We start from the raw sequence: 238,218 nt of genomic DNA on the forward strand, positions 1-238,218 counted from the left end.
TTCTGTCAGTATCATAAACCTTCACTGTTCAACCAAATACAAACCAATAACAGTAAATATTTGTCTCATGTATATCAGTGGTTCTCAACTGCTTGTGTTTCATAGCCAGTTTTTGCATCGGACATCAATAAGTGACCAAATCTGTTAATCATATGTAATTACATTTAAAAATAGGCCTTTATTAATATTACCATGAATAGGCCCAACAATATATACATTTATGACAAAGGCGCACTGCAAAAAATTACTTTCTTTACTTAGTATTTTTATCTTGTTTTTCTAGTACAAATATCTAAAAATTCTTAAATTAAAATGCATTTTCTTATTGAGCAAAATAAGATAATAAATCTAGTTTTTAGACAAAAAATATATATAATTTAAGTGAATTTGTGCGGAAAACAAACAAAAAATCTGCCAATGGGGTAAGAATTTTTTTAGATATTTGTACTGAAAACAAACAAGACAAAAATACTAAGTAACAAAGTATATTTTGTGGCCGTGCAAGAGTGATTGATATGAAACAAACACTGGACCAAATATTAAATATGGGTGCGGAAGATGAGAAATACAAAACCATGAAGTTCATAAACATCAGTGAGATATCTGCTGGCACAGCAAGCAATCCCATTATTATTATGCCTGCATTGTTTTTTATTCACCTTGCATGAATTTGTGCCAAAATACACATTTGGGCTTTTAATGTTTTTCACTCCCTTTAAATAGTAAAAGCCATTTTGTTTTAATAATCTAGTTTCATGCCTTTAACTCTTGTTTACCTTTGTTGCGTGATGAACAATTTTTATTTTTAGGTCACAACCTAATCAGTTGAGAACCACCGATCTAGTTTGTTCTAGTTAATCTAGTTGGCGTGCATCTAAACAAACAATTCATCACCCAGTTCTCATACCTAGCCACATTATGGCCGGAAAATATTTTTTTATTACATTCAAAAGGAAGAAATATTTTAAGCTTCACAGTGTTATCCATTGGCTAGATCAGGGGTGGACATTCCTGCTCCTGGAGTGCCGCTGTCCTGCAAATTCCAGCTCCAACCCAATCAAACACACCTGAATGTCATTTCCAAGTAAAGGGCCAGTCACACAGTATTTTTCATTCCATTGACTTCCATTCATACGCGGAATGCATCAGACCGGAAATGCAAGCTAGTGCACCGATATTTTGCGTATCACGTTGAGCATTGTGACAAGTACAAAGCCGGTTTCTCTCTACTAAAAAGCACAAATGGATGAAGCCAAGATCATATTGATGGGTTGGAGCTAAACTTTGCATGGCAGCGGCCCTCCAGGACCAGGAATGGCCACTCCTGGACTAGATTATGGTCTACAGGCTCAAATCTAGTCCTATTGTCTTAGTCCAGGCTGCTACATCTGAGCTTGTGTTTTCTCATTGATCGGTTCCGGACCGTGCTGGGTCGGACTGGTTGATGAGATCTTACATAGTATGAATCGGTGAATGATCTGGATCAGCGTTTCACGAAAGCGCTGGATGCGAAACGCGTACACCAGCGGGTTCAGGGCGGAGTTGCCATGCGACATAAAGATGCCTACGTAAAAAGCGGTCCTGGGCACGGTGCACGTAGGGCAAAAGAACACTATGCAGTTCATAATATGCAGTGGTAGCCAGCAGAAAGCGAACAGAAAGAGAACTAGTGCCAAAGATTTCGCTAATTTCAGCTCTTTGCGATAGTACCTGCTGGAATCGGAAGTGGCTTCGGCTCGCCGATTGAGTTGCCGGCAAATTATGCGAAAGATCTCGGCATACAGGCTGATCATTATAGTCAAGGGTGCCACCACCCAGCCAAAGAAATTAAAGTAGACCATATAATTCAGGCACATGACGTTGGTGAACTGGCATTCCATGAGGTCCACACTGGTGTTTCCAGGTGGGGTGCGGTGCCAACCGGTCATTGGCACCAACCCGGCCAGAAAGGACAGGGTCCAACACAGGCCTACAGCTACCCATGCGCGCCTTTGTGTGACGACAGTGCTGTATCTGTTAAAATAATACACGGATAAATCATTAATAACAGCATGGTTATTTGTATTGTTAATATGATACAACACACTTCTTGCCTTAGCAAGCTCTACAATAATATTCGTTCTCTATTGTATACAAAACATGCATTTTAAGTCATCGTTTTCCTAAGTGATTTACATAAGTTTGAGTAACATCGAGCAGCAAGCAAATAAGCGGTTAGGGAAGCTGCCAAAATACTAAAAGAGCAGTGGACATAACTCGCCCTGACAAACAGGAGGGATTTAATTTAGCTAAAAGCCTTACACCGTCTCATTGATTTGCATCAACAGATATATGGACGCTCTGCAGTCTGACTAAGGTTTATAATAAAACATAATTACTGCATTCCCTGCTGAAGAAAGGCTTAAATGAGTCTAAGCTGGTTTACCGGTCTGGTCAGTCTAGACTGTTGGCAGGATTTAGTGAGGTTCAAAGCACTTTCCCTATTGGTCAGTCTGGAAGACCAGCAAACCAGAATTGACTCAAGTTAGTTCATGCAATTTTTATAAAACTTTTTATCATAAAATTGATAAATTATATAAAATGCAAAGCATTTATATAAAACATCTCTATTGAAAGGATAGTTGACTACATCCCAAAGAGCTTCATTCAAAGCTGATGTTAATCGGCCAAGTTGGTACAATTTTTGTTGTTTGTTTTAATTTATTAAACATTGGCTGTTGTCTCTGTTATCTTGATGCTGTCACTGACATACGCAAGATGTTTTAGACTCACCTGGTTGGGATTTTGACGCGTAGGAATCTGTCAATGGCGATGGCCAGCAGTGACAGTATGGAGCTCTGGGTGATCATAACTAGCACACAAGAAATGAAGAGGCAGGTGTAAAACGGTGTCATGAGACCCAGACTGATGACCACGGCCAGAGGAATAACGAGAACGCCAACAGAAATGTCAGCCAGCGCTAGAGACACAATAAAGCAGAAGGTGGGGTCTCTCATAGCGTGGTTCATGGACACCACAAGGACCACCAAGACGTTACCAAGCACTGAAGCCAACGCGATGGTGCTCTCGATGGAAATGTACATCATATCCATTTTTTCCCAGTCCCCATTGACCACTTGGGTTGAGATGTTCTCCATATTTACCAATAGTTGTTTCTCCATTATGGCATTCGGTCTTCAAGATTCTTGTTTCGGCTTGTTCATGATGTCTTTAGTTTTCAGTACTTTTTAGACTCGAATGATGCGATCAGAGACGTCGCTGTATTTTGTCTTCTGTGTCCCAGCATCTTTATAAACTTGCTTGTTCTTCTCCGGGTGTGGAGACACGGCTGGCTTGAAAGGGAGGAGTGGTCCAGTCACTGCAGTAGTATTTCTCTCTCTCTCTCCCTCTCTCTCTCTATCTCTCTTGTATTTGTTTTCTCTAACAATTTTCAGAATACATGCATGTTTCTATCTTGACGTAGAAGACAGATTCATTTGATTGTAATTTGACCACACAGGAAATTAGACGTCATCAAAATCAAATCTTTTGTAAGAAGCGCTCATTATTGTGCACTAATGGATTAGATGTGGTAATGTGGAAGACATTTGCCATTGATGTCATTTCAAGACACACTTAGACTTAATTACTTTTGTCTATAAACATTTTATACATAAAATAAAATAAAATCTATATATTTACCTTTATGGTAGAACTTTAACTTAGAATAATGGCAATGGTAAAGTCAAAGAACACCAATGGAAATACAAGAATTATGAAGTGAAAATGCTGTTTTGAACATACAGAACAGAAAATCTGTGCAGACTGGTAGTGGGATGATTTTATTCGTAACATCTTGTCTATTGGGTTCCTCATTTTGTTTTAAGCATTTATATAAATGCAGAAATAGAGATTTCTCATTGAGTCATAAACTTGAGAAACACTATTGCTTCATAGCTCAGAAGATGTCATAATATAATACTAAACTATCTCACTGTGCCTACGGTACAAAAATTAATTTTGGCAAATACAAAAAGACATAAAACGAAACAATTGTTGACATGTTGTAAATGTAGGGTTATAAAAAATAATGTGCATAAAAAATTTTTAATTTAATTTTGATTGAATCTCTGATGACTTAATGCCAACTTTTGCACATTTGGACGTTTTGGAGATCTCTTATAAAGCTTTGCTCATCTTACCAAAAACATTTAAAGTAATTTGTATGTTTTTCCTAGTATAAAACAAATTTGTGCTGTATTAAAACTTATTTTTGTATTGGAGAAACAAGATGTCAAGTGGGATTTTCATAGCTATTTAAATGCACAATTAAGCAGTGAAAGTCTGTTTCTCTGTGTGGATCTGTACTGTAACTACATCTCTCCTTTTGTCTTTCTCTCTTCACTATAACACTTCCAAAACCTTGTAATGAAATTGTGTGCCACCTTGCCAAAAAGTTTAAGATGTTCAACCACTTTAAGATCTGTCTACTGCAGCAATGTTCAGTCCAAAAGTTGTACTGTTGGAGGATGTCTTAATAAGCAATCTCCTTGATTAGTTTCATTTCAGTAAAACGCTTCAGATGCACTAATGTCTCTTTTAAATTGATTAAGTTATGTTAGAAGCAGAGGATTTGAGATGGTTAGATCATAGAGATTGGGGGCTTTCTGACTAGATACCACCAAAAACAACATATAGCAATACACTGAAAAAACAGAAGCTTGCAATTTAATAAATAAACATAAGTTGTAATTTTACTGGCTACAGACATGAACTTGTTCTGGTCTGTTGCATGTGGCCAATAATTTAGAATAGGTAAAGCAGGCATGAGCCTTTAAGAGTAGGAAAATTAAACTGAAATTCATTTCCCAATGCTCATGCAAACCTTTGGGTCCAGACTTGTCATCAAGCATAACAGTCTGTGTGGTTTTCCGGCAAAGAGTGACATGAGAGCCTTAAGCTCTGATATGGACGTTAATTTCTAGACCTCATGATATGAATGATCCTCAAATCATTTGACTTGAAAGGATTAATCTTATATATTTAACTTACGATTTTCTACTAGTGAATGATAAAACTAGCAAAAAATCTCTCATACACTCTTAAAAATGTATGGTGCTGCTTCACAATGCCATAGAAGAGCTGAACCTTTCCTTCCATAAAGATCCTTTAACATCTAAAAAGCGTTACATTGACTATTGTAAAAAGTAGAAGTTGGATCAACTTAAAAACACCTAACAAATTAAGTTTTAACTTTTCTCACTTTAAGTAAAAAATTTAAGGTGAAAAAACTTTAAATAAGTACTTTAATATGTAACGTTGGTTGGTTGAAAAAACATAAACATTTTAAGTGTTACAACTGAAATAATTTTTTAAGTGGATCTTTTTTTAGCTTAGCTTTTAAACTTGGTACCGCAGTCTAATTAAGAAACCGAGTAAACGAGTGGTAATTCGGTTATCGAAATACACCGTTGGGTAAATTGGCTGTGGGCAGAATCACACAGACCAAAACAAACACTGACATTTCAGATCAGATTTCAAAAAGAGAATAACTGGGTACAGCATTGTTTTCCCAACACTATCTCATGGCAATTTGTACGTTTTTTACGAGGTGGCTAATTCGTATAAATTTGTATGACCACATTCGTACATTTCTGTACGATTTGCTTTTTCCCCTTGTGACGTTGGGGTTATGAGTGGGGTTTTGTTATTGTTTTCGTAAAATTTTGCATGATTAACTTTGTATGATTTTTTCATACGATTTTGCCAACTTCGTGAGATGAGGCTGTGTTTTCAGAGAAACATGTATGTGAACTTAACATGTGTACTTAAATAGCTACACCGGCTATGTTTACATGTACAAAATTTTGTCAATCCGACTGAATATAATACGATTAAAGGTTACGACAATACAGTTTACATGCAGCTTTGCGTATCAAAACCATCCACATGGACATTTGAAACTATCCCAATGACTATACACAGTCCATATAACCCGCAGGAAAACCCACAAATCTGAACTCGAAAAAAGCAGAGGACTTGGCAACGCCACCCAGCGCACAGCATCTCTCGTTGAGTTCACGCTTTATTTCTGGATAAATGTACAAAGCTAAGTTGGAGAAAGTTGTTTTAAGAAATTTTCTGATATGAGCAAAGAAAACACATTTTCAAAAGGCACAACGTTATTTTATTGCTTTATGTAGCCTAATGTTATAAAAGTAAACATGTATGCTGTAGAATGTACAGTGCGTGACCCCATTACCTTAATAATCGTGTTGCTATTGCCTTGCTATTGCATGTTTCTGTGACAAGAATCATGTGATGCGTAAATAAGAGGTAAATATAAGATGTAAACTTGAGCACAAATGTTCTGCGCATGTGCACAAAGTATTTTTTGCATCCAATTAAGGAGTACACCACCCCTTTCAATACGATCGAAATTTGCATCAAGCGACCTTTAATGTACTAATTAATGTGTTTACATAAAGGCTTTTCAATACGGTTGAGCCATTAATACGATTACAAACAGATTATTTGGTTACATGTAAACGTATCTACTGTAAAAATTCTTTGTGGAACTTACATTTTTAAGTTTATTCAACTTGAATTTACAATTCATTTCAACTTTATTGACTAATGAGGAGTTGCTATAAATTATAAAAATACATTTTTAATAACTTAAGCTAATTCAGCTTTATTTTTATAATTTATAGCAACTCCTCACTAGTCAAGAAATAAAATGAATTGTAGATTCAAGTTGATTAAATTGCAACAAGAATTTTTTTACAGTGTGTAAATATATTAAAGTATTTTTTATTTAGTACAGTCAAAAACCTACATACAGCTCCTTTAACTGTATGGTTCTTTGAGGAACCAAAAATGGTTCTTCAATGCATTGCTGTGAAGAACCTTTTAAACACCTTTCTTTTTACGAGTGTTCAGTAAAAACGAAAATGTGAAAGGTACAGATAGCATTGTGCTGTGTGCAATATCTGTTGGGTTGATAATACTATCAGTCAAATTCATCTTTAGGACTGTTTACTTTGTTTTTTCTCAAAAGCAAGGCTTTGAACCGGTGCACCAAACGAAAACAAAAACCAGAAACTTTTGATGTTTTGCAAGGGACAGAAACGAAACCAAAAACTTTCAAAAAAATATATGTTCCGGAACAGAAACGTTTATTTAAAATAGTGGTTACCGGTTAATACCTTTATTTTTTGTGCAATATGACTCGGTGAAGTTCAAGAAATGCAAAGCTTGTCACCAGCAAGTAGCCTATACTAAAGCCCAAGTCTCTAATGCTCAATCATAAGAGGTAAATATTGTGTAGGCTACCAAGTATCTCAAGATGTTTTTTTTATACTAATTAATGGGGTAACGGATCGCAGTTGATCCGTGATTCGTACAGATCACGCCCCACGCTTCGACTTGCATGCGATTCGTGGATTAATACGCACATTTAAATAGGGTGAAAGTTGATTATTTGCACGCGTTTCAAAGCAAATGTTAACACTTAAGTGATTTTAAACAATTTAACCGCAAAAAGGTGCTAAAGCGAGCAACTTTCTGTATGCACAGATGCACATGTGTTGAATGTGTCTGGTCCAAATCAAACGTGATTATTCCTATGCCCTTCAAAGATCAGAACTCTTGATGAATAAACTTGTGGAGACTTGCGCTACTGTGTCTCAAACTGTAGTCCATAAAAATACATTTGGCGAATAAAGCACTGAAAAAGAACATAATTTTCACTTTATTTGGAGCAACTGTTTATGCTGCATCTTCTTCCCGAAGCACCGTTTGGAGTTCGTCCTCCGTCTGTGTGTGCGCGCGCATGTTTAAGTGCACTCAAAAGCGCATACACGGAGAGACGCGTTTCAAAAAGCAAGTGAACCACAGTATTCTTTTTTTAAGTTGTTTGCCAATAAACGATATGGCAGATAATTGTACTTGTCTTAATTCATCTATAATACTGAAACAAATGTAGGCATGTCAGAATTACAGTTATGCTGCTTACATAATGTAGCCTTTTTTAATGTTTGATGACAAGATAGATACTTAAGTAAAATTATGTAGACTAATAATTTAAGTGTAATGTCCTAATGATCAGCCTACTTATTTGTCCCACAGCTGACATAGAACGTTATTAACCGGTTCGGGAACGTCAATTTTAGGGTTGAACCGAAAACGTTAAAATACTGTTTCTGTTTGGAACGAACCAATTGGGAAAAAATCTGGTTCAAAGCCCTGCCCAAAAGACAATTGTAAAGAAGGCAGAAAGAGAGTTTGTAACCATTGTGGCCCTTTTTCAAATGGGTGGTAAATTATTTATGATATTATCATATGAGTAGTAGTAACATGATGTCGATAATTATGGGGGGTTATTACCGGTCAATACCGCCCTATTGGGACACATTTAGTTTAAATGTTCTGTATGTAATTTTTTATTGAGGTCTCAGTGGCAAACTCACAATTATGTAATTACAGCAAACCATGTATATCCATATAAATGCACATTTGCATCATCTTAAATGTAAGCGTGTATCATATTAGGTTTAAGCAATACATGCAATGTGGTTAAAAATTAAATTTGCATATAAAATACGGTAATGCTTCAGTGGACAAAGTGTGTGGCTTTAAATCCCTGGTTTTATGCATTTGATAAGAATCGATTCAAAGGTTGTTCTTCAATACAGTGCCAAAATAATGTATTTCACAATTTTAACTTCGCTCAGCAGAATAGACTCGGTCCTGTTAGAAAGGGCAATAATGTGTGAAATGAATACCATAAATCCTGCTTCTTCTCCTTATGCCACCTGGAATGATGCCGAAATGACGATGCACTGAGTCGAGACACTGTGGCCTTTGCTGACTATGACTTACAGAAACACAGGAGCACATCCAGTCTTTTCTGCCGTATACTCCAAACGTTACCAGCTGGACTTGAATCTCTCATGGCTTTTTGCCAGTAAATCAATTAAGAAAACTATGACGAAGCGTTTGGCAGGCAGAATTATCTGAATTGACGGCATCTGAGCCAGAATTCATTACTGATAAGGGACTAAATCCTGGGCAGATGGAAAGGTGATGTGTGCAGATAGTTCAGTGGGTAGCAAATGGAGAAGAATAACTATATATAGGGTTCGAAATGTACATGCGTCAAATGCCAGTGGTGGTAAATGGAAAAATATGCTAACTTTGGCTGAGATTGATATACAAATGCAAACTGGCACCCGACATTTCTTAAATACGCTTTGTTTTAACATTCAGACTGTTATGTGTTATGAAACTGTAAACCGTAACTGCAATAAGCTTAGATTGACAACACTTGTCTTTTTGTTATTCACCACAGTCGGTCTTAAATACACAAAACTGAATTAATCAGAAATGATATCACACTATTTTTTGCAGTACAGACAAGAGCATCTTTATTTTATGTTTCTTTATATTATTTTTATTCTTTATCTTGTTTGCATCATTAGCAGATATACTCAAACTGTTGAAACACCTTAATATATCAGTAATATAATGCAGTAAGGCATTTAAATTATGTAAATAATGAACATCACAATATTTTTAAAAAAAATTCTAAAAAAAATTACAAAGTATTTCGATATTACGTAATCGTCCCATGCTAAAGATCTTGACTGACGGTCAAAACCATCTTGGGTGTTTGAACATTTTTCACTTTATATCTGATGTTAGTGTTTGAGCTGCTGACGGTTTTATCCAAGTTCTGGCTGTTTTGATCGGTGTTTGGCTTCCAGCTTGTGAGCTTCATCAAGATGCTTTTATATGCAGTCTTAATCTTTGGGACCTTGAAAGCGTACACTATTGGGTTAACTGCAGAGTTGCCATGCACAAGTAAAACGCCTATGTGAAAGGCAACAGCCGGCATCTTTAGACTCGGCTTAAAGTAACTCAACGAGTTCATTATGTAAAGCGGGAACCAGCAAATAGCAAACAAAACCAACACCAAAGCCAGCGAACTGGCCAATCTCCGCTCTCTTTGGAGAAAGGACGTGGACTCCGCAGCTTGACCGATTCCTTTTCTCAGTTGTTTAGATATCGTACAGAAGATATACAAATAGAGGGCGAACATGACCACAGTTGGTGGGAGGATGCAAACGAAAAATACGAAGTTGACCAGGTACGACATGGGAATGACTGCAAGAAATTCGCAAGTGAGGGTTGAGTTGACGTTTGTTGTGGGGTCTTCTTTGTGCCATCCAAACAGGGGAATGAAACCCAGAAAAGAAGCGGAAACCCAACAGACGGTGACCGCTGCCCACAGGTTTTGTTTTTTGATCGCTCCTCTGTACCTGGAAATAAGAGGAAATGAATATTAAACATCTTAAGTCAATGTCTTATAACATTGCTGGAAGAAGTTTCGCAAGCGTGTACATTTATTTATGGCTGTCCTTGTACTCTGTGTTCTGTCTGAATCATTTCAATCAAAAATAGTGTTAACTATTACTATTAGTAACTATTATGTTACTACACACAATGGTCAGCAAGATGTCAAATTTGTCCTTTTCATACATTTTTTGTGTTTGTTGTAAACAATAACCCAGCATTTTTTTTAGAGTAATCTTATGTTGAAAGATTACCAAGTAAAATCAGAGATACATAATTGATCGCATTAAAGGATTACTCCACTTTCATAAGAAAATCTGATAATTTACTCACCCCATGTCATCAAACATGTTTATATATTTCTTTGTTCAGTAGAGACGAAATTAAGTTTTTTGAGGAAGTGCGTTTACAAGTGTGGAGAAAGAGAAGCATTCAGACGTTGTTGTATGTGCAATGATACTAATTAATGTCTTTGTGTCAGTTTATGGTTTAGAATGGTCCGTAAGTGTGCGTTTCACATTTGTAACACGTGACCTTTTGATGTGATTATGTAATACGTAAGATCGCGCTAGCACGTTTTACGACTAGTTAGAGCTGCACGATTATCGATAAAAGATTGTGATCTTGATTCGACCCCCCCCAAACTATCTTAATCCAGCATTTCAACGATTTAGGTAATTAATTATATTGTCAAGAAGGAAAGACGCAGTTATCTCGACAACACGCAACACAGCGGCCACGATGACGTCTTGACGTCACATTTATTATTGCGCAAGCCAGATGTGCTTGTGCTCGTGTTTGCTCCACACAGCGGATTCTTTCGCCGAGAAGTTAGACAGAAAGAAACAGAAACCAAAGAGAATGAGTGAGGCAGAGCAAAGCAATGTGCATGAATGTCCGCCAAGAACCTTGATGTTGTTTTAGTACCAAAAATAGGATTCAGGGCTTGACATTAACTTTTTGAGGAACTTGTCCTCTGGACAAGTAAATTTGTGTTTCACTTTTCCATGCACAAAAGTCACTTGTCCGGGTAAAGATTTATAATATAATGTATTTTTTGTGTTTTGCTAATCAGTGGCGGAGCAAGGGATTTTTCATAGAGGTGGCCAGGCAGGGGCCAGCAGTTATTCTGGGGTGGCACATAAAATCTCTATCATTCAACCTTAAAATACTTTAAGTATTATAGGTATGTTAATCAGAATGATGTATAACATACAATTGCTACAATACTTTAATTTGAATTAAAATGAATTTAGATTAACATACAATTTATAGTCATAATTCAACCTCATGTTTTTTTTAACTATTTAATCAAATAAAACTTTTGAAATTTACTTTGAAACCAGGATTTATATCTCCCATTGCTGAAAATACTATAGAGACCAGAAAATCATGTAAATTTTGTAGGCCACTGAAATGTTTTTTACTAAGATTCATTTGGCTGCTTCTTGCTACTCTTTCTGAAGAAGGATGCTATATTTGCTGCCTTTCTCTTCATTTTTCCCACATTTTAATGATTGTCTGACATTAAAACACTAAAGCAAAACATTAAAACATTACCATGTTTTAAAAAACTTATTAGGATAAATGTGTCTAGATTATCTGTTATATATAAAATCAATCTTAAACCTAGCATTTATGCTGTAATGTTTGTGTGGGATTTTTTATGTACAGTGACGAACTCTGTCAGATTCAAACCGGCTGTCGTGCAATGCACACACACATAGGCGCACTGAAAGAGAGATTCTCATTATAAGACAGATTCTTAAACAAAATTTTAAGCCCATTATGTGTTTTTACGGACTTAAAATCTGCTTTTTTGACACACAGTGATGAAAACAGGGTTAAAGTGCCTGTCAATTATACTCACGGCGGAGCCTGAATACACATCACTCTCCACTCCACTTCATGCCGTCCCACGACTCCCGCCCCTCCGTGTTCGTCGATCAGGTTTAATGCGCGCGCAGCTTGTTTAGTAACAATAACAGTAACATGTAAACATGTGTGTGTGTGTGTGTCGGCGCGCCGCGCTCTCTGTTCAATATTCCGCTCTGTGTTTGCGCTGTGCGTTCTGCTCTGTCGTTAACGGCACATAACGTCATGTTTGAAATTTATCTTGTCCACTTGGACAACTAATTTTCTCTTACACTTGTCCTACAAAAAATTCACTTGTCCCGGACAAGCGGACACGCCTTAATGTCGAGCCCTGTAGGATTTTATTCCGGATCTTCCAAAAGGGTTTTAGCACAGATGGAACATTGGCTGCGTCCAAATAACCACACTTGCTGTCTTTGCATTTGACTACTTACATTACGTTTTCTGTATTTGGCCCAAGTGTTGTAGTGGGCGTGACGATTAAGCGTGCATGTAGATTTATTCACCCAATGGGCACGCCGCCAGCGAGAGCGTCAAAAAACGCTCTGACGCTCGAATGCATTCTCTGGAATCCTTTCAAGTGGAGGTTTCAAACCTTCATAGCTCACTACCATAAAATAATGTCAATCCATGTGTCACCAATTTGCACAAAAACATTTTTTTTATTTAGGCTACTTAAAATGTATATTTAAAAATGTTTCTTTAAATAAAATGAACACATAATCACTCTACAATTAACATTAACTGAATTTAAAGTTTATCTACACGTATCTGAAACTTTTAGAAGCATAATTCTTTGCACCTGTAAAAACTAATGTTCAGAGGTTGTAAGTCTTTGAAATTAACAAAGTTCTTGAGAATCGTGAGAGAATTGTGATCTTTATTATAGCAAAAGAATCGTGATTCTCATTTTATACAGAACCGTGCAGCTCTACGACTAGTGCAAGACGAGAAGTTGTGGTTTAAAAGTACTTTTTTTAAATGGTGCTATTGAGTTCCAATTAAGTCCACTATATGGAGAAAAATCCTGGAACGTCTTCTCAAAAAAATTAATTTCTTCTCAACTGAACAAATAAAAACATAAACATCTTGGATGACATGGGGGTGAGTAAATTATTTTGATTTTTTTTATGAAAGTGGAATACTCCTTTTACTCTTTCCCCGCCATTGACGATTTTTCCCGGCAATCCAGATTTTGGCTATTATCCACTAGGTGGCGCACTTACCCAATTTATAAACACTAAAGTATCCACTGATCCAAAAACAGTAAAAACTTTGTGTATATTTTGATCATTGTGTATATTCTGAATCTGATCTCAAACAAAGGTCCTTTACAAAAATGCAGTTATTTCACTTTTTTGCTCAAATTTTGGTATTTTTAAAGAGACCTACCCATATTTAAGAGGTACAGATTAAGATAGGATGAAGCTTTTTTGAAAGCAGAGGGTCTGTTTGATATATTTGATATTGTGTGTTTATATTTATTAAATTAAGAACATTTTCTGGAAAGCATTCAAGTTTGTAAAATAAACATAACAAAGCCGGCGCTGCCTGGCAACTTAAAAAAAACTTTGGCAAGGAAAGAGTAAAGTATATTTATTCATAAAGTTAAAATTTTTAAAAAACTTTTATAACTTTCCCCACAATTCGTCCTGCATTGATTGCACAGGCATAAATGGAACATCACGTCCTGTCAGAGATTTCCTGCTTATGCAATTTAATGTACAAGATTGATCAATTTTCTGTTACTCAAGTTAATCTTATACCAAAAAACTGTAACTGTAATAAATGAACTAACCTGAGGGGATTATGGACACGCAGGAATCGATCCACAGCGATAGCGAGGAGGGAATGAACGGAGGCTTGGGTCAACACAATGACCACGCAGCTGATGAACAGACAAGTGTAAAATCTCGTCTTTACTCGTCCATCAATTAACACAGCCAGAGGTACGACCACAGCGCCCACCAGAAAATCAGCCACTGCCAGTGATACAACAAAGCAGAAGGTGGTCTTACGAAGAACCCGGCTCGACCAGACGGCCCAAATCACCAACAGATTCCCAAGACAACATGCTATAGCGATAAAAACCTCCAAGACCGTATAGATCACCAACTCACTTCGAGACATGATGAAGCCGAAGGAAAGAAACAAAAGTGGAACTTACTTGTGGCAGTGGTGGGTAGGATAGGAAATCCTCTTTTGTTGGCAGCTGCTCTTGACACACACGTGCCTATGTCATAACATACGTTATATTGTAAAATAGGCTAAAAAACTTACATTACGTGACGTAGGCCTACTTTTAGAAACATCAAGTACACATGATTGAGATCACATTAAAAATCTGCATTTCAAATAGGATTTTTTTTTGTTTTTACTCTCTAATAAAATATATTTATATATTTTGAACATGGACCATTTTAGGTCCTTTATTGAAAACTCACTGGAAATAGTGTCATCAAGTCTTACACAGTATACATAGCCAAGGTTTGGTTAGTAGTTTTTTTATGTGCTGATGAAAGAGATGAGTCTTTAGTCAATTCTTTAAGATGGCTAATAACTCGGTTGATCTTGTGGTCATCATTTCACCAAAGTGGGAATGGTCCAGAATAAGGTGCGTGAGATGGATTTTGTGCCTTTTTGTGATGGCACCACATGGCAGTTGCTTCAATGCATTTAGGGGTGTGTCAATGCATTTAGGGGTGTGTCCTGGTCAAGACAATATCCTGAACTCCAAGTTGAATGTCAGAATGGGAAAGAAAGGTGAATTAAGCAATTCTGAGCGTGGCATGGTTGTTGGTGCCAGACAGGCAAGTCTGAGTATTTCACATCTGCTCAGTTACTGGGATTTTCACGCACAACCATTTCTAGGGTTTACAAAGAATGGCGTGAAAAGGGAAAAACATCAGGTATGCAGCAGTCCTGTGGGCAAAAATGCCTTGTTGATGCTAGAGGTCAGAGGAGAATGGGCCGACTGATTCAAGCTGATAGAAGAGCAACTTTGACTGAAATAACCACTCGTTATAAACGAGGTATGCAGCAAAGCATTTGTGAAGCCACAACACGCACAACCTTGAGGCGGGTGGGCTACAACAGCAGAAGACCCCACCAGGTACCACTCATTTCCATTACAAATAAGAAAAAGAGGCTACAATTTGCACGAGCTCACCAAAATTGGACAGTTGAAGACTGGAAAAATGTTGAGTTTCGATTTCTGTTGAGGCATTCAGATGGTCAGAGTCAGAATTCGGCATAAACAGAATGAGAACATGGATCCATCATGCCTTGTTACCACTGTGCAGGCTGGTGGTGGTGTAATGATGTGGGGGATGTTTTCTTGGCACACTTTAGGCCCCTTAGTGCCAGTTGGGCATCGTTTAAATGCCACGGCCTACCTGAGCATTGTTTCTGACCATGTCCATCCCTTTTTTGGGGCGGCAGTGGCTCAGTGGTTCATGTACGTTGTCTACAATTTGGAAGGTTGGTGGTTCAATCCCCGGCTCCACGTGACCAAGTGTCGAGGTGTCCTTGAGCAAGACACCTAACCCCAGGTTCTCCCGACGAGCTGGATGGCGCCTTGCATGGCTGACACCGCCATCGGTGTAAGAATGAGTGGGCGAATGGGTGAATATGAGGCTACTTGTAAAGCGCTTTGGATGGCCATAGGCCTGTTAAAAGCGCTATATAAATGCAGTCCATTTACCATTTATGACCACCATGTACCCATCCTCTGATGGCTACTTCCAGCAGGCTAATGCACCATGTCACAAAGCTCGAATCATTTCAAATTGGTTTCCTGAACATGACAATGAGTTCACTGTACTAAAATGGCCCCCACAGTCACCAGATCTCAACCCAATAGAGCATCTTTGGGATGTGGTGGAACGGGAGCTTCATGCCCTGGATGTGCATCCCACAAATCTCCATCAGCTGCAAGATGCTATCCTATCAATATGGGCCAACATTTCTTAAGAATGCTTTCAGCACCTTGTTGAATTAATGCCACGTAGAATAAGACAGTTCTGAAGGCGAAAGGGGGTCATACACATTAATAGTATGGTGTTCCTAATAATCCTTTAGGTGAGTTTATATTTAAATATTGAGCACCACTTACTGTATTAAAGTTGGGTTCCAGGTTAATGCAAGTGTTTACTAAATACATTTTTTAATACAGAGATGGTATGTTAAAAGCGCATTTTATTTCATATTCATGGTGTCTCAAAATAGCACAAATAAGTACACTTAGATAATCTTAAGAACATCTTACGAATAATTTTAAGTATATTAATTACAAATTAGTCCGTGAAAATAGAGGACTTTAAGTACATTAAGGAAGTGTACTACTTTTTGACCTGGGTATACACATCATTTCCCACTGACACATCTGTATGATAAAGTACAGCTCTAGATCTCTGGTTGTTTATTCACACAACTTCTACCATACACACAGGGCCGTGGCGCAGAATTAGGCTTCTGCTGGCCTTTTGCTGTGGTTTGAGTTTGTTTATTTTGTGGTTTGACGGTTTGACATCACACAAATGTAAAGTTTAGTGGAAAAGTTTTTGACCAATGAACAGCTGGGGAACGTTGCCTTCATTTGGCCAAAAGTATCGGCTAAAAGCATTGCACAAGGTAGTTGGTTTGATTTCTAGGACAACGCAAAATCACCAGTGTTTAATGTACTTCTGCTGGTGTATATATGGGTACCACCGGTTAACCTAGCTAGATGTTTTTATTTGTTATTTTATATCTAAATGTCAGTGAGAAGAAGAAATATACTAAAACTTTAAAATATCAATCTATATATGTAATGGACATCGGTTGTGCTTATTTTTGGTAGCTTTTTTGAAATATCTTGAGTAAAATCTCTATATTTAATGAAACACACGTAAGACCTGATCCGGAAGTGGTGTGACCTGTTTCGCCGAACATGGAAGTTTATTGCGCAAACCCCCATTGTTGGCTGCATCCAAATACTAACACTTGCGGTCTTTGGGCTTGACCACTTAACAACTTACATGACATATTTCCTGTATTAAGTGTTTTAGTGATTGTGAAACTCAAACGTGCATGTTGAATTATTCACCCGATGGGACACACTTATCAACTGTAAAAAGGTCAATCCATGTAGTAGCAGAAATTTGCACCAAAACATATTGGGTTTTTTATTTAGGCTACTTAAAATGTAAATTTTTACGTTTTTCTTTAAATAAAATAAACACATAAACACTCTGAAATGAACATTTGCTAAACTTAATGATTATTATCTACACTTATCTGAAATATCTGTATTCTTTGCACCTGTAAAAACTCTTCATTTTGTGCATGCAACTTTATTACAGTTTATTGTTTATTCAGTATTCAAATTTTGTGATAGCAGCACTTGCAGATGTTTTACAAAAAAACAAAACATAATGTGTGCACCAATGCAATGTGCAACACTTCATCCGTTTTACTACCACAATTCAAAGTTTAAAGTTAAGAAGTTTGGGCTGAAGTCTCACAGTTTACACCCAGAACATGATGCATGATGGGATACTCTCAGCCTTGAATACCGCTCCGAAGCGTTGTTCGAGATAGTGTGGGTTTGGTGTGGTTTAGGGGAACTGCACTTTGCCAGTTTTAAGACATGGGACAGTCTTGCACACTTCCTATCGCGTGTACGCACTCTCGAGTGGCCAAGACCACAAGTGTGGGTATTTGAATGTATCTGTTGTATTTGGAACATACATTTTAAATCCAGTTTGAACAGTGACTGTAGCCCAACATCGCCACCAGCTGTTAGTTATTAAATCTAAAGTTGATGATTGATTTCGATTTGGGTACTGAAGCTTGTCTCCTTACTTTTGAGTTTTTGATCTTACTGATCTTTTTTATAGGAATAGGTAAAGAAAGACAGCAATACTAATACATGTTTTAAAGGGGCCATGTCACAAGACTTTTTTAAGATGAAAAATAAATCTTTGGGGTCCCCAGAGTGTGTATGTGAAGTGTTAGCTCAAAACACCATATAGATAATTTATTAGAACATTATAAAATTGACACTTTGTAGGTGTGAGCAAAAATGTGCTGTTTTGGGTGTGTCCTTTAAAATGCAAATGAGCTGATGAAATTCAAACACTGATCGCAACAATGGTGGTTTGGTGCAATTGAAGATGTGCTGTGAATTATTTTCTTTCTCTGCACTAAATGGCAGTGCCGTGGTTGGATTGTGTAGGTCAAGGGGCGGTATTATTATAATAAGATCTCCTTATGACATCATAAAGAGAGCCTAATTTTGATGACCTAATTTTTCACATGCTTGTAGAGAAACGTAGTTACTGACCCAATTATAGCACTTAAACATGGAAAAAGTCAGATTTTTATTCCATGGCCCCTTTAATTCCTTTTTCCCCATTAACAACTACTAAGGGTGGACACAAACACAAACAATCACAAACTTTAGTGAACCCCAAACCCACCCCAAAGGAGGAGATTAAATTCATAAAAATAAATAAAATAAAAAGGAAAAAAATTAAGAAGACTTCCAGTGTAATAAAATTAATCTGTGAGCTATTAGCAAGGCAAAGGCAAGAATATTGGCATACTTTTTTTGTATTTGTATTTAATCTTAATGAACTTTTGTGTAAAAGATGAGAGCGTCAGTCTTAGTAAATTAAGACATTTTGTTCATACAATTTAAAGAACATGTAAAATGAGTTGTTTGGCATTATGGTTATCAAGAAAATCAAACTTTTTTCATATTTAAGTGCAATAATTAGGTCCCCGGTGCTTCTATCAAGCTAGAAAATGTGAAAAAGATCAACCCAGTAACTTTGTTTTGGTAAACCATTCTCTGCAAGCATGTGAAAAAATAAGAAATTGAAATTTAGCTCCCCGTGTGATGTCAGAAGGGGACAATACCACCCCTTAATCTGCACTATCCAATCACAACACTGCCATTTAGTGCACAAATCAGCTCAATTGCATGTTAAAGGACACACCCAAAAATGGTAAATTTTTGCTCACACCTACAAAGTGGCAATTTTATTATAATAAATTATCTATATGTTATTTTGAGCTAAAACCAGTTATCAATTAAAGTAAATTTTTTAAGTAGAGCAGCTTTCACTTTTTGCAGATACACTCTTAAAAATAAAGGTGCCATAGGAGAACCTCACAAAAGGTTTTTTATAGGTGAAAAAGTTTTTTTTTTCAGATTATAAAAGTGTATTAAAGAAATTCTTTGATGTTCTTCTATGGCATCGACGAATAACCTTTTAAGCACCTTTAGTGTATACAAACCGGTCATAAAGTTACAAAGTGCATATGAGGTTTGACTTTTGGCGTTCTGTAGCTGATGACTCTTTATTTGAAGCTCACATTAGGTGTCTGTGTGGGTGAGAGGTGTTATTTTTGTCAACACTTAACAAAATGTAACATTTCTGGAAACTTTGTTACACCTTTTGACCACTAGGTGATGCTGGCCCAACTTCAAAGGTTAGGGTGTCAACAAATCTTTTTACAGGATCTAAAGTATACTGTATAAAAATCTTTTTAAGCATACAAAGTATACTTGAAATGCTTTATTTTAGCACAAGAAAGGGAACTTAATACATTTCAAATTGTGCTGTACAACAATTAAATCTCAAGTAAAATATAAAAACAAATGTCATTATTATAAAATACCAAACTTTAGGGGTGGTTTCCCAGACATGTCATATCCTGGTCTCAGATTAAAATGCATGTTAGTGCTGTCATAATTTAAAAACATTTTCCACTGACGTATCTTAACAAATATCAGCACCATTGTTTTGTCTCAAGATGCACACCAGTATTGTTTCTTGTAAGGTTTGTTTGTAAGAACCATTTAAATGTCCTAATATAACCAAGACCTAGTGCCCCTAGATTAGCTAATCATTAGTCTGGCTGCTAGTATATTACAGTATACCAAAATTGACCTAGTTTATGTAAAATTGTCTACATTGCAGTTTCAGCAGTGTGGTATTTACACAATTCTTGAATGCTTTTTTCAGCATGTGTGGTTTGACGGATGTGCAGCGAGATGCTGTGATAATTTTAAGATGATGCTTTTGATAAAGTTCAAGTTGTCTCTTCAATACAGAAATAATAGCAGGCTATGTTTTAAAGTTTTGCAATAAAGCTGATATCAGTCTTCTATTTGCAGACATACTCAGGAAACTACGGTATTGCTTGAAATATCTTAGTATCAGTAATATAATGTATATCATGTATATCAATGTACATTTACAGTATATCATGTTAATGATGCATATTACTAGAGATCTTTACTAACGGTTAAACCATCTTGGGTGTTTTTCACTTTATACCTGATATTAGTGTTGGAGCTGGTAGCAGTTTTATCCAAGTTCTGGCTGCTTTGATCGGTGTTTTGCTTTTTGCTTATGAGGCTCATCAAGATGTTTTTATATGCAGTCTTAATCTTTGGGAACTTGAAAGCGTACACTATTGGGTTAACTGCAGAGTTGCCATGAGAAAGTAGAATGCCTATGTGAACGACAAGAGACGGCATGTTTAGAAGTGGGTAAAAGTAACTCAACGAGTTTATTATGTGAATCGGGAACCAGCAAATAGCAAACAGAGCCAACACCAAAGCCAACGAGCTGGCCAATTCACGTTCTTTCTGCAAAAAGGACCTGGACTCCGCAGCTTGACCAATTCCTCTTCTCAGTTGTTTAGATATCGTACAGAAGATATACAAATAGAGGACGAACATGACCACAGTGGGTGGGAGGATGCAAACAAAAAAAGCGAAGTTGACCATGTACGACATGGGAATGACTTCAAGAAATTTGCAAGTGAGGGTTGAGTTGACGTTTGTTGTGGGGTCTTCTTTGTGCCATCCAAACAGGGGAATGAAACCCAGAAAAGAAGCGGAAACCCAACAGACGGTGACCGCTGCCCACAGGTTTTGTTTTTTGATCGCTCCTCTGTACCTGAAATAAGAGGAAATGAATATTAAACATCATAAGTCAATGTCTTATAACATTTCTGAAAGAAGTTTCACGAGCAGGTGTATTTATTTAAAGCTGTACTTTATGTTCTGTCTGAATCATTTAATTAAAAAAAGTTAATGAATGTTGTATTGCAATTCACCAACACACAATAGTTTAGGAGGATGGCAAATTATTTTATCTTATGCTCCATTTGGACCGCCAGCGACTAGCAGTAGCAGAGCGACCCGATCTCTTTCATTTTAACAGAAGCTTGGCGACGTCTGGCGACACGAGCGAAAGTGACCATTGGCGAGGGAATGGATGTGTTCAGCGGCGCGAGAAAGTTAACTTTTACGAAAGTTGAGGTTTATGCAAATGATAAACAATTTTCAGAAGCGACTACCAATGGGAGCGAAGCAGTGGAGTTTACGTAATTTTCATCAGTCATCAATTACTGGAGTGGATGGTACTCATTTGTTTATGAAAACCAGAATTAGAAACGCTTCATTTAAAGAGACGGTTGACACACAACGAGAAAGTAGCTAGGTCAGATGGGTTTGTCCCTTTTTGACCCAACGCTGGGTTGACAATAACTTATGCATTGCAAATAATGCAATTTAATCCAAAATATTGATACATTTTCTAGTTCTTATATGAATGTAAAAACGGTAACTTATATATAAACTATATTATTATATAATATTAAATAAACTAACCTGAGAGGATTATAGACACGCAGGAATCGATCCACAGCGATAGCGAGCAGGGAATGAACAGAGGCTTGGGTCAAAGTAATTATCACGCAGCTGATAAACAGACAAGTGTAAAATCTCGTCTGTACTTGTCCATCAATTAACACAGCAAGTGGTACGACCACAGCGCCCACCAGAAAATCAGCCACCGCCAATGATACAACAAAGCAGAACGTGGTCTTACGAAGAACCCGACTCGACCAAACGGCCCAAATCACTAACAGATTCCCAAGACAACATGCTATAGCAATAAAAACCTCCAAGACCGTATAGATCACCTTCTCACTGTCAGACATGATGAAACAGAAGGAAAGAAACAAAAGAGGAACTCAGTTGTGGCAATGGTGGGTAGAATAGGAAATCCTCTTTGCTAGATAGTTGCTAAGTGCTCTCGATATGCACATGTGCATATAACGTAAAAAAATCTTGCAAGTTCAGTGACTGACTTTTTGGAATATACCTGTACAGGACAGAAATCTGAGACCAGATTGAAAATCAGGATTTTTTTTATTTATTTTTTATTAGATTTTCATAATGCACACAAGATGCTCTTTGGGTGCTCATTGTTGAATCGTGCTGGGACAACATGGATCATCCAGTTTTGCACAAAATGCTAAGCAAAATGGATGATTTCCTTGCACTTCTGTTGCAGAAACTGCACAAACAACTTAAAGTTTCTCTACGCTTTTTTGTCTTCTATTGGCCCAACAAAGAACCATGTAGCCATCAGCAGTACTAAGTCCGCTTATATAATACACGACTGGGCTTCTTTTCTTAAGTAACAGTAAAAAATTGCAGGGTTTGGGGCTTAATTTAAAAAAATATGGTTGCCGTTTTGGGAAATCTGACAAGTAACTTAATTTCTTTACATATATAGTTGCAGTTTTCTCCAATGCATTGATTGACACTTTTCCGCATCCCGCCTCTTCTTCACGTTCAGCATGCAGGCATTACGTTGTAAACCAAGTCATAGACAAAGCATTTATAAGTTAGTAGATGTAAAAAGTTGTATGTGCATTACTACAAATAACGGAACCAACAAAATAGTGCAAAAGTAGTACAAAGTACTCGCTATGGCCTAAGAAGTGATGTACAGAATTTTTTTTTAATTGAACACTAAATTTAAAAGTGTAAAAATATAAGGTGAAACATAAAAAATGTCTTAAATTGGTAATACCTTAAATATTTCACTAAAAGTGAGAAAATTTAAGTGGAAAAACTTAGGGCATTAAATAAAAAATTTTTTCAGGCATTACCAATTGAAGTAATTTTTTAAGTTGATCCAACTTTTTACAGTGTACAGTAAATAAATTGGGCTTTTTTGAAGCTGCCAGGGTTTCCCGCAGCACTTTGCAGTACGGGCGGCCCGCCTAAGCTGAGAAACCCTACCGCCTTAACTAGGTCGTCCCAAAAAAACAAAAAACAAATTTGCTGCACAAAAGGCCGTCAAGTGCATCTCGGAGAAGAGCGCGGACACGCTTCACACCGCGAGTGGGCACGCGTGCCACACAGCCGAAATGAGAAAGACGTGATCCGGACCATCACTGTCTGGAGGATAACGAACCAGTTGATAAAACATCTCGGAGAATAGCTTGACGCGCTTCACACCGCGAGCGTGCACGTGCGCAACACGGCCGAAGTAAGATAAAGGCGTGGTCTGTCATGTCTGGAGAAAAGCCAGTTGATAAAACATGTGTCCGTGAGAACTGTAAGTGGACTTATGTTTTGGGGTTATTTAAGCCTGTTATTGTATTCGTCTATAGTTCTTGCAAATTTAAAGTAAGTTAGCTGGTGATTTTGTTGTTTGAGCAACCTGCTAGCCTGTTGCCTAGCAGGTTGCCTGTGCCTGTTGATTCAATATAATTGGTGAGCGCTCTTGCTCACGTTATTTATGCATTATTTACATGCTACAGTAGTTACACTCCTTTAAGATAATGTCATTAATAGTGGGAAATAATCAGTTTTTACAATTCTATCATCGTTCGCCAGATGTTCTACAACATCTGCTTAAGTTTGTGTTTATTAACCCTTTATCATGCAGCTATTCCCGTTAGAAGTAAAAACATTTAATTCATTAATAATCTAGTATGTGTTCATTTTCTGACATAGTTTCTTCAAAATTAAGTTTTATTTGAGTGTTTTAAATAAAAATATTTTAATTTTCTCATGATGTGTACGCCCCGCCCTTTGATTCCCACGCTCCCGGCCCAAAAACCATCTTAACTAACACATTTTCTGTGGGAAACCTTGAGCTGCGGTTATGTTTTTGTCTGTTGAGAGTTTGCAACACTTTTGGATGTGTAAAAAAGGAAATAAAGTAGTTGCTTCATTGTTGTTGTCTAGACCCACTGAAGTACAATGAAGTGCAGAGCTTTGTTTGGTTTGTTGACGTGTGGTCACCGATAGCTGTTGCCACTATCTTCACATCTTAAAATTCAGCATACACATCCTTTCTCTACTGACACATTGGTATGGTAAAGTTCAGCTCTGGTTGTTTATTCACACAACCTTTACCTGTAAAAAGTTAATCAACTTAAAAAATGACTTCAACTGGTAATGCTTAAAATATTTAAGCCTATATTTATATTTTGAACCTAATATTTTCACTTAAAGTGAGAAAATTTAAGTGGAAAAAACGTCACATTTTTAGGCATTACAAACTGAAGTAATTTTTAAAGTTGATTCAACGTTTTACAGTGTACAGTGAATAATATTGGGCTTGTTTTTGAAGCTGCAGTTATGTATTTGTCTGACGATTGGTTGTGTAGAAAAGGAAATAAACTAGTTGCTTAATTGTTGTTGTCTAGATCAGTACCATGAAGTGCAGAGCTTTATTTGGTTTGTTGACGTGTGGTCACCGATAGCTGTTGCCACTATCTTCAAATCTTAAAATTCAGCATACACATCATTTCTCTACTGACACATCTGTATGGTAAAGTTCAGCTCTGGTTGTTTATTCACATAACCTTTACCATACACTGTAAAAAGTTAACTTAAAAAATTACTTCAACTGGTAATCCCTAAAATATTTAAAAATTTTGAACCTAACATTTTCACTTAAACAATTTTTTAGGCATTGTCAATTGAAGTAATTTGTTGATATGTAATTTGTACAATAAGTTGATTCAACGTTTTACAGCGTACAGTTAATAATATTAGGCTTGTTTTTGAAGCTGCGGTTATGTATTTTTCTGCCAAGAGTTTGCAACACTTTTGGATGTGTATAAAAGGAAATAAACTAGTTGCTTAATTGTTGTTGTCATACACATCATTTCTCTACTGACACATCTGTATGGTAAAGTACAGCTCTGGTTGTTTATTCACACAACCTTTACAATACACCATTTACATACCAACCTAAAAAAACTATATTTTTTAAGGTTTTACCAGTTGACATTTTAAAGAGTAGCTCATCAACCTCATGCCATCCTAGATGTACATGAGTTCTTATCACCTATCTTCCGGTGAACACAAATAATATAATATAAAAATTTCTGGAAAAAATCCATATTATTCCCTGTGATAGGATAATATCATAAAATGTAAATCTAGCCTTATAAGCACAGGTGCTAAACTGTTCGCTTTAAATGCTTATATCTTCTGTATGCGAATGTTGATTCATACCAAAATGCTTTTTTGCATAGTTAGTTGTGTTTGACACATGAAAACGTCTCGGGTTACGTATGTAACTGTTGTTCCCTGAGAAGGGAACGAGACGCTGCATCTCCCTTGCCATACTTCCTGCGTCCCTGTATTGCCGTCTTTGGCAATATTTCAGATATCGATAAATTTCCTGGCTCCCGCGTCACCCTGTCTTTGTCGTTAAGCCTCACCATTGGTTGAATTTGATACACACATTCAGACGCACTTACCCCTGGAGGCATCCCCAAAGTGTCACCGCATTGACGCAGCATGAAAGGGAACTGTAACAATGTATCTTAAAAGGTAACACAATGTAACCTTGCTCTAACTTGAAATGTGTCCCCACATTTAGTCCTTGAATTTGAGGGTATTGGACCTGGAAAATGCTTGAAAGGTCCTTGAATTTGAAGTTAACTAAAGTGTGGGAACCCTGGTTTTGATATTTTCCCTATTTAAAACTTGACTTTTCTGTAGTTACATCGTGTACTAAGACCGACGGAAAATAAAAATGTTTCTAGGAACTACTATAATCAAGGACTTTGCTGCCGTACCATTGCTGCAGGAGCTGTAATGATATTACGCATTCCCTGAAAATAGTCTCCTTGGTAACTTTCAATAGCAGAGGACTATTTTCAGGCACTGTGTAATATCATTGCGCCTCCTGCAGCCATGTTACGGCAGCAAAGTCCTTGATTATTACGGCAAAATGAGAGTATAGTTCCTAGCCATATCTCAATAAAAATCACAACTTTTAATTTTCCACAATGTAACTACAGAAGAGTCAAGTTTTAAATAGCAAAAATATCGAAACTCTTTGGTTATTTTTAAGCGTGATGCTAATGATCTAATCAGATTCAATGGATTATGCTAAGCTATGCTAAAAGTGGTACAGCTAGACCCAGAGATAGGCTGAATGGCTTCCAAAACGGTAAAAATCAATTGTTTAACTCTGGGGGAGCTGGAAAATGAGTGTCCCTTTAAAGTAATCCGACAGCATGACTGTTGCCCAACATCGCCACCAACTGTTAGTTTAATAAATCAGATGTTAATGTTTAATTTAGATTTAAGTAGTACTAAAGCTTGTGTCCTCACTTTCAAGTGAATGTAGTTCTAAACGTAGGTTCGGGAGGCGCCTAAACATTCAGGCCTGTCAATCATCATTATGGGTGAATATAAGGGAGCCTTCAGGCCTCCGGGTTTTTCCTCCTTCCCATCTCCTTCTTTACTGCTCTCTTTCTTCCTCTGTGCAGTTTCTGTTGCATGGTGTTGAACTTGGGGCTCGAGCCCCGGCCTCAGGTTCGCTCTCTCTGAGATTCAGAGCTCAGGTACAGAGCTCCCTTCGAGGATAGCAAGCCAAGTTCGTTTACCATTAGTCATTTACCTGAATGCGCAGGCAAACTAGTGAAAAGATGATAGAACAAAGGAAATCACTAATACAATTTTAAAGATATGTAAAATGAATGATGCAGCATGGTTACTCAAACTAACAATAGAAAACTATTACTAATATATAGATATAAAGTTTAGGAACTGATGACCGGGTTATCTCTTCATTTAAACTCACACTTACCAAATTGTGAGCGAGAAGTGTTATTTTTGTCTGCACTCTTATCTCTGTATAAAGCGCTTACTATGATGGCTGTTGATGTAAGATATAGTTTCATAGGTCATAGCCAGGTTATATTTGCATTGATTGACACTTTGTGATTCCGCCTCTTCTCACTGCAAAACAAATTCACCTTCAACATGCAGGCATGACGTTGTAATCCAAGTCATAGACAGCAATGATAAGTAAGTACACTATAAAAATGCTGGGTTATTTTCAACCCAGCGTTGGGTCAAAAGGGACAAGCCTAGCAGCTGGGTTGAAATTAACCCAGAAAATGTTAATATTTGACCCAACAATGGATTAAAACAACCCAGCATTTTGGGCAGACTGGGCTTGTCCCTTTTTGACCCAACGCTAGGTTTAAAATAACCCAGCATCTTTTAGAGTGTGCTGTGGACGTAAAAAGTTATATGTGCATTTTCACAAACAACTCCACCAACAAAAGGTCCAATTATGACCAAAAGTAGCCCTCAGTAACATGTTATGGATTAGCTATGGCCTAACCCTCAATTTCCACCGACTGCGGAGCGGCTGCGGATCCGCTGCGGAACGGCGGCGGAGTCAATCGGTTTCCATTCAATTCAATGTGTGTATTTCCACTGACTGCGTAACGAATCCGTCACAGCTCCGGCCATCCGCAGCCCTCCGGCACAAATACGCAGAGCTTCTATTTTTGACGGATGCCGGACAGCTCCGCAGGGCGGAGCCATGAATTTATCGCGTGATCATACCTGAATTCACGAGATCTCGTGTTGGGATCTGGGCTGGTTTGTAATAACGTCATAATTCAACGTCATAATGAGCGGAGACAGAACTAGATATCGCGCGATCTTCATGTGAATTTGCGAGAACTCACGGGTCCGCGTCATTTCAGCACGCAGCCGCTCTGCAACAAATACGGAACCGGTGGGTATTGACGGACGGCGGAGTGCGGAGCCGTAACGCAGCGCAGCCAATCTGCAGCCGCTCCGCAGCCGGTGGAAATCCAGGGTAAGAAGGGATGTACAGACATTTTTTTAATTGATAATTAAATTCTGTTTTTTTTTACTCAATGCTGGGTAAATATTGGACATAACACGTGTTGAAAACAAAATACGTGTGTTTTGGTGCCGGCCCGGCCCTTCAGTAGGAACTGATGGCCGGATATCTCTTTTCTTTTGAAACTCACACCTATCTAAAATAAGGTGTTATTTTTGTCTGCACTCTCTGTTCAGTGCAAGCTCTTATTATGATGGCTGTTGAAGGAAGATATATTTTCATAGGTCTTGAAATTCTTATAGCTATTGGTTGTTGTCTGGGCAATCTGCTGGTGATATGGGCCGTGTGGAAGAGCGGATCCCTAAATCAACCTACCTTCTGTTTGATCGTGTCACTGGCGATGGCTGATTTTTTGGTTGGATGTGTGGTTGTTCCGCTTTCTGTAGTCGAGGCGGTTAACGTTGAAATGTCTTTCCATGCATGTCTCTTTATAAATTGCGTTCTCATTGTACCGCTTCAAGCCTCAGTGCTCACCCTCCTGGCTATTGCTTTGGATCGATACCTGAGAGTTTGTATTCCCTTCAGGTGAGTGAGATTTTTTTTACTCATACCTGTAGTCTATGTAATACTCTTATTGTTTTGGACCAGTCCACTAAATCAGTAACATTTTGGTCCTCATGACATGTAACTCTAAAATACATTTTATTATTATCCAAAGTTAAAGTATAAAACAAAAAATTATTTACCGTGTAAGGGATCTCAGGTTTCGGAAGGAGAACAAAACTGCAATCGTTCCCGGGTTTTGGACACAATAGGTCTGAGAGCGTTGCTAGAGTACGAATATATTGTACAGAAATATGGAACACTAAATCAAAACTAAACAACAGATTTGTAAATGAAAAGGTTTAATTACAGTACTGACTTAAAGTTACAGTTGAAATGGTTACACTATAAATGCATGAAATGGTAAATAATACAAACAATTGACTGTTTCCAATGTATGTGAGATATTACCTGATAAGATAGAGAACAGAGAAAGAAAGTTTAGAAGAAAGAGATTCACACTTGAGAACTGAAATCTAGGCCTAATGGCCCGAACCTCAGAACTTAGGTGAAGAAAGAAAGGAAAAAGGAAAAGGCCAATGCAAGGCAAAAGCTAAAATGCAAAGGCCCAGAGCTCATAAAAACAGTGACCATTATCCTCTATCTCTTGACCATGTGACTAAACCTAACTTGATACATTCAAATTGACCAATCAGAAGATCACCTTTAACCCCCACTGTACTTGACCAAACCCAACATAATACATTCAAACTGACCAATCAGAAGACCATCTTTAACCCCCACTGTATTGGATAAACGGCTGTAACAATAGTCTTTGATCATCGGCACAGGGGGTTGTGACAAGTTGACCAAGGAATAAGCTCCTTCAATTTTAATCTTACAACCGTATACAGTATGTTTATGTATGCAGTTTCAGTTTCATGTATGCGTGGAAAATAAGTATTTGAACACCCTGCTATTTTGCAAGTTCTCCCACTTAGAAATCATGGAGGGGTCTGAAATTTGGCCAACTCCTCCACACAGATCTTCTCTGGATCAGTCATGTTTCTGGCCTGTCGCTGAGAAACACAGAGTTTGAGCTCTCTCCAAAGATTCTCTATTGGGTTTAGGTCTGGAGACTGACTAGGCCATGCCAGAATCTTGATATGCTTCTTACAGAGCCACTCCTAGGTTATCCTGGGTGTGTGCTAGGGATGTCCCGATCCGATCACGTGATCGGAAATCGGCCCCGATCACGTGGTTTCAGACTCGATCGGAATCGGACGTTACCTCCCGATCAGGACTCGGATACATATACAGGGTTTAAATCCATCAAGGTCTCGCTCTGATCTGCGCCAGTGTACGCGCTGCGCTGGTGCGTGTGAACTGATGAGAAGAGAATAGGCTTGTTCGACTTCATGCAGCGCCGCAACAACCGGCAGCCGGATGACGTCCAAGTTCCGCGAGAGCGATTTAAAAGCAAACTCCTCCGTATGATTTCGCGGATCACTCTCGCGGTAGTTTGACGTCACCCGGCTGTCGATTGCCGCGGCGCCGCACGAAGCCGAACAAGCCCATTGACGTGCTTTCAAATTCATTCATAGGCTTCACACTCGTGCGTGCAAGGAACCCACGACAAAACCGGGTTTTTACCGCTCATTTAAACGACGCGTTGATCGTTTTTGTCACCATGTGCTCAGACGCAGCTCCGCGTCTCACTCAGAACCTCAAGAACGCGCATTCGCGCAGGATACTGTAGAGATGAGAGATAGAGAGAGAGGTAAGAATGGTGCCCACGTCGAGAAAACTTAATAGAAGTCTAGAAACAAAGTATTAAAGTATGTCTAGCCATGTCACTCATCTCATTACAATATGTTAACTAGATAACTGGACACAACTGATTGTATAGTTTAATAAAATAATGTATTTTGATTATACAGATTAATTACGACCTAACTATAGGTATTTCATAACTAACTGCTGACCAGCTTAGGGAATCTCTATGGATAATTTATAAGACTTGTTGCTAAATCAGTATGTTGTTTTTCTTGTTAATTGAGTCTTTTTGGGTCGCCTATCTTATGCCTAGAATTAGTCAAGGAGGTTGATTCTTATAACTTCCTTCAAAGTTTGATCAATTGTGCATAATGACATGTGCACCAAATGCATATAGGGTGTCAGACTCATAGATTTGCATAATTTAAAGTTCAGGGCCCGGTTGCATAAAGCACCTTAAGTGTAATTTTCCCTTAAGTTGTTTCCTTTAAACTTAAGGGTGTTGCAGAAAAACCCTTAGGTTTTTTCTGTTGTGTCTCCATGGCAACAATAGTATTTTATAACAACAAATCGGGGTCACTGTCTTGAAACACTTAACGATTACCCTTACCTAAGAGAACCGTTTAAGGGATTATATGCAAAACTCTTTAATTATTATCTTACAGAAGTTAAGGGGAATTTACCCCTTAAGTGTCATACTTAAGGAAAAAACTTAAGGTGCTTTATGCAACCGGGCCAAGGTTTTAAAGTTTGGGTCAACATGTGGCACAGCTTTAAAACTGAAACTTATAAAATCCTATCAGAGGTACAAAATGTCATTGAAACACACCAGTGGCTTTGCTGTCATCAGGATTAAACATGTTACCCCTTGAACCCTCCCTCCCAACAGAGCCTCCCCACAAAACAAATCCCAATTTAACCCCTGAACATATACTATATATATTCTCATTATTTTTTAACACATCTGTAGTTATGCGCTGGCACAGAGTTAGACTCTTTTGACTCCACACAGAAACAGAAATGCGTGCGGCATGACATAAGGAACATCCTGGTTCTGTTTTTTTCGCTCTTATTTATTATTTTTTTATGTATTATAGAAGTATCGGATCGGGACTCGGTATCGGCAGATACTCAAAATCAAATGACTCGGACTCGGACTCGAGGGCAAAAAAACCTGATCGGGACATCCCTAGTGTGTGCTATGGGTCATTGTCATGTTGGAAGACCCAGCCTCGACCCATCTTCAATGCTCTAACTGAGGGAAGGAGGTTGTTCCCCAAAATCTCGCAATTCATGGCCCCGGTCATCCTCTCCTTAATACAGTACAGTCGCCCTGTCCCATGTGCAGGAAAATACCCCCAAAGCATGATGCTAACACCCCCATGCTTCACAGTAGGGGATGGTACTCATCATTCTTCTTTCTGTAAACACGTTTAGTTGAATTATAACCAACAAGTTCTATTTTGGTCTCATCTGACCACATGACTTTCTCCCATGACTCCTCTGGATCATCCAAATGGTCATTGGCAAACTTAAGACGGGTCTGGACATGTGCTGGTTTAAGCAGGGGAACCTTCCGTGCCATGTATGATTTCAAACCATGACGTCTTAGTGTATTACCAACCGTGACCTTGAAAACGGTGGTCCCAGCTCTTTTCAGGTCATTGACCAGCTCCTCCCGTATAGTTCTGGGCTGATTTCTCACCTTTCTTAGGATCATTGAGACCCCACGAGGTGAGATCTTGCAAGGAGCCCCAGTCCGAGGGAGATTGACAATCATGTTTATCTTCTTCCATTTTCTAATGATTGCTCCAACAGTGAACCTTTTTTCACCAAGCTGCTTGGCAATTTCCCCGTAGCCCTTTTCAGCCTTGTGGAGGTGTAGAATTTTGTCTCTAGTGTCTTTGGACAGCTCTTTGGTCTTGGCAATATTAGTCCTTGATTTCTTATTGATTGTATGGGGTGGACAGGTGTCTTTATGCAGCTAATGACCTCAAACAGGTGCATCTAATTTAGGATAATAAATGGAGTGGAGGTGGACATTTTAAAGATCTTTGAGGGTCAGAATTCTAGCTGATAGACAGGTGTTCTAATACTTATTTGCATCTGTATCATAAAAATAAATAGCTAAAAAATCATACATTGTGATTTCTAGATTTTTTTAGATTATGTCTCTCACAGTGGACGTGCACCTACGATGGCAGTTTCGGACCCCTCCGTGGTTTCTGGGTGGGAGAGCTTGCAGAGTGGAGGGGTGTTCAAATACTTATTTTCCTCAATGTAGATGTACTAAATGGACTATAGTTACTTGACGAAGTGTAAATGTTAGGAAACCTTTCAGATGTTTTTTTTTTCTGGCAGGTATAAGTCTACAGTAACTAAAAGACGATCTTGGGTTCTCGCTGCTGTGTGCTGGATGTTGGCGTGTCTGCTCGGCTTTTTACCAATGTTTGGATGGTACAATCGTGACCCTTTGAAACACAACTCCACCTTAAACTGTGAATTTACAGCCGTCATTTCCTTTTCATATCTGGTCAACTTTATTTTCTTTGGTATCTTTATTCCTCTGTTGGCCATCATGGTTGCTTTGTATTGTTACATCTTTTTTAAAGTTAGAAGGCTGAAGGGAAAGACGGGTATTGCTGAATCTGGTGCATATAACCAAAAGGAACACAACCTGGCCGGATCACTGGTTTTGGTTTTGGCTCTGTGTGTTGCATGCTGGCTTCCGTTACACATCATGCACGCTATTAATTATTTCTATGGACGGCGTATACGAGTGCCTTCTGATGTCATGTATTTTGGTGTCATAGTATCTCATGCTAACTCGGTGGTCAATCCTGTTGTGTACGCCCTGAGGATACCTAAGATTAAGGCGGAGTTCAGGAAGTTTTGGAAATGCCTGATTGGTCCACAGCAGCAGACTACAGAGACATTGGAGTTATAAAGTTACAATGAAAGTCAATCAGGTTTAGTGGTGTCAATTCAACTGATTGTGTTCTAATTGGCCTGGGGAACAAGCACAGAATTTAAAGGGCACCTATTATGCAAAATGTATTGCTAAAAGGTTTTGGACATAAATGTTTTACCAAGTCTCATCAGATATGCTGTTTTGGTCTCTTGTTGTTAATGTGATGTCACACTGATAAAGCCCCGTCCACAACCACTGACTGACTGGTTAATATTCACCAAAAGCTTTTCTAAATGTGTTTGTTAGCACACTGTAGCGCTAATGTGGCTAAAGAATTATTGTCTCAGACTGCTCACTGTCTCTTTTTGTAAGGAAATGAGAAGCAAAAGCTCATTTGCATTTAAAGGTACACACATTTAAACAGCACATTTTTGCTCCCATCTTTACAGGGGCATTTTGGACATTTTGATCTGTGGGGTACTTCTTCTTTTTAAATCTCAAGACTTATCTAGGCAGGCTTTTATTTGATTGCTTTTATGCTTGTATTAAGTGTGTCTGTATTAATAGTTGTAATGATTATTGCTGTTAATGTTGATTGTTTTATTGTACGGTGTCCTTGAATGTCTAGTAAGGCTCCTATAAATAAAATGTGTAACAATAATAATAATTTTGAGCTGAAACTTCAAAGACACAATCTAGGCACACCTGGGACTCATATTACTTCTTGTAAAAATGAGAATAATACAGGCAATTTAATGTGTTAGTTTTCCCAAAAATGTACATTCTGTTGCTATTTACAAACCAATGTCATTTTAAATATGTTAGACTTATTTTTATATATCAGACGTTTTTTTTTTTTACAGTAATGCGATTTTTGTGCTATTTTGCGCTTTGCCCGAAATCAAAAAATCTCTTGTTTTTGTAGTTTTTTTTTTAAAAGAGGAAGTAACATAAAACAGTATATTTTAAAGTAATTGTAATTAATTTAAATTAACGTTTTTATCATGTTATGTCAAATAGAAATGTTTCAATATTTTACTGCATTTTGGCATTAATAAAACTTTAAAAGCATGCCAGTTTCTCTAATACTAGACTTTAATAATGTTTACTGTACTGCAGTTACACAAATCTGTCAGCAGGGCTCCTCCAAACACCACATAATAACAACATATAAAAGTCATTGTTTAAAGAGCTAAATGTGAATAAACTGCAATCTTAAAAATAAAAGTGCTTAAAAGATTCTTCACATCGATGCCATAAATACAAGAAGCACTTCTTTTATACCTTTTTATACCTTAATAATAAATCTTTTTTGAAACTGAAAGTTTTTTCGAATGTTAAAGGTTTTTTATAGAACCATTCTGCCAAATATGGTTCATATAGGCAGTGGTGCTTATGTTTGCTAGCGTCTTTGAAGGCATCTTGTGTAAAACATCTATATTTAATTAAGCACATGCAAAAGACCTGAACCAGAAGTGATGTGACATGTTTCGCTGAATATGAAAGTTTGTTGCGCAAAACCCCCATTGTTGTATTTGCAACTAATGTTTTTAAACTAAACACTGACTGTAGCTCAACATCACCACCAGCTGTGAGTTTAATCAATCTAAAGTTGATGTTTGATTTAGAATTGTAAAGCTTGTGTCCTTACGTTTGACTTTTTGATCTTTCGTGTAAAAAATGATAGCTACAGTCTTAGTAAATATAGGGTTACTATATTAGGATCAACTTAAAAAAAATACTTTAAATGGTAATGCCTAAATATTTGAAGTTTTTGCAACTTAAATGTTCTTACTTTAAAGTGCACCTATTTAATTGATAAAAACAATGTTGTTTTGTGTATTTGGTATAAAACTTATGGTTTAAAAAAACACATTTATTTCCACATACCGTACATTTTTGTAGCTCCAGATATATTGCTTTCCTCAAACGCTCCATTTTGTACAAAACTCATCAATTTGAAAAGCTGTGTCCCTGATTGGCCAGCTAATCTGTATGTTGTGATTGGTCTGAATACTTCTGACATCAGGTGAAAACGTGACGCTCCTTACCATGTTTGAAAGATTCACTTACAATGCTGACATGAGTTAACTTACAGGCTGGGAGTCCAAGCGGGAAGAATTATGATAATGTGGGTCTTGTCTACGTCAACAAGCCCAAGAAGTAAACTGTTGCCTACAATCTGTGTTTGATGTAGTCCAAGAAAAGAGATTTACATTGGAGACGATAACGGCCGTCTTTGAACCTCTCTCATTGTTTGACATAGGACCATAGATAAAGAGCCACGGTCACAAAAACTCAATAATTGATTCACGATGGCAATCTTTCATCTGCGAAAGCAAAAAATTGTGTATTGTATCTCGGGCTTTAGGGCCTTCGGTAGGAGCTGATGACTGGATGTCTATTTTATTTGAAGCTCACATTTATAAAGGTGTCTGTGTGGGTGAGGGTGTTATTTTTGAAACTCAAGTATTTTACCTGTAGTGATGTATATCAGAGTAAAACAGCTTCTGAAACTAAAAAAGGTATGGCGGGACTTGAGTTAGTCCATCGAGAATTGATTGGATTGTTTGAAGTTGGGTCATATTGCAAATTTCTAATTGATCTTTGCCCACCCGCCGCCCAGGTTCCCGTTATCGGAAGTAAAGAGGAATCAATTCTTTTCAGAAGGGAAAGAGATTTGCAAATTTGCATTAAAGATTATGAGGGCACATGAAATTTTAAAAAAGCAATAAAGCTCAAATATAAGTCATTTGAAATAAATACCACATTATTTCCTAAAAAATTATAGTTTTTAATTTCAATTTCATTGTGAGAAAAATGTCTTTTTGGAAGACTGTGTAAAATCTTTTGACCACTCGGGGACGCCAGCCCTAAACGTCAAAGGTCACTTCAGGTCATGGTGTCAAGAAATATTTTTACAGTAAAGTATAAAAATAAACCATACAGTATAAAAATATTTTTTAAGCATATAAAGCATACTTGAAATGTTTTATTTTAGCACAAGAAAGTATATTAAATACATTTTAAATTGTGCGTTAACTTACAACAATCAAATCTCATCTAACATATAAATACAAAGTACAAATTAAATTATTTTAAAATACCAAACTTTAGATTAGTTAATCATTACTCTGGCCGTATATCAAAATTGACCTAGCTTAACTTATTAAAAATATCTACATAACAGTTTTTCAGCAGTGTGGTAGGGGGAGACCGGGGCTGGTTGTCTCACGGGTTGGTTGTCACACTGCTTATTCCAAACATACTACAAAACATATCAATTTGTTAGCCTTTAATAGATTACTCATTTGCACTTTAAATTTTGCTGAGCAGACACAAAACATTGAGGTTAGGAGACAATTTTTTATTTTTATAGGTCAGAGTAAATTTTCATGTTGGTGTTGTTTTTGTGTTGAGATCTTGTAGGATATTAATCATTCAAAAACAAAACTCTCATTAAAAAGCTAAAAGTAGTAGCTTTATTTTCAGTCATCTTTTAGCGATCAAGTTAAAGCCGTGTGGCAGCTAGCTTATCATGTTTGTCAAGAAGTCAGTCGGGGTTGGTTGTCACATAAGAATATTGGACATGTAGACCTTTTAAGACTATTTGTCTGTTTGTTTGTTTTTGTTTGCTGTTAAAATAAAATAAATAAAGCATTAAATAAAGAGATTTTAACACTAAAAATTATTTCATTTTATTTCTCAACACAGTAGATAATAGGCTTTATGCCCAGCTGCACGACTTCCTGAACATCAGCCAGCTTCTTGTTTCCTGTCTGCCATTATTGGACAAACTGATTAATCCAGGTGATTAATCCAACAACAATAATCAGACACACCTGGTTGAATCAGTTTGTCCAATAATGGAAGACAGGAAACAAGGAGCTGGCTGAAGTTCTCATAGTGCAGCTGGGCATAAAGCCTATTCAAGTAACTGATCACCCACTTTAATCCCATTGTTTAAACATAAGGGGCATTAATAACAACTATCATAGGGGTGAATTCATATTAAAACTTATTTGCAGTTTCTATCTTAAAAAACTAAAAAGTTACACATTATCGTTTGAGATCCCAATTTATCACTGAAATCCTATTGAACCTCTATAGGGACAACCGACCCCATACCCTGTGACAACCAACCCCGTGATGGGTCTTTGATGGTTAATTACTTCCTGTTACAATACATTATAAAAGTAAAAAGTATACACATTTAAAGCCAAGACTCCAAAGTTTCATTTCATGTAGGAATTACTGCTGAAAGATTTTTTGAAGATGAGCAATTCATGCATGAGTAAAAATTGTGACAACCAACCCCGGTCTCCCCTACTCGAAACATTTCCTAAATGTGTTTTTTAAAACTTCAGCATGTGAGTTAAGAGCGAGATGCTGTGATAAAAATCAGCTCAGAATTTTACGTTGTTGGTATTAAATAGACAAATCTGCACACTCTTAAAACGAATGTGTTAAATTAACACATCTTGTGTCTAGTTAAGGACAACACATCTAGTGTGTTGTCCTTAATTTAACACATCTCTGTGTTATTTTTAGAACAACACACTTTGTGTTGTTTTAACACATCTTGTGTTGTCCCTTTTATTTATATGAACTCTAAATCAGCACGAAATGACACATAATGTGTTAAAATTAACACATAATGTGTTAAATAGTTTAACACAAAGCAATGTGTTAAAATTAACACACCCTGGATGTGTTAATTTTAACACATTGCTTTGTGTTAAACTATTTAACACATTATGTGTTGTTTTTAACACATTAAGTGTCATTTAAGTTCATAAAAAATAAAAGGGACAACACAAGATGTGTTAAAACAACACAAAGTGTGTTGTTCCAAAAATAACACAGAGATGTGTTAAATTAAGGACAACACACTAGGGGGCGGTTTCCCGGACCAGGATTAGCTTAATCCAGGACTAGGACTTAGTTTAATTAGGAAATATAACTAGTTTTAAACAACATGCCTTACTAAAAACATTACCTGTGTGCATCTTGAAGTCAAACAAAGGGCCCTGATGTATTTTAAGATCTGTAAGTGAAAGTTGTTTTCAGTTTGGAGAGCTCTTAAAAGTGTTTAGGTCTAGGACTAGTCTAATCCCTGTCCGGGAAACCGCCCCAAGATGTGTTGTCCTTAACTAGACACAAGATGTGTTAATTTAACACATTCATTTTAAGAGTGCAGTAAGCAGAAATATTAGCAGGCTATGTTTGAAAGTTTTTGCAATAAAGCTGATATCAGTCTTCCATTTGCAGACAAGAAACTACGGTATTGCTTGAAATATCTCAGTATCAGTAATATAATGCAGTATATATCAATATACATTTAAAGTATATCATGTTAATGATGCATATTACTAGAGATTCCATAACTGCCCTGTGCTAAAGATCTTAACTAGCGGTCAAAACCATCTTGGCTGTTTTTCACTTTATATCTGATGTTAGTGTTGGAGGTGGTAGCGGTTTTATCCAAGTTTTGGCTGCTTTGATCTGTGTTTTGCTTTTTGCTTATAAGCCTCATCAAGATGTTTTTATATGCAGTCTTAATCTTTGGGACCTTAAAAGCGTACACTATTGGGTTAACTGCAGAGTTGCCATGCACAAGTAAAACGCCTATGTGAAAGGCAACAGCCGGCATGTTTAGACTCGGGTAAAAGTAACTCAATGAGTTCATTATGTAAAGTGGGAACCAGCAAATAGCAAACAGAGCCAACACCAAAGCCAACGAACTGGCCAGTCTCCGCTCTTTCTGAAGAAAGGACCTGGACTCCGTAGCTTGACCGATTCCTCTTCTCAGTTGTTTAGATATCGTACAGAAGATATACAAATAGAGGACGAACATGACCACAGTTGGTGGGAGGATGCAAACGAAAAATACGAAGTTGACCAGGTACGACATGGGAATGACTGCAAGAAATTCGCAAGTGAGGGTTGAGTTGACGTTTGTTGTGGGGTCTTCTTTGTGCCATCCAAACAGGGGAATGAAACCCAGAAAAGAAGCAGAAACCCAACAGACGGTGACCGCTGCCCACAGGTTTTGTTTTTTGATCGCTCCTCTGTACCTGAAAAAAAGAGAAACTTCACTGCTGGCTTCATTAAACACCATAATAGTCAATGTCTTTTCTGGAAGAAGTTTTGCAAGCAGGTGCATTTATTTATGGCTGTCCTTTGTACTCTGTGTTCTGTCTGATTCATTGATCAGTTCATTTAAAGGGGAAAGAGAATGAAAAAACATTTTTATCTTGTCTTTGTTGAATAATGGTAGTCTACCCGCATTCACGAACATACAAAAAGTGCTAGACATGCTAAACATCTCAGTCTCATAGAAATTCCTCTTTTAGAAATGTCAGCCAGAAAACAGCCCAATCTGAAAAACTGATGCTTATGACATCACAGGCATCTAACTGCCCCTCCACTTTAAAATAATTGGCTACATTTTTGACTGGCAGCAAAGTCAGCCAATCAGTAATGAGATTGCAAGTTAAGTCAGTAGGGGGAGCCAAAAAGGTGCAAAACCACTTGTTTAAAATCCCCCACCCTAATAGAGCTATTTGAGAAAGGTTTTTAGGAAGCTTCTAAGGCATTACAGACCCAAACAAAAACATTTTTGTCTACATGTCACATCACAGAACAAGGATATATACCCCGTTCAATCATTCTATGTCACCTTTAAAAATATAGGTAATGACTTTTGCAACTTACCTTTGTACTACACACAATGGTTTAGGAGGATGTCAAATTATTAATAAAGCCGTGTTCACATTAGACTTTGAGCATGCAAGTATTTGTCAGATGTTGCACCAACAGTCGCTTGAGTCACCGTACATCACATAGGTTTCATTAAAATGAATGAGATTGGATCATTTCGCCATTGCTAGTTGTTGGTGGTGTCCACGCAGCTTTATACTTTTTTGTGTTTGTTTGTTTTATATCCCTATCCCCAGGTAATAAAGTCAAAACCAGGGTAGTATCCAGAAAGTTTTTTCAGGAGTGGCCAGCTAAGACCCCATAATTATATTAGGATGGCCAAAAAAAATTACTAGACACATAACTTAAACTATTGATTTCCAATGCTATATAAAAAAAGGAAAATGTATGCTGATCATTTCTGAATAAATCTCCAGATACACCATCTTTAACTTTTATGAAAGGCAACTAGGTAAATAATAGGGGTGTAACAATACATTGATATGGATCAATACATTGATTTTATTTCTAACGATTCAATGCATCGATGCCACACGTAAACAAATCGATTTGAGGGACCTTTATTTTGAAACTCTACACGTCCTCATTTCTTGACGTAAAGTCCATCTATGCATTTCCGCCAAAGTGTGCATTTCTGTTTATTTTCATCTGCAAGCGTCAGCAAGTGAATGAGATGCAGCAACAAAGCAGTTGAAGCATCAAAGATGCAGCGAAAGTGAAAGTAGCACTTAAAAAATTATGTTTTGTCAACTTCAGTGAAAAATTATAATGCGAAAAATTATTTCAATGGTAACATCTAAAATGTAAAAAAGTAATTTTTAAAGGTTTTCTCACCTTAAATTTTTTCACTTTAAGTGACAAATTTAAGTTAAGAAAAGTGACATCAATTAAAGTAATTTGTTTAAGTAGATCCAACTTTTTACAGTGCATTGTTGTGTCAAATATAAACATTTTCTGGGTTAATTTAACTCGACAACTGGGTTTGTCCTTTTTGACCCAACGCTGGGTTGACAATAACTTGTGCATTGCAAATAATGCAATTTAATTTAAAATATTAATACATTTTCTAGGTTGGTCTTATATAACGTAAAAACTCAAAACTGTAACTGTAATAAATGAACTAACCTCAGAGGATTATGGACACGCAGGAATCGATCCACAGCGATAGCGAGCAGGGAATGAACGGAGGCTTGGGTCAACACAATGACCACGCAGCTGATGAACAGACAAGTGTAAAATCTCGTCTGTACTCGTCCATCAATTAACACAGCCAGAGGTACGACCACAGACCCCACCAGAAAATCAGCCACTGCCAGTGATACAACAAAGCAGAAGGTGGTCTTACGAAGAACCCGGCTCGACCAGACGGCCCAAATCACCAACAGATTCCCAAAACAACATGCTATGGCGATAAAAACCTCCAAGACCGTATAGATCACCTTCTCACTGTTCGACATGATGAAGCAGAAAGTGAGCAACACAGGATGAACTCAGTGGCAATGGTGGGTAGGATAGGAAGTCCTCTTTGGTAGACAGATGCTGAGTGCTCACGTGTGCATATGTAACGTTAAAAATCTTGCAAATTCAGTGACTTTTCAAAATATACAGTACAAAAGCAGGGGTGGAGCTCATCAGAAATTTTAATAGCAAATAGGTCACAGTTTTCTTCAATGCATTGATTGACACTTTCTGATCCCGCCTCTTCTTTCCCTTCTTCTCACTGCAGAAATATCACATTCAACATGCGGGTGTCACAGTGTGACTTTTTCCGCCCACGGAAAAAAGGTTGGGCGGACCACAGAGTGTAACAAGCCACACCCCTTCCTAGTTTCCACCTCGAGGAGGTCCCAAAGCCACCCCAATGACCAGACACACGAGAATAAATGTAATTAAAATGAAACTGTATTAAATTATTTAAAAATGAAGCAGGAAGGGGAAAGGGAAACTAAAAACAATAGCTCCTTCGAGCCGCCAGGCGGAGCTTCCACGGGACAGGGAGGGGGATGGATTCCTTTAGCTTGGTTACTAGAACCCGTGGCGCTCTCCTCTTCTCCTGGAGGCAGAATCACAAGAAATCACAATGAGTGTACGACTACTATCCCTCACCAGCAGGGGTTGACGGAGGTATACTCCAAACTGCTGATGTTCCAGTAGCGACGGCTCTCCTGTTCTTTCTCCGACTAGTATTTCTTCCTCAGGTCCGTGCTGTAAGCAGAAGTAAGTAACTCACAAGACTGGGACTTTACTTTCTTTTTCAGGTTCGTGCTGTTAGCAGAGGTAAGTAATACACAAGACTGGGACTTTACTTTCTTCCTCAGGTTTGTGCTGTAAGCAGAGGTAAGTAACACACAAGACTGGGACTTTACTTCCTTCCTCAGGTTCGTGCTGTAAGCAGAGGTAAGTAAGACACAAGACTGGGACTTTACTTTCTTCCTCAGGTTCGTGCTGTAAGCAGAGGTAAGTAACACACAAGACTGGGACTTTACTTTCTTCCTCAGGTTCGTGCTGTAAGCAGAGGTAAGTAACACACAAGATTGGGACTTTACTTCCTTCCTCAGGTTCGTGCTGTAAGCAGAGGTAAGTAACACACAAGACTGGGACTTTACTTCCTTCCTCAGGTTCGTGCTGTAAGCAGAGGTAAGTAACACACAAGACTGGGACTTTACTTTCTTCCTCAGGTTCGTGCTATAAGCAGAGGTAAGTAACACACAAGACTGGGACTTTACTTTCTTTCTCAGGTTCACTCAACACAACGGTCACTCCGTACAACCTTTACTCAGGGGCAGTGGACTTAACAGGGTGAGAGTTGAACATGATGTGCTCTGACTTACGGCCTCCAAGAAGGTCAAAGGGGACCCACGGCCGACCTGCGGCGCTCTGGGTGTTGGAGAGACGTTGAGTATGAGTATGTAGAGCCGAACGCTTCCCTTGCTCCTCCTCTACTCCCGGTACCGGAGATTACTGCACAGGAGCGAACCCTTGAAGAGGCTCCACACACAAACATTTATTTCACGTAGGCGTCAGCCCAACAGCCCTTCGTCAACAGCACCAATCGTAAGGAGGTTTACTCACTCCAGTAGATAGATGCTCCACCACTGCCCGTTTGTCCGTCCAGCAAAGACCCGTCACTTTGTCCTCAGGGAAATCCTAATTGTAGATGCCTTCCGCCCGCACTCCACCAACCTCAACGGCTATGATCTTCTCATGGCTCCTCTGGCCTCAAAGTGGCTCCTGTCGACAAAAGCACAGCATGACACTGCAAGCTTTAAGTGTACACACACAATGAAGACGAAGACTCACCCACGACACTACACACACTTTTTGTGAACTACGGACTGAGCCAGAACTCGACCCGGGTCCCTTGTGCGGTTGGTTGGGCGATTTTCTTGGTGGAGGGGAAGAAGTGTGGAAACGATGGACACAGATGGGCTTTTAGCGAATGATTTCTTCGCCCAGTTAATCCAACCTCTGTTTCCTCCGTATACCAGTTCTGCCCGACATCCTTCCTTTTTACGCCAGATCAGGTTCCCGGGGCAACGACAACACAGCACTTCAACACACACGCTAGAGCAACCGACACAACATGAACAAAACACGACCCCATTTGTACTTCCAGAGCTCTCTTTATACTCCTTCCTTTCTCCTCTTCAGCCAATCACCAACCGCTGTATTAATTTTACGCACCTGTATTCCATCTGGCTTGATTTGTCCTCGGAAAACTACCGGAAGTTCCGGTGTTTGTGGTAAATCGTCCGGGCGGGAACTATCTCCGGGTGGAACCAATCTCCTCCAGTTTTGGTTCCGCCCACAGAAAAAGTCACACTGTGACACGGGCATATAAAACCAAATTTTTTAAGGTGCTACCAATCGACATTTTAAAGAATGGTTTATTAATTTAGATTTATATACTAAAAGCTTGTTTCCTCACTTTTAAGTAAAAGATGGCAGAACAAAGAAAAACCCCTCATAATAATAACATTTTTAATATAAATTGAATTATGCAGCATGGTTATTCAAACTAAAAATACAAAACTATTACTAATATATAGATATAGGTGCGGTTTCCCAGAAAGCGATTAGATTAGTCCTAGACTAAAATAAATGTGAGAGCTGTCCAAACTGAAAACAACTTACACTGATATATCTTAAAATACATCAGTGCCCTTTGTTTTGCCACAAAATGCACACAAGTTTTGTTTTTAGTAAGGTATGTTTGTTCAGACTAGTTATATTTCCTAATTAAACTAAGGCCTAGTCCTGACTCCTGGTTTGAGCTAATCGCTCTCTGGGACACCACCCTATGTATGACCTCCTTCAGTAGGAGCTGATGGCCGGATATCTCTTTTCATTTGAAGTTTACATGAAAGACATTTGTTTTTGTGGGTGAGAAGTGTTAGGTACATTTATATTTAGTCATTGAGACGCTTTTTTCCAAAGCCACATACAAATGAGGTAAACAAGTCTCATCAAGTCTAACACACAATACATAGCCAAGGGTTTTTTTTATGACAGAAATAAAGATAGAAAAAGACATTAGTAAGCAAGGCTTTAGCCGATTCTTAAAGACTGAAGAGTCAGCAGATCTTGTTGCAACCGTCAGATCATTCCACAAATGTGGAGTAGAACCAGAGAAGGTACGAGAGAGTGATTTTTCCCCCTTTGTTTGGTGGCAGAGGGATCTAGTGGGTACACAAAGCCTCATTCAGACCACCAGTGACTTTCTCACTGTATGTCGCCCGTCTTTTTCAATGGGGCGTTTTTAAGACTAGTTGTAATAAATGAGTAACGTCCACTCCAGTAACTTTTGGGACGGCAATGGCTCAGTGGTTCATGTAGGTTGTCTACATATCTGAAGGTTGGTGATTCAATCCCCGGCTCCACCTGACCAAGTGTCGAGGTGTCCTTGAGCAAGACACCTAACGATGAGCTGGATGGCGCTTTGCATGGCTGACACCGCCTTCGGTGTATGAGTGAGTGGGTGAATGTAAGGCAACTTGTAAAGCTTTTTTATTACTGTAAAAAGCGCTATATAAATGGAGTTCATATACCATTTAGTCCATTTATAACTGACGAGAGAAGGAAGACGTGAACTCCATTGCTTGCTCCCATTGGTAGTTTCTTCCGAAATTAGGGTTAGCATATTATTTCATTTTGCAAGCGTTTGAAAGGTGGGCAAGCTTATTAGCTCTTGTCTACTTGTGATCCGAATGACCATAACGCATCTTAATATCAGGTATTAGCAGCCCCATAGATATAAAGTTTGACTTACGCCCTTCAGTACGAACTGATTACCAGATATCTTTTTTCATGTGAAGTTCACATCTATCTAAAATTATCTTTGGTGAGAAGTGTTATTTTTGTCTGCACTCTTATGTCTTTAAATGGAGTACAAACCTTTTCTTGCAATTTTGCAAATTATTTTATGAGATTACAATGATTATGTTGGATATCAATACATTTACAGCAATTAAAAACCTGCTATTTGTACTTCTATGACTGAAAAAAAGGCTTTTAAAGGTTTTAATCCAAAAAATTTAAATTTCAATAAAAATGTAAACAACACATCTTTTTAATATTAATCTTAAACTGGGGGTCTTCTTCCTCCGCTTAGTTTTTCAGTTTACAAATTCCGCTTTCTAAATAGGGATTAGGCATGGCGCCAATCGCAACTGGCTTTTTAAAGGGATGAGAGCTGAGACTCTCATTGGTGTATTGCACGTTTTGCCCAAAACACACCCATTACTCATTAGGAGAATATGAACAACCCTTTTAGGCCGTGCGCTTGGTGCATAAACCATTTTTCCGTCATTAAATTAGCAAAAGTGGGTTCGAACACGCCCATTTAGACGTCGTGCGCTTTAGACAATGCGCTTAGATTGTTAAAATAGGGCCCATGATGTTGTAATCCAAGTCATAGACATAGCAATGATAAGTTAGCAGATGTAAAATGTATTATGTGCATTTCCACAAACAACGCTATCAACAAAAGTTCCAATTATGACCAAAAGTAGCACAAAGTACTCTCAGTAACATGTTATCCATTTGTATGGCCTAAGAAGAGACATTTTTTTAACTGAACATTGAAAACTCTAAATTCTGCTGCATTATTTTTAACACATGTTGGGTGTCCCCCATAACAACGGCCCAGGAACTGATGACAGGGTATCTCTTAATTTGAACTCACACCTACCATATCTAAAGTTGGTTTTGTGGGTGAGAAGGGTTATTTTATCTCTGTATAAGCTTTTATTATGATGGCTGTTGATGGAAGATATATTTTCATAGTTTTTGACGTTCTTATAGCTATAGGTTGTTGTCTGGGCAATCTGCTGGTGATATGGGCCGTGTGGAAGAGCGGAGCCCTAAATCAACCCACCTTCTGTTTGATCGTATCACTGGCGATGGCTGATTTTTTGGTTGGCAGTGTGGTTGTTCCACTTTCTGTAGTTGAGGCGTTCAAAGTTAAAATGTCTTTCCATCCATGTCTCTTTATAAGTTGCTTTCTCATAGTACCGCTTCAAGCCTCAGTGTTTACCCTCCTGGCTATTGCTTTGGATCGATACCTGAGAGTTTGTATTCCCTTCAGGTGAGTTTTTATTTTAAGATGATGAAACACTCTTATTGTATTAGGACCATTCCACCAAACATTAATAAACTAGTTGCCTGAGATCGATTAATACCATTTTGAAAAGTAAAATATGCTTTATAAGATTCAGTGTTGAAAAAGCTAAAACAATTAACTTCAGTTTTGACAAATTACAATATTCAAAATCACTGGTAACACCAAAAAGTTGGAACAATTAAAAAAAAATACAAAAAAAGTTGAAAAAACTAAAAAGAAATGTAGGTGTGACCAATTGAACATTGTAAAAAAATGCCTCATTTTTGTCAAATCCATATCTTTTATATGTCACTTTAACTTACCAATTAAGTTAAACAATTTCAACTTGTTTTTATAAGTTATGTCAAAACTTAAAATATTAGATGAATTGCAAAACCAAGTTGTTTAACATGCTACAGTTTTTTACCGCAAGTAATTTTTTAGGTTGATCCAACTTTTCACTTTTTACAGTGTGACACCAATTAAATTTGGCACTTTTACAGTATACAGTATCTATACCGTACACCAGTGGCGGCTGGTCAATAGAGGGCGCTGGGGCGCCGCCCCCCTAAAGTTGACCAGAGAGGCAAGCTACTTTAATGTTACCAAAAAGTTAAAATAAAATAAAATAATTTAGTTGTACTCTTTAACTATAAGTCATGTTATCATTTATAAAAAAAAATCAAAACCGAGTTCATTGTGTGTCTTGGGCGCCACCCAAACAAGTGTGTATGTAGGTCAGTAACAGTGGCGGCTCGTGACTGCACTTCTGAGGATGCGCTAATTCATAATAAGTGTTCGGATTGTCACGTGTGTGGTTCCCTTTTCCAAAATATGTGTTATGCGTGTGGAGAGATCCTGTGTGCATCACGTGTTTTGTCAAAATAAGTGCCTGCTGGAGACGCGTCAAAACCGTTTATGATAAAAGAGACGCTCGCGTTCCCTAAATACACGCAAGACACTCTCTTAACAGTAAACTCTGATTACGCATGAGATATCTGGCACACGCCAGCGTCTCCTTTCAAGTTCAAGTTCAAGGCAGCAGGCACTTATTTTGGCATGACACATGATGCACACATGATCTCTCAAAGCGCAGAACACATATTTTGAAATGACGAACCACACACATGACAAGCTACATACATGTTGTGACGAACTTTGCATCGTGAGCTTCAAAAAAAGAAGTCACCAGCCGCCACTGGTCAGTAAATGTGGTAAAAGAATGTGACTTGACGCTGAGCTCTAATTGGTTTGTTTCTGATCCGCCTTGGGGCGCAGCACAGTGCGCCCCCAAACCCTCCCACTTATTTTGTAAGCAAATCAATATTGTTTTTTATATCTTTGACCACATGTGATTGGATCGTTCTCTGAGTCTTATAACTGCGTTCCATATTGCCATGTAACTGTAACAACTGTGACAATAAATGCTCTACGGCTTCTTGTTCTTGGAAGAAGTGAATATAAAAGAAGAAAAAACGACGGTGTGTGTGCAAACTCTGTCTATTGCCTTTGTGTAATTTTTTGTAGTTGAGTGTCCCATCTTAACGTTTTCATGCGCATGTGGACGGCCCGAGTGTTCAGCTTTAACTGAAGTGTAATGGAAGAGCGGGAAATCATTCTCCAGAACAAAAGTAAAACTGTAACAAGATGTTGTCTATCTGAGGTAAAGACACAAAATCTAATAAGAGTCTGCATTAATCTGCCTTCATCCGTTTATTACACAAGATGCTTTCAGATACAGTGTCATGAGTTTAATTCAATAAGTTTGTTTGCGCCCCCCAAAAAGTTTTTGGCACCAGCCGCCACAGCCGTACACAGTATTTAATACACAAAAGTACTACAGTTACTTAAAGCGTTAATGTTAGAAAAGCTATTTCAATGTTTTTTGTGTTGTTGTTTTTTTGCTGGCAGGTATAAGTCTACAGTAACTAAAAGACGCTCTTGGGTTCTCGCTGCTGTGTGCTGGATGTTGGCGTGTCTGCTCGGCTTCTTACCAATGTATGGATGGAACAAACCTCACACTTTGAAACGTCACAACTCCACCTTAAACTGTGAATTTACAGCCGTCATTTCCCTCTCATACCTGGTTAACTTTATTTTCTTTGGTATCTTTATGCCTCTGCTGGCCGTCATGGTTGCTTTGTATTGTTACATCTTTTTTAAAGTTAGAAGGCTGAAGGGAAAGACGGGTATTGCTGAATCCGGTGCATATAACCATAAGGAGCACAAACTGGCTGGCTCACTGGTTTTGGTTTTGGCTCTGTTTGTTGCATGCTGGCTTCCATTACACATAATGCACACTATTAATTTCTATCATTTCCCGATTAAACGAGTGCCTTCTGATGTCATTTATTTTGGTGTTGTAGTAGCTCATGTTAACTCAGTGATCAATCCTGTTGTGTACGCCCTGAGGATACCTAAGATTAAGACGGAGTTCAGAAAGGTTTGGAGAAGCCTGATTGGCCCACAGCAGCAGACTACAGAGTCATTGGATTTATAAAGTTACAGTGAAAGTCAATCAGGTTCAGTGGTGTCAATTCAACTGATTGTGTTCTAATCGGCTTGGGGAACAACTGCAGAATTTAAAGGGCACCTGTTATGCAAAATGTACTTTTACACGGTGTTTGGATAAATGTGTGTTGGCAGTGTGTGAACACAACAACCCTACAATAACAAACACCATCCCTTCTTTTTATCCCCATTAAACGAGAACAGTCTCATTAAATGCTGTTTTGATCTCTTGTTGTTAATGTGATGTCACACTGATAAAGCCCCGCCCACAGACACTGACTGACTGGTTAATATTTACCTAAAGCTTTTCTAAATGTGTTTGTTAGCACATTGTAGCGCTAATGTGGCTAAATATATTATTGTCTCAGACTGTATTCACAGGAATCAAATCTGTTTTAACCAAAAGCACTCACTGTCTCTTTTGTAAGTGAATGAGAAGCAGTAGCTCATTTGCATTTAAAGGTACACACTTGAAAACAGCAAGTTTTTACTCCCATCTAAACATGGAGATTTTGATCTGTGGGGTACTTCTTGTCTTCAAATCTCAAGACTTATCTAGGCAGGCTTTCATGTGATTGCTTTTATGCTTGTATTAGGTTTTATTAGTTGTAATGATTATTGTTGTTAATGTTGATTGTTTTATTGTATGGTGTCATTGAGTGTCTAGTAAGGCTCCTATAAATAAAATGTATAACAATAATAAAAATAATTTTAAGCTGAAACTTCACAGAGACGTTCTAGGCACACCTGGGACTTATATTACATCTTATTAAAATTTTCTCCCAAAAATGTACATTCTGTAGCTATTTACAAACAATGTCATTTTGAATATGTTAGACTTATTTTTATCTATCAGAAGTTTTTTATTTTATTTACAGTAATACGATTTTCATCTATTTTGCGCTTTGCCCAAAGTCAGAAATCTATTTTTTTTAAGAGGAAATGGCATAAAGCAGTATATTTTAAAGTAATTGTAATGAATTAAATCAACGTTTTTATCATGTTATGTCAAATAGAACGTTTTCAATATTTTACTGCATTTTGGCGCTTGTGCATTAATAAAACTTTGCAAACATGCCAGTTTATCTAAAACTGTAATGTAACCTGACTTTAATCATGTTTACTGCAGTAACATAAATCTGTCAGCAGGGCTCCTCCAAACATCACAGAATAACAACATCTAAAAGTCATTGTTTGAAGAGCTGAATGTGAATAAACTACAATCTTAAAAATAAAAGTGGTTAAAAGATTCTTCACAGCGATGCCATAAATACAAGAAGCACTTCTTTTATATCTTTATATAACATACACTGTCAAAAATAAAGGTACGAAGCTGTCACTGGGGCAGTACCCTTTAAAAAAGGTCCTAATATGTACCATTTAGGTACAAATTATGTTCCTTTAAAGGTACATTTTGGCAGTTCAAAGTACTAATATGCACTCTTTGGGTACAAAGGTGTACCTTTTTGAAAGGGTACTGTCATTTGTGCCGCCTTTTGTGCCTTTATTTCTGAGAGTGTAAAGAAACTTCATTCAATACAGAAATGTTCTTTAGATGTTAAAGTTTTTTTTTAATGGAACCATTCTGAGTAAAGCATCATCTTGAGTTAAACATCTATATTTAATGAAGCACATGCAAAAGACCTGAACCAGAAGTGATGTGACCTGTTTTGCAGAATATGAAAGTTTGTTGCGCAAAACCCCCATTGTTGTATTTGCAACTTTTAATCAATCTAAAGTTTATGTTTCATTTAGATGTTTTGATCTTAATGATCTTTCGTGTTAAAAATGATAGCTACAGTCTTAGTAAATATAGGGTTACTACTAGCCTGTGTGCCAGCCGATCTTAGCCCCGCCCACAAGATTTTGAAAGCTACTATGCTTGGACAAATGCTGGTCGAACCAATCAAATTGTCAGGGCGGGCTTTATACGATGATGGACAGATAATCAACAGTAACGTAATGAACCACGTCACCAAAGAGCGCGTGTGTTGAATGGCTGCCGCTGTAGAGTTCAGCTGTGTGGTTTCTGACATTGAGTCTGTTCTAAAAGATATCGACAGAGCATTGATTTTAAAAGAGGAACAGAGAAACGCGAGCAGGGCATTTGTTGATGTTTTTGCCGTCCTTCCTATTCGGCAAAAGTTGGTCGCAACTGAAATGGCTAACGTTATCACGGCGATGCAACTCAGCGTGCACGACGAGATGGATATAATTAGCGGTCGTTGCCAGCTTCTTTTCGGAAGCCCGGAATCGTGGTTGCTGAATAAGTGGAGGGACATGCTAGGCTCCAATATTTTCAAGCCAACGTAATGGGTATCGTCGTGGATGAAGTTCACCTAACGTACAAATGGTAAGAGATAGTTTTACTCTATGACTTAGTAAATACTTCATGTTGTGATATAAACGAAATGTTGTATTAGTAGGTGTTGATGTACATTCGCTAACTCAGTATAATCACAATGTTAGTGTCATTGTAGCGAAATAACTAGCAGTTTGGGCAGGCTGCAAAGACGTAATTTCAACATACGTCACACACTATGTTGCTCTGATTGGTCGTAGGTCTATCCAATTGAGTGCAGAGGCATTTTTCGGTTGAGACACGCCTCATAATTATAGCTCAATGGAGCGGTATCAGACTCAAATTCTGACTAGAATTGAGTATGACAACGTCAGGCTAGGTTACTACTACACTGTAAACAATCAAAGTTGGATCAACTTTAAAAAATACTTCAAATGTTAATGCCTAAATATATAAAGTATTTCAACTTAAATTTTCTTCTTTAAAGGGACAGTAAGAAGGGTTTTAAGTGTTTTATTAATCAAAATCAATGTCTTTATTCATAAATATGTTCTTGTTGGTGTCAAATGACCTCTGCCAGTGATCTGACTTTTCTTTGTAAGCTTATGTGTTCACGCGGTTTATGGTTAAATAAACACATTATATTCCACGTCGTATATTTAGCTCCAGATATCCTCAAAGATTTGTAGCTTTGTAGATATGTAGGTCCAGATATCCTCAAAGATTTCCTCCAGATTCCTCAAACACTTTGATTTTGTACAAAACTCATCGATCTGAAAAGCGCTGTGTCCCTGATTGGCCAGCTATATCTGTACAATGTGATTGGTCTGAATACCTCTGATGTCAGCCGGAACTGTAATGCTCCTTACCATGTTTGAAAGATACACTCGCAATGCTAATAGACCGTTTCAAATGATGTAAACAACACTGGTCCAGAAACACTTCCTGTTACAGTTTGTGACAGTATTTTTTTTATTTCACAAATATCATTACCTTTAAGATGTTTAACTTCTGTTAATTCAGGTTTATTTTATCCCAACGTTTATCTAGTGTTAAAAAACTAAAAAAAACAGGAAGTGCTTCTGGACCAGTGTTGTTTACATCTTTTGAACTGGTCTATAGGAGTTACTTACAGACTGAGTCTGTGGTGACTGGATGTCTCTTTTCATTTGAAGCTCACACTTATAAAGTTGTCTGTGTGGGTGAGGGGTGTTGTTTTGTCAACAGTCTTAAAGGTTCAATAAGTAGGATTTACCAACCCAGTCTCACGGCAAGTCGTGTTATAGTAACGAAAATTTTGATTAATTTATCAATTTCTATCAATGGCTGTTCGTGTCTGTGGCACGACATTCTTTATCGCATCATTTTATATTTTGTTTTCTCATCGTTGTTTTCTATTTTTTGACCATTGTCGCTTGGGGCTTGCGTTAGAATGCGACTTCCTAACCCAAACCCCAACTCTAACCCCAACTCCAGGCGAGAATAGTTTTAAAAGTGGACGAAAAACATGTAGAAACCAATGCAAAAAATAACATCCTAACGCAAACCACGGATCTAACCCTAACCCCAAGCGACAATGATCCAAAAATAGGAAACAACGATGAGAAAACAAAACATAAAATGACGCGACAAAGAAAGTCGTGCCACAGACACAAACAGCCATTGATAGAAATTCGTGCTGGGAAGGACGAAAAAGACATTAGTCTCCAGAGACACGAAAAACAGCGGAAATTCGTGTCATCAAACACGAATAAATTAATCAAAATTTTTCGTTACTATAACACGACTTCCCGTGAGACTGTGTTGGATTTACCCCTAGTGTTGAAATTGTATTTTGCATTCAAACCAATAGTGCTCTCTAGCGCCTCGCTTTTCCAAATGCGTGTTGCAACTACGGTAGCGGTTATGTACTTACCGATCTCCTTGTCCGTTTCAGCTGGTTCACGTGTTCTGAATGAAAAAGCGTTGTGGAAACGTGCGGTGGAAAGACATGAAGCCTCCTTGGACTTACCCGTTCAATGCAAGTAATTCTAAGCTTACAAAGTCAGATAACTGGCAGAGGTCATATTTATGAATAAAGACATTGATTTTGAGTAATAAAACACTTAAAACTCTACTTACTGTCCCTTTAAAGTTGGCATGAAATGGTGTATTTTACCTGTAGTGACATATCTCAGTAAAACAGCTTCTGAAATTAAATAAAGATAGGGCAGGACTTTGTCCATCAAGAACTGATTGGATTGTTTGTAGTTGGGTCATGTTGCTAATTGATCTTTTCCCGCCCAGGTGCCATAGCTCGTGATCGGAATGTAAAGAGGAATCAATTCTTTTGAGAAGGGAAGGAGATTAGCATTTTTTGATTAAAGATTATAAGGGCACATGAATTTGTAATAAAAAAACAAAGCTCAAAGAGAAGTCATTTGTAAAAATAAGTACCACATTAATTCCCCAAAATTAATAGTTTTTAATTTCAATTTCATTATTGTGAGTAATATAACAAAGAACGAACGCAAATGCAAACGTGACAAAAAAATAATATATTAACAAAACAGGGAAAACAAAACCCACGAGGGGGCAAAACAAGACAGGGTAAATGCAACACTAAACTTAACATAAACCAACAATAAACCTTTCATAACATATAACAGACTAGTGATGGGTCGTTCACGAACGAGCCGGCTGTAAGAGCTGATTCTTTGTAGCGAACGAGCAGAGCCGAATCTTCAGAAGCAGGCAGGGGTGGGACCGTAAGAGCCGGCCCCTCTAAGGGAGCCGAGCCAGAAGAGCCGAATCTAGGAAAAGAGCCGGACTGCCCACCACTATAACAGACTAAATAACTCTCAATACTCACAGATGACTGACACAGGAAAATGACAAGCTGTGTGACAAGACGAACAAGCACAGAACATCAAACACAAGGAGAATAAATAGGGACAACTAATGAGGGACACAGCTGAAATCAATAACAAGTAAGGGAGCGGGTAAAAAGTGACGAGACCCGGGAAATGCGTGGTCAGAATAAACCAATACTAAAATCACGCCTTTACCACATAAAACATGGTACTGCCAGGACCCTGTCACAAAGACTAGATATAATTTTAGACCTGATTCCGACAGGATCCTGACAATTATGACTTTAACAAAAAATGTATTAGCGCAACACTTATGGAAACTTTGTTAAATCTTATGCCGGCCCCAAACTACAAAGGTTACTTAAGGTCATGGTGTCAAGAAATCTTTTTACAGTATCTAAAGTATTCCGTATAAAAATAAACCATACAGTATGAAAATATTTTAAGCATACAAAGTATAATTGAAATGTTGTATTTTAGCACAAGATTAAATACATTTGAAATTGTGCTTTACAACAATCAAATCTCAAATAATATATAAATACAAAGTACAAATTTAATTATTTTAAAATACCAAACTTTAGATTAGTTAATAATTAGTCTGGCAGTATATCAAAATTGACCTAGCTTAACTTATCAAAAATATCTACATAACAGTTTTTTCAGCAGTGTGGTACTCGAGACATTTCCTTTTTTTTTTTTAAACTTCAGCATGTGTGTTAAGAGCGAGATGCTGTGATAAAAAAATCAGCTCAGAACTTCAAGTTGTCGGTGTTAAATACACAAATCTGCAGTAAGCAGAAATAATAGCAGGCTACATTTTAAAGTTTTTGCAATAAAGCTGATATCAGTCTTCTATTTGCACTCAATAAACTACGGTATTGCTTAAAAAAATCTAGTAATATATCAGTATATATTATCAGTAATATAATGCAGTATATCATTTATATCAATATACATTTACAGTATGATGCATATTACTAGAAATTACATAACCGTCCCATGCTAAAGATCTTGACTAATGGTCAAAACCACCTCCGGTGTTTGAGCATTTTTCACTTTATACCTGATGTTAGTGTTTGAGCTGCTGACGGTTTTATCCAAGTTCTGGCTGTTTTGATCAGTGTTTTGCTTCCAGCTTGTGAGCTTCATCAAGATGTTTTTATATGCAGTCTTAATCTTTGGGACCTTGAAAGCATACACTATTGGGTTAACTGCAGAGTTGCCATGAGAAAGTAGAATACCTATGTGAACGACAAGAGACGGCATGTTTAGACTCGGGTAAAAATAGCTCAACGAGTTCATTATGTGAATCGGGAACCAGCAAATAGCAAACAGAGCCAACACCAAAGCCAACGAGCTGGCCAATCTCCGCTCTTTCTGAAGAAAGGACCTGGACTCCGCAGCTTGACCGATTCCTTTTCTCAGTTGTTTAGATATCGTACAGAAGATATACAAATAGAGGGCAAACATGATCAAAGTGGGTGGGACGATGCAAATGAAAAAGAAGAAGTTGACCAGGTACGACATGGGAATGACTGCAAGAAATTGGCACGTGAAGGTTGAGGTGCCGTTTGTTGTGGGGTCTTCGTTGTGCCATCCAAACAGGGGAACGAAACCCAGAAAAGAAGCAGAAACCCAACAGATGGTGACCGCTGCCCACAGGTTTTGTTTCTTGATCGCTCCTCTGTACCTGGAAATAAGAGGAAATTTACTGGTGGTTTTATTAAACATCATAAGTCAGTATCCTATAACATTTCTGGAAGAAGTTTCGTAAGTGTCTTCCTTTTTTTAAGTTAATGACTGTTCTATTGCAATTTACCTTTGTACTACACACAATGGTCAGGAGGATGTCAAATTCATATTTCTAATATGAGGTGTTCCTAATTTTGGTTGTCCTTGTAACAACTATAAACAAATTCGTCGGATGTTGCTGCGGGAAGCTCATCAATATGATTTTTGACTTTGTGCATTTGCGCTTTTCTCTCAGTAGAGAGAAAGGTCATGCACTAACATACTGGTTTTGTACTGGTCACAATGCTCCACGTGATACGAATTCGCAGGTCAAAGTTCACCAGACCTGAACTTTGCTACACATCGACCTGCGAAATAGCAACGCATGAGCTTGCGTTTCCAATATGACGCATTCTCATGTGTATAAATGGAAGTCAATGGAAAAAAAGTCCACGCCTGTGTGACCACGGCTTAACTGATGAGACACGGATGATGTGAACTCCACTGCTTCACTCTCATTGGTTGTCACTCCTGAAAGTCACCCATCATTTGCATAAAGTTTAACTGTTATCAACTTTGTTGCTTAGCTGGACACACCCACTTCCTGTCACAACAGTCACTGTCGCTCATGTCGCCGGACATCAAGCAAGCTTGCATTGAAATGAATGAGATTACGTCACTTCGCCATTGCTAGTTGCCGGCCCCGGCCCCCAGTTTGAGAACCACTGGTTTAACCCACAATGCAAAAAGTGAAAGTTGGATTAACTTAAAAATTTTAACCTAAAGTGAAAGTAACACTTAAAAAATATGTTTTGTCAACTTAAATTTTTCAGCTAAAGTGAGAAATTGTATGGTGATAAATTACTTTATCTAAAAATAAAAAATCCAACTTTTTAGGTGTTACCAATCGAAATAATTTTTACAAATTTTCTCACCTTAATTTTTAGTTAACAAAACTTAATTTTTTAAGTGTTACCAATTAAAGTATTTTGTTTAAGTAGATCCAACTTTCACTTTTTACAGTGCATTGTTGGGTCAAATATAAACATTTTCTGGATTAATGTAACCCAACAGCTGAGTTTGTCCCTTTTTGACCCAAAGCTGTGTTGAAAATAACTTATGCATTGCAAATAATGCAATTTAATCCACAATATCTATACATTTTCTAGATTAGTCTTATATGAAATTGTAACTCAATAAATGAACTAACCTGAGGGGATTATGGACCCGCAAGAATCGATCTACAGCGATAGCAAGCAGGGAATGAACGGAGGCTTGGGTCAACACAATGACCACACAGCTGATGAACAGACAAGTGTAAAATCTCGTCTGTACTCGTCCATCAATTAACACAGCCAGAGGTACGACCACAGCGCCCACCAGAAAATCAGCCACCGCCAGTGATACAACAAAGCAGAACGTGGTCTTACGAAGAACCCGGCTCGACCAAACGGCCCAAATCACCAACAGATTGCCAAGACAACATAATAAAGCTATAAAAACCTCAGAGACCGTATAGATCACCAACTCACTGTTAGACATGATGAAACAGAAGGAAAGAAACACAAGAGGAACTCAGTTGTGGCAATGGTGGGTTTATTTGACTGTCAAAATATACAGTACAGAAGGAGGGGCGGAGCTCATTTGCTGGGATAACACAGATCATACGGTTTTCATGCAGAAAATTTAATAGCAAATAGGTCACAATTTTCTCAAATGACACTTTCTGATCCCACCTCTTCTTTCCCTTCTCACTGCAAAAAATTACGTTCAACATGCAGGCATATAAAACCTCATTATTTAGGTGCTAACAATTGACATTTTAAACAACTAGATTTGAATACTAAAAGCTTGTGTCCTCACTTTTCAAGTTAAAGATGGTAGAACAAAGAAAACCCCTCATAATAATATAATTTTAAATGTAAAATGAATGATGCAGCATGGTGACTCAAACTAAAAATAGAAAACTATTACTAATATATAGATATAAAGTTTGACTTAAGTCCTCCTCCAGTAGGAACTGATGGCCGGATATCTCTTTTCATTCGAAGTTCACCTCTACAGTATCTAAAATGGTCTTTGTGGATGAGAAGTGTTACATTTACATTTAGTCAATGGAAGAAGTCATTTAGTCACGCTATTGTAAGGCTGTTTTCATATCCTGACACCAAATGACTGGATCCACAGGGGGAGCCATTTTCTAAAAACATTTCATTCCTGTTGAATCTGAAACCTTTCTCAAAGAATTCACACCTACGCCCGAGACAACCACCCCACGGTGCGGAGACAGAAGGGTCACACACTACCTCACTTTCTCGTCTCCCCCTCCTCATTCTGTCAAAGCAAACTGTATATGAAATACTACATTCTACATGCACAAAGAATCTGAATCTGGTCTTGTTTGGTATCATATGAAAAGTTTCAATGCAAGTGCTACAATGGGTTCATTAATGTGACAACAGAATTCAATGATAAATTAAGCAAACTTCACTCAAGGTTGATAGACACCTCCCATCTTAGAGATAAACCAATCACCTACTGTATGCAAATTAAGGACAGTCCCGAGTTTACAACAACCAATCAGTACCAAATTCCTACATGCTTTGTTCTCTTTGGATATTTAAGGGAACTTTGTAAATGGTTCAGGGGGATTTTCTATATTTAGAAATGAACCCCATGATGCTGTGGCTTTGACATTCTGTGTTGCTCGGTAAATGTTGACACTGAAATATATATTTGAAACAATTTTAAAAATGAATTATGCAGCATGTTTCCTCAAACTAACACTAGAAAATTATTACTAATATGAAGCCTGTTTACACTTGGTGAAAGATGCATGGTCAATCGAATCACAAGTGGATGACGCTAAATACAGCGTATTATTTATTTCATTTTTTCATTCTGCAAGCATATGAATACAAATACAGCAGGGAAAATAAGTGTTTGACACATCAGCATTTTCCAGCAAATTTCCACCAGATCTAGCCATCAAGCCAAGTATTAAATTCATACAAAGAAATCAGAACATTTAAGTATACAAGTTGAGTCATAATAAATACAGTGAAATGACACAGGGAATAAGTATTGAACACACTTTATTTAATACTTTGTAGAAAAGCCTTTGTTGGTGATTACAGCTTCTAGACGCCTCTGTATGGAGGGACCCGTCGTCTGCATTGCTCAGGAGTGATTCTGGCCCATTCTTCCACACAAATGGTCTTTAAATCTTGAAGGTTCCTTGGGCCTCTTTTATGAACTTTGATCTTCAGTTCTTTCCATAGATTTTCTATGGGATTTAGTTCAGATGATTGACTGACCACTTCATTGTTTCCTTGGCCTTGTGTTTGGAATCATTGTCTTGCTGAAATGTCCACCCTATTTTCATTTTTCAGCTTTCTGGTAGATGGCAGCAGATTTTTATCCAGAATGTCCCAGTACATTTTTCTATTCATCCTGCCTTCAATAATATGAAGTATGCCAGTACCCTTTACTGAAAAGCAGCCCCAAACCATGATGCTTCCACCCCCAAACTTAACTGTTGGTATGGTGTTCTTGGGGTGGTGGGCAGTGCCATTTCTTCTCCAAACATGGTGTGTTGAATGACTGCCAAAAAGTTCAATTTTGCTTTCATCTGACCATACTATAGTCTCCCAATAATCCACAGGCTTCTACAAATGGTCTTTCACAAACTTTAACCGAGCATCAACATGCTTTTTGTTCAGCAATGGAGTCTTGCGTGGTGAGCGTGCATGACTACTTGTGTTCAGTGCATTGCTTATAGTTTTCTTTGAAACAACAGTACCTGCTGATGCAAGGTCTTCTCGAAGTTCTGCCCGAGTGGTTCTTGGCTCTTGGAGAACTCTCCTGATTATTCTTTGGACTCCTTGGACAGGGATCTTACGTGGAGCAGCTGATTGTGGCCGGTTTATTGTTAAGTGATGCTTTTTCCATTTCCAGATAATGGCCCCCACAGTGCTCACAAGAACATTCAGCATTCTGGAAAAGCACCTATAGCCATTTTCCCATTCAACAATAAGATTACGAAGATCTTGAAGTCTTTCCTGTGTGCCTCATGAAAAGCCTTTATATACCATATATAGAGTGGAGATCTTGAAAATCTTCGGTTGCACGGTTGCATGTAAACTGAGACAAACGGAAGTTTAAGCAGGCAACGTCACAGAGTATGCGCCAGAGCTCGCACCTACGTCAAAAGTGCGACCTATGTTTACATGTGACTGCTACTCTGAACGCTTCCAAGATCACATTTATGTTCCTGCAAACTCGTTTTGTGTGTTTGTATTTGCAAATACAGCTGCTCCATTATGTCGAGGAGCAGAGACGAGTGCTTGGAGGTCAGCAATTTTACGCGTGTTTGACTTCATGCGGCGCTGCAAAAACCGACAGATGGATGATGTCAAAGTACCGCGAGAGCAATTCAAAATTAGACCTCTACGTGTGATTCCTCAACTCGCTCCCGCGGTCCTTTGACGTCATCGATCACCTAGTCTACTGCAACAGCTCCTCCCTCCAACATGAAGAACCAGTTCGCGTCACCACCAGCGCTGCCGGTGATTGGCTTACGTGGGCTTGAGCTTCTCTTGACGGCATATATGCACGGGTACGTGTACATAAACACTTTCTGAAAACTGACATGTGTGCACGATATTATTTTTGAAACCGGAGAGCTTGAAATGTCAGTTTATGAAAATAGCCGCCCACGTGTAAACATAGCCTAAAATACCAGGTGTAAACATCTCTCTCTTGTCTTCTTGTGATCCGAATGACCAAAATGCATCTTAATACCAGGTATTAGCAGCTCCATAGATATAGATGCAGTTTCAGGGCTTAAGCCCAGTCCTATACTAACTTAAATGTTAGTGTTGTCTTGACCGAAAACAACTTGCTCTGACATATCTTAAAATATGTCATTGCGAGTGTTGTGTCTGAAGATGCACACCAGTAATGTTTGTTTATAAATAATGCTTATAAAAATGACTTAAATATCCTAATTTAACTAAGGCCTAGTCGTGGTTTAACCTAATCCCTTTCCGGGAATCCACCCCATAAAGTTTGACTTAGACCCTCCAGTAGGAACTGATGACCGGATATCCTTTTTCTTGTGATGTTCACAACTTTTCTAAAGTTGTCTTTGTGGGTGAGAAGTGTTATTTTTGTCTGCACTCTCTTGCTCTTACTACTCTTATGGCTGTTGATGGAAGATATAGTTTCATAGCCACTTTCTGATCCTGCCTCTTCTTCCTCTTCTTCTCACAGCAAAAAATCACGTTCAGCATGCAGCCATGATGTAATAAAAGTCATAGACATTGAAATGATAAGTCCCCCCCGCCCCCCAGTTATGTATGCTCTAGCGATGGCCCTGCCCTTCAGTAGGAACTGATGACAGGATATTTTTTCATTTGAACTCACACCTCTTATATCTAAAGTTGTCTTTGTAGGTGAGAAGTGTTATTTTATCTCTGTATAAGCTCTTATTATGATGGCTGTTGATGGAAGATATATTTTCATAGTTTTTGACGTTCTTATAGCTATAGGTTTGTTGTCTGGGCAATCTGCTGGTGATTTGGGCCGTGTGGAAGAGCGAAGCCCTAAATCAACCCACCTTCTGTTTGATCGTATCACTTGCGATGGCAGATTTTTTGGTTGGATGTGTGGTTGTTCTGCTTTCTGTAGTTGAGGCGGTCACGTTGAAATGTCTTTCCACGTGTATCTCTTTATAAGTTGCGTTCTCATTGTACTGCTTTAAGCCTCAGTGTTTACCCTCCTGGCTATTGCTTTGGATCGATACCTGAGAGTTTGTATTCCCTTAAGGTGAGTTTTTATTTTAAGACTATTGAATACTCTTATTGTTTTAGGGTCATTTCACCGAACATTAATAAACTAGTTGCCTGAGATTTTGAAAAGTAAAATATGCTTTATTAGATTCAGTGTTGAAAAAGCTAAAACAACTTCAGTATTGACAAATTACAATATTCAAATGCACTGTAAAAAGTGAAAAGTTGGAACAACTGAAAAAATTATTTCAATTGGTAAATTAACAAAAATTTGACTAAAATTTAAGTTGAAAAAACTAAAAAGAAATGTGTTACCAATTAAAGATCGTAAAAAATGCAGCATTTTTATGTTACTCTAACTTAACAAATTAAGTTAAACAATTTCAACTTAAAATATTAGATGGAATTGAATTGCAAAATCAAGTTGTTTAACATGCTGCATTTTTATTACGGTAAAGATTTTTTAAAAGTTGATTCAACTTTTCGCTTTTAACAATAGAATGGCACTTTAAACAGTATCTATACCGTACACAAGACGGGTACTTTAATATGTAACAAAAATATTGTTTACTGCATTTTGGCACTTGTGCATTAATAAAACTTCATAAACATGCCAGTTTCTCTAATACTATTGGCTTAAATAATGTGTTACTGTACTGCAGTTACACAAATCTGTCAGCAGGGCTCCTCCAAACACCACAGATTAACAACATCTAAAAGTCATTGTTGAACACTTGACAGCGATGTCATAAATAAAATATATATATTAATGTATACACTGAAAAAAATGATTCATTGAATTTAATCAATTTTTTCAAGGTAAGTGGTTGCAATCAATCCATTGAAGCTACATTTAAACAAAAAAGATTAGTAACGTAAAATAAAATATAAAACTTTTGTTTGGATGTAGCTTGGATGGATTGATTGCAACCACTTGCCTTAAAGGGTTGATTAGATTCAATGAATCATTTTTTTCAGTGTACCTTTTTATATCTAAAGAAAGTTTATTTAATATATTTTTTAAAAAACAGGTTCTTTAGATGTTAAAGGTTCTTTTTGGAACCATTCTGCCAAATATGGTTCATCTATGCAGTGGTGCTTATGTTTGCTAGCTTCTTTGAAGGCATCTTGAGTAAAACATCTATTTAATTAAGCACATGCAAAAGACCTGAACCAGAAGTGATGTGACATGTTTTTTCTCGAATATGGAAGTTTGTTGCGCAAAACCCCCATTGTTCTATTTGGACGTTGGCAGCAGGAGTAGTGATATTACGCAACAGCCGAAAATAGTCCCCTTGGTAACTTTCAATAGAAGGGGACTATTTTTGGGTGCTGGGTAATATCATTGCGCCTCCTACAGTCATGTTACGGCAGCAAAGTCCTTGATTATTACGCCAGAATGAGAGTATAGTTCCTAGCCATATCTGACTAGAAAATGGCAACTTTTAATTTTCTGTAGGTCTTAGTACACGATGTAACTACAGAAGAGTAAAGTTTTAAATAGGAAAACTATCGAAACTCTTTGCTTATTTTTAGCATGATGCTAATGGTCTAATCAGATTCAATGGATTATGCTAAGCTATGCTAAAAGTGGTTCCGCCAGACCTCGAGATCGGCTGAATGGATTCCAAAACGGTAAAAATCAAATGTTCAACTCTAGGGGAGCTGGAAAATTAGCCTATTTTAAAAAAAAGTGAAGTGTCCTTTTAAATGTTCATACTTTAAAGGACACCTATTTCATTGATAAAAACAATGTTATTTTGTGTATTTGGTATTATACAGTGTGTGCGCACAGTTTATGGTAAAAAACCCATTATTTACCACATACCGTACATTTTTGTAGCTCTAGATATACTGCTTTCCTCAAACCCTCTTTTGGAGATTTTAAATTTTGAATAAAATTATAAGGGCACATGAATTTTTAAAAAACAATGAAGCTCATATAAATACAAATAAAAGTAAAAATTTAATTATTACCAAACTTTAGATTTGCTAATCATTAGCTAATCTATAATCATTAGATATCACTATATCAAAATTGACCTAGCTTAACTTATCAAAAATATCTATATACACTGTAACAGTTTTTTCAGCAATGTGGTACTCGAGACATTTCTTGAATGCAGTTTTTAAAACTTAAGCATGTGTGTTATGACCTACCCGTTCTCACCAAGATGCGTACAAATGACACGCAGTGTCATTATCGTGCAATAGATACGCCAAATTCCGATTTTGCGTACGCTTTTTGGTGAGAATGGGTTGGTTATGACAGATGTGTAGCGAGATGCTGTGTTAAAAAAATCAGCTCAGAATTTCAAGTTGTCAGTGTTAAATACACAAATCTGCAGTAAGTAGAAATAATAGCAGGCTATGTTTGAAAAGTTTTTGCAATAAAGCTGATATCAGTCTTACATTTGCAGACATACTCAAGAAACAAAGGTATTGCTTGAAATATCACAATATCAGTTATATAATGCAGTAGATATCAATATACATTTACAGTATATCATGTTAATGATGCATATTACTAGAGATTACATAACTGTCACATGCTAAAGATCTTAACTAGCGGTCAAAACCATCTTGGGTGTTTTTCACCTTATACCTGATGTTAGTGTTGGAGCTGGTAGCGGTTTTGTCCAAGTTCTGACTGCTTTGATCTGTGTTTTGCTTCCAGCTTGTGAGCTTCATCAAGATGTTTTTATATGCAGTCTTAATCTTTGGGACCTTGAAAGCGTACACTATTGGGTTAACTGCAGAGTTGCTATGAGAAAGTAGAATACCTATGTAAAAGACAAGAGGCGGCATGTTGAGACTTGTATTGTAGGCCAACGTGTTTATTATGTGAATCGGGAACCAGCAAATAGCAAACAGAGCCAACACCAAAGCCAGCGAGCTGGCCAGTTCACGTTCTTTCTGCAAAAAGGACCTGGACTCCGCAGCTTGACCAATTCCTTTTCTCAGTTGTTTAGATATCGTACAGAAGATATACAAATAGAGGGCAAACATGACCACAGTGGGTGGGAGGACGTAAACGAAAAAGAAGAAATTGACCATGTACGACATGGGAATGACTGCAAGAAATTGGCACGTGAAAGTTGAGGTGCCGTTTGTTGTGGGGTCTTCGTTGTGCCATCCAAGAAGGGGAACGAAACCCAGAAAAGAAGCAGAAACCCAGCAGATGGTGACCGCTGCCCACAGGTTTTGTTTTTTGATCGCTCCTCTGTACCTGAAAATAAGAGGAAATTTACTGCTGGTTTTATTAAACATCATAAGTCAGTATCCTTTAACATTTATGGCAGAAGTTTCATAAGCATGTACATTTATTTAGTTATTGTTGTATTGCAATTTATCTTTGTACTACACACAATGGTCAGGAGAATGTCAAATGACTATTTTTTACTGTGCCACTTCTTCACTGAGTGTCACCCATCTCTTTCAATGAGGTCAATAGGAGGCGTTCCTAATTTTGGTTGTCCTAGTAACAAATATAGCTTGAGTGACCGGATGGAATTCAAGCGCAGTTCAGGCAGATCTCTGATCGCTAACTACACCAGCTGACGCTCAGTTGCTCAATCACTCCACCTGCTTTAATTAACAGTATTTAAGCCCATTCAAGCAGACGCTCTGCAGTCTGTCGCACAGTCAGACAATTGCATAGCAGATTGTAGACTGAACCAGTACTCATGCGATTGATAGGAATTTTATTCCTTACCCTTTTCGGCGTCACCATGGCTTGCTCGAAATCGGAAGATGTTGCAATACTCTCTGTGGAAGTGCCGGAAGACATCCCTTCCGTACACCTCGACTCAGATGGCCTACCCACAGAAGTACAACCTCCTCTTAGAAGAAGCACTAGACTAGACCCTCGAAAAAATCCTGGCCGAGTTACATAAACGGGACATTCAGATTCCGCACCATTCCACTCACAAAGATCTCTTTCAACTTTTCCTAGAAACCGCATTCGAACAAGAGCCACCTGAAGCCTCCATTTCACGACCACCCGGTCGGAAAGTTACGCAAAAAAGGAAACACTTATTAGTCGACCATTCCGCAAGCGACATCTCCAAACCACCGAAAGCCTTAACATCGCACCCACAGCCTCAGACTTACGACCCAGTCCTCACAGCTTTGTCTTCCATCCAAAATGCCTTATCTAACATCGACGGAAGGATTCAAGCCATCGAAAACCAGCACGCCACCAGTCCGTCTCCTATCTCATGCACTTCGGGAGTTCACCCACAGGCGACGCTCGCCAGCACATCCCAAACTACCTATAGCCCCAACTTCATGCCCAGAAGAACACTCAGCTCCACAGTTCCAGTAACCTCACCCGAAGTACCTTTCTTTCCGCCAGCCGCAGCAATCACTCCTCAGCTGAGGGCTCAAATCCTGGCAGCCACTGTTTGTTACCGAGGATGTTACTGAACCTGCATGTTCCAAATCTGACGAATATCAGGGAACTGCATTCCCTCTTGAGGTATGCTACCCAATGATGCCTAGGAGCCGCGTGCTCCGAGACAAGCAGTCTCTAGAAGTTAGGCAATCAACTACGTTGTTGTGTTTGGGGGATACATGCCAAAGAATGCATCTTAACGGTGCAGTATGACAACCGAGCCCCTTGATTCCTCAGCCTTTGAACAAATTCAGATAGTAAATCTTTGGTATTCTTAAGTGGTCCTGACTGAAATATAGCTTAAGTGACTGGATGGAATTCAAGTGTAGTCAAAGACATTCTAGCTATTCCCAAGGTGAGACATGGTGACTCCAGAGCATTTAGTAGTTTTGCACTAAAAGTTCGAGCTTTGGTTGGCATGCTTCAATCTCTGGGTCAAGACCATGCCAAATCTGAATTATCCTGTGAAAAAGGAAAAGAATAAATGCAATTGACCAGGTGTGTTTAGGACCTCCTCAATCCCCCACCGCGATTCAGACTAGGTTAGGTTGGGTACTTCAAGGTCCAATACTGATTCCTAACTTGGATGAGACACAGTGTCTCTGGATGGAGTTCAAAGATATGCCACTCCTTTATTGCGTGCTGCTTCTGCTGTAAGGCTACAAGCTTCAACAAATGCAGTTATTTCTTCTCTCGGATGTATAGAGAGGCACCTTGAAGGAACCCCTAAAGCTGCTATTGTGTATGATAAAGAAATAACACAGTTGGAAAAGTCTGGTTACATCTCAAATGTGGAAGCTTTTCATGATTCATCTGAATCCTGGTATCTACCCTATCATATTGTTGAGCATAATGGAAAACCACGAATAGAATTTAACTGTTCACATCAATATAAAGGCATATCATTGAACAGCCAGCTCCTTCCTGGTCCACAATTAGGCCCCTCCTTTCTCTGCGTCCTACTCCGGTTCCATCAGTATCCAGTGGCAATCAGTGGTGTATAAAATCCATGTTTCACCAAATTAGGCTACTACCAGAAGATTGCCCACTGCTATGTTTTCTCTGGCGCAATATGCAGAGGTCAAATCTAAAAAAGTAATGTACTTTTAAAGCAAGCACAACAACAAAGTTTCCTCAGAGTACCAGTGCTTGAAGCAAGGTAAACCTGTTGAATCTCAAAGTCGCCTCCTTATCCTTTCTCCAGAACTGAATGAAGAAACATGACTTATTGTAGTGGGCGGCAGACTAAGACGAGTAAAGGATTTTGAACCAGGAATTGTTCATCCAGTTGTTCATTGTCCCTTAACATCCATTGTCCCATTTAATTATCAAAGATTGTGATGAGAAAGTGTTCCACCCTGGCCCAGAGAACTTCGGCGTAACTACTGGATAATTAAAGAGAGACAAGCTGTAAAGAAACATCAGTGGTCTTGCTTAGAATGCAAGAAGTGGAGAGCAAAACCGTCTATTCCTGAAATGTCAGATCTCCCCTCCTCTAAGCTCCAATTGTGTAAACCTCCATTTTGGTCCACTGGAATGGATTGTTTTGGCCCCTTCCATGTTAAGGTTAGTCGTAGGACAGAAAAAAAGAAGGGGCATCCTCTTCAAGTGCCAGACCACTCGATGTCTACATATTGACTTGCTAACTAGTCTAGATGTGGACAGTTTCCTGATGGCACTACGTTGCTTTATATCTAGAAGAGGTAAGCCCTATGAAATTCTTAGTGATCAAGGGAGTAATTTTTGTGGTGCTGCAAGAGAATTGAAGGAAGTCTTCCCGAACCTTACCACTTAATTACAATTTAAATCGGAAAATCAGCAGATTACATTTAAATTTAATCCACCACAAGCCCCTCATTTTGGAGGATCATGGGAGAGTTCGTAAGAGGAAGTCTTTACGAACAGTCCTGATAGAAATTGAAGGGGTGTTAAATTCAAAACCATTTGGTTATGCCTCATCTAACATCTCAGATTTTGATCCCATTACCCCAAATCCTTGGGGTGGCGGGACTCTTCTCTGCCACAGGTGATTTATGCCAACACAGAGTTCCTGGGCCGTAGATCTTGGCGTCACAGCCAAGTTCTTGCTGACAGGTTTTGGACATCCTTTATTCACTATTATTTGCCAGGTCAGCAACTGCGTCAAAAATGGAATAGGGAACAGCCCAATTTAAATGATTCTACAGTCATCTTAGTTATTGATCCTCAACTTCCACGAGCATCATTGCCATTTCCTTTGGTGGCCAGCTAAGACCCCATAATTATATTGGGATGGGCAAAAAAATCACTAGAGAGATAACTTCTATACATTCTACAGAATTTGTAAATCACAAACATACTCAAAGGATTTAAGTTAAACAATTGATTTCCAATGCTATACAAAAGAAGGAAAATGTATGCTGATAATTTCTGAATAAAACTCCTGATACACCATCTTTAACTTTTATGAAAGGAAACTAGGTAAATAATAGAGGTGTAACAATACATGGATATGGAACAATACATCGATTTTATTTCTAACGATCTGATGCATCGATGCCACACGTAAACAAATCGATTTGAGGCACCTTTATTTTGACACTCTCCACATACTCATTTCTTGACCTAACGTCCATCTATGCGTTTCCGCCAAAGTGTGCATTTCTGTTTATTTTCATCTGCTAGCGTCAGCAAGTGAATGTGATGCAGCAACAAAGCGGTTGAAGCAGCAAAAACACAGCGAAAAAGAAAACTTAAATTTTTCAGCTTAAGTGAGAAATTATATGGGGCAAAAAATAAGAAAAAGTAATTTTTAAAAGTTTTCTCACCTTAATTTTTTTTCACTTTAAGTGAAAAATGTAAGGTAACAAAACTTAATTTTTGAAAAAATGACACCAATTAAAGTAATTTGTTTAAGTAGATCAAACTTTCACTTTTTACAGTGCATTGTTGGGTCAAATACAGGTATAAACATGTTCTTGGTTAATTTAACCCAACAGCTGGGTTTGTGTTTTTTTGACCCAACGCTGGGTTGACAATAACTTATGTATTGCAAATAATGCAATTTAATCCACAATATCGATACATTTTCTAGGTTGGTCTTATATGACATGAAAAACTAAAAACTGTAACTTTAACAAATGAACTAACCTGAGGGGATTATAGATACGCAGGAATCGATCCACAGCAATAGCGAGCAGGGAATGAACGGAGGCTTGGGTCAACACAATGACCACACAGCTGATGAACAGACAAGTGTAAAATCTCGTCTGTACTCGTCCATCAATTAACACAGCCAGAGGTACGACAACAGCACCCACCAGAAAATCAGCCACTGCCAGTGATACAACAAAGCAGAAGGTGGTCTTACGAAGAACCCGACTCGACCAGACGGCCCAAATCACCAGCAGATTGCCAGGACAACATGCTATAGCGATAAAAACCTCCAAGACCGTATAGATCACCTTCTCACTGTCAGACATGATGAAGCAAAAGGTAAGCAACACAAGAGGAACTCAGTGGCAATGGTTGGTAGAATAGGAAATCCCCTTTGGTAGTCAGATGCTGAGTGCTCACATGTGCATATGTAACGTAAAAAAAACTCATTTTTTAAAACATGCTGGGATAACATGGATCATCAGGTTTTCCACAAAGTGCAAATCATGCAGAAAATTTAATAGCAAATAGGTCACAGTTTTCTTTAATGCATTGATTGAGACTTTATACTTCTCACTGCAAACATATACATTCAACATGCAGGCATATAAAACCACATTTTTTAGGTGCTATCAGTCGACATTTTAAAAGATAGTTCATTCATTTAAATTTAAATACTGAAGCTTGTGTTTTAAGTAAAAGATGGTGGAAAAAAGAAAAACCCCTCATAATAATACAATTTTAAATGTAAATTAAATTATGCAGCATGGTTACTCAAACTATAAGATTTGACTTATGGCCTCCTTCAGTAGGAACTGATGGCCGGATATCTCTTTTCATTTGAAGTTCACGTGTATCTAAAATAGTTTTTGTGGGTGAGAAGTGTTACATTTCGTTGTTGAGATGCTTTTGTCCGAAGCCACATTCAAATAACAAGGTAACAATAGAAGCAAGTCTTAACAAAGTACACATAGCCAAGGGTTTTTATGACAAAGGTAAAGATAGAAAAATAGAAAAAGACATTAGCAAGCGAGGCTTTTAGCTGATTCCTAAAGACTCAAGACCCAGAGTCAACAGATCTTGTCGCAACTGGCAGATTATTCCAAAGATGTGGATGTGGAAAGTTGGTACGCGATAGTGATTTTTTTTCTGGTTTTAGAATGACAGAAGTTCAAACGTCACAACTTACCCCATAGTTGGGTTCATTGTAAAAGTCAGGGGGTTAGTTGTAACACTTGCTAAAAATGAAGTTTGCAGGCAAATATTTCAATACTATTTTGTCTATATACTTAAAGTGGATATTGTTTATCTGTTTATAATAGACAGGTATCCACACTATTCATCCCTCATCTAACAATAGTTCAATTATAAATGGACACAAATGTATAAATATGTGAGAAAAAGCAGCACAATTATGACAAAACTTTTTTATGTGACCCACTCTGTAATAACCATAATGAGATAATGGGCATCAAAGTCAGATTTTAGTCAATCATTTCATTATGATTTTAATTTTTGACGTGACATTATTCAATCAATACTTAGGATATGAACAAAAACAAATTTGACACACAATTTTTTATAAGACAGGCACATTTATTTTGTTGGCAGCCAGCAATCATTCGTGTGTTATTTAAAACAACGGCAAGAATTACGTAACGTTAGCGGTTTTCATATCATAAGTGCTGAGGGGTTAACACAGCGTTACAATTAACCTCGCTGGATCAAAATATTTTCAAGCCCACCAAAAAAGTTGCTAAGACCTGCAGACATATTTCAAAACGATGCTATGTTTTAGTCAACAAGACACTGATTAATGTGACATAGCATTGAATTTGGTATCTTACACACCCAACTTAGAAACCGAAAAAAACATATGATGAAAAAATGTACTTACATGCCACTTACATTTACTTACAAAACATTTGTTCATCAATAACTCTCTGGAAAAACATTATACATTTCCAATAATTTGCGGGAGATCGTCTTTTAGCAGCGTGAAAAAATAGCTGAAAAACAAAAGCTCAACCTTGTGAAACAATCCGTGTTACAACTTACCCCTCGTTTTAAAGAACGTGCATCCCTATCATCCACTCCAGTAATTGACGAGAGAAGGATGACGTGAACTCCACTGCTTGCTCCCATTGGTAGTTGCTCCTGAAATTCATAAAGTTAAACTTTTCTTAACTCTCTTGCAGTGCTGGACATGCTTATACAGTCGCCAATGGTCTCTTTCGCTTGTGAAAAAGCACACAAATAATTTTAAAATACCAATTAAGATTTAAAGGGGACATTCCAGAAGACGTTTTTAAGATATTAAATAAATCTTTGATGTCCCCAGAGTACATATGTGAAGTTTTAGCCTAAAATACCATATAGGTAATTTATTGGGCATGTTAAAATAGGCAATTTATGGGGCTGAGCAAAAATGCACCGTTTTTGTGTGTATCCCTTTAAATCCAAACGAGCTGCTCAGGTGGGCGGAGTCTTACGAAAGAAGTTAGTGAGCGATGTTAAGCATTATAAATATGAACAAGTTTAAAAAGTCAATTATCTGTTTTATGCATACTAAATACATGTTTATCAGTAGATGGGGAACATTGTGGAATAAAAATAAAGACTTACAGTAAGGTCTCATGTTGCCCTTGTTTTAAACAGGCATAATGAGTTTCAGCATGTTACAATAAAATACACGTTCACAAACACTCAGAAGTTTACTTTTTGACCAAACCACACGAGCACATTTAAATGATCTGTAATAAAACAACACGTTTAATGCTTAAACTTCAGAGAAACAGATCAAATGACATGTTTAAGTTTATTGTGCACACATATTGAACACATTCGCGTTTCTGTCAGTCTCTCATCTATTTTGTAACTCCTCATTCATTTGAAACTTCAGAGAAACATTAAACAACATATTTACTTATTGTGTATGATAGTGAATACGCGTTGTTCACTCACTCTGTCTCGTGCAGTGCATTAATCCTCGTGTTCATTTATATAAACTTCAGAGAAACATATTAAACAACATAACTTGCTTGAAAGCGAACCGTCGCGTTGCTCTCTCTCTCTCGTTCGTTCGCTCACTCGCTTTCTCTCTCTTGCACTAAGGTAACGTTAATCCTTTAGAACGTTAATTCTAGGGATGGGCACGGATATTCGAATATTCGAATATTCGATCGGCAATAATAATTCGAATTTAAAAAATGCTATTCGAATGTTTGTTTGTTTTTAATGTGCCACCTTATTTAATGCTTTTTCACTTCATCTATACTCTTTTACAGACTTAAATGTAAGATATATCATATACATGAACATTAATTCGTATATATTTCTGATTGTTTGGCAATGCAGATTGCAGACGAATTTAAGTTTTTTTCTTTTATCTCCGGGTTTGGCCGCGCCGCGCCATATTTGGCAACTGTCAGTGAGGGCTCACGTGTTATTAAACGTGCTTCTCCGCCGCCCGCATCAACACATCATGAGAGATTTGTAAGCTTTCTGTTATAAAGTCTACTTTATTTTGTTAATAACGAGACAGACACGGAGAACGAAACGAAACGGAGAACATTTATAATATGCGGTGCTCTTTCAAAAATGAACCGGATAACTGCACATGGCTGTTTAAAAGCAAAGCAAAGCTCCGTCTTTGTGAAATCTTGTTAAATTAAGCTAACGTTAGTAACTTATACAGATATTCAATCTTGTTCAGTCCGTCTGTTGTTTTTATCCGATAACCATCATCACGTGCAACACGAGGAAGAGTTTTCTCCGCAGCACCGGCATTGTATCTAGTCAGAAGAACGGGCTTTCACCGAAGCAGGTAGGGTAAAGATGGTTTCTTTATTCACAAATACATGTCAAACTAAACTGAGAAGATATTTATATGTTGACTGAGCAGTCGGTTATGTAGATGCGTTTTTTCGTTTTCTCCGGGCTCTTATTTGGAGTCTGTTTAAGGGTTTAAATGATGATAGCCTACTTTGTCAAGTCCGAAACTTTAAACTTCGCAAGTCCTCAATCTTCGCTTAGATTTGGGGTTATTGTATAATATTTGGTATAATATAATGTATGTAAGATCCAACAGTAATGAATTCATACTAACGACCGACTTGAAACTAAGGGTTTGACTGACTCAGACTTCACTCCGCATGGGGTTTTAACGCCTTTTTTTCTGTAGGATATTTTTTAAGAAGAATTTAAAATATATATATACAATTTACAATGTTTTCAACTTAAAAATACATACATAAATATACATACATAATATAAGTTTAGCTTGTTGTGGATATTTCCTAATTATAAGCCTTCTGTGAAATTATGACAAAATGAAAAATACAAAAGACGCATGTCTTAATTAACATAATTTAAATAAACGAATATTCGAATATTCGTTCTTTATGAGCTTAAATATTCGAATAGTAAATTACTGGAAAATGCCCATCCCTAGTTAATTCAATCTTTAGAAAGATTATTAAAACTACAAGTTATAAGATTGTAGGCTCCTGTTTGTGTTTGATGGAATACAAACGCGTCGTGCTGTCAGTCATTCTTTCTCTCTCTTTCTATCGCACTCGAGGTAGCCTCATGGTTGGATAGAGACAGAGCGCAGCGCGTCACAACCTGAAAACCACGCCCACCGGGGGGGAAAGCAATCCAACAGTCTCCATTGACTTTGTATTGCAAAAGGCCGCCTCCTTGTCATTTCTGGCTTATAACAAAAAACTGAATAATGCCTAAAAGCTGCTTTGGGACAATATGTACAGCTAACAAGCCAAAGAACACAGAAATAAGTTTTTATAAGCTGTCGAGCCGTAAAACCCAGTCTTTAAGGAGAATAAAGTGGATGGCCGATTACGTTTCCCCCTATTGGACGCAGTTTTACTAATAGGAGTACTATGAAAAGTTGCCTGTTTCCATTTCTGTGTCTTTAAACGCTCGTTTTTTGAAGTCGACAGCTTATAAAAAATTATTTATTTATTTTTTTGCCGTGTTAGATGTACACCTTGTCACACAGCAGCTTTTAGGTATTATTCTGTTTTTAAGTTTAATCTGTAAATAAGTTTTTATAAGCTGTCGACCCCAAAAAACGAGCGTTTAAAGACACAAAAATGGATACAGGCAACTTTTCATAGTACTTCTATTAGTAGAACTGCGTCCACTAGGGGGAAACGTAGTCGGCGATCCACTTTATTCTCCTTAAAGGCTGGGTTTTACGGCTCGACAGCTTATAAAAACTTATTTCTGGGTTCTTTGGCTTGTTAGCTGTACATATTGTCACACAGCAGCTTTTAGGCATTATTCAGTTTTTTGTTATAAGCCAGAAATGACAAGGAGGCGGGTTCTCGCAATACAAAGTCAATGGAGACTGTTGGATTGATTTCCCCCCGGTGGGCGTGGTTTTCAAATTTGCATAACGGCGCTCTGTCTCAGTTGAAGGGGCGGTATCATTATAATTGGAGCCCTTACCTACGTCATGGGGGGAGCGAAATCCGCATGACCTATTTATTCACATGCTTGCAGAGAGAGCCTTACCAAAACAAAGTTACAGGGTTGCTATTTTTCATGTTTTCTGGGTTGGTAGAAGCACTGGGGACCCGATTATAGCACTTAAACATGGAAAAAGTCTGATTTTCATGGAATGTTCCCTTTAAAGCTTGTGTCCTTGCTTTCAAGTAAAAGATAGAACAAAGGAAACCCCTCATAATAAAACAATTTTAAAGATATGTCAAATGAATTATGCAGCATGGTTACTCAAACTAACAACAGAAAACTATACTAATATAAAGCCTTTTTACAAATGGTATGAAGATGCGTTTTAGCCAATCGGATCACAAGTGGACGACGCTAAATACAGCGTATTATTTCATTTTGCAAGCGTTTGAAAGATGTGCAATCCGAATGACCATAACGCATCTTAATACCAGGTATTAACAGCCCCATAGATATAAAGTTTGACGTAAGCCCTTCAGTAGGAACTGATTACCCAATTTCTCTTTTCATGTGAAGTTCACATCTATCTAAAATGTCTTTGTGGTGAGAAGTGTTATTTTTGTCTGCACTCTTATGTCTGTAAATTATGGCTGTTGATGTAAGATATAGTTTACATCATAGCCAGGATATTGCATTGACTGACACATTCTGATCCCGCCTCTTCCTCCCCTTCTTCTCGCTGCAAAAAAATCACAATCAACATCCAGACATGACAGACATAGCAATGATAAGTTAGCAGACGTAAAATGTTTTATGTGCATTTCCACAAACAACGCTATCAACAAAAGGTCCAATTATGACCAAAAGTAGCACAAAGTACTAAGAGACATTTTTTTAACTGAACATTGAAAACTTTATTTTAAACACATGTTGGGTGCCCCCCATGACGCGTGCCCAGGAACTGATGACAGGATATCTTTTCATTTTAACTCACACCTACCATATCTTAAGTTGTCTTTGTGGGTGAGAAGGGTTATTTTTGTCTGCACTCTTATCTATAAGCTCTTATTATGATGGCTGTTGATGGAAGATATATTTTCATAGGTCTTGAAGTTCTTATAGCTATTGGTTGTTGTCTGGGCAATCTGCTGGTGATATGGGCCGTGTGGAAGAGCGGAGCCCTAAATCAACCCACTTTCTGTTTGATCGTATCACTTGCGATGGCTGATTTTTTGGTTGGATGTGTGGTTGTTCCGCTTGCTGTAGTCGAGGTGCTCAACATTGAAATGTCTTTCCATGCGTGTCTCTTTATGAATTGCATTCTCATTGTACCACTTCAAGCCTCAGTGCTCACCCTCCTGGCTATTGCTTTGGATCGATACCTGAGAGTTTGTATTCCCTTCAGGTGAGTTTTTATTTTAAGACTATTAAATACTCTTATTGTTTTAGGACCATTGCACCAAACTTTAATAAACTAGTTTCCTGAGATTTTGAAAAGTAAAATATGCTTTATTAGATTCAGTGTTGAAAAAGCTAAAACAATTAACTTCAGTTTTGACAAATTACAATATTCAAATGCCCTGTAAAAAGTAAAAAGTTGGAACAACTTAAAAAATACTTCAGTTGGTAAGTTAAAATTAAAAATGAACTGACTAAAATTTAAGTTAAAAAAAACTAAAAAGAAATGTAGGGGTTACCAATTGAACATTGTAAAAAATTCAGCATTTTTGTCAAATTTTATATTTTATGTTACTTTTACTTAACAAATTAAGTTAAACAATCTCAACTTGAAATATTAGATGGAATTGAATTGCTTAATTGTTGTTTAACATGCTGCATTTTTATTACAGTAAAGTAATTTGATCCAACTTTTTACGAAAGTGGGTGCTGGAGCGCCGCCCCCTAAAGTTGGCCAGAGAAGAAATCTACACTGTAAAAAATAATATGCCCCATCTACTCAATAAAATTGTGGCAACAGATTACAAGCAATATCATTAATTACATTCAACAAATCAAAATTGATTTAGATTTACTCTATAAACTCCTTAATATTAACATTTTCAAAAAGCCAAACTGCAATTTGCAAATAAATTTTTTATTAAAATTTAAACAAACATATTGGGTATACTAGACAAAGATCTAGCACTATACAATAAAAAATATTATGCCATATCTACTTAATAAAAGTGTGGCAACAGATTACAAGCAATATCATTAATTAAATTCAACAAATAAAAATTGAGTTAGAATCACTCCATAAACTCCTTAATAGTAACCCATTCAAAAAGGTAATCTGCACTTTGCAATTAGAAATTAATTTAAATTTAAACAAAATATTGGGTATACAGGACAAAGACCTAGCACTATACAATAAATACTATTCAATTATATTATTTTAATTTAACATCATCCATTAATATTTTTATTAGTAATGAGTATTATATCTGATTTCAGAATGACAGACAAAGATGAATGAATTATTCTTTTATTGCAGTCAAAAGAACAGGAAAGCATCTCATTTTAATGATGTATTTGTAACAGTGTAAACTTCAAAAAGTATTTTACAGTCTTTAAATAAAACTGTCCACATTTCCCGACGAAAGGTTCCATGTTTGTGTTCTGTTACATTGATTCACACCCAGAAAACCGACAGCAGTTTAGACTTACTGTACTGTAATCAGTTCATAAACTTTGAAGAATCCTGCTCCAAGAAAAGTTTCTGAAACACCTGAAAAGATGCCTGGGATACTGGAGATTCAATGCATAGATCCAAGGATAAAGCATGCCCTGGGAACCACTTTAAGGCCTTGATAACAATTCCAGCATCCCTTGGGCTGCCACTCCTAGAAGATCCATTCTTTACAATTACAGCCATCACAAGCTGCTCAAGTCCTGCCTCTTCATCATTATCCTGCAACATTAAACAGCAAATATGTCTTAAAACCTACAGTCACATATTTATTTGTTAACCAAGTTATTCACATGTGTATATACACACACACATACACTATTATACACAAGATAATATGTACAATATATTTATTTAATATTATACAACAGTTCTTTCTGGTTCTCGAATCTGATTGGCTAAGAGCTATACGATATTGTACTGATAACGGCACTGTAACCGCTTCACCTTTGGTATTATTCCGCCACCTAGTGAATGGAGGTCCTAAGCAGGCTCATCTCTGAATGGAAAAACACAGACGCGCTGTGTGAATCACTCTCCGTGTGTGTGTCTCATTAGTTTACTAGCTCATAAATCAGTCTGTGAATCCCCAATCAGAAGTTATTATTCCGTCAAAGATCAGCGCTCTTGGATGTTACGTTAAAGTTAATGGGAGAAATGTCTTGTCACATCGTGTGGACGATTAACACTTGGAAAGAGGAATATAAACACTTGTTTTTTTCTGGAGCTATATTTCTTATCAGAACGCGAAAACACTGTGGAACTGCAGGTAAGCACCGCAGCTTTTTAATGTGGACATTGATCATTTACTTTATCGTGACGTGACTATTAAAACATATTATGAGATATCGCCACTGGTATATTTATAAGCAGCATGCAAAAACATCTCTCTGACACTTATAAAAAAAACGTTTTGTATAGTACTGACAAGAACAAAGTTTAATAATAATAATCGAGTGCTCGTATCGCGTTAAGAATAAATGAGAAAGCAATAGTAACGTTATACAAGTAGTTTTATTAACTTTTACCTCGCGCCAAAACAATAACAACACAAAAGACACTAAATATGAATAAAAAAACAAGTACAAGTTTGATCATGACACCAAATACTGATAATTTGATCTCATTTTGACGATCATAAACAAACAAGGCCAACATGAGAGCCAGGGTATCTCTTTCAGAAATGTAGCCCAGAGAGGGCGGTGGTCAGCGGGGCGAGTGAACACTGATGTCCGCTCATGCTTTGGTTCTCATTTGTACCGAATCTCACTAAGCAAACGTTCAAACAGGCGCTATCTTTACTAATCGACTGCAGATTTAAATATAATACATATACATTCTCGACTGAACTAATCTTAAAACTACACTTTGTGACCAAGAAACGGTAATATAAAGTAACGGCTTTTCTGTCCATTGAGTTGTTATGAGCTTCAAAGCAGCCGAAAGTTTTACCTGTCATTCTGGCCGCCCTCAAATCCGTGGCGGAAGAAGTAGTTCTCAAACAAAGAGGCTTTTAAAATAGCTCTGTTGTTGTTTTCTAGTTTTCGTTTTTCAAACGTGTGCCGTCGAACTGTTGTATAAAAGCAATATCGCTCTTGGAGTCGTGTGATATAGCTCTATATCATCACGGCTGTGATTGCCTCCGGCACTCGGCCTGCGGCCTCGTGCCTCTGGCCTAATCACAGCCGTGATGATATAGAGCTATATCACACTCCTACTCGAGCGATATTGCTTAAATATTCCTCACCTTTTGTTGTGAATAAAGTTCTCCCTCAGCAATGTTTCACGTTGCCTGCAGGAAGCTGCAGTACGTTACAGGCTTCATGAACACACAATTTAGATAATAGGTCGCGAAATTAATAATAATAATAGTGAATGTTCAATTTACATAATGTAGAAAGCTTAAATATTTTAAAAAGACAACTTATACATTTAATATCTTACTCACCTTTTGTGGAATTAAATGAATAATGTTATATTTCCCCTCAGTAATGATACTGTACTCGGGGGAAAATTCAACACAGGGCGTCGCAATTGAGCACACAATTAATTTACAGCGAAGAATAGTTTTACATTACCAATTTATTGGAATACTTTGTGGATATAATTAACACAAAACTAAATAAACCGAAAAAGACTGCAGTAAAGTCACATTTATTTTTATAACATGAACCAAGCGAGCGAGCGAGCAGAATTTGTCATAATAGATACATACATGATACATATCTATGAGAGTAAGTGATAAGAGAACCCACCCATTCAGAGGAACAGTATGATTGGTCAGTTTTTCTGTCACTCAAAATGAGTTGCATTTGGACCACCAATCGCAGCATGCGAATCGACGAATGCATCCTAGATATGCGACCTCCTGGGTCCTAAAGCTGAAGTTACGTCCAAACCCAGTTCATATTAATCCTTATTGTAATTAATATTTACAAATTACAAACAAATTATACAAAGAAACCCTGCTTATAGACTTATAAGACTAAAGATTGCCCATTAAATTTACCCGAAATGAATTTTATCCACGTTTTAAACACTACATTGACGTCACAGCCAGCGGAGATTTTCAGCGAGACTGGCCGAGGTGAGGCGACGTTGACCGGTATATTTACGCGCGGAGCGCCCGCTGATTATCTGGAGGTCCCATCACCAAAAAACTCGAAGGAAATGTTTAAATAGGCGATATCTTTATGAACCTACTGCAGATTCTTGTTTAAAAAACACAATAACAGAAATATTTCCTAAATCCGTCTGCTCAGCGCTCACGACCTGCAATACAACCCGGAATGGTTTTTGATTTGAAACAGCTGATTAATATTATGTTGGATTTATTCAGTATTCGCTACATGCGGAGATACACAATAAGAATAGCTAAATCCTTCATAAAAACAATAAGTTGTTTTTATTCCAGTCATTTTTAAAGAATTTTAACACAAAAAAATACCAAACTACATGAAATTAATTTTATTAAATAAAGTTTACATATTCAATTTCATCAAATCTACAAGCCTGCAGAATGACTTTTTACAGTATATTTTAATATGTAAAAAGTTAAATATATAATGCAAAGTAAGTATGATGGCACAAAATAAAACGTGGCAATTTTTTAAGTAGATATCTCTCCTGACTCCTCCCCCTCTCGCTCAAACTTCTGTCAATATTACTGCGCCTGAGGTCTAAGTGCTGCAAACTAAGTGCTTTTCCGCCATACAATATAGTTCTCATTTTTTATCCGCTTAAAAAATCACAACGTTTTATTTTGTGCCACCATACTTACTCGTGTAACTACTCATGTAACAGTCTTTAAATAGGGAAAACATGGAAGTGTTTGATGGCTTCTAAATTCATCCCTGTTTGGATCCTAAGGAATGAATGTTGCTGGGCTAAATGCTAACACATTCATGACACACTGTACAAAGATTAAGTGTATGCATTGAATAAAGATAGGTATGTATTAATTTGTCTAAGTTAAGTTAAGAACATAGTAAAATATTGAAAAACATTTAAAGTGATGTGATGCACGGTTTCTGTTCATCTATTCTCTTCACTAATAAATAAACACATTTGAACTTGTATGTCTTGTAAGTTCATGATTAGAAATGAACATGTGTGAACAAAAACAATTATTATTATTAAAACATGAAATGAAGGATAAAAATTGACTATGACAGGATTTTTAAAAGTGATAAAGTATAGACCCCTTCACGGTTCACGTCACAGCTGAGTCCCGCTGCGCATGTCGGGGTCAGAAAAGTCATTACAGCAGATAGAGTTGCGTATTATTCGGTATCGTCAAAAATGCCTACTTACGTCGTGGGCTCTGAAAATCGCACCAGGTCTTCCGTTAAGTTTTCCCGATTCATGCAGAATCTCAAAAACAAAAAATACAACATCTGCAGCTGCAAGCAATTAACGTGCAGACTGGAACAATGCAAGTATCAAAGAGGCTTGTGTTTGTAATGCTCACTTCATTTGAGGTAAGTCATCATTTTTCACCCCTGTTAGATTACATTATAAAGCCTAAATGGTATGAACAGTTTGACCCCATGCTGCGCGCGCGCCCGATAGTCATTCAATGTTTTCAGTGTCCTTGAAGGGGTCTATAATGCAACGTGTGTGTGTGTGTGGGGGTGGGTGTGTGTGTGTACCTGGTAATTATCACGTTGTGGGGACCAATTGTCCCCACAAAGATAGGAATAAAAGTGTTTTTGTGACCTCGTGGGGACATTTTGATGTCCCCATGAGAAAACAAGCTTATAAATCAAACAGAATGATGCTTCTTGAAAATGTGAAGTAGCAGAAGGGTTTGTGTGATGGTTGGGGTTAGGGAATGGGGTAGGTTAGTTAGGGGAATAGAATATACAGTTTGTATGGTATAAAATGCATTACGTCAATGGAATGTGTGTGTGTGTGTGTGTGTGTGTGTGTGTTTGAATGAATGATTACCTTGATTAGTTCCTTACTGAAAATAAAAAATAAACACACATTAAACTCAAATTCACAGATTCATAGTATATTTATTTAATGCTTTAACAGTTGACTTCAACAGTAACACTTTAAGTATTTTAGCTGAGCAGTAATGATATTCATCACCTGATAAATTACTATTTACAGTCCTGCATTACTACAGTAAAAGTTCGATTTTAAAATTTGTTTTTTTTTTCACCAGCCGCCACTGCCGTACACAATATTTTCATGTACTGTATGCGTGGAATACACAAATGTACTAAATACACTACAGTTACTGAAAGTGTTAATGTTAGAAAAACTATTTCAATGTTTTTTGTGTTGTTTTTTTTTGCCTGCAGGTATAAGTCAACAGTAACTAAAAGACGCTCTTGGGTTCTCGCTGCTGTGTGCTGGATGTTGGCCTGTCTGCTTAGCTTCTTACCAATGTATGGATGGTACAAACCTCACACTTTGAAACGTCACAACTCCACCTTAAACTGTGAATTTACAGCCGTCATTTCCCTCTCATACCTGGTCAACTTTATTTTCTTTGGTATCTTTATTCCTCTGTTGGCCATCATGGCTGCTTTGTATTGTTACATCTTTTTTAAAGTTAGAAGGCTGAAGGGAAAGACGGGTATTGCTGAATCTGGTGCGTATAACCATAAGGAACACAAACTGGCCGGCTCACTGGTTTTGGTTTTGGCTCTGTGTGTTGCATGCTGGCTTCCGTTACACATCATGCACGCCATTCATTTCTATTTCCAGAGTATACTAGTGCCTTCTGATGTCATTTATTTTGGTGTCATAGTATCTCATGCTAACTCAGTTGTCAATCCTGTTGTGTACGCCCTGAAGATACCTAAGATTAAGGCGGAGTTCAGAAAGGTTTGGAGAAGCCTGATTGGCCCACAGCAGCAGACTACAGAGACATTGGATTTATAAAGTTACAGTGAAAGTCAATCAGGTTCAGTGGTGTCAATTCAACTGATTGTGTTCTAAGTGCAAAATTTAAAGGGCACCTATTATGCAAAATTTACTTTTACAAAAACCCTACAATGAAAAAAAATGATGTTTTGATCTCTTGTTGTTAATGTGATGTCATACTGATAAAGCCCCGCCCACAGCCACTGACTGACTGGTTAATATTCACCAAAAGCTTTTGTAAATGTAGCGCTAATGTGGCTAAATATATTATTGTCTCAGACTGTATTCACAGGAATCACATCTGTTTTTATCCAAAATCACTCACTGTCTCTTTTTGTAAGGAAATGAGAAGCAGTAGCTCATTTGCATTTAAAGGTACACACTTGAAAACAGCACGTTTTGGCTTCTACCCAAACAGGGACATTCTTGTCTTCAAATCTCTTGTTTATTTTTATGCTTGTATTAAGTTTGTCTGGGCTGTATTAATAGTTGTAATGATTATTGCTGTTATGTTGATTGTTTCATTGTACGTTGTCCTTGACTGTCTAGTAAGGTGGCATATAAATAAAATGTATAATAATAATAATAATAATAATAATAAATCCAAAAATGTACATTCTGTTGCTATTTACAAACCAATGTGTCATTTTAAATATGTTAGACATTTTTTATCTTTCAGAAGTTCTCTGAAGTTTTTTTTCCATCTATATACAGTAATACGATTTTTGTCCATTTTTCACTTTGCCCGAAATCATGGCATTTTTGGCTAAAATTCTCTCACTTTTTTTTCCAAAAATCTCTTCTTTTTTTGATGAAATAGCATGAAGCAGTATATTTAAAAGTACTGCTAATTTATTTAAATCATGTGATGTCAAATAGAAAGTTTCAATATTTTACTGCATTTTGGCGCTTGTGCATTAATAAAACTTTACAAACTTGCCAGTTTCTCTAATACTATAATATAATCTGACTTTAATAATGTTTACTGTACTGCAGTTACACAAATCTGTCAGCAGGGCTCCTCCAAACACCACAGATCAACATCTAAAAGTCATTGTTTGAAGAGCTAAACGTAAATAAACTACAATCATAAAAATAAAAGTGCTTAGAAGATTCTTCACAGCGATGCCATTAATACAAGAAGCACTTCTTTTATACCTCTTTATAAGAAACTTTATCCAATATCTTTTCTGAAAGTTTCTTCAGATGTAAAGGGTTCTTTATGGAACCATTCAGCCAAAAATGGTTCATGTATGGTATCATTATTTTTAAGAGCGTATTTGTTAGTCCATCGACTGATATAAAGTATACCAACTATGAGATCAGCTATACAATTGATTTGGTTTTAAGGTTCAATGGCTGAAATGTAACTGAGGTCTAATACTATTTAACAAAGCAGACAAGCCCTTCGATATGCAAAATCCCTGTTTTAATAATAAATCAGCATAAGACAGACTCACTTTATGAATGAAAAAATATTTTATTTGTTAAAACACAGCGCTAAAAAAAGTAGGCCCGTGTCAACCACAGAAACAATGTCATTTTAATAATTATGAATAATTTTTGAATACATTTGGTGTTTTTTGAAGTCTTGGGTCTGAGACGCCTTTTTTCTTTGGCTGCTCATTGTGTCTCTCAAAGGAAGGCAATAGACTGTATAGTTATCACCTGAACAGGATTCGATCCGTCCAACTATACAACCTACTACCTCATCTTGTGATGCACACTGACCTCCAGTTTCACTTCACAGTAACTCAGTTTCAGATGTGTCTTGTTGAAAAAGCGTATGTGCACGTAGTCCGCTTCTTTGGTGGACAGTTGTTGAATCTGTCTCCTTCAGAAAGACAGTAGATTGTATAGTTATCTCAAAGGGAGATTTCACACTCCACAACTATTCAATCTACTACCTCAACTTCAGGGACAGCGACAAACATACCAGGAGTTTAGTTGCTTTGTTACTCCAGACTTTGAAATAAAAGGAAGAAAGAAATTGTTTATTATGAGTCATACAAAATAATGCAACAATAGTGTTAGTCATGTTTTTCAAACTGTATATATGTTTGGGTTAATTTCTATGTGTACTTGTACATTATATGATATTATTTCTATAGTAACACTGTACAATAAATTTAAATAATTTACTGTAAATGAATGCAATTGCTAACAGGAAACAACAATAAAAATACAATTATTAGTCTTGGTTAATGTGTATTTCATGTACATATTTCACAACAATGAACATCTTTACATAAATATTATATTAACACTGATATTTTATTAATGTTGCAAAAAATTTATAAACCCATACAGTAGAAAATAAAGGTATTTGGACACATAAATGTTAGGATAAAATATTAAAGTGGCATCTGCAACTATAATTTAAGAACCAGGTGGTGATAAAAATATATTTTTGTCTTTATTTTTTTAGATCTAGTCCCTTAAAACACTTTGTTTATTATTTTGTCAAATGCACTGAGGGTTAAATGTGTCTCAGTTGTCCAAATGTTATGAAAGTGATGTAGTGGTGATGTTAATAAATGTCATAGTTTGTAACATTATTTTTATTTTGCTATACGTTTAAGATTTTACTTATCAATTATAAAGTGTTCAAAACCAGCCAATATATAAAAAGAAAATAATCTCCATGTTTAATCACCAATTTCATGACCTTTGTAGCAGTTTGTAGCACAAAAAACCTGTCTTCAATGCAAGAGGAAACTTAGACGTTGCTGAATCTATTTCTGTATTTCCGTATTCTAACCATTTAATGTAGGACAAAAGTTAGCAATGACAATTTTACTAATATTTTGTACAAAAGTGACTCTCAAACCTTTGGCAGAGATGAACCACACCAACGAATAATGGACATTTTCTCAAATGTGGCTTTTAGTTACTCATACAGATATTTTTCGATGTAAATCTTTGCATTTAAACACAAATTTCCCAGATTTCCTGACCTTGACATAATATATGTACGAAAGGGAGAGGACCAAACAAAATGGCCACCATTCTGCCATCTTAGCTCTGAACATTAAGAACATGTGTGAGGAGGAAACCTGTTCCTGCCTGTCAAGAATAATGTGCTGTTTTCTGTAATAAACCTGAATCATGACTGAATAATGTATGAAAAAGATGAAATAGAAAAGCATTGCTAAGGATTTGTACTTTTAAACATGATTGAGATATATTACTTTGGTGTCCTGTTAAATGTTCAACACTATTGCAATGCCAGCTAAGCTACAGATGATGTCTTGCCCTGTATGGTAATGATAGAGTAGATATGTGGTAGACGAAATATGCGGGATTTATGTAATTTTAAGCAACAAAATTACAAGAACTTGCAAAAATTGTGGTAACTTGCAAAAACTGCGGACGTGTAATTACGTCACTTCATAACGTTCCCATGGCAACAGCGGACATGGCTGTGCTTGTGTGAGGTAAATGCAACATTTTTCAACTTTCGGCTAAGATATATGTGACATTTTGCTACGAAAATGTGGAGATTATGAAATCAGGGAAAGCCCTGCAAATTTTGTGCGCAGAAATTTGCAATTTATGCAGGGAAAGTGCGGTGTATCTAAAAAATGCGGTCCCTGCATAAAATTCCGGACTTTGGCTAATTATGCGTTTGAATCACGCGATCGCATAATTGCGTTTTTTTGGAGGGACTGTTCATTACCCATCAAATTGTGCAAAATAAAATTGCGAATTGAAAATTCCCATATAATGCAAAAAAGTTTTTACGCTCAGGTAAGGTGGTTTTTCACGCAATTACACTGAAAAAACTGATTCATTGAATTTAATCAATTTTTTTAAGGTAAGTGGTTGCAATCAATTTATTTAAGCTACATTTAAACAAAAGTTTTATATTTTATTTTACTTTACTAATATTTTTTGTTTAAATGTAGCTTAAATAAATTGATTGCAACCACTTACCTTGAAAAAAATGATTCATTGAATTTAATAAATTTTTTTAAGGTAAGTGGTTGCAATCAATTTATTTAAGCTACATATAAACAAAATTTTTATATTTTATTTTAAATTAATAATCTTTTTGTTTAAAATGTAGCTTAAATAAATTGATTGCAACCACTTACCTTAAAAAAAATTATTAAATTCAATGAATCATTTTTTTCAGTGTGGATTGAATTCAATAAATAATTTTTTTCAGTGTAGAAAAATAAATGTTTTGGAAAACAGCTTTTTTTGCATTTACAATTCACCTGATGTGCGTAAAGTCACACGATCATTCTTTGATGCGTGGTATGTTTCATTGGATGACAAAATTATGTTTTAGTCGCATAACATGGGTTAATGGAAATACCATCATTTCACAATATATTTTAGTGTTATTTAAAAATTGAGATGTATAACCTGTCAGTCGATTCAGAGAGAAACACAAAAATTGAGAGGATGGGCTACTGATAAAGATTATACACATTGTGACATCAACACTAGGGTGACCATACGCGCTATTTTTCCAGGCCAGGATTTCGGGTGCGTCTCTCGGAAGTCGTATTTGTCGAGGTCATCTAGGTTCTCACATTTCAGTTTAAAACATATAGGGCCCTATTTTAACGATCTGAAACGCAAGTCCGAAGCGCAAAGCGCAAGTGACTTTGTGGGCGGATCTTGGGCGCTGTTGCTATTTTCCCAGCGGGAGAAATAAGTCTTGCGCCGGGCGCAAATCAATGAGGGGTTGGTCTGAAGTAGGTTCATTATTCATAGGTGTGGTTTGGGCGTAACGTCAAATAAACCAATCAGAACGCTATCCAACATTCCCTTTAAACGCAAGGGCGCAAGTTCCATGGCGGGTTGCTATTTTTATGACGGATTTGACAGGCGCACGCCAGGAGCGGTTCACAGCCGAGGAGACCCACGTTCTTGTAAGAGCAGTCAAAGACAGAGAAGTTGTTTTGTATGGGGATGGGAGAAACCCGCCCAAATCAGCGTCGGTTAAACAGGCGTGAGAGGAAATAGCCACAATTGTCTCATCAGCTGCGTCAAGCACTACAATGATGTCAGGAGACGGGGGAATCCCAAGCTTGCCAGCATAAATCGGGCACGTTGGGCACACAGGAGGACATCGCTGCGTCCACCCTCACCGCTGAAAGGGTTTGGGGGCTTTGAAATCGGACACAAGAAGGTCCAACCCCAAACTACACTTACAAATCAAGTTCACATACATGAAGGTTTCTTATGAAAACATTTTAATTATTATTTAGATAAAATAAACGTAATACAGCCACACAACAAACTTATGAAAATATTTTAATCGTTATTTGCATGATAATTGTTTAACACAGCCACACAAAATAAATAAAAACTATCACCACAATGCTCACCACAATGATTTCCCTTATCTCATGTATTAATATTTTTTATTGTAACAATTTATGATTTCCCTTATCTTATATTTTTTATTGTAACAATTTATGATTTGCAAAAATAACTGTTGCATCTGTGTAGATTAGATAAGCAATGCGCGTTGTGCACGCTATACATTATGGTCAAGCATGCGCCCTTAAAATAGCATAATGAACCAAGCGCAACGCGCCACTGACTTTAGACTAGTTTTTTTTTGGTTAGTAGCGCAATTGTTTTTTGAAACTGCAAAATAGCATAAGAGATGGTTTGCGCCGGAGCACGCCTCCTTTTTTGCGCTGAACCGCCCAGGGAGCGCAAGTTCATTCCCTAGTTTGCCGACGTGCGTCTGTGGAGGGAAAAACCCGCTGTGCGCCAGTGCAAAATACGAAATGATACATGCGTCACTGACAAAGTCAATTGCGCTGGGTGCAAGATAGGGCCCATACAGTCACTGTAGTTTTATTCTTACCTTGAAATGTAATGCTTTTCTGAAATAGAACCTGAAATAATAAACCTCGACAACGTCGACAAATACGATATTCGGAAGTTGAAATCCTGGCCTGGACGCGTCCCAAGAAAATGGTACGTATGGTCACCCTAATTAACATGGTGATGTTATGTCGACTTCTTAACAATCTGTGGCTCCGTCCCAAACTCATGCAGTGTGAAAACTATATGACTATATCCAAATAAAATCAATGTTAGCATGTTGCTAAGCTAATGTTTTGATCGACTAATGAGCACAATACCATTTTTAAATACTTTTAAATAATTTTTCAGCATTTTTAATTAGATCACCGTGAATTCTGGGATTGCGTGGGAAGCATTAATTCAATCTGCCGATTGTCCAATACGATGCATAGCAGTTTCATTCATCTTTGTGTTCGACTTTGCATTCTCAGACGTTTCTGTCTAAAGCTTGTTTTGCATATTTCTTTGATTTGTAAAGGACGATTTGTTATTCAGTACATGGTGAACATCTCGCTAAAGACCATGGAGCATTACACAAAGTAATGGCATTTAAACAGTAGTTGGATATAATATAGGGGTGAGGGTGCACAAACTAACTTGGGGTTAATTGTAGTTACACAGAACCGAGCAATCTGTGCTTTTTGGTCTTTTTCTCTCACTGTCAGAAGATGATCTCCTGTGCTTTTGTGATGTGTTTCTGTTATAAAAACTGGACAAAGAGTTTTTTTAGAAAGTTCAAGAAAGTAAATTTCGAAATTATGTTTTATTTTTCGATTTTGAGTCTTAATCACTGCACTGTAAAAAATGGAGCATGAAGTAAAAACAACATGGTTTTGCAAGTCAATTTAACCTACTATTAAGTTTTGACTTAAAAAAGTTGACATAACTTATAAAAACAAGTTGAAATTGTTTAACTCTCGTCAATTAAGAGAAAACATTTGCATGAAAAATACTTGTTCCTGATGAATTATTATGTTAATCTCCAATACCGCAATTATCCACTGGATAGACGCACTTAACCAATTTATAAAACACTGAAGCAAAAACTTTATTTACTTATTTTAAACTCTGTGTATGTTTTGATAATCGTTCTGGATCTGACCTCTAACAAAATTCCTTAACCAAAATGCAATTATTTTAGCTTAAAGAAAAATACCCATATTTAGGAGTTTATAAAAAAATATAAATAGGATGAAAAGTCGTTTGTTTGAAAGCAGAGGGTCTGTTCCTTCATTTGACATATTTGCATGTTTATATATTTTTAAAAGAAAATTTTCTGAAAGGCCTTTTGTAAAACTTTTGTGAAAATCACAAAAAATGGTGGTGGGCAACATTACCAAAAATTGCTGGCGGGAAATGAGATAATTTGTTAAGTAAAAGTTACATAAAAATATGTTGATTCGACAAAAATGCTCAATTTCTTGCATGCTACAATGACATTCCACCATTTTGAAACATGCTAACCCTAGTAACTGATAGCTGGGATTGAAAACATTTTTTACACTGCAGGGTTACAGTACTTACAGTAACACAGTGTTACCACTAAGCCTCAATGGTAATGAGATAAAGACAATGTAAATTTCAATAATACAAATAATAACTTTAAATCCAATATCAGGGAAAGTAATTGACAAATCTGTATTTTTTTCTCTTAATTGTGCGGCCCTTTAAAAAATATCTATCCATATGCATTGATGCATAATAGACGCCTGGTTAGATGAAGGATCATGGATGGGTGGATGTGTGTGGATATCTATCTATTATAGACAGATGTACAAACACTATTTACTTCTGGTGTATAGACACAATAATAATATGTGTTCAAAGTCCATGCAAAATGTGAAATAAAATTTGTGATGCCACAGAAAATGTGATATTAACCACCCAGACAAATTTGAATGATTAAAAAACACCCAGTAAGTTATCAAAAACTTGGGAAACAGGCATGATTCTATTCTCTAATATGCTGGGGGCGTGTCCCACAGCTAAAACCACACCCACTTGCGGGAAAGCTGCTCACAATTGTGTTAGGGGCGGGGTCATGCCAGGTGGCCCCAGTCATCGAGCCACCGTTTAGCCCCGCCAAAATAATCCTGAATAAATGTGTAAAAACTGTTTAACGGTGTAAAGTATCACACAGTCTTTGTAACGTGTTTCAGCAATACAAAAACAATTCTCTGAAATGACTTTACAAATAATTTTCTAGCAAACCCTCAATTAACCCCGCAGTCCCCACCTATAGGGTAATTTGCACTTCTGTCACTTTCGGTGTAATTATAAGAAACCGGTAAGATCCACAAACAACTTTAAAGTTTTTATTTGTAGCAGAGATGTGTTTGTTGCTTGTATAAAATACGATGAATTCATTAAGCCAAAACCAAAATGCGTTAGGTCGTGCCCCCATATCTCCTATTTGGTAGCTTGCAGCAATTGCATATGTTTGTGATAAATATCATGCTGACTGTCTGTGGATGTGGTTCAGTATTTCTTAAACATTGAGGTTGAGGTTAAACACAGAGGCGTTCGGGTTTTTTACAATCCCAAAGCGTTGCACAACATGACATACATTTAATGAATTTGAAATATAAATATTTCATATTTCATATTTAATAGTAAATGTAAAATTTAGCATACATTGATTCTTGAGTACTGGCCTATATCATTAAATTTTTTTGCATTATTTTGCATTAATCTAACATTGTGTTCGTCAACAACATTTAATGTACAAGCCATAAACAATAATCATGTCAATTGCAAAAAATATAGTTTTAAAGAGATCAATATTGCTGTGCGGCTCGACAGAATGCTCAAACAAAATATTGTTTTGTCTGTAAAATTATAACATCGAAAAATGGCTTACTTCAGCTTTAAATATAAAAAAATCCTCTTCTATTGTAAGACAAAACGTCTGATGTGTCGACGCAAACACGTATCTGCGTTACATACAGCAGTCATTTTGTTTTTCGGTCATGCGATTGCTTTAAAAAAAAAAAACGATTTTAGATGTATCTGATCTTTTTGAAACGCGTGTCTGAATGCAGTGCTGTTCATCTACCCAGAAAAACAATTGAAGTTACACCACACTAACACACTTTAAACTGCAAATTCGACATTAATGCAATTAAATAGATGCGAATGACGCATCATATCATCCTACCCACCCATTGAAACTGACACACGTCTTAGTTTCCTTTATGAAATCGTTTAACTTTCATCTGCACCTCTTTCCACTCATTCAAGTCACCTGCAACCTCCATCTTTCCCTCTGTGTCTTACTGCAAATTCGAAGACATTCGAACAAACTTTTTGTTTGCAAAAACTCAGCAGCACTACGCCCCGGGTTCAAAAATAGCAGATCTAAACAGGAAGCGCCTGTTGACTGCTGACCTTGTTTTGTGTCTGCATTCACTGATGTCTGAGTAAATTCTGGGTTTATCTGTGTATGATAACTGTACAGCAAACACAAGCAGCTTGCAACATTTGTCACCTGATGTAACACAAATAGAACGTGGCAACCCAGACGAAAGGTGAAAAATCAGTTCTTCGTTCCTAACATTTATTGACACGTGTTAGTCGAAGTAGATTACCGAAAGCTAAAAAAATAATAGTACATTTATCTGTTAACTTTTTCTTTGGATACCTGTGAGCCACGTGTGATCCAGATTGGTACAATATTAAACTTCGAATCGCATAGCAAACAAATACCTGGTTTGTGTCAGGCACAGGCGAACAACAGCTGGATATCCGAGTCTCGGGTTGTTTTCCATACTGTGATGTTGTTTATGGTCTTACTGCTTTGTAATTGAAGGTGATGACTGAAATACGTTTCCCGATAAAAGCTCTGTGACTTTGTTCCTGGTTACCACAGAAAGAAAGAGAGAGAGAGAGAAAGAGAGAGAATGGGAGGGCGTTCAAAAATAGCAGGAAGTATAAGGCAGAAAAAACTGAAGTAACGTGATGAGTTCATCTGAGGATAGAGAGGGAGGAGTTGAGGAAGTTTTTTTCGTTCTTTCTTTTCCTTTTTTTGTGTATCACCCCACCCACCGTCTTGTCGCTTTCTCTCCCTCCAATTTTGTTTTTGCTTCACAGCAATGCATGCAGATCTCGTCTATCGTTTGTTTTCGTACAGATAAGAGATTGGTTTGTTATCTAAATGTGATAAATAATGATAATGCAGATGGCTTTTATCAGGAAACATAATATAAAGTCTCTCTACGGATGATCAGAGACGTTTTGGTACACAAAGCATGCTGGGATATCATTGTGTCCACGGCAGAAATTCTGCTATGTTTATTATTAATGTAAGCTAATAATAATGGATAAACACATATTCGAAATCCATATATAGATACTGATTGATCGATTTATGTATCAGTCTGTTTAGTTTCTTTAAACATGTCAAATAATGAGGAAGAATAAAGCTATCTGTGGTTAACCATTTAACAGTCACCCAAAAACTAACAAAGAGCCACTATGAAGCTTTTTGCAATGCTTCCACTGAGATTGTAGTTATTTCTTCTCTTGGGTAAACCTCATTTTGTGTATTTTACCTTTAATGGTCTTAACAATAATACAGTGTTACTATATAGTCAAAACTGCATGTTTGTACAGCCTCCAAAGAGTGATTTGTGCAAGGAAGTTGCATATAAAAACCAGCCACGAGTGCAAAACAAACAAACAATGCAAACAAAAACTTGTGGCATCCAAACAATTCCAGCACAGTTTTGTCCTGATAAATTGTATTTGATAAAAGTGAAGCGTATCGGATTGTAACAAGCATGGCGGCAGACACGTGCATGCACGAGGAAGAGGAGGATGAGGAGCGAAGAAGAAAACGTTGTCATTCCAAAGCAAAACAAAGAAATAAAGTTGAGGATTTAAACAGAATTAAATGTTGGATATACCTGATGGATGACTTCCAAGGTGCGAGACTCCAGAAACACTGGAAAAATGAAGGAAAACCGAGACCATTCCATGTGGTGCAAGACAAGGTTAAAGCACAAAAAGGTGCGCAACAAACCCTTTTCACGCAAAAGCTGAAGCTTGAGCCCCCTGCCAGCAAATTCAGCTATGCCCTCATACGCCTGCCTACTTTACTCATGCTGCCAAGAGAACAGGCACGGAGAGAGAGAGAGAGAGAGAGAGAGAAAAAGAGAGAGAGAGAGGTCGCAACAGCATGAGAAAAGTAAACAAAGCATTAACTTCACCAGGCTATCTTTAAGCTCACCCGGCTCGGTTCAGTGTCTCTCACTGGGTCATTTTGTTTCGTCGTAAGGTTTCTAGTCAATTTTCCATGTTTCAAACCTCTTTGGGTGTTGGCAGAAACGCTAAATGCCGTCACCTGGCTCGGGTCTGAGGGCGGGAAATGGAAGTCGTCCAAAAGGAGTGAAATGAACAAATCACAGCGTATCCTTCAAGAGCGTGTTGTTGCTCGACGAGAGTCGTGAACAAAGCAAATATATATACACAACTGTCATCTGTCTCTACTCACGGTCTCATTCGCCATCAGCGTCGCCAGATTTACGAGATAATGTCAGAGATTTGAGATGCGTCCTTAAAGGCTGTGAAGTTCAAGGCTCTTTTGTGTCAGCATTTGGCATTTGGCCCATGCATCTCAATTCCTCTTTGAAACTATTTATCGCAGCATCTTTAGCTGTCCTGTGGTTGCCTGTTTGCATTATATTTGACCATATTTACACTTCCTGCACAGTAGCGTGGCACCTTTTGGGTATTTGCGATGTGGGTATATTAGATTCACATAAGGAACCTAAAGACTAGTTATTTATTCAAATCCTTTTTTTAAAGAGATCTTGCTGAACTGAAGGGAACAAACGATCCGAGAGAGACAAACTGAGAAGGTTAAGATTGCAAGAGAAGACTACGTTCCAGAGAAGACAGGTTCCAGTCAGACCCCGTCCACGGCGTAGTCGAACGTAACAATCCAACATCACCTGGCCGAAGATCGATTCAAAGCGTGATGAAGAACGACAGGAAGACAGAGACAGTCCTGTCGTCTCAGTTCAGGCATTGCGATGGGCAGCCCAAAGCGTGACGTCAACAAGACCCCTTTTCCTTCTTTTGTTATTTTCTGATTTATATCCCACAGTCATCACATTTTCTCCCCATCTGCTTCGTGAATCCCCCCAAGAAAAAGCATTATGGATATCTGATCGTGTTTGTCGACGAGAATCGATTAGAGAATCGACACGACAGAGATGCCGCTGTTGCGAGTGCTGCTGTTACAGATCCCTCACTTCGGCTTCCTGCCGTCCAAGCAGAGCGCTTGTAAAACTTTCAGCCTTCATTGGCAGAGATTCAAGAAGAGAGCTCGCTGCTTCTGAAGCACCCGGTGACTGTCGCAGTGGGAGAGGAGTTCGAGTAGAAAGGGGTCGGGCTGGTACCCGTGAGGGGGGTGATGGTGAGGACACTGGGTCAGGATGAGGAGGGGTTGGTGGAGGTGGCACATGAACCAGTAGGCTGCTCTACATGTCACAGATCTCCATCATAGATTATGCTGTGAAGATTTTCTGTTGTTTTAATTCAACACAAAATGAGACGTAACTTTATTTAACCCTCCAATCTCTCTTTCTCTGTCTGTCTGTCTGTCTGTCTGTAAGACTTTGATTCGTGAATACAGTACATACATTCATACAGTAATTGGCTAGTTTCAAGAATTGACCCCTGCTGTTTTGTTCTTGGCATTTTACTTTTTGTAAGCCACAGCATGTCATTATTATGTTTCACCAAAAAACGTTTCCAGAAGTGTTTGCCCATGAAGACCAGATGGCCGCATCCAGGTCAAATACATTCAGGACTGAATGTAGCAGTCAAATTTTTAAGAAATATTTTAAGAACTAAATATATGAAAACAGATCTCTGTTTTGGTACATTAGATGTTATTCATTTGAGTGTTAATCATCTCTGCCGTTTCTCCTAGATGCAAATGTACAATTTTGTGGAAGGTGTGTGAAAAAGACCCAAACATCTCACAAGTGTGTCCACTAAAGTTTTAGGGGCCAGTCACACCAAAAGCGCTTTAAACGCTTGCAAACGCAAGGCGCGATGCACTGCCTTTTTTAAAAAAAAGGGCAGTGTGACGCGACTTTTCATATTGCTAAGCAACCACCGAGTCAGCTGTCTTGTCAATCAAATATTGAAGCGTGAGCGCTCTTTTGCTGTTAACTGTCACATTAGCAGAAACTTTAAAAAGCGGGTGCTTGCTCTAACCTTGTTTGAGGGTGAGAGGTGCACAAACACGCATGAGAGAGTGAGCGAGTGGAGTCCGGTTCTTCAAAGCAACTGTAAACTTCCCTCACCACAGCGTAAGGCCCGCCTCTCCCCTCATTCGATTGGACAATGGAAAGACGCGAATGACTTCGGGCGCTTCTCCGCTCTCAGCGCTCCTTCAAAAACGCTTGCGCGGCAGGCGGCTAAAAACCGCAAGGCGCCCGGCGCGCATAAACAGCGCGCAAACGCGCCCTGCATAGAATATCATTCAAAAAAGGCGCCTGCAACTGCCATAAACGCTTTTGGTGTGACTGGCCCCTTAGAAGAGATCTCGGCAAAAGCTTGGTTTCCATCATAGATATGTACACTAGATGTCGCCTTGGCTACGGCAGTTCATTGGACCAAATGCGTCAAATAGGGCCACCATCTTGAAACAGGGGAGCCCTGTATCAGCTTATTGTAGGCAATGGTGTAACGGAAATAAAATCACCATAAATCGTCATGAATGCGATTTCCTTGGTTTTCTTTTGGTTTGTTTCAACAGTCAGACATGTATTTAGCATTGAGTCTAGAAAAAATTAAAGTTTTGATATTATAAAAATCAACTTTTTCTAACTATAATGCATAGTACTAGTAGGCCTAACATCCATAGCAGCATAAAAGTCCGCCATCGTCCATGAATTCGAAGTACAGACGGAGATAGCAGCGTTACCTAGCTACTTTCTATGACAAGACCCTTGTTCCAAGATGGCGGCAGTTTTGACGCATGCTTAGAACCCCAAGGCGACATCTAGTGTATATATCTATGGGTTTCCATGACAGATTTGCTTAAAACTTTAGCTATTTTCTTAATATCCATAATTTCCATACATCGATGTTGTCCAATTAGAAACCGATGTTATGCAACTACAAGAATAAAATATTTTTCCTCTCACGTTAAGTCATTTCAATAGTCAGGCCGACAGGTGTTAATTAGGTTCAGGTATATCGCAGACACCGCTTTAGCCATTATTTTTAATCAAAGAAGTTTCTGTGAGGTTACAGTATGCATGCGATTTCGCATCTTTAAAGAACGATCATGTGACTTTAATGCACGTCAGGTGACCTGTAATTGTGAAAAAACCTTTCTGCTCTGAAAAAGACCCAAAAATGTGTATCCACTAAGTTTTAGAAGAGATCTCAGCAATAGCTTGGTTTTCATGACCGATTTGCTCAAAACTTTGCTATTTTTTTGAATGTCAATAAAAAACAATTGCGAAATGCTAGTGTTTTTATTAATCAATGTTATCTTCAACTCTTTCACCACCATTTACGAGTTAACTCGTCAATTAAGAAAAAACGCTTCCCTGCCAATGACGTTTTTTTTCGGCAATTCGTATTTCCGCTATTATTCACCAGGTAGCGCTGTTACCCACCAATAAAACCCTGAAGCAACCCCTTAGGGCAAACACCTCAGACCCTTTGTATGTTTTGATGATCATTCTGAATCTGATTTCTATCAAAACCCTAACCTAACCCAAAACCCTAACCTAACCCTAACCTTCACAAAAAGGAAATTATTTCACCTTTTTGCTCAAAATTTGGTATTTTTGAAGAAACCTACCCATATTTGAGAGGTGATAAAAAGAGAACAAATAAATGTAGGATGAAACTTTTTCTTTTTGAAACCAGGGGGTCTGTTCTTTCATTTAATATATTGTATGTTTATATATTTAAAGGGACAGGAAGTAGGGTTTTAAGTGTTTAATTAATCAAAATCAATCTCTTTATTCATAAATATGTCCTCGTTGATGTCAAATGACCTCTGCCAGTGATCTGACTTTTCTTTATAAGCTTAGAATTTCTTCTCTTTATTTACATTGAACGGGTAAGTCTAAGGAGGCTTCCATGTCGTTCTGTCATATTGATAAACTATAACAGCAGAAAGTGACAAAAAGCACTAACCTACCAACGCGTTTCCACAACGGCTTTTCATTTAGAACATGCAAACCAGCTGAAACGGACAAGGAGATCAGTAAGTACATAACGGCTACCGTAGTTGCAACACGCATTTGGAAAAGCGAGGCGCTAGAGAGCACTATTCGTTTGAATGCAAAATACCATTGTACCACTAGATGGGGGTAAATCCTAATTATTGTTCCTTTAAAAGAAGTTTTTGTGGAAGGCATTAATATTTTGTGAAAATCATAAAAAATGCTGGCACTGGCTGGCAACTTTTTTTAACGCTGGGGGGAAATAGTTAAAGAATGATCATGTGACTGCACGTAAGGTAAACTGTAAATGCAAAGCAGTTTGCAGTTTTGCGATAAATTCTGGTTTCTCATTGGCAGAAAAATCACTACATGCTTGCATAAAAACTTTTTTGCGAAATTAACGCTTCAATTGTTTGTATTTTCAATTCGTAATTTAATTTTGCACGGTTAAAAGAGTAACTTAAATGCAAGTATTGTCGCAAACAGAGACAAGATTTTCCAAGAGTTTCCAAGATTTTGCAATAAAAAGTGAGTTCATATTGAATTCTTTAATAATATTAAAACACTTTTTGGGAATTTTATACAAAACCAAATTATCTTAGTAAAATAGTTTTAGTTCATTTCATAGCTCCATGCTCTTGAAAATATTTGTATAATGTTTTTGAAACTCATCGAATCTCCTGAGCTACAAAAGGGCAAACAATGGCTTTTAGTTACACTTGCAAATGCCATTATATTTATGCATTTGAACACTTTTATCCAAAGCGATTTTAAGTTCATACCAGGTTCACTAGGAATTGAACCCACAATCTTTGTGCTACTAACGCAATGCTCTAACTGAGCTACATGGACATAACTAGCAAATGAGGAAGTAATTTCATATAAAAAATACATTTGATTAAAAAAAGGATTTTTTGAAGAGGTGAGCTGGACGAAAATTACAGTAAGGAATTTGCATTCATTGACAAAAGTCATGATGGTGCACACATGCATTGTTCCATGTTAAACAGTTCAACGTTACTTCTGAGCCCATCTGACAGATCTCTAGACAGCAAATTGGCTCTGATGGACTGATAATCCCGCCTTTTCTGCAAGCCCTCGCCAGATGAACCCTACTGCCTTAATGACACTTAATGGCTGAAGTTGGAAGAGCGTCCTGGGCGCATTACTGGAGAGTTTGGGGGTTTAATCGCCCGCTCGGCGCCAGCAGCTGAAGGACGCTGAACCTCTCACGAGAGCCGCTATTATCCAGAGCTCCGCTGATGTCATTCACTGTAACTCAACTCTCAAAGTCAACCAAACTTCTTTCATGTTCTGCCCTCCACGTGCAGTCACGGCGATGTGAAATAAGGACACAAAACTCACGCTTTTGCAATAGTGAGAAAAGACGTACCTGCTTTGAAAGTGAGGTATATAGTTGGACAGGTGTGGATAGATGACACCTGGTTTTCATTTACACCTTTCATTAAGAGACACAGAGGTGATTATGACAGACACTTCAGCTGTTACAGTGTTCGCATGAGCTTTAACCTAACGTGACGTTTTACTGCACTGGTTAAATATTGTCTGGTAACTGCTTAACATAGAGATAAATAGTATTGCTCTTTAATTGCTCAGGGACTCTGGGTTTAATGTTTTCGCTTATACATAAAATAGACACAAATATAAGAATTTTGACATATAAGAGAGTATAGCTATATGTTAATAGCATAGCTCAGATTTTGAGTCATTTGAGATTTAATTTTAATTGCAGAAATTATCTTGACAAAGCTGAGCATTGTTTGAGACATTGATGAAAACTTTAGTGAAGACACAAATGTGAAAATAAAAGCAAAACTCTCTTGTAATGCTTACTGTTGACAAACAATTGTGATGTCATTTGCAGTCAAAGTAGTTTAGGAACATTTTTAGGTAAATGTGCATCGCATCTTCTGCTCTTCTTGAATCAATTCTTATATTAGAAACTAAAGTCTTCATGATTCATTAAGCGCAGAAGATGTATGGCAAGAAATGTAGGCTTTCTTCTGATGTTTGTTTGTCTTTGTATTGTGTACACACCACATGCATAATTCATCAGCAAACATATGAACACCACCTGATGGGAGTCTAATAAAAGTTGAATTCACATGTACAATCTTGGATTACAGATCTTATTTCCATTTTTCTGTTGGTGTGATGTTGTGGGTTTATCAAGGGCATTAACACATGATATTTAGCCTTCTGGATAAACAGGCTGCTAAGTTAACTGTTGACTCGCTGGTGACAATCAGATATAGTTTCACACATATTATGATTACACTTGTGTTTCAAAAAATGCTGGGTTATTGGGTCAAAAAGGGATGAACCAACTCGTTGGGATGTAACTTAACTTATGCTGAGTTGTTTCAACCCAAAATGCCAAGTTACTGTAACTCATTTTGGGGGTTCATTTATCCTAACAGCTGGGTTAGAAAATAACATTTTGATAAAATTGTATGTTGGTGTTTAATGTAAATCGAATAATCTTTGCAATCTTTGTTTATAATTTTGCTTCATTTATAATTGTATACAATGTAACCTATGTTCATGTTGCTCAATGGAGAGAGCACTGAGTTAGCAACACAAAAAGTCAGGGGTTCAATCCGATGAAGCACATTCTGAAAAATACAAATCTGTTTATGCACTGTAAGTTGCTTTGGATAAAACCATCTGCCAAATGCATGCACTGTAAAAAGTGAAAAGGTTGGATCAACTTAAAAATTACTCAAATTTTTAAGTAAGTTTTTTCAACTTAAAATTTCCCTTTAGGTGTTTTTTAGGTTTACCTAAATTTAAGTAAATTTTTAAGTTGATCCAACTTTTTACTTTTAACAGTGCACTGTAAAAACAGATTTGTTTGTTCAACTTAAAGTAAGTTACCTGGATGCCGTACAATTTTGAGTTAGTTCAACTTAAAAATATTAGTTCACTAAAAAAAAATTGTGTCAACTAATATTTTAAAGTTGAATTAACTCAAAATTTTTAAATTTAACTAGTTTACTTATTTTTTTTTAAAGTTCAACCAACTTTTTTGTATTATTACACCTTAATAGCTAAAGGGCCAATCCCATTTCTCTGTCTTACCCCTTCCCCTTACCCCTACCCCTTAGTTTTGCACGTTCACGTGAGAGTAAGGGCTATCCCAATTCTCGTTTTGATCAAGGGGTAGGGCTAAGGGCGAGTGGTAGATACCCCTTAAAACCAAGAATTTCCGCGAGCTTACTTGAAACCAAGGGGTACCCAGAATACACTGCGCAACCGGCAAAAATGGCGGCCAGAGCGTCCAGAGAGTCCCATAAATGTAAGTATTTTCGGCTTAATAATTAATTTAAAAATTACTAACGTCTTGTTTTGTGCTCTACACAGTCCTGTTCATATATATTTGAATTATGTTCTTAATTTAAATGTTTTAAAATTTCGCTAGTTTGCTACGCTAACGTTACGTTGCTGATTTGCACAACATTCCCGTGTTTGCTGATTTGCACAACATTCTCTAACTAGCCATGAATGGACTGCATGCTTGTCTACAGTTTTAACTAAATTCCATTAACGTTAGCAGCGAATTTCGTTTGATATCAGTGCATAACACTACTTGCTTTGGAGACATCGGTACGTGCTTTACGTATACCGTCCTGTATCACACAGGGACGCCAGAAGAAACTCGGCGGCTGATTCACTTTCGCTTAAACTTGCACTCGGCATCTTGGAAGTTTGTGATCAACATTTGTCGCGTCTGGTGATGTTGCAGCCAGCAAACGACGATGTATGATGACGTAACCGTAACCAAGCGGTGTCTCATTTCATAGGGGTATGTTTTCACCCCTAGCGCTTAACACTTGGTTTTGAGGGACAAGGGCTAGGGGTAAGACGAAGTGGTAGGGGAAGGGGAAGGGGTAAGACAGAGAAATGGGATTGGCCCAAAGTAAACACACTGTAAATAATTGCTTGTTGTACTTAAATTTTTGAGTTTAATCAACTTGAATTTACAATTAATTTCAACTCACATGAAACTTTCATGTGCTCACGCGAAACCTTTTTTAAAGTTTAGTTTCGCGTGGTCACCTGAAACTATCGCGCGAGCATGTGAAAACGAAAACATTTTTTACAGTGTGTATATTTCTTTAAAGGGACTTTTTTAAGATGTAAAATAAATCATCAGTGTCCCCAGAGTATGTATGTGAAGTTTTAGCTCAAAATACCATATAGATAATATATTATAAATCATGTTTAAATTTTCACTTTGTAGATGTGAGCAAAAAAGTGCTGTTTTTGGGTGTGTCCTTTTAAATGCAAATGAGCTGATCTCTGCATTAACTGGCAGTGCCGTGGTTGGATAGTGCAGATTAAGGGGCGGTATTATCCACTTCAGACATCACAAGTGGAGCCAAATTTCAAAAAGCTATTTTTTCACATGCTTGCAGAGAATGGTTTACCAAAAGTAAGTTACTGGGTTGATCTTTTTACATTTTCTAGGTTGATAGAAGCACTGGGGACCCAATTATTGCACTGAAACATGGAAAAATCTGATTTTCATGATATGTCCTCTTTAAAACAAAACCTGTAAACTGGTGTTGCATTCCACAGAAGAAAAGAAACTTCTGCATGTTTGAAACAACATGATGATGTTCAGTTTTGTGTGAACTATCCCTTTAATTCTTCTCTATTTTTCTGTATATTTCCTCAAGCTTTTTTCACAGCGAATGTGTTAACATACAGTCACATGGCACTGTATCGGTTTAGGCTGGTTGCACGTGCAGCCAAGGTCAATATATTCAAGGAGAAATCTGATCCTAGACCAGCGCTATGATGTGGTTTCGCTGGAGGGAATTTGGCGGGGCATGTCAGAGCATCGGGGGCATCTTGGGTTAAATGTGCGAGAGTAAACAACATCATGACTATTTCACTGTACTTGAACTGCTCTCAGCAGATGCTCAGCTGTCTAAGACATAATAACCTCACCGCTTGCCCGGATGGCATATGTTACCCAGACCGTGCCATACGCACACACACACACACACACACACACACACACACACACACACACACACACACACACACACACACACACACACACACACACACACACACACACACACACGCACACACCGCTCAGTGTAAGACCCTGCAGTTAATTCAATGTGCAAATATAAATGTTTTCTAAGGCAAGCATTACTGTTAATATTTCTCGTATTCAGGGTTATGCATTTTAACAAGCCCCCTAACTCTAAATAAATTCACATTTATGCATTTGGCAGATGCTTTTATCCAAAGGGACTTACAGTGCATTATTATATTTTATCAGAAGGTGTGAACCCACAACTTTTTGCACTGCTAACGCAATACTTTACCACTGAGCTACAGGAACACCTGAATATTAAACTTAAAGGAAAACACCACAGTTTTTCAATTATTTTAGGGCTGCAGCTATCGATTCTTTTTGTAATCGATTAATCCAGCACTAAATCAAACGATTAATCGAGTAATCGGATAAAAATTTTGTATGTGTTTTTAAACAACCAAAACAAATAATGCATAACGAAAATAACGTGGCTGTAAAATGTTCAAGCATTTTGCTTTTATTTCTAAAAAAAAAAAACAGAGGTATTTGGCTCCAAAAAATAAGCCTATTTATTTCAATTTTTACCCATTTAGTGTTTATAAGTGCCAGTGCCAACAATTAACCCTTTAATTTATTAATATGCACAACAGGTTTCATGCTGTAATCTAGCCCTGACATCAAAGTAAATATCTGGTTTATGTACATTTCTACACTTGCAGCATTTACCATTAGGCTACTAACATATATAATAAATCATTTCTGGGGTGAGCCTATTTGCTATGGTAACAACCTGTGTGTATGCGCGCACGTGCACCTGTGTTTGTGTGTGAGGAAGAGTGACACCCCAGTCAGACGTTCAGTTGCTTCATTGCATTTTGGTACGGCAGAAATACATGCATTCCTTTTCAATAGAACGCTGCATTTGGTTTGCATCACTTGCATTGCGGTGCATTTTAGGTTAAGAATCCGTTCGAAAAATCACAACATCACGTCCCGCTGTCTACAGTGAATGCATGCTGAAATTATTGTTGCGTGGCTACATAAAAGTTTAAGCATATGTGATGCATTGCGCGATCAGTCTGACTCGCGTAAGAGAGAATAACTTCCTTATGCTAAACTCCAATAAAACAGAGATTATTATTATTGAACAAAATATGTCAGATTACAAGCTGCCCATATATGATTGCACTGTGGTGCCGTTTTTTGGTACACACACCTGTAAAGTGCATGCGTGTGTCTGAAGGGGTTCTTTATTAAGCTATACTCTCCTGCAATTGAACGTGAATACGTTTACCACTTAAAAACATCAAAGCTAAACATCATATCTAGTCAAACCGCATAACGACATCGCTACAAATACAGTATGGGATTAAAATCAGCGGAAGCTACGTTACCTTGTTTTATCGACGCTTGGTGAAACAGCAGTTGATGTTTTCGGTTCAGATGCTGAATGTAATGATAATGTAATGATCCCAAACTTTAGACATTCTCTCTCTGCCGTTTATGGACATATTCGCTCTCCGCCATCGCGCCAACTAAATTTAAAATGTATCACGCGCTGTGATGTGCTTCCTGAACACTGAACAACAATCCATGTGAATCAGATCTCGGCGCGTGTAGTGCGTGTCATAGGAATTTAACGAGGCTTCGAGGCAGAATTTTTGCCTCTAGGAATTTTTTGAATCGAGTAAATCGAGTAACTCGATGAATCGTTTCAGCCCTAAATTATTTTACTATGTTCTGACCTCAGCTTAGACGAATGAATACATCTTTTTTCAATGTGTGCACTTAATCTTTGTACAACGTGTGGTGAATGTGTTAGCCTTTAGCCTAGCACCATTCATTCCTTAGGATCCAAACATAAAACGTGTCAATCTCAGTTTTTATCTCCTTAAAAAATCGCCAGGTTTTATTTAATGCTACCATCCTTACTTGTGTAACTACTCATGTAACAGTCTTTAAATAGGGAAAACATGGAAGTGTTTGGTGCCTTCTAAATTCATCCCTGTTTGGATCCTAAGGAATGAATGGGGCTAGGCTAAATGCTAACACATTCACAACGCGCTGTACAAAGATTAAGTGCACACATTGAATAAAGATAGGGATGTATTGATTCGTCTAAGTTGAGGTGAGAACATAGTAAAATGTTGAAAAACGGTGGTGTTTTCCTTTAATCTAACTCATCCTGTACCATTTACATTATAGATATGAATGTAACCTCAAATTGTGTGCCTTGATGAGTGCTGTTTTATTAAGTGACTGAACGTATGATTTTTTTAACTTGCAGATGATAAAACAAACCAAAAACATTTAGACTTGCTTTCAATGAGTCAAGTCAAGAGTCAAGTCAGAAAGCTTTTTGTCATTTCAACTATATTTCAATGTAATGCATAGTGAGATGAGATGTTTCTCCAGGACCGTGGTGCTACGTATACAGACACTGCCCTGCTGGAAAAAAAAGCATCAAACCAGCATGGACCAGCATGGGAATTATGCTGGTGCTAATGTTGGTTTAGCTGGTGCTAATGCTGGTGCTGGTTTGGTGCTGGTGTTCACTAGCAAACCAGCACCAAAACACAACATATGCTTGTCTTGCTGGTATGCTGTTTTTTTTCGGCAGCGTAAACCACATAAAACAACACAGAGCTAACGAACAAGCCACATAAAGTGCATAGGAGTAACACAAGCTATATTTAGGTCACTTAGGTTGTGCTCACAAACATCAGGAACCCCTTAAAACCAGGAGGTAACCTTAAAACACCTAAGCAACCACGTAGCAACACACTGACAACTGCCCAGACCATAGATATGTTTATACATGTTGTTTTAAATATTACAGGTTTGTTGTGCTAGCAAATATTTTCATCTTGGTGTATCATGTTAGTTTAACAATTACAATGCTTGGGTCCACTATTAACGACCAGTTAACTCAAAGCTGACAGTTTTCAATTCAGATAAAACTGCCAAACGTGAAATAAACTGATGAAGTAAAAAAAAACGCGGTGTTTTTCTTTATGAGCCTGAATGACTGTAACTTACTCCACCAGTTGCCAGTATGACTAATTATTTTACTGCAAAAACTCGATAAGTCATTGAAATGGCTACATAAAACAGTAATCTAGTGAAGATGTATCACCTACATGAACATAAATGAATAGATTGAACTTACTTTAATAATGTGGTGTCTGTCTAAGAGAGTTGCTGAATCATTTTGGCGCTCAAAACAAACGATATTTATTCTCCTTTTATGGAAATTGACGTCCTTCTCATTGAGCTTTACTGCCACCTTCTGTCCAGTTGTGTGTGCAAACTCAATTTTATTGATTTTAGTATTCAATTCAAATAATTTTAATCAATGTGAGATAATGTGTCCATTCAACATTCAAACAAAACATTTGAATCCTACTCGATTAAATGATGTTCACACAATTTTTTACATTTTATATTGTTTATATTGTGTATATTGTGTAATTTCAAAGACACACTAAGTAAATTTTTTCATTGCAGACCGGAAGCTCACTTCGGTTGAAGAGCATAAACGTGAAAACGTGTCCTATGAAACCGTCTATATATACAGTACATATATGGCCAAAATGTAGCAACATGCTTAATACTACTTATAGCATCTTAGCATCTACCCAGAATACACTAGTAGCTGCATAGCAACACCTTGACAACCACCCATACTACTCTTAGCATCATAGGGGCAACTTTTGCACAAACAAGCGACTACCCAGTGTGTCTTAGTAACTGCATAGCAACACCTTGACAACTGCAATTTGACATATCAAATGAGCCTCAAACACGATTGTTTCTCCTTCTTATGTAAACCTTGTGCATGCAGAAGACTGCTGGAAAACAGACCAATCCCAGCATAACAGACTATGATGTTATAGTCATGATGTACGACCCAACATTAAATTAATAACAATGTTGTTACAATGCTAAGTTGTGACTGCTGATTTAGCACTATGCGCTAGTTAATGCTATATGCTAGCGTTTAGGCTGAAGTTCTACTATTGACGTACAGTTACGTTTTGCAGGTCCATACTGAAAAAACACAAACTTGCGACTCAGAAACGTCCATTAACAATCTCAGAATAATTGATTATTCCTCAAAATCTGTCTCTTTATCTGATACAGACTCAAACATAAGGTCTGATTACACACACACACACACAAACACACACACACACACACACACACACACACACACACACACAAACACACACACACACACACACACACACACACACACACACACACACACACACACACACACACACACACACACACACACACACAGAGCTACTGAAGGAGAAACAGCCAATCAGAGCAGAGATCAACATTATTATTCATGACCCTTTCAAATAATGTAATAATAGACAATTTCATTTTAAAGGGTTGTAAATGGACATGAAATAGATACTTTTTGCACTTAAGCCACAAATCTTCTATCTAGATATTAGAAAACAATTTAACAGATTATTTCAATGCAGCCTTTGGCACCTTTAAACTTTTCTATGGTATTGTCCAGTGTGTTTGACATCATGGTAAAAGTCATACTGTACATTTATGTGTGCGTGTTTAGCTAGGGGCATGTTCTCAACCTATATTGCATACGTTTGCCTTTGCATATTGTTTGAATCGCACAAAACACACACATAGATGTACATACATACCCTCTGGGCATCTGCTCTACTATTACACAGGAGTTTATCCATTTGCATTTTAGTTTAGTCATTTAGCCATTTGCATAAGGTATACATTTGATCAGTATGTGAGTTCGAACCCACAATGTTTTGCCCGGTAAAACAATGTTCTACCAATGAGCCACAATGAGATATTAATGGAATATTCTTAGCAATTTTAAAGGTACAATTTCTCCATAATGACCCACACAGCAGTTAAAACAGATGTCAATACGACATTTCTCTAATCTTTTTTGTAAGGTTACTGTCTCTTTAAATGAGTCGTCCCTTGACTTCTCTGAGCTCACCGGTCCATGAGCCACAACCAAAACTCATGAACTGTAGTCAAGAAAACAATCGGTGGAGACAAAGACTATCACTTCATCATGCCATTAAATCAAACATTGGCTAAACAGCTTCATTTCAACACATGAAGTTTTTTGGGCCAGTTTTATACAGCATGTATGCATGAATATCGCCACCTAGTGTCACGAGAGGGAATATGTACCTGATTATTAATTTTACAATTATTAATAATTTAATTAAGTTTAATTACAGCTGGCTTTTTCTAACTATTTTACGTTTTATTTGCATTTAGTTAAATAATGACATAAAACATAAATGAATAGACTTAATATCTGGAAGAAAACAATAACACACTAATAGTATTTAAATATAATACTGTTAGATAGTAAGACAATTTTTACCCTAATACTTTTAATGAGAAAAAGTAAAGTAAACATAATTTTAATGTATATGTCAAACGCAATATCTCGTGCTGCCTTTACTGGCCTGTAGATGGCGCAGTATAATAATTATAACAGCACCGATGCATCTGCAGTAATTCTTGGCAAGTCTACAGATCAACATTGTTCAGTGTAAAACCTGTTAACATTTATGTCATTAATTTAAATGAATATTTATTATAAAATAATCATACAAGTGATAATTATTTAATTATAATTATTATTCAATAATGGTTCTAATAAATCTATTATTAGTTGTTCCTGTGTGCATTTTTGTTAGTCTCTTTAAAAGTCAATTAAACCTAGTCAACAAAATATTGCATAACTTATAATATATTGTTTACTTATAATGTTATATGAATAGCAATAACAGGTGCAGGATGATAAACACTTTACAATAAGGTTGTATTATTTGTTAACAATTAGTTAATGCATAAGCTAACATAAACTAACAATGAACAATCCCATACTGCAAAAAAAATGTGTTTGGCCAAAAATATGTTTTAAATATATGCTAAATACATTTTGGAGAAGGTAAAGCTTATTGGAGCTTTTAAATTTGAAAATATATTTAGTTTTAAGCTTCATATTTTAACATAGATTTCAAATTGTATTTGAGGGGCAACAAATAAATTTCAAATTTTATGAACCATCCAGCCAAAATATATATTTTTCCAGGACAAAATATAAAAGTTTGTATAAAATATAAAATTATAAGTATATATTTGCAATTGAAAATATATTTCATTTTTATCTTTTTAAACCTTTAAATATTAAAATATTGTAACAAACAAAGTTTTTCTTCCACTCCAACGTGAATATACCAAAAAACATTTAAAAACATATTTTAAAATATTTTTCAGTACATATATTTTTTTGCAATTTTTGGCATATTTTAAAATATATTTAAAATTATATTTGAACATTCAATTTTTTTAGTATGTGATATCCTGTACAGCATTTATTAATCTTTGTTCATGTTAATTTTCACATGTCACATATTGGCATTTACTAATATAAAATCAAGCGTTGTAAATGTTAACATTAATTAATGCACCATCAACTTACATGAACAACTGACATTAATAAGAATTAATGTTGAAAAACTATATTGTTCATTGTATGTTCATGTTAGTTAATGCATGCAACCTTTTTGTAAGTATTGCCAATATCTTTAGCATTTCAATTATCATTGCTCAAATAATAAAATTATCATGTTACAAAAGGTGTTTTTGTGTAAGCTTCATGTTTGATAGTAATGGCTGCTTATGTACACTATTAACTAGATTTTAATATTTTCTTAAGTGAATCTGAATGGTGTTTGCATGTAAAAAAATAAATGCCATGGTTAGACTGTTGTGAAAGGGTGTTGAAAGGTTTTCAAAGTGGTTAACTAGGGTATTTTGGGTGGTCATCCAGATAAAAAAATCAGATCACCCACTATAGCTTTATAATCTGAAATTTCCATTCCTGTAGTCTGATCCCACAAACATATTGAACAAGTTACACATTCAAGGTTAAAGGTTTAAAAATGGTTGGATTATATTTGATAAATCATTTCTGATGATATATAAAGTCACTAGTTCACAATAGCATTAGTCAGTAAACATCACCTGCTTTTCCACAAGCTACACGCCAAGTAATGCTAAACCAATTAGATGAGAAAGCCCTAAAGTTTACCCCAGAGATAAACCCCATGTCCTGCAAGATGGGCGTATTCAAGAAAGATTTAACCCCATGTGACTGACAGATACTAAATCCATTTCAGTGTACTATCACTGTTTTCACATTAATCCTGTTTGATAAGGCACACATCACTATCATTACTCATTAACTAACTCAAGGCTACAACCGGTGAGTCCTTAACTGTTTATTAAAGTTATCATTTGCAGTAAGTCCTGGTAGGTAACAGAGCAACTGTTCATTGAGATGGTTCTTATATATGAAGATATCATTTGTTTTGGGTGAATCTGTGTGAAGCAGTTATCATTTCTAGTATCAATTATCTAGTTGTTGATGTGCAGTTTTACACTGCTTAAAAAATTGTAGCAAGCTTTATCTGCCTCATACAGGTGAATTCATATATGTGTGTATGATTTTGTTACCTGATCACAGACACACGCTTCCCTTTACGTCCGGTTGACGTGTCCGAGTGACAGATGGGTCAGTGGGAAATCCTCTTAGCAGTTTTCTGCTGATGGAGATTCATTGAGGAAAGCTCCAGACTTTCTCATTAGCATCACCACCGTAAGGCCTTGCTTACTACATAAAAGAGATAAAAGAGATGTCTGCTGAAAAGGTGAGTTTGAAATAGTTGTTGAATTCGCTTGCTGATTTAAATGCAGATGGATAAAATGACACACAGTAAGCTCTGAACATATTGTCATTCATTTATTGGTTGATTATTGGTTATAGTATTTATCGGTCACATGCTGTACAAATAATTGAATTCCAGTAAAGTCACTTCTGGTTGTACAAGGAAGTTCGGGGAAAAAAAAAAAACTCATCAGATGTGCATATTACCAACAATATGTATTTCATCAATGCAAAACACTAATGATTGAATGCTGAGATTTGTTTGTTTGTTTGTGTGATTCATGTTAGCGTGGCTGAATAAAAGTTTATGTTTTCCTCCACACCCATCCATGTACAGGGCTTGTCTAAGGTGATGTATTTATAGCTGTTCTGACTGGGACTTAAGTGGATGACAAATACACACATGCACGCACACACATTTAAACTATAGATGCACTCCAGATTTAATAATGCATTACATTTTACTGTTAAGACTAAATAAAATATACCAAATGACTGAGTATATGAGACATGACTTTAACTTAATATCCTTAGGATTTTTAGCATTAAAAGCATGATAAATGCAGCATGATGTTTCAACAACTTAATTATGCTTTTTTAAGTTTTGACTTGTGTGCAAGTTGACATAACTAAGAAAAACAAGTTGAAATTGTTAAGTTAAAGCAACATAAAATATATGTTGATTTGATATTATTAGGTACCTGGTTTTGTGGTCCAGAGTCAAATGTATCTACAAAACTCATTATAAATATTATTTGAGAACATTATACTGTATACTTAAATGTGCAGTGTTCAAAATGTGTTATCCTGTTTGTTTTTTCATAGTTTGCATATCAAATATAACAACATTTTAGCTTGCACTTCTTTATATATTTTGCTGTAGTTTTAATAAAAGGTGTTGTCTGTATTTTATGACATCATAAGAATTATACAGATTGTTTCAAACAATATATTGTTTGTTAATGTTAAACTAAATATATGAACTAAAAGGTCAATGACAGAATCATGTATAAAAATGAAGGATGCTTTTGAAAAACTTAGAGATGAAAAGTAAAATTCAGATACATGTATGTTGTTTTTCCTACTTGCTGCCACCTGTTTCTCGGTGAGTTATTTCCCTTTGTTTCAGTCTTTTCCCAAGTCTATAGCTCTTTATTTCTTTCATCTTAATCTCATTCAGGTGCTCGAATAATAAAATAATGTCATTTAATGACTGTGCCATCAGAACATTGCATGAAGCCCAAGAAGAAGAAGCCCGAATCTTCTCCTGCAGAGTCCAATGGAACCGAAACCAAACCAAAAAAAACCAAGACCAAGAAGAACGGAGATCTGTCATCCGAGAGCAGCCCGGTCACTCGAAGTACATATGTGACATCACCTGACATCTGTGTGTTTACACCACAACTCTCACTTAACCAAAATTTATTTAACTTACAGATGGAGAGAAAGTGACAAAGAAGAAACTACAGAAAGAAAAAGAAACACCAGAGAAGGAGAAAGAGTCCAACAAGAAACCTAAAAGTACCACGAAGAAGAAGAAGAGTAAGTATCTGAATCTCATCTACTGATGTCAACCCCTAGAAATAAACGGATGACATGCTTTAAGTATATAGATATAAAACCCCTGGCTAATTTGGTAACGATAGAATTTGATGATAATTTAATTTTGAGATATCCAAGCTGTACATTTTGGTAGGTGAGGAGATTGCTGGGGTCTCCCAGCAATGATGCATGTCTGAACAGGTAGAATTATAAAAATCTTAAAGGTCAATTGGTTGATTACTGACTGGACAACAGGTTCTACAGATGATGATGATGATGATGATGAAGAGGATGATGGTGTGACCACTCAGAAGAAAACCAAGAAAAAGTCTTCAAAGGAAACTACGACTGACGTAAAGGAAAAAGCCAAAGAAAAGGATAAAGACAAGAAGACTAAATCTAAAGGTTTCCCATCGCATATACATAAATGATCATGTGTATTCTCCACGTGACATACATTTTTAATACAATATAGTGTATTGTCTTTACTATCCTTAGAAATAATGAAGATTTAATAAATAAACATTTAAACAAAACCTAGATAATACCTTGCCTCTCTTTAAATCATTTAATCGAAGCTCTTAATGGGGATCTAGGGTCAGTCTTGATTGTAGCTGTTAACTAAATTTGGTCTTTGGTTTGTTTATTTTGTTTACATTCATAAACTTGAAGATGTTAAAGAGGACACAGACGCCAAGACCAAATCTAAAGCAAAGAAGAAGGAACCAGCATCGCTGTTTCAGATTAACGGAGACAAGCCAGAAACCAAGAGTAAAAAGAAAGGTGAGCTGAGATAACAAATGTTTTAATCCAAGACTCAAACAAATAGTGACAGGAGATATTAGTCAGAATATGTTTTGTTTTATAATATGATCCGAAAGCGGCCAAATCCGAGAGTGAAAATGAAAGCGAGCCGGAAACGAAACCTAGCAAGACGAAGAAGAAGCAGAGCAGCTCAAACGCTGCCTCGATGTTTCAGGCCACAGGAGATAAAGACAAAGAGAAAAAGACAAAGAAGTCTAAAGGTGAGTGATGATCTTCATTATCTAGAGCTGAAGAAATATTTAAGAGTGATTTTGTGTGTAGAGGTCGACCGATAGTGGATTTTACGGGTATCGATAACTAGGTTGGTCCTTACTTGCCAATAACCGATTAATAAACCGATAGTTTTTAAAATGGATGCTGGATTAAAAAAAACATAACATTCGAAGTGAAACACTGCCGCAATTTATTATACACAGCAAAAAATTACTTTCTTACTTAGTATTTTACTTACATAGTATTTTACTTAGTATATGCTTAGTATCTTGTTTTTAGTACAAATCTAAAACTTCTTCAATTTAGATGCATTTATATAAATTTTTTGATAAGCAAAATGACCTAAGAAAGTAAATTGTATATTTTTTGTCTATTGCTGCGTTCACCAGCTGCGGTAGAGGCATCAAGGGCAAGTGATTTCAATCTTAAGGCAATGTGAAGATGTGTTGACGCATGTCTGGAGGTCTCGCAGCACAAATGAGGCGTTTAGCACGGCGCAGTAGACGCGATTCCGTCCCATTAGTAAATGACGTGATTGGCGCGAATTTAGCATTGCCGCAGCAAATGCGTGAGTTGAAATTTGAACTTGAAAATTTGAACTTTGGCAGAAAAACGCGCCGCGTTAACCAATCAGGGGCTTGTTCTAGTAGTAACGTGATTACAGGAAGCGAGCGGAGTCGCAGAGGGCTCCCATTATGTGCATTTACGTGTGAATTCGTGGTATACGCGAATTTGCCGCCTCAAACGCATCTTGTTGTGGGTTAGTAGACACGCCCCTTACTGCTGATTGTCTACAAGTGTGTTTTGGTACTTGGCCCGACTCTCAAACATCGTGTACCCTGCCTTTAAGTAAATTTGTGCTTGAAACAAGCAAAAAAATCTGGCAATGGGATAAAAAAGAAATCTTGAAATAAGTTGACATTTTCTTAAACATTTAATTCAAGAACAATTAAAGAAAAAAAATGCTTACCTTATTGGCAGATTGTTTGTTTTAAGCACAAATTTACTTAAATGTATTTTTTGTTTTCTAAAAACTAGACTTATTTTCTTAGGTCATTTTGCCCATCAAAAAATGCATCTTGATGTTTTAGATATATGTACTGAAAACAAGTCATTTTTTTCAGTGCAAAAGTAATAAAACAGCATTACTGAACCATGAAAATGCTCTAAATGAAATAAATGTATATATAAAAATATATTAATTTATTGCTTTGTATTGCAGTGATGATAAGAAAGATCTGAAATCAGACTTTTATTTGTTGAATATGTTAATGTAGCCAACAGCGCATATAGTTTGCTTTTTTAATTTAAAATATGCAGCTTAGCCGGCTAAATCATAGATCTGTGTGTGTTTTTTTTATAAATCGTAAAAAAATTGTGTGTTCACCTTTAGCTCCTGCTAAAGAGGAAAGTGAAGAATCTGATTCAGAGGTGACACAAAAAAAAGAAAAAGGGGAAGGGAAAGAAAGGGAAAAAGGTGAGGTCACGATCACATGAAGGATTTAGTCTACTCGCATTTACTTCTGAAATGCAAAAATAAGTTAATAAAACAAATTTCATTTGGTAGCAAGAATATGAAAACTATTCAATAATAACATTAACTTAACGTTAAGTTCATTCTGTTTTCTGAGCAAATTATCATTGTAATTTTTATCTTATTTTTTATGTTTTTAAAATGTATGCAATTTTTTATTAATTAAAAGGTATCATGAATGCATTATGGAGGGTTTTTTTGGAAACTACATAACAAATTTTCTTCTATCTTCCATTAATGCTGTGAAGGAGGAGCGAGCTCCATCTCCGGTCATCGAGTTTGACAATCTGGAAGAATTTGTACTTCAACCAGCACCTCAGGGTGTCACAGTAAAATGTAAAATGACCCGTGACAAGAGAGGGATGGACAAAGGCCTTTACCCAACATACTACCTACACCTGGACAATGAGAAGAAAGTAGGAAATCTTTCATGTCACGACTGTTGAAGTAGCATTTGAGCTTATATTTGAAACCAAACTAAAAATAAAATGGACTGTTGGAAGAGTAAAATTGAGAGAAGCTTGGTAGTTTTATTATATGATGTTTTGCAAAACTTAACTCTGATATCATGCAGCTGGATGATACATTGGCCTACATGTAATGTCTTTCATCCAGGTGTTTTTATTAGCGGGAAGGAAGAGGAAAAAAAGCGCAACCTCCAACTATTTGATCTCCATCGACCCCACTGATCTGTCCAGAGGAGGGGAAAACTTTATAGGAAAGCTGAGGTAGACTATTTTACAAAAAACCTATATATTAACATGTTTGGCTTTTAAAGGAGCTGATTGTACTTTCAGACAGTTATAGGACTACACATTTTCAGAAACATCTCAACGTGTCATTGATTTAAAGATTGCTTGCATTTATATTTTAAGGTCAAATCTTATGGGAACTAAATTCACCGTGTTTGATAACGCTCTACATCCGGACAGAGCGCTTCCGGACATGTCCAACGCACGTCAGGAACTAGCAGCCATTATCTACGTAAGAAAACATCCAATCAGAATACAGATTTTTCATTGATCCCATACGGCAAAAAAAATAAAAGAAATAAATATAATTTCAAATATATTTCAAAATTTACCAAAAAAAGAAATATATTTGTTGAAATATGTTTACAAAAATTTATTTTTCACCAATATATGTTTTGAACATTTTTTATATATTTTAAAAAATATTTTAAAGGGGACATTTCACAAGAATTTTTTAAAGATGTAAAATAAATATCTGGTTTCCTTATGTGAAGTTTAAGCACAAAATACCAGGTGTGAGCAAAAATGTGCAATTATTGGAAGTGTCCATTTAAAATTTAAATGCAAATGAGCTGATGAAATGCAAACAAGGGGAGCTAAATTTCAATAACATATTTTTTCACATGCTTGCAGAGAATGGGTTACCAAAACTAAGTTACTAAATTGATATTTTTCAAATTTTTTAGGTTGATAGAAGCACTGGGGACCCAATTATAGCACTTAAACATGAAAAAAGTCAGATTTTCATGATATGCCCCTTTTAAATCAAATATATTTTAAAGCATTTAGATTTACATCGCATTGAAATAATTTTTTTTATAAAACTACAAACATTTAAAATTATATTTTATAATTTAATATATTTATATTTAAAAGTAAATATATTTATATAACTGGAAAAAAATGTATACATTTTTATATTTTCTACATACTTTAGCTTATAAACATCTATATTTTGGCCTAGTAAATATATATTTTTTAGGGCTGTCAAAAGATTAATTGCAATTAATCGCATACAAAATAAAAGTTTTTTGCATAATTTATGTGTTTGCACTGTGTGTAATTGTTTATATTTATAAATACACACACATTAATGTTTGCATTAAGAAACATTTACATATATATATATATATATATATATAAATAAATAAAAAATATACCTAAATACATTTTCTTAAATTTAGCCTTCAGCTTTTGACAGCCCAAATTTATTTCCTGTTTGGGTTGTAAAAATTTAAAATGTATTTGTTGCCCCTGAAATACATTTTGAAATATATGTTAATATGAGAGTTAAAAATATTTTTGACCAGAGAAATGTATTCTTTTTGCCATATGGGATATTTCATTAATCTGGGTTTACTTTGTTATCTGATTGTAGGAAACAAATGTTTTGGGCATGAAAGGGCCGAGGCGAATGATTGTCATTATTCCAGGCATGAACAAGGACGGTGAGCGAGTGCCGTTGCGACCACGTAGCGTAAGTATAGCGACGTTAATACATGTTTCCAAATCTCTATAATCTCATCCAGTATTGCCTGAGGATGAACTGCCAATGTGTTTCTTCTCCTTCAGGACAATGATGGCCTCCTCACAAAACATCAGAACAGAAACATGGAGAACTTGATCGAACTGCGCAATAAGACGCCAGTGTGGAATGAAGAAACGGCATCCCATGTGTTGAACTTCAATGGCAGAGTCACGCAAGCTTCTATCAAAAACTTCCAGATTGTCCATAATAAAGACCGTAAGCCACAATGTCACAGACCGTATACCACTTAGCCATTATATATATACGAAATTAAAGACAATGAGCGTCAGATATTAAATACATGTGTGTTTTTGTTTCAGAGGATTATATTGTGATGCAGTTTGGCAGAGTGGCAGATGATGCCTTTACTCTGGATTACAGATATCCTCTGTGTGCGGTCCAGGCCTTTGCCATCGCTCTCTCCAGCTTCGATGGAAAAATCGCCTGCGAGTAGCAGCGTCTGTATGTTTTCCACATCATTTCAACACGAATGGGAATTGAATACGAAAGAATTTCACTTTGCACCAGCTCACAAGATCAAAACCCATCTCTTTAATGTTAAAGCTACGGTAATGGCATGGGGTTAATGTGTTTTACATGGCCTGCCAGAGTTTAATGAAAGCCTGAATGGTTGTAAACTCTCCTTTAAATGGACTGAAATTGTGAAATGGGTGTAGTGGACAGAAGTGTGACTGTTTGATTTCTAAGATGACCCCTGGTGGTGAGGAGGTCACATTACAGCAATGGTTCTCAAACTGGGATTTGATCATAAATTAAAGTAATGCTACTAAACCAAATGCACTACAATGTATAATTGAATATGCTTGGTTTAATTCAAAAGTTTGAGGTTTTGTGTCTGTCATCTTCAATGAACCACTGCATTGGTTTGAGACAGATATAATGTGGCAGATACTCAAACAAGTTAAAACTTAATGGCTGACTTTTGTAACTTGTTTCATTTTATGTTTAGATTGAATAGTATACGGAGTAATAAAGAGTAAAATATGAAAAGTTTGGTTCCAAAAACCTAATTTTTTATGACAATTGATATCAATCAAACTGCAGTTGGTTTGTTTTGATGAAAGGCTTCACAACTAAAAAAATACAGCTAAGTAGCACAATAAAACAATAAAAACATGATAACATAATAATAAACATGTTTTGACAAAAATTTTTTAAAACAAAGTTATCTAATTTTGGAACTAAATTCTCCATATTTTAGTATGTTTATCTCACTAAACTAGGTAAAAAAGTAGCATTACTGTATGTCGCCACAGCACATGATACACTTAAATATTTTGTTAAAATATTGAAAAATATACATATTTGTCTCTGTGTGTGTGTGTGTGTGTGCGCGTGTGTGTGCGTGCGTGCATGTGTGTTTATGACAGAGAGCAAGCAATAAAAGTGGGTGTCTGTGCTGAAAGAGATTAAAGCAAGGTCTAGATTTATCAAAGCATAATGCTGTGCAATATCAGTGAGATCACAGATGCATAACATGTTAAACATTCACAGCGTATCGAGCATATTCAAGCCAAAAATGATTTGGAAATCTCGAAAAATACAGAAATAATGATGTGACCGTCATTAATGCACCGGTAAACACTGAAGTTTGGTTTATTTTGCCTTTTTCATGTCATTGTAGTTTTATTGTAACCATGTTAAGTTGTTGTGTGTATTTTAATGAAAGCCTGTAATTGTCTTATTGTGTGTTCTCTTTGATTTTTCAATGTAAATGTAGAAAATGCTTGAATTTTTTTCTTTTAAGTAAATTTAAAGACTTTAAAATGAAATAAAACACTGTTCACAATCACCTTTGGCTGACATGGCAGGGTTTGGGTTTTAGTTGACTAAGACGTTTAGCAGTGACAGCAGTGTGTTGTGAAGTACTCCATAGAAAACTACTCTTACAGAAATCATGTAGTGTATATTTATTAGACACAAAGATTACATGGAATCATTTTTTTAATTTAAAAAAAATGTATTTGTCACACTGCCAAGTCATCAGCTATTTAAGTAAACGTCAAAAGATGATTAATGATAAGAAACATGAGAGGCACTCCTGACCGGTTTTAGTGCATGAGATATTCACCTGTTATTTGTTAATGATACATTTTTTTATACCCACTGAACTAAAATATCTTAATAATTAAGTTAAACTTTTCAATAAAAAATAATTTTTGAAGTATGAATACATTTATGCATTTAGTAAACACTTTTATCCAAAGCGACTTACAGTGCATAAACGTTTTATCAGCGTGTTTGAACCCATGACCTTTGCTCCGCTAATGCAGTTGTCTAGCACATAAATGAATGAATGAAATATGCAAAGTTAAAGTCTCACCGTCAATGCTTTATAGCTTTAGCTGATATACACACTGGGTATCTCTTTGAACCATCCGCCTCGGGCCAGACCAGAAATGATCTGTCACAACCTGTTGAGTTGGTTGTCCAAACTTGTAAGTCTAAGAAAGTAAAACACATAAAGTTGCTTTAATAGATAGAACTACTTCGTTGTCTTGTTCCTATAGGATTTAAATTCTTGTAATATACACAGAAACACTGTGATTTCCTTATTACAGTAATTGCATGTTTCATGTTTGACCTATAGACGGAGCTATGTGTCTCTATAGCTGTATGTTAATGCGGTACATAGGAAACAGAAGTTCAGAGAATGAGCATTATAATCTTAGGCTCCGTTCCAGATTATTACATCACTGACTTTGACTGTTCTGCTCTCTTGAAATGGTGAAGAGGTTTTACTGTTCACACTCATCGCTCTGGAATGTGAACGGATTCTATTGGAATTCCTGGACGATGAGGATGAAGATGATGATGACCTTGGAAAAGGTCTGAGAATTGCAAAAAAAACCTTGCTGTTACAAATGTTTTTAAATACAGTAACTAGTTTTTATGTTGTATTAAATATATCCAATTACTAAAAATTAATAACTTATTTCAGCATTTGGCAGATGCTTTTATCCAAAGTGACTTTTTTATCAGTATATGTGTTCCCAGGGTTCAAACCTGTGACTTTTTGCTCTGCTAACACAATGCTCACTGAGTTATGATTTTATGTAAAAAAAAGAATAATTATTAAATTATATATACATATATTATACAGACAAAAAAGTGGCTATTATTAAAAATGGGAACTTTTGTCATTTTTCTGGTGGTATATTTTTATAATGGCAACTGGTATTTTTCAGGTTTTATATATTTTTAAACATATTTAAAATAGTTTATATTTTATATGTATTTAAACTTACTGTCAGATTTGTACCTTTTCCATTTACAGTAGTATTTTTATTTACATATTACAGTAGCTACATAAGAACAAGAAAATCATGCTCTGGTAAATCATAATTATGAGACTTTATTGAAATTATGACTTTAAAATAAATAAAAAAATTGAGATAAAAAGTCGAAATTACTTTTAAAGTCATAATTATGAGATATTAAGGACAAAATGTTGACTTTTAAAGTCATAGTTATGAGGTATAAAGTCGAAATTATGACTTTAAAAGTTTGCCTTTTTATCTCATATTTATAATTTACCAGAGCATGATTTTTTTTGTTGTGTGGCGGTAATGGGCTTCCATACAGTAGCGTACAGCTTTCCTTCTTTGAATCCCAGCGGGGGCGTGGCGTTTGAGGAAGTCCCGCCCCCAACCCTGTTGATTGACGCGTAACAATGGCCCCTCCTCGAACTTTTTCCCTCCTTCGTTTTCCACTGAAGTGCGTGAATTTCATACCAAACCCATACTTCGCATTCCACCTTTACTGTCAAACCCGGAGAAATATTACCGAAAACAATAGAGCACCGACATTAATATAACTTTACTGAAGTAAAGCTCGTGCTGCTCTATCGGTAGAGGTGTTTACCAATAAAGGTGAGTTTACTTGATTCTCCCGTTCTTTGTCCGATCGCGTTTTTGTCGGGGATTTCATGCCGAAGTTTTCAGATCTTTGTCATATTTCGCATTTTTCCTCGGAGCTGCCCGTGTCGGGTGGGATGAGGGACACAATTCCGCTTGGATGTGCTGTAAATGTGCGCGTGTGGAAGTGAGGAAGACCATTTTAGCGTGATAGCCGGGAATGTTATTCATGAATTAGACTTTGAAGTTAGAAACATTATTTCAACTATCGCTTCCATTGTTGCACGCTGACGTTGTGTTGAAAATGTCATGCTCTTTTGCACAGGATTGCTCTTTTGACTTTCGTAGCAGGATTGTCCAAACACTTACGATTGAAAATAAGGAAAAGGGTTTTATTTTTGTAGGGAATTGTGAAGAAGAAGAGGACAAGACAGTGAGAAGCGAAGTGTTTGGAGAGATCGTGCACTCCTTTTACTACGTTATCAGGTAAGCTTGTTTTTTAAGTTACACTGGCCAAATTAAAACGAGAAGTTTAGTAACTTAGCGTAAATGTTTATACATTTAAATCGCTTTAATGATGACAGCTAGAAGTAGAAAACTATATAACATGGATGTCATTGGGATATGCCACAGTTTTACTTGCAGCACGTTTTTGTAAAATAGGTTACATTACTTGGATAATGAAAGGAACTATAGTATTGAATTAAAAGTGTGCTGTTGACTAAGTAACCTGTCTATAGTAAATAGCTAAGACATAACTTACCATCATGAAAATGCTCTTAACTGCAATGAACCGTGACTGCTTTGGAAACGGTCATATTTGCCTGCAGGCAGTTATCATATTGTAATCGCACATTCACACTGATTTGTCAAAAACATATTATAATTTGCAATGTCTGTATGTTATTATTTTGTTGTTATTTTCTGTAAAATGATTTATTTATCTTTTTTTCGGTAGTTATTTTTTCCCAATCAAAACGATTAACGTTAATTCCTGTCAGTTAAATCAAGTTGAGTGATCTTCCCGCCTAAAAATCTATTTCTCCTCAGATTTAGCGTTTGAATATCAACGGCTCATTTCATTAAATACGATGACATTTAGAGCTCTGTTTAATGTATTTTTACAGTTATTTCCTCGTTTGTGGGTGAGCCCCAAGTATTTACGGTTTTCCTCATATGTCAATCTGTTTTTCTTGGACCCACTCGTGTGTTTAACGTGTTCGGTTGTCTTTCTATAATTGGACAGGTTTCGTTAAACAGAAATGTTGTACTTCAGGTTGGACTTTACCAGTTCAGCCCAAACTGCCTCTTCAGGTTCTGCCACCTGCTTTGGGTTATCATGTAATTTATCTACTTTCACAAAGGTTGGGCTTTATTTTCTACATCCTAAAGCTTTACAAGATAATCCAAAAAAAGTAATTTTGTGGTTTAATAACATTTGATCAATTTAGTTTAGAAGCAGTATAACGCCTGTTGGTCATGTACTGTGTGTTGGATAGCTTTGAGTGAGCATTTAGACTAAACAATTGATCACAATTTTCTAAATACATACTGGTTACACAATCCACCAGATGTTGTTTAGTAATCTGCAAGCTTTTACATTGGTGTATTTTAAGGTTGCAACTTACATGGTTTCACTATGATTTACTTATTTTTTTTTGTGGTTGGTCTTATAATGGCTGCCATGCATGTGAATTATTTAGAGATGTCAGAATGAAACTAATCTGGAGGGTTTTTTGACATTTGGCAATTTTCTAAGAAAACACTCCAACCCAAATGTCCCGGATTACTTTAGTTCACCCTATACCTGTATGCTGTTACGCATCGTTTACATTTACACATTCGGCAGATGCTTTTATCCAAAGCGACTCACAAGTGCCTTCAGCTTTTTATCAGTATGTGGGTAGGTTCCCTGGGATTGAACCCCTGACCTTTTACGTTGCTAATGCAGTACTCTACCAGTTAAGATACAGGTACGCTGTGCTTTAAACTATACTAGTCTAAATTTGAAGTTGTCCTAAGACAAGAATGAGTTTTCTTCAAAGTTTTATGATGAATTAGATTTTAATATCGCTTTTCTTGTATTAACTGGAGTTTGTGTTTTTTCTCGGGGGACATCCTTAATAGTTTCTTCCATTCCTTATCTTACTTTAGGAACGCTTCGAAAGCAACCCATCTGGGCATTGCCTTGTAATTTAAGTAAATGTCAATTTTTTGCGATTTTAAACAGATGCCACATGTTGTGTTTTACGGCTTCCGCAATGTGCCGCATTTGTTGTTCGTCTGCAAATTTGCTGTTCTCATTTGCAGACATAACATCCATCCCCGATCTCCTCGGCCGTCAAGCCCCACTGAGCGGGAATGTGCCATTTCGACGACTGCTTAATAGAGCTTTACTGTTTAATAAGCTAACAAATCAGTTTTAATGATTTGTTTGTGCTTGCTCCAAGGCCTTACCCACGGTACCCAGGGCAAACCTAAAGTTTGCGATCGTCTCCGACCATTTAAGGCAGAATCGCACTCTCGTTGTGCTTCTCGATAAAGAAATTAGACGGTTTTAAGTCGTGAGCATATCCTCCTCAAGATCGAGAGCGTGTGAGATTGGAGCGGATTGTTTGTGCCATGTGTGTGTTTATGTTGCTGGCCGGTTGACAGTTTCTTTAGCTGGTTCATGTTAAGGGCCTAGCTGAGAGGGTAATGAGCCTCTTTCCATTTGTGCAGACTAAAGTGTCCTTTTAGCACCCGCAGCAGAAGTGGCTCTCCAAATGGTGACCACTTACCTGTCTGTCAACAGAGCCCTAAACAAATATCTATCTGTGTGTGTGTTCAAACACACTAAAAGAGATGGAGAGAAAAAATGTGACGGATTTTGAGAGACGGCAACAAGCATTTTACATCCCATGTCATGCTCTGTTGTTTCGCTTAAGACTCTCGGTGTTTACAGAAGGAAACATTTTATATAGTCTCGAGTTCCTCGAAATTTAATTTTTCCTTTTTAAATTAAAGACTTTCCTCGTCGTGGTTGAAGGAGCCTGTGGCGAGCCGTACGCCAAAACACACACAACGTGTCCCTGTGCTTTATTAATTATGATGGAGAAGCCGTGTTTACATTACGCTGAAAATCAATGCCTGTTCTCGAGACGCTTGTTTACATACATTTCCTGTGTGAGACATTGGCAGATAAGGTTTTTGGCATCTCCGTGGCCTTTCGAATGGAGGGAGGGGCGAGCTGTGGGCTAGAACAGTATAGCCTTTGTTTCTGTCTGTCTGAAGTTGCTAAACTTTCCAGTTGTTCTTGAAACCAACTGTTTGTGGCAGTAAGTTCGGCTTCGCTCCGTAACGCACCTGAGTCGCATCTTATTCGATATCCCTCACTGGAAAGAGAAAGACAAATATTTCTGACTTGTATTTATCAAACTTTCCAAATTACGTTGAACATTGTTGCTGTTCCATTGCCAAATTATTACTAAATTCACACGTTTGCAAAGTTTATGCTACGGCTATCGCACTAAAGGTTTAAACAAACAAATCAAGTATTACGCTTGAGACGAACGTTATGCTGATGAATAGTGCTTGCATTACTATTACTCCTGCTTATTTTCAAGGTTTAAACAAATACTGAAGTATTGAACCTCAGCATGTAATTCATCATCCTGAGTTTGTACTACAGACCTGAATAATATTGTAAATTGTGGCTTGTTGATGAAAGCTTTATGAATCAACTCCTCCGCTTGGCAGCGGTCTCGCACACGTCACATTTCATCTGTAGGAAATGTAAAAATGTAATTTCGAATATTATCACAAACATCTATTCCAATATGTGAGTACTCGCCGTGCCTGTGATGATCTGAACTTGCACATATATGTTTTGACATTTCATAATCTTTATCAGGTCATCTTAATGCTGAAGAAATGAGTTTGCTGAAATCACATCATTTGGAGTTAAACAGCAAAAAGTATTGATGTCTCTCTCTCTCTCTCTCTCTCTCTCTCTCTTTCTTTTTCTTTCTGGCATAAAAGTGTGAGATCAGTACATGGGGCCTCTTTTTTGCCATCCCAAAGGTCCTATGAGTCCTGTCTTGTCTCTCTTTGCGTGTCTCTTTGGTTTTCGTGGGGTTTGGCACCAGCATCTGCCTTAGCCACTAAATGATCAAGCCCTGCTTCACAAATTTGCCTGAAGATTTTCCAAGGAAAGTGCTGAATCAGACTGTACAGCGAGTTTTCTGGCACATGCGACATGCTTTGTGTCAGTCTTTCCTCTGCCGACTGAATCAGGAGTTGAGTAAACCATATGGAGAGATCTGAAGGCAGACGGCATCCTGGAAAGTCACCCCCTCGGATAATGCGAAACCCCAGGAATCAGATGCTGTTAATATCCCGCTGATTGATGTCTAGCTGTCTCTTGTGGAGAGGGAAAGGGTTTTATTGACTTATGGTGTCAGGCGTTTATAAGTTGGTTGTACTTATGATAAATATCTTATTAAACAGATTGATAATATAGAATTAATATGTCTCGCTATTTCTCTCTTCTACTGGTCTGATTGTTTCCTGAGTGCCGAGCCAGAAAGGAAGTTAAAGGAAGTTATTGGAGGAGCAGGGTACAATTTATTAGAGAAAGAAAGAGAGAGAGAGAGAAGAAATGTGATGAAGGTGGTGTGGTATGGAAAGACAAAATGCAAGGTAGACGAAAAGTAAAAATGCGTTGAGACCAGAAGTGTTTACTCTCTTAGGTGTTGAGGAAATGTTTTGACACACACTCTTTGTCTCTATCCCAAAAGTCTTTATAGCACTTGACTTTTCTGTAAACTTCATTACTGTTTCATCTAAGGCCAGATACATCAATACACAAATATGTAATAAAAGACACTTGTTGAGCTCGGTTTCATGCATTGTTTTCCAGAAGTTGTCAAAATTCATTTTAAAAGGCAAGTCAAAATTGTAGACTTCTGTGCTAGTTTTGTTTTGCAAGCCTACTATTGTTTTGGTTAAGCAGTTTTTTTGTTACATCCACCTACCTGAATAACATTATATGTGACTAGAGGTTGACCGATATGTGTTTTTCAAGCCCGATGTCGATACCGATTAGTACAGAGTAGACCGATAACCGATATTTTGAACCCATATGTTTGGTGTAAAAATTTTAATTAATGTCAAAATTAAGACGCATGATCTGACAAAAACTTTCAACGCTTTGGAACATTTTAATTCTGACTATAAGAAATGTTAATTATAACTATCATATTAATAATAAGAAAAAGAGCAGGAAGCACCTATAAACTATATATACATAAAAATTAATTAAATTGAATAAATTCAATATTTTCTGATGATTTAATCGTAGCATACAATATAGAACTATTTAGTTAATCATCTTGCACATCAATGGATTAACTAGCAAAATTTGAATTTATATTACAAGTACAAATAATTGAATTGCCTTTATTTAAGCATACCTGTGTGTGTGTATCTGAAAATGTATGTGTAATAAATGCGTTGCCAAAAATAACTCAATCTGTCACTTGTCAGAGCAGCTTGAGAGATGGCTTTTAAAATGACTGATGCCGATAATCGGCAAAATGCTTAATATCGACGGCAATAATCGATATGTGACTCTGGACATAAAGGTCAGTTTTTTTAATTGAGATTTATATATAATCTGAAAGTTGAATAAATAAGCTTTCCATTAATGTATGTTTTTTACGAGATACAACAATATAAAAAGGGTGCAAAAAATCATAATATTGAGAAAATCGCCTTTAAATTTGTCCAAATTAAGTTCTTAGCAACACATTACTAATGATAAATAAATTTTTATATATTGACAGAAAGAAATTTACAAATATCTTCATGAAACATAATCTTTACTTAATATCTAGGGATGCACCGATATGGAAATTTTGGCCGATAACCGATAACTCTTTATATTTGGGGGCCAATAACCAATATATATAGGCCGATAAATATTCATATTATTTTCACAATGAAAAACTCCCAGACCGCGGACATCTTGTCTTTGCGCTAGACTAGCTTACTCTACTTGAGCCCGCAACACGTGTCATCTTCGTGCTATGTCACAGAAAGCACCAATCAAAACTCCACATGGCCAGCAATGAGCAAGTGAAGTTGTTCAACAAACCAAAATAATCCATCATTTATCGGCCTAATTTTGTTATCAGACCGATAACCAATAATATTAAACATAAGCAGTTATCGGCCGATAACGATATGCCGGCCGATATTGTGCATCCCTATTAATATCTTAATGATTTTTTTGCATAAAAATCTATAATTTTGACCCATATAAATATATTGCTGGCTATTGCTAGAAATATACCCGTGCAACTAATGATCATATCGGAAAGTAAATGCAGCATATTTGTCAAATTAACATATATTTTTATGTTACTTGAACTTAAAAAAGTAAGTCAAACAATTTCAACTTGATATTATAAGTTATGTCAACTTATCACAAGCCAAAACTTAAAATAGTAGATTGAATTGACTTGCACAACTAAGTTGTTTTAACTTTTTACAGTGTATTTTTGAAGTTTGTTACTTCCACATTATTGCTATAAGGCACATTTAGTGGCTCAACGGCGCTGCACACTTTCATAATTGGCCAAGCGTTTGCATCTGCGTGAAGTATGTTTCTGGTACATTGCTTGTTAGATGATATTTAGTTCCAACAAATTCTATATTTAGCTCATGAGATCATGCAGCCCAGACTCATAGCTGATCTCAGACATCACCATATACTGTAACTAATATACAAAGCTATATTATTGCATAATTATTTTTCCTGCCTTTATGGACGACACAGGGAATATTCACATAGCAGTGACTGGATGTAGCCTGTATTGAGATTGCATTAAATATTTCTCCATTATGGGGATGTAATGCATGTGTTACCAGAACAGTTCGCTGGTCAAAATGGGTCGCAAAGACATGTGTTTGTCTAGCTGGCCACCCATAGGTTTTACAGTGGGCAATTCATAGTGTGTGGTCTTGTGTCTAAAGGATATAAACACTCTTTGGTTTTAAGAGGAAGACCATCAAAGCTAATAAGCTAAAAACACCGGTACGGCAGGTTTTCTACTCTTAAGTGCATGAACATCAGTTCCTTCAAACATGTTCAGACTGCTGCTGCAGTCACATGATCAGACAACTGAAGTGTAAACCACTCAGATATTCTTTTTTTAACCCACCCAGACAGATTTGCATGTAGAAGATCCTTCAATGAACTTTTGACAGCCATTTAACAACCCTGTTTTCATCTACATACATACAGTAGTAATGTTGAAAAGCTTGCTTCTGTTGATATTTCATGTTTTGATAACAAAAGGAAGTTTTAATGAATCATACGGCCATTAGTTTGGGATGGTCTCATTGAATTACCCATTCATGAGCCAGTTTCCTGGGAAGTGGACGCCTTTTTTTGGTGTCCAAGATGTGAAGAGTTTGGAGTAGTTGTGTGAACGATGCGGTTTTGGCCGTAGTTGGAAATCTGTGCCGGACAATAAGACGAGGGGAGAGACTCTAAACGTCTTTATCTGTAATCTGAACCCAGCCAGCAGCTGCTACACTTGTCTAACCCTGTTGTTCTCTGCTGACTGTGTGTATTTGTGTATCTGTGTGTATCTGTGTGTGTGTGTTAGAGAGCGGGTGATCTACACTGATGAGTGCTCGGTGTGTACGCTCTTGCGTGATTTAAGAGCGGGTGTGTTGTGGAAGTTGCCTGGAGGGATCAAATCCCTGGGGCCGGCCTTTGCCAACAAGTGTTCCAGCTGCAACAGTTTGCTTACAAATCTCATATTCTGAACCACGTTTGACAGGAAAAACAGTTGGGGACTTCAGCCCTAGTTTCATTACTAAATAGGAAATTGTGTTTGCGACCCACCATGTTGTGAGTAATTCGCTCTTTGGTTCAGATGAATGTGCGATTGGGTTTACTTCTGTCTAGACTGTGCTGTCACCTTAGCTCAGATCATTGCAAGTACCTTCAGTTCGCCTACATCTCTTGTGCCTTCTGTCTAGGTTTCATGTCCAACTAAAGAGTCCAACAAACAGGAAAACAAAAAGTAGGTTATGGTGGTTTGGCTCACTGCCGAACTACCGTTGCCTCCCTATGTTGCATCAACCTCGTCCCTTCTTTTAGTCAGAAGACCTCCCTACTGGACAGGATCCTCCACTCGCATGTTTCCCGCCAAAAGAATCTGCCTGGGATGACTAACGCACAGATGGACTCCATCGCTTACTCTCAGATGCTTAAATTGTGTTCTTGAACTGGAAAGTCCCTCTGCTCCTTTGACAGTTAGTATAGTCGCTGAAATATAAGACTTATTGTAAGGGGCTAAGAATTTACAAAAAGCAGTACTTGACTGAGAGTTTCTTTACAAAACTTATTTCATCAACGACTACCTTCCTGTGTACACTAATAATGTAGTTATTTCCAATAATCAGAGAGTGTGTTTACATGCACAGTCTTACGTCGATTGTGCTTAATAAACTGATAATGTGTGATGTCATGTAAACGGGTTTTCTTTTAATGGCCCATAAACGGCAAATAAGCAAAAACTGATAGTTCGCTCACTACCCTGATTTTGTGTTGCATGTAAACACCTTAACCAATTTTCTCACGGTTTTGTTCATGTGCGCATATCACACGCAGAAGTAAGCGCAAAGTAATGCATAAACGTCTGCGCTTGACTCAAGAAGTTGGCAGGGAAACTGCGAAAATAAAAGCTTATTACATTTACAGGTTCTGCAGATATGAGAAATATAGCTAAAGACAGATTTCCCATCTGCTTTTTGTACAACTATTATGTACTATAGGTGGTGATGTCACTGCCTGCAAGAAACCTAAAGAATTTGCGAATAAAATAGGTATTCGCCGTGTTTTAGTACCATTGTACGTGCTGCAATTATGACCTTAATCGCATTATTGTGTTCGAAGTACATAAGATGAAGTCTAATCGCAATATTCCCATATCGCACTATAATCGCAATAAGAGGGGGCATGTACATTTGGTGTAACTTTTTAGTTTAGGCAAATCCAATTTTGGATACATCCACTTGATAGATTTATTTATTTATTTATTTTAAATAACCTGAGACTTGTGTTCTTGTTGTGATGTTCTTGTAGTTGTTTTATTTATTAATAGGGATGCACCGATGCAGAATTTCTTTGTTGATACGATATTCGATTATTTGAAATGACATCTGCCGATAGTTTTTTTTTATGTTGTAAATGCAGAGAATACAAAATTGCCAGCATATAATCTGCCCTGATCATCAACTGATTAAAAATAAAATCTGCCAATACCAATTATTGGCCAATACACCGGTGTATTCTTACTTGTGTACCAATAATTTATTGAAAAGGTGACTTTCAGGTCATTGCTAGTGGTCTGGTGGATTATAAAGTTATTGGTTTAAAATGTAAGCCATCTTTGTTGTACCCTTGAGCAAAACTTTGTTTGCGTCTATAAGGTTGTTTGTTTGAAGTGGATTTACACGGACGGCATCCCAAGCAGGTTTTCTGTCTCTTACAGTAGATTTTGTCCATTGCCACAGTGTGTGACCTTAAGTCAAAACAACTTCTTTTAAGAGGAAAATCCAAGGAGTCCACAAAGTAAACCTCAATCATTGCCTCATTCCTGGAACGGTCCTGTGACTAAGCCATTTGGATTCTGGTAAAAACATTTTGCCAACTACTTTTACCCAAACTCCTCCAGATTTATGTCCCCCATCGGTAGGAAATGTCTTGGAGTCCACTAGGAAAAAGTTGGTCACACATCCATGTTTTGTAACTGATAAAAGACTGATCTGAACTAGTATCAGTGTGATCTTGTAATCTCAGAGAAGCAGTGTTGGCTACAGTTCAATACGGCGAGCATTTAAAACAATTCATATCGTGTTGGATGTCTGTGAGATAGTGGGCTGTGTTCATTCAATGGCCGCCTCAATGAATGTGTGAGCTGCATGGCGTTTGCGGCATTATTTACATTCCTAGACCACATGGAAATTCTTCAGCATTATATACTGACTAAGAGCTCTGTTTGGTTTGAGAGAGAGAGGGGAATGTAGCGTTATAAAGCTAATGTGTCAGTGCAAATCTCAGTTCATTCAGTCGTGAGTTGTAAAGCCCGACTGCGTTATAAGAAGATTAGCATTTCGTTTTATAATCGTTGTTGGAAAAAAGCTTAACATTGACTTCATTGCTGGAGGAATATTTGTATCATGGCAGATGTTGTGCAGTTCTATCTCTAAACTTAATAAGTCTTATGTTTACCAAAGTTATTCAAGAGAACAAACTACGAAGTTAGCATTAGCATTGAAGAACTTAGCATTTTTTCTTTTAGGCTACCTTGCAGCTCATTGCAGTATTGTTTGTTTGATTTTTTAATAAAACATTTTATGGAATATAAAAATTGTAATTGTATGGTATAAATGAAAGTACCATCTGATAAACACTATTGCTTTTGTAAGTGTGTCCTGGCAGCTGAAGAGTTAGCCTGCTGTTAGCTAACATTACTCTAGCTCTTGCTTTATCAGGACTTCAGGCGTGCTGATGTTGCGTTTCGTCCAAAACAATCCCACTGTTTTTCAGACTCTGAAGTGGATGTCTAAATTGGTCAGTCCCCCCACCCCAGCTCCCTGGAACTCCAGCACTCCTCCCTCAGCCCCCCTCCCCTCATCCTTTGCTCTCCTCTCCTTATTTGGGCAGAGTGCTTGGGAGCGCAGGGTGGGGAAAAGGATAGGGTGAGAGGGGGCTTGGTTGACATTAGAGAAAGGGAAAGAGAAGGAGAGAGAGTACGCCACACTTCCTTAATAAGGACATGTCTGGAATTTAAGCTCAATTCTCCAATAGAGCAGCTTCTCTTCTGTCCCAGTACACACATCCGTCTCTCCATACCTACAAAATGCTTGATCAGAGCGTACGGCTATGCCCTGTTCCCACTGAGAGCAGATGATCATCATGTAAATCAACAGATCTACAAAGATACAACAAAGCACTTTATTAATCAATGATAGACAGTTGTGGCCGTAAGCGAAGTCTGAAAGGGAAGTTTGCACAGTATTTGCTTTTAATGACCTACAGGTTTGAGTAAAGCATTAAAATATGAAGAGTATGGTACAAAAAGGAGAAAAAAGTCAACCAGATTAAGGTTTTTGTTTTACAAAGTTATCTAAACTGTAGCGTTTGGGATAGGTTTAATTCGGAGGGTAAACCGCTAAATAGCCTAATCTCATGAAATGTTGGGTTTAGGGTTAGGTTTGGGGTAGGATTAGGATGAAAACAGCGGTTCTGGCTAGATAGGATACAGCTATGGCCTAAATCCTATGAAATGTTGGGTTTATGGTTAGGTTTTGGGTAGGATGAAAACAGCGGTTCTGGCTAGATAGGATATAGCTACGGCCTAAATCCCATGAAATGTTGGGTTTATGGTTAGGTTTGGGTGTAGGATTAGGATGAAAACAGCCCTCATTCAGCAAGATTTTATGAGATTTTGGCCACAGCTGTATCCCTTCTAGCCACAACCATTTTATTGTTATGTGGCAAAAAAAGCATAGAAATGCATAAAGCATTCATTGACTGCATTATAATGTTAATATTGTATTGGTCCTGCCTTGTTATTGATAGATATTTTTTCAGGCTTTCTTAAATTCTTCCAATGCAAAGCACATCTACAATCCAAAAAAAATGAATGTCTTACTTGGATATTTTTACTGGAAAACAAGGCAGTAATACTAAGAATTCTTAAATTGAGATACTTGATTTACTTGAGTAGCAAAGTGGTTTACTGAACTAAATTATGAAAATCAAGTAAAAATATTTGCCACTGCGGTAAGAAAAATAATTATTTAATTAAGTTAAAACTGGAATTACGTTTTTTTTTACTGCACTGGTAGATATTTTTACTTGTTTTAAGTAAAAACCTCTTGATTTTCATGATTTATTTCAATAAACAAGACTTAAAGGAATATTCCATTTTCTTAAAAGAAAAATCCAGATAATTTACTCACCACCATGTCATCCAAAATATTGATGTCTTTCTTTGTTCAGTCGACAATAAATTATGTTTTTTGAAGAAAACATTGCAGAATTTTTCTAATTTTAATGGACTTTAATAGAACCCAACATTTAATACTTAATTCAACACTTAACAGTTTTTTTCAACGGAGTTTCAAAGGACTATAAACAATCCCAAACGAGGCATAAGGGTCTTATCTAGCGAAACGATTGTCATTTTTGACAGGAAAAATAGAAAATGTGTACTTTTAAACCACAACTTTTCATCAAGGTCCAGTCCAGCGCGATCTAACGTAAATGCGTAGTGACGTAGGGAGGTCACGTGTTACATATAAAACACACATTTGCGGACCATTTTAAACAATAAACTGCCACAAAGACATTAATTAGTATCAGTTGACATACAACAATGTAGGAACGGTCCTCTTTCTCAACACATGTAAACACTGGGGCGGAGTTTCGCGTTCGTCCTCTGTGACCTCTTGACGTGATGACGTATTGCGGTGACGTAGTGGGGTCAGCTGGCGCATCACGACCGGATCTACACGACGAGAAGTTGTGCTTTAAAAGTGTATGTTTGTTGTTTTTGTTGTCAAAAATGACAATCGTTTCGCTAGATAAGACCCTTATGCCTCGTTTGGGATTGTTTATAGTCATTTGAAACTCCGTTGAAAAAGACTGTTGAGTGTTGAGTTGAGTATTGGATGTTGGGTTCTATTGGAGTCCATTAAAATTAGAAAAATTCTGCAATGTTTTCTTCAAAAAACATAATTTCTTCTCGACTGAACAAAGAAAGACATCAACATTTTGGATGACATGGTGGTGAGTAAATTATCTGGATTTTTCTTTTAAGAAAATGGACTAATCCTTTAATATCTTAAGCCACTTTGCTTACCAAGTTAAAGGATTAGTTTATTTTCTTAAAAAAATCCAGATAATTTACTCACCACCATGTCATCCAAAATGTTGATGTCTTTCTTTGTTCAGTCGAGAAGAAATTATGTTTTTTGAGGAAAACATTGCAGGATTTTTCTCATTTTAATGGACTTTAATGGACCCCAACACGTAACAGTTTTAATTCAGTATAAAATTGCACTTTCAAAGGACTCTAAACCATCCCAAACGAGGCATAAGGGTCTTATCAAGCGAAACGATTGTCATTTTTGACAAGAAAAAAAAATGTGCGGACCATTTAAAACAATAAACTGACACAAAGACATTAATTAGTATCATTCAGCATACAACAACGTCGGAACGGTCCTCTTTCTCCACACTTTGAAACACTGGGGGCGTTTCGCATTCGTCATCCGTGACCTCTTCGTGATAACGAATTGTGTGAGGTCGTGCTGGTGTGTCACAGGACTGGAGATAGATGAGAAGTTGTGGTTTAAAAGTGCATATTTTTTATTTTTCTTGTCAAAAATGACAATCGTTTTGCTAGATTACACCCTAATGCCTCGTTTGGGATCGTCTAGAGTCCTTTGAAACGGCAATTTTAAACTGCATTAAAACTTTTACGTGTTGGGGTCTATTAAAGTCCATTAAAATTAGAAAAATCCGTGAATGTTTTCCTCAAAAAAAAAAATTTCTTCTTGACTGAACAAAGAAAGACATTTACATTTTGGATGACATGGTGGTAAGTAAATTATCTGGATTTTTTTTTAATGGACTAATCCTTTAATTTAAGGATTTGTAGATTATAATGTCAGATTTCCATATAAAAATCGTTAATACATCTTTGATAAAATATTTAAATGAAGATGTCAGTTGTCCTAGGCTGGAAATCACTTTCGAACACTAAATTTAACATATACCATCTACAGAATATACATTGTACAGTATTGCAAAATGTGACCATGTCTGTGAAAACTTTTATGTACGATTTACTGTTTCCTACTAAATTTCCAAACATAGATGAAATGAATTAAAAAAATATATAATTTCTAGACTACTTTATTCTCACCATTAATATAGCCTTAGAAGTTGGCATAATGTTTAAAAGGAAATAAAGAAAGACTGAAATTGAAATCAATGAGTGAAATCAAACTTTGATGCTCTCCATCTCATTATTAAATTTTGAGACTTTAACCTGGATTTCAAAGAGAGAGTCACATATTTTAAATACATTTAAAGCATAGAATTGTGTGATTTTCATATTAAAGCGTATGTAAGGATACGCTATAAGGTTGTTTTCTGTATGCTATGCCCTGTTGTTTGGGTGTCAGTGTATAGGTTGTTCTGAGGTTAAAGATCTATGTCCTGTGACCTTTGTGCCGTAATGGTCAGATGTGTGTGCTTTCTCATCAGAGCCCCTGGACAGGGCAAGCCTTGTCCATTTGAGACAAACCATGTCTAATAGCTCCAAATGTTTCTCTCCCAGATCCAAGGAAACTTTCACCTCTGCTTAACCTTTAGTCTCAACTTTCTGCGGTTCTGTAACACTTACGTGAAACATGCAGCGGCTTCAGCCGTACCGGTTATAGTTTGTCATCTCTCTGCGCTTTGGAAACCTATTGTATGGCTAATGATTCACCATTCAGCATTAGATTGCGGCCTGCAATGTCGAAGTAATTAGACTGTTCACTTATTCCAATGCTCTCCTCCTTATTCTGTGTCTCTGGACTGCCAAGTCGAGCGTATTCTTTCAACGTGTGTGTGTAACCGGAGCGTTTGAATATCCCCAAAGGAAGGTCGCAGTCGGAGCCCGCCGTATTTACCCAAGCTGCGTTTTTGTCAACATCAGCAGAAAGTGAAATAAAAGATTGAAATATGTGGGCACAGCAGCGACTCCCGGGACACGATCCTCACGAACAATACCATGCAAATAAAAGGCAGCCTGAAAAACGCTTAAGATCTTTTAAACGTTTTCAGACATTTCCACTCGCTCGCTCTCGACCACAAGCATTTTTGCTGGCCAGCCCTAATTATCTAATCCTTTTAAATGGGATTTTATATAATGTCAAAAATTCATTTGTCGTTTTCGGACGTTAGAGGGGAGGAAATCATAATAAGAGTCGTGCCAGTTTAGAAGAGAATTAAATGTGAGATTCAAGATTTGCCCGGATTTGTATAACAGCTTGATGACAAGGGAGCGGTTTTGAGTAAAATTATGTTTTTGTTGCTGTACTGGAAATCGCTCTTAAAGAAAGTAACGATAAAAAGTGATTTCTATCTCATCTTTTCTTTCAGTACTTGCATAGCGTGGGGGCTCGTGGCAGGCCCCGGTACGAGCCGGCATCATTGCGTCCAACAAGTGGAGTGCAAACGGCAGCCCGGAGCAGGGGCTGGATGATGGGGGTGATGAACTGGACAAGGCCATGGATGGAGACGCAGAGGGCGTGTGGAGCCCGGACATCGAACAGAGCTTTCAGGAGGCTCTTGCCATCTACCCGCCCTGCGGCAGGCGCAAAATCATCCTCTCGGACGAAGGAAAGATGTATGGTGAGTGCTTGAAAAAGATTGGCTCTTTCCACTCTCTCTGAGAGAAAACGTCTCTCCAAATCACTGACGGCGTGAACTCTCCTTTCGTTTTTGTAGTAACCAGTCGTACAGGATAACCCTGCTCTTGTGCTGTAGCTTTAAGCCAACAAATTGTTGCTGCAAATTTGCTTCAAGGGAAGTAATTATTGGTAGTAAAGTTTCCGCCTTCCAAACGTAATTCTAAAGAAGGTAAAAACTATGAATCACAAATCTTCATTGTGGTCGAAAGAAGCAACAAACGGGTAGATATTGTAAAGGGGCTGTTTTAGTTTCTGGTTGGAAAACAAATGTTTCTAGGTGGATCGTGTGGTGGGAAGGATGGAGACCGAGAGAGAAGTAAGAAGGAGATAATGACAGATAAACAGGGATTGTGATACACTTTTAAGGCACGATTCACCTACAGCTCCACAAAATTAAAATCGGTGCCGTTCACACCGGTAGCTTTGCATTGTTTGCCAATTTATAAACATTCATGATGTGTCTATTATGCATTTTATAATCTTATATTTAGTAATGCTCAAGCCCTGGGTATAGTCTGTTTTTTACGCATCTGCAAGTGTCGAACGCACAGCCTTTGTAAAGCATGGTTCATTTGACTTATATGCATGCGCTGACGTCAAAACATACGCGTTACGGCAAATCGTATGCAATAGCGTTTGTGTAGGGTTGTGCACTTTTTTCTTTTTTTATTAGAATTTTTTTATTAAAACGATTACATAATCAAGGTAAAACAATTATTGTGCAATTAAAATATAAATCGCACAACTGATGTGTAGGGCTGGCCAAAAACCAAACAAAAAATCGATTAATCTGGGTTTTTTTTACGTGGTCGATTCAACATCGATTCTCAAAGGCCACAAATCAATTTTTTCCCTATATTTTTTCGCAAACATTGAACGTAAGATTAACGTTAATGTAATTACTACTCTTCTCTACTAGATGTCACCCTCTTTGTTGCCTTGCGCGATGTTACCGAGGAGCAAAAGGCGAGCCTGTCATTCATTCATTTAGTATATATAATATTATATAGTATTCTAAATAATCTTTATTGATTGAGTTGAATCGAGAATCAAGTATAAAACTGCCCCTCCACCCCCAAAAATCGGAATCGAAAACCGAACCGAGAATCGAAATTGAACCGATTTGATAGCTTTGATTTGATATCTGGCCTATATGCTCCTCTACGCGCACTGTGTATGCATGGTTTAAAAAATCCGTCTCTGCACTAATGACGAACAATGCGTCACGCTCACTGTTTGCGGACACTTGCTTACTCGTAAAAAATGGACTATACTTTGGCCTTAAGGGTCTAACAGCCATCAAATGTCTTAGGCGAAGAGGGGTTTCAGTAAGGAAACATACATTTATGGCTTTTTGTATGTTCACTAGATGGTTGAGGTCAGGCAACGTTACAAAAATCGTTTCACCTCAGAAGACATTTAATCATTTTCAGAGCTTTAAAAATGGGGCATATAAAGGACATTATTTTATATAAATCTGACTGTGAAGAAAGTCACATACACCTAGGATGGAGTCATATACACCTAGGATGGCTTGAGGGCGAGTAAAATAAAATTTTGGCGTGACCTTTTCCTCTAAGAGCACCTGTCAGTGCCTACATATTATGATGTAGGTGTTCAGATTTAATTAAAAGAAACTTAGTGGTTTTTCTGAGGAGAATGCAACTCCTACGCACACAACCACACACACACACACACACACACACACACACACACACACACACACACACGCATGCATGATTTAGCCAGCAGTTGTGTTTTTCTGAGCACAGGATCGGTGTATAAAACAGGCCTGCACTTGTCCTAGAGTAGCAGCGAGGAATACAGGCCAAGCAACAGACAGGTTTCTCAAGAACATATCTGTCTTTCCATCTTGTTTCTCAGTCTCCCGGCTCACTGTTACCCCTATTTTCTGTCTTTTTTAACTCCCCTGCACGCTGTAAGCCCCAAACTGGTTTTATTTATCGCTAGCGACTCATTTCCAGCCTTGCGAAGATTGTCGTTTATTTTTCTTTTCCCTCCCTCTCACCCAGTTAAAAAGTGGCAGAACCAGCTCCGTTTGTCTTGCTCAATCGAGATTTGTCCACAACAAGATCTCGCGCTCAATTCTTCCTCTCTTCTTTTCTTTATCTTTTTCTTTCACTCTCACTGTTTTTCTTCATCTCTCTTCGTTCTACCTCCTCCTTTTATGTCTTGCTTAAATTCAAATGAGCTTTATTGGCACCACTGTTCAGTATTACAATATTGACAAAGGTCAAAGCAATGAGTAATAAACATACAGTGTGAACCTACAATAAAAACAACACAAAAACATGAACAATGAGTTAAGTAAACTAACAGTTTGCAGTTTTCTCTCTCGCACTTTTTATTTCTCTGCCTTTCTCTCTTTATTTTCCTTGTATATCTCTCTTTGTATATATCTTTGTTTCTCTCTCCTCCTTAACTAGGTCTGTCCTGAGGCAGAGCACTTTAATGACTCCAGGTGTGAAGAATTGTCTTAAGTTTTTTTTACTCTCATTATACTGAATAACATCAGGGCAGGAATTTGTTTAAGGCTTAAATATACACAAGCTTCACTTAACATCCTGATGGGTTCAGAAACCTTTCAATGCATTTCATATAGCAGTTGTATCAGTATTCTTTTAGAGTCAACTTGGTTATGTGGTCAGATGCACATTAGTTAAAGTGTTGCATATATTAAAGGGATAGTTCGGCCAAAAATGATATTAAACCCACGATTTGCTCACCCCAAGCTGTCCGAGTTGCATATGTCCATAATTTTTCAGACAAACACATTTTCGGATATTTTAGAAAATGTATTAGATCTTTCAGTTGATTAAATGTAAAGTTACAGGGTCCACGACCTTCAAGTCCAAAAAAAGTGCGTCCATCCTTCACAAAATAAATCCAAATGGCTCCAGGATGATAAACAAAGGTCTTTTGAGGGTAATCCGCGCGGTGTTGTTGTAGAAATATCCACTTTATGAACGAAAAAAACTACCTTCCGTCTTAGACTTTTTTGTATTCAGGAGAGAGTATTAGCGTAGTGTATGCACTTTTCTTAGTGACGTATGACAAATTCGGAGGGCGGGGGCACAGAGCAGCAGCAGAGAAACCGCTGTATGCTGCATAAGCACTCATCCTGAATGCGGACCCGACTAAGATGCCGGAAGGTAATTATTTTAGTTTATTAAGTTTTAAATATGGATTGTTCCACAACAACACCGCGCGGATTACCCTCAGAAGACCTTTGTTTATTATCCTGGAGCCGTTTGGATTTATTTTGTGAAGGATGGATGCATATTTTTGGACTTGAAGGTCATGGACCCCGTAACTGCACATTTAATCAACTGAAAGATCTACAGTAAAACATTTTCTTAAATATCCGAAAATGTGTTTGTCTGAAAAACGATGGACATATGCAACTCGGACAGCTTGGGGGTGAATAAATCATGGGTTTGATATCATTTTTGGCCGAACTATCCCTTTAATACACATTTATCCTGTTTAATGGCACAGACCATCACCAATGGTATTTTTATCACCTCTATAAGCGAGGTTTGTTACCATCATGCGCAGGGCTTTTGCGCATGCATTGGCCAAGCGTTCACATTAAGTGTTAGTGGACTTGCTTAAACAGCGTTTATAGCCTTATACTTCTAAGATTATGAATTCACCCCAGATTAAGGGGTTTATGCTGGTGTATGTTTTCAATTGTTTCCAATGGAAGTGACACGCTTTTCAAAAATGGCAGCATCTACTGAGCATGAAAAAATGCCTATCTTTAAATTTACGTTTGTCACTATGTTTACAGGCATCATGTGCTAATAGTATATTCACATTCATACATACTCTATTAAAGCTGTGACTGTAAGCTATTGTGTGAACAGAACCTGCAGATCCGCTTAATCCCGGCCTCAGGCCATTCAGAAATACCGGTTTGTTGGCAGAATCCATTAATGCTTTTCTCGTCGAGATATCTGGTCAATTAAGCGAAAAAGTTTCCCTGCCAATGACACTTCCCTGACAAGTTTTTACAGTAATCTGTAATTCTGCTATTATTCACTAGGTGGCACTCTTACCCATTTTATAAAAACTGAAGCATCAACTAATTCAACAACATTGTAACTCCGTGTATGTTTTGATAATTGTTCTGTAGGTGATGTTTAATGTTTTGTCATACCTTTTTTGTGTGTCTTTTTATCACCTAGGTAGGTTTTTAAGACGAAAAAAAATTGAGCAAAAAGCTGAGATAATTGGATTTTTGTGAAGGACTTTTGATAGGGATCATATTCAGAGCGATTATCAAAACATACATGGAGTTTAAACTGTTTGGCCTAAGGGAATACTTCTGGGTTTTATAAATTGTTATAAGTTATAAGTTTTAGTAAAATGCAAATATATATACGCTGGTTATTTATTTCTGGGTTTCCCGCAGCACTTTGCAGTTCGGGCGGCCTGTCTAAGCTGGGAAACCTTAACGCCTTAACTAGGTAAAATAATTGCTGCAAAAAAAAAGGACGTCAAGGCCATCTCGGAGAATAGCGCGGACACATTTTCTGTCATAGTTTTTTCAAAATTAAGTTTTATTTGAGTGTTTTAAACAAAAATATTTGAATTTTCATCATGAAGCGAACGCCCAGCCCCGTTTATTGCCACGCCCTTGGCCCGCCCAACCCTATCACCTTAACTAACACATTTTCCGTGGGAAACCCTGTATTTATATATATAAAAAGTTTCGTTGCAAAATGAGATAACTTTTTTAATCTCGTTTTTTTGGTTGTGCATTCCAATGAATATCAATTGAACTGCAGTTGGTTTGTTTTGATTTAAATCTTCATAACTTAAAAAATACAGCTAAGTAGCACCATAAAACAAAATAATAACATGATAACATGATAATAAACATGTTTTGACAAAAATGTTAAAAACTGAGTTATCTCGTTTTGCAACGAAACTCTTCATATCTAACTCGTGCTCGCATCTTTTTCACCCTTGATGAGTTTGCATCCTTGGTAAGAGCAACATGTTTCACGTTCAGATGTGCATCGTATCTGCAGATGGGTGCTTTACTTTGGCTCCAGGTGTTTGGCTTTAGTCCCTCCTCTTCAAACTGACTGCTTTCCTTTTTTCTCTAGAGAAACAGACAAGACAAACCCTAGTGCTGGTTTGAATTAGCCAACCAAGCCTGCAGATGTAAACCAGACTGAGAAAAGTGCAGCTGAACTCAGCCCAGTGCTGGTGAAGAAAGGTTCAGGCTCTTCTTGCTTGCTGTAAACCCTGTCATTTTCCTAAAGACAGCGTCATACATCCGGCTTTATCTTTCGAGTATTATGTTTATTTGTGGCTCATTGGAGTGACACTGTCACGTTTAGACATGTTATAAATCCTAGACGCGTTTTATGGGGGGGGGGGTGTATTGTTTAGCATTTATTTAAAAGACTGCTGACTTGAATGATCCTGACTGACGATTCATTTCCAGGTTTTTTGTTAATGTCTATTAATTCATACTTCCCGTATAGCATTACATTTCACACTGAGACTCATTCACAGAAAACCAACTGTAAATACTGATCTTAGACCAGTATATTTTTGTCTGAGTTTTTGAGTCATTGCATAAGGACTCCAGCAATCTGTACAGGGGCTCTGTTTCATACCTTAGTGTGTGCTGCTTAAGTAGAATACATTTTAAGGCATCATGAGCGATATATCTGACACGAAAGCCTGCTTGAAACCATTGGCTGCAATTGGATTCTTAGGGGTGATTCACATTTCGCATCTTTTGCGCGATGGAAGCGACATGGTGCGCGCACCGCTCGTTTTTTTCCAGGCGCGTCCGTACCACATCAAGTTAAAAACATTTCAACTTTCTAGAATGCCGCAAGCGCACTGCAGGTCTTGTGACAAGAACCAACCGTCTATCGCGTTTTCCGCACAGATTTAGATCCTGGACCATTAGTCGCATGGGTATATTTGTAGCAATAGCCAACAATACATTGTATGGGTCAAAATTATTATTTTTTTTAATGCCAAAATCATTAGGATATTAAGTAAAGTTCATGTTCCAAGATTTTTTTTTAACATTTTTTTACGTAAATATATAAAAATGTATTTATCGTTACTAAAATGTTTCGCTAAGGACTTAATTTGAACAACTTTAAAGGTGATTTTCTTCATATTTAGATTCCAGATTTTCAAATAGTTGTATCTCAGCCATCGTCCTATCATAACAAACCATACATTAATGTAAAGCTTGTTTATTCAATTTCAGCTGATGTATGCGTTTCAATGACAAAAAGCACCCTTATAACTGGTTTTGGGGTCCAGTGTCACTTATAAGATATCTTGTTCTAACCTTTTTTTTTAAGTATTTTAGTAACAACAGTAAAGTGAATCAAGTTTTTCTTTCTATTTTCTGTTTGCGAGGTTCAGTATCGCTTGCTAGATTTTGGAATGTAGTCTGAGCTTAGACAGAGGTTACATCATTCAGGCTTTATCCTCCCCTTGATGTTAAATATAAACATATTTACTGACTCACTTTTCAGTCAGAAGGACACCCCATTGCTATGTGTTACAAGACATTGGGACTCGTCGATAAGAAAATACTAGAAAAATGACATTGTTGATAGGACATTGTTGGCATTTTTGGCAAGTTTAGGCCTGTTGTGTGTGTGTGGTATTAATATCTGCCACATATTGAACTATATATAACCATGGATGGACCACAAAACCAGTCATAAGGGTCGATTCTTTTGAAACTGAGATTTATACATCACCTGAAATTTAACAAATAAGCTTTCCGTTGATGTATGGTTTGTTATTATAGGACAATATTTGGCCGAGATACAATCTGGAATCTGAGGGTGCAAATAAATCCAAATATTGATAAAAACGCCTATAAAGTTGTCCAAATTAAGTTCTTAGCAATACATATTAATAATAATAAATACATTTTTTATATAATTACAGTAGGAAATTACAAAATATCTTCATTGAGCATGATCTTTACTTAATATCCTAATGATTTTTGGCATAAATATAATCAACAATGACCTATACAATGTATTGTTGGCTATTGCTACTGGCAACTTATGACTGGTTTTGTGGTCCACATGTGTGTGTTGAGGGATTCCTTTGACCAAACGATAACTAGTAATCCTTGATTCCTAGTCTTATTTCTACGGTTTATGTCTTGTACAGTGCAGTTTTATCAGTTTGTCAATTAATTTTACATTTAGATAAATTTGCTGCCATGTTTTGCAGTTATTTTTACAATTTAACAGGTATTGTGTAAAAAAGTTCTAATTTTATATTTTAATAAACTGCATTGTAATAGTTTCACAACATATCTGTCCAGTAAGCTGCCTGAAAAGCGTGTGTTGACCTCACTAAGCACCGACTCGTTTCTGTCTATAAACACCTTCTCAGTTTACATGCAGTCATCTGATGGTTCCCGGCCACTAAAGAAGCCCTCTCACGAGGAAAATGACGTCAGTGCTTATAATACACCGCTGACGTGAGGCCTCGAACGCCAACTGCTTCGGCTCTGTTAATATCGCCTGAATCAGGTGTGCAACACAGAGACGTTTATTTTTTTATTCCAGTAATGTTGATAAGTGCAAACAAGAGTCAGACTGCAATGGCTTTATATTTTGATATTTCTATTGAGGTTTGGCTTTGAATATATTTCAATTTTTGCAATTAAAGTATCACTGAAATTCATGAGCTAATATTGACCTCTGATAAACCCGTACGCATCGCCCGAATGTGATGTGTGCCAAATGCCAGGCCAACTTTAATCGGGTACAACGTCTGCATCAAGCCATTGGAGTCAAAAAGACCTTTCCTCATTTAACCCTTGTGATTTACAACGCTCCTGAATGGCAGAAATGCTGTCTGTCTGGTTTCATAGCTGTTACGGTGTCAAAATATTTTCCACCTGCAAATACTTTTCCACCTGTGTTTGAAATGGTAAAGCCTGCAGCAGTGCGCTGCACCCCGAGCACTCTTTGGATTTCTGCAGATTTTAGGTTCTCTCATTGACAAGTATATGGATCGCATGCATGCGCATGTTTGTGAAGAGTAGTAGTCTGTGTTGTTTACTGTGGTGGTTTTCAAAGAGAGAGAGAGCACGAACCATTTGATATTTGAGATGTCTAAAATAAAACTTATCACGAGAGAACTTCACGTCTCTGACGACAGAGCTTGATCATTTTATATCCGTTTACAATGCATTTATTAGGTTTTATTTTCTTGTGTTAAGAATTGTAATTTATAAAAGTTATAAGGTATATTCACATTATTATTTTTTTAATTATGAAATTATCCTAATACATGCCAAATCAATCATGAGAACGTATTAACACAAGCGTTTTTATTTTGCTATTGTATAATGCTATAAACAATAATATATGCAATTTTGCATATAAATGGTTTTAGTATAAATATTATTTATTGGTTTTATTTAATGCACAGTACTAATTGTATTTTTATTGTTAACCTTAAATAAAAATAAATATTTTATATTTATTTTGTAATATTTATAGCTCCCTCACTATTTAAATCCATTCTGTAGATTTTTTTTTTTTATTGTACAATTAGCAAAAAATAAGTCCTGTCTAGCCCGTCCTGTATAGCTCATCTTTCAGACGAGGATTTGTTTGAGGTTGCCGACAAAGCAAAGCTTGGTTGAGTTTTGATGTGTTTGAATAGAGGTTTGTTTATCATCAGGAAAGATGAGGTACTGTCATTATCATTGGTCGGCAGAAGATAAAGCTTAAAGGTGCCAAAGAATGAATTTGAAAAATTTTTAAGTTGTTCTCTGATATCTACATACCGTAGAAGGTATGTGGGCTTTATTAAGTGCAAAAATGATCCAGAGACTGTTTTACATGTCCTTTTACAACCCTAAATTTTCCTCAGAATAAAATGGTCTATTATTACCTTATTTGAAAGAGTCATGAATAACAATGTTGAGCTCTGCTCTGATTCAGTAGCTGTGTGTGTGTGTAAACAGATATCATGTATCAGACAAAGATACAGATTTTGAGGAATAATCCATTTTTTTGGAGATTGTTAAAGGACGTTTGAGTGTTAAGTGTTTTTTTCCCAGTATGGACCTGCAAAGCGTAACTATAATGTCAATAGTAGAACTTCAGGATAAACGTTAGCATATAGCATTAACTAGCATATAGCGCTAACTCAGCAGTCACAACTTTGTTTTTAGCATTGTAACAACATTTTAATTAACTTAGTGTGTAATTTAATCTTGGGGGTGTATATCTCGACTGTAACGTCACAGTTGGTGTTATGTTGAGATTGGTCTGTTTTCCAGCGGTCTTTTGCATTCATAATTTTTACATAAGAAGGAGGAAACAATCGTGTTTAAGACTCACAATATGTCATTACCATGTACACATTACAACTCTTTATTATTCATCTATGCCTAGATAAATACAGTTTTTACATTGTACGGCACCTTTAAATGCCCATTTAGCCACAGATCACAGTTCATGTTAGCATCTTGTAGTCAGGTGCCTTGCTCAGGTGGTGCAGTGCAGTGGTCATGATAGATCAAACTAGTAAACGATAATTAGCCCTTTTAAGACTTAAAGGAATAGTTCAAAATAAAAATTAACTCATATTTTATTCCCACTCAAGGCATCCTAGGTGTATATGACTTTCTTCTTTCAGCTGAAAACAGAGTTATATTAACCTCCAAAGACCTGGATGTCCACATACGTGGACATCACATTGTTTGTTGTTTGCACCATAATACTTTAACATAAATTCTGTGTAACTGGACACAAACATGGACAATTACTCTGCTTCATGTTCAAAGAAAAAAATGTGGTTATTATATTTATTGGTTCTTCCTAACCCTAAAATAGCTGGAAGAAATCTGAAAAAGACAAACCAAAGCTCGGGTCTTAGGGGGTTAAATAACATCCAGGCTTTTTTTCTAGCTGTGCAAAGGCATTGAATAGTGCCCCATTTTCAAATCATCCATCTATGAAAAACGAATCCATATGGTTATTAAATGTCTTTTGAATGTGTTTTTGTAAGATTGGCCCTTCTACCTGTCCTCAAATATCTTAATGAACATGCATTAGTCTGTAGTTTATAAAGTTTTTAATGGATAGATGTGCTTTTCAGAGCTTCAAGAATGGGGCACTATCCAAAAAGAAAGTCATTTAGACCAATGATGGCATGAGGGTGAGCTATCCCTTTAACTTCTTTACCACCCTAAATATCCCGCACCAGAAATCCAAGCATATTATTGCACCTTTAGCACACGTGTCTCCCACTTTAACTTATTTTGCGGACACGGCCTAAGAGCAAAGGTTGAGAAGAAACTTGACGAGGGAATGAGAGCTGGGAAATAGGAATATGGGACACAGTAGGGGCCGTGTTATGGCAGGATTGTCTGTGGCAGGTGTGGGTGTCCGTTGGGGACAGCAGGGTGACATTCAGCTGCCGGTTGTTGCCAGAAACAGCGAGGCCCTTTGTCTGTCTCGCTCTCTCACGCCCACTTTTTGGTCGTTCTCTGCCTCTCTAAACGCAAGCTCCAGGCTGTTACCCTCATCAAATCAAGTTGTGTGGGGCAGATGTCACAGGCGCAGAAGAATGCAAGGAATGCGGAGGCTGAGAGAGAAAGAGAGAGAGAGAGAGAGACAGAGAGAGAGAGAGGGTGTGTCTAGGGAAGGGTGTGCAAGGCTTACTGAAACTCAACCCTAGTGCAGTGGTCTCGCTCAAAACTGAGACACATTTATGGGTGTTGATCATTGGGCTGCAAAAGTCATCCGCTAATTACTTCCTTATAAGACGCGCGGCACAGAAAGCCAAATACAACATTGGCCATCTTTTAGATAAGGGGAATGTCATAGAAACCTCATGGTGGTGTCACATCTTTATGACCAAACTTTAAAAATCCTTATTCAGTAATCACCAATTTTTGGCTTTTGTTGGTCCATCCTGGCCAGTGTTGAGTAAAGTAACATCTACCACATGATAAAACCATTTATGTTAAACAGGGCAAATTTAAAGGAATAGTTCACACCAAAATGATAATTAACCCATATGTTATTCACCCTCAAGCCATCTTAGGTGTATATTAGGGGTGGGCGATATGACCAAATCTTATCACAATATAATTCATTTTATATCAAATGTAAATATAGATCATTTTATAATAAATAATAATGTGTATTTATTTATTTATATTTGATTAACATCAGTGACAGACATTAGCAAAATTGGGTAACTTCCCCTTTAAGACCAAAATCTGTATGCTTTTTTTTACAGCTGTATACTTTCGCTTAAGACCTAAATGGTCGTGTTTATGAGGATACTTGCAAAGACGAGAATTTTGATGAATATGTGTATTTACGCCAGCGTTTTTCATGATTTTCACAAAAGTTTAATGCCTTCCAGAAAATGTTCTTCTTCAAATATATAAACATACAATATACCAACAGACCCTCTGCTTTCAAACAAAAAAAAAAACGTTTCATCCTACCTTCAGGAGTTCTTTTGTAATCAGCTCTTGAATATGGGTAGGTTTCTGCAAAAACACATTTTGAGCAAAAAGCAGAGATAATTCCATTTTTATGACGGACTTTTCATAGAGATCCCATTCAAAGCGATCTTTTAAACAGGCACGGACATACAGCCGCTTGCCATAGGGCAGTACTTCCGGGTTTAAAAAGTTGCGGAAGGGTGCCACCTAGTGGATAATAGCGATATCGCGTTTTCTCTTGATTGACGAGATATCTCATCAATGGCGGGGAAAGAGTTAAATCCAAGAAAGCGTCAAAAATGCTCACGAGCTCAATGAGCAGCGAATGCACCGCTTGCGCGCTCCTCTCACACAAAAACAGCGCGCGCATTTAGCACTGTTGTTTGTGTTTTAATGGCTTAAAATCACTTGATTTAAAACTGCGGTGCCTAAATATGTGTACAAATGTTAAGTTTTCGTGACCACGTGCACAGCAACATGACGTCGGCGCGTAACCTCTATAGAGACGATAGTCCAAAATCTCTACCGGTTGACTATCGCCCACCTCTAGTGTATATAACTTTCTTCTTTCAATCAAACACAGTCAGATTTATATTAAATAATATCCTGGCCCTCTTCAGCTTTATAATGGCATTGGATAGTGCCCAATTTTTAAAGCTCCTAAAAGCACATCCATCCATCAAAAACTAAACCAAACAGATGTTTTTTTTGGAAAGGAAACATTTATATTTTAAACTTTATAAACTAAAGTGTATGCATGTTCATGAGACAATGTTCATGTTAGTCTTTAAAAATTGGGCACTATCCAATGCCATTATGAAGCTGAAAAGAGCCAAGATATAATTTTATATAACTCTGACTGTGTTTGGATGGCTTCAGGGTAATTTTTATTTTTTGCTATTCCTTGAATAAATGTACACAGTGAAGATAAAACAGCAGACTTATTTTTCAGACTCACCATGTCTGACAAATTAGAGACAAGTTCCAGAATGCTAAACCATATTAGCTGCTTGTTAGATGCTGGTTCAGTACGCCGACTACTTTTGGATTGAATCTCAAGCGTGTTTCGTTTACCATTCGAGTATGATCTTCCTCCAGGGCCTTATGTTTGAAAGTGCTGTTTGAAGTCTTTGAGGTATTGTGAAAATGAATTAACCCTTACAGACTTACAGGGCAACTTTAAGAAGAGAGCAAGAAAAGTTTTGCTCATGTAATGTTTTCTAACTGCTGCCACCTGATGGTGGGTGATGATGTTTTCAGTTCAGAGCGTTTCAGATTCTGCAGAATAGTTTAAATACCATACAGTGTGTTTAACAGAGCCATGGGTATCTTAAAAATATATAATTTACAGGGGATATGTGGAACTTAATTTCGTTTTTTTAGATGTGGCAAACACTTTTTTATGACCGGAAACGCAGCCAATTCTCAAAAAGTAGTGTTTGGAGCATTGCATTAGCAGCAAAAAAAGGTCATGGGTTCAATTCCAGAACACGTGTACTGATTTAAATGTATAGCTTGAATTAGTGTTGTCACGATACCAAAATTATTGGTTCGATACCGATACTATGTCAATGGTTTCGATTCCGATACTTTTTCGATACTTTTTCTGGAAAGGGAGAAACACTCTCAAATCTCATTGCTGTGCTTTATATTAAAAACGGGACAACATTCTAATCATATAACACACTAATAAATGAACATATGAACAGCAGATATATTAAACATTTAAGCAAAATATAAAATATATCAAAATATAAAAAATAAATTAGAGCAATGGCATTCAAGGTAAAAAAAGAATAATTTTAGCAGCATTATCTCAGTTTTTCTCTAGTGAGCATTAGCATAGTAAAAAAAAGATAAACAAGTACTTAAACAAATGCATTGCTTTTTGTTTGTTAATATTAATACATTAACATTTATATGATAAACAGATTATAAAGTAAATGTGAAAATATACCTCACTGAACGACATGAGGTTAATAAATGACGTGTTTTTGTGAACTTAAAGCACAACAGTATCTTGGTTCATTTACTTTTTACCTCAGTAATAGTATTTTCTTGTCAGCTAAAATGCTGTCTAATTTCCTAAGTCTGATAACTGTGAGGCGATTGTATTAACTTGGGTCATTACAGGCAAAACGTGACAACACGCATCAAGAACAATTTGGTAATAAGTCTAGAATTAATACTTTGGGATGATTATCAATCCCTCGTCGGCGTGTCGGTCCTTCAGTGCTTTGCTAGCGCCGTTAGCAAGCGGCTCTGTAGCAACGCATATTTGGCTTACTTCACTTGTGTCTTCGGGTTCGCATGTTTATTGGACTCACATCCGAAAAAAAACCTCCACACAGCAATACTGCTTGGCTTTCTTGTACTGTTAAACCAGAGCGGACGAGACGAGGAGAGGAGGCGGAGTACTGCATTCACATGCAGTGTGTGTGCGGCGCCGTTTAAAAGCAAAAGAGAGAGAGAGCGAGAGCGCGCAGCTGGTGTTTGCAGAGTTACATAAAAAACAACTCGCAGCTCGTCTCGGAGTATCGATTCCGCGGGACACGAGTATTGGAATCGTTTTAAAATGTCAGTATCGATATCTATCGAAATATCGATAATTTTGACAACACTAGCTTGAATGCAATTATAGTCGCTTTGGATAAAAGCATCTGCAAATTTCATAAATGTAAATGTGTGTTTCTTCCTTTCTTTGTTCTCCTTTGTCGCCACCTTTTGGTCACTGTAGTTATTGAACATTTTCTCAACATCTTTTTTTATTTACCCTTCAGGTCGCAATGAGCTTATCGCCAGATATATCAAGCTGAGGACGGGCAAAACCCGCACAAGAAAACAGGTATTTCACCCGACATTTTTGTAACATACACTTTTGTGATACAAATGACATCATATCATTTTTACTGAAAGGTTTTTTGCATTGTGTATATTACGTATTAGAGTTGTTCACTCATTTTCATATGTAAATATACACAAGAACAAATCAGATTTCAAATAGAGTTTATTCAAGATAGGATTTTCATAAAATAATGTAGGGCTGCAACAACTAATCAATAAAACATTAATAATCGATTGTGAAATTCGTCAATGAAAACTGTTTTAGCAGGCTAATGTTTTTTCTGCGGGTTAGAGATGAAAGGATTTGGTTAATTAGTTGTTGCTATTTGGGATGTGAATAATCATTATGATTGGGGCTGCACGATAAATCGCATGTGTTTGTCAGGCGCATCTCCTCAGTAGTGCCGGTTCCTTGATTGGTATTGGATCGCCGTCGGCTGTTTTCGGATGTAGCAGCTTTAACTACGCAGAGCCGTAGTTCACTGACAATCGGGGCAATTTCGCATTAATTATCGCGGACGTATCGCCTGCGATATGTATGCGATATGGCCCAGCTTGACGTGATGCGCGTGGTATCGCATGCGATTTATCGTGCAGCCCTAATTATGGTGCTCTTAATTTTAAATGGCCATTGGGCTGGTTTTCTTACGGGGATCTGGCAACCCTGCAGGACAATAATGCAAAAAGCGCAAAAGAATGGTGGTTAATAAAGGTTTAATTTCGTCATTTAATATAAGTGAGTTTGTATTTGTTTAATTGTTGTTGGGTTTTCATAACAAAATATTTTTTTAAGGTTTTTATTACTGTAACAATGTAGGCTATTTTATTTTTCAAGATAAAAATGAGTTTATTTATTTGTGGCTACATTTATTCACCAGCACATCCCTGAAGACTCAATACGTTTTGTTTATTATTATTTTGACATTTAAAGATGTTTTACTATTTAAAAGCTGCACAAACTTTTTTATTTAAAGCTTAAAATATCAAAATCAAAAAGATTATATTACTAAAACTCTGTGGTACACTTTTACACGTGAATACCCAAATTTAGTGCCTTTATTTATCTATAATACGTGAAAAATTGAATGAGCAAATATTTATGTTTTTATCCGATTAGTCGATTAATCGACAAAATAATCGCCCGATTAATCGGTTATGAAATAATTGTTCATTGCAGCCCAAAAAAGAATGACTTATAGTTTGTCCTCTCCTGTCTATTTAGTCAGAATTTGAATTTTTGGGGTTAATGGGTACAAGAAGCACTTTATTTGAATTCACAACCTGGGCTTGAATAACATCATATGGCAAATAGCAGTCATGTGTTGTCATGTGACCGTGGATGTGTGTTTTTGTTAAACTGTCTTGAAATTCTTCAGGTATCTAGTCACATACAGGTGTTAGCGCGGAAGAAAGTCCGAGAGTATCAAGCCGGTATAAAGGTAGGTCTGAAGCACGACAGCTCAACTCTTCCTCTTTGGTTACGGCTTCTCTCTCTTTCTCCTCTTCCTCTTTTTCTTTTCCTCCTCTTCTGCTTTACTGTTCTGCAGGTTTCTAGCCACTTGCAGGTTCTTGCCAGGAGAAAATCTCGCGACATACAGTCAAAACTAAAGGTATGCGCTTTCCTGAGGGTGGGGCGGGGCTTATTGCTTTTGCACGAACCAATGAGAGTTCACGATAAGTTCCAGTTATCTATTGGCTGACTAAAATCTCAACGAGGTCAACATTTCAGCAATGAGGTGCTTGTGTTACAGTTCTCGACAAAGATGAAGGACCTTGTTTTAGTGCAGTGTAGCATGTGTTGTTTTGAAACGCATGATCGCCCCTGCTGTATCGCTGAGCTCTTTGCCTGTTGGCTTTCCTGAGGCTCACTATTTTTCAGTCTTCCTTTTCTCCATATGTGTCTCATCACTGTTGAGTTCTTCTTTTATTATTTGTGAAGAATTGCTTAATGACACAAAGCTGTTTGAATCAGTGGTCCACCCATATTACTTAGTTACCCAGACAAAAGCACCATGCTGAGACCATTCACTCAAAAAATGCTAAGTGTTTCACTAAAACATCATGAAATTTAGTGATTCTGTTTTTATTGACATTCTATGTCTAAGAGGAGATATTGTATGGTTTTTTTTTTAACTTTAAGCACTGTTGTGTTGTATATGGTTGGGTGTGGCGCCCCCTTCCAGTGTTTGCATGAACTACAGGAAGCCTTAGCAAGTGTTATTCAGTTTACATCTTACTTTTTTATATGTTTATTAAAAAGTCCATTTCATTTTATTTAATAGGCCTAAAGTTTACAGTATGTGTTTTGGTTTTGGGAGTGTTTGCAGACAAAACATGCAAGCTTTCTACTTCACACCTAAATGGGATTTTAAGGCCTAGCAAACATTGACTGACTAGTTCTTGTAATCAGCATATGGGTCAAAACACAATACTGGTGTAGGTCTGTTGGTCACATGGACAGTTGATCTGTATCACAAAAGCTGGAATTAAGATGCGTTTTGGTCGATCGGATCACAAGTGGACGACGCCAAAGAAAGGTGTAAACAGGGTGTAAAATGTTTTGAGCTCATCCACTTTCAACCACATTTAGAGGCTGTTTACACTTGGTATTAAGATGTGTTTTCATCGATCGGATCACAAGTGGACAAGAGAGACACATTACGTTTACACCTGGTATTTAAATCCGTCTCTTTTGTCCACTTTCGACCGCTTCTGTGCTGAATACTGTGAGGGGGTGGTCTGTGAGACGGTGGGCAAGTCTCTCTGCTGTCATTCAAACCCGAGCGGGAGTAATTATACGTTTATATGGAGGCAAACTAATATTATGTCGGAGTCCACTGCTTGTTTAGCAAGTAAACATGCTGCACAGAGTTTTGTACGTGTGTATGTAAGAGCTTTCTCTGAATTTTCAGCGCAATTGATGAAATAGGATCGCGCAACTTTCACACGCTTTCAAAACGAAACTACGGAGATCAGCCGCTTAGTTTTATCAATGAAAGGCTAAAAATAGCACTGTTGACCGTTATGTTCACGCCAGAAGTAAAAAAGACGTAAAACTTGTGTTTAATACCTCAGATTAGATAAATGGGCGGAGAGAAGGCGGTCGCGTGTGGCTGTTCGAACGCATTCAACCACATGTGTGTTCCGCAACTCCAAAGCGATCCGATCGAAAGTGGTTTCGACTACCTCTGGATGTGGTTGAAAGTGGTCGAAAGTGGACAAGCTCAAAACGTTTTGAACACCGTTTACACCTGGCATTAACGTCGCCCACTTGTGATCCGATTGATGAAAACGCATGTTAATGCCAAGTGTAAACAGCCTCTAGAGGTAGTCGAAAATGCATTCGATTGGTTTGCTTTTGGGGTGGGTGTAGATGCGCATGTGCTCTCCGCCTATTGATCTAATGTAATGTATTGAGAACAATGTTTTTGATATATCACTCTGACATAATATTAGTTTGTGTCAGTTCAAACCCATAATTTATCCCGCTCGTGTTTAGACGTGCCCAGAGACCAGCTCTTCAAAGTAATCAGGACAGAATCGATTGAAAGTGGACAAAAGAGACCGATTAAAACACCAGGTGTAAACGTCAATGTGTCTCTCTCGTCCACATGTGGTCTAAACGCATCTTATTACCAGGTGTAAACTGCCTCACAGACAGACCAGCAAGACTATCTACAAGTTAATTTATTATTTTTGAAAAATTCTTTAGTTTCACAACTTTAAATAAGAAAAGAAAGATCAAGTGATATGCAGTGTGTTGGTAACAAAAAAAATTACGCCTAAATTTGGAGCTTTTCCAAATGTATGTATCTGACCGGTGCTGGCAAAATGAGTCGAAAATTTCAAACATTTAGAAATTCTCTATAAAAAACTATTCTGAGATTAATTCGATCTTCTATTCCTGTGCAAAATGCAAATTCATTTCTATGCCCTAAGAAACTTCGTGCTTTTATGCAGCACTGTACTGTATGTTGAGCTGTAACACCACTGCTTCGCGGGGCTTATTGCTTTTATAAAACGGTTACTTCATATGCATAGCAGGATTTTATAAAATAAAACACAAATAAGTAGTAATTATATTAGTACAAATATTAGTCTTCCGCCAAACAAAGTAGTTCCTCAGAATCAAGTGTGGCTGAAACAGAGCGCAGTTCACAACCAACACAGACGCAGCAAAGACACAATAAAAATATGATTAAAGACTGTGGTGTTTATTTTCATAAATCAACATTCATCTAATTTATACATTAACATTTATATCGTGCAACTGTTGAAGTGATGATCAAATATGTTTGGAAGCATGCTTAACTCTTTCTCCGTCAGCGTTTTTTTTTAAGTTGCCACCCAGTTTTAGTTTAATGCCTTACAGGAAAATTATCTTCTTTAAATAAACATAAAATAACAAATGAAAGAACAGAAAAAAAACTGCTTTTATCCTACCTTCATTTGTTCTCTTATCACCTCTCAAATTTTCAGCTAAATGCTGAGATAATTCCATTTTTGTGAAGAACTTTTGTAAGAGATCAGATTCAGGGCCATCAAAACTTACGCAGTGTTTTTTAGTGTTGAGTGAATGCGTCAGTGGATAATAGCGGAAATATGAATTTGAGGTAGAAACTCCTCAGGGAACGTTTTCTCTTTATTGACGAAAATGACTCAACAATATTTATTGATATTTATCTGGATATCGCCGTTAATTGTGCAATTGTAGAAAATTAAAAAAATGTGATTAAAGACTGTGGTGTTTATTTCCATAAATCAGTACACAGCAACAGTGGTGCAGTGATACTTATGTAATGCCGTCTGAACCGTGGGGTTACCGGGGTATTTTATAACGTATTTTAACCAATCAAATGAAGAACCAGAACTGCCCGTTTTATTTCTCGTTTTATATAGGTGTGTTTGTCATTGTCATGGTATTAGGAAGTTTTTATTACATACTGCTGACGTTCTTCGTCATACTATGACATACGATGAAGAGTTAAAATCTCTCGTTTCCCGTCCTTGTGCATTCAGAAGACAAATAAAATACCCAGGATCGCCGCCGCCGTGTCTTTCTCATACGCTGCATGGTGTTCAGGATGTTTTGTTTTAAAATGATGAATGAAACTTGTAGAATTGTATGTTTTTGCATTTTTCAAACACTTTAAAATGCTTTTACCAACATGTTTGCTGCATTTGCACGTCTCTCACTGTGCTGGTTACATTCGATTACGTCAGCAAAAACCTTATTGTTTTTGTAAAATTCAGTCAGCCTTTTCACTTGAGTTGAGTTGAGTTTTTTTGCTATTTTCAGCCAGAAAATTTCGGTTCCGAACATTCGGTGCATTCCTACATTTTAGATGTTTAATGACTATTTAGAGCATTGAGATCACCGGACGAGGGCTTAATGTACTTATTTTTATTAAAACCTAAATTTCGACCAAAATCGACATTTTATACTTTATACTCTAGCTCAAAATTCAGATGTGCGCATACTGATTCATTTTGCCTGCATGGGTAACATATGTTTGTTTTCACAGTGGCGGTGTCACTGCCATCATAAATGGGTCATAATATCACATAATGTAATAAGAGCCTGAGTTAATTTTGGATTTACATTATAATATGGATTTCTTTCAACTAAAGGACGGACTTGTGATTTTGGACCAGTATTGTCTTTGACCCATATATCCAACACTAAAGCAACACCAGTTTGATAAAACTAGTTTTGCAAATGTTGTACTAATGGTCTTTCTTTCTTTTGATTCAGGCCATGAACTTGGTAAGTGTGGAAGTGCGAGTTTTTATTTTTGCTTGGCTTTGCTTGGCTGTCCTGCAAAGGTTCATTTTACATCCAGCACTGATATTATTATTAAAGTCCTGTCTTCTTGCTCTGCGGTGTGCATAGATTGCTTATAATTCTTAAGTCAATAATATGCTTGGGCGTTTCGGTCTGTGAAGTTTCCATGTCATAGCACTTTTAGTTCTTGTGGATCATTTAGAAGCTTATTCAGGAATGAAGGGTTTATAAAAGCAGGTGACTAAATTCAAGTCGATCAATTAATGTGTTTGTGTTTTTAAATGAGCCTCAAGTCTGTTTATTATCCACATTAAATGTTCAGCCTCTGGAAAATGGGAATGACCTCCAAACACACCAAAAACATCATCTTTCATTGCGGAGGGTGTTTCTTTTATTTTTTTAAATTACAAGTAGAAACTCAGCCAAAATGTTTTCTTCAATGGTTGGTCAGATTGGCTGGCGTGTGTTGAAACATGAAATGTAATGGTGTTTGTTGATGATGGAAAGTGTGCTTGTTTGAGAAATTTAAGGTCATTTAAGGTATATATATATATCCATTTATGTATTAACTTTTGTAAGTCAGTGAAACCATGAAACAAACAGCTAGTTTAGCAAAGCATAAAATGCAATAAATATTTAAGTGGACAGGTTTTCCACACTATTTGAGAAAACGAATAAAACTAGACACCAATAAACAGTTTTCTTTACGTATATGTTCAATGAAAAATTAGAGACAAATGTTTTATAAACGAATTAACATAAATGTGATCACATTGTTGAATATTTAATATTAGAGATGCACCGATTTTACATTTTTCCACCAAAACCGATAGCCAATTATTCGGACTGATATCTGCCGATACTGATAGTTTGGAAATCTAATTTCTGAAGATGTAATTCATTCACATAATGACCATTAATAATAAACATTAAACTAGTGATATTTATTTAGATTTTCTATACTCAGAGCTCAGATTCATTGTATTTTCCTGTTCTCTTTTGATTGACAGGATATATCGGCCATGACTATCAGCTGTCTTGAACTATCGGCCGATAGCGAGAAAAATTACTTTTATCAACCAATACCAATTATTAGCTTATATATCGGTTCATCTCTATATTTAAATATTTTATATATATATTTTGAATATATTATATTTTACTTTTACTTTTTTCATTAAAAAGGAAATCCAGAGACGCATGCATGGCACATTATTAAATCATTTACTTCATGTTTCATTTTTAACTTTTTTTGTCAAAATTTGAAGTGCATTTGGATTGAATAAAATGAGTATATATTGCTCTATGTGACCCATTTGCTACTCTTGATCTTCTTTTATAAACATGTCCTTTCCTCTGACCTCCTGTATCTAATGCTTATGTCATATTGCAGCAGGCTGCTTTGCATTAATGAAAACGCTATGTTTTGTCTTTAACAATAATCTCACGCCGTTTTGTCTGTGTATTATTTTTCACCTGTGTTTCTTCATCTCCACAGGATCAAGCATCCAAAGACAAAGCTCTCCAGAACATGGCGGCGCTCTCCTCCGCTCAGATCGTGTCTCCCAGTTTAATCAAGAATCCTCTTCCACCTCTTCCGCAGTCTCCTTATCCCCCCGCTGCACGGGTACTGTATGAGAATTGGTGATGCTGTCATTATATATAATTTAGACCAGGGGTCACCAACGTGGTGCCCGCGGGCACCAGGTAGCCCGAACAGAGTCTCAACTGTAATATTTATTCATTACTGGTACATATTTTTTATATTAGCTTGGCTTGGTTTACGTATGTTAAGTAAAACAAAAACGTTTTAAGTAGACTATATCAAAAAGTAGCCCTCCAGATTGTTTTATACATTGTGGTAGCCCTTGCTTATAAAAAGGTTGGAGACCCCTGATTTAGACTTTCATTTTGAGAATTATGCAAAACGTAACCCATTACACTTATGCATTTTGCAGAAATTTAAAGTATATATTTTATCACTATCTGACTTATTGCTAATGCAATGCAAATGCAGTAGTGATCGCTTACGACACATTTAGCAAGTAAGTCTAGCATGCAAAAATTTTGTGAATGGTGCTTCATGGGGTCATGCAAAACCTGTTTTAAATGCTTCATTATGTAGCTATGCCACAGATGCTGCCCATAGACTTTAAGCCTTGTTTACACATTGAAATAATTTTGGCTAATTTTATTCATTACTTGTTTTCCAGTTCTGGCCGGCTCCTATCCCAGGACAACCAGGACCCTCTCAGGAGTGAGTATCCAATGAAAACATCATGTGTGTTTCTGTGTGCGTTTGTGTATATGGCATGTTTAATGGATCATATTTTTATGCATCAGGCTGGTTCTTAAGCACAACCCAGTGAGAAGTCCTGGGCTTGGTCGCACCAGCTACGCGTAAGTTCCCTATGCAGACAAACCAAGTCTAAACCGAGCTTAACGCGATCTTTAAGTAGCCCTGCCCTTCATGTGGGAAGTAAATAGGATGTTATGACATCCTTTATTTATTTTGAATACATAAAGTATGGCGATGTGGGTTCAGTAGTTATGCCGAACACACAGTCCTTGTACTTGTACACAGTTTTATCATCAACCGTGGAAAGCCGCTCTTGTTCAAGACCTACTCCTACTTTTTGGCAGCGTGCTTAACTACGTCTGTACAGTATGTGCTTTGCTCTCTGATCAGAGCTCCAAAATTAGAGTTTTCAGACTCGAGTGCCTGTTATCAGACAGAGATTTGAACACATGACGCTATACTCCTACACTGAAGTAGATGAACTTACGCTCAGCTGATACAGCCAATAAGAACTGCGGGATGTGAAACGTTAATGTGTGAAATATGCCACCTCTGAAAAGCCTCTGAAATCAATAAAATGATATGTAAACCTGTAGTGAATTTGCATTTTATTTGTTTACATATTATCTCATTCTGATCCCTTTGCAGTATCAAACCTTTTGCACCAGGCCCTTACCCGAACCTATCAGGACCTGTTCAGCAAGCCATAGCACGTAAGTGTCCTATATTGTTCATAGCATATTCCTTACTGATTGTCTTATTGAAATGATTTAACTCGGTGTCGAGATGATTTAACTCGGTTGGGTTAAAATGCAAAACAGGCATATGAGGTAGAGGTCTTCCAAAGAAATGTACCCAACCCAAATCACTTTTTCCCCTAATCCTGCTTGCATAAATATTTTTTTTTAAAGAAAGATTCGAACTGAGACAAACCCCCCAAAAATTAGACCCGAGTCTGAACCAGTGGCAATTTTTTTTAAACCCGACTGGACCCGAATTTAAACAGCCGAGCAACGACGTGTGTGCAGTCTGCATCCCCGCAACCACCAGTCAGACAGAAAGAAACCGCGTTGTCCTCACATCCAAATTGGCCGCAGCTCCATTTATTTTCATTTGTTATCTCCGCTAAAATGAGCATTCAAAATTGATTGACAGGTCTGTCTCAACGAAAATTAACTTACCGCCAGCCACACAATGTTCCAAGCGCTCTTGGCAAACAGATGAGGGGTTGAAAAAGGACTCAATGCACACACGCTCGATTGTTCGGGTCGTCTCGGGTCCGTTCTGCAAAAACACATTTATTTTAAATTACCTGAGACCCCAAGACGCTATTATTATACCCGACCCGTTGGGATTTAAGTAGACCCGTGAAGCCCTCCTAATATGAGGTCATGTAATGACAATGAAGTGTGCTACTGTTTATAATTAAAAGTCTACATCTTCTCTTATGTGGCATTCACACCAGACGCGGAAGAGGCGGCAAGCGCAAGTGATTTGCATGTTAAGTCAATGCAAAGACGCAAATAGGCATCTTGCCGTGCAGTACACGCGAATGGTGCGGAATTGAGCGTTGCCACGAGATATTGCCAACTTTGGCGGATATTTGTCGCGTTAACCAATCAGGAGCTTGCTCTAGTAGTCACGTGATTACAGGGAGCGAGCGTAGTCGCAGAACCCTTTCTCGTGACGCTAATTTCCGCATTAATGTCTCAAATGACTAGATTTTCACAAGCGAATATAGCGAGTAAACTCAAAATGTTCAAGCGTCCAACTATGTGCAAATAGCGTGTTTTTGCCGCCTCTACCGCGGCTGTTGTGAATGCATAGTTAGTGATTCTTCCCTCACTATCGCACCCTTGTGTTGTCCCTATTCAGCATACGAACCTCTGGCGCCTCCTCCACCTCCGGTGGCCACCGCAGTGCCCGTGTGGCAGGATCGCACCATTGCCTCCTCTAAGCTCCGCATGCTGGAGTACTCTGCATTTATGGAGGTTCCACAGGACCAGGATAACGTGAGTAGAGATTGTTCATGAATTTCAAAGTATGAAATACTTAATACTTAACGGTATTGTCAAATGTTTCCTTTCACAGTATAGCAAACACCTGTTTGTCCACATTGGCCAGACCAACCCGTCCTACAGCGACCCTCTTCTGGAGGCTGTGGACATACGGCAGATCTACGACAAGTTTCCAGAGAAGAAAGGTGGACTCAAGGAGCTGTACGAGAAAGGCCCTCAAAATGCTTTTTTCCTGGTCAAATTCTGGGTGAGTTACAGATATTTCATGATGATATAGCTAAGCTATGCAAACAAACCCTGAACCATGGATATTATACTGTAGTTCATGTATCTCTCCCAAGAAAGCGATGGGATCACAATGCTATTATAATGATTATTGGTATCGTATTATTATGCAATTGGACAGTTTTCACGATAAAATCAATGAAATAATGTCGTATTCTTGTATTAGAGACCAGAATATCATACATAGTTGACTTATGTCATTTATTTCTTCATCTCAGGCGGATCTCAATAACAGCAGCATTCAGGACGGGCCAGGCTCCTTCTACGGGGTCAGCAGTCAGTACAGCAGCTCTGAGAACATGACCATCACCGTCTCAACCAAAGTGTGCTCGTTCGGCAAACAGGTGGTGGAGAAAGTGGAGGTGAGCTTGTTTGCCAAAATGATCAAAATGTTCACATGATGGTAGTGCACAACTTCTCTTTGATGGTCTTGCCTGCTATTAACATCCACGTTTATTTGATTTACAGACAGAATATGCCCGCGTTGAGGGGGGGAAGTGTTTGTATCGTATCCATCGTTCTCCCATGTGTGAATATATGATCAACTTCATCCACAAACTCAAGCACCTGCCTGAGAAATACATGATGAACAGCGTATTAGAAAACTTCACCATCCTACAGGTAAAAAGTCACAAAATTTACCTGCAAAGATGTTTGCACTCCATCGTTTCACTGTTGCATTTACGCATGCATGCATTAGCATTTACACATGCATGCATTCGCATTTACACATGCATGCATTCGCATTCACACATGCATGCATTCGCATTTACGCATGCATTCGCATTTACGCATGCATGCATTCCCATTTACGCATGCTTGCATGCATTCCCAGTTACGCATGCTTGCATGCATTCCCATTTACGCATGCTTGCATGCATTCCCATTTACGCATGCTTGCATGCATTCCCATTTACGCATGCTTGCATGCATTCCCATTTACGCATGCTTGCATGCATTCCCATTTACGCATGCTTGCATGCATTCCCATTTACGCATGCTTGCATGCATTCCCATTTACGCATGCTTGCATGCATTCCCATTTACGCATGCGTGCATGCATTCCCATTTACGCATGCGTGCATGCATTCCCATTTACGCATGCGTGCATGCATTCCCATTTACGCATGCGTGCATGCATGCATTCCCATTTACGCATGCGTGCATGCATGCATTCCCATTTACGCATGCGTGCATGCATGCATTCGCATTTACGCATGCGTGCATGCATGCATTCGCATTTACGCATGCGTGCATGCATGCATTCGCATTTACGCATGCGTGCATGCATGCATTCGCATTTACGCATGCGTGCATGCATGCATTCGCATTTACGCATGCATGCATGCATACATTCGCATTTACGCATGCATGCATGCATTCGCATTTATGCATTTGGCAGAGCATTACAAGGTAAACATTTATTCAACATGTTGGCTCCCCATGACACCTAAAGCATTGCTCTGCCACTGAGCTATACATAAGCGGTTAAAGGTTTTTAGGTTTAAATGTACATAGGAGGTGAATGTACATTATGTTTTTGCTCACATATACCTATAAATGCGCTCTCCAAAGATGCTTTACATTTTCTTTTCTCTGTTTAATGCATTACAGGTGGTGACCAACAGGGAAACGCAGGAGACTCTATTATGTATAGCGTTTGTATTTGAAGTGTCGACAAGCGAACATGGGGCACAATACCATGTCTACAGGCTCATTAAGGACTAGTTACTTCACAATCGATTCTGTCAGCAGACTTCTTTTGCTTCACACACTTCCTCTAAACAAACATGGAGGACTATGCCAAATTGTTCGAACATCAGAGGAATACGCCAAAATGTTACAAAAAACCAAATGTTTCGCTTGTGTTTTAATTCAGGTGCAGAATCGAATTGAGTCCTATAGTATTACTCTGTTAAAAAAGTTTTTATATGTTTTTAAATGCCTTAAATACAAAATGGGTCACATTGGTTTTTGTTGCATATAGAAATCGTGATGTCTTTAAAGCTTTGTTTTGTCTCCACTGAGGGAATGTGAATGTGTTAATGGAATAGAGAGTCTTTAATGCGTAAAGACAACGTGTGCCGTCTATAACCAGAGCGGTACATGCAGCATTTTACAGTGATGTACTAGGTTGAATGTCATGTGCATATTTTACCCCATTATTATTAAAAAGCAGAAAAAATAGTTTTTTATATTTCTTGCATAAAGCAATCAAGGCCTAATTTTTTTACATTGTGACATTTTTAAGTCATCATAATATCAATTCCTTATCGTATAAATATTTAATATGTATAGTGTATCATTTGTTTAAGTAATAGAGCAAATGTGTTTACAATAAGCCTAATTGTCTTTATGCAAAGGAAATAAAAAATAATTTTAGGGTGAAATGTTGCCTGTACACCTTGTCAACGAGTTCACTAGTTTGTAAATGAGGACCAGGTTGGCCAGCAGGGGTTTACAGTCATCTTTATAAAGGACAAGATCTACTGACAACACATTATCAGTTTCCTGAATACAAAAGATTATGGCTGTAAAGTCGGTTACTAAGCTAGCTAATGTCTTTATAACAGTCGAAGAGGTGTCATTAAACCGTTTGCAGGTACTAAAGGATATAGATAAGTTGAAATAGTGAGTGCCTTTTTTTTAATAAACACTAAGTTGATTGATACTCTGAAGTGCCTTTTGACTACCTCTTAAAATAGTACGAATAGGTAAAGCGATCAATTTCTTTATACTACATCATGACAAAGTATTTAAGTCGGCCGTTTGTCAATGTTTTCTAGAGATTCATAAACTAAGGAAAGGTCAAACTGTTTAAAGGTCAAACCTGGCCGTGGACATGAATCTGTCGAGCTAAATGTCCCTGTAGTACGAAGAAAGTGGCTTCACAGTTTCTACCCATCAATACGATAGATGTATGATGGGACAATACCTGTATAGGTATACCTCTTATTCCCTTGTCTTTTTTTAATGGAGGATGTTGTGTTTGTTTTCTCTGGTGCTCTCAATCCCTAAAGAAAATGTTAGCATTTCCAAACTTCTCTTTTTTTCTCTTTCACTGTGTAGCTTACATTTTCAACAAGTAAATTACTTTTCGGTTTACTTGTCAGAACCTTTAGTTTTGGGTTATAGCATCAGGTTTCATCTCTTGTTTGTTAAAAGTCTAAAAAGGGAAAGCTATTAATTTCACCCTGCACATCAGCACTCGATCACCTTACACAGGATGTACAGCACCTGATTTACAGTTTGTATGGTTTGTGCATCTCTGTAGTGTTTTTAACTCCCTTTAGATGTAGATTTGGGATCAAAGTTCAGTTGTGTTTATGGTTGTAGTTTACTCTGTTGAATGCACCAGGTGTTCAGCATGGATTTGCATTATCATTGAATGCCATTTGAACATACTGAACTAAAAGGTTTTATTAAATGCCATCATCTTTTCTACTACTGAATTTTACAAATAATTCGATCAAATTCAACGTTTGAAGTGCCTGATTCTGATGAAGCCATGTTTGTTCAATCTTTTCAATTTCAGAAGGCAGCACTGTTATGGTTTAGTGCTCGATAACATTTTTATGTCCAGATGACAGTCAGTATAGTAAGATTTCTGAAGGTACTGCTAATTTTTAAGTACATGAGACAAGCAGAAATGTAATGTATATTGGTTCAGCGTTAACCTACATTATCGTGTTTGACGACAGTTTCCTCAATTGTATTTTTTTCTTGGCTCTCTTCCCTTTTTTTTATAATTATTGTTATTATAATTATTAATTTTATGTTTGCTCTTTGACTTTCGATTGATGCTGTATGCATAAGTTGAAAATGTTGTGTGTTACTTTTATTTTCATGCCATAATAGTGGTGTTGGCAAAAGCTTTCCCCCATTTTTTTAACAGGATTGTTGCCTTGGTTACCAATTGTGCATTGCAATTATGTATTGAATATTTTCATTGTTAGGGGTTTGTACAATATAATCAAAACAATGTATAGCAATACCAATAAAAATGGCATGGGTCTCCTTGGACCATATTTCTTACAACATATTCGTTCATTTGTTAAACTGTTTTAAAGCTGTGAATTGTTGAAATATACCTTGTGAATTATTAAATGTATGTAGAAAAATGAAGTAGATTTGAATAACTACAATGATTTACTACAACAGTTGTAATCAAAATACAATAGAAATCCTAAATCGCTAAAAACATAAGTGGATATAATTTATTGTTAGATTTAACTGAAAATTTAACTTCTATTTAATTAAAGAAATATTCTATATTTACTCAATTTAAAAGTTAATTTAAAATACAGTATAGTAACATAATAATCATGTAGTATCATTGTTGATTTTTTTTCACATTTATTTAATAGCGCTTTTACATATTTTTAATTTCCAGTCACATTATAATCATATTATAATAAGACAATAATCGTTTAAGTATTGCGTTTGCGTGCATATTAAGTAAACTAATTTGTAAGACAAATGAGATGCTTTCATCGGACACACGCGTGATGTCTCAGTTACGCCTGGACAGAACTTAACTTCCGGTCTCTGTTCAATGGCGTGGCTAGTGGTTAAACTGAACTCTGGAGCAAATACCTTGTGAAAAATAACCAATGTCTTGATTTCCTAAAGACGAGGGGAAATGGCGATTACAGCCAGGGAGATTTGGCAGCCGATCAGTAGTAAATATTGTATAGGCTACATTAATTTTACCCAGTAACATTAGCTCAATGTAGTTTTTGAAATGATTTGAACAAAAGTAATCTACTATTTATTTTTATAATTTTTATTTATTTATTTTTTGCTCGTTATCTACAATAAACTACTCTTAAAGGACTATATTGTTATTTATTATTTGCGTACATTTACCCGAATTTACTTTTGTTCCACAGATGAAGTTTGTTTATGTTGTTACTGATGAAACCATTACATTAAAAATTATTTCCCAGCATTTTCTTTTTTTTTTAATGATTGTGCTTTATTTTGTATCATAAAAATTGTACAATCAAAGCATCATATAGCAACATTGTAAGCATAAAGGATTACAAATAACATTTAGGGGCGGTTTCCCGGACCAGGATTAGCTTAATCCAAGACTAGGCCTTAGTTTAATTAGGAAATATAACTAGTTTTAACAAACATGCCTTACTAAAAACATTGCCTGTGTGCGGTTTGAGGTAAAACAAAGGGCACTGATGTATTTTACGATATGTAAGTGCAAGTTATTTTCCGTTTGGAGAGCTCTTAAAAGTGTATAAGTCTAGGACTAGTGTAATCCCTGTCCGGGAAACCGCCCCTTAAAGTAAAAGAAATATACTTTAAAGAAAAAAAAATAAATAAATAAAGAGGGTATACAATACAATTCTTTCAAAATTAGGAATTTAACGCACTGTAATATGCCATAGTCTTGGTAGCTTTAGGATTTGAAAGTCCTTTCAATGTTTCAAAATAACTCTTCATCTGAACCTTAAATTGGGTAATATTAGCATTTATGAATATAAAACTTACCATATAAGACTCATTTTCCCAGCATTCCAATCGACGCCGCGCAGAGACTGACGTGCCCGTGACGTCAGAGCTTGTGCATTCAGCAGAAGTCTTGTTGCGGACTGCGGCACTTGTGTTGTGAATTTAAGCAAAAGTTACATTTTTTGCGGTGTTATGCATTAGATATATATTGTAAATACTTGTGTCAATCACGGGTAGTTTCTAAATGTTGTTTCAATGCTCGTCAGCTGTTATGTGTAGAAAAAAGTCCAACAAAGAGTTTCTATTAAACGACATCCAGGTCACCGGACAGATGAGGAAGTAGTGGACACGACATGAGTCACACCGTCTTCCTCAAACTTTCTTCATTACAGACTTCATAACGGAACAAAAACAGATTGGGATTCATCGCGTGCAACATCAAGTAAAGGTAACATCAATTCTCTATCTAAAATATATAATATTAGACACGTACTGACAGTGTGTTTACAGTTGACATAGCGATTGATGTCTTTGTGCTGCTTTATATTTGAAGTTGACACAAGCCATCGCGGGATAGAGTGGTTTTAGAAGTATTTTAATATTTTTAAGCGACAACATTTGATAGCAAATGATCAAACCAAATGACATTTATTTTAAATAACGAAAAATGCATTTCACAAAAAGGTTGTTAAATGAAACGATGTACTATTCAAAATGAAGTTTTAGTATATTTGGACAAAGTGATATTCAGATGTCCTGCTAAACTGTATGAACTAATTTCATACACAACTAAAATCATCTTGACACGATATGTAAAAAAGGTAAAGGCTAAGAAAAATTTCACCAGATGACACTTGCTTTAATACATTATTATTTAATGTTAATTTGGTGTAAAGGTCGTCTTATTACTGTATAATAATGCCACGTTTCACATTCAGCAGTTGGCATTCTGACACGTGTACCTGTTTATTGTTTCTGTCTGCTTATTATGTCCAATGTGATCACTATCATGTTTTGTACTAAATAGAAAAGCATGTTACTACCATAAACACAATTGCCATGTTACATATATGGGTCATTCTATGGAAATGTCATTTTTTCTGTCCCTAGCCTTTACAGAAATATTACACTTGAAAAACACTTTAGGGTTACAATTTTTATATTTTAAAATGAAACAATGTGGTATTTGAACCATTAAGCCAATCTTGAGCCATCAATGTGGCAATATTTGATTTTTTATTAATTCATTAGAATTCCAAGCACCACAGAAGTGCTCATCCCCCCAAATTATTTATTTTTAGGTCAAAAACGGTGTTTCCTTCCATTTAAAATACAATTATTTGTCAAATATATGATGTAAATTACATTAAAAAACAAAATGGTAATAAATATTATAAAATAATGGGTTAAGAAGTAAGCTTTAAAGGGGCAATAAGTAGGATTCACCCCATCTAGTGGTGGAATTGTATTTTGCATTCAAACGAAAAGTGCTTTCTAGCGCCTCCCCTTGCCAAATGCGTGTTGCAACTACGGTAGCCGTTATGTAATCACTGATCTCCTTGTCCGTTGCAGCTGGTTCACGTGTTCTGAATGAAAACGCGTTGTGGAAATGCGTTGGTAGGCTAGTGCTTTTTGTCCCTCTCTGCTATTATAGTTTGTCAATACGGCGGAACGATATGGATGCCTTCTTGGACTTACCCGTGCAATGTAAGTAAAGAGGCGAAATTGTAAGCTTACAAAGAAAAGTCAGATCACTGGCAGAGGTCATTTGACACCAATGAGGACATATTTATGAAAAAAGACATTGATTTTGATTAATAAAACACTTAAAATCCTACTTACTGCCTCTTTAAAGGATTGTATCATTGCTTGTTTATAACTGCCTGTCAAATATTTTCATTGTTAAAGCAAATACATGGTTGCGCAATTGAACTAACATCATTCAGTCACACTTTTAACAAACCTGACATAATATCCTTATTAATTAGATTATCATTCATTTTCTGACTGCATGTACTGAAAAAACACCAGTGACAAAAAATAGTGTATGTGGTCTTTAAGTAGCCTACATGCACACAAAAAATAAAAAATCACTAAGCTGTCATTTATGTGTACTCATAAAGTCAAAGGGTAATCTAATAATGTGGTCTAAGTTTAAATGTTAGAAAAATAAATCAATTTTAAGACATCTTGCCATACCAAAAGTGGATGTTTCTGTAGATTGACCCATATATAGAGTCTAAAAACACATAGTATTAGCCATAGTGCATGTCCAAAGTATTATGGTAAATCATAGTACTTTACTATCATTGTAAGCACCGTCTGGGATGAAAGCATTATAATGAATCATAATGATTTAATGTCTGTAACTGACTTTGTGAGTCTGTTTTTGTCCGCACCTCTGTCTGGCCAGAGACATTATTAAGGTTGCTTTGATAAAAACATGACAAAGCTGAGTGCAGCTTTACAAGAAAGACAAATAACAGTAAACAGGGAAATTATAAAATATAAAGTGTATATATAATAGAATATATAGTATTATTGCAAATTTTATTTTCTTCATAAATTGATCAGGGATGGGTATATCCAGGGTTTCCCGCAGAACATTTGTTAGTTAAGGTGGTTTGGTATATTTAATTTGATAAATTGTTTGTTTATATATTTAAAGAAGAACATTTTCTGGAAGGCATTAAACTTTTGTGAAAATCATTAAAAATGCTGGCGCTGACTGGCAACTTTTTTTTAAAAACGCTGGCGGGGAAAGAGTTAATTAAATGTTTTTACCTCTAACAGGTATAGCTGCATGATGAAGTGAAACTAAAGGGTTAATAAACACAAACAAAAGCAGATGTTGTAGAACGTCTGGCGAATGATGATAGATAGCGCGAAGATTGTAAAAACTGATTATTTGTCAATATTAATTACAATATCTTAAAGGAGTGTAACTACTGTAGCATGTAAATAATGCACATAAATAACGTGAGCAAAAGCACTCAACAATTATATCGAATCAACAGGCATGTGAAACCCAAACAGGTTGCTCAAACAACAAAATCACCAGCTAACTTACTTTAGATTTGCAAGAACTATAATACAATAACAGGCTTAAATAAACCCAAAACATTACAGTTCTCATGGACACACGTTTTATCAGCTGGCTATCCTCCCTATTTCGGCCGTGTGGCGTGCGTCCCGCTAACGGTGTGAAGCGCATCCGCGCTATTCTCCGAGATGCACTTGGTGAGCGCATTATTTTGTGCAGCGAATTATTTTTTTTTTGGACGACCTAGGTAAGGCGGTAGGGGTTCCTAGCTTGGGCGGGCCGCCCGAACTGCAAAGTGCTGCGGGAAACCCTGTAAAAACAGTAGTTTTAAATTACATAAAGAATTATAATATTGTAGTAAGTGTAAATTTAAATTTCTAAATAAATTTCTTTGTAGAAAAAATACTATGGAATTCCTCAAAATATCTTCATTTGTGTTCATCAGAACAAAGAAATGTATACAGGTTTGTAACAACATGACAGAGAGTAAATGATAACACAATTTTCATTTTTGGGTTAACTATCCCTTTAAGTGCTCCCCAGCACCACACGCCTACAAAATTGAAACCGTGACGTCTTTAAGATCGTAACCGGACCAATACAAGCAAAGCTATATTAACAGAATTTACAATACGGTGAGCTAAGATAATGTCAGCAGCAGTCATTTACACAAATTTACACAAGTTCAATATGCAGTTGATTTACTGAGCCATGTCAAAAGTCTATGGGGGTTTATAAATTACCTGTTTTATCATCCACCAGGCAAAATTGGTAAGTCTGATAACACGTACCTTGACATGACCATGTTTTTTTATACCCTGTGTACCATGGTATTTTGTGAAGATGTTGCATGTAAATACAATATGGTAATTAATGTATCACTGTGCCATAGTAAAGTACAACCATAGTGCTTTTATTTGATTAGTTTTTACATTAAAGATGTTTAGTAGTTGCTTATCGTATCACCATGACGACACAGCGGGATCAGCAGGTGGACCTTTGACTGCCGGATTGAGCTGGAGCTATAAAGATATCCAGCAGCATTGTTTGGCGCCTTCATTTATGATTTATGAGCTGTGAAGTGTTTTATAGCTGTCTGCCTGTATCAGTGGATTGATTTTTAGTCCAAGCTGTTTAAATCCCCCTATAGTTTGATTGTAAGGTGTTAGCGAGTATTTCAAAAACTAGTGAGTACTGCACAACAGATACTGCAGACAGATGATTGAAATGTATTTTCAGTTCAGTTTTTGTTTCTTTGCATAACTCCTTACTGCAATAATATCTTTAAAATAAGATTTTTTCCACATGCAGTCTTACTAACTCAACAAGATTTATGTTTTGTGTAAACGTTGTTAAAATAAATGTGTTCTGAGAAAATTCTACTGAATTGAACTAGTTCTCAGGATTGTTTTGTTTTACCTCAGCGTGCTAAACTAGTTTGATCTGTGTAGTTAAATTCCATCCTCTGTCCTTACAGACTCGCTCACACCCATTACAAAAGAATCCGCGCTTATCACCATGACAACCTCTGCACCAATCAAACTGCGTGTCTTTTCTCTTAACTGCTGGTAAGTTTATTACTTAATAATTTCCTGATTAAATATTACTAATATTATAGGATATTATATTACAAGTGCGCCTGTTACAGAAATTCTTATATTTTAAATAGGTAAAGGGTCATGGTTGAGGAGGGTCAGACTAAAAAAAAGGTTGAACTAGTAAATAAATAAACATTATGACTAGCACTGTTTTCTCCTATAACAGAGTTGAACTTGCATCTGTTGTGCATGTAACTGCACTTTTATTTGCTAAGGAAATCTTTTTATTTATTAAGTTCATGCATAATTATAAAAAATTTTTTTTTAAACAGCATTTGTATGATTGCATTAGCATTGTGTTTGACGTGTATGTTTTTAGGGGGATCAGATACTTGACTAAACTCCGCAAAGAGCGATTCCACATGATTGGAGATCTGCTGTATAATGAACAGTTTGATGTGATTTTACTACAGGAGGTAACGCACAAAAACACACACATACACAGATGGTGTAATTCAATAAGCAAAATGATTTTAATGTAGTCCATACACTAAAGGTTTAATGTTGTCAACTTGTCGATCTCAACTGTACAATTTAACATCATTGAGTAAAATGAGAACTGGGTCATGTAAATATTTGATAAATGATTTATATTTTCAAGTGATTTCATGCGAAATCAAAAAGTCATTATTACAGACAAATCATTATTTCTTTGGAATAGCTTGCACTGATATATCGCAAACCAAAACACCAGAGATGTGTGTTAAAATAAATCAGTTTTGACTTTCACTGGCTGTTTACACATTTGACTAAATATATTTCGTTGAGGGGACTTAACTGTCGTGGGCACTCAAAACCAAGTGGAAGTTTTAAGGGTGTAGAAATGTGACGGGCCCTATATCAACTTCTTTTGTGGGTCTGGTTGGTTTACAGGTCTGGTGTGAAACGGATGTTCTCTTTTTAAAGCAGAAGCTCAGCAGCGTTTATCCTCATTCACATCATTTTAAAAGGTAAATACTGAGCTTTCAATGACATGGCAAGTTTTTAATGCTGATTCAGTGTTTTTTCGGAGAAATCCGTTGGGGTTAAAGTACAGGGTTAAGTGTATTTTCTGTCTTTTCATCCTCAGTGGGTTTATAGGGAGTGGACTGGTTGTCTTCTCCAAACACAGGATCCAAGATGCATTTTTGTACAGATATTCATTAAATGGCTATCCTTACATGGTGGGTTTGATTACATTTACCTATCAAACATAAACATTTACACTTTTATCAGTATTCACTGCAACAACAAAAAAATGACTTTCTTACGTAGTATTTTTATCTTGTTTTAGTACAAATATCTCAAATTTCTTAAATCAGGATGTATTAAAAATGACCTAAGAAAATAAGTATCGTTTTTAGAAATACAAGTTAAGTGAAATTGTGCTTAAGGCAAGCAAAAATATCTATCAATGGGTTGAGAATTTTTTTCTTTAATTAAGTGTTTAAGAAAAAAGTAAACTTATTTCAAGATTTTTTTTCTCACCCCATTGGCAGATTTTTTTGGCTTGTTTTAGCCACAAATTCACTTGAATTGTATATTTTTTGTCATTTTTTTTCTTGGGTCATTATGCTCAGCAGGACAATACATCTTGATTTAAAATTTGTAAGATATTTTTACTGAAAACGAGACAAAAATACTAAGTAAGAAAAGTTTGTGTTGACTATGATTTGAACCCATGACCTTTGGTTGATGGCATCTTCCTCTGCCATTTGAGCTACAGAAAACATCCTGCTTGCTACTTTTTTAATAAAATCTGGAAAGAAGGTGGTGTACATTTAAATAATTGACACAAAAGCATTCCCATGTAAAAACAAATAAACAAATTTAAGCACCGTTTCACATACAACAGCAATTCATTATGATTTTAGAATAATAAGTCTGTCCACACTGCAAAAAAAAATATTTTTCTTGAATTTAGTGTTTAAGAAAAATGTTCAATATTTTTTTGCTTACCCAATTGGCAGATTTATTTGCTTGTTTTATGCACAAAATCACTTAAATTTGATATTTTTGGTCTGTAAACTAGACTTATTTTCTTTGGTCGTTTTGCTCATTGAGAAAAAGGATCTTAATTTAAGAATTTTTTGATATTTTTACTTTAAACGAGACAAAAATACTAAGAATTTTTTCTTGAAAATCATTTTTTGCAGTGCATCTACAAAAAACTAAGGATTGATAGCAACCATAAATAATAACTGAATTATTATAAATGCTGGATGCTCCTGCTCTACACAAATGAATTTATGCACATGACTTTTAAACTGGTTTTCAGGCTCAGCATGGCGACTGGTTTGGTGGCAAAGCCGTTGGGAAGATCCTGCTCGACATATCTGGACTGGCGGTTCATGTGTTTGTCACTCATGTAAGTCCATGCACATGGACATAATGGTGGACGTTCGTGTTTCTGTGTGTGTTGCAGCGGTTCATGCGTCTTTTCTCTTCTACAGTTACATGCCGAATACTGTCGAGAGAGAGACTCGTATCTGCCGCACAGAGTTGTGCAGGCCTGGGAGCTTCAGCAGTTCATAAGGTGACAAAACTTTTTGCTGTATAAATAAAATTTAGTTGTATTTTAACATCTTTGTAGGTGTCCGTTTTGGGAGTAAAATGAACTGAATGTGTCTGTTAGGGTCTCCATATCGCAGTTCGCTTTGTTTACTATCAAGTGCACACATTTCTTTTGAAGGCACACTAGTGCCGGAGCAGATGTGGTGATCTTGGGGGGAGATCTAAACATGCACCCGGATGATCTCGGTACCAGATTGTTGAGAAACTGTACCGGACTGCTGGACTGCTTCACAGAGACGGCCAACTTTGATGTTAGTGTTTCAGTCTGATAATACATTTAATGACAGTAAGTGTGTAGTGAACAGTCGCATGTCTGTATGTATTTTAATAGCACATGTTTCATCATCAATACAATAGGGATGTGAGGGAGGGAACACACACATAAGTGAAAACCCTTTCACAAACCCGCATGAACTCGTTCCATTTGGTGGAGGAGTCCGAATAGACTACATCCTCTTTAAGGTAAATGCAAAAAGTTCAGGTCGTTTATTTGTTTTCTGAAACATTTACTGTCAAATTAAACATGCTGTTTTTTGGCAGAGTTTGGGGCCAGTAGATGTAAGCTGTGAATCTTTGAGCACAACTAAGGGTCCCATTCCCGGACAACCATTCTCTTACTCTGACCACGAGGCACTTACTGCTGAGTTCCTTCTTACTACAAATAAAAAGGGGCGTGGATGCCCAGATAGAGAGTTTGGCTGTTTTCCAGGTATTCGTGCTTTAGTAGTAATGTTGTCAAATATTAAGCTTTTACCTTTAGTACTCCTTTAAAGCCCCAGGGTAATGGCGTGATACGATTTTCCCGAGAATTCTTTGTTTTGACAGCTCGTATGTTTTGTCACTTCTCTTTTTCTTAGATAAGCTTCCTGACCTGGTAAACACAGTTAACGAAGCTCGCACTGAAGTAAAGGTGGGCCTTCACTGTGCAGAGCGCATGCGGCACACGGCGGCACGTACAGGCATCATGGGGCTAGTTCTGTTACTACTCGAGCTAGCCATAGCTGCGGTTCCCCTGTTTGCTCTCGCTCCTGAACAACCCTTTCCTAAAGCCTCCTTTTACTTGTTGGGGGTGCTGTGTATCGCCGTCCTGCTCTTTGCTTCCCTGCTGTACATCTTCTACACCATGGAGGTTAAAGCACTTCAAGGAGCTGAAGACGAGATGAGATTGGCAATCACAAGCCTTCAGGAAAGACTAAAGGAGTCCCACAAGGGTCTGTCTTGGGGCCATTTGCAAAATCCAATAGTTGGCCAAGATCCTGGTCATTTGCAAGCGGATAACTCAACTTAGTTTTTTGTGAAGTTAAACAGCAAGACAGCAATTATGAGAAGGACTCTGAGGCACTGTTTTAGGATCTCTTAACTTAAGGGTCCTCTTTTAATGACTTGTTCACATTTTTCACCACCTATTTAAAGGGTTTTGTATTCACAGCTTATTATCTATTCAACATGACTGGGGAACAGTAATCCCTAGAGAAAACCAAAGGGAAATTAGACAATATGATAAGAGCGTATTTTAAAAATATTGTTTTAACAGATTCTGGTAACCTAAGCATGGACCACTATGGATTAAATATGTGGCAGCTCATTTTCAAAAGACTTATTATTAGAATATTCTTTATTAACTCAGTATTATATTAATATTTGTCAATTGAGACCTGCAGGGCAGGTGTCTCAGTTTTTTCTATGGTTAATGTTTCAAGTCATAATTGTCATCTTTTGTGTTTTAAATGTGATTGGTATTGTACACTAGAGACTGTGTCCATAAAAAAAATGTCATTTTGGGAATACCACATACAACCTCTGTTTTAAACAATCATGGTGTAAAATATTTGTCAGTCTGTAGGTGGTGCTATGATTACTTTGTTTAATAACTGTAACACTCCATAACTGTATACATTAAGACACTTTCATTTTGTCTAACCTGTCAATAACCTCATTTATCTCTGATATACTGTAACACTTGATGCATAAATCTTTTATAAAAATAATAAACAATAGTCATCAGTTTGCAGCCCAGTGGTGTTTCAAGTGTTTCTTTGTATTTGTTACAAAACAGTATAATCATGGGTTTTTATATGAGTTTGTAGGGAGCATGCACTGATCACATGTATGTATCTTTACTGCACTCGATTATTAAACAATATCCAACAATAGGGAGTGCTGCTAGGGTGGAGTGTAAAATAAAGATGCTTTATAGTAAGCGTTTTTAAACTTTGGCCCATGCATTGAATGAATAAAAACCTGTTTAGTCCAGTTACTAGCAACAACAATAGTTTTAATATGTACTTGAATGTATTTTGGTATTGCAATTAAAAATACATTTTATTCATACAATGACAAGGAAAATTACAATGATTCTGATAAAAAAAACAATGATCCCCATAATTTTCATTTAAAGATTTTTTTGGTAGGTCCTAAAAACTGCATATGCGCTCTTATAAGTAGTGTCATGTGTGTCCAGTTTTACTGTAAGTGATTTGGATGTAAATCTATTTGCCACTAGAGTGCAGTGTTGGCTATAAGTAACACCTCAGCAGTTTTAATAGAGCTGTATGTTTAGATAATTATATGTCAAGATGCTATAATTACCCAAACATACTGTTTAACTTTTGAAGAAAAAAAAGAGACCACTTTTTATTGTAATGTTTTACTTTACATGTATAGAAAATATTACCTGTGGGCACACATTTAATTCAACCCAAAAGACAGTATATTTATGTATATATGTATTAGTAATTGTTATATTTTGTGTAAGGTGTATGTTTGATGTGTATTTAAAAGGAGAGAAAGTGACCACTCCTCATCTTTGTTTCTGAGCGGTGTAAGACAAAGCAAACAACTTTCCCATTGACTGGGTCAAAGTACAGATTGTCATCTGACAATAATGATGATGCATTACTTGCGCTGCTTGTCATGGGTGTGGCTCTGCATGTACAGTTAGTAACACAGTGAGTGTGATCTGCACATGTGCAGTTAGTAATGCCGTGTGTCTGTTTGCACATGTTAGTTAGTTATGCACTGTGTGTGTGTCTTCACATGTGCAGTTAATAATGCAAGTGTGTCTGTCTCCACAGGTGCAATTAGTAGTACCGTCTGCAAAGATGCAGTTAGTGATGCAGCTTGTCCGTCTGCACAGTACAGGTGGAGTTAGTAATGCAGCGTGTCCGTCTGCACATGTGCAGTTAATAATGCAGTGTGTCCGTCTGCACAGGTGCAGTTAGTAATGCAGTATTTCTCTGTCTGCACATGTGCAGTTAATAATGCAGCGTGTCCGTCTACAGAGATGCAGCTAGTAATGCAATGTCTCCATCTGCACAGGTGCAGTTAGTAATGCAGCGTGTCCGTGCACAGGTGCAGTTAGTAATGCAGCATTTCTTTGTCTGCACATGTGCAGTTAATAATGCAGTGGGTGGGTGTCTGTCTGCACAGGTGCGGTTAGTAATGCAGCGTGTCTGGTTGCACAGGTGCAGTTAGTAATGCAGCATTTTCTGTCTGCACATGTGCAGTTAATAATGCAGCGTGTCCATCTACAGAGGTGCAGCTAGTAATGCAACGTCTCCATCTGCACAGTTGCAGTTAGTAATTCAGCGTGTCCGTCTGCACAGGTGCAGTTAGTAATGCAACGTGTCAGTCTGCACAGGTGCAGTTAATAATGCAGCGTGTCTGGCTGCAGAGGTGCAGTTAGTAATGCAGCATGTCCATCTGCACAGGTGCAGTTAGTAATGCAGTGTGTCCGTCTGCACAGGTGCAGTTAGTAATGCAGCATTTCTCTGTCTGCACATGTGCAGTTAAAAATGCAGCGTGTCCGTCTGCAGATGTGCACCTAGTAATGCAGCGTGTCCGTCTGCACAGGTGCAGTTAGTAATGCAGCGTGTCCGTCTGCACAAGTGCTGTTAAATGCAGCGTGTCTCTGTCTGCATATGTGCAGTTAATAATGCAGCGTTTCTCTGTCTGCATATGTGCAGTTAATTATGCAGTGTGTCTGTCTGCACAGGTTCAGTTAGTAATGCAGCGTGTCCATCTGCACAGGTGCAGTTAGTAATGCAGCGTGTCCACAGTAATACAGACTGCTGCAGTCTTCATGCATCTGTATCTGAGCTGCTGCAGGGCTGCAGCCTTTGTTTACAGGCAAACAATATGTGAAATAAATAGGATTAAAGTTAAAGAAACCTTGTTTGCAATGTTAAGCAATGCAAAGACCAGCATCAATACTGTTGCTCATGTTTAGGGAACAAACATCTAATATGAAATAATAAACTCACTGTGTGTAACGAATTATAGGATCTGTCAAATCTTAAATGTTCCTAAGCAGAAATGTGCCTTCACTGAATAAAATTAGAGTAGAAAGAAGAACAACGAATTGTGTGTTGATTTATCGTGCTTGTCATAGTAATTTAAATCAATGCAATACATTTATGGACTTAAATTTGAATGCATTCCATGAAACTGTTGCTGGTTTGTAAAAAGCCTGTTAACACGAGCACCTGTTCACTCAGTAACTGTGTTCAGTATCAATGCGCATCAGCACGGTTATTAATATTCGATTACATGTCATTGAACTTTATCTTCCAGCGGAAGGATTGCGATTGAATGAATACATGTTATTGCCTAATTCTCTTCTTATCTGTATTCTGCAGTAAGCGTGTTATAAGGAGCAAGACACTCTGGTCTGTATTGAAAGTAAACACCCTGCGCGTCGCGCCCTTTAACGCCCTTTAGCCGAGACTCCTCAATGTCTCCTGTGCTTTATTTTGCGTGATTTACACGGCAATCTTCCTCAAAATGTAGACTTTTGTTAAACACGTCTATTATGTTTATTAAACGTGATGACGGGGACATTTGATCGGTCATTAATGTAGTTTAATAAAGCGTAATTGCGCGTTTGTCCAGCAGAAGAGTTTCGTTTGCCTGCTGGGTGTCATATGGGCGTGACTGCGGGCGGGTCCAGGTGTATCCACCTATGAGTCAAACCTTCAATCATACGCGGAGCAACGAGACCGAGCGGATAGTTGGAGCTTTACGCATTGGACCTCACCTGTCCCTGACCGGAGACAAAAGCTCTTTTGTCCGCCAAAATGATGCCAGAACCTTTAAAATCGGCCCTGTCTTTGGGAGATGTGGAAGACACGTCGTTGGCTTTACCCTCGGATCGTGAAATGAGATCTGCGCAACAGCGAGTTTTGGATCAGGTCCACACAGTAAAGAGAACCAAGTCAAAATACGGCAGTAAAAGTTTTTCTGGACTTCCTTCACCCACCAGTGAGTTTATTTACTCATTCAGTTGGGAAACCGGTGTATTAACAAATGTATTACCGTGTTTTTCATATTTTGTCATTTATTGGTAATGCCAAGCTCAAGTTACTAGCTACTTCATAAGGTTTTGTGGTGTCACCATTGGATTTAGATATGGTGGCATTATCATTGGTTTTAGACATTTATCTTAGCAAAATATTAAAATATAATTTTTTTAGATCTGGTTAAAATATTTACATTTACATTAAATGTTTCATTGTAGCAATTTATTGAATATTCTTGTGCTGATTCTGTTTTAATGTTTACACACCAAGGATACAGTATAGAAGTAAACGTGGCCACTGTTTAAATTTGTCTTTTCTAATGTCTCCTAATATTAAAGTTCGAGAACAAAATCACTGTACCAAAGAAATAAAAATGTTTTCTATCTATGTTTCTATATAAACAGTAATATACTTATTTTGACAAGATTATTGAATTTGAGCATTTATGAAGTCTATAACAGATTTATAAACACTTTTACTTGCAAAAGTAAGATTTAGAGGTTTCTTAAAGGGACAGTTCACCCAAAAATGAAAATTCTGTCATAATTTTCTGACTCTCATGTTGTTACAAACTTATATACATTTCTTTATTCTGATGAATTCGTAGATATTTTGAGTAATGTTTGTAACCAAACCAATAATGAGCCCCATTCACTTCCATAGTAGGAAAAGAATACTATGGAGGTGAATGGGGCTCATGAACAGTTTGGATACAATTTTTTTATATCTTCCTTTGTGTTTACTGGAATATTTATACAGGTTTGTAACTAAATGCGAGTGAGTAAATTATGACAGAATTAAAAAAAATTGTGAACTATCCCTTTAAGAAAGATATTTTAATTCATTTTTTATACATGAATGACTTTGTAGCCTTTTGTTGCCTGACAAACATTTTCAAACTTTTCAGACAACAATCACATGATTTTACAGAGTCTACATTTTGGGGTGGTTTCCCGGATAGGGTTTAACTAAAATCCATGTTTGAGGTGGCTCAATTTAAAAACATCTTGCACTGATTTATTTAACATACATCAGTGCCATTCACTGAAAAAAAGGATTCATTGAATTTAATTAATTTTTTTAAGGTAAGTGGTTGCAATCAATTTATTTAAGCTACATTTAAACAAAAGTTTTATATTTTATTTTACTTTACTAATCTTTTTGTTTAAATGTAGCTTAAATAAATTGATTGCAACCACTTACCTTAAAAAATTTATTAAATTCAATGAATCATTTTTTTCAGTGTTGTCTCAAAAAGTTTTTTTTCTAAGGTGTTTGTAAAAACTACGTAAATGTCTTAAAATAACTTAGGCCTAATAATGGATTAATCTAAACCCTGTCATATACATTACAAATGTATGAAATACTACGTAATGAATAATTGATTACGGGCCGTTGAATTATTTGAAAATAATAATGTGGCATGAAGCGAAGCGGGTTTGCATTATTATTTTCAAATAATTCAAAGAAGCAGACTCAATTATTCCTTACGTAGCATTTGTAATGTACAATGGGGCAGGGTTTAGATTAATCCAGGACTAGGCCTTAGTTATTTTAATTTTAGACATTTGACAGGTTGGGTGTGCTTTTATATAGGGCTGTCAAAAGATTAATCGCGATTAATCGTATTCAAAATAAAAGTTTGTGTTTACATAACATATTTGTGGGTGCTGTATAATTATTATTTATATATAAAAATGCTCCCAATCATGTAGATATTTAAGAAAAATTGGTTATATTTATATATAAAATATTTATGTATAATATAAATTATATAAATGTATATACAGTATTTAAATGCAAATATTTCTTAAATATAAACATGAATGTGTGTGTATTTATATATACATAATATTTACACGCAGTACACACACACACATGTTATGTAAACACAAACTTTTATTTTGGATGCGATTAATCGCGATTAATCTTTTGACAGCCTTACTTTTATAACAATCAATTATCAAATTAATCAACACCACTCAACCAATCAGAATAAAGCATTTAACAGGCTCGTGGTATAAACATTTTTAACATGTCCTACACGTGTAAACCTAAAATATTGTCTTTTTTACCTTTAGGCCCTGAAAGTGACAGCGTCTTTCTCGATTTCAAGCTGACGTCGTCTTCATCTCTCAGCGGACCCTCGATAAACAGAGGAAACACTATGACCAATGGGGTAAACATTATCAAATGATTATTAATAAAATGTACGAATTTAAGGGCACATATAAGTCATCATCCTCGTTTCTCACAGCTGGGCGGTTTAAAATGATTTTCATTCTTTATTTCACCTTTCTTCAGCTCTTAATCTCGTCTATGTAGGGAACAATGAAAACCGTGTGAAGTGTCAAATGGTGTGTAGATTTGAAATGCAATTTTAACAAAACCAACAATGGTTAACAACAGAGTAACACACAATTCATTTACGTAGGATGGAAGAAAAGTCCTTGACATTCACCCCAAACTATTTGAAAAGTTTAAGTTTTAAATCTAGTTGTGTCTGTGTTGGTGATACAGAAGAAAGTGAAGTAAAACCACTCCCCTTCTTCACTGTTTATGACTCACGCTAGTGTTGTGTTTCCAAACTGCCTGGCCTTGGGGTATTTTGCCAAACCTTCTTCGTTTTAGGGTGCAGCCGCAAGATCTCAATGTCATTAAATGTTTTGCTTGGTTTTTATAGCGCATGTTATGATGCATTGCATTTTGCTTTAGCGTCTTATAAATGTTTGAACTGACATTTGTAAGTAAATTATGCACAGACACACACATGCACAATCAGTCTAGTAGTTTCTTGGAAATGTTGCCAACTGCAAATTCTTGTTGGGACAAAAAGTTGCCACATAATGATTTCAAATGTCAGGTTTATAATTAAAATGTTTTCAATACCATTGTGTATAGTTACTGTGTAAGAGTACGTAAGTGTACTCCCTTTTAGTATATACATACTGTACTGCCCATATGTCTAAAACTATTTTATTTTTCTATATTATAGAGCATTTGCTTCAACAAATATAGTAATTGATTTGGAGAATCTCAAATATTTCTTTAAATAAAGAAAATGAAGCATTTCTAGCTTCAAATGTACCTATATATATACAAATTAGTACTAAGCACCTGTAAATCTGACACCATCATGTTTTATATTTGCAGACCAAGCAAAGGCAAAACTATATGCGCAAATCCATGAACTCCCGGCACTCCAGCGCCGCCTCCAGGAAAGATCAAACTCAAACCATATATGTATCTACAGGCCCCGTCCCTACCCAACCCCGGCCTAACAGCCTCTACAGCCCCAAAGTCACCCGCAGCGCTCCAGACCTGGGCCTGCACACCGTGGCAAATGGGGGGACTGCCCACCGAAACCAAAGCGTCAGACAATCTTTGGAACGGGTGGAGACGCATTATTATCCATTATATAACGGCAATAGCCAGTCTCATGCTAATGGCACTTATAAAAAAGGTGTTAACCGGGTCACCAGTAATCCGTCTGTCAGGATGCCACCAGTATCCCTCAACTCCAATGGAGAATCCAAAGTTTCACAAGTGTCACAATACAAGAGCGGAGGAGCTGGTTACTCTGTGTGAGTTGAACCAAATTCATTCAAACCTTTGGACGCACAATGAACTATCAATTTGATATTAACAAAGATTATTACATCTATATTGCTTATTGTTAGTTCATGATAGGTAAGGCATTTACTAACGTTAAAGGAGTAGTCCACTTAAAAGATGGGGCCCATTGACTTACCATGGTATTTTTTTCCTTTTTCCTACTATGAAAAGTCAATGGACCCCATCTTTAAAGTGGACTATTTTTACTTTATTTTTGTAACACTTTGCAATAAGGTTGTACTTGCTCACATTAGTAGTAATTGCATTAGCTAAAGTGAACTAACAATGTGTAATCTTTTTGTTTGCATTTATTTATCTTTCTTAATGTTCGTTAATGCCAGTGTAACTGTTCATTGTTTGTTCAAAATATTTTTTTTGATTTCAAAAATGTATTAGTAAATACTGACATTAAAATGAACCAAGATTAAAGTTGCTAGTTCACATTAACGTAGTTAACTCCAGTTATTGTGGTTTTACCATTCATGTTAGCAAGCATTAGTATTAAACTTTATTGATTAGCATTAGTATTATTTAATCACTCTCTCACTCTTTCACTCACTCACTCACTCACTCACTCACTCACTCACTCACTCACTCACTCACCCTTTACTCACTCTTTTACTTAATCTTTCACTCACTCACTCACTCACTCACTCACTCACTCACTCACTCACTTACTCACTCACTCACTCACTAGCACACTCTTTTACTTACTTACTTACTCACTTACTTACTTACTTTCACTCACTCTTTCACTGACTCTTTCTCCCTTTCTCCCTCCCTCACTCACTCACCACTCTTTTACTCACTCACTCTTTCACACTCTGTTTTACTCACTCACTCAATGACCCACTCACTCTTTTTACCGACTCACTCTCTCTCTCTCTCTCTCTCTCTCTCTCTCTCTCTCTCTCTCTCTCTCACTTACTCATCCACTCTTTCACTCACTCACTCACTTACTCACTCACTGACTCACTCACTCGGCCACTCACTCTTTTACTGACTCTTTCTCCCTCCCTCCCTCCCTCCCTCCCTCCCTCACTTAACCTACCCACTCTTTATCTCACTCTTTCACTCACTTACTCACTCTTCACTTCCTCTGTCTCGCTCACTTACTCACTCAATCAATCACCCCCTTTTTCACTCACTCATACTTATTCACTCTTTCCTTCCTCACTCACTCACTCACTCACTCCCCTACTCTCTCTTCACTGACATTCTTTCTCACTCTCTCACTCACTCACTCACTCACTTCAACTCACTCACTCACTCACTCACTCACTTTTTCAATCACTCTTTCACTCACTCACTCACTCACTCTTTCACTCTCTTTCACTCACTCACACTCGCTCACTCACTCTTTCACTCTCTTTCACTCACTCACACTCACAACCACTCACTCTCACTCACTCTTTCACTCACTCACTCACTCACTCACTCACTCACTCACTCACTCACTCACTCACTCACTCACACTCTCTCTTTCTCTCTTAGTCACTCACTCTCTCACTCACTCACACTCTCTCTTTCTCTCTTAGTCACTCACTTTTTCACTCACTCTTTCACTCACTCATACTCACTCACTCTTTCACTCATACTCACTCACTCACTCACTCACACTCACTTACTCTTTCACTCTCTTTCACTCACTCTTTTACTGACTCTTTCACTCACTCACTCACACTCACTCACTCACTCACTCACTCACACTCTCTCTTTCTCTGTTAGTCACTCACTCTCTCACTCACTCTTCACTTCCTCTGTCTCGCTCACTTACTCACTCAATCACCCCCTTTTTCACTCACTCATACTTATTCACTCTTTCACTCATACTCACTCACTCACTCCCTCACTCTCTCTTTCACTGACATTCTTTCTCACTCTCTCACTCACTTTTTCACTCACTCACTCACTCACTCACTCACTCACTCACTCTTTCACTCTCTTCAACTCACTCACTCTTTCGCTCACTCACTTTTTCACTCACTCTTTCACTCTCTTTCACTCACTCACACTCGCTCACTCACTCTTTCACTCTCTTTCACTCACTCACACTCACAACCACTCACTCTCACTCACTCTTTCACTCACTCACTCACTCACTCACTCACTCACTCACTCTTTCACTCTCTTCAACTCACTCACTCTTTCGCTCACTCACTTTTTCACTCACTCTTTCACTCACTCTCACTCATTCTTTCACTCACTCACTCACTCTTTCACTCTCTTTCACTCTTTCACTCACTCACTCACTCACTCACTCTCTTACTCACTCACATTCTCTCTTTCTTTCTTAGTCACTCACTCTCTCACTCATTAATTTGTCGGCAGTATAAACACAGAGCGACTGATCTCTGATATGACAATGGCGGAGGCGATTGAGCTTCTCAGAAGTCCAGATGAGAATCGTCAGCTGTGTGGAGCTGCCTACATCCAACACAGCACCTTCACAGATGAAAAAGCCAAGCAAGAGGTGAGGATTACTGTCATTACTAATACTAACATAGTACCAAGGTACTGCCGCAACATAGGTGTTACTGGACCACACCCCTTGTTTTTTATTGTCAGCAACCTTAAGAATCCAAATTGACTTGCTGACACTTTCTGAGCAGAGCCGGTGAAGGCGAGAAATATTCACCTGAACCTCATCACTTAATAAAATCACCTGTTTGACTATCCAAACCTCTGTCCCACATGACAGGTGCTGACCCTGAAGGGAATTTCTCCTCTGCTAAAACTGTTAAACAGCCCAAGCCCTCAGATCCAGGAGACTGTGGCCGCTGCGCTGCGTAACGCTGTGTTCAAAAACCAACAAAACAAAGATCAAGTGCAAGTCAACGGAGGAATCACGCAGGTAGTGCAGCTGCTCGGAGAAACCAGCGATGAAACGCAGAAACATCTGACAGGTAAGCAATATTCTCAGTTACACACATCTACTGATCAGAGATGATATGTTATCAGTGGATATAAACCATTATAAAGCACTTTTAAAGAGTAGTGCCAAGTGAACAAATACCATAAGAAGTTTTATATATTTATATTGAGAGGTGCGGTGAAAAAATCACAACATTCTGCTCCCAATGCACCCAAGATGAAGTCCTACAATAAAACAATGTGCACAGTAATGCTATCAATGGGCGTCAGTGTTTAAAGGTTAACTTACTCTTAAACATTGAAGAGAAGAAAGCAAACAATCTGGTGTTCTCTGCAATGAACAGTTTAAGGAACAAGGGACCCAAAACTTATTTGGAAAGAGCCTAAAATAAAATCAACACTGCCAAGTGCCAAATGTGAGTAAAAATTGGCACTGGCGTGTAAGAAATGGTGTTGGCTGGTGAAATCTAGGCGCAGCGCTCACGGGTGTTGTCGACTTTATGCAGCGCTGCACAGACCAGTCTGTGATTATGACAATTCATGTGTACGGAGAACGGTGTACAAATCGCTCTCTTGTAAAATCTCTCATTAAAATATTTAAATATATATTTATGTCTGGCCATTGGCAGGTGTGATAAAAGTTACAGGTGTGTGAATGTCATTGCATTATAAAACCAAATATCAGAGTCCAAATATCAGCTTTTAAATTGCATTTAGCATAAAATGTTTTTTAATCAGATATGAATGTAATGAAGTGATCATCTTTGTTTGGGTGGAGACCTTTGGTGGATGATTTAATGTTGTGATCTCTTCGTATGGACAGGTCTCTTGTGGAACCTCTCATCAGCAGATAATCTCAAACCTGAACTTCTCAAAACCGCTCTGCCGGCCCTCACCGAAAAAATCATTGAACCTTTCGCATCCAACACAGGCAGCACAATAGTCTCTCCAGATGTCTTCTACAATGCCACGGCATGCCTACGGTATGAGCTGACTTAAAAACTGCAAAAAATGATTTTCAAGAAAAAATGTTCTTAGTATGTTTTCAGTAAAATTATCTAAAAATTCTTAAAGTAAGATGCTTTTTCTCGATGAGCAAAACGACCCAAGCAAGTCTAGTTTTTAGACCAAAAATATCAAATTTTAGTGATTTTGTGCATAAAACAAGCAAAAAATGGAGCAATGGGGGCAATGAATTTTTCTAGCATTTAGTGATTAAGAAAAATGTTTACAATTTTTTGCTTACCACATTGGCAGATTTTTTTTGCTTGTTTTAGGCACAAAATCACTTAAATTATTGACCCAAGTTATATTCTTGGGTCGTTTTGCTCATCAAGAAAAAGCATCTTAATTTAAGATTTTTTTGATATTTTTACTGAAAAAAGACAAAAATACTAAGAATTTTTTTGCTTGAAAAAATTTTTTTGCAGTGCATGTGTTGATTGAAAACGTAACATTGTAAAACATCAATATTATTATAGTAGAGTATTATTTTGGTTGGAGACCTGTCCTCTATTTTTGCGATATTTGTGCACCAGGAAATGAAAGCAGATCAAATATTTTATCTGTATTTATATTGATCTAGTGTGTATTTGCATGAACAAGGCCATGTTTAAAAAATGATTAACTTGAGAAACAAAATCGTGTCTTGTTTTCACAGATTTATGCTAGTAAGTTTCCTTCTTGATTGATTTTGTGCTGGAAAACAAGTTTAAAAATCAAGATTAAGTTTAAGGTCTTCCATTTGACCCTACGTACAATTGCACATAAACATTTGTATTCATTTGGTCTTATCAATTCTGGGATGTAACTCTTGTCACCATTTTTCTCTTTGTTTGTCGACAGAAACATGAGTTCTCCCAAACTGGCGAACCGTCAGGCCATGCGCAGCTGTAAAGGACTCATCGACTCTCTCATGCGCTACATGGAGAACTGTATTAATGATGAAACACCAGATAACCCGGTGAGCGTGTTTTCTTTAACCTCTGTTTGGGTGGAGACCTTTGGTGGACGAATGATTTAATGTTGTTATTATTTCATTATCCGCAAATGTGATACGCCCTCGATGACTGTAAGATATCTGGGCGTTTCCCACACCGAAAACTTTGACAGTAAAACTATTGTTGTAATTAAAGAAAGGGTACATTACTCATTGACAGCAAGAGCCGGTTTAAAGTTTTTATAGTATTTAAAAATTCTTTGCAAAAGATGACTTTATTTTTTAATATTTATGGCCTGTCAGGTTTTGAAACAGTTGTACCAAACGTTTGGAATAAAAATGTGTACTTTTGTGCCAAAAGTCTGAGAGGAGATAAAAGTTGGCCAGCTGAGGCATAAAGTTTGTGTGTTTATCGTAAAGTAGTGTCTATTTGCAAATAGTGTTTCTTGTTGGCAAACATCCAACACAAATGTCTGCTTGTAGTACTAAGGTTTAAGGAGCACCTATTGTCCGATTCACGATTTTACATTTCCTTTGTTGTGCAAGTGTGTATTAGTTCATGTTAACGATATGCAAAAGGTACAAACCCCAAAGTAAACGATGACGCAAGTTTCCTTCCGCTTCAACCTGTAAGTTAAGTCCTGTTAGCAACCTTTCAAACACGGTAAGGAGCGTCACATTTCCTGCTGACGTCAGAGGTATTCAGGCCAATCACAATGTACAGATTAGCTGGCCAATCAGAGACACGGAGCTTTTCAAATCCGTGCGTTTCAGGAAGAGAGTGAAATCTGGAGCTACAAAAATATACGGCGTGTGGGAAATAATGGTTTTAACCATAAACCATGTAAACACATTGTATTATACCAAATACACAAAATATGTTGTTTTTAGCAATGAAATAGGTGCTCTTTAAAAAAGATGCACTGAAATCAACGGCTTCAGTAGTGTTTGTGGGTAGTTTGTGGGACTTTGTGGTATGTCGCTGGTTCCATTTCGCCTTTTGCCATCCTTTGAAAATGGTCCTAATACATATTACATCGAAAAGGGATTTATTTTCAATTAAAAGAAAGACAATGTTCAAAAAGTGGAAATGAATGTTTATTAAGAAATAAAAGTATTTATTGTGTAAGGTTATGGGTCAGGAGGGCTTTTTATTTTCCCAATAATGCATCCATTTAATAATTTAATAAATATAATTATTTACACTATGCTATTATTGCATCCTGTTATCTACAAAAATGTAATCATTTTATTTATTAAATAAAACTTATTTTCACCTATTGTAAATAGCATAATAGCAAAATGTTGATATTGTCACGTATTGTAAATAGAAAATAGGTCTCCTTCACTAAGCATGTGTACGCACAAATTTGTTTGTAAAATGTGCGTACGGACGTTTTAACTTACAAATCATGATTTAACCCTAAACTTTCATACTAAAATTTCTTCTAGATGTTTGCAAAAACGTAAGAACAACTTATACCACACATGCGCAATAATCATAAACAAGGATAAAGAACCCTATAATATATATCTGTGTCATAAATTTTATATATGTTTTTTCTTGTTCATGATTATTGCGTAGGTGTGGTCTTACGTTAGTTGTTCTTACGTTTTTATATACATTTAAAATAATTTTAGTATGACAGTTTTTGTTGAATCATGATTTGTAAGTTAAAACGTCCGTACGCACATTTTACGAAAAATTTTGTGCATACGCATGCTTGAATGAGACCCATTATCTCTATATTTTTACTTGGTGTAAATAACATCTATTGTTAAGAAAATATGCAGTTTACACTGAATGCAATTAGCTTCCCTTAAAAATCTACGACTTCAGTGGTGTAGGTGATAGAGCTTATGGTTCGTGGGACTTGCTTTACATGTGATGTCGCTGGTTCGAATCCGCCTTTTGCCGATCTCGCTCCCTTTTTCTACAGTATTATGAATAATATCGAAAACTAATTGATTTTCAACAAAAATAAAGAAAATGTTCGAAATGTGGAAATAAAGTGCCTAACGATTGTTTATTAAGAATTAAAGTATTTAATTGGTAAGGTTAGGGGTCGGTGTAGGTTATTCTCCCAATAATGCAGTATCCAATTTTAATATATATAATCGTTTATACACACATGTTATTATTGCATCCTGTTAATCTACAAAAATACTAAGATGCAAATACCATCTGCTATATAGATAGCATCTAATTACTGTTTAAATTTGCAATTTAAACTTATTTCCACGTACTTTAAATACCATATTGTTAAGAAAATGCTGATATTGTCACTTAGTGTAAATAGTATATCTTTATTTGTACTTTGCGTAAATAGCCGCAGCCTTATTGTAAATAACAGCATAATAATTTGAGAAAAACATTTAGTTGAACTTTTAACAACATTTTAAAATCTTTATGTTTGGGTTTAATGGTCCCATTTGCTTCACTTATTTTGTGCAAAACTTTTTTTTTTGTTCCAATGTTTTCATCTTTAATGCTGTCGATGTTAGAAATTTGTTTAGCCTTCTTTGTATTTATGTGTTGAAATTAAATTTCAAGCTAAAGTACTTAATGTGGTCTCACGTTTTTGGATCTAACTTATTGAATGAGTGAAAGACTAGTCACAACACAATTTTAACCCTTTTACATTTTTTGTTTATTTAAATAGTCATACAGAACGATAAACTCGAAAAAAGTTATTTTCAACCCAGCATTGGGTCTAAAAGGGACAAACCCAGCTGCTGGGTTAACTTAACCCTTATATTTGACAACCCAGCATAGGATAAATTACAACCCAATAGGTTGGGTTTATCACTTTTTGACCCATCGCTGGGTTAAAAATATCCCAGCATTTTTTGTGTGTAGATGAGTTACATGTAAACTATTATTACGGTTTTAAAATGTACAATCATTAGAAAGATGTTTTCTAATTTGAATGTCTGTTAAAGTAAATTTTTCATCCTGTTGATCTTTGTCTTTCAGTCTTTAGAGAACTGTGTTTGCATTCTTCACAACCTCACCTATCAGCTGGAATCTGAGATGTCTTCAGTCTTTTTAAAAATCAACTCTCTGGCGAATCAGGACCGTTCGCGCAGCAGCTCAATAGACGCCAGTGCCATCGGCTGCTTCAGTTCACAGAGCCAAAAACTGCAGCAGGAGGTTTGTTGACATGAACATCTCAGTCTTTTATTATTTTATTAATACTTATTTAGCATTTTATTAAAATGCTGCTGCTGTTTGATCGGCCTGGCACTCAAATGTTATCTTGAGGACCACCCAATTAAAAATACAAGATGCCAAAGAAGAACCAGTTTTGTCTGAATGGTTTCTAAAGAAACCATCTACTGAACCTTTCGGTTTCACAAAAGTTTTTTTTTTTTTTTAAGATAAAAAGAAAAACTGTGCATGGGAAAACCAAAAATGGTTCTTCTATGACATCACTGTGAGGAACCTGATAGATCCAACTATGATATATACTTATAACTATAATATTAAGCTGTTACATAGGTGTATAACCAAAATGTGTGATATTTACTGAGGTATTTGGTTTGTTTTTAGAGCTACTTTGACTATCCAGTGATGGAGGAACGTAATCCTAAAGGAGTAAACTGGCTCTTCCACTCGAAAGCCCTGCAGATGTATCTGAAACTGTTGAGCACCAGTGAGAAAGACGCCACACTTGAGGCCTGCTGTGGAGTCCTGCAAAACCTCACAGCCAAAGACGGCATTGTAAGATTTACAATACATCAGTTTTATTCAGCAGCATTAAACATATCATGCATTAACCTGTTGAACCATCATTATATAGCCTACATATATTATATGTTAATTTTATTTGATTATTGTTGTTATTTTTTATAAAGTTAGTATCCCCCTATAATACTATATAATACTTGGATGCAAATCCATCTAAGTGTGTCTGGCTCTTATGTTTAGGTTTAGTAATTTCACTTTAGTGTCAATGTAAAGGTTATTAGTCAGTCATTGAAATTCCTTTCACAAATGTCATTTTAGTCACTTTTATTGGTATTTTATTGGTCTTTCGCTACAAAACCATCTAAGTACAGGCAAAAAGTCACTCCCGTCACTCTTCACTGATCTTTCGGAATAAATGTAAAAGGTTAAAAAAATATCCTAATTTAATCAGTAAACCTCTTTTAACTTTTTTCCCCGTCAACATTAAAAAAAAAACTTGCCAGCCAGCGCCAGGATTTTTTATGATTTAAAAAAAAAATTTAATGCCTTCCAGAGAATGTTCTTTTTTAAATATATAAACATACAATATATCAGATGAAAGTGCAGGCCTTCCTCTTTTAAGAAAATGTAAAGTCTTCATTTGTTCTTTTTTTATCACCTCTCAAATATAGGTAGGCTTCTTAAAAAAATCCCAATTTTGAGCAAAAAGCTGAGATAATTGCATTTTTGTAAAGGACTTTTGTTTACTTTACTTTACTTTATTTTATTGTCCACGTAGTGGAAATTTGTCTCTGGCCTCACATGCATCAATACAACAACACATAACATAACAAAATACAATAAAAAAAAAAATAGAAAAAACAAACACACATCAATTGTTTGACATCAAATTCAGAAAATGATCAAAGCATACAGTACATAGAGTTTTTACTGTTTTTTGATCAGTGGATGGTTTAGTGTTTTATAAGTTGGGTAGGAGTGCCACCTAGTGGATAATAGTGAAAATATGGATTGCCGCAAAAACTCATAATTGGCAGGAAAGCGTTTCTCTTAATTGACGAGATAACTCATCGATGACATGGGGAAAGAGTTAACTGGGAAAAAAACTTTTGCACCTTGACATGTACCATTTATCCAATTCTTCTTTTGTGCACTTTGAGGATTTTGCTGAAAAACAGTGGAAAATGGATTGCCGTAAAAACTCGTCATTGGCAGGAAAACGTTTTGTCTTTATTGACGAGATAACTTGTCAATGGTGGGGAAAGAGTTAAATGGGGAAAAAAACTCTTGCACCGTGACATGCACCGTTTATCCAATTCGTCTTCTGTGCACTTTGAGGATTTTGCTGAAAAATCAAAGTGGTGTTTAACAGATACCTAGTGGATAACAGTGGAAATATGGATTGCCGTAAAACCTTGTCATTGGCAGGAAAACGTTTTCTCTTAATTGACGAGATAACTCTTCAATGGTGGGGAAGAAGTTAACTGGGGAATAAACTCTTGCATCTTGACATACACGCGACGTTGTTCATCCAATTCTTCTTCTGTGCACTTTGAGGATTTTGCTGAAGCCAAACTGAGCAAAACGTTTTGATGAACGTATAATACATGTCGAGAGCTTTCGGTCAATATCGTTATCCCATTTTTGACGTCTTTTGCATCTGATATATAATGTGACTTTTTTCTTTATTTTCTGTTAATTGTCATGAAGTTTAGTCCTGAATCTGTGTGTGCCATATCTTTCTTTAAAGGTATCGGATGTGTTAAGTCATACAATTGTACATAAGCTGGACGGTATGAAAAGCATCATTCCATTATTGCAGTCGTCCAATCCTGCTCTACAGGACAGCGCCATCGCTCTGTTTGGGAATCTCTCCAAATCTTCCCGTACAGCAAACAAAAGCATGGGTAAGCCGCAGATCATGACGTCACATCCATTATCGAAGTTATATCACATTGTTTTTACTCAAGTCCGAGTCGAGACCAGAGATCGAGTGTTTATCTGGACTTGGAATCAACACTTAATCTCTGGTCTCTACTTGGACTCAACTACAACACTTTACTGTAAACATACATACGAGTATCATCAAATAAAATGTGCTGTTATTTGATAATTCTGCAGTATATTAGTGTGCATGTATGTATTGATGTTGAATGATGATAACAAAAACACCACATAGACATATAAACAAAAATCAAAACTTGATTTTCACCACACGGGTACTTTAAAGGTTAATGGTGTAAAAAATCTTTCTTCTTTAAGCCCAACAAAGTCTACCCCAGCTGGTCAGATGTCTGAATTCAGACCTCACAAAAGATGATTCATCACCCAACTTCGACAAGACAACGGCGACAGCCCTTTACAGCGCACACACCCTGTTTAAGGCTGATCCTGAGATGGGCAAAAATTTTGTAAACAATAGTTTGATTACCAGTCTCAGACAAATGAGTCTCAGCATGTAAGTGATACTTTCTGCTTGTGTAAGAAGAATATTTCATTGCGTGAAACAAGATTGTTTTATACAGTGACTGCTGCATTTGGAGAATTAATGCACACGTTATAAGCGTACTATACACTTTCTTATTTATTCCTCATTGTTTAAACATCAGGAATCTGCCAAAGTCCAGCACCGCAGCGGGAGTCCTCCTGCACAGCCTGTGGTCAGATAAAAACACACAGAGTCTCCTGAAAAAGGTACGACTGGGATTACAACCAAAAGTTTTTGATACTGAAAGTGTTGTTATCGAAAATTAGGTTTTACGAAACAAATCCTCTCTGGATGATTTTTCTAGCACAATAACTATTTTTTTAAATTGTGTTTTTGTAAAGATAGACTGAGAGAAAAACATTCAGTTGAACATTTTACATCATTTAAAAATCTCTAAGTTTGTGTTTTTTGGTCCCATTTGCTTCACTGGTTTTGTGAAGAAAAAAAACCACCTTTTTTGTTCCAATGTTTTCATTTTTAATGAACTTTTTTGATGTTATATTGTTGACTCTTAAGATAAGCAGATGGTTTAGGAAAGTTTTGCAGCAACTTTTTAAAATATTTTCTTTTATTTATACTTTCATGCCGACCCCCTGAGGTGACATTGGAGTAAAAGAAAATCTAGAGTTTAGTTTCATGTGCTCACGTAAAACTTTCATGTGCAGAAATTTCTTTTAAGTTTAGTTTTGCGAGCGCACTGGAAACTATCGCGCGCACATGACACTATCGCATGCGCACCTGAAACTACCGCGTGTGCACGTGAAAGGGAACATGCGAAAGTTTCACGTGAGCATGCGATAGTTTCACGAAACTAAACTCGATAGTTTCACGAAACTAAACTCGATAGTTTCACGAAACTAAACTCGATAGTTTCACGAAACTAAACTCGATAGTTTCACGTGCGCACACAAAAGTTTCACGAAACTAAACTCGATAGTTTCACGTGCGCACGCGATAGTTTCACGAAACTAAACTCGATAGTTTCACGAAACTAAACTCGATAGTTTCACGAAACTAAACTCGATAGTTTCACGAAACTAAACTCGATAGTTTCACGAAACTAAACTCGATAGTTTCACGTGCGCACACAAAAGTTTCACAAAACTAAACTCGATAGTTTCATGTGCGCACGCAATAGTCTCACAAAACTAAACTCGATAGTTTCACGTGCGCACGCAAAACTAAACGTTATTTAATGTTTGCTCCATGTCCCCTTAGGGGCTTCGTACTTTCATCCTAAATTCCAGAAAACGGAATGTCTGAACTTTCTTAAAACAAGTTTATCGTGTTTTGCATAATCAATTATATCGTTGAGGTTTATTTTTTCAAACCCTATTGGCAAATATTTCTCTGTTTAACTGCAACATAAAAAACACACTAAATTTTGTTAGATTTATGCTTATTAAAAAATAGAAACAGTTAATATCTTGACAAAATATTCCTAGAATCTTGCTTCACAAATAAAATTATTTTGTTTTTAAGGTTGTTTAGACAAAATGCTGATAAAAAAATATAATTTATTCTGTTTGAACCACCAAAATTATACCATACCTGGTTATCCAAACCCCCCCCCCCAAAAAATAACAAAAGGTTTTGCAATGTAAAATGTAATGCAATGTAAAATGCATCCAAGACGATAAGTTGTGATTTTAAAAGTACTTTGAGTAAGAAAATGGAGTAATCCTTTAATGCACATTAATACTATCGGCATCGGCAAATATCAGTCTGAACTATCAGTAATTGGTGGAAAAATTTCATATCGGTGCATCTCTAGTTTAAACCTTTCATTTTAAAAATTGGTAAAACAGCAATAGAGAAATAAATAACAATGTTTGCATCCAAAACAGAAGTGACAGTCTGGTTTAGTAAACTACCATAAGCATGAATGAAATAAACGTAAATGTGTGAGGTCATGGAATAAGAGGTTTCTGTACGACATTCCTGGGATCGACAGTCTCTCTCTCTCTCTCTCTCTCTCTCTCTCTCTCTCTCTCTCTCTCTCTCTCTCTCTCTCCCGCTCGCTCACTCGCTCGCTCTGTGTGTCTGGGAGGTGAGGATTAGATTTGGGTGTAACTCAGACGGCGTTGTGTGAGAATGCTTACAGTTGAAATCCAGCCACACCTCATTGCACCACATTCTGCAGACGCAGCAGAGAAAGAGGAGGGAGGTTTGGGTGTGTGTGTCCAGATGACCCGCGTGAAGAATCTAACCTCACTGGTTATGAAACCATCATGTTGAGATAATGTTACAACTATAGCATACATTAAAACACACAAATATAATTCTCCAAAACCTTCATTTTTTTGGGTACTGTATTGAAAGATTATGGTAAAAGCATGGCACTTTTAGTACGTTTTCATGTTATGATGTTGTACTTTCTCCTTATTTGTGCAGAGAGAACCACAGGCTAATCTTATACATAAGTAATAACACTTCACTGAATTGTTTGTGTTTTTACAGCAAGGGATGGATAAGAAGCTTTTTGTAAATGATGTGACATCAGCAGCTATCAAAACTCTTCAGGTCATTGACTGACCGGCATGAACCAATGCAGAGGATGAAATGGTTAAACTTTAATTGCATTTTTATTCTGGTTAAGTATTTCAGAAAAATGGTAAGAATGACATGCTTTATTTCTTTTGGGGAGGTAGTAACAATAACAATAAGTAACAATGCATGAAATGCAATGACAAAAACATGATATTTTTTTATTTCATGTTACAATAAAGAGTAAAATTGTATTCAGTAAAAGCATTTTTATATGTCAATGTAACTCTTTGCAACTGTTTCGAAATGTAAAAGTATTTTTATGCGTCTTGAGTGTTACAGACTGTATCGCATCGTGTTTGTGCATGTTTAAATAAAATATATAGATATAAACACTTATGAGTGTTTAACACCTGGATGGCTCATATAGATCTCATGTTCTCATATTTACCTGCAGTATATTAAATATGGGCATACATTTGTCAGCTTTCAATAACTTCAGCAAAGTTTAATAAAGTTTTTAACAGCAGTAGTTCTGTGTCACCCCATTAATGCAGTGCTGATTTAATTATCATTTCTACAACTATTGCATTATTTATGCAAGAAGAAAGACAAACTATAATCTTAAAGCATAAATCTCAGTGGTCTTTGATCTCACACGGGTGGAGATTGCTGATGAAGCGGCTTTATTTTCTCAGTCCTCTTTTACTTCTCGAGCCTTTGGTACTAAGAAACAAAAAACAAACAAATATAAAGTTAGTATCGTACGTTGGCTATATTTCTTTCAAACCCAGATTTTATACCAACAGAATCTATATTTACTCTAGCTATTACTAGTTATTTGGTTTTCAGGAATAAAGGCAGCTCACACAACCTATCCGTGCTTGTGTCTGCCTAATGATAAGATGAATGATAAAAATGCCATACAGAGTTCAGATACGTGTCCTTTCCCAGAAATAACAACACATGTGATCATTTTCTCTTAGCATATAAAAGTCCAACACAATCTTATGGCCATTCGTTCATATTTTACTAGGTGGCTAATTTATATTAATTTGTACTACAAAATGCGTGCGTTTTTAGGATTTGCTTTCGCCTCTGTGACGTTAGGTTTAGAGGTGGGGTTTCATTATTGTTTGTTTTTCAATAATCATATATTTTTGTACAATTCACTTTGTATGAATTTATATGCATTAGCCAACTCGTAAAATACGTACGAATTCCGGTGAGATCAGGTTGAAAAGTTATACGTTTATGCATTGTCAAAAAAAATAAATAGTACAAAGCTGTACCTTTACTGTCAGTGGGGTGGTACCCCCAAAGGTTTCTTTTTGTAGCTTCATGGGTATACAAAACATTGAAGTGTTTGACCTTTTTGGGCACAATATTATACACTAAGGACCTATTGTGTACTAGTTAAATGTTAGGGTATACAAAACATTTAATTGCACCTTTAAAGGTACAAAATAGGACCTCAAGGTATAGTAATGTACCCCAAAGGTACAACATTTTGGGCTTCTTGGTTTCACAAAATGCTCTTTGTGATGGAAAAACGTTCAATCAACACAAACTCAACACACCTGAGAAAACAATAGGTGGGATACGTAGGATAAATGGTCCAACAACACTGTCAAATTCAAAATAGGAGATGCAAAAAAGATGCAATTCTCCACACTATCACTCAGGCTCATACATACTTTCATCTAGGGTTGCATAATTCTGGGAATTTTGGAAACTTTACATGGAAATTACACCGGAATATATGACAATTGTGGCACACGGTTGTGGGCCAAGGAAGCTAATACAGCTTTGTATGCTATACAGTTTGTATAAATTACCCAAAATTTCCAAATAATTTCCTTTAATTCCAACTTGGAAAATTTCCAAAATTCCCGAGCTTTGCAACCCTACTTTCAACCAATAAATGGACCAATCACATACTCTTACATTATAAAATGCAAGGACTCAAATATACAATAAGACAGCCATTTCTCAATGTCAAGGAAGGATCCTCGAAAGCCAGAATTTCGAGGATGCTATGTCATCGACGTCCGTTGAAAGACGGTTCCAATGTCGAGGATCCTCGGAATTTCAGCCAAGGACCTTCCTTTGAGTCCTTCGTTTGAGAAATATCCCATATACAGGAAAGGATGCAAATGTGTATCCTTCACGCTCTTTGCGTGCTGAAATCACCCACAATCCTATGCGCGCATCGCCGAAAGCACACCTTTCATTGACGCAATGACGTGCACTTGCTAGCCTGTTCCATTTACGTGTTTTCTGAATGCTTAGGAGACTAGCCTCTGAAGGAAGTGACTTGTAAGGACTAGTCCTGCCAAGGAAGTATCCTTGACATTGAGAAACGGCCAGTGTTTCCCAATCCTAAATTTCCCAATTTAACTCATCAGCTTGTTAGGGAGACATGTTTACCATTTTGGAAGGAGGCTGATAAGTTGAATCAGGTGTTTTAAATAAGGAGACATCTAAAACTTTCTGGGATGGGGGGCCTCGAGGAACAGGATTGGGAAGCACTGCAATAAGAGACACTTTACAACATTATACATTAAAGGGGACATTTCACAAGACTTTTTTAAGACGTCAAATCAATTTTTGGTGTCCCCAGAGTACATATGTGAAGCTCTAGCACTAAATACCAAATAGCTAATGTATTATAGCATGTCAAAATTGCCACTTTGTAGGTGTGACCAAAAATGTGCCGTTTTTGGGTGTGTCCTTTTAAATACAAATGAGCTGATCTCTGCACTAAATGGCAGTGCTGTGATTTGCAAATCACAAGGGGAGACAAATGTCAATGAGCTTTTTTTACATGCTTGCAAAGAATGGTGTACCAGAACTAAGTTACTGGGTTGATCTTTTACACATTTTCTAGGTTGATAGAAGCACTGGGGACCCAATTATAGCACTTAAACATGAAAAAGTGAGAATTTCATGAAATGTTTCCTTTAAATTAGAGGTTAACGTTTGTGAACAAACTTTGATGTTGGCTTGACAAAGGCCCCGGCTAAAAGTGCACATGCATCTACCAGACCGTAATCTGACTCATTGTTGCTCTCTCTCTCTCATCAGACCTGGCAAAGTCTGTGGGAGTTTTGACAGTTTGATCGTCCATTTTACGAATTCCGTAAGTTCGATGGTTTGCCAATAATAATACTCCATAGGCCGCTTGCCAGTATGAATCATATAATTATACAATTTACAATAGTAGGATAAACACATTGTTTCATGGGCATTCCCTTCACCATAGTATCTCTGTAAGGCGATTTGGGGCAGCATTTGCACCCCTGGGGTACAAATTACACCTCATTTCGAGCCTTCCAACCTCTTCAAATATGGTAACCCACATGTTTCTATGAAATCCTCAGACCCAGCCGTGGAAATTTGGACCGTTTAATCGTCCGTTTTACGAATTCCGTAAGTCCAATCCCTTGCCAATAATAATAGTCCATAGGCCACTTAATTGCCAGTATGAATCATACAATTATATACAATTTACAATAGTAGGATAAACACATTGTTTCATGGGCATTCCCTTCACCATAGTATCTCTATAGGGCAATTTCGGGGACATAATTTGCATTCCCGGGGTTCAAGTTACACCTCATTTGAGGTATGTTCTTACAGAGCCTTCCAACCTTTTCAAATATGGTAACCCACATGTTTTTATGAAATCCTTAGACCCAGCCGTGAGAATTTGGACAGTTTGATCGTCCGTTTTACGAATTCCGTAAGTCCAATCCCTTACCAATAATAATACTCCATAGGCCGCTTGCCAGTATGAATCATACAATTATATACAATTTACAATAGTAGGATAAACACATTGTTTCATGGGCATTCCCTTCACCATAGTATCTCTATAGGGCAATTTCGGGGACATAACTTGCATTCCCGGGGTACAAGTTACACCTCATTTCGAGGTATTTCTTACAGAGCCTTCCAGCATGTTTCTATAAATCCTCAGACCCGGCAAAGTCCGTGGGAATTTTTGTAGCTTGATCATCCGTTTTACAAATTTCATAAGTCCGATCCCTTAGAAAAGATATAGCAACCAAACTCAGATCAGTCTGAAGACTTGTGGAAAGTTTGGTGGATTTAGCTTGAAAGCTTAAGGAGTTACAGTCAACAGCCCTTACGGAAATCAACCATGGTTTTACTACAGTTAAAGGTGCAGTGTGTAATTTTTAAAAGGATCTCTTGACAGAAATGCAATATAAAATACATAACTATATTATCAGTGGTGTATAAAGACCTTTCATAATGAACTGTTGTGTTTTTATTACTTTAGAATAATACGTTTTTATCTACATACACAGAGGGTCCCATTACATGGAAGTCGCCATTTTGTTTCTACAGAAGCCCTTAACAGACAAACTTTTTTCCTAAGTTATCTCCAATGATGACATGGTTGTCCGGTGGGGGGTACCGTAGCTTCTCGATGCCTTTCGGTGAATGGTGGACTGAAACGTTGGTTGCAATTTGAAACCTTACCACTAGATATACTAAAATTTACACACTGCACCTTTAAAACAAAAAAGCATAGTTACTGTAGTAAAACCATGGTAACCACAAAATAACCATGGTTTTGACAAACGTGGTTTTTAAAACCCATGGTTAGTGTAGTAAAACCATGGTTTTGCTTATAGTAATCAATTCAGCAAAACACAAGGTTACTACACTTTTACCACAATAAAACCATGGTTAATTTTCCTTAGGTGGTTTCAGTAGGAAGAAAATGAAGAATAATGTTAAAAGCTATAACAATGGCAAAGGTAACATAAAAATGCGTCATCATTTATACCCAAAGGTGAGCAAGTCACAATCTCAGACAATTCACGTCTTAACAGAGTTTCAATATCATCCACTCTTGATCAAACAGACACTTAGATATACAATAAAAGGCACTTTACAACATTATATTAAATAATGCTTTGTCATTTAAACCCAAGGGTGATAAAGTTTGAAAAGGTTGAATAAGAAAGAAATTTTGACTGAAAAACGAAACTAGTTCTTCTATGGCACCGCTCTGAAGAACCTCCAGTAGTCCTCATCCTGAACCCCTTTGGTTCTGTTTTGGATCTAACTTTATTTTAAGATTGCAAACATCACGCACCGTAACCGATTTGTTTTCTGCATGTGTTGTCTGTGTCTTTTTTCACTGTCATCTTGCTACTGTGCAAGTTAATCTCTCTTGATCCACTCTTCATTCACCTAAACCCCTCTCTATTCTTCTAGTGTTTTAAACAGGAGCCTCGGGCCTGACTTCACATTCACTGTGTTATGATCCTGTAACAGCTGCTGGGACTTTCTCCAGTCTCATGCCACTCCCAATGTGCCAGGCACAAACAGCGCATCACATCCACCTACGTGACTCACATTCGTTTATGAATGCGGCTTACGTTGGCCTCGTGAGCCCTCGTGAAAGCCTGTAGAGTCAGTGCGAGGTCAAATGTGCAAAATCCTTTCTTAGACACGTTGTAAGTCCTGCTTTAACATCACAATGGAGCAACATGTTCCCTAATGCGGTTCAGTACTATAGCTGGATTACCAGAAACAAAAACGCAAGTCCGTGCAGGTCGGGCATGAGTCAGTCAACCTGGGAGAAAGTATGACCTGCTCTATATGAATGCATTGGATTTTAATGGGGACTGGATGCGAGATGTTCAAAATAAAAGCTTTGTTGTTTGTCTTTGTAGTGTACGATTAAAAGTCCCTGAGTGAATCCACATGGCTTACTGCAGCTGTCCGCATTCTGCCATCCCTTTAGAAAGTACCAGATATACCATAGTAAATCCCGTCTAATACCATGGACACTGACTGGCTGCTTAATCCAGTGGTGTATCGTTGCAAAGTTATGGTTATCAAACTGTACCCTAGTGTACATACGGCAATTTTTTTTCCGAAAGGTTTACTAGCAGTGTCTCTAAAAATCAGCAAGCATGACATTTTTAAGCTTTACGTTTCTGTATCAAATCCCAGAACAGAGTCGATGTTCATGCCAGAAAAACGGGCCAATTGTTGCAAAAGTGCTGGAAACATGAGACTATGCTATTGATGAGCGGAGCTACATCACACGCCTATCGTATGTATATTGATAGCATCTGATTACTTGTATACTAAGGTAGCTTGAATGCCTTTCACATATAATCCACTACCAGCCAAAACACTCTTAAAAATAAATGTGCTACAAAAGGTTCCTCAAAGCGATTCCAGAAAGGAACCAATTTTGGTTCTCCAAAGAACCATTCACGCCTTTAAAGGTGCCAAAAATGCATTGTTGTGAGTTACATTTTTCAGACAAACACATTTTCGGATATTTTAGAAAATATTTTAGATCTTTCTGTTGATTAAATGTAATGTTACGGGGTCCAGCAATAGTCCACGACCTTCAAATCCAAAAAAAGTGCGTCCATCCTTCACAAATTAAATCCAAACGGCTCCAGGATGATAAACAAAGGTCTTTTGAGGGTAATTCGTGCGGTGTTGTTGTAGAAATATCCATGTTTAAAATGTTATTAACGTAATTAACCACCTTCCGGTAGCGCCGCCATAGTATCATCCGCATTCAGGATGAGCGCTTAGGGAGCGTACAAAGGTTTCTCTGCTGCGGCTCTGTCCCCCCGCCCTCCGAATTTGTCATACGTCACTAAGATAAGTGCGTACACTACGCTCATACTCTCTCCTGAGTCTAAGATGGCGGCGCTACCAGCAGCTAGTTAATTACGTTAATACAATTTTAAATATGGATATTTCTACAACAACACCGCACGGATTACCCTCAGAAGTCCTTTGTTTATCATCCTGGAGCCGTTTGGATTTAATTTGTGAAGGATGGATGCACTTTTTTTGGACTTGAAGGTCATGGACTATTGCTGGACCCCGTAACATTACATTTAATCATAAGAAAGATCTAAAATATTTTCTAAAATATCCGAAAATGTGTTTGTCTGAAAAACGATGGACATATGCAACTTGGACAGCTTGGGGGTGAGTAAATAATGGGTTTAATATCGTTTTTGGCCGAACTATCTAGAAATGGTTTTACATGTCCATTTAGGATTTGCCCCAGAATAAAATGCTCCGTTATTACCTTATTTGAAAGGGTTATGAATAATTATGTTGAGCTCTGCTCTGATTGGCTGTTTCTCAGAGCAGCTCCTACAGTAGCTCTGTGTGTGTGTAAATCAGCCCAGTCTCACGAAATTACGTACCTATATCACGTAAATGTTTTATAGAGGGTTTTCACGACGTGTCATCAGAGCGGAAGACGCCATATTGGAGGCACTCCGCATCACAACCATGGCATAGACAGTAAAAAAAAAGATCACAACAGAGCACAGGCACTGAAGTATATCACGAACGTCGTCAAGGAAAATGGTTAATTATTGCCGTGTTTGAGGTTGTACCAATAGGACAAAATGAGAAAAACATTTGGAATATTATCAACTTCCAAAAGTTATTAAAAACCAGGGAAAGGAATGCAAGAAATGATCAGAGGAGGCGCTTGTGGTTGGCAAAGCTCAGGAAAAAGAGTAGTATTGTATTAAAAATATGATTGAAGTACATAAAGTATAAAACAATTATGCTTCTAATTGTTGTGCTTTATTTAAAGAGTATTTAATATGTACTTTTAGCGTTTGCACAAAATGTACTTAAACAAATCTAAAATTTGCGCTGCAATGCCTTAATGCTAGTGTGCTTAATGGCTCATAACAAATTTTCTATTGTAATGACAATAATATTTTTAATAGTAAATGGTAAAAACAATTATTGCTTTTTTGTTTTACTGTGTGCTTATTTTACTGTAAAGCACTTTGGTAGGACACTGACTATTTTAAATTTGCTATAAAAATAAAGCTTACATTGACATATGGGCTCGGCATGAAAACCAGGTAGTTGACTATATCGGGATATGCCAATCCCATTTCTCTGTCTTACCCCTTCCCCTACCACTTCGTCTTACCCCTAGCCCTTGTCCCTCAAAACCAAGTGTTAAGCGCTAGGGGTGAAAACATACCCCTATGAAATGAGACACCGCTTGGTTACGGTTACGTCACCATACATCGTCGTTTGCTGGCTGCCAGTTAAAACTGTAGACAAGCATGCAGTCCATTCATGGCTAGTTAGAGAAATACGGGAATGTTGTGCAAATCAGCAAATACGGGAATGTTGTGCAAATCAGCAACGTAACGTTAGCGTAGCAAACTAGCGAAATTTTAACATTTAAATTAAGAACATAATTCAAATATATATGAACAGGACTGTGTAGAGCACAAAACAAGACGTTAGTAATTTTTAAATTAATTATTAAGCCGAAAATACTTACATTTATGGGACTCTCTGGACGCTCTGGCCGCCATTTTTGCCGGTTGCGCAGTGTATTCTGGGTACCCCTTGGTTTCAAGTAAGGCCCAATCCCAATTCTACCCCTTACCCCTTACCCCTTCCCCTTTGTTTCGCGCGTTCACGTGAAGGGGTAGGGGTGTCTCAATTCTCTTTTGGCTGAAGTGGGAGGGGTAGGGGTAAGGGCCAGATAGCCCTTCAAACGAAGATTTTTCAGGACCACACTTCAGACGAAGGGGTATGATAAATTTCCAATATGGCCCATAAATTTAAGTATTTTTGGACATTAAAAAGTATTTTAATAACAAATAATCACTTGTTTTATGTTGCCTTTAATCTTGTGTTCATGTATACGGTATGTTCTCAGAAAAAAGATTTGTAAATATCGCCATGAAAAAAAGTTTGCTAATGTTATTGACTTTGTGATAGTTCCACAACATATTTTTTTTTATAATTTCTTGTAATATTAAATTTTATTGTATTATTACATCGGAGCATCTATGATGTAGGAGCTAGCAACGACTTATGATGACGTGTAACGGTCTAGGAACAATCAGCGAGTCGTCACGGATCCAAGAAGAGGGAGCTAACTCTTATCTGCACCGTCTATAAATTGTAATTTCTCCTTTTCTTGTGGTCCAAGTCCTTCCCTATATGCCTTTGCATCTTGGACGCGTTTTCTGTTGTTTAGACATGTCTACATTCCCTTAAAGTATCCAAAGCGCACAATACGTCATTGTGCTCCGTTCAGTTCTTTACACCGAGTGCCTCCACAATGGCCGCGCATCCGGGTTACCGCCCAGAACGTGACGTCAGTGAAAACCCTCTATTCTTTTCCGTTATACTGTCACGAATTTCCGTGTTTTTTTGTGATCGTATCATGAATTTTTGTTTACGTGTCATTGACTATGTTAACATGCACAAAATTTTGTCAATCCGATTGAATTTAATACGATTAAAGGTTACAACAATACAGTTTACATGCACCCTAAACATATATCTCGACTGTAAGGTCACAGTTGGTGTTACGTCGTGATTGGTCTGTTTTCCAGCGTTTTCTTTTGCATGCACAAGGTTTACAGGCTCACGATATGTCATTCTCATGTACAAAGCTATTACTATTCATCTATGCCTAGATAAATACAGTTTTACTGCACCTTTAAAAAACATTTATTTCTTACATCTTAATAATTTAAAGGGGTCATATTATGAGATTTTTTTAAGATGTAAGATAAATCTTTGGTGTCCCCAGAGTGCGTAAGTGAGGTTTTAGCTCAACATACCCCACAGATAATTAATTATAGCATCTTTAAATTGCCACTTTGTAGACCTGAGCAAAAGTGTACCATTTTTGGGTGTGACATTTAAAATGCAAATGAGCTGATGAAATGCAAACACAATGATGGTGATTTGTTGTAATTGAAACTCAATTGTGCTGTCAAGTCTTTTCTCCCTCTTACTCTCTGCACTAAATGGCAGTGCTGTAGTTGGATAATGCAGATTAAGGGGGCGGTATTATTATAACTGGCTTTGCTACCTACCTCACAAAACAGGCGAATTCTGAACGACCTAATTTTTCACATGCTTGCAGAAAATGGCTTACTTAAATTAAGTTACTGGGTTGATCTTTATCACATTTTCTACATTGATAGAAGCACTGGGAACCCAATTATAGCACTTAAACATGGAAAAAGTCAGATTTTCATGCTATGACCCCTTTAAAGGACTTTTATCACTTTTTTGGAAACAGGAAGGTTTCCAAGATGTTAAAGGTTTATTATAGAACATTTTTTTTGTATTGTATAACTTGAATGCTTTTGTCTTTTTTAATTCTGTGTTTTTATTGTGCTATGGATCTGAAATTAAAGATATCTCTCATTCATTCAAAAATGGTTTGTGTGTGACATCACACTCTTAGAATTTGTTTAAATAAAAGTAATCGTTCAGCCAGTAGCCTTTTATTTAGAGCATATCTGTACCTAAACGTTTTTTGTACAATTTTTTCTGACCTTAAATATGAAGTATAAACAGCTAGTTTGTTTGTCACACCGAAAAAATAAAACAATATGAATATGATATGATGAAGTGTGAAGAATGTAGATCTCCCTGCTGAAAAAAACAGCATCAAACCAGCATGGGAATTATGCTGGTCTAGCTGGTGGTCACCAGCATTCCAGCACCAAAACACAACATATACTGGTACACTCTAAAAAAAAGGTTCCTTGAGGTTCTATATTGAACCATTTGGGGGTTCCATATATGAAGCGGGTGATAGAACCATTTCTGGTTCGATATAGAACCATTTTTGTGTATGACCAGCATGGGATGCTGGTGCTACTGCTGGTTTAGCTGGTGCTAATGCTGGTTTGGTGCTGGTTTAGCTGGTGCTAATGCTGGTTTGATGCCGGTTTAGCTGGTGTTCACTAGCAAACCAGCACCAAAACACAACATATGCTGGTCTTGCTGGTATGCTGTTTTTTTCAGCAGGGCTGTTTAACTCATCGTCTGATCTGGGTCACCGCAGTTAAACAGTCATACGAACATCATCACATCTAAATCAGACTTGAGCGGGAAATGCTGCTGGTCATGTTGTGTGAACGTAGCGTCTAATCTAGAAATCAACAGATAAAATTACTCACATCTTTTGATGTTCGCTGACTCGATTTCTAAGCACAGTGATCTATAAAGAAGAAATCAGAAGAATGAATCAATGTGGCAGTGATTCACTGAGGCACAATTTGGTTTCCTTCTCATGTCAATCAAAAAACATTTCTGGGAACCGGCCCAAAGAGATCACAAGAAGACTCTGCTGCCAAGTCTAGGATGGGTGTGACCGCTTGTTAAAATCGTCTCTTTATGCTATGACTTTATGCTCCTGTAACGTCCTGTTCTGGTCACAGGATTTCATATTATTTTTTGAACAAAACATTACCTCATATTTCTGACACATATGTTTGTATTGCAGGTCGAATTTCTCCCCTTCCAGTTGCCGCATCCACTTCCACAGTTCGTTTGCTTTCTCTCTGCATAAAAAACAAAAACGTGCTTGAGAAACGTGAATAACCGGTCTCCGAATGCCTGTAGCTTATATACGTTGTGTAGTGTAGCTATTTTACTGCATATCTTTGTGTCAGGGTTTGTCATGTATATAGTGTGATTATATTGTTTTAACTCCTTCACCTGAGTTTATCCTCACTGAGGTTGTCCACGTTCAGATCTTTACGTCGCTCATTGAGAATCGTTTTTTTCTTTTCTCTCTCGGTTTGTCTCCTCTGTCCGCCCTTCTTGTCTGTCTGAAAGAAAACATGAAGCAGTTTTGTTTTTAATTACATTCTACTAAACAATACTACTTTTATTTCTGCACTAGATAGTATGTGAACTACGCACAGAATGTTAATTTCCTCTTTCATCTACTACATAACATATCCCACAATGCAATGCGTTGTTCGTATTTAAGAGCTATTAAGCCAAAGGGGACAGTTTCGTGTCTTTTTTGCGTCTTTATTACATCTTTTTAACTTTTTACATTATTCTCAAACTAGCGTCTTTTGACTTCAGTACACATAAAGATAAGTACGTAACATTGTATTTATTTTATTTACAAAATATTTTATTATGTTTATTTTAACAATTTCCAAATGAAATATTTATGCGACTTTATCATTTTTTAAATATTGTGTTATTTTTTTTAAATTACTTATCTGTGAGCTTCATTATTTTTTTTTTATTCATGTGCCCTTATAATCTTTAATCAAAAACGCACATCTCCTCCCCTCCTTGAAACAGTATGGCAGGTGGGCGGAGTCCAGGAAAAGATTATAGCGATTAGCAATTGGCAAATTGCCCCAACAGAATCCAATCAATTCTCAATGCATGAATTCAAGTCCATGCCTACCTTTTTTCATTTCAGAAGCCATTTCACTTAGATACACATTACGATGGGGAAAAATAATACAATCGCATTACTACCTTTGTACTTTGTTTCTCGTTTCATTGTATCATATCTGATTTATTTTCTTTATTCGCTTCCTTTATTTTATGTCATCCAGTGTTGATACATTTAAAAGTTCAAAAAATAAGTTCTTATTTAAATATGCATTCACCTAAAGGATTATTAGGAACACCATACTAATATTGTGTTTGACCCCCTTTCACCTTCAGAACTGCCTTAATTCTACGTGACATAAAGGTGCTGAAAGCATTTGTTTAGAAATGTTGGCCCATATTGATAGGATAGCATCTTGCAGTTGATGGAGATTTGTGTGATGCACATCCAGGCCACGAAGCTCCCGTTTCACCACATCCCAAAGATGCTCTATTGGGTTGAGATCTGGTGATTGTGGGGGCCATTTTAGTACAGTGAACTCACTGTCATGTTCAAGAAACCAATTTCAAATGATTGAGGTTTGTGAGATGGTGCATTATCCTGCTGGAAGTAGTCATCAGAGGATGGGTACATGGTCAGAAACAATGCTCAGGTAGGCTGTGGCATTTAAATGATGCCCAATTGGCACTAAGGGGCCTAAAGTGTACCAACAAAACACCCCCCATACCATTACACCATTGCATTAATGAGAAATTAAACAGGTGTTCCTAATAATCCTTTAGGTGAGTGTATGATTGGTTTAATATTTAATGGAAAAATAAGTATATAAAGTGTAAACCTGCAATTTTCAAACAGAGATGGCGATAGAGAGATAAAAGTTACAGATTGTAGCTCACTAAATTAAGCATGCAACCTGCAGGTCATGTGACAATGGATTGAATTTTCCACACAATTATTATTGTGTAATAATCCTTCCTATATATACATAAAATGTGTGAAATGTTATACAGCTCATGCAGTGAAGGGTTTAGTAAGTAGTATGCTAGTAAATAAGTTTAAACACAGGTCAAAACCTCTGAGCGTTACCCTCTGCAAGTATCCTGTATAGTGAAAGTTTGCAAAAGCTTTCTTCTTCTTTGCATCATCATCAGCTTTCCTCTTTGCCTCTTCTTCCTCTTTTCGTGCCTTTTCCTCCTAACAAATAAGCATACAAATAGTTGAAAGCTTAAGTGCACTACATCCTTGCAGTACACTTCGTCCTCTCCAGAGACTCACGGCGAGTTTGTTTTGACGTTCTTTCTCTCGTTCTGCATGAATCCTCTGCTGTTCGGCCCGTTCTGACCTCCGGTTCTCCTGAGGTTCATGAAACAAATCAGTTTATCCCAGCTAAAAGCACATAAGATTTGTTTTAAACCTTAAAGTCTTACGATTCTCTGAGTGAGGACGATGAGTTCTTCTTCGTCCTTCTTTCTTTTCTCAAAGTGAGCTTCGATGAGCGTCTGCAGCTCTGTTAGGTCTTTCTCCATGCGTTTGCGATGAATGTCCTGAGGATATGGTTTTGAAGTTATGAGGTAAAATAGCTCATTACACAGTTTACTGCAGTATAGGGTAGTAAAATAACATTGTTCTGTGTGATTTATGTCTAAACTCTCTAAAATGGCTTCCTCTTTATCTGAGTTTAAATCCCATCTTTTTTTCTTTGCTTTTGGTATTTAGCTTCGTCTTAAACATGTTGTTTCTTTTTAATACTTAATAGTTTTATTTCTTGTGTACCTAAAATTGATATGTAGCCTACAGCACTTTGGTCGGCCTCCTCCTCCTCTTAGAAATAAAATTAACTTGAACATAATGGTCTGAGATTCATTCAACAAGCAGCTTAGATGTGAAAGATAAAGATGGTGTTGAGTGAAAAGTAAAAGTACTCACGTCAAAATCAACTTTCTCTCCATCAGGAATTTTGGGAGGAACCAAAGCTGGTACAAATGATCTTACAGAAATACAGCAAGACAACATGACGGTTTTGTTATACTTGGGGTCTGAAATATTTGGATTTGGTTTAATTTTACTCACTTCTGCTTTGGTTTAGATCCTTCTGGACCACCAAGACAATGAAAAAGAAAAGTTTTTTTTTTTTTTTAAAGAATAAGGTCTTGTTTATTAACATTAGTTAATGCATACATAATCATATAGATGAGGAATAGATTTCAAAATGGATCTTTGTTGATTAATATATGTTTAATTTTACTAATGTATTAATGTTGAAAATAACATGAATTGTTAGTTTAACTAACTAATGTATACAAATAGAAACTTTATAGTGTTGACACTATATAAGTAGTAGAGTTAATGATTTAGATTAAGTTTGTTTTTTAGGATGTGTCATTCAGGTAAAACCAGTTTTTAAATGATCTGATGCTATCACATTTACCTTCGTCTCCAGGTTCCTCCACAGCATCTATAAGTGAAAGCGGTGGTGTCAACAATGACAAAGTGCTTTTAAAATGTGCTTTTACATACGAAAGCCCTAAAACAGTCAACAAAAGCCCTGCATGCTTTAAAGATCTCATCAGAGACTTAAATCTAAACAAAAACGTTTTTTTTGTCTAAACTTTCTCTTCTTGCAGTACCGGTCGCTCAGGTTTTTGCTCAGTCAGTATGTATTTTATGTTTAAAATATTTTCAGACGTAGATATATATCAAAAGGGATCAATCCAGTAAATTAATGGTAAAAGTTTTTTAAAATATGTAAATTATTTTCTCATATAATAACTGTGCTCATATGATGAAATATAAATATTATATATGTTGTCTGTATTAGGCCTACTATTGAATAATGTTAAACTTGCTTTTACACCTGCTTGCTGTCGAACAGATGTTTGATCCTGTCCAGACTTTACAAGCCCTGAAACAAGAGCAAAACAGATTTGTTTTAAAAGAGATGTTTATCCAGAAACACATTTATTTAATTAAGTCTCCTGCGCATCTGTGTATTCCTCTTTAATTTTATTAATATTCGTTTTGTCAATCTCAGATTAATCTTACAAAAATGAAGTGTATTTAAAACTTTCATGACAGTTTCAGATTTAAAACCATCCAGCAGTAAAATCCCATAACCATTACTTGTTTTGTTTTTTAGTTTCTATATAATTGCAATGAATTTTTAATGGTGATTTTCTTCAGATTAAAATAAATGAGTCAAATCTAAATAACATGATTTATTTTAATTAAAATCTGCAATGACACATATAACAAATACTACCATGGTGTGTAAATTCTTAAATACTATTTGACTAATATATAATTGCTGTATGGTGTATTAAAAGCCCAATGAAAATGATACATAATGATATAATAATGATTATTTAAAAGGACTTTACTGTATGCATTTTATGGAAAATGCATTTTAAGTATTTTTATCATAATAGTGTTTGTTGTGCTGCCTTTGATCTAAATAAAAACAAATGGTGGTTTTTATTTCTGTTTTAATTAATATTTGAATCTGAGAATCATCAAAGAATTAATGAAAGAACAAAATGTTCAGCAACTTTAAAGAATAAGAGTTCAAATGTGTTTGTCATTAAAATAACATCACAATAAATCTTAATGATCTTTAAACATGCGTCATAAACTGAATGTAAAGTTGATTTTATTTCTTTTGGGATTAAATATAAGCCATGCATGTTTTTGATTTACTTTTTTTATTTTTTATTTTAAGGGAAACTGCATGGAAACTTCACATAGATAGAACACTGAAAAAAATGATTCATTGAATTTAATCATTTTTTTTTATTTAGGTAAGTGGTTGCAATCAATTTATTTAAGCTACATATAAACAAAAGTTTTATATTTTATATTACTTTACTAATCTTTTTTGTTTAAATGTAGCTTAAATAAATTTATTTCAACCACTTACCTCAAACTGTTAAGCGTCGCCGTCCCGAATACGGGACACCTAAGTTTGCATTAATATTGTTGATATAAATTTTAATCTACAAACTATATATCGTTGGAAAGGTCTAAGCCTCCAGAATAGACATTTCAACAGTGTTTTATAAAAGAAATTATGTTGGGAGAGTAATTGATTCATTTACGAAGAGAGTGTGCCTCAAAAAATGTATTTTCTGCTAAATGTCACTGTCCCACCAGCAGGACGACTACATTTACTTCAATCTTTGCATATGAATTCTTATCTAATCATGATAAACTGTATATTGTTTGAAAGCTCCAAGAGTGTACATTTAACTCAATAGGGTGGGGTGACGCTTAAAAGGTTAAAAAAATTGATTAAATTCAATGAATCATTTTTTTCAGTAAAGCAATGCAACCTTCATCCATGTTCTTCTCCTCCTCATCCTCCCACAGAAGCTCCTTTGGATGAGGAGGGTCTGTATGATTTTGATCAAATGACTACTCGCAAAAACCCACTGGAACAAAGTTTCTAGACTGTTATTATTTATCAAGATGAGGATGTCCTCAAATGGATTTTATTAAACTTCAATAGGTGTTTAAACACACCCATAAATACACACTTTTAACTGTTTAGTTTTACCAATTTCATGGTTCACTAGAGAACCAGGTCTCATTCACTAACAAAATACATCATTAGAGTTGTGGATTATGTCGCCTGAAGGTGTTACATAATCAGTGAAAGTTTGGGATAACTGTTAGAAAATCTAAATTCTCCACCCTCGATCTCATTCAGCTCCACATAAACACACCCGGTAGTTTAATATCAACATCAGCTGCCAAAGAACACAATATGACTTTACACACCTCCCAAAATCTCATTCTTCAGCAGATGAAGGGCAGGTTCAGACATTAACAAACGGTCAAATGCCCTTTCAAAAAAAAAAAAAACATTTCTATCTCTTCAATGCTTATTTTGATAGACATGTCTTCGTTCCAAATGTATCAGATTGTGTTCGTATGAGAGTTTGTATAAAGTCTCTGTCACTAAAGGCGAATGTGACATTTCTCTCTGTATCAGGGTAAAAGCCAAGAGCTGATGTATAAACCGGATCTACAGGAGGGAGGAAACCTGATTCTTATTGAGGTCAAGCCAAGACAGGGAAGAATGAGACTCCTTTGTGCTATACAACAGTCTGAAACAGATCCACTTCACTTCTCAAACACTACACTGCTTGTTCTGAATACCTGATCCGTACTTACTTCATGAAAGAAATGAAAGTTCGAGAGGAATCGGATGCTCTAAATTTAAGCTTAACTTTTACATTATCACTTGATTATGTGTACATGTACATTATTTTCTTCGCAACGTTGGGTGAAAAAGGGACAAACCCAGCTGTTGGGTTAAAATAACCCAGAAGTGTTTAAATTTGACCCAACAATGGGTTAAAATAATCCAGTTTTTTGGGATGAAACAATCCAGCATAGGTTACCCAGGTTGGGTTTGTCCGCTTCTGACCCAACTCTGGATTGAATAAAACCCAGCATTTTTAAGAATAACAACAAAGATAAAGAAAAATTTAAATATTAGTTAAACCAACGCTATTTAAAGGGTCAGTTCAGTTACAAATAGCTCTTTAAAGGTAACAAACGCACATTTTTTGGGTAATTGAAAAGACTTTTTTTGTCATAGATGTTTGCTGACTCAATTGCATCATTGTGAGTAATACAAACTAGGCAATTTCATGGGTGTCAGTATCGCTGAATAATCTCTTTTATATCCCTTCTTATTTGCACTGGGTCACGTAATGACAGTATAAATTTAATAACCTATTATTAATTGTAATCTCATCTCCATGCATTTGTTTCACAATAGTGCAGATTTAGTTCTCAGCCCTCATTGTACATTTACAGGACAATATCATGCCCATACGGCAATAAAAAAATAAATTTCTCTGGCCCAAAATATTTTTTAAATATACTTAATAGATTTTGTAGAAAGTAAAGCTTAATTAAATATATATTTTTTAACCTTCATATATAGCATTTTTTATGTATTTCAGAAGCATTTTACAATTTATATTTTTCCTGGCCAAAATATAAAAGTTTGTATAAATATATAAAGTATTAATGTATACATATGTATAAAATATCAAACTATAAGTACGTTTTTGAAGTTGAAAATAAATTTAATTGTAACCTTTTCAAACCAGCTATGATTAAAGGTGTGTAACATGCAAAATTTTTCATCCCATGTGACATAATTATAATAAAAAATATGTTGGTGAAAAATAAATTTTTGTAAACATATTTTAAAATATATTTCACATTTTTTGTATATTTTGAAATATATTTAAAATTATATTTGAAAATATATTTTGTGTTGTACAGTATGGGTGTGGATAACTGTATTTTACATGGGGTGTTGTTCAATGTAGAAATGTGCTTTCATCAGCAATATAGTCAGAAAAACAGAGCAAAACTTACCATCCTGCTCCCTGAAAAACAAAAACAAGTTTGAAATTCAATCACAATTGTATTCAATGTTATTACACTTGAGGTAAATAAGTTTTTTCTATCCTGATGAATCAACCATGTTTATTTTGGCATTTTGGTTGCCATATTGGTTTACCCACAGTAACCATGATTTATGAATGCAATAAAACAATGGTTATTTTGTGGTAACCATAGTTTAACTATAGTATCCATGGTTGATTTTTGTAGATTCAATCTTTTGACATTCAATGGGATAAACTCAAGTACTTACTCATACTCAACTTCATCTCTCTCTGACATGTTTATATAAGTCCTGTTATACATAAAGATCAGATATTAGTTTGCAGAAATCAAACTTGTCTGACAAAATGTAAAGTTTAAAATATATTACCGATTTAATACATGATGAAATATATATGGGAATGTTTTGTACATTTATTTTCTGACAGTGTACTTTTGTATAGGCATTTACAACCTTAAAGTCTTGACTACAAATTTATTTTTGTTATTGCATAAAAAATTCAGTTTATATCAGAGCCTTCTCTAGTATATAAATTAAATACTATAAAATATAAGCGCATACATGCTGATATTTCTCTTACCTGACTGCAGGCACGAAACTGAGGTGTCCTAAACAGTTTGTGGGAAACGACTGTGTGCCCCTAATTCTGAGACCGAATGATATATGAAATACCCCAAGATCACATGACCATATATGTAATGTTTTGTTGTTATAGACGTCGGTGTGAGAACACATGCCATATTCATCCATGAACACGTACATACACACAGGTCAACGAACAATAGCCCGACACATTCTTTGGTTTTACATTGTGTCTATTTATAGATCCCTTACTGACTGTAAACTGATATGTCCGACAAGAAGGTCTTTGGCAATTTTGCATTAATAAAGGATGACAGAGATTTATACAAAAACAAAAGTGAATTTAACCCATTTGTTTAAACCCAAGTTACCTTCTGAATGGTGTGATATTTGGATACTGGTAATGTAATCCTAGCTTTAAAAAGTCTTGTAACACACAATGATGGGGTATAAAAGTAATAATGTCAGAGTACTTTACTGTACCATAGTATTAAATGGTTAATGCCGAGTTGTTTCAACCCATCCCTTTCGAAAATTAACCATTACAGTTAAAACCAAAGAACCATGGTTACGACAAAATAACCATGGTTTTGAAAACCATGGTATTCAAATATTATAGTTATACCATGGTTACTATAGTAAAAGCATGGTTTTGCTAATAGTAATAAATACACACACAAAAAACATGGTTACTACACTTGATGGTTTGGTCTGATCTATAAAAATAACATATCAACAAGTTTTTGTTTTACTTAAACTTGATTATAAGTTATGTATACAGGTAAAAAACTTAAAATAGTAGGCTCAGTTGACTTGCATAACCAATTTGATTAAACTTGAATGCATGCATTGCAACATTTTTTTACAGTGAGATATGGACAAACCAAACTATTTAGTTAAATTAACCTATAAAGTTCAACCATCCTCATATATCATAATATCGACGTCACAAAAAATTGTACTGTGGTACAATAATGTATCAGAAGGTACAACCACAGTTGTTTACTGTGGTAAAATGAATGCACTATGGTAATTTTGTTTGATTTCAAATTCATTGAACCTAAAGTGACATTATATTGACTGTTCATTTCCTGTCTTAATTAGCAGGGTTCACAGATGTCAACCCTGAAGGCGAGAAGCTTAACACAAAGAGTCCACACCTTCATTTAGTGAGTAACTAATGTGATGTATGCGACCTTCTGTCTTCACTCATCTGTCTGCTGTTTATCACCTGACATCAATTTGAATTCTGTACTAAAATAGCGTTAGACTTACAACACATTGGTGTTGTAATCTAGCCCTGGCTGTCCTCACTTGATCATTTCAACAGACCTGTTAGGTCATATTTGTGATTGCGAGACATTTGCTTTTTTAACTTGGGAAAAGAAAGATAAATAAAAGACTCATAACACAGTAACTACTGCAATAGAAACACTATTCAGACAGTTCATCTTGTAAATTATTGTGCTACAAAAGAAAAATTGTGTTACTATGAATACATACAGCAGTGATATAGTTCACATATTTTATGCATTTAGTGCCATGTGACCATAAAGGTATTTAAGTGACACAAAAAGTATGTTCCTATATCATGGATTTTTATACCATGACGTTTTTTTTAGTATCTCTGCATTTGTAAATACCATTGTATATGAATATAGTAACTCTTATAAGACTTATAATTTCTGATGTAAAGGCATAAACATATAAACAAAAAATGAGATCTTCTTTAAAAACTATATATATGTATATATTTTTTTTTTTTTTTACGTTGTGACATCATGTGAATAACAGGTATTTAAGAACATGTTTTGGTATTATTTTGTTTCGCAATGCATTCTTAAAAGAATCATTCTTTAGTGCTTACTGAAAATAATACTATGCAACAACATGTTAAAAACACATGTTCAATGTCAGGTTCTTGAGTTGCTATATTAATTTGAACATTGACAAAAATCTGTTGAATTAAATACTTGTCTTAGATTTCTGGGCTCATTAAAAAGTAAAAACCATGTAATATATAAAGACACACATACTATTATTTGTGGAACTTTGTGTTTTTCCTTATGGTAGGCTACCAAGTTTTATACTTTTTGCTTTTTATTAGAAGAACCATTATTTTCATCATACTGTCATTCAATAGCATACAATACACATAAAAAATGAAACACTTTGATCATATAAATACAGATAATCATGTATTGCATATTAAAAAGAGATGAGAAAGTACTTGAAAGTATTTAAAGATTAAGAACAACTTTTAAAGCTGTAGTTGGTAAACACTGCCCTCTAGTGCTGGTAAGGGTTGGTGCACCAATGGCGTCTTATAGATTTTAGTGGTGGTGATCATGTTTATTCAATTTTGACACCAAATATTGTAAATTTTTAATTTATTTTAAAATCATGCTTTGTACATTAAAATGTAGGGTACTAATAAAAACTCGTAGATTTATGTGTCCTTGTTCATGACATCCCATTGACTATTAGCCTACTACAGTAACTACACAGTATTATGCAGTATTTTATATCAATTCATATTTTAACCATTCAATACAATATTTTTTGTTCATAATATTGTTAATGCTACCATGATACATTACAAATAGTTGGTTGGTGATTTTTGTTACATTAATAATTAATACTAAAATGTAATCGGTTAATTGTTACTGCTCTGACCCGAGTCAACTTGGAAATTTTAATAATCTTTTTTTATTTATTTTTATTGCAAGAACCTACAGGAAATTTTAATAATCGTGCGAAGCGTTTCAGTTAATTTCTACGGAAGCCGCGCGTCACGCTCATGCTGTCTAGGTGCATTGTGGGATTGATAGCGGATTTCGCTGAAAAGAAACTTCAGGTAAAGCTTTGTGACAGAAAATATATAAAGCGATTTGAGTTATTTGTAAATGCTGACTGTACTCACTCTATATTGAGCAAAAGACTTAAGTTTGCTGATTTGGATCTTAATTTTTTTACATTTCTTCAGGCACTGTGGTGTTTGTAAACTATGATGAGTTGAACAAGTACGCCCATAAGGCAATAAAAAAAAACATTTATATTCACTTCCCAAACCTAACAGGTTTCAAAGATTAAAATTACATATATTTTCAACTGCAAAAATAAACGTATAATGTTATACATACTTATACATTTTATACTTATATAGGCCCTATGTATTTTATACAAACTTCAATATTTCGGCCAGGAAATATATTTTTTTGCCATATGGGTTGTATGGGTATGTATTTGTTGCCCCTAAAATACATTTTAAAATATATTCTTATATATTCAAATTCAAAAATATATTTAATTAAGCTTTAGCCTACTTTCTACAAAATGTATTTAGCATATATTTAAAATTATTTTTTGCCCAAAGAAATACATTTTTTTTCTGTATGGGAACGGACTGTCTTGTTTTAATCTTAACTAAAAATGCTTATTAAAGTTATGTTTTTACTTAATATAAAACGCATTTTAATCATAATATCTGTCACTTGGTACTAACTCAGTCCTGACACAATAATAGTATTTGATGTGGGAAGGTTACAGTAACTGTACATTGCTATACAGTTTATTAGTGTATCATTGCTTCTCATTAGTAAACACAAACATTTTCACTTTAATATAGGGTGCAATCATTCATATAAAACAAGAAATCATGACTGATATCTTCAGATGATATATTTTATTTACATTATGATGTTGATGACACTTTACACTTGACCTATAATAATGCAGTAACATTTTTTACACGTTGCAATGCTTTGGTTTTGGATTTTTGCAACGTTAAGATTTTCGGATAAAATCTATAAATAATGAAATCCAATTAGTAAAACGAAATAAAATGCATTTATACTTAGTTTCTATGGGGTCTTCTACAAATTTTACATTGAAGCTTTTTAGTTCATTTAAATATGACAGATGAAAGATGCAAATGTTTCACATAGTCTCTCAGTGACAGATGTCATAAAAACAACATTTGTAATAATAATTATAGATAAATTTGTCATATTTGTTTATGAATTATACCATGTCACATGTGAGGTGTCCTTCTGAAATGTTGCTAAAAATTTGACGTAAAAAATACTCATGATTTATTCCTACATTTTTTATGACTTTGAAATTCATTAACAAAATATTAGATATCTCTTCTTCATCACTTCTCTGATCTTCAGCCCATCTTTAATTACCTGCAGAAAATCAGTAATGCATCTTAGTTCGATGACCTCAACTCAAAAGTTGTACAGATGTGACACAGTTTTTGTTCCTCTCTTTCAGTAATTCATTCATCAATCAGGCTAAAATTAATTCCTGAACATGAAATACTACTGTATTTGCTAATGATAGACAAAAATATAAAAATCTACAAGACCTGTAAAAGTTATGTTTTAAAATTGATTTAAATAATCCTTACAGACTTGTTTACTGAGCTGCATCAAACATTTTCTTCCTTCCCTCCATCCCAGACATGGCCTCAACATTTTTCCTCCAGTCGCTGACCTCCACCGTCTTTTCCTGTGAACACAAATCAAATGAAGGTTGGGCTGGAACAATGCTAAACTCTTTTATTTCACACAACATGGACGCCACAGACCCTCACGCAGCCCACCTTCTCTGTGTCTTCCTTCTTAACAGATTTGAGGTTCGCTCTCAGATCCATGGACACCTTGTGTTTGGAGCCCAGCAGAGATCTCAGGATGGCGTCTGCAGAGACCCTCACCCTTCTTAGGGTAGGCCGCTTAAATTTACCTCTTAGGTCCAGAACTTTGATGTTCAGATCCTTGATCTGCAACAGGTTTATTCACAAGCTTCTGATGATCAGTTTTGTTTCTTTCACCACATCTACATTAGAAATCTTAACTCTTAAACGGGACATTTCACAATACTTTTTTAGGATGTCAAATAAATCTTTGGTGTCCCCAGAGTACATAAGTTTTAGCTTAAAATACCATAAAATGCCATACCAATGGCAGTGCCGTGGTTGGATAGTGCAGATTAAGGGGCGGTATTATCCCCTTATGACATCACAAGGAGAGCCAAATTTCAATTAGCTATTTTTTCACATGATTTACCAAAACTAAGTTTGTGGGTTGATCTTTTACACATTTTATAGGTTGATAGAAGCACTGGGGACCCAATTATAGCACTTAAACATGCAAGTCAGATTTTCATGATATGTCCCCTTTAATTTTAGAGTTAACCCGATAGAGATGTTTATGGTATAGTAAGTGGTTTAATGAACTACAGTATGTGAAGAGATAAATCCTTTCTTAACCTCTCTCGTGTTGTGAAGCACTTTCGCCTCAATGTCGTAGCGTTCCTCGTCCACAACGTCGATTTTAACGTGTAGTTCTCGACACAGCTCCTGGAACAAAAAGCAAATATATTATTTATGGACCTGTAGCAGATACATATGGATCTGTATTTACTGTGATGTACATCAAAGAATACCATATATTACAATGATTTCCCTGATGGTAGTATTTATTTATGATTTATTTATGATTTTGCAAATATCTCACCTGAAGTTCAGCAAAAGACATTCCACTGGTCTGTAGCGGAGGTGCTTTCTCATATAAATATTTCTCTTTCTCTTCTTGTTTATCTGCCAGCTCCTGCTCCAACTCTTCTTTTGCTTTAGCTACCATAAGACTCTGACACACACACATAAATACACTTTTTACAGTCTTATACACACTACAGTCCCAAAATCCTAGCATTGTGTTGCTAAGATTCAAGCGGTACTCAGGTTTCTTTAGGAATTTTACAAATCCCAGCATTTTAAAGATGTCTAATAACCATCCAAACACAGCACATCACAGATGTCTAGGCTAAAACAAGGTTGAGCATAGCCCAAAAATACATGAAATAAAATAAATAAACCAAACACCTTGTAGTCGCTGTTGAAAATTTGTGAAATAATAAATGCACGAGATTGTGATAATATTATGCAAACGTACCTTTAGCATCAGCTTGCGCGATGCAGTGATCTTGGACTTTTTCTGTCAAATTTAAAATAAGCATTAATTTCATAAAAACGTGTGAAGTTTTGAAATATTTTTACAGTAAGTTAGATCAGGGGTTTTCAAACTTTATGATGCCAAGGACCCCCTAAAATTTAAGGCCTAAATATGTTCTATATTTTTGCATATAAAAATATAATTTCTACACTTGGATTTTCATTTCAGATTTATTTGTACTGCAGCAATTTTGACAATAAATATTGGAATAAATACAAGGATTGGTGCCTTACAAACCCCAGTGAATGAGATAAAGAGGACTGAAATAAGGAAAACACACTAGAAAGATACAAACCAAAAACTATTTTGGAACGTATTTATTAAATTTGCCAAATAATGCATTCAAATAATCTGTTAAATTGTTATTTGATATCTACTTAAGGTTTGTGGCTTAATAAAGTGCAAAAATGATCCAGAGACAGTTTTACATGTCCATTTACAACCCTAGGATTTTCCCTTTGAATAAAATGGTCTATTATTATCTTATTTGAAAGGGTCATGAATAATAATGTTGAGCTCTGCTCTGATTGGCTGTTTCTCAGAGCAGCTCCTTCAGTAGCTCTGTGTGTATGTAAACAGATCTTATGTTTGAGTCTGTATCAGATGAAGATAAAGATTTTGAGGAATAATCAATTGTTTTGAGGTTGTTAATGGACATTTCTGAGTGGTAAGTTTCTGTTTATTTTAGTATACAGGACCTACAAAACGTAACTGTAAAGTCAATAGTAGAACTTGAGGCTAAACGCTAGCATATAGCATTAACTAGCATATAGCACTAACTCAGCAGTCACAACTTTGTTTTTAGCATTGTTACAACATTGTAATTAATTTAATGTGTAATTTAAAGCAACACTAAAGAGTTTTTGCTCTTTGCTCCCCCTACAGGTTAGAAGCGTAATTGTCCATTACTACTGTCGTAAATACTGCAGCATAGCTGGCTCTGATTGGATTGTAGGTCTGCCGTAAAGCAAGTTTTTGTAGTTTTCACTCGAACTACAGGACCGCGACCCGAAGGTTGGAAACTTCTTTAGTGCGGTTTTGGCCGATAGAGGGCTTCAAAGCGAATGTGAAAGTGCCGTTCACCCTGTTTCGAGTGTAGAAACAGGGTGAACTTTTTTGGAAACATTATTTTAAGGTAAAAAAAACTCTATGGTGTTGCTTTAATGTTGGGGGCGAACATCTCGACTTTAACGTCACAGTTGGTGTTATGTTGAGATTGGTCTGTTTTCCAGCGGTCTTTTGCATACACAAGATTTATACTGTATAAGAAGGAGGAAACAATCGTGTTTGAGGCTCCTGATATATAATGTACAAAATTCGTATTATTTATCTTTGCGTGGGTAAATACAGCTTTACATTCTACAGCACCTTTAAGAGATAAATTTAAACCTAAATTAAAAAAAATATATATATATTAATTTAATGTGTAATTTAAAGCAACACTAAAGAGTTTTTGCTCTTTGCTCCCCCTACAGGTTAGAAGCGTAATTGTTCATTACCACTGGCGAAATATGGCGAAATATATATATATATATATATATATATATATATATATATATATATTTTTTTTTGTCTATTTCTCTGAAATTTTCCCCAGTTTGAAAACCCCTGAGTAAGATCGCTGGTTTAGTGTAAAACAAACTCTTTAGATGGCAACAAACTTTGGGAAGCTGGCTTTTCTCGCTTACCTCTTGCCTGCAAAGAAGTGAAAGAATTCAATTGGATCAGAATGTTCATTATGAATTTCATTCATTAACAAAGATTACTTTAAAACTATCCCACTAGTGAAACTACTATTTGTGACCTCAAAACCAGTCATAAAGGTCAATGCTTTGAAATTGAGATGTATGCATCATTGGACAGTTGAATAGGTTTTTGAGGTTTTCATTGATGTAAGGTTTGGTAGGATAGGACAAAATTATTTAAAAAAATCTAAATATTGAGGAAATTGCCTTTAAAGATGTCCAAATGAAGTCCTTAGCAATTGCACCATCTCACTTTTTTTTTATCCTAATCCTAATGATTTTTGGCATAAAAGAAAAATCGTTAGTTTTGACTCATACAATGTATTTTTGTCTATTGCTATAAATATACCCGTGCGAGTTATGACTGGTTTTGTGGTCCAGGGTCACACGTAATAAACTTTTATTAAAATGGGGTCTTGAAGACAGTAATTCTAAGAATAGTGCACATTTGTTAAGAGGGCCGTCTAGGATTTCAAACCACAGAAAACAAAGACACAATACTCACTCGGGCATCTTGACAATGAAGAGTAAACCTAAGGGATAAAAATAAAAGCATTTGTTTTCAAAGGGCAGGAGCATTGGGAGGCTCTTCGAGAGGTTCAAGTGTCAGACGGCTTTATCAGAATTCAGACCTGCTAATCAGATCAGCATTTATCTGTCATTATGTTTCTCAATATACTCACGCATCTAAACTGGAAAGTTGTAATCTCCATGTTTTACTGTAATCATCACCTTTAAAAGCAGCATTGTTTCTCATTCATGTGATGCTTTTCAAAATAAAACACTGACCACTAATTGATTGATTGACTGATTGATGGAGAAACAGGGACTATAAGCTTGTCTGGTCTGCATCTGTTAGCCACTTCAAAGTACTGACAGTGGCCAAACACACAAACGCACAGTTCAGAAGTGTTCCCTTAGGAAGAATGTGTTGGCAGATGCACATTGTGGTTTGGTGATATGTATGGTAACTATGCCGCACAGATAACAATCCCAGCTTTCTCCATCCCATATCCACTCATGTCCCATAAATAGACTCACACTCAGCTTCAAAGACCCTGCCCATGTTTCCGCTCGATGATGATAAACTTGTACACCAGAGGATAAATGTTGCATTTAACAAGAGATCACATCTTCATGTGCATATTGAAACTGGATTGCTAAAAAAATAGCTGTTTTTTTAGCCATGGTTCAGTCAGAATGGGACAAACCCAAAATATCCATATATGACCCAATCATGAATTAAAACAATAACATATAAAACATATAACACAACAGTTGGGTTTGTCCCATTTTGACACACCCATGGGTCGTAAAACAATCCAGAATTTTTAAAGCGTAGGCTAAAAAAATGCTTTTCTAAATAATATTTAAAATAACAAATACTTTATAAATTACATATATATTTAGTGGTATATTAATATAAATATTAATATTAAAATGTAATTGTTTTTAATAACAAAGTAATTTGATATACAGTACATTTTAAATCATTTCATAATATTATATATACTGATTTATAGAGAAATATAAATATAAATTGTATAGAAAATTATAAAAAAGATGAATTGTTTATTCGTTTTAAGTAACTAGGATGTAATTAATTATTTGAAATTGCTAATTTAAAAATCATTTAGTGAATTAGTTGTTTGGCCAAAACTTCGCTATTGTTAATATTAAGTCAGTCATACTTTAACTATCACCTAAAATGTTCATCTATATTTGACATATAATGCAATCTGAAGTCTAATATTTTGAATAGGAATAATGCAAAAAACAAACCTGTATCTGTAAGACAGACTTACCTTACAGCGCTCGGATGGGCAGATCTTCAAATGATGCTCTAGAACAATCCCGCTGTTTTTAAGAGACCTTTTATTGTTCATCCCCAGTCTGTAACTGGATGGTATTATTAGCAACACACACACACAAAGCTTTTATCCATCACTTGTGAGGGCTGTAGTTGATAGGCCTTAAGCAATGCTTATCACACCGTGAGCTGTGTTTCCTCTGTATGCGTCTCACGACCCGATTTAGCTCGCTGGAGTCTTCTTAAAACAGATGTACATTCATGCAAAATCGCAAATGACTTCTCATTAATGTTTCTCAAAGAGCACAATGAGATTTAATGGAGACTTGTGGATGCATACATGACATCTCATCTACATTCACATTTATGCATTTGGCAAATACTCTTATCCAAAGCGACTTACAGTGCATAAAAGCATCTGCCCAAATGCATAAATGAAAGCTAATGCAATGCTCTACCGCTGAGCTAGACGGTTTCAACGGACACATGCGGTGACACGATACGCATCTGGTCGGAACTTTACTTCCGGTTTCAGTTTTAATAATTGTCTGACTAGTTGCTAAACTGAACTTTTGAACAAATACCTCGTCGAAAATAAAAAATGTTTTGGTTCAAACTACGTTTAAAGTACTTTGCTGTTATTTATTCTTAGCTGAGTTTAACGGAACTTACGTGTTGACCACGAACGCCGCTTGTTTATGTTGTTACTGCTGAAACCATCTATAGGAGCAGCTTTGAGATCTCAACAATGTCTCGCGTGCTTGGATTTGTCTTCAGAAATCAAGATCTTGTCAGAGCCGATGGTATAGTGGGCAGTGCTCTGACATATAGTGCAGACACACTTTTGGCGACCCGAGTTGGAATCCTGGCTCGAGGTCCTTTGCCGAACCCCAACCCCTCTTTACTTTCCTGTCCTCTCATTACATTACTATCTATCAAATAAAGGCAAAAATGGCTAAAAAATAATCAAGATCTTTGAATGATGCCAACAATATCTCAATGTTGATCAGGTCAGATCCTCTGAGTTTGCCATCCATGTTGCTTTTGTAACTTTTTACTGTGTCAGTGTTTGTGTCTCTTTATTTCTCTAAAAGATATATAGTGCAGATGCACTTTTGGCGACCCTGGCTCGAGGTCCTTTGCCAAACACCTACCCCTTTCTCCACCATGTTCTTTTCTGTCCTCTCATTACATAACTATCTATCAAATAAAGGCAGAAGTGTCCGAAAAATAATCAATAATCTAGAATAAACCCAACAATGTCTCATCAATTTCAGCATATCAAAATTCAGCAGGTCAGATCTTCTGCCACCCATGTTGATTTTATAACTTTTTACTTTTACACTGAGAGTCGATAACTTAACTATCTTTGTTTATTTCATTTATTAACTTACAAAAACCACAACTTAAAAATTCATGTGCAATTAACTTAAATTAACTTAAAGGTCACCTATTATGCACAATCCACTTTTACAAGGTGTATGGACATAATGTGTGTTGGCAATGTGTGAACACAACCACCCCACGATGAAAAAATCCTCTCCTTGTTTTTTAAACCAAAGCAGTCTCATTAGATATGTTGTTTTGATTCTCTTATCAATGTGAGGTCACACTGATCAAGCCCCGCCCACTTACAGTGCTGCATTACCATTGTTGCCACCCTCAGCGAGTTGTCCACTAGATACTATTGTCTCAGACTGTATTAATCAGATCTATTTGAACTGAAAGAGCTCGCTGTCTGTTTGTAAGGGAGTGAGGAGCTGTAGCTCATTTGCATTTAAAGGTACAGACTCCCACCCAAATAGGGTCATTTTGGACATGATATAATAAATGATCTGTGGGGTATTGTCCGCTGAAACTTTACAGACACATCCTGGGAACACCTGAGATGTTTATAACATCTTGTAAAAAGGACATAATTGGTGCCCTTTAACAATTTAAGCTCACTCTATGTGGCCACCCAGTGAACTTAAATATATAAGTTCCCATTACTTAATTGAATAGAGTTTACTTAATCAAATGAGTATTTATTAGGGTTTTCAGTGTACTCTGTTAATATTTGTGTCTCCTTATGTCTCTAAGGAAACAGTTTGATGCCCACATGAATCACAACCAAAAACTCCATCAAAGACAACTTTAACCCAGTAAATCTTCGAATGAATTCACAAAAGATGAGCATTGTCTCTAGGTACATTTTTAGATCCGCTTTACAAATTTTTATCACATTAATATTCATAGTTCTTGTCTTTTGTATCATCACTATCAAATAACACATTTAACTTCTAGGGATCCAAATACATGATGTGTGTTTTCTCCTCATCAAAGCAGAATCAACTTAAAATACTCCATCATTAATAATCATACACTTACGTGTTACCCTACAGTCCCATTAGCTACAAAAGTTGAGCGACACGCACTCGCTTGATGGGCATTCCTTGGCTAGTATCTAAAAGCGGTATCAAAAGTCACTTTAGAGGTATTGTTAAGTTACAAGAACGGTGTAGTATTTATTTCTCGGTAAAAGTAACAAAATATATGAGATAAAATGCCAAACTTATCAGATATATACAGAAATACGGCATGCTTTTTCCGCCATCTTGAATTATTTCTCCGACTCGACCACATACCTACGTCACGCTGCTCCTTCACTCCGATTGGCAGTCGCTTTGTCGCATCGCTCAGCAATTACATAAAATAGCCTGCTTGTCTATTTTGGCCCCACCTTGCCCGCGCAGCGGCGAGTTCGTCGCTTGTCGCTGGCAAACGGCCACTCCCATTGAAAATGAATGGTAGCCTGTCCCTCTGTCTCTTATAGCTAATGTGACTGGGGGGTTAGACATTATTTGACACTGTGAAGGGTCTACTTTTATTTGTGTACATTCACAATAACAACTGCTTGGTGACTTGGTGTTTGATTCCACAGGGACTCAATATTTGATTAAATGATTAACTGTAGACAGCATTAATCTCTGTAAGAATGTGTTAAGAATGTATCATAGCCCATACATTGGCTTAGCTAAACATAGAGCAGTTAGACAGCTGATACTGCCACTCGACTGCTTGTGAGATACTGAAAACAGTTCGGATGTCTAGAGATAAAAACAAAACAAAATATTTATCTAAGCTAAAGCTTATTTTGCCCTAATCTAAAGTTTCACATAAGTTAAGGTCTTGCACAAACTGTTCGTATAGATCAGTAGTTCTCAAACTTTTCGGCATGCCCCCCATGTAGAAAAAAAATCTGGGTGTTTACTCACACAGAATTTACGAGGATTTAATGTATTTTTAAAAATGTAAAAATGTTCCCCCTGGGAACATGTCACCCCCCTCCCCCAAAAAAAAGAGTCCACCCCCCAGTTAGAGAACCACTGATGCTGTCGACCAAGGGAGTTTATTTTCTTAATGTTTTTTCCCGGTCGGATAACTATGAATTTCATAAAAGTGTTTAAACTTGCTCCACAACTTAATTGGTTTCATCCCTTTTATTTTTAACCCCTTCCCTCCAACCATCTAGCTTTATTCAGGTATGTAGCATTTGCATTTACGCTTTTGGCTGATGCATTTATCCAAAGTGCATTCAAGCTATACATTTTCATAAATATGTATGTACTGTAGGAATCAAATCCATAACTTTTCCGTAACTAACATAGTGCTCTACAAGTTGAACAATGTCAAGACTTACTTTTCACAGTTCAGCCAATTCCAATGGATAATTCAAACCCGGTCCAACGTTATTCCTTGTTGAATATCCTGTTTAACTCGGACTGTGTAATAAAATAGGTTGTGAATGTTGGCTTTAAAGGGTTGTCAATCACTTAATGTCTTCTTGCTTATCTGTGTTTAGTCTCTGTACCCATGGTAGTAAACACTTTCCATCTTCTTGTGGAAATCATCCCAGCGATCTTGCCCCTTGGCAGTATTGTTGTCATCCAGTGTTTGTGTTGTATGGGTGTGTAGATGTGTGTTTTGGCATTGCTTACTCCTCGCAAACGTCTCTATGTGTGTATCTAGATTCATTGCCACCTGAGAGAAATATAATATTAGTGATCTAACATCATAAAAGTAACGTGATTTTTACTTCACTAATGTATGGTTGGCTCGGCCATATGACTATAGCTTAAGAGAGATGAAGAGGGGTCAGTTTGCAAGCAACACCTGTCCTGTTTGCTGCCACGATGGTCTCGGTTGGATTTGGGTCTTGGCTGATGTGGAAACCCCGGATTATGGCAACTTCATATTAGCCGTGACGGGACCGTATATACATGTTGTGCAGCTGTCAGTATTGGTTTAGGAAAGCTTGGCACCGTTCAGTATTGTTCTTATAAGCATTGTGTTTGTTTTTTGTCTGGTGAGGACAGTGCAGGAATTTGAACTTTTATATCTGCTGTAGACTTGTTTTGTGAGAAAATAAAGCTCCTAGAGAGCCAATTATCACCTGCTTTTTATATACTGTTAAGCTGTTCTTAAACCAAAGGCCAGACAGTTTAAACGTTAAAATCCGTATTCGGTTAAGCTTTTATTGTGCACTAAGCAAACTGCAGTGTGTTGATGAAGTGTGAAAATGTGGATTTTGTTTATTAGGTTGTACTGTCAGTACTGAAAACAACATCTTGATGAAAGCAGAGACAATGTAAGTTGTACATGATGTGGTGCCATCTAGTGGAAGTACTTCTGTACTTTGTATTTTCCTGAAGTGTGCAATAGGTCAATGGTTTACAAACTTTATTTTACCTTATATGGTAATATTCTTTATTAATACATACAGTGTATTTGAACATTTTGCATATTTTTTTTGTTTTCTGATATGATGTGTTGTGTAGTGGTCACATGCCTATATATAATTTAGTTGAAAAAATGTTAAGAGTTTTATTTACATTTTATGATTTTATTTTAATTGATAATTTTTTTCATCAACTCATGAACCCCTCTGCAATTCCCCCACCATCCACCAGGGGTTTGCGAAGCCCAGTTCAAAGCCCTGCAATATAGAATGTCAACATACAGTAATGTATCTTTGGGCTGGCATACTACTTATACATTATGCAAAGGGTAAGAGAAATAAGCCATGACTATAGCCTACACCCCATACGCCAAAAAAAAAAAAAAAATTAGGTATACAAATATATATTTTGGAATATGTTTACAAAAATATTTTTCACAGATATATTTTTAAGCCATTTTTTATATATTTTAAAATACATACATTTTAAAGCATTAAAAAATATATCTAGGTCTCCATATATTTAAATCGAAGGAAATATATTTACATGGCATTGGAAGAAAAACTTTGTTTATCTTACAAACCTGTAAACATAAGAGGTTTGAAAAGGTTCAAATTAAACAGCAACTGCAAACTGCAAAAATATACTTTATAAAATTAACTTATATTTAGTATATATTATAAATATTTTTTGGCAAAGAATAAACCTTTTGCCATATGGAATGTAAAATTAAAAATGTATTTGCTTGTTCTTAAAATACATTTTGAAATATATGTTATATATAAATTCAAAAATATATTTATTGAGCATTACTTTCTACAAAATGTATTTAGCATATAGTTAAAATATATTTTTGGCCAGATAAATGTATTATTATTCTTTTTGCCGTATGGCACCTTTTTTTAGTTAAAGGTGCTCCAAGCGAATTCACACGTTTTAGACCACAAAAATGTTTTTGTTACATACAGCAAACATCTCCTCACTATCTGCTTGCTGCCTGTCCGCTGATCAAACTGTAGAAAAACGCGATCTCTGTAGACAGCCTAGGCTCCACAAACCGCAATAAAAACAAAGTTGCCAAACCTACCAACACGAAACATAGAGACAGAGCGCAGCGCGTCAAAACCTGAAAAACACGCCCACCGGGGGGGAAACAATCCAACCGTCTCCATTGACTTTGTATTGAGAGAGGCCGCCTCCTTGTCATTTCTGGCTTATAACAAAAAACAGAAAAATGCCTTAAAGCTGCTGTGTAACAATATGTACAGCTAACAAGCCAAAGAACCCGGAAATAAGTTTTTATAAGCTGTCGAGCTCAAAAAACGTTTACAGACAGAAAAGTGGAAACATGCAACTTTTCATAGTACTCATATTAGTAGAACTGCGTCCACTAGGGGGAAACGTAGTCGGCGATCCACTTTTTTCTCCTCAAAGGCAGGGTTTTACGGCTCGACAGTTTGTGGAAATGTATTTCTGGGTTCTTTGGCTTGTTGGCTGTACGTGTTGTCACGCGGCAGCTTTTGGGCATTGTTCTGTTTTTTGTTATAAGCCAGAAATGACAAGGAGGCGGCTTCTCGCAATACAAAGTCAATGGAGACGGTTGGATTGAATTCCCCCCCCGGTGGGCGTGTTTTTCAAATTTGCATAACTGCGCTCTGTCTCTATAACAAAGTGTTCCAGCCAATAAATGACAAGAAGGATTTGAGGGTGGGGGTTGAGCACGTTCATGAAAGCACAGAAGGGAGGGGGAGGAGTTAGCTACGCTCCGTTTGTTTGAAAACATTTCAAACATCAACAAAAATTGAAGTCTAACAAAATCGCTTAGAGCGCCTTTAAAGGTCAGTGTGTAAATTTTAGCGGCATCTAGTGGTGAGGTTGCGAATCGCAACCAATGGCTCAGTCCACTGCTCAGCTCTTGCTTTTTAAACACATAGAGAAGCTACGGTAGAGGCCAAATATGTCATTGTTGGAGACAACTTAGTAAAAAAGTTTGTCTGTTAAGGGCTTCTGTAGAAACATGGCTGCACAAAATGGCAGCTTCCATGTAAGGGGACCTTCTGTGTATGTAGATAAAAACGTCTCATTCTAAGGCAATAAACACATAACGCTTCATTATGAAAATCTTTATACACCCCTGATCATTTAGTTTTGTATATTATTTTGCATTTCTGTCAAGAGATCCTTCTTAAAATTACACACTGCAGCTTTAATGTATTTTATGGTCAAAGGATTTATTTGTGATTACCAAAATGAATTGAACGAATAAACGAACAAATAAATGATATATCCAAAGAATTTGATCTATTAAAGGAAAACTTACATTTAAATGGACATTAATGTTTCCCAGCAGCTGATTTGAAAACAGTTGTTTGTTTGTAATTTGTGCCGAAAGACTTCAGTCCTAGTATAAAAGATGTCTTAAGCTTTTGTCCATCTGTGTTTCGGTCTGTATAGCATCATCTCATTGGATCAGAGCAGTGACAGTCTCACAAACACAAACACTCTTTTGATGTGTGTATGATGTCATCAAACAAGCATGTCATCTGAAAAGATCTTCAATGCTTTCCACTGTTTACAAACATTTGTGCTTGAATCTTTGCTTCACCTTCAAATTGCAATCTCATTTTTTGTTGACTCATTTTAGTTATTTTACGGCTTTCAAAAGATTCACTGTGATTAATCGCATACAAAATAAAAGTTTGTGCTTGCATAATATATATTTTTTGTGTAATTATGATGTATATACACTCCAAAATGACTGGGTTACTTTTGACCCACAACGGGCAAATATTGGACAGAACACGTGCTGGGCTAAAATTTACCCCGTGCTGGGCCAAAAATGACCCAATGTTGGGTTGTTGTTATGCAACCATGAGGTATAATAACCCAGCAGTTGGGTTAAAACAACCCAGTATTGGGCCAACTTCCAACCCAGCACGTGTTCCGTCCAACACCCACCCATCATGGGTCAAAAACAACCCAGCCACTTCTAGAGTGATACAAATATACACATACATGTATAAATTATTTGTTTATATAAAAATAAAAAAATTATATAATATATATTTTAATATTTTTATTTATTTATATATAGACGGTTTCAGCAGTAACAACAAAAACAAGCGGCTGTCGCGGTCCCGCACGTAACTTCCGGTAAACGCCGCTAAGAATAAATAACAACAAAGTTCTTTAAACGTAGTTTATTTATATAACAAGCAAAAAAACAACACATATTTTACCTAGGAAACCAAAACATTTGTTATTTTCGACGAGGCATTTGGTCAAGAGATCAGGTTAGCAACTAGTCAGACCATTACAAAAACGAAACCGGAAGTAAGGTTCGGAGCCAGACGTGTATCACGTGCGTCCGATGAAACGGTCTATAATATAAAATATATATAAACATGTAAATGTTTTTAAATACGTGCATGTGTGTGTATTTATATAAACAAAATAATTACACACATATGTTATGCAAGAACAAACTTTTATTTTGTATGCGTGTATCCTAGTTATTATACTTATTAAAAACATAGACAAACAATAGATTTTATCAGTCTGAGTTTCAAACGAATGCATAAAAAGTAAAGTGAAAAATAGCCCAGTTTATTATTATCATGCATGAATATATTTTGAAATGAATATAACTGGTTCTTAGTATTGAGCTAAAACAATAAATGTAAATAAGTACTTATGCAAATAATACAATCAAACATTGGGAGGTTTGCAGGTTTTCCTCATCCCCTCAGCTGTCATTTTTACTGTAGCTTTACTGGGCATGTGCGAGAGCACCGGCTCCCTGTCCAAACCCGAAGCCTTTTGGTCCAAAGTTCTTGGCATAGCATGCTGTGTGTACATAAAGGCATAACATGTTATACTTTATAAGTACAAGTACCTTTTTAAATGAGACAGATTACGGCAAGAATGAGCTTTTATGTGCTGTCTGTGTTTTTTCGAACTGATTGAGGAATTATGCAATGCCCAATATTTAAAATATTAAACAGCACACTGACCTTTACAGAAGATCTCTCCATCTTTATCTGCTAGCGTGGTCGACTCCAGACTCTTTCCACACTTTGCACATCTGAAGCAACTCTTATGCCATGACTACATGTGGATACACACACAAAAAATATACTTGTACTGTAATATACAGTTTGTACAATTAAGTTTTAATTTTACTAAGTTGTTTTAAAGAACAATTGTATTTTCTTCTAGACAATGTTTAGGGTAAGCCACTGGACAGAGTCACTGTATGTTGACCAACAACTCACGTTTCCTCCTCCAATCACCTTCTCTGCGGCGTACACGGCTTTCCCGCAGCGAGGACAAACATCCGTGCCCCCGAGCTTCTGAGCAAGCTTTGATGGATTGGGGTTGTTGGTCGGATGATGGGGTGTTTGTCTGTTTGAGAAACAGAGACAGGATTGGTTGAGCCAGTGGAGCCAGTCGACACACACGGATAAACAGTAATGTTTTGATAGCACAACAGCAGGGGTCTCCAACCTTTTTGTGAGCAAGAGCTACCAAAATAGATAAAACAGTCTGGAGGGCTACTTTTTTGATACTCAAAACGTTTTTGTTTTACTTTTTGAAATGTTTTATCATTGTTTAAAATGTTAACCTACATAAAAGATGCCGAGCTAATATAAAAATATGTAATAAATAAAAATTTTGGCTAATAGAATGTGCTTTGGCGGGCAACTCACAGACTCTGTGCGGGCAACCTGGTGCCCGTGGGCACTGTGTTGGGGACCACTGCACTACAATGTGTTCACACAACCCACCAATGCTGTGTTATGTAAGGAATAATTGACTACGGGCCATTGAATTATAAGAAAATAATGCACACCAAGGTGGTAATGCGCGGAGTGCCGTTACACCGCAGGTGTGCATTATTTTCAAATAATTCAAAGGACCAGAGTCAATTATTCCCCTTTATACCACAGTTACCACAAACATTGCTCTGGTGCCTATTTTTAAGTCATTTGACAAGTTAGGTGTGCGGTTTACGGAAAAATAATCAACACCCATAGAACATTTCTCAGCCAATCAGAATGCAGCATTCAACAAGCCCGTGGTATAACTTTATATATTACTCAGTGACAGGAGGGATTTTAATATATAAAAATAATACATACTTTACTTTAATAAACAAAAAGAAAAAAAAATTCTAGTTTTAGTTTTTCTAGTTTCATAAGATCAAAAATAGCTACAGTATAAACAGGGTGAAATGTTCAAGTTCTCCGGCTTGAGTAAGATGTCATTAATTTTTCTTTTCCCTAAACCAGTTGTTCCCAAACAGACGGTGCCGGAGGGGGATGGCAGTTTTATGACATTTTATAAAATACATGATTTTGTTTAAGTTTGGGATTGTTGTCATGAATTATCTTTTGGGGGGCTGCAAAGGGATCTAATCTACACAAAGGGGGGCAAACAGTTTAAGAACCACTGTCCTAAACAAATGTTTCAAATAAAGCATGTTTTGGGGTCTTCGAATTGTGCTTTCCACCCTGTTATTCTGTTGTAATATCTCTTTAACAGAAGACCCATGATGAAATCATCCTCCAGGATGTAACATCAATTGGGTAGGAAAAAACAGCACAAAAAAGTGTTGTGGTATTACTTGTTTTGTCTGATGTAAGTTGATCTAAATTATTAATTTACACGTGAAAATCTGGTTTTCTCACTTACCCTGCCGGTTTGATGCCCAGGGCCTCGCCCGTGTCCATGCTCAGGGTTCCTGCTCCTCCACCGAATCCATATCCTTTCGGCCCATATTTCTTGCCATAGCAGGACTTGCAGTAGATCTCATCCTGATGTACGGCTACGGTTGTGCTGTCCAAATTCTTTTTGCACACCATGCACAGGAAACATACAAGGTATGCATAAAATTCAAGACAAAGTTATGCTTCACACAGTTTTATTTCTACTCATTTGCTCTGTGGAAACATCTGAACATCTAATGTCTTCTAGATACGTTTACTTTTCCTTTTGTATTCATCCTGTTTACGTTTTCTTTTTTTTCTTTATTTGATAGACTGTATTTAGGGAGACGACTGTAAAGTACAGGGTGGAGAGAGGGGTATGGGATCAGCAAAGGACCTTAAACCAGGATTTGAACTCGGGTTCCCGGAAGTACTTTTTCAGTCTTACTCATAATTTTCATGAAAAATCCTTAGGAGAAATTAAATTAAAAGACAAATTAAATTAGTGATATAGAGAGCTCAAAATGAGATGACTGACATTCAATCACACCTTTTCGGATCTTGGACACTTTTCAGATCTCCTTTAAAACTATAAAGAAGACACATGACATTTGGGATCATTTTTCTCCGAAGAAAAATCTTCTGTCTCTAAATTTGTTTTCTTTTTTTCTCTCTGACACAAACCCTCATACCGTACATATCTTAGTTTCTGTCTGTACTGGAATGTGGTGACATAACGTGTGTGCCGTAGAAATTCTGCGTCTTTGTAAATGTCTATAAAAGTGTCATCATCTCCATAAACAATCATCTGTTCTGCAGGACATCAGTAAGACACAGAAGCTCTTCATCCATATAAGGTAAACAAATCCAGAGATCAACACCTTATATGGTCATGAAAGGATTAACCTGTCTTCAATAATTTATTCTAACATATGCCAGCTTTCCACTTGAAGGATGTTTCTTGTTATTTCAGAAGCTTAAACCTCTGTTAGTAATATGTAAATAATACTGTTAGTAGTAGATGTAAATAAATGGGGTTAAATATATAAAATAGATTTTTTTTGAATGACACATGCCTGTAAAAGATCTCAATAATGTATTATAGTGTGGTATGATACCAAAGTGCAACCATTTTTTAAAAACAAATTATGACTCAATTATCTAAGCAATCATGTTAAAGCTTACCAATTTTAAAGTTTGTTTCATGTCTTCAAAAAAATAAAATAAAATACAACAACATCTGAGACTAAGTTGATAAGTTTAGTTAGAAAAACTTAAAAAAGTTTTATAATAGCAATATATTGCATTTTTTCACTGTACATCTCCATGACTAATCGCTCAATTTTCCGGTTCACACTCTTTCCTCACCGAAATTTCCATCTCCAGCCTTATCCACACAGATAATCTCACTTAATGCTCAGATCCGTTGTTCGAAATAATCCACTTCATCTTTAAATAACTATGACATGTTGTTATAGTCCACTGAAGCTATAGCAAAACCTGCTCTATAACACACCAATATAAATGACTTGTCTGTAATGTTAGTTTTTCTATATTGAGTTTTAAAGCAAGCATTGCCATCTGCCCACATCTTTCACTTTTGTCATTTTTATAGGGTCAGATCATCACACACTGTAAGGGCAGGTCTCAGATCAGCTATGGTGACTTACTGCACAGGAAACAAAACTTGTGGAAGCTTTGTCCCTCACACTGGACCTCTTCTGCAAAATACACCGTCTTCTTACAGCATCCGCATTTGTTTCCTCCTCCAAGTGGCATTCTGAAGGTAAACGCACAAATAGACAGTCTCACATACAAAAGTTTGCTTTCTTTGAAACGAGGCTCTTCAGAACATTCAAAACACAAATGTGATGTTTCATAGCTTGTTACAATGTAGCAAAAGCTGTTACAGTATAAATGAATAGTTTCTTTATGACAGCTGGTTTTTTTTTTTAGAAAACCTAATAAACAGAAAACCACACAACATTTTTTTCTGATAGGTTACTGATATAATAATCGATTGTGATATATTTATTTAGACATTTGAAGAAATCTGTACTATACATCAAATAGGCGTTCTCAACGTTACTGAATCAGACTTCCATTCTTTACATGCAAAGGAGGAGTAAAGTTACACTTACCTGCTTTGATATTGGATGTGTGCCGGTCCACTATAAGATCAGAGAGTGTTCAGAAGAGCCAGAGTCCAGAGAGGATGGGATGATAAAGGGATGGAAAGTGGGAGGAGAGAGAGAGAGAGAGAGAGAGAGAGAGAGAGAGAGATTGATGTGGCTTTATTGTGCATCACAGAGACACTGACACACTGGCTGTCTTTTATGACCTTTTTATTCAGCTCTATTAAAAGCACCATGCCTATTTGATGTGCATTATTATTATTATCCTTATCCTTTTTGTCTGTTATGTTTAAGTATTTTATAACAAATTTTTGATACTTCCTGTGACATTCAAATATATTAAAGGGGTCCTACTATGATATTTTTTTAAAGATGTAAAATAAGAAGATGTAAATAATTTGGTGTCCCCAGAGTGCTTTTGTGAAGTTTTACCTCCAAATACCCCACAGATCATTTATTATAGCATGTTAAAATTGACACT

General features: G+C 36.7%; 16 protein-coding genes across 24 annotated transcripts; 7 read left to right on the plus strand and 9 right to left on the minus strand.

The window, feature by feature from the left end:
• Positions 1–668: 668 nt before the first annotated feature.
• On the minus strand, positions 669–3,821 carry LOC129450635 (adenosine receptor A1). Its single transcript, XM_055213555.2, has 2 exons — positions 2,773–3,821; positions 669–2,013 (listed from the first exon to the last, which is right to left on the minus strand). Exons 1-2 carry the CDS (start codon positions 3,159–3,161, stop codon positions 1,383–1,385), a joined length of 1,020 nt encoding a protein of 339 aa, XP_055069530.2. The 5' UTR covers positions 3,162–3,821; the 3' UTR covers positions 669–1,382.
• A 5,540-nt stretch (positions 3,822–9,361) lies between these two features.
• LOC129450634 (adenosine receptor A1) lies at positions 9,362–14,402 on the minus strand. Its single transcript, XM_055213553.2, has 2 exons — positions 14,009–14,402; positions 9,362–10,301 (listed from the first exon to the last, which is right to left on the minus strand). The coding sequence occupies exons 1-2, from the start codon at positions 14,338–14,340 to the stop codon at positions 9,614–9,616; spliced, it is 1,020 nt and encodes a 339-aa protein (XP_055069528.2). The 5' UTR covers positions 14,341–14,402; the 3' UTR covers positions 9,362–9,613.
• A 5,458-nt stretch (positions 14,403–19,860) lies between these two features.
• LOC129450852 (adenosine receptor A1-like) lies at positions 19,861–22,269 on the minus strand. The gene is made up of 2 exons (XM_055213859.2): positions 21,884–22,269; positions 19,861–21,167 (listed from the first exon to the last, which is right to left on the minus strand). The coding sequence occupies exons 1-2, from the start codon at positions 22,213–22,215 to the stop codon at positions 20,489–20,491; spliced, it is 1,011 nt and encodes a 336-aa protein (XP_055069834.2). The 5' UTR covers positions 22,216–22,269; the 3' UTR covers positions 19,861–20,488.
• A 5,467-nt stretch (positions 22,270–27,736) lies between these two features.
• LOC129450985 (adenosine receptor A1-like) lies at positions 27,737–34,205 on the plus strand. The gene is made up of 2 exons (XM_055214027.2): positions 27,737–28,733; positions 32,829–34,205. The coding sequence occupies exons 1-2, from the start codon at positions 28,399–28,401 to the stop codon at positions 33,412–33,414; spliced, it is 921 nt and encodes a 306-aa protein (XP_055070002.2). The 5' UTR covers positions 27,737–28,398; the 3' UTR covers positions 33,415–34,205.
• Positions 34,206–38,678: 4,473 nt separating this feature from the next.
• On the minus strand, positions 38,679–41,564 carry LOC129450881 (adenosine receptor A1-like). The gene is made up of 2 exons (XM_073870505.1): positions 41,227–41,564; positions 38,679–39,455 (listed from the first exon to the last, which is right to left on the minus strand). Exons 1-2 carry the CDS (start codon positions 41,556–41,558, stop codon positions 38,789–38,791), a joined length of 999 nt encoding a protein of 332 aa, XP_073726606.1. The 5' UTR covers positions 41,559–41,564; the 3' UTR covers positions 38,679–38,788.
• A 3,619-nt stretch (positions 41,565–45,183) lies between these two features.
• LOC129450870 (adenosine receptor A3-like) lies at positions 45,184–50,299 on the plus strand. Its single transcript, XM_055213903.2, has 2 exons — positions 45,184–46,687; positions 48,614–50,299. Exons 1-2 carry the CDS (start codon positions 46,353–46,355, stop codon positions 49,200–49,202), a joined length of 924 nt encoding a protein of 307 aa, XP_055069878.2. The 5' UTR covers positions 45,184–46,352; the 3' UTR covers positions 49,203–50,299.
• A 4,599-nt stretch (positions 50,300–54,898) lies between these two features.
• Positions 54,899–58,396, minus strand: LOC129450099 (adenosine receptor A1-like). Its single transcript, XM_055212572.2, has 2 exons — positions 57,312–58,396; positions 54,899–56,060 (listed from the first exon to the last, which is right to left on the minus strand). Exons 1-2 carry the CDS (start codon positions 57,641–57,643, stop codon positions 55,373–55,375), a joined length of 1,020 nt encoding a protein of 339 aa, XP_055068547.2. The 5' UTR covers positions 57,644–58,396; the 3' UTR covers positions 54,899–55,372.
• Positions 58,397–64,161: 5,765 nt separating this feature from the next.
• Positions 64,162–70,574, minus strand: LOC129450880 (adenosine receptor A1-like). The gene is made up of 2 exons (XM_073870507.1): positions 69,419–70,574; positions 64,162–65,122 (listed from the first exon to the last, which is right to left on the minus strand). Exons 1-2 carry the CDS (start codon positions 69,748–69,750, stop codon positions 64,459–64,461), a joined length of 996 nt encoding a protein of 331 aa, XP_073726608.1. The 5' UTR covers positions 69,751–70,574; the 3' UTR covers positions 64,162–64,458.
• Positions 70,575–81,698: 11,124 nt separating this feature from the next.
• Positions 81,699–82,946, plus strand: LOC129450100 (adenosine receptor A3-like). Its single transcript, XM_073870081.1, has one exon. It carries the CDS (start codon positions 82,248–82,250, stop codon positions 82,944–82,946), a length of 699 nt encoding a protein of 232 aa, XP_073726182.1. The 5' UTR covers positions 81,699–82,247.
• A 27,258-nt stretch (positions 82,947–110,204) lies between these two features.
• On the plus strand, positions 110,205–118,361 carry LOC129450097 (tubby-related protein 1). The gene is given in 14 exon segments (XM_073870506.1): positions 110,205–110,334; positions 110,596–112,156; positions 112,234–112,338; positions 112,594–112,743; positions 113,011–113,121; positions 113,220–113,363; positions 114,770–114,809; positions 114,811–114,853; positions 115,159–115,326; positions 115,526–115,638; positions 115,786–115,894; positions 117,041–117,139; positions 117,235–117,406; positions 117,511–118,361. Coding segments are annotated over 13 exon segments (1,539 nt in total). The 5' UTR covers positions 110,205–110,334; positions 110,596–112,005; the 3' UTR covers positions 117,645–118,361.
• A 2,543-nt stretch (positions 118,362–120,904) lies between these two features.
• On the plus strand, positions 120,905–165,389 carry tead3b (TEA domain family member 3 b). Of its 8 annotated transcripts, none has more exons than XM_055212564.2 (15): positions 120,905–121,083; positions 121,473–121,554; positions 136,292–136,543; positions 150,901–150,965; positions 152,341–152,403; positions 156,720–156,731; positions 158,248–158,376; positions 158,963–159,006; positions 159,093–159,149; positions 159,697–159,761; positions 160,924–161,060; positions 161,140–161,313; positions 161,570–161,713; positions 161,820–161,972; positions 162,966–165,389. In XM_055212564.2, the coding sequence occupies exons 3-15, from the start codon at positions 136,420–136,422 to the stop codon at positions 163,077–163,079; spliced, it is 1,281 nt and encodes a 426-aa protein (XP_055068539.2). In that variant the 5' UTR covers positions 120,905–121,083; positions 121,473–121,554; positions 136,292–136,419; the 3' UTR covers positions 163,080–165,389. The 8 variants fall into 8 exon arrangements, with proteins under 8 accessions (XP_055068539.2, XP_055068540.2, XP_055068543.2 ...); XM_055212565.2 differs by lacking the exon at positions 152,341–152,403 and adding an exon at positions 152,512–152,574; XM_055212568.2 differs by lacking the exons at positions 152,341–152,403; positions 156,720–156,731 and adding an exon at positions 152,512–152,574.
• A 1,510-nt stretch (positions 165,390–166,899) lies between these two features.
• On the plus strand, positions 166,900–176,030 carry smpd2b (sphingomyelin phosphodiesterase 2b). The gene is made up of 12 exons (XM_055213934.2): positions 166,900–167,040; positions 167,140–167,268; positions 171,341–171,431; positions 171,781–171,877; positions 172,335–172,411; positions 172,531–172,624; positions 173,719–173,808; positions 173,894–173,976; positions 174,133–174,265; positions 174,372–174,476; positions 174,555–174,723; positions 174,872–176,030. Exons 3-12 carry the CDS (start codon positions 171,382–171,384, stop codon positions 175,300–175,302), a joined length of 1,329 nt encoding a protein of 442 aa, XP_055069909.2. The 5' UTR covers positions 166,900–167,040; positions 167,140–167,268; positions 171,341–171,381; the 3' UTR covers positions 175,303–176,030.
• Positions 176,031–178,799: 2,769 nt separating this feature from the next.
• Positions 178,800–196,821, plus strand: pkp1b (plakophilin 1b). The gene is made up of 13 exons (XM_055213816.2): positions 178,800–179,273; positions 181,393–181,490; positions 182,465–182,895; positions 185,258–185,399; positions 185,628–185,832; positions 186,624–186,783; positions 187,646–187,763; positions 190,717–190,893; positions 191,293–191,463; positions 193,181–193,337; positions 193,693–193,888; positions 194,040–194,124; positions 196,379–196,821. Exons 1-13 carry the CDS (start codon positions 179,090–179,092, stop codon positions 196,451–196,453), a joined length of 2,199 nt encoding a protein of 732 aa, XP_055069791.2. The 5' UTR covers positions 178,800–179,089; the 3' UTR covers positions 196,454–196,821.
• On the minus strand, positions 196,485–211,174 carry tnnt2b (troponin T type 2b (cardiac)). The gene is made up of 10 exons (XM_055213817.2): positions 211,021–211,174; positions 210,663–210,684; positions 210,519–210,579; positions 210,020–210,136; positions 209,868–209,945; positions 209,679–209,786; positions 207,947–208,059; positions 207,699–207,789; positions 207,406–207,446; positions 196,485–197,131 (listed from the first exon to the last, which is right to left on the minus strand). The coding sequence occupies exons 1-10, from the start codon at positions 211,157–211,159 to the stop codon at positions 197,092–197,094; spliced, it is 810 nt and encodes a 269-aa protein (XP_055069792.1). The 5' UTR covers positions 211,160–211,174; the 3' UTR covers positions 196,485–197,091.
• Positions 211,175–219,264: 8,090 nt separating this feature from the next.
• tnni1b (troponin I type 1b (skeletal, slow)) lies at positions 219,265–225,279 on the minus strand. Of its 2 annotated transcripts, none has more exons than XM_055212561.2 (9): positions 225,169–225,279; positions 223,869–223,896; positions 223,280–223,313; positions 221,559–221,600; positions 221,121–221,252; positions 220,874–220,963; positions 220,208–220,384; positions 220,017–220,113; positions 219,265–219,788 (listed from the first exon to the last, which is right to left on the minus strand). In XM_055212561.2, exons 2-8 carry the CDS (start codon positions 223,874–223,876, stop codon positions 220,021–220,023), a joined length of 576 nt encoding a protein of 191 aa, XP_055068536.2. In that variant the 5' UTR covers positions 223,877–223,896; positions 225,169–225,279; the 3' UTR covers positions 219,265–219,788; positions 220,017–220,020. The 2 variants fall into 2 exon arrangements, with proteins under 2 accessions (XP_055068536.2, XP_055068535.2); XM_055212560.2 differs by having other exon boundaries at positions 220,013–220,113; positions 225,169–225,277.
• An 8,200-nt stretch (positions 225,280–233,479) lies between these two features.
• Positions 233,480–237,895, minus strand: csrp1b (cysteine and glycine-rich protein 1b). Its single transcript, XM_055212558.2, has 6 exons — positions 237,744–237,895; positions 237,273–237,382; positions 235,589–235,757; positions 234,169–234,298; positions 233,908–234,001; positions 233,480–233,740 (listed from the first exon to the last, which is right to left on the minus strand). Exons 2-6 carry the CDS (start codon positions 237,379–237,381, stop codon positions 233,664–233,666), a joined length of 579 nt encoding a protein of 192 aa, XP_055068533.1. The 5' UTR covers position 237,382; positions 237,744–237,895; the 3' UTR covers positions 233,480–233,663.
• Positions 237,896–238,218: the final 323 nt, after the last annotated feature.

The sequence above is a fragment of the Misgurnus anguillicaudatus genome, chromosome 8 (assembly GCF_027580225.2).
Source record: "Misgurnus anguillicaudatus chromosome 8, ASM2758022v2, whole genome shotgun sequence".
NCBI lineage: Eukaryota > Metazoa > Chordata > Actinopteri > Cypriniformes > Cobitidae > Misgurnus > Misgurnus anguillicaudatus.

Bases quoted from the DNA above. Each gene is read 5' to 3' on its own strand.
- LOC129450635 (XM_055213555.2), bottom strand. From the start codon at position 3,161: ATGGAGAAACAACTATTGGTAAATATGGAGAACATCTCAACCCAAGTG. The intron at 2,014-2,772 runs GTGAGTCTAAAA...TTATTTTAACAG, and splicing joins CGCGTCAAAATCCCAACCAG to ATACAGCACTGTCGTCACAC.
- LOC129450634 (XM_055213553.2), bottom strand. From the start codon at position 14,340: ATGTCTCGAAGTGAGTTGGTGATCTATACGGTCTTGGAGGTTTTTATC. The intron at 10,302-14,008 runs GTTAGTTCATTT...TCTTATTTCCAG, and splicing joins CGTGTCCATAATCCCCTCAG to GTACAGAGGAGCGATCAAAA.
- LOC129450852 (XM_055213859.2), bottom strand. From the start codon at position 22,215: ATGTCTGACAGTGAGAAGGTGATCTATACGGTCTTGGAGGTTTTTATT. The intron at 21,168-21,883 runs GTTAGTTTATTT...CTCTTATTTCAG, and splicing joins CGTGTCTATAATCCTCTCAG to GTACAGAGGAGCGATCAAAA.
- LOC129450985 (XM_055214027.2), top strand. From the start codon at position 28,399: ATGATGGCTGTTGAAGGAAGATATATTTTCATAGGTCTTGAAATTCTT. The intron at 28,734-32,828 runs GTGAGTGAGATT...TTTTTCTGGCAG, and splicing joins AGAGTTTGTATTCCCTTCAG to GTATAAGTCTACAGTAACTA.
- LOC129450881 (XM_073870505.1), bottom strand. From the start codon at position 41,558: ATGTCGAACAGTGAGAAGGTGATCTATACGGTCTTGGAGGTTTTTATC. The intron at 39,456-41,226 runs GTTAGTTCATTT...TCTTTTTTTCAG, and splicing joins CGTGTCCATAATCCTCTGAG to GTACAGAGGAGCGATCAAAA.
- LOC129450870 (XM_055213903.2), top strand. From the start codon at position 46,353: ATGATGGCTGTTGATGGAAGATATATTTTCATAGTTTTTGACGTTCTT. The intron at 46,688-48,613 runs GTGAGTTTTTAT...TTTTGCTGGCAG, and splicing joins AGAGTTTGTATTCCCTTCAG to GTATAAGTCTACAGTAACTA.
- LOC129450099 (XM_055212572.2), bottom strand. From the start codon at position 57,643: ATGTCTAACAGTGAGTTGGTGATCTATACGGTCTCTGAGGTTTTTATA. The intron at 56,061-57,311 runs GTTAGTTCATTT...TCTTATTTCCAG, and splicing joins CGGGTCCATAATCCCCTCAG to GTACAGAGGAGCGATCAAGA.
- LOC129450880 (XM_073870507.1), bottom strand. From the start codon at position 69,750: ATGTCTGACAGTGAGAAGGTGATCTATACGGTCTTGGAGGTTTTTATC. The intron at 65,123-69,418 runs GTTAGTTCATTT...TCTTATTTTCAG, and splicing joins CGTATCTATAATCCCCTCAG to GTACAGAGGAGCGATCAAAA.
- LOC129450100 (XM_073870081.1), top strand. From the start codon at position 82,248: ATGTACTGTATGCGTGGAATACACAAATGTACTAAATACACTACAGTT.
- tead3b (XM_055212564.2), top strand. From the start codon at position 136,420: ATGGATGGAGACGCAGAGGGCGTGTGGAGCCCGGACATCGAACAGAGC. The intron at 159,762-160,923 runs GTAAGTGTCCTA...GTCCCTATTCAG, and splicing joins TGTTCAGCAAGCCATAGCAC to CATACGAACCTCTGGCGCCT. The intron at 161,973-162,965 runs GTAAAAAGTCAC...AATGCATTACAG, and splicing joins AAAACTTCACCATCCTACAG to GTGGTGACCAACAGGGAAAC.
- smpd2b (XM_055213934.2), top strand. From the start codon at position 171,382: ATGACAACCTCTGCACCAATCAAACTGCGTGTCTTTTCTCTTAACTGC. The intron at 172,412-172,530 runs GTAAATACTGAG...TTTCATCCTCAG, and splicing joins CATTCACATCATTTTAAAAG to TGGGTTTATAGGGAGTGGAC. The intron at 172,625-173,718 runs GTGGGTTTGATT...ACTGGTTTTCAG, and splicing joins TAAATGGCTATCCTTACATG to GCTCAGCATGGCGACTGGTT.
- pkp1b (XM_055213816.2), top strand. From the start codon at position 179,090: ATGATGCCAGAACCTTTAAAATCGGCCCTGTCTTTGGGAGATGTGGAA. The intron at 182,896-185,257 runs GTGAGTTGAACC...ATTTGTCGGCAG, and splicing joins GGAGGAGCTGGTTACTCTGT to TATAAACACAGAGCGACTGA. The intron at 194,125-196,378 runs GTACGACTGGGA...GTGTTTTTACAG, and splicing joins CACAGAGTCTCCTGAAAAAG to CAAGGGATGGATAAGAAGCT.
- tnnt2b (XM_055213817.2), bottom strand. From the start codon at position 211,159: ATGAGATCTTTAAAGCATGCAGGGCTTTTGTTGACTGTTTTAGGGCTT. The intron at 210,137-210,518 runs GTGAGTACTTTT...CCATATCCTCAG, and splicing joins GAGAGAAAGTTGATTTTGAC to GACATTCATCGCAAACGCAT. The intron at 207,447-207,698 runs GTAATGTTTTGT...TCTTCTTTATAG, and splicing joins ATATGTGTCAGAAATATGAG to ATCACTGTGCTTAGAAATCG.
- tnni1b (XM_055212561.2), bottom strand. The intron at 221,601-223,279 runs GTTTGTTGCCAT...TAAATTTGACAG, and splicing joins AGAAAAGCCAGCTTCCCAAA to AAAAAGTCCAAGATCACTGC. The intron at 220,385-220,873 runs GTTAAGAAAGGA...AACCTGTTGCAG, and splicing joins TGCTTCACAACACGAGAGAG to ATCAAGGATCTGAACATCAA.
- csrp1b (XM_055212558.2), bottom strand. From the start codon at position 237,381: ATGCCACTTGGAGGAGGAAACAAATGCGGATGCTGTAAGAAGACGGTG. The intron at 234,002-234,168 runs GTGAGTTGTTGG...ATCCACATGTAG, and splicing joins AGGTGATTGGAGGAGGAAAC to TCATGGCATAAGAGTTGCTT. The intron at 233,741-233,907 runs GTCAGTGTGCTG...ATGTACACACAG, and splicing joins TGGAGAGATCTTCTGTAAAG to CATGCTATGCCAAGAACTTT.